The sequence below is a fragment of the Cyrtonyx montezumae genome, unplaced genomic scaffold (assembly GCF_038088225.1).
Source record: "Cyrtonyx montezumae isolate F1298 unplaced genomic scaffold, pur_monq_1.0 scaffold_3, whole genome shotgun sequence".
In the NCBI taxonomy this organism is placed as follows: Eukaryota; Metazoa; Chordata; class Aves; order Galliformes; family Odontophoridae; genus Cyrtonyx; species Cyrtonyx montezumae.
In genome coordinates, this window is record NW_027072034.1 from 86468836 (window position 1) to 86736576 (window position 267741).

General features: G+C 39.7%; 8 protein-coding genes and 1 non-coding gene across 15 annotated transcripts; 4 read left to right on the top strand and 5 right to left on the bottom strand.

Annotated features, from left to right (window-relative positions):
* Positions 1 to 12630: 12630 nt before the first annotated feature.
* Positions 12631 to 35910, bottom strand: CASP2 (caspase 2). 2 transcript variants are annotated; one of them, XR_010622530.1, is made up of 12 exons: positions 35861 to 35910; positions 35433 to 35583; positions 27307 to 27474; positions 24787 to 24853; positions 23139 to 23227; positions 21673 to 21849; positions 18750 to 18878; positions 18223 to 18313; positions 14934 to 15083; positions 14731 to 14840; positions 13407 to 14158; positions 12631 to 12669 (listed from the first exon to the last, which is right to left on the bottom strand). XR_010622530.1 is itself a non-coding variant. In XM_065742246.1 (11 exons), the coding sequence occupies exons 1-11, from the start codon at positions 35908 to 35910 to the stop codon at positions 14024 to 14026; spliced, it is 1317 nt and encodes a 438-aa protein (XP_065598318.1). In that variant the 3' UTR covers positions 12637 to 14023. The 2 variants fall into 2 exon arrangements, 1 of the variants encoding a protein (XP_065598318.1); XM_065742246.1 differs by having other exon boundaries at positions 12637 to 14158.
* A 347-nt stretch (positions 35911 to 36257) lies between these two features.
* Positions 36258 to 41419, bottom strand: TMEM139 (transmembrane protein 139). Its single transcript, XM_065742248.1, has 3 exons — positions 41082 to 41419; positions 39922 to 40230; positions 36258 to 38620 (listed from the first exon to the last, which is right to left on the bottom strand). Exons 2-3 carry the CDS (start codon positions 40167 to 40169, stop codon positions 38212 to 38214), a joined length of 657 nt encoding a protein of 218 aa, XP_065598320.1. The 5' UTR covers positions 40170 to 40230; positions 41082 to 41419; the 3' UTR covers positions 36258 to 38211.
* Positions 41420 to 55695: 14276 nt separating this feature from the next.
* Positions 55696 to 80980, top strand: LOC136051530 (rap1 GTPase-activating protein 1-like). Its single transcript, XM_065740985.1, has 17 exons — positions 55696 to 55719; positions 58396 to 58443; positions 58971 to 59009; positions 59097 to 59282; positions 68367 to 68470; positions 70422 to 70500; positions 70814 to 70867; positions 70952 to 71035; positions 71289 to 71389; positions 72294 to 72423; positions 72674 to 72829; positions 75068 to 75139; positions 75330 to 75416; positions 76063 to 76197; positions 77774 to 77920; positions 79128 to 79231; positions 80863 to 80980. Exons 1-17 carry the CDS (start codon positions 55702 to 55704, stop codon positions 80978 to 80980), a joined length of 1662 nt encoding a protein of 553 aa, XP_065597057.1. The 5' UTR covers positions 55696 to 55701.
* Positions 80981 to 90455: 9475 nt separating this feature from the next.
* GSTK1 (glutathione S-transferase kappa 1) lies at positions 90456 to 100247 on the bottom strand. Of its 2 annotated transcripts, XM_065742267.1 has the most exons (8): positions 100156 to 100247; positions 99687 to 99768; positions 98814 to 98942; positions 95488 to 95588; positions 94416 to 94451; positions 92522 to 92638; positions 91940 to 92033; positions 90456 to 90744 (listed from the first exon to the last, which is right to left on the bottom strand). In XM_065742267.1, the coding sequence occupies exons 1-8, from the start codon at positions 100219 to 100221 to the stop codon at positions 90695 to 90697; spliced, it is 675 nt and encodes a 224-aa protein (XP_065598339.1). In that variant the 5' UTR covers positions 100222 to 100247; the 3' UTR covers positions 90456 to 90694. The 2 variants fall into 2 exon arrangements, with proteins under 2 accessions (XP_065598339.1, XP_065598340.1); XM_065742268.1 differs by lacking the exon at positions 98814 to 98942.
* Positions 100248 to 101465: 1218 nt separating this feature from the next.
* On the bottom strand, positions 101466 to 127055 carry LOC136051428 (antigen WC1.1-like). Its single transcript, XM_065740870.1, has 15 exons — positions 126986 to 127055; positions 123002 to 123316; positions 120383 to 120691; positions 118096 to 118410; positions 117057 to 117368; positions 116300 to 116617; positions 115226 to 115540; positions 110547 to 110861; positions 109799 to 109858; positions 109399 to 109713; positions 109171 to 109206; positions 108253 to 108390; positions 107371 to 107466; positions 104964 to 105116; positions 101466 to 101772 (listed from the first exon to the last, which is right to left on the bottom strand). Exons 1-15 carry the CDS (start codon positions 127053 to 127055, stop codon positions 101666 to 101668), a joined length of 3174 nt encoding a protein of 1057 aa, XP_065596942.1. The 3' UTR covers positions 101466 to 101665.
* Positions 127056 to 143238: 16183 nt separating this feature from the next.
* Positions 143239 to 144174, bottom strand: LOC136051531 (taste receptor type 2 member 40-like). Its single transcript, XM_065740986.1, has one exon. The coding sequence runs from the start codon at positions 144172 to 144174 to the stop codon at positions 143239 to 143241; it is 936 nt and encodes a 311-aa protein (XP_065597058.1).
* A 9433-nt stretch (positions 144175 to 153607) lies between these two features.
* KEL (Kell metallo-endopeptidase (Kell blood group)) lies at positions 153608 to 177909 on the top strand. Of its 5 annotated transcripts, XM_065742249.1 has the most exons (17): positions 153608 to 153712; positions 155154 to 155351; positions 155918 to 156042; positions 158963 to 159109; positions 159621 to 159683; positions 160947 to 161135; positions 161532 to 161677; positions 162904 to 163027; positions 166375 to 166485; positions 167606 to 167704; positions 168141 to 168218; positions 168667 to 168770; positions 169677 to 169787; positions 173127 to 173194; positions 173434 to 173591; positions 174554 to 174649; positions 176324 to 177909. In XM_065742249.1, the coding sequence occupies exons 1-17, from the start codon at positions 153694 to 153696 to the stop codon at positions 176498 to 176500; spliced, it is 2013 nt and encodes a 670-aa protein (XP_065598321.1). In that variant the 5' UTR covers positions 153608 to 153693; the 3' UTR covers positions 176501 to 177909. The 5 variants fall into 5 exon arrangements, with proteins under 5 accessions (XP_065598321.1, XP_065598322.1, XP_065598323.1 ...); XM_065742250.1 differs by lacking the exon at positions 159621 to 159683; XM_065742252.1 differs by lacking the exon at positions 153608 to 153712 and having other exon boundaries at positions 155285 to 155351; positions 155892 to 156042.
* Positions 177910 to 189234: 11325 nt separating this feature from the next.
* On the top strand, positions 189235 to 189339 carry LOC136053372 (U6 spliceosomal RNA). The gene has a single exon (XR_010622633.1). It is a non-coding gene; the product is annotated as a U6 spliceosomal RNA (small nuclear RNA).
* A 17425-nt stretch (positions 189340 to 206764) lies between these two features.
* LOC136052283 (transient receptor potential cation channel subfamily V member 6-like) lies at positions 206765 to 233634 on the top strand. The gene is made up of 15 exons (XM_065742271.1): positions 206765 to 207092; positions 217319 to 217416; positions 217910 to 218032; positions 218916 to 219056; positions 219479 to 219577; positions 220702 to 220877; positions 222277 to 222423; positions 225621 to 225833; positions 226118 to 226204; positions 227717 to 227793; positions 228422 to 228587; positions 228869 to 228935; positions 229654 to 229922; positions 231067 to 231173; positions 233006 to 233634. The coding sequence occupies exons 1-15, from the start codon at positions 206962 to 206964 to the stop codon at positions 233277 to 233279; spliced, it is 2175 nt and encodes a 724-aa protein (XP_065598343.1). The 5' UTR covers positions 206765 to 206961; the 3' UTR covers positions 233280 to 233634.
* Positions 233635 to 267741: the final 34107 nt, after the last annotated feature.

Here is a 267741-nt window from a genome sequence, read left to right on the forward strand (position 1 = left end):
GAAAGACACTGCAAATAATTCATCAGATGTATTCTGGCACACCTCCCATGAAAAAAAAAGAGGTATTCAAACATCTGTATTTCTGTAGTAGATCTGTAGATGATAAGAGAGGCTCTTAAAAAAAATCTTTCAATAGAGAGAAGTGTTTATAGCCACTTTTCCTTACAACATGTTAACCATCTTTCAAAGCCCATCTGCCAGAGTACAGGGGCACAACACGTACATTAAGGAGCGTGCACATCCCCACCTGTATTACTGGAGCCCCCAACTCACCTTCAGACGAAAGCAAAGCCCATTAGATTCAACCAGGCCTGGTCCAAACCCCAGTCCCACCAGGCATACACTGGTACACAGACTGCTCCCCAAAGCCTGGTTGGACATCAGCACACCATAAGTTCACCAGATCAAATTCAAAGCTGGCACCAAGCTTCCCCCAGAAGCTCTTTGCAGACAGCTCAGTCAACATGTTTAATTCCCTCCTCACCTAAATCCGAAAGTATGTCCCAATATCTGCCAGCAGGTGTTACCTTTGACCTTGTCACTGGACAATGCTAAAGAAGCAGCAAGTTTGCGTCTCAGGACCTCATTCACCTCATTCAACACATTTGAGTGTTAACACTCAAATGCATTTCCTCCTCAAAAGAAAACGTTTGCAGATTAGAGGAATAGAAGGCTGAATTCAGGACACCCACAGTTCACATGGAAGCTATGTTCAAGACTGAGAGAGGTCTGTGCCAAGGCATGCATCTGCAAGCCACAAGAGAAATATCACCTTGCAGCCTTTCTCCTTCAAAACAAAAGGCAACACCGTAGAAAGACGGAGCATGCTTTATAAGCGCAAAATCTATGCTATGCATACTTATTTCTTTTAGATGCATGGAATTTTACTGACAGGTCTTGGGCTTGTTAGCTTGTAGAAGAAACAATGTTATGTGCAGTTTTCAGAAAGAACTTCTCTTATGGTTCCTTGATAATTTTAATCCTAATACAAGAAGGTGTGTTGCAAGAAAGAGCCCTGCCAATGCCAGTAAGTTACTACTCAGCTCTGCAAGACAGACCCCACTGTGGAATAAATGAGGGGAGTTCAGAATCCTCTCTTGCCAGCTTGATGCCTAATCCCCAGCCCAAAAGCGTTGCCATTGTCCCCAGGTACAAAGAACATGCCATAACCCACACCCAACCCACCTCGGGATCATAGAATCACCGAGGTTGCAGAAGACCTCTGAGATGATCCAGTCCAACCGTCCACCCGCCTCCGGTATTTCCCACTAAGCCACGCCCCTCAGAACAACACCTAAAGACGTGATTCCTTGAGCATCTCCGGGACAGTGATTCCACCCCCTGCCCTTACCCAAACCGGTAACTTCTCGACCTTGAAATCAAAGGCAGAAGGGAATCCCTTAACCGTAACCCAGAAGGGGAAGTGTAGACAAAGGAAACAGCAGATACTGCTGCTGCTCCTTCAAACCAGCTGCAAATTACCCGGGAAAGTTCAAAGAAGCAACCGAGCAAACAAAGACAGAATCGTTTACCCCTTTCCAAGGACCAGCGCCCACAAAACACTACAAAAGAACTCATCTCCAAGCAGAAACCCTTCCCTCGGTGCAGGCAGCCCCATTTCAGATGAGGTTAGGGACGGGTGGACCCAGGCTCCACCCCTTTGTCACACAGCTCAACTGCTTCCACCGGTGCTCCTCAGCAGAACGAGGTTTAGTCAAGAGAAGATGCAGCACCTCTGATTATTTGATGACTTTGCAGACAGTATGCAAAGGCAGAGCACCCACCCACAGCTCGCAAAGCATCTTGCAGGTCTGTTGACGTCTCTCAGATTGCAGGCGGCCTGTTACTGCTGTGCCCCGGGATACCTCACAAGCTCGGAGGAAGAGCCCCTGATAGAAAGTTACTGATACACTCTGAAGCACAAAGGACCGTTTCCCAATAACAAGCTCGGCACACGCCGCACGGATTTTGTCCCATTCCCACAGCACTCTCAGCTAAATCAGGGCTGTCCCATGGAGATCAGTCACTTGCATTGCTGCCTGTCCAATTGGCCTACCGTGGCTGCTACCGCTTTCAAGAAGTGGCAACGAATGCTCGCAGCTTAAGTTCTTAGGCTTGGGCTGGCTAAACGTGATTTTGTGTGTGACAGTTAGAAATCCCTGGGATGGAATATCCTTTCTGGGTGGGGAAACCATCCCTGGGGCGAGAACACATTGTAGGGACAGCAAATCCCCTCTGGGATGCGAGACCCTCGGGCAGGAAGAGCACTGGGCTGCAATATGCCCACCGGGATGGCAACTGATCATTGGGATGGGAAAAGATTGGGATGGGACAGCAATCTGGGTAGAGGCGGGAAAGGGGCTGATCCCAGCAGTCCCCACTGTAACGGAACCCCAGTGGGAGGGGCCTCCCTAACTGCCACTCTCGAGCTGCCATGGCAGGTAAAGCAGCCGGCACCCCCTGCTCCGGGGGCTGCGGTGCTCCTGGAGGCCTCAGCACCCCAGATCTCAGCGCAGAGCCCCTTCTGGCATTTCCCCACTGAGAGAATCCCTCGAGGAGCGCTGACGGTGCCTCTGACACCCGACGCCGTTTTTGCTGGAGCGACTGCGCCGCCACCGGACCCCGCCTGGAAGCAGCCCAGCGTCCGCGGACCGATGCCGGTACCACCCCAATCCCAATCCCCATCCCAATCCCCATCCCAATCCCCATCCCAAGCCCCATCCCAAGCCCAATCCTAATCCCAATCCCCATCCCAAGCCCCATCCCAGTCCCAATCCCAATCCCTCCCTGTCCCCACTCCCACCTTCCCGGTGCCCCACGCCTCCGTCCGGCCCATGTCGCCGGGCATCCATCAGCCACCTGGAGGGCTGCACCAAGATGTGGCTCGTCCCTGTGTCCCTATCCCTGTCTGCTGCTGGGGACATCCCCTTGTGGCAGGGACGCTGCCGCCCCAGCAGCCGACGGGGCTGTGGCCCGGGGCCGCGCTCCGCGCAGAGCCCTGCAGCCCGCATTTCTTTTCTTTTCTGAAAGAGTGGTCAGGCACTGGAATGGCCTGCCTAGGGAGGTGGTTGAGGCACCATCCCTAGCGCTGTTCAAGAAGCGTTTAGATGAGGTGCTAAAGGACTTAATTTAGTAGTTGGGTAGAGATAGTGATAGGAGGATGGTTGGACTAGATGATCTTATAGGTCCTTTCCAACCTTATGAACTTATGAACTTATGGTTGGGCTGTGAAACACTTGGACTGTAAACATGTTAAACAGTGACAATGTTGGGGGGTGGAAGGGGAACGGGGGGAGGCAGCAGGAATTTCTGGGGGGTGGGAAATGGTTGGCATCCAAAATTATTTGACTGTGTAAGTGTTGGCATGAGAAAGAGGGGAGGACGCTAGAATTTGGTGGGGTGGGATAAGACTGGGGTGGGATGTTCTTGTACTCTGAAATTGTCATGCTCTGAAATTACTGGAATCTGGGAGAGGGAATTATATGGCTATGAATTTGGGAGGCCTGGAAGTGCTGGGGGTGGGAATTTGGGGAAAAAAGAAAGTTTTGTTGGGTGGGATATGGGCGATGGGAAACTGATTGGGGGGTGGGAATTTGGGGTGGGACATTCTTGTACGCTGAAAATGTCATGCTCTGAAAAAACTGGAATCTGGGAGAGGGAATTATATGGCTGTGAATTAGGGGGGCTGGATGTGTTGGGGGTGGGAGTTTGGGGATAACGTGTTTTGTTGGGTGGGAACCAGGAGATGGGAAATATATTGGGATGGGACTTTGCGGTGGGACGTTCTTGTACTCTGAAAATGTCATGCTCTGAAATTACTGGAATCTGGGTGAGGGAATTATATGGCTGTGAATTTGGGTGGGCTGGAGATGCTGGGCATGGGAGTTTGGGGCAAAAAGGATGTTTTGGTGGGTGGGAGACGGGGGTTGGGAAATTGATTGAGGGGTGGGAATTTGGGGTGGGAAGATAAACGATTGTTAGAGTGGGAAGTTGTTGGGAATATTGTCCTTTGTCTTTTTCACCGCTTTCTGTGTTAAGTTATTAAACATTTTGCCTTCACTTTGCTATACGTCTGTCTGCAGTCATTCATGCAGCACCTATGCCCCCTCCCCCGAGACCCCCACGCCCACTGCAGGGGCAGGACGGGGAGGCATAAAGGGCAGTGTCCCAGGGCTGCCACCAGCAGCCCCATCCCTCCCCTCTAAAATCTCATCCCCACCTCAGTCAGCACTGGGTGGGAAGGCAGGGATGGAATGGGGAAAGGTTGGGGTGAGAATTTAGGGCAATCTGGGGCCACTCAGCCTGCAGAAGATGGGGCTTAGGGGGATCCCGGCTATGGCCATGGGTCCCTGCAGGGTGGTGCAGAGAGGACAGAGCCAGGCTGCATCCAGCGATGCCCAGCAGCAGGATCACAGGCTGAAGCTTGGCTTGGTTGCACGCAGGCCGAGGTGTGGAGAAAGCCCCGTTTTGTGGGCTTATTTGGTTCCTGGATGTCCACCCTGTCCTGCTTCATCCCAAGCCAAAAAGGGGCTGGGGGGTTTATACGTTCCGGTTGTGGTTTAACCTGGAAGATGGCTAAGCATGATGTCATATGGTACAGAACATCCCTTTGGCCAGTTTAAGCCAGCAGTCCTGATTCTTCCCCCTCCCAGCTCCTGGGACCCTTTGGAAAGGACGGCCTTGGCTCTGTACAACGTGCTTAGCAGGAACTGTAACCATCAGTGTATTATCAAGACCGCTTTTCTCCTAGAACCAAAACATCGCATCCAGTGAGGCCACACCTGGAGTACTGCATCCAGTGCAGGGCCTCCCAGTAGAAGAGAGCGACATACTGCAAAGAGCCTAGAAAAGGGTCTCAAATATGACTGATATGCCTCTCATATGAGGAAAGGCTGAGACAAGTGGGACTGCTTAGCCGTGAGTACAGAAGGTTTAGAGACCTTACCAGTGTGCACAAGCACCTGAAAGGAGATGGGCTCCTTTCAGTGTTGCTGACATGAGAAGAGGCGTTCTGGTTCACGCCCATTGCAAGAGACTTTGTCTGAACATCTGGACACAATTGCGCTGGTGACTGAGTGCTGACAGAGGTTGCCCGCAGAGGCTGAGGAGTCCTCATCCTTAGAAATAAAAAGAAGCAGTCTGAACGTGGTCCTGGGAACCCTCTTCAAAACAGCCCTGCTTCAGAAAGGGGTTGCGCCAGATGACCTCCAGAGGTCCCCTGCTAACCTTAACCATCCTCTGCTTCTGTGTAAAGATTCTCTTCATCCCAAATTCAATCTCCTGCCACAAGCTGACCCACAAGACAGAGAGAAGAAACAGGGGATTAACGCAAACGTGCAAGCCCAAGGCCGTGTCAATAGCACGGACTGCAGCAGTGGGAAGAAAGCTGCAACTACAACCTTTGTCAGAATTCAAACAGGCACGGAAAATTAAATGAGACCTCTGAACTGAAGGCCCAGCCAGCCCTCCCTTTTCCTTACCAACCTGAATTAAAAGAGATCTGGGAAAGGGATGGACCCTTGCTCCACCCCTCCCTGTCACAAATGTACACTGCATGCACCTGAGCTCCCCTGGGTTGGCCCTGCCTTCCCACCACGTGCTCAATCACTGTTTCAGGCCACCATCTATCATTTCCAGGACAGCATCCCTTAGCCCTTGTGCAATCCTTAACCCTTTACATTAACCCAAGAGGCTAATCCTTAACACTAACCCCATTGCTTACTTCATTCCTAGCCATAGGCCAGTGTCCCAGAAGTGTTGCTGTGCTTGCAGAGCAGGGCCTGTCGCTTGGCCTGTGCCTGTGTCCCTGTGGTTTGCCTCTCGTCCTTGCCCCGCATCCCACCTATGACCCCTGCACGTCATCCACAATTGTTCTCCATATCGACTCCATCTTCCTTTTGTGTCCCATGGATTTCCCCTCCACATCCTCTCCATAACCCCTCTGTGTCCAGTCTGTTTCTGTAGGCTAGAAATGGCTTGCATGGTTGTGTTGCTGCAGCACTCAGTCCCACCCGAAAAGAAACAAACAAAAAAAAAAAGAACAAAGAAAACAATAATAATAATAATAAAAAAACCTCCTGCCGTGCAGAATATTTTTTCCCTTACCAACCTTAATTAAATGATGTTTATGAAATGAGATTTAAAACGTTTATGTACTTTTTTGGAGGTCTAGAGTTTCTCTCTCTTGGCTCAGAGTCTCTCCTGGAAACTCTCCCTTTCTGTCTGGACACTCTCGTTTTCAGAGACTCTATGCCTCTCTAGGGTAGTATTGAATATGGCCTGATAAGCATCCAGATCTGTCTGAGTCACGACATTCCTGTCTTAAGTATCTGCTGAAGTTCTCAGGATCTTGCAGGTGTTCTGGTGAAAAATTCCATGACACTGATGATGTTCATTTCTCTAACGCCTCTCCCAAGTCCCTCCAAACTCCCTGCCAGTCAGTATTCTCTTGCTCTGGGGAAGGCTTTCTCAAAATATCACTGAGATTCCTATGAGGAGTACATTCAGGGAGATTAACACCATGGTCATTATCATCTCTGAATGGGCATTCAAAAATGCGTGAAGGATACAAAGGAGAGTCTGGAGACTACTTAAAAATCACAAGTTCTGTAAAATTAGCAACTCCCTCTGGAACTGTATGCCATATTTTATACAAAAACCAGGTAGGTATTTCCATCAGTACTTTAATTTATCATTTATTCATATAGCTCCATAGATCTGACTAGCAAATTAAGTCCCAGTATCTAATTATCTTAATTAAGTCCCAGATAACTAACGACAGGATGAGAGTCAATGGCCACAAGTTGCGCCAGGGAAGATTTAGATTGGATATGAGGAAAAACTTTTCCTCTGAAAGAAGGGTCAGACGCTGGAATGGCCTGCCTAGGGAAGTGGTAGAATCACTGTCCCTAGAGCTGTTCAAGAAGCGTTTAGATGAGGTGCTAAGGGATATGATTTAGTGGCTTAATGGGTAGGGATGGTGATAGGAGGATGGCTGGGCTAGATGATCCTGTAGGTCCTTTCCAAACTGATGTTTCTATTTTTCGATGTTCTGAGTATTAAAAGAGTAAAAACAGTGGAATGCAGTCCCTTTAAGAGAAGTTTTAAAAGATTAGGCATTTTTTTCTCTTTACTAAAACAAGCTGATAGCACACAAAAAATTATAAATATCTCAGAAAAAATTGGCAGTACACCTGGACTTCAAGGCTATGTTTTCAGCACAGCAGTAGAGATCAACTTTCTAATAAAGCTCTTGAAGAGCAGAGAGAGATTCACTCTAGAAATATGATTCTACTCAGCCAAGGCGGCTTTATTCTCGCATTCTCCACCAAATATGTCATTGGTTTACAGGCTGATTCAGCCTGGTCCTGAGATGACTGGGGCAGGGGGACCCATGGACCCACACACCAGGAAAGGGGAAGGGGAAAAGGGAGAAAGGAATAGGGAGGTGGGCCTAAAAACAAAGCAGTGGCAACCATCTGAGGAGGAAAGCTGATTTACTCAATAATATACTGGACTTCTGCTAGCGCTGCCATTGAACTCAGCAAGCCTCCAGATTGCATGATGTTTGCTAAGTTTTTAGCACTGAAAGATAAAACATTTTATGGGAATTGCTGAGTCACAGCCTGAATCACTGATTGAGCACCTGGAGAGAAGACCTGGTCATCCCTGAAAGCACAGGTGAAGGCAAGGCTCAACCCCTTTTAGACCTGACCTAAGGGCTGACTGGCCTTGGGGAAGCAAAGGCTGTTAGGTGCACGCAAAGCAAAGGGAAGCGTGCGCACACTTCCAAAGCAAACACATGTAGGTGCTTGTGATGCAAAGGCAGGTAGTCATGTGCTCCCTACACAATTGCAGATAGGTGCACGTGAAAAGAAAAGCAGATGTTTGAGAGGCAAAGGCAGGCGTGTCACGGTGTCATCCGTGACAGGGACACGAGGGAAACAAAGAAGGGAGAGAGGGAGAAAAGAAAAAAAACTCACTTTCCTAAATCTAATAAAATCGAACAATTGGGAGAGACTAAGTTTCCAAACCAAATCTGAGAGCTCACATTAGGGAAAAAACTGCACGCGCTGAATCTCCACAGCAGCAGAGAGCGGCAGAGGCTGGCGTCCGCTCCGGAGCTCCGCCCCTCTTCTGCTTCCCGCCAGAACATTCACTCTTTAGCTCCCAGCATGATGTGGAATACCGGCATCAGAACCACAGCGTTGCACCCCTTATTCCACATTATCACATCATGCTTAACATATATCTATATACAAAAAAAACCAGTAATTAACATGCATTACAATAAAAACATATAGATATACATATATCTAACAGGGAATCACAGACTGCACTCCCCCAGCATCAAATTCCCTTGTGGTGCACACTGGATGTCCCCATTTTTCTCCATCACCCACCAAGTGGACCCAGGTCCCTGTGCAAAAATGGTTCCACGGAGGGGTTTGCCCTTTCCAGAGGCTAGAAGGACCCACACCACTTTCCCCAGCATGCTCCTTACATGTACCACAGGGACCTTATCTCTCCCTGCAGTATGTAGGGAGCTGGATTGTGTAGGACCATCTCGATTTACTGATCCCCCAGTGTTAACCAAACAGGCAGCTTCTGACATATTTTTCTTCCAATTCTTAAATGTCCCACCACCCATTGCCTTCAACGTGGTTTTTAACAACCCATTGTAGTGATCGATCTTACCAGCAGCTGGTGCATGGTAGGGGATATGATAGATCCATTCAATGCCGTGTTCTTTGGCCCAAAAACCATTTGTATGAGAACTGCAGTCACAGCCTGAATTACTGACTGAGTACCTGGAGAAAAGACCCAGTCAGCCCTGAAAGCACAGGTGAAGGCAAGGCTCCACCCCTTTTAGACCTGACCTAAGGGCTGACTGGCCTTGGGGAAGCAAAGGCTGTCAGGTGCACATGAAGCAAATAAAAGCAGATGTATTCTCGTAAAGGAAATATAAGTTAGGTATGTCCTTGCAATGTAAAGGGAGGTAGGTACACGTAAAGCAAAGCAGGTGAATGTGTGCTTGCTTAGGCACACTCCAATGTTTCTCCTCCATTTCAAGAAATACCTAGAGGAGCTCAGTGTTCTTTTGCTGTCAGGTTAATTATATAAACTATTTCCAAATGTATGTTGTTCTTCAGAATGCTGAGCTGTCTGGAAAGTCTGTTCTGGAAAATTGAAGCAGTTTTAGAACGCTTTTTCCTTGGGACCTGAATGCATTTGTTAAAAGAAAAGGGAAATGAGGTATAGAAGTGAACGTCTGCAGGCATGTAGCACTGCTGTCTGCAGGGGGTGGGGCTTGGGGCCCAGGCCACAGGGGCTGGCTTGTGGCCTCAAACTGTAAAGCTCAACGGTTAACCATGACCTAAAAAATCAACTTCAGTCCAAGGCCAACAGCAGATACAGCTGCTTCCCCCATCCTGGGAACTGCCCCTGCCGCCACTCCTGGCCACAGTGACACGGTGCAATTCCCCCTCCACTCGCCCATACCCTGCTTGGTGCCCATCCCCACAGCACTTTGTGGTCCCAGCAAGGTCAGTGAAAGCAAGCTGTGTTCAGTACCCTCTGCAACCTGCTGCACAAAGGATTGCATGTGGAGGCACAGCAAAGTGAGCACAAAACATTTTGGAGAGGTGAGCTAGGGCTGGTCGTGGCAGCTGAGGGTCACTGCCATCTGTGGTGTCCCATCCTTCCCCAGAGCTGGGCATGTGGAGCTTGGGGGCTTTGACATGGCACAAATGACTACAGGCAGAGGTATAGCAAAGGGAACACACAGCAGCTTAGGACAACATCATGACTTCCCAAGCTGTTTTCCCACTAAAGATAGGGCTTGTAAAGCTACTTCAAAGGTGAAAGCACCTAATTCATCAAGGTTATCCAGTCAAGGACCTTTTCAAAGAAGAAAGTGAAGCCACAAACAGAAACACAGGCACTCATACCTGACTCATATCTGAGAAGGGATGATGGTGATGATGAAAAAGGCCATACGTCTCTTGTCACTAAATTGATTGGCCATACACGTTTAGCTTTTGGAGAGTCAGGACTTTGTAACTGTTAAGGATCACAGGTCACAGCCCATGTTGGCTGCTGACTCCTGTGGGGAACATCAGTATCTTCCCCGCACCTGGTCTGCATGGGAGTGTATGTATATAATACGGTGGCAAACTTTTAAGTTGGACTAGGCAGAGGGGCTGCCTTGATATTCAGGGAGACTCATAAGTGTGAACTGACTTTGAGGCAAGTATGTAAGTGCATGTGTTTGGCAGCAAGCCTCAAGCTGGACTAGACAGCAGGTAGCAGAGATACTGAAACTAGATGCTGTTGAAGGTGTCATCCAAAATCTGTGATGAAAAAATCTAATTTCAATGCGATGTTAGAAAAAATACGAGTAAAATTGTCAGTAGCAGCAATGGTAGGCCAATAACATTGTGTATGGTTTAGTACTTGTTCCTAGTGAAAGTTAGCTTCTCCAAGGCTAATCCTGTAACTTGCTGATTTATGGCTTCATTCTTTTCCTTTAAAAGAAAACATTTTCTGTATGTATACTCTAATGGTATCACCACTTCGTAATGATCTATTACATAATATTTTCTTTGCTTGTATTTCAACTTAGTAATTTAGTGATACTAAAGACAGGGATCTCTTGGAAAGAATCCAGCGCAGGGCCACAAAGATGGTGAAGGGCCTGGAGGATCTCCCCTATGAAGAAAGGCTAAGTGAACTGGGTCTCTTTAGCCTTGAGAAAAGAAGACTGAGAGGGGACCTGATCCAGGTTTATAAATATCTGAGGTGTGGGGGACAAAGCGGCAAGGCCAGACTCTTTTCAGCAGTGTGTGGAGACAGGACAAGGGGGAACGGACAGAAACTGCAGCACAGGAGGTTCCGCGTGAATGTGCACAAGAACTTCTTTATGGTGAGGGTGACGGAACACTGGCACAGGCTGCACAGGGGGGTTGTGGAGTCTCCTTCTCTGGAGATACTCAAGACCTGCCTGGACACCTACCTGTGTGACCTGGTGTAGGGAACTTGCTTTGGCAGGGGGGTTGGACTCGATGATCTCTTGAGGTCCCTTCCAACCCCTGTGATTATATGATACGATACAGGTAAAGAAATTTCTCTGCCTTCAGGGTATGAGCCCACTGCTCTCTGCAACACAGGTAGTATATGTTAGAAATTTCAGCATGGCATATATTTTATTTTGCAAACTCTTCTACAGATTTTCATCCAAATCTTTTCATGTTTTTGATGTTCAAAGAGAGATCAAGAACTATTTAAGTCAGACCCTATTAAGTCACTATCACTTTTTATGACAAATGGAAACAAAAACACTTTACGATCACTACAACTGTATTCCTTTAATGAATTATTGCACTAATTAAAATGACTGCCATGTAACTCAGGTTTGTAACTACATCTTGTGAATATCCCTTTCAGTATTTTCACTCCTTTCCACAAAACAAGACACTTTTAACCTTATTCTTTTGAGTAAAAATATGAATCACATGAACTTTCTTGCTATTCCCACTATTAAAGGCATTCCTGTGGCAATAGCTTAAATTTACTTACCTACAAATAAAAACATCTTTTATGTTAATAGTAACATTTTCAGCACAGGTGTTCTACTGAATACAACTACTAGAATTCCTGTACCAGTATTAGGTACTTCTGAAAAACCAGTATCCTTTTGTCATGAAAAGAGAGATCTCACAGCTGAGAGTAAAACAACAGCCTCTAGTGGATCTGAATATTGGGGTTTAATCTGAAACTAATGAGAACTGAACTTTTATTTCATTATTTCACATGCTTGCTGGCTCCTACCCTGCATCACATAGGTACATAACCTAGATCTCAACTCCTAGCAGTGAGATCACTGCAGATTTCTAAAGGTGGGCCAGTTTCACAACTGCTTGCAGTAACCTGTCTTGGACACAACAGGTCAAGGTCTCTGGTAATAGTTTCCATGTAGTGCTCCAACTCCCTGGTCTTCTCCTACATTCAGCATCTTTCCACTTTGTATCTTCATCTCCTTTCTGGGTCCTTCCCTACACAAGCAGCTCATATTGGTTCCAGCTAGAAAGTAGTAGGATTCTGCCCAAGAGTTCAAAGTGCCATGGTGAAGTATTACCTCAAGAAAAATTTTCCTTGCAGAAGTTCTATTTCTGCCCAGAAGTATAATCCTCCAAATGGATGATACTGCACAGATTAATCAAACAAGAAATCTTTATTTTGACATTTCAAGGCAGTAAAATACAAGTATATAAAAACTAAATACCAAAGTGGCAGTGACAATGCAAGTTGATGCAATCATACAGAAATCTAATTTTTCAGAGCAGACTACTTCATCGATCTACACATCTGTAAAATATTGCACCATTTCAGAGAAGGAGCACTGGGGAAGGAAGTGTTTGTACTCCAGGGAGGTACAACAACCCCTATAGTGGTTTCTTCAGAGTAAGGCAACAATTGGCAGGAATGCTTTTTTGTTTTATCTATCGCATGGTGTGTGTTTGATAAGTGCAAGATGTATTTCAATGCTGCACCTTTGTCAGCTGGAGAAAACACAGCCTTCATTTTCCTGTGCAGAACAACAGAAAAGCACATACTTAATTTTCCAGCTTCCCTCCACATCCCTTTGTGCTTCCTATTCATAATTCTATCCTGAAAGAAAGATAAAAAAACCAAAAACAAACGCATTTACACATTATGAGTACTATGACACCTTATTGCTGTAGAATAAAGAAGACAGAGACTCCGGTATACAGAATGTAGTCCATACACAACCTAGTGATGTCAGAACTTAGGCTACCACAAAAGAGAATAATGCCCATCCCCTGCACCACATCACATGGAAGTAATTGCAACTTGGAAGAGGTATGAAAAGACTGCTTATGAAATTTCCAAACAAAGTGATGGATTGTGCCACAACATTACAGACTGACCAGTCAAAATGACATCTGGCAAACAATACTAGCTAAAAAAACAGCTTTAAGTCACGGTTGAAGAAAGAAAACTCACCACATATCAGAATAATAATGTTACACTCTTCCCATTTAAATGAAAGAGAAACAGACTGCCAGTAAACAATAATCCAAGCAGCATGCTTGGACTACAAAGAACTGCCTTGAGAATTTTCATTAAACAGAAGATATAGGAGCCCTTTCCATACAACAGTTTCAGGATTTCAGGGACTCAGTTATACAGTGCAGTTTATAGAGCAGTTGGTGAAGTGACTGAATATCATGCCTGTTGTGACACATGGGTACTAGAGCAAGCAAAATATCAAAAGTAATATTCTATACAGTTGTTCACTCCCAGACTAAGGGGAGCTAATCTAGAATTTCCTGATTCAAGTTTTCCTGATTCAACTGTTTCAGGGGCATTTAAATGACACTCACTGATCTGTGTGAGAAACACTGAATTTCCATTTGTTTTTCTAATAACCAGGGATGACTTACAGCTCTCTTGATAACTTGGCTACAGAAAAAACATATGCAAAAATTCACTTTAAGTAATCAAGATGGACAGTAAATGTCAAGTATTTAAAACAACACTGTGTTTTAGACAGCAGGATTTTCCTGCTGGAAGTACTTTAAAAAAATAAAAGCATAAAAGAAGTAGCATTTTATGAATCACTTTCCACTCAGAAAAGCTTATCTCTTCCAAAATTTGTACGAATGGTTTATTTCCCTCTTCACATTCACATTTCTAAGAAATGCCCTTATGTCTCCTTCCAAAGGATATTCCTGCTTTTCCCAGTTGTAGTGCTTATCTCTTTTCACTAACATCCATAAATACGGAATAAATCAGGATATTAGTATTTTAAGCCCTGAACTGAATCAGATTACAAAGAGCTGCCATGTTATTTTATTAAAAGACATCAAGACTTGACTGGCTAAATGAAGAACAGTATTCCTTGCTTGGCATCTGATGTCACACCTGTGAGAACAGAAACGTACACATTCATACTCAGTTCAGCTTTGGCAGTATCTCTCTTTCAGTGGAGCCAGTAGGGTTATTTTCCTGGCAGATAGCCAGGAAATAGGTAAAGGTCCCGACAGAGTGTACTACAATATTCTGACATTTCCTTGCAGCGGTGGAATTCTGTACCAGGGGCATAACCTTCTCGTTGCTTGATTTGTCTATTCACCTAAACATAAGATTAAAAGAAGTAAAATGATTGAAAGGATTAAGACAATGTCATTGCTTTTCTTACTTAAAAATTATTGTTTATCTTACTAATTAGTTGCCAGTATTCTGCCTTTCTAAACTACAGGAAGGATAAAGAACTAAGGTGCAGCTCTAGTTACTGTGTGCACACTGCAGTCTTCGTTCTCTTATTTTCTTAATCCTCCCCTTATGTGAGTACAAGTGCTTGCGCTTTTATGTGCTCAGCCAGTTCAGGCTGAATCCACCTGAAAAAGTAACTATTTCTGTACTAGAAAAGCGATGCTTGGCAAGTTAGCTTAATCTCCTAAGTTCACAATGTGGCCCACACAAGTGCAACGTAAGGAGCCAAAGAAACTCAGCATTTTTTACTTTTATTAAATTACTATGGAAGTGTATTTAATTATCTATCTAAAAGAGGAAAGAATTAATAATTTTGCTATGAATAGGGCAACCACATTTGCTAAACAAGTATGTTAACCCTAACAACTTGAAGAAATTGAAGGCTCCTCAGAAACCAGGCAAGTGTGGGAAAGGAAAGACATTACAGCTGACCTTCACCAACATGTCAGCCACATGAGTGTCTCGGGAGTCCTCTGCAAACACAGTGGTGAGTGCCTCAATATACCAGGATCCACGCTTGGTGTTGCGCATGGCTGCAGTGCCTGAGAAGAAAGAGTACGTACAATGAACTTCCAGGGGAAGATGGACATATAGAAACTCTTCAGCCCCTAAGAATTAGTTCTTCTTTTCAGTACCTTTCAAACATGCATATCCACAGATCATATCAGAGCATGTAGGCAGACGCAGCTTGAGTTTTTCTTCCTTGTTTGCATCACTTTCCTCATAGCCTGGGGAATCTGATCGTTCTTTGCCATCTCTTTGGTCCACTCCTCGATCTGTCTCATCTGGTGGATAGTGCAGCAGTAGATAAGAGAGGAAGAAAAAAATATATATCCTGAATTACAGCTTTTGCAGCTGTTTTAAAAATTCATCTGAAAGCTCTTTCACAAAGACTAACACAAATGCCAGCAATTGCTGAACCTACTCAACATAATGTGATTGCTAGTCTGTGTGCTGGTTGAGAACTCTAAGTTTAGTTGCTATAGTCTTAACTCCAAGAAAATACCGAACAAATACCTCACCTTTAAAATTCTGACTACATTGTCACTTCATCAAAACCATCATACATGCAATGGAAAAATAATTTCACCCCAAACTCTAGCGACAGAAATCTGTATTACATGGAGAATATCCTTTCCAGGATTGAATAGTATGTATTATGATGATTCTAGTTAACCTCAATTTGTTGTTTAAATGACAGATTTTCCATTGTAATCTACGTTAACAGTGGTAGTAACATTAACAGCCCAGCTATGTTATAACAGAAATAAACCATATTTTACAGGCTTTCTATATAATTTTGCCCTTTTGTTCTTGTATTATATGACAACAAAAATCTACCCTGCTACTTCCTAATAGCATGGATCAGATTCTAGTTTTAGGAAGCCTAAGTATTCACTTCAGTGGCCTTCCTGTTATGACTGCAGTAGGTCTCTGTTGCCATGTCATGCCTAGGAAATGCGTTTGGATTTGTAATCCTTTAACAGGCAGCAGCAATGGTTGCACATTGTAACTATGCACGGGAGATTGTAGGTTCATAAGGCAACTAGATAGTCAGTCTCCTCAGAAATGAAAGCATCAGCGCGAAGAGTGTGATTGTCTAACAGGTTTCACATACCCTATGATTCTGTATCACTGTTCAAAATGTAATGAGTACTCCCATTATGTTCCTTCCTCCCCTCTTAAAGGTAGGAATGGACGGTTTTTCCATTTTTATCCACACTTTTGACTAAGATTCAGAAGTCTTCCTCACACATTTATCTTCAAACAAACACCATACTTGTCAATAACGTAACTAAAAATGTAAAGCATTAACCATGTCAAGATATTACTTTGCATACTCAAGCTATAATCTGTATCAATAACTACTATCCACACATCCAAGTTAAGAGTCTCCCTGAAGCTCCTAGATTTCAGTAACTGTTAACTGCACTTTTGTCAGTATTTACAGCAGTTCTTCACTTTGCTGAATTAACTCCTATATTAAACACAGATGCTAAATGGCTTTAAAACCTCATTTTATGTGACAGTGAAATCTGACTAGTTCTCTTTTCCCACTGCTTTCTGTCACCACTGGCTTTTGATCCTTGACTTTAAGTGGACTATTTCCATTCTTCAGCAGACACATGCCAAAGGTCCTTTGAAAATGAAGTAGACCACATAAATTCTTCCTATCTAAAGATTTAAAAATTTTTAAAAATGTGTCAATAATAGAAGATAAGGCTTATTAAATAAACTTAGGGAGAAAGAGTGTCCTATGCACTTCTCACTTAGATTCAGCTAGTTCCAGCTAACTTGCATGGCTACGTAGACACACTGACTAGACTACTAATTCTAAAGATGTCTACCCCACTTATATCGCCTTTTAAATATAGCTTTTTTTAAAAAAGCAGCACTGGCTAACCTTTGAACACCAGTATGAAAAGGTACACGTTTTTGTTGACTGCTCAGTTTATTCATAATTTGCATTCCCTTCCAACTATTAATTAAGCTTTACAATGCATATTTTTTAGCTACAGGAAGATTTTTTTTCCTTTAAGTTGTTCAAGTCTCAATCGTTTGCTTATTGTAATATCCCAGCTCTACAGCATCCTTCATAGGAAGCTTCTCACTCTTTCCCTACTGAAACCCTTCTGGAAAGAGGAAGCACAAACATGGTACGTTAAGATGAATAGACACATTATGGTAACATTACAGTCAGATAAACCTTATTATCTAATTAATCCAGCAGTCAATTCTAGCTTATTAAACTCATTTTCATGCTGTTAATAGCCTGCATGTTCATATTTGTTGAAGAATATTTAAAGGTTCAATAACATAAGGACTATAATCATATTAAATCCATATTGGTAAAGATGCACATTACAGTATTCCCAAATGCTTAATGGATCAAATATTTGTGATACCCACAATGCTTGATGTAGACTTTACATTTTTTCCTGCATTAGGATTAAACATGAGTAGGCAGCAGGTGAATGAAACATGCACTTGGTTATAGGACAAACTATGAACCTCAACTGAAAATGGGGAAAAAAGAGGAAACAAAAGCAAAGAACAAAAGAAAAGAAGGGGCAAAAGAGTAAACACTAGAAAAAAGAACTTCTCTATCACAAAAGAACAAAAAAAAAACCGACAAATCTATCCAAGACAGAATTTCTCTTCGGAATACTCCTAGTTTCACCGCTATCTTGTATAAATCCATACGAAGGGAAAAATTTGGTCATTTGAGTATCTAAAGGGCAGATTGTTATTGACACATTTAGTTACAATAGGAAGAAAAATGAATAGCAGAATTAAGAACAAAATGATAGGAACAGACAGATTGGAAAAATAAAAAAGTTTATGAGAATAAAAAAAGAATTTGAGTCGGAACAGGATGTGAAAAAGGTTGAAAGCAGGAGACTGATTAAAGAAAAAAGAAAACAAAGAACAAGGAACAGCCAACACTGATAGCTCGTGAGACAACACCAGAAGAAACAACATACCCGGGATCAAGGGAAAGACAGGGCCTCAGGCAAGATTAGAATGTTAGTGTTCTGTGTCATGCTGTGCTCTAATTTCATGCACCATAAGCCCCATTCCCCCTATTACAGGTATAACAAAAGAACGTTTTAATATATGAGTTACAAAACTCATATATTAATAATTCATATATAATATATATGAATATAGTAGAGCTTTACGTCTCTGAGGTGCTCTGTGGTCTGCAAGTCAATGCACACACCTCATGCAGAGCAGAAGACACTTACAGAGCAACAGATGCAGTGGCAGCAGCAGGGCAGAGGGAGGTGAATATGGATCCCACTTACACCTGAGAGAAGCAAAGAGGAAAGTTGACAGCAAGTTGAATGTGAGTGTGTGTACACGTGTAAAATGAGCCTTAATGGGATGACAGATCTTGGCTTCTAGTATTTAGGTACTCACCTCCCCTGCACGCCTGAATAAAGAACATTTTGGGCTTATTCTGGAGATTGGGGCAGTTTGCATTATCAAAGAGCCTGAAAGCCTCCTGCAACTGAGAGAAGAAAAAAAATCCAAGTGTTCTTTACTGCAGACTTCTGTTAGCCAAACCCAGACTCACTTTTCTTTTTGATTATTACCTCACTACTCTTGATGTTTTCTCTATTTCCAAACTCACTGTGTGACAAACATTCTCCTACCTCCCTGCTCTGGGCTCCTATTAGTTTGAGGTCATGTGCTCTACTTATTATGTGTATGTGAAAAGAGAACAAATATCAACTTCTCATCTAACATATATCTATGTCATTCCTTATCTTACAGACTTCTCACAGCTATTGCTGCCATTTTCTTTACATAAACTATTTTTTATTTATTTTATTTTTTAATAGTAATCCCTCAGTCTCCCCATCTCCTTCTGTTTTTTTTTCCCCTCTTTCCATTGTTACTTTCCAAGATGTAACATACGACATATCAGGACACAGTAAATATACCTGTAGGAGTTTGCCATCAGTGCCATAAACCCCACCCTCTACACCATGGGAAAGTAAAGCTACAATACAGGAATCCACAGCCTGATGATCTGGCAGCTTAGAGAATCTCTCCAATGCACTCTCCATCTCCTGTAAGAGAAAAATAATTTTACGTTTCCCAGAGCTACATGGGGAAAATGGGTTAATGTGCAGGGAAAAATACTGATCACAGAATGGCTTAGGTTCTCCTAAGCCATGGTTCTCCTGTTACAGAACAAACCGTACATATGTCAGATTTGCAGGACAGAAGATATCTGCTCCATAATAAAGAGAAAAATGTACTTACTTTTACATATCAATCAGTCTTAATTATAACATTGCTTAGCAGGAGTCACTTGGACTTAGCCCTGTTATGCCTACTGTTCACAGAAAGAGAAAAAACTGGTGAAAGATGTGGAGGCTGGGAGCTGTCTTGGGCAGATCGACCACAAAATGGTAGTTCTCTGTTCTTGGTAAAGTCAGGAGAGCCAGCAAACTGCTACCATGGAATTCTAGATGGACTTTGAACTGTTCAGGACAGTGTTAGGGAGGGTCCCTTGGGATTCAGTCCTGAAAGGTAAAAAGAACCAGGAAGGCTGGATACTCCTCACAAAGGAAGTCTTGAAGGTACAGGAGAAGGCTGTCCCACTGTGCCCTAAGATGAGCTGGTAGGGAAGAAGACTGGTGTGGATTAACAGGGAACTTCTTCTGAGGCTCCAGGAGAAAAAAAGTCTACTTCTTCTGGAAGAAGGGACAGACAAGGCAGCTCAGAGAATACAAATAAGCCGTTAGGATATGCAGAGAAGAAATTAGAAATGCAAAAGCCCAGATTGAAATCAACCTGGCCACTGTAATAAAAGAGAATTTTTTTTTTAATATATTAACAGTAAGAGGAAGGCTAAGGTCAATCTCCATCCTTTACTGGATGCGGCAGTGAATATGAACACTGAGAATAAAGACAAGGTTCTCAATGCCTTCTTTACATCTGTCTTTAATAGTCAGACCAACTATTTTTGGGGAACTCTATCCCAGAGAGTGGTGGTAAACAGAGTTAAATCCAGATGGTGACTGGTCAGTCACAAGTGGTGTTCCCCAGAGGTCAGTATTGGAGTCTGTCAACATCATTATTGATGACCTAGATGAGGGAATTGAGTGCACCCTCATTAGGACTGCAGATGACACTAAACTGGGAGGAAGTGCTGATCTCTCTGGGAATAGGAAGGCCTGACAGAGCTGGCCAGGGCAGCCTGGAAAGCTGGGCTGAGGCCACTAGGACGAACTGCAAAAAGACCAAGTGCCAGATTCTGCACTTTGGCCACAACAACCCTAAGTAATGTTACATTCCAGCAGAATGGCTGGAAGACTGTGTGGAAGGATTGGCCCTGGAGACACTGGTCAATGCTCAGCTAATCATGAGCCAGCAGTGAGTCCATACAGCAATGATGACCAATGGCATCCTGGCTTTTATCAGAAATAGTTCTGTCAGCAGGAGCAGGGAAGTGATCATCCTTCTGTACCCAGCTCTGGTGTAGGAGTACTGTGTTCAGGTTTTGGTCTCGCACTACAAGAAAGACATTAAAGCCCTGGAACATGTAGAAAAGGGCAATGAAGCTGGTGAGGGGTCTGGAGCACAAGTCTTCTGAGAAGTGGCTGAGGGAACTGGGACTGTTTACTCTGAAGGAGACTTTGGGGAACCTTACAGCTCTCTATCTGAAAGGAGGTTGTGGTGAGATGGTAATTCTTCTCCCCTGAAACTAGTAATATGATGAGAAGCAATGGCCTCAAGTTGCACCAGTGGAAGTTCAAGTTGGATATTAGGAAAAACTTCTTCTCCAAAAGAGGTCAAGCACTGGAATGGGCTGCCCAGGGAGGTGGTGAAATCGCCATCCCTGGAAGTGTTTAGATATTGTACTAAGGAACATGGTTTAGTGGGAAAATACTTGTGGTAGGTGGACAGTTGGACTAGGTGATCTTGAAGGTCTCTTCCAACCTTGGTGATTATATGATTCTGTGACCTCTTCCATATTGGACAGTGGTGGGGGGGACATGGCAAACACTGAAGTTGGTATATATGAATTTAACAAAAGAGAAAGCAACTGTTTTTTTACAGAGGTTTTATACTAACACTGGAGTCTGGCTGGGATATTGAAGCACCTTAACATGCTTACTCTGGTACTTCAGACATTGAAAGTCTTATCATAATGTAGCAAAAGTTGCCTTCTTGAATAAAACGCTTTTTAGCAGGTTCTGTACTTTTGGTTTCACAGTGATTTCGAAGGAATAAGAGCAAATGAAGCTGGAAAAGTTCATTCTTAGAGAAAAAAGAAGAGTGCCTTAATTCAGTCAGTCATAAAATATTATCAATTTTCTTAAGGAAAGCACAGCCACTTCTCTATCAAAGCAGACTGAAAGTGAAATTTTCACTTTCAGTGAAATTCACTCTTTTCACTTTCAAAGCAGACTGAAAGTGAAAAGAGTGAAATTTGCTCCAAGAGTGAAAGGATAAGACAACGTTACTTAAATTTGCAACAACTAGGTCAAATATTGCAAAGAATAACAATGAAGATAGCAGAACACTTTAAAAAGCTACCAAGATTAATTGTAGCCTATTCATCTGCAGCTTTAACACACATACCAGGTATGTTCTAGATCTTACCCCTTCTACTATGAAGGGTCAGAGTAGAGTAGTATCTCTTGTGGTCGTACTTTATGTCATCTGTTCTTTGCTTTTCAAACTTCTTCATGTTTTTTGGTAACCTATGGCATGTTTTCTGTTTATAAGTGACCATTCTCATCTTCCTGTTCAAGCTTCGTTAAACCAAAGCACACCTCTTTAAGATGTCATACAACAGCTACAAAATCAGCCATACTGGTTCTAAAGTAGTAGTAGTACGATCCCCCTCACCTCTGCGCTTTGATCATGAAAGACAGTCACTTGATACCCAAGATGCTTGAAAAGCAGCTCTAGGGAAGTACAGTCCACATCTCCACCTGAACGATATTCCAGGTCCTTCTCACTGCTGAAATGGATATTGCTGAGAATAAGTGCTAAGCCTCGGGGCTCGGATATCAGCTTATATGCCTGAGAAGAAGATTTAAAATTAATATATTCAGACTATGCAAAGAAATAATAGAGTCTGTGTATAACATCAGTCCCTACATACCAACTTGATTACTAATGATATGTAGGATTTCTAGTTTGAGAAAGCACAAAAACAGCAGAGGTAAAAAAACATATTGGTTTGTTGTTGTTTTTTTAATACAGCAAATGTTTATATTGCAAAAAGACTCAAAGGCAACTGTTTCTGCAAGCTTTCACAAGTAATGACTCTACAACACTATTAATAAGATATAATAGCTTGCCCTATTTTCTGCTTTATAAGGAAGACAGATTAAGCATTTCAAATTTTGAGTTATCTCTTGCTGATGTTTTTCTCCTTCCACACATACCCCAGCAGGGCCAAACATATTTTTGTCATACTCAACAAAGGCCCTAGGAAAACATTAAGCAAAATTTAGCTAACATTTCTTAATCGTGGTTGGGAGCAAGAGATGCAAAACAGCTTTTGAGTGAGTGCAACTGTAGCAGCAGGCATCAATAAATCACTGATCTTCAAAGTAACAGGGATGACAAGAAAAGTTAATAGGGAAAAACCAAATTAAAGAAGGGTGTCTTCAAAACCACTTTACCCCTTCCACTCTAACAACAAACTAATAATAAATTGATAGTAACAACCCTGTAAATTGGAAGTGAACTTTAATACTGGAGAATCAAATATGGTGTAACCAGACACAGATATGAAAAGAAATTAAGCTAGACTCACACTGACATTGGCAAATTAGGTCTCCCCAATAGTTATCAAAAAAACCCAAACCCATGAAAAATATGTTTTACTGAACACAGACAGAAGAGTTAAATGTTAAGAGTTAAGTTGTAGTGTAACCCTACTAAAGTGCCTGCACTACTACAAAAAATTATTTGTTTTCCTTAGGCCTACACCACCATAGCTTATGCTGTACAAATGCAAAAAACAAAAAAAATAATTATGACTGTCTAGATAACTTCTGAAGATAAATAAAAGGATTAGAAATTCAAGTTGTTCTGCTCACTACTGCACAGAATCCTGATCTCATTTCTGCACCTAAGGAGATTTTTCCTGATACAGTTAACAATAAAAAGGGCCAGGATTGTGACTGTAAGCTGAAAAATAGTTCAAATATTGTACAGTTATTTGCAGAATCACACGTAAATATCATAACACTAACACACACACATAATGAAGTATTTTGACTCAGTTGTAAGTAGTGTGTATCAGCAGATACATCTCAATATTTCACCTTTTAAGGAGATTTTTTCTGTCAGCTACTTACTAAGTGCTGGTGATCATGATAGAACTCTGGAGTACAGTGCTTCACTGGAGGAATCGCAGGACCATCTCCACTGTCCAAAGAATGTTCCACTGGTTTTGTGCAAAACAAGAATATAAATAATAACAAAAATTCTTACTACAAGCTCTCTGTATTAAGGTAGTAATTTTCAAATTCCTAAGTATTTGGTCTAAGGCATATTCGTGTCTTATGCTACTTACATGTCTAAATGTTTTGCTTGATCAAGGACATCATACATACAATGAAACAGCAGGGAAAAAAACAAATACAAAAATATACCTTTCCAATACATTTCTGATTGGCAACAGATTTTAATTTTCTGCCTTGTTTGTATATTAACCTAAGGCCTAGCAAATTTAGTTCTACAGAGTAAAAAAACCAGAATTTATAATGAAAATTAGAGCAGTGTGCTTTTCTGTCTTTTGTACAGTATCTCATCCATTTTTCAGTTAAGCTGATGAACTATTACTAGAAACATTCAAATACAGTAGTGTTTTTCCTTTCATACAAGATTCATATTCTCACTGGATACAATTCCTTCTCATTTCATGCTCAAGAAATGCACTAGTGATAAAACTAGATATTTCTAACTTTTTTACTAACTTTTTTTTGTTCATCTGCCTCTGAACAACTCTTATTTATGGTCAGAAGCAGACAAGGGAAATGAAAGAATCAATTAATTAACATTAAGAGATACTCAATGCCTTGTCCTGAAGAAAGTGAGTTAACAGGATTTCAAAAGAGGCCATGAATGTTTTCTTAGCATTTCTCCCAGGTGGAGCAGCACACACGCTCTGAAAAAACCTATAACCTTCACACCTAAAAAAATAATCCACAAACTAAAAACCAAAAAGTTTTTCAAACCTACACATTTGATCTTTAATACCAGAGAGAACACCTAGTAGTAACTAGCACATGACTAAAGTTGTGGTTAAGGTAAATGAGTACTCTGCAGGTGTTACCAGAAGTAACAGAAAAACTAACAAGGAGATTAATTCCAACTAGTTCCCTAACCTGAATCACAAATGCTTGCTAAAGTAAAGTTGATTTGATGAATTCAATGGAAGATACACCTATCGATTTCAGCTGATGTGACATAGACAATGTCTCGTACTTAAAATCATCTGTTAAGAAAACAGTCAAAGTTGGAATACTGCCAATAATCACAGAATTGTAGGGGTTGGAAGAGACTTCTAGAGATCATCAAGTCCAACCCCTCTGCCAAAGCAGCTCCCTTGACCAGGTTGCACAGGTAGGGAGTATCAGTATCCTTCCACAGTCCTAGTTCACTTGCACTCTGTTGTACACCTTTAATGAAGACAAAATTCTTCAAATATCTAAAATTTTACAGCTGACATATTCTATTTAAGCAATGAAATATCTTACATGAATAAATGAAGCTAATTAATTAGGTTCTCCCACTATGCTATTTAAATGTCATATTCTAGACTAATTCTGCCTTTTATATCTGATCATAAAACAGTCGGTTCATTGTCAAGTGTGTATTCTCAGGATGAGCAAAGTGGTGTCAAGTTAATTTCTAGAACTGAGATAAGAGAGAGCATTAGGAAATTAAAGGCAACCAACCAGACAGTTGATAATCAAGTTTTCATGATATACTGTGACTCACCAATCAAGCGTGGTCTCTTTGAATTAATCAGAGGAAGTGAAAGATTTGATCCATAATGCTGTTCAAGCTACAAGACATGCAATAAATCCATGAAAAGACTGGCAAAAGACATCTATTTTCTCGGTAGTACAAGGCTGTAGGGATCATGGAGCAATGACACAGGTACTTACATACATTACATGACATACTACAATACATAGGTCACTCCAAAAGTAATGCCTCCTTTTAGTTTCCATGGAAACTACAACAGATACAAACAGCACAAAAACATTTTATAATAAATTCTCAGCTACAAAATACTGTTTTTCAATACAGTCACCACCATCAGCTCTTCATTTTCACCAGTGATGAACAAGAGCCTTCATGCTGTGATCCTAAAAATCTGCACCAGCGGAGCTGACCCAATGTTTCACAGCGCTATGTGCTGTTGCTGAAGAGCACCACCCATGTCTCACTGTGCTCACATCAATTGTTTTGTCTCCTTGAACACTCAGCAAGTGTTGATAAATATAAACGGGTGCCATTTTTTCCTCATGAAGGAATTCAGTTCTTCAACACTTCATATGCATTTTAACGTCAAAATGCCACTTTGTCAAGACTGCCCTTCTGCTGCCATCCGTTTCACAGCAAAAAAACGCAATGGAATATTGGTGGGAAGGTTCAGCCTCTATTGCCATACAATCATCATCCTCTGTCATCACGGACCATCATAGTAAAACAGGAGGCATTACTTTTGTAACAACCCTTGTATATTCTTTATATTATACATTCACAGAATCACAGAATTGTAGGGGTTGGAAGGGACCTCTAGAGATCATGCAGTCTGACTCCCCTGCCAAAGCAGCTCCCTAGCCCAGGTTGCACAGGTAGGCATCCAGGCAGGTCTTAAACGTCTCCAGAGAAGGAGACTCCACCACCTCTCTGTGCAGCTGTGCCAGTGCTCCACCACCCTCACTGTGAAGAAGATACCCATGCACATTTGTGTGGAACCTCCTATGCTTCAGTTTGTGACCGCTACCCCTCGCCCTATTACCACACACTGCTGGGAAGAGTCCAGCCTCGTTCCCTTGCCTCCTGCACCTTAGATATTTATAGACATGGATCAGATATATTATACACAATTGAACATAAAACACAATGCTATGGCAAAAATCCAAATAAAAGAGTTCATAATATGATAACAACAAATTTCCTTCCTGTTAATGCCAATTTCCTTCCTTTTTTTACTCATCTCTACCTTCACTCAAATCCCTTGCTGGGACACCTTCCAATGAGGTACCATATCCTCCTAATTTTTGTCAAAACTTGTTTCATCTAGTAACTCCTCTTTCTCTCTGCTTTCAAGATTTCATTATAAGTCAACACCTCTGCTCAAAAACATCCTAATATTTCTTCCTTAGTATATTTACTAGTCTTCCAATATTTCACAATGGACTGAGAATACTACATTTTTATTAAATTCTTCCTGCCATCTGATGTTAAAAACTGCAGATACTGAGTAGCTTTCTACTCTGTTAAAAGATTTTAGAAAAAATACTTATTTTTGTAGCTTTTACATTCTTGATGATATGCCAGTGAGTATGTCAGACGTAGGAATGCCCACAAATATCACAGAATTCAACAAGAAGTGCAAAACAATGGATGTGGGGAGCAATAATCTCATTTGCTGGGAGCTAACTGTCTGGAAAGCACCTTCAAAGAAAATGTCATAGGGCCCAAACTGAACACATGCCTGCAATGTGTCTTTGCAGCAAAAAAGGCTAATGATATCTTGGGCTGTGTTATAAGTCTTGCCAGCAGATTAGATCAAATGAGGTGAACCTTCCCTTCTACTTAGGTCCAATGAGGCCACACCTGGAGTACTGCATCCAGTGCAGGGCCTCCCAGTAGAAGAGAGCGACATACTGCAAAGAGCCTAGAAAAGGGTCTCAAATATGACTGAGGTACTTGAGCACCTCTCATATGAGGAAAGGCTGAGAAAAGTGGGACTGCTTAGCCTGGAGTACAGAAGACTTGGAGACCTTACCAGTGTGCACAAGCACCTGAAAGGAGACGGGCTCCTTTCAGTGTTGCCCAGACATGAGAAGAGGCGTTCTGGTTCACGCCCATTGCAAGAGACTTTGTCTGAACATCTGGACACAACTGCGCTGGTGACTGAGTGCTGACAGAGGTTGCCCGCAGAGGCTGAGGAGTCCTCATCCTTAGAAATAAAAAGAAGCAGTCTGAACGTGGTCCTGGGAACCCTCTTCAAAACAGCCCTGCTTCAGAAAGGGGTTGCGCCAGATGACCTCCAGAGGTCCCCTGCTAACCTTAACCATTCTCTGCTTCTGTGTAAAGATTCTCTTCATCCCAAATTCATTTTATTCTTCTTTTACCCTTAGGCTACTCCAGGTCTCTACCTGCAACTAAATGCCACCTTTTCCTTTCTAAGAATTCTTTTTCTAAGCATATGAAAAAGATGTATCTGTGCCCAAATTCAATTCCTAATGTAGTCCAGGTTTTATTTTTCAAAAAATGTACCCTTGTGATCCCATGTCTCAAGCTGGATTCTGTCTTCAAGATTGTTTCCGCCAGATGCTGCTGTTTGGTTTCTTGTAGGGCTTCACAGAAGGCTGAAAAGGCATTAGGGCCTCTCTTGGGCAGCAAATTAAGAAATTCCACATTTTGGCTGAAGCTTCCAGACTTGGCCTAGACACAAAGAAGAAACAAAATTCACTCTCTAGGTAGTACCCCAACACAACTTATTTTCAGTTAAGCTTCAGAACAACTCAATCTTTTTCCTTTGTGTAAACGTTCCATCACTACATTTAGCTATGCTAGATCGTAATTAATGGCTTGTCCTAGTTGATTTCACTGCCATCCCTCTATTCCTAACAGTTAATGGAAGAGAATATATAACAAAGCAAGCCATCCATGCATTACCACAGACAGTAGTACGCCCTCTTCTCCTTAAACTCTTACTTCCAGTTACTATCTGAATAGTATCTATTTACCTTCATCAAACGCATGAAGTCCAGAATCCATTTTCACTACTGCTGAATGTGTTAACAGTCATGTATTAATACACAAACTCCTTGGGAAGTGTCAAGGAGAACATTCATTTCCTGCAGTCAATTCCAAAAAGCTACTATGTATGTATAACGTGTTTCATTTTCACCAATGAAGCAATACCGAGCAATATATTAGAAAAGATAACAATCAAAAAATCAAGTTGTTGTTTCCATAAAACAGTCACGGGACATTTGCAAACAAATAGTCTATTTTTTAAAAGCCTTCCCTGTTAAGAAAACAGAAAAGCTAAAATAATAGGTGCTGAAAAAGGGTTTTAAAAGTCCCACAGAATTCATGTTACTTTTTTTAAATTGCCACTTTGATCCAAGATCTCTTCTTCTATGAAATGGTTCATGAGTTACACAGAACAAAGTACTGACACTACTTTAGCAATCACAGGCAAAAAGAAAAAGCCTTAAGTCGCATGTGTATATAGTCTGTTATAGACAATTTTCACATCACTATGTTTCCATTTATATAATCTATTCTGTTTGTTCTTAAAAGTACTTTTGGTTTTCATCTCATCACATGGTTTGGAATGAGAATGCAGTCTTTCTGATGTAATGCTTATGAACCTATTCTGAAATTTCAAGTTATGTTCATGCATGATTGGCTAATAGCATTTAGTTTTCTATCTACAATGTCCCTTGATTTCACATTCCTGTCATTTTTTCCAAAAAAATCTCAATAAAATCTAGATTTGCTGAAGTAAAAGTTTTAATAGTCTTTTTAGCTTACTCTTCTAGATGTCTTATTCCCCTTGAGGACACAAGCACCCTTTCCTGATCTCACAGAAACTACACCTTTCTGAATAGCATTTGACTAGAACTGCATATGCTAATTCCTCCTGTGCCTTTCAAGTATGAAAATACCTGTCCCTCTACCCTAGTAACAGTTCTCTATCAATCTGCAGAAGATAACTGGTTGCATTTATGTACATTTTGAAGTAAGTCCACTGAATTTTATTTTACCAAATAAGGTAAATTGACTGCTGATATTCTAAAGTGCCTATTGTTTTTTTTTCCTTTCTAGTAGACCTGTAGCCAAGCTCATGATGATTAATCTTCTTTCATCTTTTGCCTTCATAATTTATGATTTTGAGGCATATATCATAATTAAGCTGACCTCAAGAACTGGATCTTTAGTTATTATAGAACATTCTATAATATTCCTATTCTGCACTTTCACAGAATCACAGTGGCGTGGGATGGAATGGACCTCAAGGATGATGAATCTCCAACCTCCCTGCCACAGGCAGGGCCACCAACCACTTTGTATGTACAGTATTTAGCTTTTGGTTGACTTCTTCCTCAGTGCTTCCTTAATCACCCCAAGTGCTGTACCTCCTCAGGTAACTTCCACAACAGCACTGCTGTTATTTAGGTTATGCCAAATAATGTTGCAAACATTCAGAAGTAAAACTTTCATATGATAGTCATCTTCCACTTTATTTTCTAATACATCCTAAATTCATTTTTGCATCCCCAGTCAAACTCGATAATCTATACAACATGAAGAAAATGCAAAATAAATAAATAAATAAAAACGTAGAAATGCAAAAGCCCAGCTCAAACTTAGACTGGCTACTGCAGCAAAGGAGAACAGAAAATACTTTTACAAATATATTAACAGTAAGAGAAAAACTAAGGAGAATTTCTCTCCTTTACTTGATGAGGCAGGGAATGTAACCGCAGATGATAAGGAAAAGGCTGAGGTTCTCAATGCCTTCTTCACATCTGTCTTAAAAAGACAGATCAGTTATCCTCAGGGTACCTTTCGCCCTGACCTGGAAGTCTGGGACGGAGTCCATAACACAGCCCCTGTGATCCAAGCAGAGACGGTCAGAGACCTGCTCCTCCATCTGAACTGCCACAAGTCCATGGGACCAGATGGGATCCACCCAAGGGTGCTGAGGGAGCTGGCAGAGGTGATTGCCAAGCCGCTTTCTACCATCTATCAGCATTCCTGGTTATCTGGAGAGGTCCCACAAGATCGGAGGCTTGCCGATGTGACTCCCATCTACAAGAAAGGCTGTAAGGAAGACCCAGGGAACTACAGGCCTGTCAGCCTGACCTCGGTATCAGGGAAAGTTATGGAGCAGATGATCTTGAGGGAGATCACACAGCACGTGCATGGCAACCAGGGGATCAGACCCAGCCAGCACGGGTTCACAAAGGGCAGGTCGTGCTTGTCCAACCTGATCTCCTTCTATGACTGGGTGACCAGACTGGTAGATGAGGGAAAGGCTGTTGATGTAGTCTACCTGGACTTCAGCAAGGCCTTTGACACGGTCTCCCACAGTATTCTCCTGCGGAAACTGGCAGCCTGTGGTGTGGACAAGTTCACTCTTTTCTGGGTGAAGAACTGGCTAGAGGGCCGTGCCCAGAGGATAGTGGTTAATGGAGTTAAGTCCAGCTGGCGTCCCCTTACGAGTGGTGTCCCCAAATGGTCGGTACTGGGGCCCATCTTGTTGAATACCTTTATTGATGACCTAGACGAGGGAATTGAGTGTACCCTCAGTAAGTTTGCAGATGACACCAAGTTGGGAGGATGTGTCGATCTGTCTGAGGGTAGGGAGGCCCTTCAGAGGGATTTGGATAGGCTGAACAGCTGGGCTGAGCTCAATGGGATGAGGTTCAATAAGACCAAGTGCCGGGTCCTGCACTTTGGCCACAATAACCCCATGCAATGCTATAGGCTTGGGGCAGAATGGCTTGAAGAATGTAGAGAGGAAAAGGACCTGGGGGTGTTGGCTGATGCTCGGCTTAACATGAGCCGGCAGCGTGCCCAGGTGGCCAAGAAGGCCAACAGCATCCTGGCCTGTATTAGAAATAGTGTAGCCAGCAGGAGCAGGGAGGTGATCATCCCCCTGTACTCAGCTCTGGTGCGGCCGCACCTCGAGTACTGTGTTCAGTTTTGGGCCCCTCACTACAAGAAGGACATTGAGGCCCTGGAGCGTGTTCAGAGAAGGGCAACAAAACTGGTGAGGGGTCTGGAGCACAAGTCTTATGAGGAGCGGCTGAGGGAGCTGGGATTGTTTAGTCTGGAGAAGAGGAGGCTCAGAGGAGACCTTATTGCACTCTACCACTTCCTGAAGGGGGGTTGTGGTGAGAAGGGGGTGGGCCTTTTCTCCCTGAAAAATAATGACATGATGAGAGGGAATGGCCACAAGTTGCGCCGGGGAAGATTTAGATTAGACCTGGGGAAACACTTTTTCTCTGAAAGAGTGGTCAGGCACTGGAATGGCCTGCCTAGGGAGGTGGTTGAGGCACCATCCCTAGCGCTGTTCAAGAAGCGTTTAGATGAGGTGCTAAGGTATTTGATTTAGTAGTTTAGTGGGTAGGGATGGTGATAGGAGGATGGTTGGACTAGATGATCTTGTAGGTCCTTTCCAACCTAACGTACCTATGAACCTATGAACCTAAGGGTATTGATGGATAAAAAATTGAATACAAGCTTGCAGTATGTGCTTGCAACCCAGAAAGCCAATCATACCATGGGACTGCATCAAAAGAATTTTATCTAGCAGGCTGAGGGAAGTGAACTTAAGTATTCTCTTAAGGAAGGGAACTCCTCCTGTACTCCACTCTCATGAAATTCCTGTATTCAGCTCTGGAGAACCCAGCATAAGAAGGACACGGACATGCTCGTGTGGGTCTGGAGGAGAGCCACAAAGATCAGAGGGCTAGAGCACATCCAGTACGAAGATAAGCTGCAAGAGTTGAATTGTCCAGCTTGGAGAAGAGAAGGCCCCAGGGAAAATCTACAGAGGCCTTCCAGAAGGGGACTGACAGGAACAATGGGGAGGGACTCTTTATTGGGGGAGTAGCAGTTGGACAAGGGGCAACAGTTTTAAACTAGAAGTGGGGAGATTTAGATTATAAACCAGGAAGAAACTTTTTACTGAGGGTAGTGAGGCACTGGAACAGGATGCCCAAACAAACTGTGCCTGCCCCATTCCTGAAAGTGTCCAAAGGCAAGGCTGGACAGGGCTTCAAGCAATTTGGTCTAGTGGAAGGTGTCCCTACCCTTGGAAGAAGGTTAGAACTAGATGGCCTTTAAGGTCCCTTCCAACCTACGATTCTAAACGTCACACTTCCTTCATCTCTTCAGTTTTATTTCACTTCACTTAGATTACAAAAGTTTAAGTGATGTACCCTATTACAGAACCAATTTGTTTATCTTCCATTTAATATAAATAAAACACACGCATGACTAGTGCAATTATTACTTAATTTTAAACATAATTATTTATCCAGATCTTTTTGATTCTATGATTATTTTTTCCTTGAGCAGGAGAAAAGGGATACACAGAAACCAGACAGTGACAAAACCAAGAAAACCTACGCTTTATCATCAGACAGAGTGGCATTTCTCTTTTACTATTTCCACTAAGTTACAAGATTGTCAGTGTTATGATACATTTTCAAGAATCACAGAATGGCTTGGGTTGGAGGGGACTTAAAAGATCACCTAGTTCCAATCCACTTGCCATGGATAGGATTGCCATCCACTAAATCAGGATGCCCTGGGTCCCATCCAACCTGGCCTTGAACACCTCCAGGGATGGGGCACCCACAATTTCTCCGGGCAACCCATTCCAATACCTCACCACCATCTCAGTTAAAAATGTCCTCCTAATATCTAATCTAAATCTCCTTTATTTTAATCTAAAACCATTTCCCCTTTGTTCTATCAGACAGTGTAAAAAGCCAGTCTCATGCCTGTTTATAAGCCACAATGAGGTCTCCCCAGAGCCTTCTCTTCTCTGATCTGAAGAAGTCCAGGTCCTTCAGCCTTTCTTTATACAAGAGGCTCTCCATCTGTCTGATCATCTCTGCAGCCCTCCTCTGGACCCACACCAACAGCTCCACATCCTTCTTGAGTTGTGGGCTTCAGACCTGGATGCACTATTCCAGATGGGGCTGCATGAGGGTAGAGAAGAAGGGGATAATCACAAACTTCCCACTGCTGACAACCTCTCTTTTGATGCAGCCCAGTGCACAGATGGTCTTCTGGGCTGCAATTGCACGCTGTTGGCTTGCAACGAACTTTTCATCCACTGGATCCCCTCGAGTCCATTCCTGCAGGGCTGCACTCAACATGGTTCTTCTCCAAGTTTGTTTACACATCTGAGATCTCCCTGATAAGTGCAACACCTTGAACTTGGCTTTGCTGAATCTCATTAAGTTCACGTGGGCTTACTTTTCAAACTTGTCCAGGTCCCTCTGGATGGCATCTCCTCCTTCTCTTGTGGCAATTGTACCACTCAGCATAGTGTCATCAACAAACTTGCTGAGGGTATACTCAACCCCACTGTCTATATCACTGATAGATATTGAAGAGCACTGCAGAAGTCTACTTAACAGTGCACTTAAGTCCTTTACTTAAGAAGACTATAGCAAATTCATAGAATTGGGTGTGCTTTACAGTTGTTCAGTTGTGAATGCACTCCTCATATCCCTGTCATATTTCTGTTTTCACTGTAATTTCCAACTTCGTATCCTGCAACAGTAGTTCAAACCACTTTGTTCTCTTGCTCAGGTTGCTACTTCTTTTCACACCTAAGCTCTCCAGTTTGCTTAGAAAGTGTACTATTTAGCAGACTTCTTAGCAGACTTCTCCACTGTAATTTTCTTCTTATTGATTATCCATTAATAAGTACTGCTGCAACTTCTTTTACTTGGATATATTTGTAAAGAAAGACTTCCCTCCTCTCAGTCTCAGTGTAAAACTTGTTAGATACAGCGGTATTTTCTAAAAGATTACTGTATTTGGCATTAACTTTCAGAAAATTTATTTTTTTCCTCACCTACCTGCACGTCAGCAAATGGGTACCTCTACTAATCACCCAACCTCCATTTGTTCTTGAGTCACTCTCCACTTTTACTATCTTTGTCCTCTTTCACTAGGGATTGGTGATACTTTAGGCAAGAATGCCTGCATTTGTCGTGACTTGGCATATTATGCTATCTTTTGACACACAATGAGTCAAAAACCATCAAAAAGTTATTTTTTCATTCCTTCCAAAACCTTATTAGTGTCAGGTTCAAGCCATCTGCACTTGAATCAACCAAAAAAAAATTCTCATTCTGTTTTTCAGAATCTATTCTTTAGACAGTACTCTCACTCTTACTTTACAAATAATGTCTCAATTGCTTACATAAGCCTTAAGATGCACGTCTTCAGTCATTTCCTATACAATTTGCTTCCTCTTTGAAGACCTACTGCTCCAGTCTGCAGTCTTCGGTGTGTTACCATATGTCTACAGCCAATCCAAAACTTTTTCCAATTACTTCTCTGTCTTGCAGAGAGATCTTGACAAACTGGAGGGCTGGGCAATCACCAATCACATGAAGTTTAAGAAGAGCAAGTACTGGGCACAAGGCAATCAGAGATCTATGTACAGACTGCAGGATGAAAGGCTGGAGCTGAGTCCTCCAGAAAAGCATCTGGAAGCTCTGCCTGACAGAAAGCTGAATCTGTGCCAGCAGTGTGCCCTGGCAGTCAGAAGGCCAACCATATCCTGGGGAGCCTCAGGCTCAGCACTGCCAGCTGGGGGAGGGAAGAGATTGTCCCACTCTGCTTTGCACAGCCTCACCTTGAGCACTGCGTGCTACAATATAAATAATCCAAAGAAGGGCTGCAAAGATGGTGAAGGACCTGGAGGATAAGATGTATGAGGAACAGCTGGATTCCCTAGATTTGTTTACCTTTCAGAGGAAAGGAGGCCGAGAGGAGGCCTCGTGGCAGCCTACAGCTCCTCACAAGGGGGGAAGAGGGGCAGGCACTGATCTGTTCTTTGGTGACAGCAACAGGAGCCAAAAGAACAGCAGTGAACTGCATCAGGGTTAAGCAGTTTGGGGATTAGGAAAAAGTTCTTCACCAGAGGGTGGTCAGGCCCTGAAACAGGCTGCCCAGGGCCATGGGCACAGCCCCAAGCTGCTGGAGTGTTTAACAAGGAGTGTTTTCAAGGAGTGTTTAGACACAGGGGCTGAATTTTGGGCGTTCCTGTGTGGAGCCAAAAGCTGAACATGATGATCCTTGGGGGTCCCTTACAAGTCTGTATATTCTGTGAGTCCATGATTCTAGTATACACTGCGCAGCATAAGTAAGAAAACCAGAAGAGAAGTATCTGTCATTTGATAGTCTTAGATTATGCAATTTAAAAAAAACACATGAAATACAAATTCTTTAAGTGAGAGATGCACAAGCATCAAAGCAAGCCAGTTTATAATATGTTCATTTATGCACTTCCACAGAATTCTTTGGGAAACTGGTATTTTTTTTCTGCTTTTACAAATGGGAAAAAGAGAGACAAATCATCACCCAGTGAGAAGAACCTACCTGGCTCACAAAAAAGAAGGCTGCCTTAACTACAGGCCAGCATATAAAGCAGTGATTTACTAAATCAGACAAAATTAATATGGCCAGGAGCAACTTCCAGTTCTCCTGCAAGTTCCAAACAAGCCCCATGCCACTGCATGTGTTGTCCAAGCACAGTAACACTAAACACATAGATAAGAAATACATTAATTTTACTATGCAGCCAGTGCAAATAAAACTAATAGGACAGTGGAATACAACCTGCATACCTGTATCATTTCCATCATCTCAATGGTGATGACGTCCTTCTCTATCATGTGCTCCATCAACTCTTTTAAAACCAGCTCTCTCGCCAGCATCACCCGGTTCCTCTTTAGTGCTTCCTGGTGACATCGCTGCATGCCGCATGCTCCCAGCATCCTGGCAAAAGAGTGGGAACCAAAACCCAAGTCTGTGATAAGAGCCGTCCTTAACCTGCCCGCCTTTATGCTCGGAGGAAAGACACCGCCGGAATACAGGAGAAAAAGGCCCCTCCGCCGTTGATTCCTAAGGCCGCATGGGACACGGCAACGGGTCCTCGACACCCGTGGCCACCAAGCACAGATCCTTCCCGCGGCCCCAAGCACAGATCCTTCCCGCGGCCACCGCACTTTCCCGCTATCAGCGCTGAACGTAACGTCACCGCTCCGCCACTCACGCCCCGAACCGCCTTCCCCGCGGCCCTAAGACTTCCGCCTCTGCGCGCATGCGCGGCGGGAAGCTCCGGGACGGACGGGCGCGCAGAGCGGCTCAGATCCCCGCCTTTTCCTGCCTCGCCATGGTGGAGGGGAAGGGGGCCGGGGGCGGCTCGATCTTCAGAGGCGTGCATTTCTTTGTTTCACGTGCTGGATCTTAACAGAAGCTGCAAACCTTTAATCTCGTTATAGATTAAGAAAAGAAAACCCTAGCGACTGTAGCCAGTGACGTTTTTGTTCTGGCTTGTTTTTGTGTGTGTTGGTCGCCTGTAATTCTTTCTGACTCCTAGCAATTTGGTGCTGTGGGAAGAGCCCTGGGCTGCTCAGTTTACACCATAAGAGGTCTCCGTTCCCATGTGGTACAGCTGTACTCATACTCTTTATTGTGCTTTGTACCTTTATACACACGGCAAACAAAGAAACTGCTCAGAAACATGCAATAAATGATAGGCTTTAAAAAAACAGTCACCTCATCTCTACCAGTGAACTTGCCTTTCATATTACTGTTATGGTATAGGTATCACAGCTGCTCTGCTGGTAATGAAGTGACTTAGCTGAAAGTTTAGAATTGCAACTCCATTTTCTAAGCCAATGTTACTAAATAAGCATAACGCCGATACCATAAGATGGTCTATAAGGAAGCTCCCTAAGACTCAAGTTGAAGCATTAGAAATCAGACATTCTTTAATAGTAATGCTGGATGCGTGGAGGGTACTCCTCCAATCATGCATAGCTTACACAAAAGCTCTTCAGTTTATATACATAACTGGTGTTACATATGCAGAAGTTTTCCAAGAAGTGTGTTACATATTCAGTGACCGATTCCAAGCAGGAACTCCTATTTCCTTGGTACAAAGACTCAGCAGAGCTTCCTTATCTCCTTGGTTCAGAGATGCAGCTCTGTTACCTAAACAAATTGCTGGGCAAGGGTATCCATCAACAAACACTAGTGAGCTTAATATTTTTACAACTAGTATTACAACTGGGTATTTCTGATGTATTCCTGTTTATTTATAAACAATGTACAACTTTTTTTTTCTTTCAACTATAAAGAATCAAGCAATAAGAAATAATTTATTTGCTTTTAGCTTATGAGTTAAAAATGATGTAGTCATAGGAAACAGTGATGTGATGACAGTTATTCTCAATCATAAGACTTGGATGACCACTTTTCTCTATTTTTTAAAAACTTAGACATTAATTGGATCTGAGTGTCTTTGCATATTGCAAACCACTGCAGCACTGCAGATCCTAATAGTTTAACTACCCCATTTTAAAACACTATTTAGCATTGCTTATTGATGAGAGCTCAAACCTGGCTCGAAATGAGAGCTGTTTTGATGAAGGCCATCTGTGCTTTGTGACTCCTATTAGCAAGTGCTCTCTGGTGCAGTCACAGCCTTGACAAAGAGGATAGTCATTTCCAGGATCTGGAGAGAAACCTCCATGCAGCTTGAGTTGTTGACTTTTTTACACAGTTGTGTGCCATGGTGACAATAAAGTATCTTGAGCAATCTGTTTGAGTCTGCACTTTACCATAAATGAACTCTCCTATAGAGCTGTAAAAATTGGTGGTCCAGACAGAGGATATGTATATGTTCTATTGCTGCACTCTGTCTGCTATTGTCTTCCTCCAGTCCACAATCTGGAGACTGTGTAGGATAAGAACCTTCAGAACAGCATGTGTAATTTTGTAATGCCATTCCTGCTGTGAGCTTTTCAACCTCAAACTGGTTAGCAGTGAAGTGGTAGGTACTAGGTGTTGCTGGCTTTCAAATGAGCACAGCCACTGTCTTCTTAGACACAGCATGTCTAAAGCAGTGGTGGGAGTGCAGCAGAGGGGTGGCAACAAGCCACACAGAGAGTAAATGAGTGTTGAGCCAAAACTTTTAAAATTGTCGAACTGCAGTCTCAGTCTCTTAGTAAGAAATTCAGGGTGGTTGGCGGTCACAGTGCTCTGTGATGCTGTTTGTAATGCACAGCAGAACCTACTTATTACTGTTTCTGTTCCTCTTCTTTCCAAAGCAGGTTGTCTTTCTTTACAATTCACTTTCCTCCCCAGAAGTGGTGCATTTCTAGTTTGAGTTCTTGTATATCCTGTATATATTCCTGCTGTATATCACACAAAATTCTTCTCAGTAGCTTTGCTCATCTTGTGCCAAGGTGAGGCACTGTGGTATTGCAGTGAGTTATATTTTGTGCAAAAATGTTCAAGTGAAATTAGATGCTAGTTCAGCTTTGCTTCAAAGAATGGAAAGACAAACACTGTATCAAGGTTAAGGTTTGGTCCTGCATTCACAGAAAGTGGAATTAATCATGATGTGGAGGGCTGGAAAGCATCTTCGAAGACCTCATCGTTGATGGCACTCTCATAAGCAGGTGGTGGAGTGAGTGGCTCCAATGGCTCAAACCTATCTGCATTACCTTTCATTTCATTGATGTCTGAAACAAAGAACTGCTGACTTGTGGGCAGGACCAGTTGCAAGCGCATCCTGGAGTCTCTGTCTGTCTCAGAGGTGCTCCTTGTGTTTGATGCCACTGAGACGCCAGGAATTACCACCGCAGTCTCTTCTTGAGGGATTGATTCAATAACTACATTATAAGGGGGAGGTTCGCTCAGTGGTGAGGGCACTAAGCCTGGATTGGATGCTATTGCCCATATTGCTGGTACTGACATAGTCACCACCTCCTCGTATGTAGGTGCTTCATAGGCAGCATTCATCCTATGCACAGAAGCAGAACGTCAGTTACTCTGGTCATTCATTTTAATTTTAATGCAGAGGCATGTAGTTTGGATAACATAGAATAGGGCCCTTACCACAATCAGCGGATAGGACTGAGGGAGGATCTCTCCTGTGGTATTATTGTATGTGATATTCTGCTATTGCACTGGCTCACTTGCCCAGCCAGCTTAATGTCTTGTCTCCTGGTCTATTTCCCTCATTTGTCCATTTTCCCACACTCAACAGAAAAATTTAAAAAGCTCAACACAGTTCAGTTCAGTATATTAGGCTTATCTTGTTATCCTCTTATATAGAATTTATTACTAAGAATCGCTAATTACTGATTACTGATCTGAATAAAACAGAACCATGTTTATCACTGTTTTAATACATTAGCTCAATGTTCATCTGTATTTAAGAAAAGAAGAAGAGAAAAGATAAATATTTTCAGTTAATTTAAGCAAAATCTGAAGAAAAATATCTGCAGAGAGAAGTGCTACTTTAGAAACTTTTGATCTTTTAGGTCATATTTTTAGATAACTAGGTAGTAATTTTCTTCTAGTATGTTTGAAAACTAGCAAAGCCAGAGTTTCTTTCTCTATATGCTTTCTAAAAATAAATATGTAATAATCTTGTACTCCTACAATATCCTGTGTCTGATCACTGTAAGAAACTTAAAGAGCTGGATAATGATTGTCTGGATTGTATGGCTAAGGAGGCAAAGATACAAATAAAGATAAACACTTCAGCCACAGTAGGTGGCTGCAGTAACCTGCAATGGAGGCCAAAAAGGTGTGGAAGTATTCAGTGCCTCTCAAAGTCAAGGCTGGGTAGTGTCAAATGTTGTGGGTTTTTTTTAGGACTGGAAACACACCAAGTTACAGGTTCTTTTTTAAAAGTTTACCAAGGAGTGGTTGCTCTGGAGATAAGGTATATCGAACAAAATCCACCTGAGGTTCAGTATTACCTTGGCATTTTTTCTTTTCCTTGTCTGAGTCATTGTTTGGCAGGATTCAATTACTCAATGGAAGGTAAAACTGAGCCTGGATTTTTTTAACCTTCATAACCTTGGAAATTGTTAGTGGATCAATTTGAAGGGGGAAGAAAATAATATTGGTCAAGATAAAAGAGATCAATGGCACGGGTATTTGCAACCTGTGCAATATTTATACAGGAAGACCCACTTTTTTTTTTTTGTGTGTGTGTGTGTGTTTAATTTCCTAGGGGAAGGGCAGCAAAACAGTATGTAAAATGGTCATAGTTGAAGAGAGATTGATAAAGTAAGAGGAATTAGTGCTTACCCCTCTTGGCTTTGACTATTTGGAGGCATCTCATTTGTGTCTTGTCGATGCTGGTTCTTGAGGTAACACTCAACAAACACACTCAGCAAGTAGCCAGCCAGGCACACTCCACCTATCCCTAGGAAGAAGTAGCCTACTGGATTAATGTTGGATGAAATGGCTAGCATGGTGACCCCAATGAGGAGAGCAGCAGTGAAAAGAAGCAACAAGGCTTGGCGGATGCTCTTCCAGTGTGCTTCTAACCACATGGTATGGTGAATGGTGGTAGCAGGTATTTGAGAACAGATAAGAAGTTAAGGGGATAGACATCTGTGGAAGATTTAAAAAAGATAAAAATAAACCACAAGATTTTCGGCTTGAAACATCAGCATGCAAACATGACATCATGACCAAAATACCACATATACACAAGTTCAATCCATTGTGAGAACATGCAGCTATAATGTGCATAGTAATGCTCAGAGATCTATACATGCTAGTGTAAATGTACTAGAGTATTTTATATGAATGCATCTTGAATTAATAGGAATGCTTGGACTTGCAGTCACTAGACATAAAAGGCATAAACAGACCATCAGCACTTACCAGCATGCTTATCTAAAAAGTTACAGATACCTATTCCAGAAGTCTTGGATGAAAAAGTGCATAAAAGTGATAAACAGGTTTTTTTCTAGCACATTAGTGAACATTCAGATACTAGTTCAGATCATGGTAAAAAAATGTAGCCATATTAATGGGCCTCTCTGCCTCAGTAAATTGTCTTCTGTGTAGCATTATAAACTTCTGTGTAGCATTTTAGCAATTATACTCCATTAGGTTCTAGGTGTAGCAGCAGTATGTCTGTTTTTGCAAAATGCAGACATTTTAGTGCAAGCCTGTCTCTTCAGTTCTTTTATTTGATGTGCTTCATTGCATCACTCTGTTCCTAAACACCAGTGCCCTTCCTGTCCTTAGTTCCAAACCATTTCTCTGAAAAAGAAAGCAGTTGCTCTGTACAGTCAGTATGGTTTGAATACCAGGAATACATGGTGTTCAAAAAATATTATGATTAATAAGTCATTATTTATGTTTACACTAACGTATCCTATATAAGCACATTCTTTTGAAACAGATTACTTTCTTCTTAGCTTTTCTACTGTCAGCTTTAAGAACACACTTACCTGAGGGAGGATTTGGTAGGTTGTAATAGTCATGTTTTAAATTCTCTCTTCATCACAAGGAAATACATGCAAGCTCTTCTGTCTGTGCTCCTTCTCCTTCTGACCCGAGGACAGAACAGCAATAAAAACTCTCCCTTCCTCCTTCAGAGTTTTCTTTTACGAATATGAGGAAGATATATGTTGAAAGTAAAAGCTGGAAGCTGATGGATATTGGAAGGCACAAATCATAAGAAGATTGTACAAGTTGTGTATAATGACACAGAACCTCAGTTTTCCAGATTCTGACGCAAAAACAATTTCTAGCTGATCACATACCTTCTACTCTTTTCCAGCACTTCCAGATCTGCCCACAAAAGCAGGAAATTCATTAGAAAAGAGGGCGGAGTGAACAGTGGGGGTGTGCTTACCTGTGTTTGGTCTGCTGTACTTTCAGGAGAGAAACTCTGCCCTGAAATCTATGTTCTCTACATGCAGCAGCAGGATCTTGGATCTCTGCCTCACAAAGCAGGAAGGACAGCCGGTCCAGCCCACATCACATGTCCCATATATAAACCTATTTACAAGTGCTATAAAATGTAAATATGTACATTTTTCTATCCTAGTTGGATGCAGCATGTCAGATATTGTTTTATGACTTTGATTTTACAAACAAAAGGAAAAAAAGAAGAGAGTAGGCTATTATGGTTATTACTTTGCAGAGGGCTAGGTTAAAATCCTTTTTACTCCCAAGGTGTATCTGGGAATGGGAAATGCACATACTTAGCAGAGCAGGTGCTGAATTACCTCTTGAAGTCTGTTATCATCTATGCCTTAATTATATGTCTGAAAAGAATTAGCAGTTTTCAAATACTAAATATAAATCACCTCTATGAGCTGCCTGGTTTATCTGTAATATGAATGTGCCATATTACAGATCGCTTGAATTGATATTCACTGTTGGTCCTCCCAGTTCAAGAGGCAAAATGAACAATTGATTGTGAACTGTCACCAATATTTGTGTGTTGGAGAAATCAACAGCTTAATAAAGGTTAAGGAACTGAGTTTTATAGCCTAGAGAATAGAAGGCTTGGGCAGGTTGGGAGCGTCTACTTAGAGTTTGCCAGTACTTCGTAGGTAGTTGCAGAGAGGATTATGGTACTCTTCACATGGGATGAATGGTTACAGGCAAGAGGCAATAGGGAAGTGAAGGAGTGTCGTCTGTACATGAGAAATCAAGTTTGCAATGTAAGAACAATTAAATATTGCTGTTACTTGCCCAGGGAAGTGGTTGAATCATCTTAGCTCAAAATATTCAAGACTCAGCTAAGTTTAAGGTCTTGCTTTCCAAGGGAGTTTGAGCCAGTGATCTCCCCTTCCAGCCTGGACTTGTTTATGTTTGTAAGTTTCCCCTTATAACTGACATTTTGTCTGCTGACAGCTAAAGGATTTTCATCCCTTTCTGTTACCCATTCTTGACTTTGAGAGAATTTCAGTGAAGATGCAAGACTTAACGACCATGTAAAGAGGAAGAAGTCAGGCTTCTCGTATAAGTACATCATTTTGCAAGATTATCACCTAAATGGAAAAACCACTTTGTTTCTCATAGCTTTTTCTTTTTGCCTGATGTTGAGAAAACTTCCAGCTCCAGTATGGACACTGACTACTGTCGAATCCTAATTTGAATTACTTATCCTTCTACAGTCTTCCTTCTGCAGAGAGCTCAGGCACTGCAGTCTTCAGCATGATCTGCTGCTAGGAGGAGGCATGTAAAAACAGCTTTCGGGCAGAACCTTTTTGCTAAGTTAGGAGAAAGTTACAAAGGTGAAAAAAACTTCATTATTTGATAGACAGCTACTTTTGTGATTGGAAAGGTTCTGTTTGATTTGTGGATAGGTAAAAAATAAATATTTTTGCTGAAAGTGTTTGTAGTAATTTTGGTCAGTGCTCTATTTTTTTGAGGTATTTATAGACATAGTTGGCTAGAAATTGTAGGTATCTCTGTTAGATTAGTTGTTGCTTTTATTATTTCAGTTTATTTTATCTTGAGAAGTAATTTTTGTATATTTTACTTATGGCATTTTATGGATTACTGGGCTGAATCTGTAGGGTTGATTTTATGCATTTACAAGAAAAATAATGATGTAATGCATCTGTGAGTGAATTAGTTCCACATTTCCATCAATGTCATACAGACTGCTTTATGAATCTAACACTACAAAGCCATATGAACTTCTGTGAACTAACAGTATGATTTCTAGCAACACAATGCTCCTTTTCAATGACCTTTTGCATTTCATAGTAACTTCTGAAGTTTCTGTGTTTGTAAACCGTTTTGATTCTCCCCTCAGTCTAGTTCAGACTGCCCTTGCTTACAATGCTTTAGTAACAAAGAAAAGTCAACCACGTAGCCACAAGAAATTTGTGGTGATACCAAGATTTAGAGAAGCCAGATTGGTTTTAGAGCTATTTCTGAACAGTGTTTATGAAACAAGGCATAGAAGTCAGAGAGGGTAAACATTTATATTGCCACCCTAAACTATCTTGCTTTCATGTGCAGTGGAGATACTTGTTAAAGAAAACTTTATATTCTCTATTGTTCAAGCATGCTGTGGGAGTTCAGGTTGCGTATTTCTTTAGTTAAGACCACAGAATTTGTTCTTCAGTCTTTCTACCAGTATCTCATTGTTGATCTTTGTTCATCATTCATTCTCTAAGAAGCAGTTCACCTTTCACCTTTCCCCTGTTTCATCTCACTATCTATTCTACGTCCTGCTCAGACTGCTACTAATTAACTTGGTACCTACAGTAACCTCTCTTATCAGGCAGGTATGCAGAGAAGCTTGTTTTATTCCCAAGGGCTTGTGACGTAGATACCATGGCACCATTAATCTCTCCGTAATCACCAAATCTCTACCTTTTTCCTGAAGCAATTTCTGAGATTCTGCGCAAGTACTCCGAACAAAGTGATACTGAACCACCTTTGCCTATCTTGTCTGCTTTTTCCTTTGACCTCCAGGTTCTGCTTACTCACCTTCATGAAGCATGACTTCAGTTTTTCTGCTGAGACTACTCCATGTCAGGAGCATGTATCTGTGAGACAGCCACAACCTACAATGAGTATGTTTCTGGTCACTGTGATATCTTGAGTATGAGGAAGCAAAACCCTGACACAGTCGCACTTGTGGATGTTCAAAATTGTGTGTGATTTTGACAATTGCAGTTATACTTGAACATTTCTGACTGAATGAATATTCAATTCTTGAGAATTGGTGGATTCTTTCTGTCTTCCAGCTTATTCCAGTTCTTATCAAACAAAGGGTGAAATTCATTCTAAGCATAGTCACTGTTTGGTGTTTGGTGGGCATGGCAATCTTCTACCTGAAGTCACTTACTTTTATTGGTCACGGTAGAAATGTATTCAAAGAAGGACTGATGTTGTAAGGGGAACTTCTACTGCTGCTACTGGTTCCTCATCTTTCTCAGGCATACCTGAAAATCTTAAATTTGCAGAGAATAAGTTAGAGAACAACTTGTGTTGTGCAGGACTACAAGATTTCTCATTTCTGAAAGAGTGGAGTTACATAAGAATTTTCAGAGCTGCCTACACATTTAAAATTCTTAAGTGTTTGAAATTAATGAAGAAGTCTCTTGTTTTCTGTAGTGAGAATAGTGGAGAAGTAACTTCTTCCCTACTCCTAGGCTTATATTCTTGTTGCTTATGTTTCCAGTACATAAGTTTGCCTTCCGAACATGCTCTGAATTGCTAAAAGGCAAAAAGCTAACCAAAAACTAAAAACAAAAAAGGGTTATATATATATTTTAATTTATTTATTTATTTTCTGTTGGATTAGGAGAACATGCAGGGAGCACTAATACAGCCAAAACAAAGGATAAAAGGCAACAAATCAAGTGAGGGTGAGGAAGGCCAGAGAGCAGTAAGTTGTTGAGAAAAAATAATAAGGTTGAAAAGAAATTTGTAAAATATTTTGTTTTATGTTTTAATAAAGGCTTCTTTTGCTTGGGAAGTAAATATAGAACATCAATCCTTTTTCTGCTTTGTTAAATATTCTCTATTCTAAGGCAACACTGGTTGTTTCATCACTTGCTTTAGCACTAATTTTCATTGTGTTTTGCTCCAGCCATGCTGTAGAGGCAGCAGACCTTAGGGAGAGGAAGCTGGAAGCTTTGTTTTTCTGCCTCTGGAAAAATGGGTGTTACATTTCAGATTTGTGTGTGCATTCACATGTCAGTGAAAGAGCATTTTCTTGGTTACATTATTAAAGTAAGTAGACACCTGAGCAAAAAAGAATGTGGCTTTTATTTTGGCGTGGTTCAGTGAGATGAAAATTATCAGTTTACTTAGTAAGTACGGTTTTTATCCAGCTCTGACATGAATTTTCTTTCCTAATGGACACTGTCAGATTAGCAAGAGTAAATCGTAATGAATTTCTGGTTTGTGCCATGACCAAACTCTGTAGTATTGCAGTCTGTATAGCATCTGAATTGTCATCCTATGAAAATAATTTTGTGTTTTCTTCTGGTAGGTCAAACAAGATGTAGGATCTAACTGAAAGTATGTTTCCAAGCAAAACAAAAGCAAAAGCAAGACTATTTGAAACATGACTTGCTGGAGAAGTTTTGGCTGGAAATTGCCTCAGTACAAAGTTTGTGTGGTGGATCAATAAGAGACAACTTATACAGAACAGCTTGAAAAGTGCACACACGCACAAATTAAAAAAATAAAACCTGATGGTCTTCAAATCAACACTAGATATATGCCTTCAGGTGAATCAAGAAAAAAAAAAGATTATAAAATACAGGTATTTTAAACAAAGAGGCAGTGTTTAGCTGATTTCCTACACTTCACACACCTATTCAAACTTCTTGGTTGTTGTTGTTCTTAAAATCTGTAGTTTAATTGTTGACCCTTCTGAATTTTCTCCTTGGCATTCACACTGAAGCAGCTGGGGTTTGAGCACTAACACAACGTCAATATTTATTGCCTAACACGTCTGAATTTCCTGTTACTTTATTATATATATTATAGCTCTGCATTTTCATCGGATATGCTTCTCAGTACTTAATATTCTTTAAAAAGGAAGTAAACATCTTGCCCTTCTTTGGTTATATTTTAGTCTGATCAGCTCTGCTTGCTGTTAGAAGACTGTTGGATTTTCAGTGTTTGCAGTTTTATTTTTTACTGTAACATTTCTGGCATTCTTTATTTCAGATCTACTGTTTACAGCTGTTCAGAATTTGCTGGATATTCCCGGTTCCAGCCAACTTACCATTTGCTGTCTAAGAATTACTGGATATGTTTTTGTCCCATGCAATTTTTAGTACAGTCACTCAGGTAGAGGATTTTTTGTTTCATTGTTTGTTTTGACAGTTCAGTTCACTGCAGTCTAGGAATTCTGCTGGATTCTTATTATCCACAGTGCTTTGTGTAGACTGAAATTTCAGTGGTGCACAGTGGTTTGTCTTCTTAGTACTATCTGAGTCTTAACATGCTTTACAAACTGGCCCACAGAATCATTTCTTTGAATTTAATATCAAACACTATCATGCAAAAACATGAAAACACTATCATGGAGACACTATCATGGGAGAGATGTTGTTTAACTGTACTTTACAAAGCCTGGGGAGTGCTTCTCTGTATCAAATAGCCTTCAATTTTTAGTGCTGGGATGTAATAACCCTGCACTACTGATTGCCAGAATATATATTTAAAATATATTATACATATACAGTACAGCCTGCACATGCCAACTGGAACCATGTTCTACTGTGTTACGTTCTGTACAAAGGAAGAGACAGTGAGCTCTTCATGCATGCAGAAAGTCTTCCAGATTCCTCATTAGTGGATTTCTAGGTATTTAGAGTTAGTGTATAGCTCCTAATTTTCTTTCTGAGTATCATGAAGAGATTGTTTTTAAGATGTTGTGTATGCTAAGTATTTCTCAAAGTGAAATAGCAGGTGTTCTCTGCTGCTCTATGTAGTTATACCGCTAGACTCTCCATACTTTATGTGCCATTATTAGTTCACAAGTGAATAAATGGTCCTTTATTTTGTTTCCTACATATTCCTATACTCTACATAAACCAGCACTGTCATTTTTCTGGTAGCCTTTCATTGTGGAATAAACTGATAGGTAATTTTTTTATAAAATTCTCTTGAGGAAGTAATTGTGAACTTTCTGTATATTATTGGTTTACTGTTCTGATGTATGTAACAATGTTCATCCCTTCTTGTAATTAAAGAAAGGCACTTTGTGTTTTATGATTTTCATCTATTAAGGAATAGTAAAAAGGGAATCAAGAAGGGTATTCTTGTAGCTGAAGAACTGAACTGTGATTTAGTGGAATTTAGTTGGAATTATATTTCTAGTTCTGACAAACATCTTGGATGTGACTAAGCACATAATGTTCCTTGCAGGTCACTCGTATAACAAGTAATTTTAGGATGGGGACTGATTCTTTTTTTTCATGGCTTGAAAATAGTGTCAAGACCAAGCTGACATATGGCCTCCCTCAATGAAGAAGAAAGAATAAAAATATATGACTAACCAAATAATTTCATATAATGTATCAAGTGTTGATGATGTAAGAAATCAGCACTACATAAATCCTCCCTGCTGAGTGCATTTGAAAGTGAACTTTTATACCTCTAGATGTATTCCATGTTAGATTTCCCTGATATTTTTAAGGCACAGTAATTTGCAGCTGCTTCCAGCCAGCTCATGCACTGTGGTGGGTTGTGCTGGCCACACAAATAAGCAACTGTTCATGCTTTTAAAGGGCCAGCTGCATCTTCATAATGTCCCAGAAACCTGCTGAAAGGAGGTGCTTCCTGCCTGGGAAGGGGGTTCTGGTCTGAAGGTGTCATGCCTCTAGGGATTCTGGGGCCTGAGGGGCCTGGCAGAAGTTGTTCCCTTCTACCCCTGGTACTGCTGGCTCCTTTAACTGCTTCCATCTCTGTCAGAAAGTTAAGAATTCCCTCAAAGCTTCAGAGTTACAGTCTTGTAGGAGATGTTTGTGTGGTTCAGGTTACCTGGACAGGTGAAAACTGGGAGCTCCATTATCCATAATTCTGAAAAAGAATGACCCTTAATTACCAGATGGCCTTTCTGCCCAGTAGGGAAAATTCTAGCTCACACTGCATCCTTCCAGGCCTGACCTCCCTTCCTCCCCATCCTGTGTATCTTTCTAACAGTCCTACTGACAATTGGGAAACTTGTAGGTGCATGCATAGCACAAAAACTTTGCATATAAACTCTGTCATTCTGTTTGGATTAGGCTGCTGTTATACCCCAAATGTAAATAATATAGAAATTATATATATTCTCTATATTCTATAATTATATAAATTATAGAATCATAGAATGGCTTGGGTTGGAAAGAACCTTGAAGGTCATTTAGTTTTAACCCTCCTGTCATGGATAGGATTGCCACTCAGTGGATAAGGCTGCCCAGGGCTCTAGCCAGTCTGACCTTGAACACCTCCAGAGATGGGGCATCCACAGCTTCTCTTGACAGCCTGTTCCACTGTTCCACCACCCTGTGAGAGAAAAATTTACTCCTAACATCTAATCAGAATCTTCCTTCTTTTAGTTTAAACTATTCCCCTATGTCCTAGCACTATCTGCTTGTGTAAAAAGTCAGTCTTTCTCCTGTTTATAAGTTCACTTCAGGTAGAGGAATGCCACAATGAGGTCTCCCTGGAGCCTTCTCCAATCTAAACAAGCCCAGCTGTCTGAACCTTAACCTCAACCTTCATAGGAGAGGTTCTCTGGCCCTCTGATCATCTTTGTAGCCTTCCCCTCTACCTGCTCCAACATGTCTACATCTTTCTTGTGTTGTAGACCCCAGACTTGGATGCAGAAGTCTACCTGGGGCCTCACAAGGACAAAGCATGAGGACAATCACCTCCCTCTCCCTGCTGGCCATGCCTCTTTCAATGCATCCCAGGATACAACTGGCCTTCTGGGCTGCAAGTGTGTACTGTTGGCTCATGTGCAGATAAATTTCATTGCTGCAAACTATTTAACTTGTTGACCCAAGCAAGACAAGAGATTTATTTTTATTTCTGTACTCTTCAGTCTATCTTCACTCTACAGACTTGCTTCCATTGGAAAATAAACTGTCAGTCCCGTTTTAACAAGATCCTGGCAATCCTTTCTCATTTCTGCCTAAATTCCACGTATAATTTGCTGATGCTGTCTTTTTATAGCCACATGTTACTGCTTTCGAGGAACTTGGCTGTTAGTCTAAAGAAAATTATGATTTGTTTAGATTATTACTTAAACTGTTTTATGAAGTTAGTTGTGTATTAAAGCAAAGGAGCTAACTCCTTTCTTGTAGGCATGATTATTGGATATAGAATGCACTACTCTTGGCAAAATACGGACTTATGAATCATATCTCTTTTTATTTTCAATCTCCTTATCCTGTTGTTGGACATCTGAGATATATCTTCAGGCCAAGAATTCCTGGATGCTACTAACTTCCTCTGATTTTCAGAGATCTTTCACATGTGCCAAGAAAAGTTACCTGCTGAATTATTAATTAATTTGATGACTTCTGATAGAAACTGATGATGAAGAACTTCAACTTGATTATAACTTGATACACCTAGTAACGGCAGTTATTCTTGAGACAACTACGAAAATGAGCTTCCTATGTGAAAAAAAACAAAAACAAAAAAACCCAAAAAACAACCCTCACTGATTTTTATAGGGCATTACTGTGAGTCTGTTGTTAGAAGTGTAGGATGCAGTGTGTGGCTTCACAGAGCTGCCCATGCCCCACCTAGGCAGATGCCAGTTTGGTTCCTTCTTCTGGGACCAATCCTCTCAGCTTCAGAGAACAGCTTTTCTTAGGTCTGCCTGTTCTGTCATCAGTGATCCCTCGTTTCAACTATGACAGCAGTGACCTGCTCACTCTCAATTCATCTGCAGGTGGAGGCAGTGTAAGAGAAAGCAAAGGAGGGAGGGAGAGAGGGAAGGAGAGAGTGGGGGGGGGGGGGGGAGGGACCGGGAGGGAAGGAAGGAGGGAGGATGCTGCAACCTATGTGAATAATTTATAATGCAAGGAAAGGAGAGTGTATGCGGGAGCAGCTGGGTTCCCTGTCTCTATCCGCTTGCCAGCTGGGGATGAGAGAACCTTGCTCAGGTAGGGGATGAGCAGCTTCACTGCTTCTATTCTCTTGCATATGATACCAATTAAATAAATTTTGAATCTAGAAGGAACGGGAGTAAAAACAGCTAGAGGGGGGTAGATTCAGATCTCTGCTGCTTGCTGTGCATTGTGTAATGGATGGACCCTGAGGCAGTTTCAGCCCCAGGAGGGAAAGCATCTGCTTTTAAAACATTTAGGCATTGTGCTATACCGCATTGTGCAGTAGGAGAGAGGCAATGGGGAGGGAGCAGATAGAGAGAGCAGATGTGCATGTAGGGAATTATATAAAGTGAAGAGTTGGAGGGGCATAAAAGAGGGTCTGTTCAGACTCAAAGAGATCCCACTCAAATTCTGTCAACCTTTGGCATACACTGATGAATCCAAGTGGGTTGTGGGAGGTGCTGTCTGTTCATACCCAGTGTGCTATTTATAAGCTGTGCACATACAATCTGTGAAAACAGCTGGTGTGAAAGCATATGTGTTTCTATCTATGAATTTGTGATGACTGAGTGTAAAATTGTAGTAATAAGTACAGAAAAGGAAAAAAGAAGTGTTTCTGCTCAGTAGTTTTCTACTGAAGAATATGCTTGTATTGCGTAGCTTCTGTGGAGCTTCTAGTGTTCTTACAATGACTCATATAATTGATAAAACTGCAGAGATCAGGTTCAGTGTTACAGCTGATCCAGACTTTTCCTATGTGAGCAAGATAAAATGCTAATGCAGTTATAAAAGAAGTCTGTTAATAAAAATGAGGAAAATATGTAGCAAAAGCTGTAGACACTGATTATTGAAATATGTATATTAATGTACCTACAAGGATACCTAAAAGAACAGAAGCTTGTGTGCTAGTCTCTTTAAAAAAATAAAACTAAAAAAAAACCACACACACAAAAAATTATACAATACAGAATGACTCATGAAAAATAGATAAAGATATGTATTATGAGTCTATAAATATGCAGAATTCATTTAAGAATGCAACTATCAGTATGAGCTGAGTCTACTTAATATGACTGAAGTCTTACATTAGGTGATACTGTTGTATCAGCTGCATAAACAGCAACAATTTTTAGCTTGATTATAACTTGAGGAACACTAAGAGATAAGAGGGCTTGTGAATTGCTTACATGTGGAAGTGATTTATTCACGTGATTATTCTTAAAGGATGTTACTTAGAACAGCAGTTAGAACATTTAATTGTTTGCTGATTTGTTCTGGATTTTAAGGGCTCTGCACACAGCTGCAGTTGTACAGGAGGTTAGGTAAACATGTTAGATAGTTAAATGAAAGCTGAGTCCAGCATATTCTGTGTGTGAACAAGGTTGGTTCTAAGCTTCTGAAGGATGTCAGGAAGACCTGGGCCTCTCTGTATACTTTGTTTTCTCCACATCTCATCTTGTTGCTGCTGCTACTGGCCACGCCATCAGGGAGGACAGTATTTAGAACTGGCAGCCTATGCATTCAACTTGTGTTCTCCTCCTCAGTTTTTATTAGGAGTGGTAATCTATCCATTCCATGAGTAAATGCAAATACTTGTGTTTATGGGGTTTCTTACTCCCAGATCTGAATCCCCTAGAGAGTGCTCGTGTGTGGCCCATCTGGTGCAGTCTGTGTGTGTTCTGTCTGTCTTCCCAGGAGCTTCCTGCCCCATGGCTGGGGCCTCATCCCAGCTGTGAGGCGCTGTATGCTGTCTCTCCTTTGAAGCCTGGCTTGGGAAGTCAAGGGAGGGAGGGAGGGAGCTGTGCCCTTTTCTGTGCTGAGGCAGGAGGAGAGGAAGCTCCTGAGGAGGACAGAGGGGAGCTGCCTTTAGCAACCATTCTGGCATGTTTTCCCGACAGCACAGTTCTCCAGTTGGAGCCGATGGAGGGTATGTAGTGGCACTGAGTGGGTCTCCCTTGGGAAGTGTGCATTTCACCCTGCAGCCTGGGGTCGGGGTGGGGGAACAACTGAGAATGTCTCAGAGTGAAACGCTGGAGCGGGTCCATGTCCCACGATGGCTGTCTTGCAGTGGGAGCAGGAAGAAGAGCTCTTCTAGGCTGACTGAAAGGGAAGGGAGCTGAGGAGGTGAGAAGTGACTGTCGTGATCTGAGCTGGGAAGTCTAACTTTGAAGTGAGCCCTTCGGTGAGGAGGGTGTGAGGCTGCTGTGGTGCTCATGTGCCTGATGGGAGCCAGGAAGGTGAAAGGGGTTGGCCAAGGTACTCCTGTTTATGAAAGGAAGCAGGGTGAGACTCTACCATGTTGATGAAAAGCTTTATTAAACCAATTACAGCCACTTTTTGTTTCTTTGAGAACGAATAATAGCATAGAGTTTGTTGTTGATCTGGCTTAGCTGGAGTAGGTAGGAATTTTTTTTATAGAGTTTTATAGAGTTGTATGAGGATCCCAGGACTGAAATAGCAGAGGATGCTGCAAGGAGCAAAGAGCATTAGCAGAGTTGTGTGTGTGGAGGTAGTAGCTTAGAAGTCTGCAAAGGTTTTTCTTGCACCATTTCAGAATTGAGAGTCTTCAGCAATGGAGTCATAGAGTCATTTGAGTTGTAGGGGACCTTTAAAAATCATCTAGTCTATTAGGGATGAATAGGGACATCTACAGATACATTGGGTTGCTCAGAGCCCCATCCAACCTGACCTTGCATGTCTCCAGGACTGGGGCATCCATCCCCCACCTCTCTGGGCAACTGGTTCCAGTGCTCCACTACCCTTGTTGTAAAAAACTTTTCCCTTATGTCCTCTCTAAGTCTCCCCTTTTTCAGTTTGAAGCCCCAGCTCTCCCAGCATGTCCTTGTGGGGGAGGTGTTCCATTTCTTGGATCATTTTTGTGGCCCAACTCTGGACGTGCTCCAGCTGGCCCATGTCTGTCTTATACTGAGGAATCCACATCTGTACACAGCTCTCCAGGTGAGATCTCACCAGCATAGTATAGAGGAGAAGGATCATCTCCCTTGACCTGCTGACCACATTTTTTTTTTATGCAGACCATGATACAGTTGGCTTTTTGGGCTGTGAGAACACATTACTGGCTCATGTCTAGCTTGCCATACATCAGTACCCCCAAAATCTTTTTCAGCAGACCTGTGCTCTACCCTTTCATCCCCCAGCTTGTCTAAGTGGAAGGTCTACTTTTAGTTCAGATACTTCCTTGAAATTAATGCATTGGTTATTGTCATGAGTAAAATCCTGTTCTAGTCTTCAGCCTATTCCATAGCCTCTGCTTGTCCTCATTGCCTTTTCATAAAACTAAAATTTCAGCACATATGCATTTCAGTGTATGTATTATGTACTTACTGTTCTCTTTGCTTTCCCAACCTCCAGAATTGTTCTTCTTTTTCAGAAACATGGTGTTTTGCTTTCTGACATTTATATTTGTGTTTTATAATTGCACATATAGGCTTTGTTTGGGAGACTACAGTGCAAGTAATTTTTTCTCAGTGTCCAAAATTCAGTTGAACATTCAAGCAATAGTTACAATGGCCCTGAAGTTTTGATATATTCTTTGAAAGGTGATGTCAATTCTAAATAGTTCTTCTGGATTTTTAAAGTTACTCTGCACATTTCTGGGATATTTAGAGAATTAATAACATATCAAAGTGTATATGATAGGGCCTGTGATTTTGGCATCCACTCTATTTTGTCGTTAGAACTGTACAAGGATTGAATGGTAAGGAGCAGTTGCTTTGTGAATTACTTCAGTCAGACCAAAACATAAAGGTGAATTTATGGCAAGAGAACAGGGGCAGGATTAACCTCACTGGCCTCATACAAAATCTGCCAAATTTATATGTTATAGATATGTAATTTACCCCTTTCTGAATGATTCAGGAGTTAAAAGAGTGTACACAGAAGAAAAGCACTATATCATGCAGCAAGGCTCCATGGCATCTTTTTGCATAAAAGATATACTGTTACGTTTTTCTGGATATGACTAGTTTCTGAAAATGAGAATTTTTCAGATTTAACTTTTAAATTTTAGGTATTACAGAACAGAGCCTTCAGTTTTCCAAAACTAGTAATGAAAATATTACCTTCGACATACATTTTGTTATTCCCAGATGTGCTTCAACTAAATGAATAGAAGTGATAAATAAATCGCGTGCATGTATAATATTAGTATTTATTAATATTACTAATAAAGGTCAATTGATATTGAAAATAATATTAATTTTAAATACATTTGTCATCTGACTATATATGTGAGTATGTGAGGCTAACTCTTAAGTCTTTCTTCCCATATGAATTTTATCTTTATATACATAACATAGCTCTCTCTTTAGGAAAAAATTGTGGGATGGAAGATTTGCATTACTTTGTATAGATCAATCCTATATGCTAGTTACATTATAAAAGAGGACTACCAAAATATACTGTGACTTGTCAGAGAATTGATAAGAATAGAGATTCTTGGAGCTTGTAATGAGAGCATAACTTCATCATTATATAAAGATGTAGTTCTTACATACAATAGGGAATACAGACGTTTGTTTCAAAACAAAGAGTGTCTGCCACTTTGAGATTCTGATCTCTTAACAGTTCTAGGAGTCATGCTCCTAACAGCTGGGGGATAACAGTTTGTGATCTTGATGCATGATCACATAACAAATAATTCCGTGATGTAATTACAAAGTGGTTTAGTCTTGTATTGCATTAAAAAACTAGACTTTGTTTCCAGCCACATCTATGCTAACATTACCATACATTTTTTTGCTGATTTATTCAGGAATTTTGCAGGTTATAAGTAAACTGACAGGGAATGACAACTTCCTCTTAGACAAGAAATGGTCTGAAAAGAAGCTGAAAGCATCAGAAAGCAAGGCAAGTCACTGGCAAGTGCTTGTGTCTTGTATTTGCCAAGAGTTAAAAGTTTTTATTTTTCCTTTTGTCTCTGTCTCTCACAGAAGGTCTGAGGAGGGAGTGTGTTGTGTCAGTGATGTTATAGACTCTCCTGTCCAAGGCATTCCATCTGTTCTTGCTTCTGCTGCTCCCAACAAGGTAAAGGCAGTTTACATTCCTTTGACTCAGGGTTGGAATGTGCATTGAACTGCTGAGTGGAAGAAGTGACAGAAGGCAAGCTTATGTGCATGCTTGTGTTATAGTTATTATTGTCCACTTCTGTATGAGAATCCTAAACTTGTTTGTTTAATCATTTCTTAGTGTATATTGCATCAAACCTGTAGTTTAACCCATTCACAGATATGAATTCCTGACATCTGTCCTGTCAGGTTGCAGGTCAAGCTTTTGCAATGTAAGCTGAAAACTATTTAGAGTTATATTGTCCTTGTTATCAGTGAAGGAAGAAAGATTCCTTCTTGTCTTCAGTAAGAAAATAAATAGTTTTTCTACGTAACAGTGGAAGAGATGCTGGTTTAGTATCTATTTTACCACAGAAGATAACATTAACTTCTGCAAGTGTTAAATTCTTTTCTCTGTTGTCTTTTTTTTTCTTTCGCAGACTGTGGACTTGTTTGAGATGATTGAAAAAATGCAGGTAAATGAGAAATTATTCTGTCAGACTTTGGACACTTTCCTTTTTAGCCAAACCAGTCATCTGCTGCTCTTTGTCTTGTCACTTCAATCCCAACTATCTCCAATTTGGACTTGAAGAATATCTGGTTTTCTAGGTCCAAGCTTCTATATGAAGTCTCAAAACTGTTTTCCTGTGTTCATTTCTAGAACTTGCATGATGGAAGACCTATACACAAATTGTTCCATTCTTTTCAGAATTGTGATTTTGAGAGAAAATCAAAGTTGCATAAAGGTATTTCTGGCATCGTCTTAAAAATCTTCAAGAAACTGTTTCTGCTGGGTAGCAGGTGCTAATGATAGACGATTAATTGGATGTTTACACGTGTTAACATAACCTGCATTTAGCAAGGTCAGCTAGCTTAAGGAGGCCACTCTAGGCCTGACCTTTAGCTTGTACAAGGACAGAAGACTCTGACTTAATTCTCTTATTAAAAAACATTCATTCAGGTGTATATTTTACAGTGAAAAATGAAAGAATACAAATGAATAGATAGTAATTTAATAATAATAGTTTATGGACTTTTTTTTTTATACTATATGTTCTCAGAGCATCCTTACAGACTGACAGTATTTTATCTGATCATTATCATTTCTTCAAAAGACTATGGTTAACTTTGATCTAACATAACACATAGGATGTTACATAATTCCTGTCTTTTATTATGTACTAAAACAAGGTTTTGTGCTACACAACGTGAGCTACATGGGATCTTTCCTTTGCTCTAGAGAAATGATTGTTACATTGACTTACATCTTCTTTCAAGGGTAAGAGGATCCCCTTTAACTACACCAATCTAGCATGGAATGTGCTGGCATGTTCTTTCTTCGCTCTACACTGACTTATAGCAGCTCAAGATATTTTACCTCAGGCTGAGATACTATACTGATCATCCACTAGGACCTCCTTTGAAACTGGAAACTTTTTGTAGTTATCAGATCTGTCAAAAATGTGAAGGAACAGATTTTGCAACACTGAAGTTTCCCAGCGTTCATTTCCACATGCAAAAAATCCCCTAGTGCATAGAGAGCTTGTCCCCATATTTTCCACAGTTTCAGAAAACTGGGGTGCTTTGTACTTCCATGTCTCTCCTATCTCAACCTTATTTTGACAGAACATAGATTTTCTTGCCATGTAATATTGTTCCTGAGACACCTGCATCAGAATCTAGCCTTTGTCATGAGTCTCAGCACAGTAGGCTGACAAGTGAAACTCCAGATCACATTAACAGAACATTAACTGAACTCATCTAGGGTCAGTGACTCCATCACCTCCCTGGGCAGCCCATTCCAGCACCTGCCCACTCTTTCGGAGGATAAGTCTTTCCTAATATCCATCCTGAACCTCCCCTGGCACAACTTGAGGCCATTTCCTGTCATCCTGTCACTAGTTACAAGAGAGAAGAGGCTAACTCCCAGCTCACTACAACCTCCCTTCAGGTAGTTATGCAGAGCAGTAAGGTCTGCCCTGAGGTTTCTCTTCTCCAGAAGCCGTCATGAATGAGATTCTTATTGTCTGAATGAAGTCAGGAGCTGTTTATCCTGTCTGGAATCCCTGATTAACCATTATATTAAGCCATCATTGAAGGTATATAAAAATATAGTCTCAGCATCATGTTCCTGTATGAGAGTTACAGGATACAGATGTCAGTAATTAAATTCTTACATACGTTGTGTTGAGAAATGCTACAATCAGCTTCTTATTTGTCAGTGTAAATTATGCCTCTTGTCTCTCTGTATTTATGACCACTTGGACTATTATCAGCATTTTATGGGAATCTGTTGGTTACCATATCTTATTGACTTCTTTTATTCTCAGCCTCTGCTTAAGAGTCAGTGCTGGGGGTTTTTATAACTGATATTTCTGTTACTGTGGGCTTCTGCTGCAGCAGTGTGTTGGAATTGAGCAAACTCTTGCCATAGTGAGAAGGCAGAGAATGAAATGGCCTTCAATAAGAAAACCTAGCCCAGACAGAAGAAAAAACTAGGCATCCAGCTGCATGTGCCCAGTTCATTCACAAGTTGCACAAGTAAAGGAGATGTGGAGGACTGTGCCTTAAAGGTCTTTGCACTAAAAAAGTGCAAAGGAAAGTGCCTCTTATTTTTTCTCTTGCCTCCAAGAGGCAGATTTATTCCATTATGTGGATGGATAGAAGGGAGGCATATGACCTTTCCGAAGTCTTGTCTAATACTCAAAAATTCATGACTTCTCTTAAACTTTCTCTAAACTTCCTGGCCTTGCCTGAAAGTATAGTATCTTCAAGGGAGAGGCAAAAGTGAGGAAAAGTTTGAAATACTATTCTTTCATTTTCTATCAATAAATTTTTATTTATTTATTGTTTGAAGAAGAAGTAGAGTAGATTAAAGAGGCTAGAAAATTATATAACAGAATCCCTTTGGGATAATTATTTTGATTTCTGACAGCTTTCTGCTTTTAAAGAATGTAGGGCTTTTCAGTTTTAATGCCAAATTAGGAAAAGCCTGGCCAAGTTCAATCTTTCCTCCTACTTATTCCAAACTTCAATATTTGCATGAAACAGAAGATTATAGAGAATGAAAATACACAAACTGAGGATATGGAGAAGAATGCAGAGGGTAAATGAAAGAGACACAGGATTCACCTACAACTTTCTGTTTCCAGGGCAGTCGTTTGGATGAACAAAGATGTTCCCTTCCAGCTCCTCTCAAGGTCAGGCCTCCTAAGTTTTTGCTAATGGTAGATGATTACTGACCTGTCTTGCAGTGCATTTTCATTGTGGAGTGAACAGGGAGCTTAATAAAACTCATTTTTCTTAGCTGTGAGAGGTGCTACTGTGTAGCTGGAAGTCAGTATTTTCTTTTTTCTGATTTGTTATTCTAGTAAGTGTTTAATATCATTAAAAATCCTAGTTTTGACAAAATAATTTATTATATTTCATTCAATTTAAGAACTGTAACTTCTTCTCTCTTTTTTTTTTTCTTTTTTTTTTTCCTGTTCTAGCACAGACATGGTAGCTTTAAAATTAGCCTTTAGAGATTTTTATTCTCCAGGTCTTATATCACAATGCTGAGACCTGGGAAAGGGAGTCCAATATAAAATTCTGAAGTAAAACTTTAAAGATGGACTAGGGCAGAACAGAAGCCAAAGACACAGCTTATGCCATCATGAGAGGAAAAGAATTCAAAAGATCTCCCACATTTTTGCTCATTTTTGCTAACAGTCTCTTCTTATTTCAGACAGAAGAAGAGTATATTCCTTACCCCAGCATCCATGAGGTGAGTTTGTACTGATCTTCTCTGATTTTCCCTTGAACTTTCAGCTATTGACCTTCCAGGTTTCATGTCCTCTTTCATTCCAAATAGGTATTACAGAAAGGGTGGCCATATCCTCTCATTATCTTACCCCAGTTTGGGGGCTACTGGATTGAAGGGACAAGCCACAACCTCTCCAGTCCAACTCTGTCTGATGTACCCTTTCTCTGGGGTGTAAAAGTGAAACTGGAGGGTGACCCTACAGCCAAGCTATACCGCAAGCATTTCCTAGGGAAGGTAAGGGTAGTCTTCATAGCCTTCTTTGACCTGCCAAACTTAAGACTGAACTGTATATCGGGCTTTTCCTGGTGGACTTAGAAATAACTGCACAGAAAATCAATATCCCTTGAACTAAGTAAATAAAGTTCATAAAACTGCATGGCCAGCAGTGTGTTAAGTTGATCCTGCCCCTTGTGACCTGTGCATATTCTTGTGTGTTAATAGAAGAGGAAGATTTGTACCAAAAAATACTTATATTTCGTTAAGAAGTTCCTCTGAGGCTCATGGACAGATGAGATAATGAGAGAAAAAATATGAATCACAGTATCACAAAATTGTAGGATTTGGAAGGGACCTCTAGAGATCAGCTAGTCCAACCCCCCCTGCCAAATAGTGGAAATGAGTGTGGTATGAGTTTTAGAGGTGACCTCTGCACTAAGACCACAAGTCCATTGACAATGAGCAAAGTGGTCCATTTTTCTCAGAATAGATAAGTAAATTAGTATGATGACCAGGCATTTCTGATTGGCACTGGCAATTTTAGTGAACTAATTGATTCCTAGAGTGGATTTCAGGATGATATTAATCATCAAGAACACATGAGAACAAAACAATGACTTTTTCTGAGAGACAGTGTATAAGATGATAAGAAAGCCAACCATGTACACTCACACTGTATCTTATTCAGTGATCTGTCTGTGTGACTGCTTAGTAAGTTTAAAACAAAGAAAAGGAGCTTTGGACAGTGCTGAAGTAGTCTGACTTGCCTGAATGGTCTCATGTAGTATACAACTAGAAGCTGATGTTAATATCATTTATTAGTAAAGCACCCTTTCTGAAGGCTTTATGTCCACCTGATAGATCTGCTGTACAATATAATGGACATAAATCCCCTGACATTCTGGAATCCTTCAGTTTAACATCTGTAATTATTTTTCTGTCATGATAAATTTAAGACTCTCCTTGAAAGTTTCTAATTTCAGCTGTAGAGAAAAGTAAAGTGGTTTTAAGTACAATTGTAGATTTCACTGCTGACCTGGCATCATAGAAGCAGAGAAAGCTGAGGTTGGAAGGGACCTGTGGAGGTCATCTTGTCCATCCCTCTGCTCAAACATTGCTGTATCATCATTGTTTCTTCTAAGTAGGAATGGGACAGAGTATACCCTCAGCAAGTATAGATGACACAAAATGGGGAAGTGGTAAATTCACCAGTGGGCTATGCTGCCATCAAGAGGGACCTCAACAGGCTGGAGAGTTGAGCTGATAAGAATTTCATAAAGGTCAACAAGGAGATATGCAGAGTCCTGCACCTGGAAAGGTACAACCCCTGTCACATCCTGGAGGTTGCCCAGAGGGATGGCAGCTCTGCAGAAAAGGACCAGCGGGTCCTGGTGTCCATGAAGTGTAAGTGCTTGCTGTTAAGAAGGTTAATGGTATCTGGGGCTGCATTAAACTAAATATTGCCAGCAGGTCAAGGAAGATGTTCCTTTCCCTCCAGTCATCACCGATGAGGCCATGTATGGAGTATTGTGTCTAGTGCTGGGTCTCCCAGTATAAGAGAGGAATGGACATACTGGAAGTGATCCAATGTAGGACCACAAAAATGGTTAAGGGACTGGAGCCTCTCTCCTGTGAGGAAGAAAGCTAAGAGTATTCAGCCTGGAGAAGGTTCCAAGTGACCCTAACAATCAATCTTATCTTCACAGTATAAGAGGTATAAGGGAGGGTGGAAGGAGGTCAGTGCCTGTTTTATTTCAGTGGTGCCCAGTGCCAAGACAAGAGGGAATGGACTTTAACTGCAACACAGGAAATTCTGTCTAAACATCAGGAAGCACTTCTTTTCTATGTGAGTGACAGAGCACTGACACAATTTGTCCAGAAATGTTGTGGAATCTCCTCCTAGGATAGATTCAGAAGCCATTTGGACATGGCCCTGAGGAGCCTGCTCTGGGTGAATCTGCTTGAGTAGGAGTTGGACCAGGTAGACTCAGAAGTCCTTGCCAAACTCAGCTATACTGTGAAGTGAATACAGAGGAGTTCCTTTTCCATCAAACTCTGTATGTTTGTGAGGTGCCCATCCATCAGTGGTTCAAAATAAAGACTCTACTCTCCATTCTTCTTTTTCTCAAGTGCACAGCATTTTGTTCTTTGTCTTAACTGACATGAATGTGTGTCTATATCCCATTAAGTTTGTAAGCTGGTAAGCAAGGATGTATCAGAGAAGCAGGTGAAAAAGACTCTTGTCACAGATTATTCTATCCATGGGTAGAAAACTTCACCCATATCATAGGTGTGCTGGGTTGCAAACACTCCTTAGAAATGACTTAAACTGAGAATGCTCTTCTCATTTAAATCATGCATAAAAACATCCATGACAGTTCCCATGATTTAAAAGGCTTTGGTAAGGAGAAACTGAGAGCTTTTCCACAAGGAAAGTATTTTGCCAGTTCAAAATTGCTTGTTTTTCTTGCTGATGGCATGGGAAGGTACAAAGAGAGATAAAGAAAGTTTTTTTTTTCTGAGAGATAAAGTTCTCTTGCACGCTTGAATAACTTTGAGCAATTCTTAGCCCAATAAAAGGATTTATAAGCATGATGGAAAAGGCAGACATTGGTTTAGGGAACACTGAGATTGGAGTATATGCGGTAGAATCATAGTATGGCTTGGGAATGAACCCTAAAGATCATCTAATTATAATGCACCTGGTATGGGCAGGATTGCTGCCTACCAGATCAGAATGCTCAGGGCCCCATTCATTCTGGTCTTGAACACTTACAGAGATGGGGAGTCCACAACTTCTCTGAGCAACCTGCTCCAGCATCTCACCACCCTTTGAGTTAAAATTCCTCTAAATCTTTAATTTAAATCTCCTCTCTTTTAGTTTAAAGCCACTCTCCCTCATTCTGTCACTATCAGACCATGTAAGAAGTCAATCTCCTGCCTGTGTATAAGCTCCCATCAGGTACTGGAACGCTGCAATGAGATCTCTCTAGGGTCTTCTCTTCCTCAAGGTAAACAAGCACAGCTTCCTCAGCTTTTCTTCATAGGAGAGGTGCTGCAGTCCTTGGATCATCTTTGAGGACTTTCTATGGACCTGCTCTAACAACTCCACATCTTGTGTTGTGGGTCCTACTCCTGAATGTAGTAGGGTAGAGCGGAGGGGGATAATCAGCTCCTCATCCTGCATTACCTACATAAGGGCAGTTCTACCTTCTCATTTATTAGAGGCAGTATGCTCTTCTTTGCCTTTGACCAATATACCAGTAGAATCTCCTGTTATTTTTCAACTCTCTCAATAAGTACAGTTGTTCTGCACCTTGGCTTTTCTCGTTCCATCTCTGCATTTCCAGACAGCATCTCTATATTCTTCCCACTCATCCCCATTTCCATTGCCTGTACATTTCCTTCTTTTTCCTCAATTTGACTAGCAGGTCCTTACTCAGCCATGTCAGTTTCCTGTCTCTTCTGCTTGGTTTCTTATACTGGGAGATGGAGAGCTCTTGTCCTTGGAGTTCTTGGTGCTCTATAACCTGTTCTTAAAGAAGTACCATCTTTGTCTGTTCTTGTGTCCCTAAGGACAGTTTTCCAGAGGATGTCATCCAATAATTTCTTAAACAGCTGGAATTTTCATCTTCTGAAGCTCAAGATTCTGACCCTGCTTTTTACCAGGCCCATATACCTTGAGATCACAAACTCAATCACAGTATGGTTGCTACGGTCTAGACTGCTTCCTATCTTAGCCTCTTTAATGACCTCCTGTATTGGTGAGAATAAGGTCCAGTAATGCTTCACCTCCTGTTGGTCTGTCCAGGTATTGGTCAGACATGAATCCTCAACAGACTCCAGGAGTCTTCTGGACTGTTTGCAGCTGGTTGTGTTGCTTTCCCAGCAGACACCTGGGTGATTGAAATCCCCCATCAGGCTGAGAGGTTGTGAGCATGATGTCTCTTGTAACTGCTGCAAAAAGCCTGGTCATCAGGCTCCCCTTTATTAGGCAGCCTGTAGTAGACTCTGACCACCAGATGTCCTTTATTGATCTGGTCCCTAATTTTAACCCACTTGCTCTCAACACGAATGTGGATGTTTCTCAGAGGCAGCTTTTCGCAATCTATCCACTTCTTAACGTAGAGGGCAGTTCCCTTGCCCCTCCTGCCCTTTCTACCTCTTCAAAAAAGCTTGTAGGCCTCAATTATAGTATTCCAGTTGTGTGATTCAACACATCTTATTTCTGTGATAGCAATCAGGTCATTTTTAATTGCATCATAGTGGTATTCTGACTTTATCAGAACTGGTAGCCTTTTATTGATATTGCACATTTGGCCCCCCAGTAGACAGCAGAGCTCTCTCAAGAGATTATCTGGACAGCAATTAGGTTCCTCAGTGCCCCTCAGTGAGAAATCCCTATGACAAACTTAAAACAACAGTCTGTATGTGTGTCTGTGTTATGGGCACTCATAAACTAAGTCACTGAAACTAACAAGTTTTTTTACATTTATAATGAAAAAACAAAAAACAGTGCCAATGCTATGAAACAACCACAATAAATAAATGAATAAATAAATTGCTAAGACGTATGAGCCATTACTGTACTCTGATTCTGTGCTTCTTGGTCTGTTCCTTACGTGATGAGAGGTTCGGTAAGATTCTTTTTCATATAGAAAGAAGGCTATAAAACCTTGTATGCAGTACAGTGTGAAGTATTAAATGCCTACCTTGTTTTCAAAGACAATAATGAAGAGAAGTATCTGGAAGGCATACACTGGAAATGCCAATCAGAATCTTAGAGTGCAGTTTCAGAAGTACTGTGAAAAAGCATTCTTGCCTTGTGTTCATATCTGGTCAGGTATTCCTCCATTATACTGTACTTCCTTTATACTGATTTAAAGTATTGTTACTGTGGTACTATGAACTAAGTTGAGGAACTTACTCAAAATTATCTTCCTGACTAGTGTCAGTATTAATGTGAAATCTTAGCTGAACAGAGAGGAAAGAGGTGGAAACTATTTGATACACTGAAGCAGTCAGACATTTTTGTAACTAAGCGTAACATTTGTTATTTTAAGGTTTCTGTACTTTTCTTCCACTAATACAAGTCTATCATTTTAGTAAACGTGTTCTCTCACTTCCTAAGACTGCAAGTCTTCTCCTATTCAGGACTGTTTCCTTCTGGCATGCAAATACATATATATTTAGCAGCCTATTGCTGTTTTCTTAACATGAAAAGCTGACATCAGCCCCAGATACGTATATTTTTTTCTTTCCAGTTTTCTCCAAGTAGAGATGGAGGGAAAGTCTGAACAGAGACAACCTGATCAGGTATTATTTTTGTACCCGCACAGCCTTAGTGCTTCTATGTTCTGCAGTTGCCAACGAAAGCATTATCTTCTAGGTTCTTGCTGTCACTCTGACAAACCACGAACACTTTGTACTTTTGCAGCAAGAGAGCTCACAGCAATAATGATCTTGTTTACCCCATGATATAAGTTTATTATTTATTCTTCCTGGAAAGACTTCTTTTCCTTTCCTCCTGTTTGTTCACCTGTGGTGCAATTTTTGTTACTGAATAGACACAATAATTCTGTTTCATCAAAAAGAACCCCCAGGTGGCTAAGAACATGGCAGATATCTTAATAACATAATAATTTCTCAGGCAAACTGCTGACATTCCTTGTGTCTTCTATTTTCTCTTGGCCTTATGGAAGATACTCAATTGCTTTTACAGAGTCCAGTCTTCCTTTCAGACTGCTTTAAATGTTACAGAAACTGCTTCAGTGACTGATTAGATTTGTACCTACCTATACAAATATACATAAGCCATCTCAGCTTCAGGTTATTTTGTTACCATTGAGTCACAATCTTCAGCATTATCCGTGAAGTATTTTGATGGTTCATCTCTAACGTTGGGACAGCTAAAAATAAACATTGTTCTGTGCCTTCTGCTGCCTAAGTGTTTTTACAGAGAAAGAAAATCATAGAAGAAAAAAAGTAATGATGAAGTTAGAGTTTTTGTCCATACTTTTGACCTAGGCTTACACTCAGGGTCAGGATAGGCATCCACAATGACTTTGGTAACTACTCAGTTATTTTGAAACTTTCATTAATGCCAGTGCTTGTTACTCTGGAAAAGATTGCACCCTGTTGTGTAGCTCTGTCTGGTTATGGTCAGCTGAACAGCTAATAGCCTGGTTCCCATAGCAACTGAGATCCTAATATGTCAGACCTGCTGAGGTCTGGCTGTGAATTCTTATCAAAAAGAATTTGGTTTTCTAGTCTTTGCAGCTCATTCTGACTTCTGGCTGCATCTAACCTTAGACTTCTGCTCATATTCTTTTTTAATGTCGTCTTGTCCTGACGTTTGTCAGCATTGTGCCATCTTTTCCTTAACAGCTTGTTTTGGGCATACACATACACCCTAGCATCTGACTTCTTTGGTTTATGGATTTCTCTGATATTAGTCTTCATCTTAGTCATGTGAGCATGCTCTTGTTTTGCCACTTGAATATCTGCTTTTTTTTTTTTTTTGGTTTGTGTGTATGTGTATGTCAAAGAGAAAGTGAGGATAATGATATCTCTGATAGTTAAAAAAAGTTCAGTAGCTTTATTTTCACATCCAGGTTCAGGGGAGTTACTATAGTCTTAATAAGTCCTTTTTTTCAAAGATGAAATTGATTTATGCCTGTTGACTTCAAGATGTGTATGCTCATATAGGTATCGGAGTATATCACTAGCTGTACCTTTTATTTCACAGCTAGTAAATACTATCACTAATATAAAAATCTGTTTTGATTTTTTCCACAGCAAAAGAAGATCTCACAGCTGTACTGGGAGAGGTTGCAATCCAGCAGAGACAGAACAGACTGTCTTTATTTTCTAGGCAGAAGGCTAAAGAAGGAGCTATCAGACTAGCCAGCTATACAGCAACTCATTTTGATCAAATGACACTTTACTCCCATTGAGTTCTTACTAATTATTTGTGTCCTTTCATAGAACATCTTCCTGATCATGGAATTTCTGACTGTACAATTGACACTTAACTGACTGTCTAAGTGCATAAGATTTCTCTGTCATGTGCAAGTTTCTATTTACACAAAACTTTCTGTGATGCAGCCCCTGAGTCTTTCAATCCTGGTTACTGACTGCACAATACCTAGCTGTCTTCTCAGATTGCCAGTGACTCCTTTACATGGATTTGAGATAACTGCTATTCTGGAGATAGAATAAGCTATACATTATTTGCAAGGGAGGAGTATCTTATCTCTCTCCTTCATTTAATTTGACCATGTCAAACACATTGCATCAAGGCAATTTGAATCTATGGGAATTTGGGAATCAAACTCCTTATTAGGGTGTGTGGTTTTTGTCCTCTGGGAGCATTTGATAGCTCAGTGATTAGTAAGAACATGTTTTTGTTTGTAACCAATGGTGGGAAATCCAGCTGGATATCTTGAAATACTCCATCTGGGAAAATCCCAACATTTCTCTGCAAAAATAAATCTATCAAAATCAACTCTTGATTTTCTGTTGCCTGAACAGTTTGCTGGTCAGCACATTGCTGTATGACTTTCTCCTGCTTTCCATGGACTCAAGGCATAAGGAAGCGCTGATAATTCTGCCCATTGTAGTGTATCTGAGATAGTTTTTGTTTGGGGTTTCTCTATTTGATTTTATTATGTTTTATTTATTCTTACTTTGCATTACTGAGGAGAACTCTCACCTTACCTTCTAGCTTAGAAATACCACTCAAATCTCACCATCTGTGTTGGAGACTTAATAGTGGAATGTATTACTAGTACCCTTTTCAACAGTAGTTCTCAATAGCAGGGAAAGATTATGATACTGTTCTGATTAAATCCAAAAAGAACTGGATCTCCTGCGTGACATTCTCATTGGTCTTGCTGTCCAGCTTTCACCTCAAACCCAATAATTTATGACCATTTGCTGAAGTATTATTTCAGTTTCTTTATTTAATCACATTTTTAGAGAATCATACATAGAATCCTTAGAGTTGGAAGGGACCTTTAAAGGCCATCCTGTTCAGCTCCCCTGCAATGAACAGGGTCATGCAGAGCTTGATCAGGTTGCCCAGGAACTGATCCATATGTAGTGGCCAACTCCAGAACTGCCTACTGGATGATTTTCCTGATGATTATTAACCTCTGCTAGGAAGATGAGAAAGATCTAAGTATTTCTGGATGATTCCACCTATACAGAATATTTGTACTTGAGATTTCCCTCCATTTCACTTGTCTGAAGATTTTAACCTCTGTTGATGCAGCCAGACCTATGGCCATGTACCTGGAGGAAATATATGGCTGCAGTCACTTCTGTATAGACCTCATAAAAATACTGGCATTGCAGTTCAGTGCTAGACAGAAGAAGCTGAATTACATTGCTATAATGAAATTCTACGGCACTGATTTGGGGCAGACTAGGACCATAGAGCTGCATATTCACACCAATATAATGAACAGCAAAATGGTGTTTATTGGTAGCAAACACTTATATGCCCTGTGTGTTCTATGCCTAATACAACATTACATTCTGTTTGAGGCTCCACTGAAGCTCAAGCAATGTTAGTGTTAGCTAGTTTTAGAACATCCTCCACCTGCAAAGTAGTTTCCTGGAATTCTGGCTGCATCCTCACTGAGATGTATGTGCTTGTAGAGAACAAGGATTGGATATGTTGTATTTGATACATTGATTCTGCCATTACTGTTTGTATAGAAAATTTCCATAGCTACATCCAGTTATGCTTAGTGTTACGCAGAGTACGAGTGGGTACAGGGAAAAATCTATCAAATATGGGAATTTATTTAAAAGAAACTGGAGTCCTTCAAAATCTGTTGTTGAATGTTCTCATTCTACTTCTCCTCAGAAGCTGTTCTAACAGTCTACCAGTTCTACTAGTAATGGATGAACTTTTATACTCATGCATTGATCACCAAGAAGACTGCAAGACAGTGTTAGCATGTCTTCAAACATGCCATTGCTACTTAAAGAAAAAGCAAGCCAGTCCTGATGGACAGGCTATATTGCAAAAAATCTGGTATACTTCTCTGGGAAGCATGTTGGGAATAATGTATTTTGAATTCCTGTTTTCAGGAGCACCAGAACTTCTATTCCAGTGATGTGTCCTTGGGCTACTTGATACTTTCTGTGAAGTATGAACAGTCTGAAAAACAGGAAAATCTACGCTTGTTGCTGAGGTAACAGTGCCTGCTGTTGAAGTGTGTGTTACTGTGCTGTGTCTCTCGTCTTGAACCTTCTCTGCGTAGATATGGGTGTGAATCCCATGTCTATCTCTCAGAGAAGCCTGTAAAGAAACCTTTGAGCCTGTTTCTTGCCTTCCTCTGACTTTGTCCTAGCAGTTTCCTTCAGGAAGCTGAAGCGTTTGTGGGCACATCCTTATAGTTCTTCTGTGAAAAATATTTGTTCTTCCCTCAAAAAGAAACTTCTGTTAATTCTGTTTACTTAGAGACGTGAGCATTCTTGAGGAAGGGAATGTACATTTCCTAGTTGAGAGCAGACTAGCTCAAGCTTATCACTGGGCTTTGTATTTGAGAGTAAAACCCACTTGAAGGTCACCCCTTAGCTTCCCAGGACAGCCTCTGAAGTGCCAGTGTGCTCCCTTTAGGGCTTTCACAAAGCCCAGAGAGCTGCTGAATAAACTAGAGGAAGAATAGAGATGGGTCTTGTGTAGGTGAGAGGTATGCTGCGGAAAAGTTTTTTCCTACTCTGTTGACTGGGGCCACTTCTGGTAGGCAATATGCTGCTTGGAGCAACTGACATACTATTGCTGCTTGCTATCTCTCATTCAGTACCAAGGGAAAACTTGGGTAGGAATAAGCTACAAGACTGTCAGTGGTATTTTCCACCACTGTATGTGGAGAACACTTCAGAGTGCTAGGCAGAGCAAGAGTCTTCTTGTGGAAAAAAATAGCATACTTATGAGCTGAACCAGGGAATGTTAATCTGAGCCCAAGAACCTTCCTGTATGGAAAAGATGGGTGAAGAAAGAAGGATGTTTATTTCTCTGTTAAGATATCCTACTATATGCAGCACCTTTGCCCAATAACTTGTTTAGATTGGTGGAAGAAGACTCTGACAGCCAAATCTTTATTCTTCCCTAGAAAGACACCTCTTTTTTTTAATATACATATGGAGGAAGGAAGCTTTTCTCTATGTCTTTTTTGGACAACTGCTACACCAGTTTCTACCTCCCATACTTTGCATAGATCTGCCTCCTTAGGCTGTCTCTAACAGACCTTTTAACAGAATTTCAAACTCTCCTTTTACAATTTTATCAAACCATTATATTAGATTATATTTATATATCCTGTGTCCATGAACTGTATTTGACATGTTTGAATTTTAGTAGTAGAAAATGGAAAAGAAAAAGCAAATTTTTTCTTAAAGCAATAGAAGAATGGAAAGGAGCAGGAGACTAAGCACAGAATCATAGAATCTTGAATTGTTTGGGTTGAAATGTACATTAAAGATCATCTAATTCCAACCCACTGCTGATGACAGGGATACCTCTCACAAGATCAGATTGCCCACACCCCCATTCAGCCTGGCCTTTAACACCTCTAGATATTGGGCATCCACAGTTTCTCTGGGCAAGCCTATGCCAGTGTCATACAACCTTTAGAAATAAAATAATTTCCTCCTTATTTATAATCTTAATCTTGACTCTTTCAGTCTGAAACCATTACTACTTGTAACACTACAGGCCTTGGTGAAAAGTCTTTAAATGTTCTTCATATATGCCCCCTTTAAGTACTGGAAGGCTACAATGAGATTTCCCTGGAACCTTTGCTTCTCCAGCTTGAACAACTCCAAGACTCTCACTCTGTCTCCATAGGACAGGTGCTCCAGCCTTCATATCATTTTCATGGCTCTCCTCTGGACCTGCTCTAACAGACCCATGTCTTTCTTGTGCTTCCCCGTTTTGTCTTACCCTGCATCCCACAACAAGTTATGAGCAGTGAGTGCCCCCTCTTTTTTCAGTGATTTTATGCAATAAGCTTAACATTATTCCTCTGAAATTAACTATTTTAAGAACAATCTGAAAGAATGGCTGCTGTTTGTTTAAAGAGCCAGTGTTGCAACTGCCTCTTTCAACACTAACTCTAATGTGGTTTTATTTTATTTCAGGACACGAACTGGCACCAAACATGATCTGATCCCCATTTCTTGTCTGAATGAGTTTCCAAATGCTGTCCAGATGGCAAAGGTGAGATTCTTGCTTGCCTGCTCATTCTTACACCATGAGTCCATCTCTGTCTCTTTCTAATTCTCATCCTTCAAGTTACTTTCACATTACTGTCCTCCCACTTCTCTCTTTTCTACTTTTTCACACCATTACTTTCATACACTTCCCCTTTCACTCTTCTGTTTTGCTCCTTTTCTCTCTTTTCTAATGTTATCTTAGATTTTTCTCTTGAAAGGACTTTTGTCAAATAATTACGAATGTCCACGTTGTCGTGCTGCAGCAAGCTAGAGCACATGATAATCACACTTTTGTTTCCCTCTCTGTCTCTTGACAGCTACTGTGTGAAGATGTGAATGTTGAACGCTTCTTTCCTGTCCTCTATCCCAAGGTATAAATGTTTGATTCTATCTATCTTTTAATCAAGGGCTGGCTAATTAAGCACAACTGGTAATTTGTATTTTCATTCTCACAGGCTTCACAGCTTATTGTTGCATTTGATGAACATGTCATAAGCAATAACTTCAAATTTGGGGTAATCTACCAGAAACCTGGGCAGGTAAGCTCATTCAGAACCTACCATTTTCAAGACAAAACAGGGTCAGCTTTTTTAGCTTCAGTGTAATAACGAGGTCTGTAGTGTCCTGTGGAAAGTATGGGATACTCTAAAATAGAGACTCCTCAAACAAAAGGGACACAATCTTGCCTTATATTGACTGATTTGTTTCCTTTGTGCAGGTCCCCAAAGCTGGTGGAACTATGTTTTTTGCCTAATCTTTCTACTGTTTTGCATTTCTCTTTTCCTTTTACAGACAACTGAAGAAGAAGTCTTCAGTAACACAGAAGAGAGTTTGGGTTTCCTGGAGTTCTTGGATTTTCTTGGCGACAAGATTCAGCTGCAGGATTTCCGTGGGTTTGTAACAAGCATGCTTTAGAAGTCAGGATGGGTTAGGGAACTCAGAAGGTTCAGTGACTTCATCTCTGATGGGGGAAATCTCTCTTAGCCTGTAACTTGTCAAGACTGAAGGCTTTATGCAAGAATTGATGGGAGAGGGAGATGCCATCAGGAATACTGAGGTCAAGCTAAAGGAATGGTAAGGCATCTTCAGAAGTTGGCAAGGCTGATGGGACCATCTGCCACTCCAGGGGCATTTCAGGTTCAGGAGCACAATTGAAATGCTTTTATACCAATACATGCAATTTGAGAAAATGGGAGCTTTGGTCCATTCCCAGAGTAATGTTATCATTGGTATTGGTGAGACTTGGTGGGATGAGTCCTAAATATGGAGTGCTTGGATGGAGGGTGGAGAAGCCCAACATGCTTCTGTCAAACATCTTGCCTGGATATTTATTGGAGTTTAGGCCTCAGCTAAAAATTTTCATTCAAGGATCTTAGGGTATTTAAGCAAGTCACACAGGATCATCACAGAAAATATTTATTTGGACTGTATAAATGCAAGTTTGTTTTGCAGTCACAGGGGACAGTACATGCGTCTGCCACAGAGGTACTTTCTCTAGTTTTAAAATATGGATTGTGTTTTTCAGAAGAATGCTAACCAAAGTAGATCCTTTGAGGATCCCAGGTTTAGCTTCACAGCTTTTAGCAAGAAAGGTTGTTCATCAGCAGAAGTAGTTTGCAGCTTCAATTAGTGTATTTGTTTTTGGAAGATGAGGTACTCCTCTGTTGCTGATTTCTGATATCAAAGTTACCTTTGATATTATTGATGCACAAGCTAGTGGTACTAATATCTTCTTTATTCTCTCCACTTTTTCATCTATGTGCTGCCCAACCTATCGTGTGGTGTGGATTTATTCAGATTCCGGGGAGGTTTGGATGTCATTAGAGGTCAAACAGGCACCGAATCAGTATATACAAATTTCCGGGGCAAAGAGATCATGTTTCATGTATCTACAAAACTGCCTTTTGCAGAAGGAGATTCCCAACAGGTATCTGTGAGGCGAACTAAGGAATTCAAGAGTGTGGGTAAGAGGGAAAAGGGGTGTTTGCTGAGGAGCTAATTAAAGAGGAGAACACCTAACTGCATGATGTTGAGAAGTATGACAGGAGAGATGGTAGAAGTGGTGATAGTGGATTTGCTAGAGAAGATGGGAGACATTAAACATACTGGTGTTTTTTGCCTCTCATACTGTTCTACTCTTTTTCACCTCCTTGTTTTTATACTTTTTTTCTCTTCAGCTTCAGCGGAAGCGTCACATTGGGAATGACATTGTAGCCATCATCTTCCAGGATGAAAGCACACCTTTTGTGCCTGATATGATTGCTTCTAATTTCCTACATGCATACGTGGTAGTTCAGCTCACTCACAGCAGTAGTGGGGAGACTCTCTACAAGGTAAACAGAGCCAGCAGATTCTTCTGTGGTGACATACTGACATCGACCCTTGAACTGAAAACCTGTTCTTGGGCATTCAGGAGGGGTACAAGTTTGGCCAGCTGTCATCCAAACAGCTTTTCTTGCTCTGTCAATAAACGCTATCCACATTCTCAGTGGAAACAAGAAAACCTAGAAATCCAGTATTTGTCACTATCTCTCCTTTCCTCTTGACCCACACTTGGATCTCTGACTAGGAGCGTCCTTCCTGCTATGTTGTTCTCTATTCTGTAGGTTTGCAGAGGTCCTCTCCGATTGATATTATTTCTAGTATTAGTAATCTGAGCTCCTGCTTAGTTGAGTATTCAGATTTAATAAAAATATGGATAAGCTGGAGAAGGCTAAGAGCTAAGATTGGGAATGATCAAGATTCTGGAACGCAATTACTGAGTGGAGTCCAGGAATGCTTACTATCTCTACCTAGCAAATAGAATGAAAAAAAAATTTTTGATTGATTTGTAAATATGTATACTTGAAATTGCATGCTTGCATATTTTTAACTGTAGCTCATGGATTTCTAAAGCTTAACACTAGGGATTAAATGCAAGAAAAATTCAGATAATTTTTTTGTGTTTTATCAAAGAGAACAAGGAGCAAGTGGTCACATTTTGGGTGATCTTTTTCTCGCATCATGAGTCAAGAAAAACTCATTCACCTAACTTAGTGTGATACTTAGTGACAGCTGTGCCTTCATTGCTCATGCTATATAGCACAGTGCTGTGAGCTTGCTTATCCTGAGACTGTATGTCAAATTGAGCTGGCTGACCTATTCTGTGGACTTCTAAGCAGCTGCATCTGCTTTTGGGGATCCTGGAACCAGTGCCCATCTGAAAGAGAAGTGCTTCATCATAGTGCCTTCCATATGAAAGAAGCCCAACAAGAACAAAAATTCTGTATCCACAGCTTCTTGCCAGAGCTCTTTATTTCATGGCTCTGTATGTATGTCTCCATGACTTTAAATTCAGCTTTCAACCATGCTGAGAGATCAGAACACATATTATTTTGCATTCTGTGATGGATTTTATGTAATCAATTTATCAATTTAATCATTTGTCTCATTATATGTAAAAATTCTAATTTGGTGATAATGACTTCTTAAGCATTTTAGGTCTACAAGAGCAGCAAGAATATAAAAATTATAACAGGATCACCATCTCATCTTTCATAAAAAGAGTGATGGTGGTGGAATAACAGCATTGTTTTGTTTTATATGTTGTAGTCATCTAAGTCAGTCATGACAAAACAACTAACTGCCTGTTGATCAGAGGCATGAGGTTCTAATTCTCTTGCTGTCCACCTTACAGGGCTTACTGAATTTTTTAATGAAAAGAACAGAGGAAGCATGTCATTTGTCTTTCTCTTCCCAGTATTGTTTTTCCTTACATGCAATGGCATTATTTCTGTCAGAGTAGTGAGGTTGCCTATATCACTTCATTAAAAAATCACCCTGGCTATGACTCTGGGGCCAATGCAGTTTTATGTAAGGGCTTTTCCAAAGGAATTTTAAATAATTCTTCCTTGAGAGCATTGTAGGCTTTGAAGTCTGGTGCTTTAATTTGAATTTTGATTATATTTATTTATTTGAATCAATTTTACAAACAGAAAATTAAGCATGCAAAGCATAGTTCGCTGGGGGCGAGAGGGAGGCCCTGTAACTAGGTCAGCTGGACTTTCGTGTGAGAAATCTGAGCTAGATTTAGGGTCTCTTTCCTTAGCCTCATTAAATTCATACAGCTTTGTGATGTGCTGTGTGACATTTACAGTGGGGTGTTATTTTGAGATAGTTGCTCTTAAGTTGCACTGCTGTTGTTCCCTGATGTATGAAATGGAAAAGAATGATACTGTTCCTTGTTCCATCTCGAACATGAAGATAAAAGTAACTGAAATATCTGGTAAGGTAGCTAAATATGCACGGTAAGTGCTGTGAAGAGCAAAGTGACGGTATTCAAAAAATGGATTTGCATTACTATTTTTTGGCATTCACATGTGAGGTAGGAGCATTTAAAACAAACAAACAAACAAAAAACCCACATAGATGCAATTATCTCTTGCTGAGAAACTGCTTTATGTGCTTATTACATGTGACTAGGAGAGGTAATGTCACTGTACTGGGATAATGCAGGCAAACATGGAAGTTTGAAATCTCAAAGAGTCTCACTTGTATTACTGTACTAATTTTATTCCCTTGTATTGTTTCAGGTTTCAGTCACAGCCCGAGATGATGTGCCCTTCTTTGGACCTTCTCTACCAAATCCAGCCATATTTAGAAAGGTCTGTTTCTCTGGTCCAGTGTTAGATGGCAGGGAAAAATACTCCACACCCTTTTATGCACAGTCACTGTTGCGTTGTCAGTCTGGCCAGATGGCTTTGGAGTTCTAAAGGGTAGTAAGGTAGAGCTTTTATTGCCTGATGTTTCTGTTGCTGTTTTCATCTCTAGTTGGGTTTTCATCTTGTCGTGTAGAGTGCAGAGTTTCGTGAATTCCTCCTGGTCAAGCTCATCAATGCTGAATACAGCTGCTATAGAGCTGAAAAATTTGCTAAATTAAAGGTGGGCCAATTACCTGTTTGTTTCAATTAAAAAATATAATGCTATATTGTTGCCAGATTAAGAAAATACTGGATAATTTTTTACTCTTTTCTACATCTGCTTTTCTGATGTTTAATATTCTTTTGGAAGTTTAAATCTGATTATTCTTAGCCATGTGAATCCTTCCTTTTGTATTTCACAGCTGTGTTGTAGAATTTGAACAGATACATTCTACTGTCATGGTGCAATCCTCAAGTAAGAATTTGAAAATGATGCATACATATCACTGGAGGAAATTATGTGTTAGTTGAGACTTGGTATTGCATTTAAGAACACAGACTGTGAAGAGTTTTGTTCAAAGTCCCAAAATTCTGTTCCAAGCTCTGCTGCTTGCCTGATCTAAGAAAAAGCCGTCAGCCCATGCCTCATTTTCATCACCTGTAAAGCCTGATGTCTGCTATGACTTGGTTTAAAAGGAGTTTAAAGGGGCTATCTACAGTTATAAATTCTATATCTACACAGCTAAAATCAGTTCATGTTGTTTAAACTGATTTTCATGATATTTTTTGTCTTATTTTTTCAAATGAGGATGAGAGATATTGCAGTAACAGCACTCCTCTATGCTCTCCCCATAATAGCTGTCTTTTCATTCCCAACGTTGATGTAGGAGAGAACCCGAAGTGCCCTCTTGGAGAGCCTTTTTGAGGAGCTGCAGCTTCGCAGCCGCTGTATGATGGGATTACCCATAGAGGAAGATGACAAGACAGAGAACGGCAGTGGGGGCTTCTTTGAGAATTTCAAGGTGGGTCACAGTGGATTGAAGCAGTTCCTTACCAGTTGTCCACTTTTTTTGTTTTTTGAAGATCACTGTCTCCCATCAGGAATATCAACCCTAGTGATCAGCTGTGCAGAGGACGAGATGGAAAAGAAGACTTTCTTGCAGCAGTCTTTCTTAAGAGCATCTTCAGCTGTGACAATTGTGCTTTACTGTATCATTCAAAAATAGACATTTTTCCTGTTCCTGTACATCTTTCTGTAGAGCTAGACCTTGGTCCTTGATGGAATCTTATGCAGTCCCTAGGACATCAAATTATGCTTCATGCTTGTGTCTAGTGTCAGATGGGGTTTTATTCCTTGACTTGTTGGGAAGGGTGTAGGTGCTTACAAGAGGAATTGCAATAACTTGTAGGAAGCAGCTTTAATTTCTCACAGTAGGTGTCTTCCAGTTTATTCTCATTATGACTCAAGGAGTTGTAGGAGCCACTGCAAGAATGTCCAACATACCTCAATGTTTATTGTTTAAAAAATAATGATGCCTTACTTTCCCTCTAAAAGTCAGAGTTAATTTCCTGTTGTTCAGCTTAGATGACTCTCACTTTTAAAAGTTAGGATCAAGTGACAGCTTACTTGTAAAAGTGCAAGAATCTAGATAATAAACGAAAGCAAAGTTTTTGAACAAACAGGAGAAATTCATTTTGAGCTGCTTATATAGGAAAAATTTTGCATTACTTTCCTCTCTCACACTTTTCCATTTCTGTCTCACCAATTTCTTTGTCTGAACAGAGAGACTTACTAAACATAGCTTTTCTTTAGATGAACTCCCCTTGTTTTGTCTGGTGGGCTGATTGGAGTTGTGTAGGATGGTGCATCTAAGCCAGTTACATATAACTACTAAGTAAATGTGTGGCTTTAGTCAGATCTGGGATGTTTTGGTGAGCTGTATTATTATGCCAATATATAATATTGAGAAATATATAGAGCCAATCTCCCCTGCTCTTGCTACTAACCAGGAGTATTGTAAACACCTATGTCTTAAAGCAATTATTCCAAAATGTACTTTTCTGACTTATAGCAGGTACTATGATTTACAGGTCATGGTACACCAACAACCTTTGCAAAGGGTTGGAAAAGACTGAGAAACATCAGAAAATGGCTTTTTCAAATGCTGCAGATTTTCAAATGTCTGCTCTCTCTTTGGAAAGATAAGTCACATTCATGCACGACCTTAATAGTATTCAGTTCAATTTTGTGTTTTGTAACTTATACTGGGCAAGACTGCATCAGAGGATGTTGTCTTATTCAAGAAACTGGAATACTTTGAGGGAATCTCTGTTGCAGTAGAATAAATGAGATAAAAACAGAGAATGTATTTGAGGTTGAATTCTTTACAATCAGTGGGTTTTTGTAAGTCAGCCAGAACAAGAAAAGAATGGGTTATATGTAAGATGCTGCCTTTGAGGAGTTAGGATTTCTGTGTTTCTGCTGTTGGTCTGTCCCAGCTTTCTAGCCTTGCTGTGGTGATTTTCATAGTGCCCTACTGTGTGCATGCCTGTATGTGTATCTGTGTTTGTCTGTTTCCCTGCCTCCCTTCTGTTTAGCGGGTGATCAGAGGCCGCAGCCAGAGCCTGGATACCATGGGGATATCCGTGAGAAAGCAGCAGCCAGCCACCATGCCCAGCCGCCCGACGACAGCTGGCCTTGCTCTAAGCCAGAGTGTTGCCGAGGGCCCTAAGGCCATTGCTGCGGTAAGGTATTAGGGTGAGCTGTAAAAAGAAATCTGGCTTACCTTTGTGACCCACCTGTATGTATTGTTTCTTTCTCTTAGTTTGTCCTTTTGTCCGTCTGTTAATCTCTTTCTGTTCTATCTTTCCATTTCACAAGTAGTGAAAACGTGTCGCAGTCTTTTTTGTCTGTGCCTACTTCTAGTGCCAGTTAATCTGTAAATTAGAGCTAAGATTGATGCAGCCTGGAAGAAGAAAACAAAATATAACTCTACAACAAACATTTATCTCTGTTATCCTGTATTAGATCCTGTAGGTTGTCATAATGAAAAAATAAAAATGCATGTGCTGTGGTTTCACCATGATGGTGCTGTATGACTAGATCTGAAAACATTAGGACACGAATTTTTACTTTTTTTTTTTTTTCAATTTTACAGTCAATTTCAATCTATTTTTTTCTCTAAAACAAGTAGATGTGTGATGTTTATTCAAAATACTCCGTTGCTATAGATAGAATTTTTCAGATGTGGAACAAACAGTGAAGTTAATAGTGTTTGGGGTAAGAAAAAGAGTGTTTATTTCTAGACACTATCAAAGTCTGACTTACTTGATAGGGATACTAAAGATAAAAGCATTATGAATCCATGACAAATGTGTTTCCAGAAAAGTATCCAGGTTTCTAATACTGGAAATATGGTTGCCTTAGCCACAACTCATGCAGCTTATTGCAGTCTCTGCATTAGTAATGTTAATAGAGGTAAAATGAAGAAAAGCAACTCTGAGCAAGCTAAGAAAGTAATTTTCAGGGTGGGAATTTTTTGGTGACCATTTACTTAATTGTATGCATTCTTTATGTTACAACTGCAAAGTCACAGAATAGTATTGACTTGGGCTTGCTTTCTCCTCTCTTTCAACTTCTAGTTTTCACTACCTTTTAATGATTTTGCCTCCTTTCCTGATCTTCTTTCTCTGTATTCTAGCTGTGTATCTTGCTGTCTATCTTTTATCTCTCTGTCTCTCTCTTACTACCTGTTTGAATGTTTACTTCTCTTTTTCACAGACAGAAAGTATCCTTTCTTGCATTGTTGGAGCTGGGTTGTATGTAGCATAGCAAAGTGAAAGAGAGAATTTGGATTAGTATTACAAGCTCCCTTTCCAGCTCTTCCAGTTCACCACAGTTTTCCTGCCTTGTTTCACTTCTTCTTTCCTGTAATACTTTCCTTTTTTCTAGTCTTTTGCCTTGCCTGGTAGGAGCCCATCACGTACTCGAACCAGCCGTTTCCATGGGCGACGGAGTAGTGCCATTGGCATTGAGAACATACAGGAGGAAAAGAGGTATGAGCTGTGGGAAGATAAGACAAACAGAGAGAAGATAGGAGGGGATGAGAAAGGGAAGATAGAAGGGCATGGATAAGCATGGAAAGGGAATAGACAGGAATGAGAACTGAACTGGAAATGGTTGGAATGGAAATTAAGTCCTGATTACCATCTATTATAGAGATGGGCGAATGATAGAAAAGAACAATAAAAAAGGACATTTGGAAATGAGGACAATCGATACTTAAGTAAGAAAGTACAAAAAACATAGTAAGATCACTCAAATATTGTGTAGTATGATTCAGGACTCTTGATCTATCTTTACCAATTCTAGATAAGAATTAGGAAGAAAGCTTTGATTGAGGGAAAATCGGTTCTTGTTTGGTTTTGTTTGTTCTCATGTTGAGAAGTTTAAATAGACAAAACTTCAAATATATTACAGAGATCACTCTGAAAGTAATGACTCCCATTTCCATGGAAGCTACAACAGATAACAAAGATACAATAACACTGTTTGGTAGAGCAAATTCTTAGGACCTGGGAGCAGTTTGGTGTATTTACTGAAATTATAACCATTCTACCATTCAGTTTTCTACTGGTCACCAGAGATGACTTAGTTAATTCAAAAAGACTGTCTCAGCTCTAGATACACAGCAATTTTAAAGAGTGCACAGAGTCTCAAAAGCTATGTGAGTGTTCTGCATCTGATACTCAGTTTTCCCAATTGCAAGAAATCCTGGAAACAGCTTAAAGATTGTTCATAAGTTCATAAGTTCATAAGGTTGGAAAGGACCTACAAGATCATCTAGTCCAACCATCCTCCTATCACTATCCCTACCCAACCACTAAATCAAATCCTTTAGCACCTCATCTAAACACTTCTTGAACAGCGCTAGGGATGGTGCCTCAACCACCTCCCTAGGCAGGCCATTCCAGTGCCTGAACACTCTTTCAGAGAAAAAATGTTTCCTGACCACTCTTTCAGAGAAAAAATGTTTTCCAATTGTAAATGGCAGAAAGCCGTCTTAAACATGGAAACCAGTGATTTCACAACAGGAAGAATTATTACATTTTTCTTTCTTTCCTTCTATTAATTATCTTGGACCTTAATGAGATACCTATGACATTATTTTAATAGAAATAGTATAGAATTTTCTTTGAGGAAAATAAAATCTTTTGCAACATCTTCTCTGTAACAATCTAAGCCAACAGAGTAGTCACAGCTTCTCAGCACTACAAAACATTCTACAGCTGTGTCCCTCGATCTGTTACTTTATGTACCACATCCTTTCCTATCCTCTTTTAAGATTTGCAAGTTTCCTACAACGAGGAATAAAAACTGGATTTAAATTACTTTTTCTTTTCTTAGCTAGAATGGAAATGGAAAACTATTGGGCTTACTTAACTTTACTTTTGCTTATTTTTAAACTTAGATATAAGGAATGCTAAGCCTTATTTTGTACGCTTATTTTTGGATTTTTCTGGAAGACAGAAGGGCGTACAATGCCTGTAACAGATGTAAGGAGTCTGTCCTTTTCAATATAAATACATTTGCTTCCTCTCCTGTTTATGTGAGAGATGAAGTATAAGACTAGATAATAGTGATCTCTGGTACTGGGATATAGCTGGTTTCTCTTTCTTCCAAGCAGGGACACTGCAGAGAGGATACAGAAGGTGGTAGACAGTCCAGAAACCTTGCTTGATCTGAAATCTGATGGATCATCCAGTCCCAGCTCCCCAGAGTTCCCCAGCAGGAAGAGCAAGTGAGTTGAAAATGATTTTAATATTTGAAAGATGTTCATTGTCTTTGGTGTTCTCTTGAAAGAGTAGTGCATGTCTTGCTCTCTTGAATGCTATACCAAGATTGTCCACATAAGGCATTGCAACATCTTAAAAATGTTATGTCTGGAACTGACAGAAATTTAGAGCATGTACTCAAAGATGATTTTGGCTCTATCTTGGCCGCCATGTTAGCTTGTATCTAACAACATACACAAGCACTAGCTGTCTTACCCATACATACATTTCTCTGTAGTTTGCTCTGGAGTGATTATGGAGATTGATGGAGAAGCTTGGGTGAGGGTATGTTGGGAAGCCGGATTTATTCAAATTCTGCCTAAGCAGGATTCATGCTGCTGTTCCCAACTGGTTTGAACTAGGCTGTCTTCAGTCTCCACAAGGTGTAACAGCAGGTGTTACAGCCTTATGTATTTCACCTATGTTTCATTGTGAAAATACTCCATACTGCACCACCCAGTGTTCTGCAAAATACTGCATGGAATAGACTACAGCATAGACCTCCACCTTTCTCAAGTGTACTTCAGAAAAGTACACTTTCCTGGCAGTGCAGCAGTGCTGCTGATTAAGTGTATTATGTTAAATGTAATCCTATCAAAGATACTTCCGTATTTTGCAGAAATTTTCTCTCCATTACTTAAGGGGAACCTACAGGAAAGATGGAGTCTTTATCAGGGAGTGTAGTGTTACAGCAAGAAGTAATGGTTTTCAACAAAAAAGAGGATAGATTTAGAAATTCTTTACTATGAGAGTGATGAGGTATTGGAACACACTGGCCAGAGAAGCTGTGGCTGCTCCATCTCTGGAACTGTCCAAGGCCAGATTGGAGGGGGATTTGGGCAACCAGATCTAGTAGGTGACAAGCCTGTCTATAACAAGGTAGTTGGAACAAAATAGTCTTTAAGGTCCCTTCCAAGCCAAATTGTTCCGTGGTTCTATTAAGCCATGCATTTGCATTTCTAAGACTTCAGAGCAGCCTGCTTCTAAATAGAAGATAGTTGACTTTTGGAACAGCTTGCCACACTCTTAAGAACTTGTACAAGATCTGTGGCAGAGAAGGACACTGAGTACATTGTAGCAGGACATGCTCCTTTTTCAGTATGGTGGCTATTTAAAAAAAAAGTCAGTAAGTACCCTAGAACCAGGCCCCTATGTTTGTTGCTCTAGGTGCCAATTCAGACAGGGAAGGACCTTCATTCCAACTAGACTCAGTGCACGTTAAGAATTACAGGCTGGTGACTATCTGCAGAAGTTCAGCTGCCCAATTATGTACTGTAGAACAGTCTTGAGTTTTGTCACAGTGAAGATGCAGAGTTCTGATGAGTATGTTTTTTAATGATAATTTTTTTTTGTCATAAATTTTTCCAGGGAGGAGAATGAAAGCATAACTAGGAGATACAGAACATTTAAGATGGTAGCAGAGATGCTGCTAGAGAGGATGTAGAACATGCAACTGCTTATTGGCAAACAGCATTCTTCCAACATTACCATACAATACTTCCTCCTCATCCTTTCTGAGACCTTGTTAGTAAACTGCAAGCTCCTGGCTAGACATGTGAGGGACTCTTACTTTGATTAGGTAGGAGAAGTAAACTTGTGTAACCAGCAAGAATTTTCCCTAGTAAGAAAATACATCATAGCTGGGCTGCCATATAGGATATGTACGTGTCCTGGTAAAATAAACAAAACAAAACAAAAAAAAAAAAACCCAAACAAAAAAACTACTTGGTTCCTCACTTCTGCTCCTTCCACTTCCCAGCGTCCATTCTCTGTTCATCAGTTGAGGAGGTGAGCTAGCTGTTCCAAATTGATATCACCTGCTTTCAGAGAGCAAACGTTGCACAGGTCTTCCTTAATAATATTTGCATGAATATTAATCACACGCACAGTTTGCATATGAGCTATGATGCAGCATGGAGTTTTGCACTATTCATGATAAGTCAGTTTTTCAGAGTTAGGAACCAGACCATCTGCAGTTGTACCTTCAGCAGCATACTTGGGATAGGGAATTGAGTATATTTAATTTCACCAGGTAAAGCAAACAGTTTTCACCAAGACAGTGTTAGCACAACACTGTAGGAATGGGCTAGGGCTGTGATTCTTGCAATCTTGGATATCTCCTTGGAGATCTCTAAATTTCTTGAAATTATCTATTTACTGTTCACTAATTATGGAACCATAAATCATCATCTTTTTATAGACATATTTATAACACAAAAATGAATTCCAGCTGGTTCTAGAATATTTTAAGTAGACCATATTAATAATGTCATCCCTGGTAATATGTTATAAACCCATTTCTGATTCTTTTTAGGGAATAGCATTATGTATTGCAGAAAGTACAGCATGTTGTTGCTGTTGCTAAGCATTGCAAATTCCAGACGCTGGTGATCCAGACTCTATGTCCTACCAAAATCAACCTAAACATAAATATAAATGAAATACACGGATAACAGATAAATTCTTGTACAGTGGAATTGAACCAATTGTTACTTTCACATGCTAATTTCCAAAACACTCTTCCACAGCAGTCAACCTGCAATATTTGAAACTGCATTGTTTGCTTGGACTAGCCCTGTCTATTCTCCAACATACAGGGATAGTTATCCTTAGTTTTTCTGTTCTGCTGTCCAGGTAGCCCTCCAAATAATCATTTCTTCTACGTGACATAGTGAAAGAATGAACTCAGCCTAAGTAATAAAGTAGCAAACCTCCACAGGAGTCTTTCTACATTTCATCAGAAAATCAAGCACTGTACTATGTATGTCCAAATCCTAGGAAAAGTACACAGCTTTTCTCTTTTTGTGTGTGTGTGTTTTCCCTCCTCAGACACATCTGAGTGGGGACATCAAGCCAATCAGGAGTGGACTGGATGCTAATAATTGGTTACCTCACTGAAGACACTGGCAAGACTTTTTGGGTGAAATGAGAGTCCTGGCTAAGAGGAGCATGAACTTAGAGAAATTCAAGGACTGTGGAAAGATGAAATGACACCACATAATGCTCCACTGGCAGTCCCTGGAGCAGAAATCATGGAGAAGGAGAAGGACAGAGAGATTTTATTGGAGCATTTTGACTTTAGGCCCTTCCCATTGTCCAATCAGCAGCCACTGAAACAGATTCTACTAATGCTGGGGGAAAGGAGGCTACCACAAGTGCCTCTTCTTCTCTTCCCTTAGACTTAGATAGTCAAGAAGATAATTAAGTTAAAAGCAGAAGAACATGTTTCCGATTTTGTCTCTAGTAGCCACTAGAGATGGATGACATAGTTTAAGAAGTGCAGAACAGAGAATGAGGAAGAAGAAATCTGCTGAGGAAGGATGCTGAGAAAAGGATACGTAGTGGAAATTTAGGCCCCACCTAATTTTATTGATCTGCTCTGCCAAGGGACAAGTGTGTTAGCCTTCATTTCCTCCAAAATATATTTCCTAACCTCTTGAGGAAGTATCTTTGGCCTATATTGGCCTTGCCTTTACTGTTCTCCCTATTGCATGCTGGCATGTAATATGCCTGGGGCTTTAGGTTTCAGTACTGCTTGTAGGTCAAAACTGGCCACATTTTGCAGTGTTTCTGAAGGAATAAATATATTTAATATATTAAAGTTGTCTTATCTTTGTTGCCTCTTTTAGCTTTTTGAGTTACTTAACGTATTTCAGCACTTCCTCTCTATGGTGAGTGTTTCACCTAAGTACTACACATGTAGTACACTTCACCACATTTTAAGCACACAGAATCACAGAACTGTAGGGGTTGGAAGAGACCTCCAGAGATCATCTAGTCCAAGCCCTCCCACCAAAGCAGGCTTCCTAGACTAGATTGCATAGGTGCTTCATAGGCTACTCTCTCCTAGAAAGCTCCTTCAGCTGCTAATCCTTAAATGAGGGTGAGGAGGGGTGGATCCAGCCTCCATTCCTTCCAGTCATTCAGGTGTATTGCTTGCATCTGATCTCCCTGGGTTACCCATGCTTTCTGATCTGGCTGTGACCTGACTATTCCACTGCATTCTACCCCATCACAGCCTGAACCAACGGACTGAGCAGGTCAGGACCAAGTTCCTGCTGTTTTGGCAATCCAAAGTACAATGTACATCATGCTGCATGCAAAATACCTATTGCAGTGTCGGGTATCAAGGCACTGAAGACGAAGGTTGACAGTCTTTTTGTAGTTTTGTAGGGCCAGTACTTGATGTTCCTTCAGGAGGCATATCTTCTTCAAGGACCAAAGTGCTCACCAGTTCCCCAAAGTTCAACAGTCCACCACTGGGTGTCACAATGTCTCCATCATAGACACTGGAGCCTGCTGGAGTGGTGTTGCTCCTGCCTGGTGATCCTGTGAACTTAATAGTCTCAAGGGAAGTAGTACAGATGTTTAATAGGTACAAGGAGGGGTAGGTCTGTCCTTCACAGTAAGCTACAAGCCGTGTTTCTGTCTTGAGTCAACACCTCCACTTGCACAGAGGCATGTTCTGGCCTTCGGTACCACACCCTTTGGCCTGATATCTGTCACTGGATCACTGTATCAGGTACTAATGGGGGAGGGTTCTAATTTGCCACACAGATCTAATCTGCCCACAGATTCCCTCACAGATATGTGAACTTCATTTGCTCCCGTGGCCTCTGTGACATCACATTTAGACCAAGCATGTGCATGAGATGGTTCTCTGTGAAAATTGAGTAGCTTGTGTTTATTTGTTTCATGAAAATACCAATGGAAGCACAAATAAGTGTAAATGAAAATTGGCTATTGTGAACTAAAAGCATTCATGTTCCTTTTGGCCTTGTGAGTAACTGTGGCTCCCTTGCTTTCCATGTCAGCCAGAGTCTCTGAGGCTTTAGGATGTTTGCACATAGTACAGAAATGATGCAGTGCTGTTTTTAATAACTGATATGCCTATCTGGCCACAGCCAATAAAAAATCAAAGGGCAATCATTCTACAAATCAGGTTACCTCTGCTATCTATATATCTTTATCTATCCATAATGCACAGTGGAACTGATCCCAGTGATCCACTCTAAACTTTTAATTAAGTTAACTGAGGTAACCGAGGTTTTCTCTCCTTCTACTTGCTTGTGCAACATTTTCATTCCTGCAGTCTTTGTTACCAGAAAATTTTGCTGGATCCTTAAGCTGAGTCGACAGTGCAATGTCCAGCAGGAGTGGTGATTTTTTGTTATATCTACTCTAAGTTCTTCCATGCAGAGGTTTTATTTTTTCATGTTGGTTTATGTTGGATAAATGTACACAAATGAACATGTAGATCTGTGTATGGACTTCTGACGTACACCAAGAGAGACACAGTTAAAATGGATCAACATTGTGACATTTTTCAGACTATGTGAAATCAACTTGCCCAACCAGCAGACTATAGACATGTAATCTTGACTGTGTTTGCTGATTGCAGTAAGAAGTCTTGACGATGTCATCATTTGCAACATTTAGTATGTGTCTATGATAATACGCAAAGGGGAAGAAGGTAATAAAAATTACATGTATGTGTGAGGCATACAAGATAGCAGAGTTGAGCTTGTGCTTTCATAGGACAAAGTGAAATTAAAGTTCTTGAAATTCTGTTTTCTATAAATTCTGTCAGTTTTTGAGGTAGATAAAGAGATGCAATTCATTGTGCTAAAATTAGCAAAATAGGGGTGATATATTTATATTGATTTTTGCAATTACTTAGACTTCCCATCTATGTGGTTCCAGTCCTGGCAGAAGACTGATTGCCAAAAGACTAAGTATGGTAATACAAGCAAATGTTCCAGGACAAAATTACATTTAAATGAATGCAGATAATTTGCATTCATCTATGCAATACGGAGGAACTTTAGTTATCCCTGACCAAAGAATGAACTGAGGAAATGCCAGAACTAAGCAGAACTGAAAACAAAGAAAACATCTTGGAGCATGGAGAGGCATCCAAGTTTTTCCCATCAGTAAGTTGTCCAATAATTGGTCAGCCACAATTAATGTACTGCGTAAAAATCAGAGTTTTACAGCCTTCTTAAATTTCATGATCAAATGGTCTGGAACCAATGGCCAAATTCAGTGATTTTTAGTATGAAATGAAAGCCACATTCCAACTGTTTCAATCTACAAGGAGAAGTAGGTGATGGCAAGTCAAGTCAGGTGTGGAAAAAATTCCTTTCACTTGTACATGTCTGTCACTGGACAAATCTGTGAAAAATTTAGGCACTTGAGATGTATTCCTTTATTGTTCTGTGCTTGGTTCCCTTCTAGGAAGCAATTTGTTTCCTTTCAGCAGTGTTGCTGGTTCCACTGGAAAAGGCAGCAAATCAGATGCTCAGCACCGTAATCTACTAAGTGCTTTAGTAAAACGTTTCCTTTCCATTCAGAGGTAAGGATGGGGGAAAGGGAGAAACTTAATTTAGGACTCTGTGTTTGCTGAGGGTTAAAGGGACAAGAAAGGAAAAGAAGAAGATACTTGCAGGGGAAAGTTAAAGAACTACCTTGTTCTGCAGGCCTCCATTTTATGCTTTGCGTGAAGCCATCACTGGACGATTGTTTCAGTTCATACTGGGCAAGAAGCAAAGGTAACTGCCACAGAATAGTACCATAAACCAGTAAGTCAGGGTGGAGGCAGGCTTCTGGGCTACCTCTTGCTGCATTGTAAGAGTACAACAAATAAGTACAGCTTTACAGGGAAGACAATCTTATACCTTCTTCCCTAAATGATTTTGTATGGCCAACTGACTAGGGCCTATTTAATACACATAAGCACTGTCTTTTTTGGTCGCCTGCAGTGAACAACATTTTCTCATTGAGACACCTCTATCTCCAATAATCTACATTCAGTTTTATAATGTTCTTATGTTGCCATTTCCTTGCTCAAATGCCACCTACCTTTCTCTGCACCTATTTTCTGCTTTCATTATTTTAGTGGGCCACTTTCTTTTGCTTATTTTCTGACTTTGTGCCTACCTCTATCTTTGCTTGCTTTTAGCCTAGCCTTATTGTTTCCTACTCCTCTATGGCAGTTTCATAAGTTTGCCTCAGCTGTTGAAGTGCCACTGAATTTCCTGGTAAGGTTTGTAATAGGGCAAAGAGGAGCACAGCTCCGGGCTTGCTCCCTAAAATTCACAGTCCACCTTTGCCTTTTGAAGTCACTCTTTAGGCTGTCTCATTTTCTAGTACCCTTTCTATTTTGACAGCTAAACATAATGCTGCCTTGAAAGTGATGAGGATGTGAAGCTCTGAGGAACTCAGTCTTGGTATATAGCTAGATAGAAAAGGTACTGTCTTTAATAGAAGAAAATTATTCCAGCTATTCACAATTAGTTGATAGTACTTACTATTGCTTAGAGCATGCTGCAGGGCTCGATGGTTTAAGTTCTCACTAATGCTCAAGTAATGCTTAGTTGTTAGCTGCCCTGCCATCCGTGGCACAGAGCAGTCAGATGAACAGCTGAACTCTTCACAGTGGTACCAGGCCATTGGTGTCCCAGCAGAATAACATTTACAGAGAGCAGATCAGAAAGGCAGGCCAGGTAAAATAACTGGTACTTAGTGCTGAGACTACTTAAATGCCTGCTATGCCAGAGATAAATACTTAGACTAAAAATACAGCTGCTAACCAGCATTTACTCGGGTAGTTATCAGTGTCTGCCAAGAGCTATGTGTTCATGATCAGGTCTCCAAAGACATGGGGCAGAACTTCCTCAAACCTCTGCTTGCAGACAGGCAGATTTTGCTCAACGTATGCAGAGTTGCAACAATATGCACCCTCACTGAAATAAATGCAAAAGATGTAGTCACTTACTAGTGGTTATCACAGACAATAAGTGATATACAGAAAAATCTGAGTTTGGATTTCGTTTATCTTCTCAGTAGTGTTTAAACAGTATTTTAGTACCTCAGTCTTTGAGCATTTCCTCTGTGATGATTTCAAGTACATCTGATGGCCTTGAAGATAATCTGGGGAAGCACACAAGAGTCTAGTATCCATTTCATGAGACCCATCTCCCAAACCAACCAAGTTTTGCCACACAGCCTGTTTTTTAAATTAAGCACTTTCATAAGATAGTTTCATGAGAACCTGGCTTTCACCATAAGATTAATTCAAGACATATATTGCATTTTCCCCACCTTCTCACCAGGGCTCGTTACCTCCACAAAAGTGCGTTTTACCCATTTCTGAGGCAGCACTATGAATCAAGTCACTGAGGTGGTCTGGCCTAAAGCAAGGTCTCAGCCACTCTATTTTTGCCAGAACCTCAGAATCAGTTTTGTAACACTGATTAAAGAGTAGCAAATTTCAGGAGTATAATGGTCAAAAACCTCTCCAACATGTCTTGAAGGGACTCAGAAAACCCCATGGCATCCATGTGAATGGTAACTTTCCTGTCACTTTGACACCTCAGTGAATGTAGCCTCTTATATCCCCCAACTATTTCCTTAAATTCCAGACTGTATTTGCCCAGAATAATGGGTGAACTCACCAAAAGGAGAAAGCATTCCAAAAAGACAAAGACAATTTCCGAAGAGTTGTAACAGATGTAAGAAGAAAAAAATGTAGATAGTGAAACAAACACTTAAAGCTATAAGAATACAGGTACTAGTCTTTTTCTGCTGCTTTGTTCTAGGACTAGCCGTTCAGTGACTGAGCATGAATGTTTTACCTTAAAAGTTAAGAAAGAGATGAAAACAGAATTCCAGCTGCTGCTAGACCCTCTGCTTCCTTCACTGATGCATCAAAGGCAGTGATGAAATACTGAGAAACCAAGCCTCACACAAATTAATATATTATTCCAATTCAGCCATATAGGGGCAAGTTTTCAAACAATTTCAGTGTGCAAATTGTATGTACTGTAATCAGAGGAGGGAATGACAAATGAAATGTTTTGGTTTTAATCCTATTTGCATATCTTCCCCCTTGCAGACTGTATAATGCAAAGTCCCTCATAATCACATCCTACATCACCTTTGGACAGACAGCAACAAGGCCATTCTTGAGGAAGCAAAGCATAGTCGAGTTTGGTTGCCAATTGAGTTTACATCATGTTCACCGCTGTCTTCCAAGGACAATACTGCAAAATTGGCATTAATTAAAAACCTCTACAAGGGCTGGAACTAATGCCTATGAATGCATACGTGTGCTTATCTCCACTGCGGTGACCTCAACTGTCCAGTTGAGGGAGCAGTTCTTTTTGAAGTAGTTTACTGGTTTCCTAGACTTTGCTTTGGGCTTGAATTCTCTCGCTCTTCTGCTAGTCTCTCTAACCAATTGCTATGTTGCAAGGTGAAAGGGAGCACGAATGCCTTGTCCTGTGCTTCTGTCTTTGCTGTATTTTGGACTTAAAATGCAAATATGACCAGCTGTATGTATGTCTCTAAAGGGCAAGCGGGAAGAACTCTCTGGAACACCAAGATATCAGTCCCATAAAATTTTAATCCTCATACTTCTGGTTGGAAAAGATTATGTTTAACCTGAAAATAGTTAAATCTTTAATGTTAACCATTAATTTTTGAAAGCAATACATCTGTATTTGTAAAGAACAGACCAGGGTTAATACTGGCAAATCTCCAACTTCTTAAGTAGAAATGAAACTGATCTGTAGAGTTAGCAGTTAAGGAAGGGAAAGCCATTTCTCTGGATACATAATCACCAAAGATCAACCGTATACATAAATGCAGTCTTTTCAGTCTTAGGTCTTTCCCCAAGACTTTTCACATCTTTGAGCTTGGAACTGAGGGAACCGGTCCCAGCCATTTTTCACCTGCAATACAGATCAGCACAAAAGAGAAAGTCAAAATTTTATACAAAGAAATGACTGCCTAGTCACATTTCTGCTGCAGGATGTCTATTTCTGCTCTTCCTTTGAAGGGCAAATACTGATAATGGAATACAAATATTTACCTTATCTGGCATGCTTCAGGCAGTTTCCAGCATCCTTTACTGCACAGTTACAAATGAAGCAGCACGGAAGAATTATTTACTCTGTTACAGATAAGAAATTCTGCAAGTCCTGAGCACTCTGTGCTACAGTGAAGCCAATTGTTTTAAGGAATACTATTTTCTGGGGGCTGGAGTTAAGAAAAAGGGTAGAAAGCTGAGGATTTAGAGAAACAATTTGGAGTGGAAACTAGAGGAAGCAGACAGAACGTTCTTGTTAGGATTAGAAGCCATCAAAATGGCAGTTTAAAATTTCAAACTCCTCACTCTCATTTTCATTAAGAATATTTTTACATAATCCAAACCCTTCCAAAAAAAGAAAACAGGCCTCCAAACATTTCCTTCTGTTTAATCTATGGCCAAATTTATTTTACATTAATGATGATTTGCTGCTGACACTTTTCCACAAATACACTGAACTTAATTACACACTAACTCTTCCTATTCAGTGATCTCCTACTCTCCAAGTGCAGCCAAATTTAAGATCAGTAGTCAACTCCCTCTAACTCAGGTGAGCAACTTAAGGTGCATTTTATTAATAGGGAAATGAAAATAAGAATGATGACAACAGGAGGGTCAGTCAATGGATTTCTGTTTAAAATTTAGTGTAGTTATGTAACAGTAAGCTATGGATTTAAGAGCTGTGACAGCACATTTATTAAGAACAGATTTAAGATAAAATGTCTGAACTACAAAAAGTATCACCCATAGTCTCAATCTTATCCAAGATCTAATGCCCAGTATCCAACAGTTAAATATGAACATTGAAAAAAAAAGCAAATGAAATAGTAATTTAAGAACAGCATGTGGTGCACAAAACCATGAAACATACCAATGAGAAAGGATGGAGAACTCAAATTATTTCTTGCTTGGAAAAAGAATACATATTTGATCACTCTAAATGTACTGAAATACATTCCAGGCAGCAGTTTCATCCCGAGAGATATACTCAACGTTATTTAACATTTGAAAGACATTAGCAGTGTTATTATTAGAGGTGTTATTAGATACACACTCACCTATAATGCTGGCTAGAAGCTCTAAACGATCAGAACCAAAAAAGAGGTGAGGTTTCCCATTAACATGAGCCACAACAGCAGGCATCCCGAATGCCTATTGACAGCATGGAGATTAAATGGTGACTGTTATAACAAGAGGAACTTCTGTAGGCACATGATCAGTCTTCATGAATAAAATCCAAAAATGCCGACTTCTTTTCCCCCTTCCCTTCATTTGAACTTCATTCTAAAAAATGATTCTAATGGAGCTGTCAGAAAGCAAAGGACTCCTCCTGAATGAGCAAAAAAAGCAACCTGGTAAACCCACAGTTTTATGTCAAGTAGTGATGAATGGTATCTCTTGATACTGGCCCTGTAGCTGCCTGTCCTTGTCAATCAGGTGGATTGGGCTGAATGAGTTCCCCATATGACAGTGCAATGCAAAATTACCAGTGAGTTAGTTTTTATATGCTCAAAAAGCAAAAGAGAGATGGTCCGTATAGTGCTTTCTAACTGTCACCTTCATTGTTCCTTGCTTCCTAGCGTTCTTAATAGGAAAGGAATGCATAGCTGTGACACCAAAAGGCACTGGAAGCACCTCACCCCATATTTTATCGCTTCCTCAGTTGTCTCCTTCAGACGATTCTTCACTGCAGGGGATGAAATCATTTCAAGTATCTTCTGAGTGAGCTCTGAAGATAGCCCAGCCTTTTCTGCTACCTGACAAGTGACAATAAAATTAGGCATGCTCTAATACAAAGTATTCTAATTCCTACTGTGGACTAATACATTTTTTCTTCAATGTTATTATCCAAAGTTTATTATAAAAAAATTACAAAACATTCTTGAAGTCATTCTTTCCCATTATCTTGCTTTATTCCCATTCCACTCAGCATTTGTTAACTTTTAGTCCCTGAGGCCTTAAACATGCAGGGTTTTTTTCAGGCATTCCTGAGAAGAGAAAATACTTAGTGTAATGTTTGCTAAGATAGAAACAGTTTGTACTACAAGTGTAGCCACACAGGAGCTGTAATTCCTGTAACTCATGGCGTTTTCAAAACGTATCTCACAAAGAATGCTACCTTCCTAACACCTACCTGCTTTTTCTCTCTTTTTTTCCTTTTATCAAGAAAAGTAAATCCTGAGAGAAAATGATCACAATCACTTCTTTTTTTTTTCACTTAGCAACCACATTATCTTGTACTTTCTCCTCACATACCAGGAGGAACAGTAAACTCTTTTTAATTCTACCTCAATGGGAGATATGCAAGTGTAGTCTTATAGTAATACAAAATGCTGTGCAAGCATGGTATTCAAAGCATTTAGACTGCAATCTTTACACATGGATGTAGTATCTGATTATCACCAATTCAGGGCAAGAGTATTTAGGAGGACTGGGACAGGGTTCAGAGACCTGCTTCCACAGGAAGTTACAAGAAGTTACTTCTGACTAAAAATTGAGTTAAAAAAAAATAATACTACATCAAGTAAACAACATACCATGTTTAAATCACTGTGTAAAATAAATTAACCTCTAAATACTCAGACGAAAAGATTGGGACCTGTTACAGCTTTGGATGGTGTATTTCTACAAGAGAGGAAGGTCTTCTATTTGCTAATATTTTGTAGGGGCAAGAAAAAAAATACAGACACAAGCAAACGAGGAGATGCCTACATCTCTGCCTTGCTGAACATGGATACACTCAAAGACTGACAAGGAGTGGCTAAATTACTTGCAGTCCTTCTGAGTACGGAGCTTGTTTTTCTGAAGTTCTGCATGTCCTTGCTTTATTTAAATAATGATGGATTCAGAGACTACCCAAGGACTTCACCTGGCTGTTTAAATACATCCTTCAAATTCTGTCTCTTAGAAAGGTAAATAAAATGCCACCCTTTTCTGAAATTCAAAGAAGTTCAATTTGTAAGAATGAAAGAAAGCAATACAGCACTAAATGTAATAGTTGCAGTGGGATTGCCTGGTCACAGCCTGAACCAGTGAATGAGCATCTGAGTGATCCAAGCGGAGGAGCCCAGCTCCACCCTCCTCTCACTCTCTCCCTCTTGGTGGTGCTTCCAGGAGCACAGATACGCTCAGAGCCCAAGTGGGTTGCCCCCCCCACTCCCTGACTCACTGCATTCCTTAACCTAAACGGTTGCCAGGAGGAGAGAGTTCATTCCCCTTACCTCTCGTATCTCTTTTTTTAGCGCCTTTACATCAAATAAAGGCTCTGTCACCACCTTTGCTTTTTATTAGAATTATTCATTATTTATTTATTTAGAATTATACATAAGGAAATAAATTTCCAAACAGGCCAGCTACAAAATTTAATCCTACACTTTTTCCTAATTGAAAAATTTAAAATATCAAAGTAGTCATTTTACAAATTTATAAATAATGAAGCCACACTGAGCTGCCTCCATCATTATTACTGATCCAAGCAATCAGTAAGAATCTATACCAGAAATGCAGAAGCACTAACAAAAAGAAGAGACTTACAGCCAAAATACTCTCCACCTGACTGATATCTTCATGCTGGTAAAAGAAAATAAGTAACTCAGTTAACATGAACAAGAGCTCATTTCTGGACTTGGAAGCAAGTTTTCTAAAAAACAGAAATAAAAACAATGTTAGTTGTCCCCACTGAAGAACTTTCTTCAGAAAAAGTTTTAAGTTATCTAATCAAAGATTGTTCTGAGACACAAACTACTGATTCACTCAGCCTATAGGACTCACAATACATACTGAAAATAAGAAACAGCAAATTAAGGCAACTAGAAGCTAATGCTTTTCTTGCAGTGACTCCCGAATCACTGCTGTGGTTTACCGTGGCAAGCATCTCAGCTCCAAAGTCATTGGCTCACCCCTGCCCCCTGCAGTGGGATGGGAGGAAAGAACTGGAAAAAGGTAAAAATGGTGGGTTGAGACAAAGACATTTCAATAAGGCAGAAAAGGAAGGGGAAAATTATATATTTATAAATATGTATATATATGTGTATATGCGTATATACACACATGCACAAAAGTGATGTGCAATTCGATGCTCACTATCTGCCAAATACTGCCCAGCCAATCCCTGAGCAGCAGCTTTCCTCCAGCCAAATACCCCATTGTTATCATTACACACAAAATCATACAATCACCAAAGCTGGAAAAGACTTCCAATATCATGATATGAAATATATCCCTTTGGCCAGTTTAGGTCAGCTGGTTGTGGTTCTGTCCCCTCCCAGCTCTTTGGGCAATCCCAGCTCCTCAATGGCAGAGCTGTACAAGAAGCTTAAATGTCCTTAGCTCTGTGCAGCACTACTCAGCAACAGCTAAAACATCCATTTTTTTTTAACAATATTGCTCTTCTCCTAAACTCAAAACATGGTATCATATCAGTGACTGTGATGAAAATTACCTCTAGCCCAGCTGGAACCAAGACAAACACCTATGACCTCATGTTTCCTCCCATGACTTCTAATTGAAAGACTTTTCCTTTCTTTTGCTCACATTCTACATTTAATGAAGCGAGTCAGGAATGGTGACAGAAAGAAACAAGACATCAGCTTCATAAAATACCGACCTGTGACCAAAAACGTAACCAGAACTCTCTAGACAAGGTTTCCAAGTACTTTGGTTGTGTCATGTCAGTGGCTGTGATAAAACGCATGGCTCCAAGAGTGTCTGGAATTAGTGGAAAAAAAGAAACATGCCGAACATGGCATAGGGTCATCAACAGAAGAGAGTCTGAAAAAGTATTACCTAAATACAGTATAACCTTATTTGTAATGATTTCCAAATAGTAAAACTTATGTTGAACAACAGTGTCTTCAGTATTCATTTGCAGGTACATTTCCCTGTAATTTCCTTTAATGGTTAAAAAACCACAGATTTCATACTGCTCACAGATACAGGGAGAGGCTACAGAGAATTCATCTTCACAGAATCACAGAATCTCAGTGACTGGAAGAGATCACTGAGCCCAGACTCCCTGCTAAAGCAGGTACCTTACAATAGGTCACACAGGTAGTCATCTTGACTACCTCCATAGAAGGAGACTGCACAACTTTTCTGGGCAACCTGTTGCAGTGCTCTATCATCTTTACCACAAAGAATTTCTTCTGCATGTTAGTATGGCACTTCCTATGTTCAAGTTTTAGGCCATTACTCCTTGTGCTGTCACTATGCTTCACTGTGAAGTGCTTCACCTCAACCACTTGCCTCCCACCTCCCTTTAGATATTCAGAAATGTTTATCACATCCCCTCTCAAGTATTCCTTTTCCCCAGGTGGAACAGACACAGGTTACAGCCTTTCTTCATATGGGAGATTCTCCAGGCCCTAAATCATCTTCATGGTCCCTTTTTGGACTCCTTCTAGGAGATCCCTGTCTATTTTGAACTGGGGAACCCAGAACCAGACACAGTAGCCTAAATGTGGTCTCAACAGGGCAGAGTAGAGAGAAAGGATAATCTCTCTGGACCTGTTGGCCATACTTTTTTTAAATGCACTCCAGGATACCATTGGCCTTCTTGGCCACAAGGGCACACTGCTGGCTCATGGCCAACCTTCTGTCCACCAGGACCACCAGGTCCTTCTCTGCAGAGCTCCTCTCCAGCAGGTAACCTAACCCTAACCTGTATTGATGCATGCAGTCTCCCCAGGTGCAAGACTGTACACTTGCTCTAGTTAAACCTCATCTGGTTCCTTGCTGCCCAGCTCTCCGATCTGTCCAGGTCTTGTTGAATGGTAGCAAAGCCTTCAGGTGTGTCAGCCAATACTCCCAGCTTTGTATCATCAGCAAACTTGCTGAAGGTGGACTCTTCACCCAGGTTGCTGAAGATGATGTTAAACAAAACTGGACACAGAACCAACCCCTGGGGAACTAGCTAGTTACAGGCCTCCAACCAGACTGCACCACTATGAGAACCCTCTGAGCTCTGCCAGTAAGCCAGTTTTCAATCCATCTCAATGTCTACTCATTTATCTCACATTTTCTAAGTCTCATAACAAGGATGTTGTGGGAGACAGTGTCAAAAGCCTTGCTGAAGTTGAAGTAGACAACATCCACTGCTCTACCTCCATCCACCCAGCCAGTGTTTACATCACAGGTTATCAGCTTGGTCAAGCATGATCCCCTTGATGAATCCATGTTGACTACTTTGACAACCTTCTTCTATTCCAATTGCTCGGAGACGGAATTCAGAACAAGGTGTTCCATCACCTTTCCAGGGATGGAGGTGACTGGCCTGTAGTTTCCTGGATCCTTCTTGCCCTTTTTAAAGATCAGAGTGACACTGGCTATCCTCCACTCTTCAGGCACCTCTCCCATTTGCTGGGACCTTTCAAAGATGATAGAAAGGCATTCACCTGTGCTAGCTCTCAGCACGTGTGTGGATCCCATTGGGCCCACAAATGTGTGTGTGCCAATTTTGGCTAGATGCTCTGTAACCGTATCCACCTCAACCAAAGGAAACATCTACCTTTACTCAGACTCTCTCTCTTACCTCCAGGGTTTGGGATTCCTGAAGGCTAGACTTAGCAATAAAGACTGAGGCAATGAAAGCATTCAGAATCTCTGCCTTCTCGGTGTCACTTGTTACCAAGGTATCCACCTCATTTAGTAGGGGGGCCACATTTTCCCTAGTCTTCCTTTTACTGTTGACATACTTCAGAAGCCTTTCTTGTTACCCTTTACCTCCTTTGCAAGGTTTAATTCCAAGAGGGCCTTAGCCTTCCTCATTGTACTCCTGCAGGCCCTGACAACATTCCTATATTCTTCCAAGGTGGACAGACCCTTTTTCTGCATTTCATAGAACCTCCTTCCTTTAAATTTGTCTGTGAGTTCCTTGCTCACCCATGTAGGCCTTTTGCCACCTTTCCCCAATTTCTTACTCTTGGGGATGCACTGATCTTGCGCTTGGAATAAGTGGTGTTTAAGCACCAACCAGCTCTCATGGACCCCCTTATCTTCTTACACTCTAGCCCATAGGGGATACCTCCAAGTAGGTCTTTGAAGAAGTCAAGGTTGACTTGTCTGAAGTCCAGGGCAGTAATTCTACTTATTGCTTTCCTTTTTCCACACAAGATCATCAACTCCCTAATCTCATGATCACTGCATCCCGAGCTTCCCTCAAACACCACATCTCTGACCAGCCCTTTCTAAGCAAAAACAAGGTCAAGTAGTACACCCCTATTTGTCGGCTCCTCCACCACCTTCATCAGAAAGTTATCATCAATTCACTGCAGGAACTGCCTGGACCTTGTGTGCCTGGCCGTGCTGCTTATCCAACAAACATCAGGATGGTTGAAGTCCCCCAAGATGACAACTGGTGGGGATTGCAAGGCTACTTCCAGCTGTTTGTAAAAGGCTTCATCCACTTCCTCCTCCTGATCAGGTGGCCTGTAGTACACACCTGCTATAGTGTCACCTATGTTAGCCCACCCCTTGATTCTTACCCACAAGATCTCCACTTGTTCATCATTCCCCCACCCTCAAACTGGAGCTCAATATATTCTGCTTGCTCTATCACATAAAGGGCAACTCCACCACCTCGCCTTACCAGTCTGTCTTTCCTTAAGAGGACAGAGCCATCCACAGCAGCACTCCAGTCACGTGAGTTGTCCTACTCTGTCTCTATGAACGCACACAGATCTCTAGTTCTTCCTGACTATTTCCCATGCTATGTGCATTGCTGTACAGGCACTTCAGGGAAGCAGAGGGTGCAGGTATCTCTAGGGGGATGCAAGAAGTCTTAAGCCAGGCTATTGGCAATTTATCTTCTCTGAAGAGTAATCACAAGATCTAATTGGACAATTGAGAGGCTTTTCTTTTTTTCTTAACCTTTACTGTAATGGAGGATTTGAACAAGGGTTGACAAACATTACCTAAGCTAAATCTCTTACTTACTTTTACCAAGGATACGTTGGAAAACATCTTCTGGAACTGTTACAGGCACCTGATAATATTTAGCCATCCTTTTTATATCCTTCAGCAGGTATTCTGCACGCTTTGGCAACATTGCTGGAGGCTTGTTACCTTTCAGAAAAAAAGTTCTACTATAAGCAGAAGATTTCAACTACACTATAAAAACACTGGACAAAACAAAACACAACAGATCAGACCTCACTTACCTAGTGAAGAGTGCAATTTTATACAGTATTAATGAAACATATGCAGATTTTCCAAATATAACATTATGATTTGAACACAATTTACTTTGTTTTAGTGAAGACTGGTTGTTTAAATTAGCAGAACCAGTTTTAAGCAAAGGTAAAAACCTTCTGGCAGGGATTTATACTGATTCAGATTGATGACTTCTAAAGTAAGTGTATGAGTAAATAAAGATGAAAACTTGTTAATTTCATGATTCATAAATCTCAGGGAATCCTAATCAGACCCCAAGTGCTATTCTATGATGCACTCTGATCCTTCATGTGTCTTACAAAGTGTAAGATTTCCACAGATTTATTCTGGTTTTAATTCAACACAAAACTTTCAGAAAATCATTCCACAAGGAATTACTGTTATTCTGTTTTAGGACTGAGGAACTTTGGCATTTACAAGTTCCACAGCCAGCATAAGCACTGGGGGTATGAAGCAGGAACAGCATGAAATTCCCTGCAGATGATTTCTAAGTCACTGCTGAGCTCCACGACCCTACATTTACATTGTTATTGGTGCCAAAACTGAGTTTAAGGCTGGCTCTGTGACTTCAGCGCTCACTGTGCTTGCCCACAAAAACATCTAGATAAAGAATGCCAATCTCCCCACATTAGCTACCAGTTGACTGCATTATGCCGCCAAGGAAAGCAGGACGAAAGCGCAAATCAATGTTCCATATATGCTGGTATCGGCAGAGTACCTGCAATACAGAAATGCAAGCCAGATTAATGGAGATGTCTGCAGATCCGCGTGCATGCCGGCTGAGACATGCCTCCTAAGTACCCGTGGTTCTTATCACAACACGAAGCAACCGAAAGGAGCCCGACGAACGGGATAAAATCAAAAATCCAAACACATTATGGGTAAACCAAAGCAAACCAAACCAGAAACAGACAGAAAACGGAAACGAAGCAGTGGGGAAGCCCAAGGGCAGCGAAACTAGATACCCTTCAAATGACCCGGGCCCTCGGCCGTGCCTGCCCAGCCCCCCTGACAGCGCCGTGCCTGCCCAGCCCCCCTGACAGCGGCCGTAGGGAAGCGCGACGAGCCCCGGGAGCGGTCCCCCCTCCACACTTCCTCTCCTCACTTCGAACCCCAGCCAGGAGTAAGGAGACACCACGTCGTAAAAAAGTTCCACGACCGTCCGACCCATTGCTGCCCGTCCCGTCCAGTGCAAGGCCGCGCCGCCACGCCCCGCTACCCAGCGCACCCCAGCGGCGCCACCTCCGGCGCTCCTTCACCTTCCGTTCACGTGGGTCGGCCGTGGTGCGGGCAGTGTGTGTGTGTGTGTGTGTGTGTGTGTGTGTGTGTGTGTGTGTGTGTGTGTGTGTGTGTGTGTGTGTGTGGTGCTCTTTGCAGTCTGTCCACACATGAATACTTGTGCACAAACAACACAGAGCTTTCACCCAGGAAAGAATTAGAAAGGGCTTTCATAGGAATATGCAACAGGCAAAGGGCATAGCTAGACAAGTATACTAACTAGCAGACTATCTACACGCAGCTGGGCCTTTTATCCTATTACTCCTCTCTTTTTATCACACTTGTTCCTCCTCTGCTCACCAAAACTCCTTTTCCCATCTTTTGTTCATCCCCCTAATCATCCCACAAGAAATTCTGTGCAATTCCAAAATGCACTTCACCTGCATCTTGTAATTGTGTCATGGATCCTCCTTAGCCTGAATAGTGATCTGTAGACCTGCCCTAGTAATCTCCAGAAAGAAGTTCTGTGGATCTGGGGGAGAAACTGTAAAACGTTTTGGTCTGGTTCAGCCCGGTTCTGTGACTAATGGGGTGGAGGGACCCACCAACCCATGCTCTAGGAGAGGTGGGAGGGAAAAGGGAAAAGGGTAGGGAGTTGGGTTTAAGAACAAAACAGTGGTGACAAGCTAAGGGGAAAAAATGATTTACAAAATATGATAGTGCAATTCAAGATAATATAACACAATATAATTGTAATTGAAGCTAAGAAGTCAAATGAGAGTGTCCAAAACTGAAGGCCTGACTTTAATGCTGAAGGATAGTTGGCTTGGGAGCACACACCACAAAGATGAGCAGTAAAAGAAAGGGAGCATCTTGTGACTCGCGAGAAGTTTTATCTTTCCCTCCAAACACAAAATAGAAACAGAGCAGTGAAAGTCTTTTGGGATTTGTAGTTCTTGTTCTCTTCTGAGAGCCAGGTACCTGGAAATACTGACACTCCACGGAACCGGAGAATTAACTCCCAGTGCACTACATGTTTAGATGTGCAATACTGCTAATAGAAGTCATAAAACCATGATGAAAACATACATCTGAGAAAAGATCTTTAAACAGTTTTTAATAAGAAAACACTATATGTTGAAAAAGTACCTCAATATTAAAAAAAAAAAAAAAAGAAAATACTTATAAATCAAAAGCAGAATTATCCATGTACTCAGGAAGTTTGAAAAACTGTCTTAACAATCACATTTGTATTTCTACTACATATGTTAACACTTTTCTGCAAATAAACCAAACTTATGGAAACTAAACCTAAATGCATGTTTTTCTGGTTCTGATTAGCATTTTTTGAACAGTGATGTATTCCAAAACTGTTCTGTACTGCTCATCAGTCTCAATCATTGTCCCAGCTCTTCAATGTCATCATACCCCATGTCTTCAAGAGCAGGGGATAAATCTCTCTGAGCTTGAGATGGTCTGTTTCTTGGCACGTTAGGACTCCAGTCTGAAAATGCGAAGGGAAGAAGACTGAGATAAGTACACATTCTGCATGTTGTGCCCCTGACAGCATGGGCTGTCAGTTGTCTTCTCCAGAAAGACTTGAGAAAAGCTTGTTTTATTCTACTTCCTGACACAAATATCCAAGGATCAAGTATACTTTTCTTGGAACAGCTCTAACTATAAACATTTTAAATTAAATTCAATGTGCCAAAAGAACCCGATTCCGTGTTTTCCCACATCAAGTTTTAAAAAGCATATTTTGATATCTATATCTGACATATTGAATATTTGGTAGATTCCCAAGTCCTTCCCATGAGTGTGACCTAATTTGGATCTTCCCAAGGCTACCACAGGATAATGATTAACACGTTGGTGTTTGAACTACTAAGAGGACATAACTCATCTTATTGACTGAGGGTCGTTATTGCACAGAAAAGTATGAGATGTTACAAGATATAGGGAGAAGCATCCTGGGTTATGATAGGCTTACTATGGGGCATTTAATGTAGGAATGAAAAGCAGGGAAAGAGAATTGAGGGTGGTTTAGGGAGAAACAAGAGTGAGAAAATGTAATGATAAGGGGTAAAAGGAACTGGTGGCATGTAAACAATCTGCTGCTCAGCATGCTTGTTTGGCCATGCCCTGTGTTTAATCAGCACTGTCTGTCCTGTCTTTCTATTAAACAATTGTAACTCTCTTACTGAGTGAAGAGGTTCTCCATTCCATGTGCGTATTATTTGGACCACAGGTCAGAAGGATCAGTTGTGCCAGCAACTGGAGAGACCAGAATTGGTGAAGATCTAAGGGCCACCAACTGGACTCTGGCTCTTGGTCTTAAGTGCTTACATCCCCAGGAGCCAGTATCTAGGGGAGGTCAGGAAGTTCAGTTATGAAATAGACTGCATGTGTGAGCACAGTTACTGGGGGAGTCATTGTTCACACATTAGAAGGCCAGGAGTTTCCAGACTGAGTGTCTAAGACTTGTTACTTGGGAGTGTTTTTGTGCAAGTACATGCATGATACTGGCAAGTGAAGTGGTCTGTGGGCCTCTGGGGTTTATACTTGCAGATGCCAACAACTGGAAACCTAGGATCCAGGGGAGGCTGCTAAGGTCAACTACTAGAGATCCATATTATGTATATATATAAAAATTATCCACCAACTCATGGATAACTTCATGCTAATCAGCCAGAGAAGGGACTAAGATGAAGTCATTGGTGCTAATTTTGTTTGAGTAGCATGCCCTCTATCTGTGTTGTTCTCTCTGGCTAGCCTTGTGTATCTGCTTATACTGTATTGCATATTCTTATTATGTGTGTATGCCTACTCAGCCTTGCTACTAGCTGAAGCTAGGGAGCTGCAGCCTCTATTGGACTACTAAATTTAGCAACCTCTGATAACTTCTGATTTTTAGAAGACAAAAAGAACACTTAAATTATGTGTTGTTTCTATGAACATCAGAGGTTGTCATGAAGCTAAGCAGCTGTATATGAAATCAATGGCAGCAGAGGTTCATATAAACACTGAGAATTCCTTAAAATAATGTACAGATCTACACAACTTTATACCTAAGATTAAAATGAAAATGATAACAATTTAATAAAAAAAATTTTTTGCAAACATTTTGAGTCCTAAAATGTTTTGGTCATTTTTTCATATCTTCAGACTGTCCAATATATGTTTCACTACCCCAAAAGTGGAATTCATTCACTGATCATGTGTTCCTCAGTAACACTTAGTGCACAGGTAGACTTTTCTTTATCTTAAACATCTTTATTAATTCTTTTTTAATCGTATGGGTTTGATGAAATTCAGTTCTAGGATAAAAACCTAGCTGAATCCATCCTCCAGCCATTAACTACTGTATTTAAGAATTCACAGAGAATAGGCTGTGAAAGACTGGGAAAACAAGGCAAGTGTGTGTGGCAGAAGAAAAAAAGATTAGGAAATACAGAAAGTTAAAATTCTGTATCAGAAAAAGCTGAGAACACTAACTATTTGCAAAGAGAGAGAAAAAAAGTAGGTAGATAACTGCTGACATGGATTTATAAGGAACAAATCATACCAGATACATGTTTTTTTTTTTTCTTTCTGGTTATCTAAAAGTGCTTTGATAAGAGAGTAGAGAGAACTGCAGTCAACCACAGTTCATTTTTATAAGTAAACCAGAGAAATACGTTCTAACTCAAGCTTCTGTAAACAGGATATAAATTAAGTAGGAAAAATAATATTCTTTGTGTATCTTATTGTATCAAATAAGGTTCTCTGACAGCCCTAAATACAACCAAATACTTTTATATAGTCCCAAGACAAAATACATGCTCTTGTTTTTCAGATGATACTGCTTGGTATCATCTAGATATAATCTTGGCAAATTTCTGGTGAAAATAGAATAAAATCTAATGATACTGAAGATTGAAGACGGAGGGAGAAACAAACAACTGCTAAATAGAAAGATCAGATTCTAGCAGTACATGTTATTTTACATTATAGGATTTAGAGTTGCACCAGACCGGATGTTGTCAGATGTAACATGTTATTGAAAGAAATATTCACACTGGCATGTATAAATAGAAGGATAGTCTATAAGACATGTGAACTCAGCTTTACCTGATAGTAGTGAGGTCTTTTCAACATACTGCACAGGAATACTATAAAATTTTGGTTATGAAGCAGTTTAAGAAAGATATAGACTCACTGAAATAGTCTAGGCAAAGGTGCAGAATGGTCAAAGGTCTAGCCAACAAGACCTAAGTAGAAAATTCACTAATTTAGATTGCTTCATTGTAGAGAGACAAAATACAAAACAAAACTGAGGGGAGATACGTTAACAGTCGTCAAGCACTCAAAATCTGTTGCAAAGATAAATGAAACAGTTCTATCCCCATGGAAATCATAGTAAGAGGCAGCAATTTTAATTTCCAGCAGGTGAGACAAATGAGGTAACAGGCAAGAATTCTATAGCTACAAGAGAAAAATAACATAGTTACAGATTACCTGCAGAAGTTGTGAGAACAGTTACTGAATGGCTGAAAGAGCAGTCTAACAAACATCTAACAGTAAGAGTCTAGGTAGATTGAATGATAAGATAACATCTAGGTGATCATTTGAGGTATGCTCCATTTTGATTTTCCCCGAGTTTGGTACAGTAACTATAGGCTATGAAAATTAGCAGCACTGCTCTTCTGGCCTCACCTTTCCATGAGTCCTTGTTTCTGTCACATTCTTCTGAGACTCCAGTGATTTCTTGGTCATTCTGCCCAGAAATAGAGTCATCTTTAGGTCCAGGAGCTTCTGTCACATCATCATAACCACCTTCCAGGTTATTTTCAGGTAATGGTGGGATCTCTGAAACAGTATAGGTATTAACTATAACAGGCATAGATAAACTAGAGAGAACACTAGCTTATGATTTAAAGAGAATGGTCTGCAATAATGAAAATACTATGATAATGAATGATAAGAAACTAAGGTTCCTCCAGGAGACTCTGCAGTATTCCGGATCACAGTGATATAGCTCCAGTAATTGTATATTGTTGTAACAAGTAGGAAGCAGAAATCAACATGGAGGATGAACAGGAGTGGAACAAGGATCTGGGAGAATGCAGTTAGTGGTGAAATTTACATCAGAGTACTCTTGCCCACTTTGTTTCATAATTGCACAATAACAAGTTGCTCTGTGATGTATAGCACCTATTTCCTTGTCTTTTCATCACCTTAACCACTCTCTGTTAAACTTCAGTGAAATAGCCTAGCTAAGTAGCTGCCTGTGCTGTTGCCTCTGGACATCTGGATACAAACTTGGGCCAAACCTTTGGAGAAACATATTTGCAGTTCTTTGTCTCTCATTTTCCACTGTCCTTAGAGTGGGGAATCAGTGAAACCAATCACAGATGATAATGAGTGAAAGCTGCCCTAAAACAGAGGGTTTTAGAGAGCTTTCTAGAGCAGGCTTGATCGTGCAAATAAAGACCAAAAAGTACTGAATAAAGCCAGATGCAAATTTAGTTTGGAGCTGATTCTGTGGGTGGTGCAGATTTGGAAATCTGAGGGTAGGAGAGAAGTATTGGAGAAACCAGAAGTAACTCTTGGCAGAATTCAAGCCAGTTAATTCTGAAAATTGCTCATGGGGATAAATAAACTCCAGGATGTCATGTTCTGATTTCTTAGGGGCATCTAGCTCAGTAGTCTGTACTTATCTGGAAGTCATCTCCCAGTGAACCTTAGTTTCCAGTGTTTTATGGTATATATATATATATATACATATATACACATACAATTCATATAATCAATACACATGTAAAGTTAAATTTAATCAAAGTGCTCCTGTTTCATTTTTTTACACAGTATTCAATAGTTAATCTGGATTAGAAAAAGAGACCGTATTTAGAATGATTTTCTTCTTGGTGAAAACTTCAAAAAAAGTAAGGAAAGTAAAGGCTTAAATATTTAAATAAAATTTTAAATAATTAAAAACCCAACCATAATTAAATCAATAGAAAATAAAAGACATCACAGCAGAGAATTAGAAAGCTGAGGTCCAAAACTGGTTGTGCTTTTGGAAGTAGATTTATCTGTGAGAAGGTAATATTTATGTGAGTGTTTTGATTAGTGCTAAGAAAATACAGTTCCTCTCTCATATGGCAGATTGCATTTTTTCATCACTGGGGAGAAAATTTCCTATTCAACTCCAATAATACACCATGGTTTTGTTGTTGTTGTTGTTTTGTCTTAATTCACCCCATTCATGTGAGAAATGAATAAGAAACAGTTTGCATGCTTTTACAGTTATAGTTTCTAGAACTGGATTCTGTGAAGAGTGAAATACCAACAACAACAGCACTGGCACAGGCTGCTCAGAGAGGTGGTGGAGTCTCCTTCTCTGGAGACATTCAAGACCTGCCTGGATGCCTACCTGTGCAACCTGGGCTAGGGAGCTGCTTTGGCAGGGGGGGTGGACTAGATGATCCTGGAGGTCCCTTCCAACTCCTACAATTCTGTGATACTTAAAGAACATGATCTACATTGTCATTTGGAAGATTCCCTGTAGTCTTCAAGCAATACTGTAGTAAAGATAACTGAGATAAGGTGTTTCTTTGGAGGAGAAGTAGATTCTTGGGCAGTTGGTATTAATGCTACAATGCAAAGGGCTTACGATAGAATAGGCAAGAACCCTTCTGGAACTCGTGAGAGAGCCAAGCCATTAAGTGAGAAAGTTATCAACAGAAGTAAGATGACAGAGATATGTGACTGTTGATAGGGGCATACAAATTTATTTGTTCCTGCTTTCCTGCTTTAAACATCTGTTCCAAAAGCTTTTTTTTCCTCTTTTTTTTTTTTTTTTTGCAAGGGAGTGGATGAGGTGAGGAGTAAAGGTTTGGGAGGTGGGCATGCTGAACTATGTTCTGTGGCTGCAGTGGGAGCAGCACAAAATGAATCGTCCCTTAGAGTGGAATTAGCAGAACACACAGACAGGAAACTTCTCAAGTATAGGAACTGTTTAGTTTCCTGGTAAATGCATGAGCTGCACAGTTTCAGACTGGGGCTACTAGAAGGAATCAGCTTCACTTTCTTTCCTTTGATGAGAACAAAACACACATACCTGAGAGGCCAGACATCCCTTGCTGTTCCTTCATCAGTTTGTAGTCAATCTCCTCATAGACAGCTTCATTGAAGGGGTCATAGGATAGCCTGGAGCCTGAAAGTAAAATGCATGATCATTATCAGTCTCTGTTCATACTCAGGCTGTGGTCTTGAAAAGAAGGAGGGATCTAACAGAGTCTACATGATCTGGTTACTACACAAAAAGTCACTAGGAGGTGCTGGCTAAGAATAAGTGTGGAGAAAAAGTTTTACAAAGAGACAGTAGATACTGGGAGAAGAAGCAAGTGTATTTACAAATCCATTTATTCTGTCTCTCTGCAGTTCTGAATTTCTTTGTTTAAAATTATATTTTGCTTTATATTCTAATAATCCCTTCCTGACTCAAGAGACTGAAAGCTTTCTGTATGTTTATGGCACTTCAGGGAAAGATCTCACGCAGATCCATGAACTGAACTGGAGTTATTACTGTTCATTTGTCTGAGATTTCATGTGCTACTAGCTATAAGGTTTCCAGTTGCTACACTGATTTGATGCCCTAAAAACCACCTTTAGTGAGGTAGCTATCCTTCCTTGTGTTTCTGCTGTTTCCCACTGCAAAACTTTCTACAGATTGACCTCATTTTCCACTGTCAAGCCAATTCTTCTGTCCTGTTGCCTCTGTTTCTCTCCACATAGGCAGATCACTTCAGATCCCCTACAGAGCAAGACCAGATCTAAGACTTCCAGTGGTTGTCCTGGCTGTTGAACTGTTTGACAGGGAGCAAGTGAAAATCTTAGTGCAGGATCAAGTGTCATTTACCTCAGCCACACGTCTCCTCTATTCCCCCAGGCAACTGAGATATTGTCAGCTACTTCAATGAAGCATTTTATAGCAACACACCTCTCTGCTGTGCCCTGGCTCTTTGGATTTGTCCGGCGAGTATGGCAAGAATCAAGCAGAGAAGGGCCGCCAGGATAATGCAGAGGATGACAGGTGTTGAAACTCTCATGTTGTCTGTCACTGAGCGGCGGGGTGAAGCTAAATGGAAATGAAGAGGTAGCACATAGAGGAGAACCCAGGGGACCAAAGATTGCTTCTCTGAAGCTTTCTCATGTGATCATGGTAGTAGAGCGAGGCAGATCACCTGCTGCATAATTCCTGCTCAAGGATAAAGGATTCAGCAGCTAGAAATGGTGCCACTCAGCACTCCTTTACAAAAGGTTATGGGAGATGCTTTCTGATCATCTGGAATATTAGAATCACAAAATTGGAGTGGTTGGAAAGGAACTCAAGAAATTATTGAGTCCAACTCCTCCCTGCTAAAGAAGGTTAGTATAGGGAAGAGGGATTGTTTAGTGTGGAGGAGGCTCAGGGGAGACCTCGTTGCACTGTACAACTTCCTGAAGGGAGGTTGTGATGAGGAGGGGATTGGCCTCTTCTCCCAGGCAACAAACAGGACTCAAGGAAATGGCCACAAGTCGTACCGGAGGAGGTTTAGCTTGGACATAAGGGAAAACTTCTTCTCTAAGAGAGTGGCCAGGTACTGGAATGGCCTGCTCAGGGAGATGGTGGAGTCTCCATCTCTGGCAGTGTTCAAGAGGTGCCTGAATGAGGAGCTATGAGAAATGGTTTAGTAGCTTGTGGTAATAATGGTAATGGGTGGATGGTTGGACAAGATGGTCTAGTAGGTCCTTTCCAACCTTGTGATTCTACGATTTTATTATTCTATACTTCTGATTTACCTGTTATGCAGTATCCGTGATGTTAAAAGTCCCTGATTTGATGGAAGGAAGAAAGGGTGAAAAAGGAATGTTTTACCTGCTGTAGTGGATGATGCTGTTGTTTCTGTGACACCTACAAAAGGAATGCAAGCCTGGATTAAGGAGGAGGTAACTGAAAAGTAGGAAGAATATATTCATATCATTTATAAGGTTCCTTCAGTCAGTTATTAAGAAGCTAATCACTGGGTTGGGCAGATGGCATAATGTTCCTCTATCCACCTCCCTCCTGAGTCTGTGTACTGAGCCAAAGGACTATTTTACTAACCTGAGCAATCCACAGCAGCATCCTCCTTGTGATCGCAGTTTTTGCTGAGCAAGGGCTTGGAAGGACAGTCCCAAAGAGATAGTTCTGTTCCTTTACAGTGGACCTTCTCCAGCCAGATGGGACCAGTCCCTTCCCCAAAGGCAGCCTCACTCAGAGCAGACACAGCAGATCCACAGCCCAGTTGCCTGCATACAACATTAGCATCTGCCACATCCCAGTAATCATCACAGATTGTTCCCCAGGAACCTTGATTCCAAATCTCCACTCTTCCTGAACACAAATCCTCTCCTCCTACAACACGTAACTTCTCCCTGTCTGCAAAATAAACAAACATCTGTATTGCCTGAATAGCAGTAAGGTCTATAGAGACTAATAAGGAAAAACAAAGGGACAGAAGTACCTGAGCAACTTGTAGAGTTTGGACACTCAGTAAATGTGGCTGGAGTCATTCCTTTTCTTCCTGCAGAAGTTAAATACTGAATTAAATAATTAGATTATTCTCTTAAAAGAGTGAAGGAGTTTAAAATGCCCAAGCATTAATCATCAAATGCATTTTTCCTATAATAGATCTATTTAGTAGTTGGTGGATCAATGTTTGGCTAATATAGTAAATAAGAAAATCTTCTGAAACTCTCAGATGACCTTGCTTTCTTTTCTCTTGCAGTGCCTTTCAAGAGATCTGAATGTTGTCTAAAAGTTTATATTTCAGTGGGAACACACAGATATGAAATACTATCCTAAAAGCAGGTACCAGAAGCAATCATTTAGAAATGAATGTGCACTTGCACTTGGTTATATGCATGCATGTGTTTACATGCATATAAGCACTGCTTTGCCTCTGTACATATAGAAATACATGCATGCCTCTTATCTGAGATCTCACAGTCTAATTGCATTTCACTGATTTTTAATGTTCAGATAAGCAATGACAGCATCCTGTCAGGGGTTTCCCTTGGATTTTAACACATGATTTTAATTTAGTCATTTTCAACAGAGATGTAGCTAAAATGTTTGTACCAGTTTCATGAAACTGAAAATAATATCAACTGGAAAACAAATAAACATGAGGTAAGCACCACATGGTCCATGTATGCATGTGCCAATGTATGTATGCCTGGGAGGTACAGCATGGGTGCATTTGTATTTACCAGTGCAAGAAATATGGGTCTCTTCTGCTCGATTATCACATGAATGAGGATTCCAGGGGTCTGACTGACATTGCCAGAGAGAGCTGTGTTGCTCAGTGCACTCAATGTAGTCCAACCATGTGGGCCCAGAACCTCTGCCATATTCAAAATCTCTTTCAATTTCCCCACCATCTCCACAGTTCAGGTGTTTGCATACAGTTACTGCAGTGAGTTGAGACATGCGATTGGAGCAAATGCTCCCCCATGTCCCATTGTAGAAAACTTCTAGCCGTCCAGCACAGTCACTGCCATTCACCAGCCTCAGAGCCAGGAACTCTGAAAGTGAAGATGTAAAAATGAAGTTAGTGGGCATGATTCAACACACAGTTCATTGTCCTGCTTCCAGAGACCAACCAACCATTAAGTAAGCATTGCTCTTCAAACAATAGAGGCCACTCTCTTAGTGATTTTGACGTTGTCCTAATCCAAGAATCCACAGGACTGGCTGGTACTTTATCATTCAATTGATCTCAGGTATTTCTTTGAGGCTCCTATGACAGCTGATCACACATTTTTCTGGAGCTGAGGAAGGTGCAAATGTCTTACAATGGGAGGCATATTGCTCCCTCAACCCCTCCCTAGAGTGTCAGGGACATGAGAGGTACGGGAAGCCTGACTGGCAGTCAAAGACTAGGGCAAGTAAATTGTTGAGTACCTCAGCTTCCTCCATGTCTGCCAAAGTCAGTTCTACCTTCCCATTTATCAGAGGGCCACACTCTCCTTTTTCTGTCTCTTCTGACCAATGTTCCTCTAGAATCTCTTGTTATTTTTCACATCCCTCACCAAGAGTGGTTCCATCAGTGCTTTAGCTTTCCTGATCCCATCTCTGCATGCTTGAACAGCATCCCTGCATTCTTCCCAATCCATATGTATATGCCTCCGCTGCCTGTAATTTTTCCCTACTTGGACCACCAGCTCCTTGCTCAGCTGTGCTGGTTTCCTGCCTCTTCTCTTTGATTTCTTATGTAGGGGAATTGAGAGCTCTTTTGCTTTCAGAAAAGTGTCCTTAAATAGCTACCACCTCTGTTCCATTCCCGTGTCCCTAAGGAGAGCTTCCCAGGGAATTCCATCCAGTAATTTCTTAAAGAGACACAAGTTCGCTCTCCTGAAGCTCCGAGTCTTGACTCTTCTGTTTGCCAGGCCCACACTTCTCAGAGCATGGTTGCTACAGCCCAAATCACCTCCAATCTTAACTTCTTTAATGATCTTCTCTGCATTCATGAGCACTGGGTCCCATAACACTTCACCTGTAAAACCAGGAAGCTTTCCCCAACAGACTCCAGGAGACTCTCAAATTGCTTGCAGCTTGCCGTGTTTCTTTCACAGCAGACATCTGGGTAGTTGAAATCCCATCAGGAAGAAAGCCAGCAAGGTGAAGCAAGAAGGTCTTGTCAACTGGCTCCTCTTGATCATACAGACTGTAGTAGAACCTGACCACCAAATGTGCCTTATTGGTCTGGTCCCTAGTTTTAACACACATGCTCTCAACCTGACTGGCGGTTTCACAGCAGCAGCTCTTTGCAATCTGTCCATTTCTTAATCTAGAGGGGAACTCCCCTGCCCCTCCTGCCTTGCCTATTCCTTCTAAAAAACTTGCAGCCCTCTATTGTACTATTCCTGTCATGTGGTTAATCCCACCATGTTTCTGTGATAGCTTTCTAATTGGGCTGTGGCTTCCATCTACTGCTTATTTTCCATGATGCATGCACTGGTGTACAGGCACTTCTGCTGGACTATCATCTGTATTCTTCTCTTGGAGGAGCCCTCCGAAATTCCTCTGGGACAAATCTGAAGTTTTCAAGAGTTTTTTTCCTGAAGTGACAGTGCTCCTCAGCCTTTCTCTGACAGTACATCCTCTTCTCCCATCAAATCTAGTTTAAAGCTCTAGTGATCAGCCCAGACAGTTTGCTGCCCAGTATATTATTGCTCCTCCTAGTGAGCTGTGTCCCATCTGTTGTCAACATGCCCAGTCTCTTGAAGGTACATCCAACATCACAGTACCCAAATCTTGAGTATGACACCATCCATACAGCCATTCCTTCAACTGGTCTGTTCTCTTCCTGGCTCCCAGTTGCCAACCAGGAGGATGAAGGAGAACACTACCTATGCTCCTGATTCCTTTAACATCTTCTCAAGGGACATAGAGTCTTTTTTAATATTTTGTATGTAATTTCCTAGTTGCAGCCTCCTGTAACCCAGCTCTAAAGAGCAGGAGAGGAGAGTAGTCCTCCAATTTTATGAGACCTAATAGCGTCTTCCTGATGTCCTGACTGCAGGCCCCAGGTAGGCAGCAAAACTCTTAAGAGGGATTGTGTGGGAGGCAAATGGGTGCCTCAGTGCACTTCACGGAAGATTCCCAATTACAAAGACCTTTCTCCTTTTCTTAGTGGCATCAGCTCTGATTTGGGTCCTTGATGGGATCAAATTAATGTGGTTGTTCCTTTCTGGGTCTGAAATATTATCCACACTCTCTTCTCTTTCCATACCCAGTGCTTCATATCTTCAAGGGTAAGGAAGAGACTCCTGCTCCAAGTAGAGACTATGGTCCAATCTCTCATGCGATACCAGAATCAAGACTTCTCTGGAGCTTTAGAATTACTTCAATTAGTCCAGTCCCAGGCCATGCTATTTTACTGCTGGAGTGTCTCAGGCACCTACTGCCTTCTATTATGGGCAAAATAGTCTCTACATAATATCACTTATTTCCACTTAACTGAATATTTATGATTGCTTTGGTAATTAGGAGGAAAAAAAAGTGGAAAACATTAGCAATTAAACAAATACTAAGAGAAACACTTTGGATCCCTTTCCGTAGTCCTGACTAATTGTCATTTAACAACACCCTCCGTCATCCACCTTCTACCTCCTCCCCCCAAAACAGCTCAGAGAAATGGGGAATGGGAGCTGCAGTCAGTCCATAACAGGCTGTTGTTTCTACTCCTTCATTCTCCTCTTTCCCTACATCAGCATGGAGTCCCTCCCCTACAGGATGCCATTCTTCACAAACTGATTCAATGTAGGTATCCCATAGGCTGCAGTTCTTCAAGAACTCCAGTGTGGTTTCTTATCACAGAATGTAGTCCTTCTGGAACATACTGCTCCAACACTTGTTCTCTGAGCTGCAGCTCCTTCCAGACCACTCACTCCAGCATGAGTTTATCTCCATGGCCTGCAGCTCCGGCCCAGGGCATGGTCCTGCAGGGGCAGGGCTGTGACCATCTTCAGGACTCAACCACTGCTGCACCATGGGCTCCTCCACAGGCTGTGGGATGCCCACATAAGATCAATTCATGAACGATGGCAGTAAATTAAATTAATTTTTCTCAACTTGAGAGTCTTCTGCCCATTGACAGTAATTGGTGAGGTTAAAATACAGTGTAATTCCCTGTATTTTTCTCAACCCATGAGCTTTCTTTTTTTCTTATTTTCTCCCTCTGTTCTGATGACTTGTGGTAGTAAGAGAGTGTACGTGTGGTACTTAAAACCACATCCCTGCAGTCCCTCCAAATCCCTTCACTGAGAGCAATGGCAATGCAAAAAGTTGGCCTTTTTCTGTGCTGCTCTTATTCATTTTTCTTTGCTCAAGCATGACTCCTTCACAAGCTGAAATCCCTTCAAGGGTTGTACCTGCACCAGTGTATGCCCTCCACAGGTTTAAATCCTTTCCAAAGTTTACCTTTTCCAGTGTTGTTTATTCACAGGCCACAGCCCTCTCAAGAAGCATACCTCCTCTGGCAAGGACTGTCACCTTCCAAGTCATGTCTCCAGCAATATCCCCCCTAAACTTGGGCAAAACATCTCATTAGCAAGAGATGTAGCTTAGATAAAGCATTATGAGAATGTATTAACCTTTCCTTGTTTAGAAGCATAGTGTCAAGGTCTACTAGTACACAGACATCCTTGGTTCCTCCTTGAGCCCTGGCCAGGCTTCAGGTGGAATCCAAAGGGAGAATGAAACCAGATGTTTCCAGCTAATTGCCATGCAAACATGTTTATTCAACAATAAGCTGGATCCTCTTGCAGTGAGGTTGGAGACCACACCTACAAGTGGATGCACTGTGTAGAACCTCCCAGTTGCCAGGAAAGGTTCCTCCAAATCCTCGCTGCAACTGGGGATCCACAATGACAGTGGATCTGAATGACAGTGAAGTATTAGGGCAACTGGTGAAGTATCTTAATCACTATTGCTATCCTCATGTAGTGATTAATAGTTAAGTGCATTGCCTTGTTCTGTTTTATTCTTGCTGTATCATTTCACATATTATCTTACTGTTTTAAACTTAAGTAAAGATAAACTCACTACTTTGCCTTGGTGTCTGTAACCTATGTGGTGACTTTGTCCGTTGGTAAACAATCTGGCACTTGACAGTCGCTGGTCTCCTTCCACACAAGGTGCAACCACAGCCTCTTGGTATAGCAACCCTCCAATTTATCCCCCAAATCCCTCAGCATGCACTTGTATGTGTGTGTGTATGTATGAATGCAAAATAAGGACTTCAGTATACCCTTTGTGATGGTGGGCCAGTGCTTGCAGTCAAGAGGGAATAGGTTGTCCAAGCAAGACTCCACCAATTCTCAGGTTCCCTGTTCGTGTTCTCTTTCAACTCACAGGCTATTATAGAAGTATTCTTAGAACATACCTGAGCACAGGACCCCAGCATCCTCTTTGTGTTGGCAGTTGTGATGACCCCATGGCCTAGAGGGACATGCCCAGAGATTTGATTCAGACCCAGTGCAGTTCACATCATCCAGCCAGATTTGCCCCGAGCCTTCTCCATAATGAGCAGAGCCTAATGCCTTGATGGCATATCCACATCCCAGCTGTCTGCAAACCACATTTGCATCTGATAGATCCCAGTGATCATCACAGATAGTGCCCCAGATGCCATCATGATAAAACTCCACTCTTCCTGCACAGCGTTTTGTTCCATTCACCAGCCTCACCTGCCAGCTCTCTGAAGGAAGAAAATGCAGCTGACAATGTTAAATATATTGGTAATGCACTGTTTAGTTTAATGGATGTATATTTAAAGCACATTTGTAGCATCACGTTCTTGTTAGATTCTAGTTCATTTATTATGATTTCTTAGGCAGAACTCCTGTGATGCTAAAACCACATCAAGGCAAAGGACTTATTTAGGTAGAAAGAAGGTAAATTACAAAGGTAAATGTTTAAATAATTACTTAATTGCAGTGGGTAGTAGAAGTCTAGTCATTATAAGTATATGCAGATATCACCTTACTTTAGAAAGTCTGAGAAGTGGTTTTCTAATTAAACACATTTAGATCAGAAACAGGTTCTGCAACATATGAATAACAAAATGAGAGATATGTAGCAATAGTTCTTATTTATGTATATATTTAGAAAGGCTGCATGTGCCTATACTTTTATAGAAAAGTCACAAAAGCAAATCTATTTAATTCTTTAATGTCTGTTAAAATGTGTGATAGTCACTGACAAATTAGTGCTCTTATGACTTCTGTATCTTGTTATTTCTTTTTAATTCTGTGAGCTAAATTCTTTAAGAATTTCAGATGAAGAAAGCAATGTGTGAATTAGACTTGTTTCTTTGACTATAATTTATCTCTTAGAGTATACAAGTGAATATCACAATCTCTGATCCACATCTATTTAAGATCTGGTGAGACTACAGCACAAGGTTGGCTGGAGGCAATCCTGGAAAACATTCTGTTCTTTTAGCACAGTAACTCACCAGAGCAAATCACACCAACATCTTCAGCAACTCCTGTTGGCAGTGCCGGAAAATGGGAGGTCTTGCAGAGCCCTAGCTGAGACTCATTTCCATCACACTGGACACTTCTTAAGCCCACAGGACCGAAGCCTCGTTCAGACCTTGGAAGGTAATAGGCTCTCTTGGCTATTCCACATTGGAGCTGTCTGCATACTACATGAGCATCTTTGATGTTCCAGTCATCATCTAGGACTCTGCCCCACACGCCATTGAGGGAGACTTCAACACGCCCATCACAGCGGCTCTGACCATCTGAGAGTCTGAGTGATTCAGCAAGACCTGAACTCAAAAGGTTTGGAAAATGCACTGAATAAAATTTACTTCTGCTACCATAGTAGAAATAACATGCAGAAAGGAGATGGAAGTCAAATGTATATGTTGGTAAAGAGTACTTCACACCAACAATTGAGACAGCCTGTGGTAAGGCTTTGTTTGTTTCTAAGCAAAGAAGATTTTTCACTAGAAAGCAAGAAAAGCTTACCCAGCTCAAAGGCTAGATCCTGTGAGGAATCAGGCACATCTAAATATTGTGAATTCCTCTAGAGTGAAATCCTACTGAATAAAATTTTTATGCTGAAACTGGGGACAGAAGAGTGATGGGTGGGTAGTGAAGGAAGGAGAAGGACATTAAATATAAGCTGACGTACATGACTTGGCAAAGTCATGAGATCACCAAGACTACTTTGGTCTGAGGTTGCAAAACCCATTCCTTACTTACCTGAGCAAACAACATTTGCTACTTCTTTGGCTGAACAGGTTGGATTGCCCAAAGTCACTTGAGCACAATCCCACAGGCAGGTCTCCGTTCCTTCACAGTAAAAAGCATCTCTCCATATAGGCCCATTCCCATCCACAAAACTGTTTCCTGTCTGGATTGACTTTGCATAGCCACAGTTCAGCTGATAGCAGAGAACACTAGCAGCTTTCAAATTCCAGTGGGAATGGCAGAGTGTTCCCCACGTATCTCCATGGCGGATTTCCACTATGCCAGAGCATGTGGTGCCATTCACTAGTCTGCTCCCTGGGCACCCTGAATATAAGAGAAAATGAATACCAATATATCATACTGGTAACTGTTTATAAGCATGATCTAAAAAGTGGCTTGGAAATGTAAATTAATTTTCCATAGCAATGAGAAGGAGTAAAAGTGACTCCACTGGCCCCTAGAACTTCTCCACATATAACTAGATTTCAGTCCCTCCTATTTTACTAAGGATGATTAGAAATCATAATCTGGTCTCCTTCACAATATTAAAACTTGAGGCACTAGATTTCAGAGATCTGAGTGAACCTTAACCACTCTGACCGTATGTATTTGGGTCTCCAAACCCAGGCCATTTGTCCAAGGACTCTGTTAAGCCTGAACCAGGCCTTCAGTCCTTGCCTTAACTATGTGGTTGGTGTAACTGTCCTGTCTCCTGCTGTTCCTGACTGTTCTCTCCAGTTCAACCCTCTGTGTTCAGATGCTTTGAACTATACCCTGGTGGATGCACTCATATTGTCTCACTATCTGGACCCAGTTCATTCTCCCCTGAGGAGTGGCCCTTCCCTTGCTCTTGCCTGGCACAAGGAACATTTCATAGGGAGAGAGAGCAGCCTTATGTTAAGAGTGAAGTGCAGCCTCAGCTCTAGGAAATTCCTGTAGCAGCAGGCAAAATACAGAGCTTGGCTATACAGATATCTTCTGGTTTTTGGGTCCATATCTGTCTCACAGAAGCAATTTTTCATTTCTCCTCTTAGCCCTTTCCATTGCTCACCTGAGCACATCACACGAGCATCATTTCCAGCAGGGCATTCATTCTGATCTAGTACGCTCACAGAACAGCCTCCCGAGTATGAGCCATTCTTGTAACAGCTGAATGTACCGTTCCAGAAAGACCCATTTCCTTTTCCAAAGGACTGCCCATTTGGTATTGATAGTGCAACTCCACAGTCCAGATGCTGGCAGAGAGCATTGGCAGCTGGAAAGTTCCACGAGTAGTCACAGAGTGTTCCCCATGAGCCTCCATGAAGAAGCTCAACTCTCCCTGAACATCTGGTACTGCCATTTGCCAACCTGTATCCACCATAGCCTGTAGGAAGAATAAAGAACTTAAGCATTTGTTTATTTAGTGCCATTGCATTGAAAATTGTAAGAGAAACCTAGTTTATTAACACTTTCTGTGTCCCAGGTTACTGGGTAGAGTGTTAAACCAGGAAGTACATAAGCCAGCTCTGAAACAACTATCATCCATGCTGTAGCCTGTACTACATGTCTGAAAGTCTTTTAACTCTTGAATTTCACTCTCTCGTCCTCTGCTTGGCCCACTTCTCCTCCAAAATACTGCTGCTACCTTGTAGAATTTTTATTTATTTTATTTTATTATTATGATTATTTTTTGCAGAGACTCTCAGAATTCTAATTACTGTATTACTTCTGGTGCATGTGGGAAATACAGAGTAGGACCTACTAGTAGCACTTTCTCTCCCAGTAGCAAGCCCTCTCACATTACTCAGTTGCCAGCAGCTGTTCAGTGCAATTCTCAGCTTTCATATATGTCACAGCACAAGGTACTGAACACAAAAGGCCATGTCCATGAGCAGATTCACAATTATGTAAGTGTGGTATTGGGTGTCTTACTGCGATCCCCACAGTTATTCTGTCTTCTCATACTGTTACTGCCTATCCTTGCACAATATTCCTTCAAATGAAACCTCTGAGCTATGAATCCTGGAGGACAAAAACAGGAGCCCAGACCTGTCAGTCACAGGCATCTTAACTAGGCTGTCTGGCTGCCACAGCTCCCCAGACAGGGCTCCAGAGCACAGTGTCCAGTGCGACATTTCCAAGGCAAGTTTGAAACTGACTGCAGCCCTTTGACTGGAGAAGTCTCAAGGAAGACCATATACTCTCCACAACTGCCTCAAAGGTGGTTGTAGTGAGGTGGAGGTTGGCCACTTCTCATAGGTAACTGGTGATAGAACAAGAGGTAATGACCCTGAGTTGCACCCTGGGAGGTTCAGGTTGGATATCAAGAAAAAATTAATCTCAGAAAGAGTGGTGAGGTGTTGCAACAAGCTGCCCAAGGAGGTGTTCAAGAAAAGGGCAGGTGAGGCACTGAGTGGCATGATATAGCGGTCATGGTGGTAATGGGTTGATGGTTGGAGTAGATGAACTTAGTGGCCTTTTTCAACTGTAACAATTCTACGGTTTTCTTTTATGATTCCGTGGCTGGGAAATGAGCATGAAGCAAACTCCATTCCAGGCTTCTTCTGTAACCAGGTTGTTGCCATCATCTCTGGCTCATTTTTAGTTTTCAGTTGAGAAAAATGTTGTTTTCTATGTCCAATCATATTTTTTTAGTAGGTGTCAATGCGAGCTGTACTTAAAGCCCAAACTGTATGAAATTCTTAATGATACCTGACAGTTATAGCTATATTCATCCAGGCTTCTGATAACTTCTTTTTTTTTTTTTTTTTATAAATATTTGTAACTTGTGCCTCCTATGATTTTTCAGAGGTGTGTAGCTGTACCTCTCCAGTTTTATAATTAACTGAAGTACCAGAGTTTAACAGAGAATCACAGAATCATAGGGGTTGGAAGGGACCTCTAGAGATCATCGAGTCCAACCCCCCTACCAAAGCACGTTACCTACACCAGGTCACAACACACAAAATAATAGAGCAGAAAATGCATTTCCCCTTGTTCCTGATTCTCTGCTCTGGTTATCTCTCCTTTTATGCATATAAGAAAGACAAAGAAGGAATTTTCAGCACTACAAAGCTCATACCTCTAATAGCATAAGAGAAATTACAGTTCTTTTGAGATCTCCATCCCTGGTTACAAAGTAAAATTGTCAGAAAGGATGTGTTAAATGCAGACACTCAATAGAATGGAAGAGAGGCTGCACTCCTTTACTCCTGGGCCTTCCTTGAATCTCAGGCATAGGGGAAGAAGCCTAGAACCCCAAGGACCATAGAAATATGCAGAGGCTCAGAGTGGTGGGCTGTCAGGAAGAAAACATGGGATACATGTAAACTACACCCATCAGTCTGAAGTCTCACCTGAACACAGAACATAAGCATCATGAGAGCATGCCTTACTATGTGGCAATATTCTGGGACAGTGCCCCAGGTGAGTCTCGTTCCCCACACAGTGAAACTCTTCTTGCCAGATAAATTCATGCACTTCTTCAATGTGAGCTCCTCTCAGGACATCCACAGCTTGGCCACAACTTAGCTCATTGCATATAACGGAGGCAGAATTGAAATCAATATATGAATAACAGACTGTAGTCCAAGTTTCTCCTTGCTTTATTTTCAGGTGCCCCGAGCAGGCAGTGTCCCCTCCAGACAGATGCAGCCCTGAGAAACCTGAGTGGTGGGGAAGAGGGGAGAGGAAAACAAGAAAATCAGCATTGAGTGTTGATTACACTATTATAATTTTGTCTCTCTCATGCGTTCATTGTCAAAACACAGGGTATGCACATCTCTGAGGACCAGTGACTTTTAAATACCTGTATACTGCTGTATACTGCTTGCAACATATTTGAACAACAGTAATCCTCAAACAAACAAGCAAACAAATAAATAAAAGTTTATGTTCTTTTGTCTTCTCTATTAAAAGGAATAGGAGGCCGAAGTGCCTCAAAAAGAAGAAAACCCTGCATTATACAAAAGTCAAGGGATGTCTAGAAGAACATAAAGCAGAATCAACTAAAAAGGCCTCTATAGTATGGACTGTAGGTCTACAGGTTTATTAGTTCAAGCCATTGACTCCCATAGGCTTAGTTGAATGTCTCTGCACATAACTTCATGATTTCCATATTTCTGGAGGTCCTGTTCAGGTGAGACATACTATATTCGCTGAGCAGACCCTGAATGAAATCCCTCTCAGTTTTGATGGAACATGGTAGCTGAGGCACTGCAGCTTGTGAGAGGAACTACCTGTTCTGAAAACAGCATTGCACTGCTTTTCTTCTGTGGTGTTGCATTTGAAGTAGTAGACTTACTTCCACTCAGACGGGGCTACGCATAGCCAGCTCGATGCCTGTATCTCACCTTTCTTTTTTCCTCTACTCAAGAAAATTCTTGAGGTTCTATAGATCAGACATAAAACAATAAATAAAACAATATTTTTTCTTTGGTGTTTGCATTTTTTTTTCAGCTTCACAGCACTATTAGCAGTGAAGTACTTCATATTATGTCAGTTTCACCACTGTTCTTTGGTGAGACATATATTTGTTTTTTCTTCTTAGAGGACATAATATGGAAATTGTAATGGATTTGTTCTTGTGCAGTACAGATAATCATCATAATGAATTTATAGCAGTGCAGGAGTATGGAAAATGTTATTCACATGAGTACAGTCAAGGGAGAGCTTGAGTTTATCAAGAGTAACTCCATAGCCTGGGAGAGTATATGGCTTTGAAGCATTGGGATGGTGGAGTCCTCATCCTTGCATGGATTTCAGAAATGTGGGCATGGCACTAAAGGGCAGAGTTTCATGATAGGTAAGTCAGATAGACAGTTTAACTTGGTGATCTCAGGACACTAAGGTTCTGTGGTACTGTGATTCTATGCTTATGCAGGGCTTTAGCCTCCACGGCACCAGATTGAAGGGTAACATGGTGGGATGAAAGCAGTCCAAGCAATTTCTTGTGTCAGGGACAACTTCTTGATTAGACACTAGATCAACCAGAAGATACAAACATATATTCAGTAACAAGAACTGATTAGGGTTATGAAAATCTTTGGTAGCCTTCTTTGCCCCTGAAATAGTGGATTTCCAGATCTTAAATTGAGAGAGAAAGAAGAAAAAGTGCAGAGCAAATAGAGTGCAAGAGAAAAAAAATCAGCTTATTCAGGAAACTGGTAAATAAAATACCATGATGAGTAACTCAGATGGGTAGAGGAGCTCAGGAAAGCTTCTGGATCTTTAAGGCAGGCATCTTCCAAGTGTGAGAAGAGTCCCATGCTGTTATGTTTAGAGGTTCAGATCAGTGAGGAGATGAACTATGATCAAATTACTTGAGAGTATTTGACCTGTATAAATTCATGGGATGCATCTAAACTGGTCAATGTTCTTTCAAATCCACTTTCTCTAAAAAGAGGCCATTTTCAAAAGACTGTAAAGATTATGTCCCTAGCAACAGGAAAAAGGCTAATTTCTAATTAGATGAAGAAGATGGAGGTAAACAAGTACAGTAAGCATAGATTTTCCAAGATTAAACCATGCCTATGTGACCTGATTGTTTTCTCTGAAAAAAAGGTCTGGTTTGTGGATGAATGGCTAAGAGCATTTACTCATTTACTATTTGAATCAGAACATGATTTCTGTGGTGGGTTGCAGCATTTCATGTGTTGACCACAAATTTGGGAATGCCTTGGTCCATCTCTGCCTACGCTCCTGATTCTGGGGTGTGTTTGGGGGGAGGGAGGAGGAGGAGGGGGGGAATCAGAAGTAATTATGTGTAACTTACTATGTCTATTTCTGTTTTATATCATTGCTGGTCAGCTGAAATTTTAATGGTGGTGTGACTTATTTCAGTTCAGAGGACACAGAGAAAGTGTTACCTCTGTGCTGACCACAGTACTACATTTTTTCCATCTTGGACAGAGGTTGATCTCAGTTCCTTCGCATTGTGGGATTTCTCTATTATTAAAGGTTATATAACTTCTTACCTGAGCAGATCACTCCAACATCAAAATAATGAGGGCAGGTAAAGGCACCCCAGCCTGCATGTGGGCAGTTCCAGAGGGCAGATTCATTACCATGGCACTCAAGTCGATACAACCATGTAGGTCCAGATCCTTCTCCAAAAGGAGCTCGGTTAAGGGCTTGAACAGCAGATCCACATCCTACTTGCTTGCAAACAACCTCAGCATCTTCTCTGTTCCAGTCACCATCACACACAGTTCCCCACTGATCCTCATGCTTTATTTCCACTCTCCCAGAACAAGGGCCAGTTCCATTTGTCAGCTTCAATTCATCATCTCCTTCAAGATGGAGACAGAACAAAGTTACAAAAATGACAGAGCCTTATCATTGCTATCTCTTGCAGATGATTTATGAGATTATTAATTTCTTAATTCTTAAATAATTAAATATTATTTTTAAAGGTCACCTTTCTAAATAGTCCCCCACAAAGTTCTCAGTTGTTTGTTTTGTTTTCAGGGTGTTATGTCTGTATTTACAAATTTGAGATAACCAAACTGCTAAAATGTATGTTATTTCTAATGACATGCAAGCTTTCCCTCCTCCTGACCTATCAGAGATGGGAAATGCTAAGTAATGTCCCTGGCCTGTGTCTCACAAGGGCTTCAGTAGAAGCTTCTCATTTTTAATGTTCTTCCTCAATTTCTTCCACTCAGACAAACTATTATTTGCAACTAAGTGCCCCCAAACTCTTTATTCTTTTCCTAATACCCTACCATAGACACGAGTCCCCTGGTCAGGGATATGTGATGAAAAGAGGATGTCTCATGAGGCTGGCCTCATCAAAGGCTGGTGACATGTTTTGTGAGAAGCAGCAGGATAAGCAGAAGATGGACAGGTAGGTCTTCATGTTGTTCCTTGTGCCCCACTCTTTCTTGATATAAGACCGATTCCCAAAGAATCCTTGTTTCCTTTTCTGCTCTGCTTCCAGTGCCTGCTGCTCTGTGATCCTCTATTTCCAGGTTTATTTCTCTCCAGTAATATTGTAATTCTTTTACAAATGGTTCAACACAACATTACACAAAGAGCTGATAATATAAAGATCTTGAAAGAAGAGTGAAGGTGCACATGAGGTTTTCTTGCTTTATTATGTTAGGCTACTTCTATAAAAGCTTCAGTTATTATTCAGAAGCCTGGAACAAGGACTTCAGGCCAAGAAAACACAGGAAGAATTTTATTACATTTAAATGCTGGAATGATGATGGGACATAGAAGAAATTCATAGAAAGCCAAGACTACCACAGCCTGCTAGAGCTCAGAAAACAGGAAAATATATTTGAGTTGTATTTCACAAAGACATTGGGAAAAATGAAAGTGGATAATTTAGTATGTAATAACATGAAAAGAAAAAAAATTGTTCTGGAATTTTTTTCCTGCAGTCAGAAGTTTTAAGGTAGGAGTTTTGGAACAACTTTTCCTTAAATGTTTTTGTTTGTTTGTTTTGGTTTGTATTTGTATTTGCTTGACTACAAAACATACATATTGAGTTAACTTTCTGAATCCTAATAGACAGTAGTTTATTGTATACAGCACTGAAAAAATACAGTGAAACAACAAAAAAGAGATACCTCCAGCCAAATTCCATTAAGAACAATTACTGTTGTATTGAAACAATAAATATGGCATTCATTTTGTTAGGTTCTGTGTTAGAAAGTTCATCTCCCCATATAAAGGAGCACAGAGGAACAGTGGCAGGTAGGGAAATCCCAATAATCCATTCAGTGAAAAAGGCTCCTGCTGTGGCACTTTCTAGGACTAGGACTATCCAAGGGTATGGGACAGAGTAGAGGACACAAGAAAAACCACCCAAGGATTGCAAAAGGTGGGATGTTTAGAAGAAGAAGAATCAAAGGTGGAGAAAGGAAGGATCAAGATTGCTTGGGAAGGAGAAAGTATAGGAGAACTGAAGGAGAAACTGACAAAAGGGACAAATAGGCTGCTGGTCAGTAGACTTGTCTAGCTATAACCTGCACCGTCTGTTACATCTTCTTACTCTATTCTGTGCATGTGTGTGTATGGAAGCCTAAGTGCCAGCAGCTGGTGCTGGTCCACAGGTCATAGAGGTCTATATCTTTGATACCAGCAACAGGAACGAATGAGAGTTCTGTATGTTAGTGTGTGACTGCTAATGAATGTGAAGCTGGACTATCCAGTGAGTAGATTAAGCTGGGCATGTTCAGTTTGCAGCCCACAAGCCACATGCAGCTCAGCGTGACTCACAGTGCAGCCTGGCCCTGCCCCTCAACTTCAGCCAAACATTGGTGCACTAATAACCCCATGTGGGCTGAAACAAGGGTATGGGGCACAGTGTAGTACCAGCTCAAGTTATGGCTAATAAGTTTATGGATTCTGACACTGACTAACCACAGTTCTGTGAACAGCAAAAAATGTGTAGCCATACTTTCCATTTTGACAAAAGAATTTGAGAATGTGCTTCAAAATTGTTGAAAAAAATCATCAAGATCTTGGTTTATTTGCTAATGAAATAACACTTTGTGCCTTAAGACTGTTATACTTTAGTCTTGTTTTGTAACTGGTAGACACAAATCATGGAAGAAGCTCAGCAGAACAAGAAAAAAATAAGGAAGAGAGTCTAATAATATTGCACAATACTGTGAGACTTGCACAAAAATTTCAAGATTAATTCAAAAATCACTAAATGTGCTAGCAAACTACTAAGAGATCTTAAATTCCATAAATATCCCATCTACATGGAGCAGGATGCATTGGTATACTTCACTTTCAGAACATACATAACCTATGCCTTCACTAGAAGAGATTTTAAGAATGGTTTTTCAGGTAGTCAGATTAATCGGTGATAACATGACTTAAACCTTGGAATAGAGGTGAATCTCAAATGAACACCAGCATGTAATGCATATAATTATTAGCTTAATATACATGGATGTTTGAATTACACACACAACACTGAAATATTTGAAAGGCATTTTATATTTCAGAGTAAAAGAAGCTCTGTTGATTTTGTTCTGAAACTAAAAATCTTGGGGCACATTTTTTAAACTTCTGATGTCTGTGCCTCTGACATTGTCCTCACGCTGCCAGCTCCCTATGGCTGAAGTAGTGTGAAAGTATGGCCAGAGTGTGGGTCATAGGTGCAGATGATGGTGTGCCAAGTTAAAGCCACTCTGTCCTCGTTGTTAATTACTCTGTTTCTGCTTCCTCTTGTTACAAAGAAGTTGGCAGAAAACTGACTATCTTTAGTACAGTTATGCTGCAGAGATGTCTAAATTCAAGTGTTTAATATTGCTGATCACACTCCTTTGCACAGAGAGTCTTGTCCCTCTTCTTATGTGTTTGCGTCCACACAACTGGTGGAAACCTCTTATGACTAGGGCTTTGTTACATTAAAGCATTAACCACGAAGTTTATTTTCATCATACAGGGATGAAAATGCCATTTTTCCAACTCCATGTGTATAGAGACAAAAATGTGAACTCCAAAATCTGGTATTTATTGTTAGTTTCAAATACATACACATAGATCTACAACAGCATGGAGACAAGTACTGGTGAAATTCAAATGCACAGAAACAATTGAGTGGTCAATATTACTCGGTCAAATGCTACTGCAAACAGCAACATTTTAACTGTTTCAATAAAGACCTAGATTTATTCACTCCAACTGCTTAGATCCCATCAGGGGAGGCAAGACAGTAGTAAAAATACCCAGTAGGCTTACATTATAGCTCAACTCTTCACTAAACTTGGACTTGAAAAATGGCTGGTAACTGATGTCTCAGTAAAATATAGAACTCTTACAGATGGTTTATCCTTCTTTCTACCAGGATCACCAAGGAGATTGAATTAAAGATGGAAATGTATTTAAACCCTTTATTGACATTTTGTCTTACGGAGTAATGAAATAACTCAGTATATATTACTGAATTTACATTCTCTTTCTGAGAGCCTTAAACAGATTAATTTACTTACCCAGGGAAGCCTTAATGGTGAGGAGAAAGAGCCACAACACCAGAGTTGAAAGATACTCTTTCACTGTCATCCTTACTGTGGCCAGATAAAAATTCTCTGTTAAGCACTATATACATCAAACTCTCTGCATGCATTTCTCTCTGTCTCACAAATAACTACGAAGGAGGAAATATATAGATTCACATACTAGCATGAGCCATATGAAGGAACCAATCAAAATTTTGTTCACCTTTTTAGACGTTATCAACAGATAATCTCAAATCTGAATGAAACTAAACCTCCAATAAAATTTGAAAATTGTACCTGTGACCATATATGCGGAATGCCAGCATTTCTAATGTCCCCATCGATACCGTCATTTCACTATTGGCATCAGCATGTGGTACAAGCAGAGCAATACATGAAATGGCTATTTCTCAACTGATAAAGCAATATAAAAATACAGAATGCTGGTCTCTTATGAATAGCTTTGCAATGAAAAAGGGAAAGAAAATTCCTACATTTGTAACTCATCAGTCTCCTTGGGAGCAACTGTACTTATAAAATCCAGACAAGAGGGGTTTATTTCTGGTGGTAGTGTTGTGAATAATAAATGACACCTGCTCTGTATTTGTAGTGAGGATTGTCCAGGGTTTCCATATTCAATTAAAACCTGAGAACTTTTTGGGCAGAAGTCTTTGAAAGACCATCTTCCTTAGGACACAAATTACTGGACTTCCTGTCTTCTCTGCACTGAGAAATTTTGCAACTGTCTGTACCATATCCTTTGGCTCATTGTCTGAGACAGCATAATTATTTCAGGTACCAAAGGTGGGTTTTTTATTTGCTCTTTTTTTTGTTGGTTTTTTTTGGGGAGGGTGGGCGGGCAGGAAGGTGTCCTCTTTTGCCACAGGGACGTGATTAAGGCCTCCTTAGTGATGAAAACTGGAGTCTTGATCACGATGAACGCAGGTCATGTACCTATTACCAGGGGACTACTGATGTCCCAGCCTCCAATAATCTCCCCTTGAAGTGCAAGTAGGCCTCCCCACTTTGGTCCTATTTGCAACTTTTCCATTCTATTTTGTGGGTACATGGTTCTACATTCTCAAGGGCATGGAGCAGAAGATTATTTTCATTGTCAGTTTGGGGTATTACCCAGTGCCTGTAATTAGGATCCTAAGAAGGTAGGCCTGTGTTATCTGTCACATCTTAAGAGCACTGGGTCTGGTGTCTCTAGGCCTTTCATTCAGGTCCCACAGGGTTTCTTAGAGTCCCATTGCCCACCCCTGCACAGACAGAGTCTGTTTTAAGGGCAGCCTAAAGAGTAATGTTAGAACATTCAATAAGGCTTGCCACTTTGGCAGGTGGACCTGCCACTCAGTGTTGTTTATTTCTGCCCAGTGTTGTACCATTGTGCCAGTGAAATGAGTCCTTTGGTCACTCTTGATGACTTGAGGTGTCCCACAGTCAGACATCAATTTGGTGAGTGCCTTGATAGTACATGCCCAGTTGACTCCTGTCACTGGATAGGCCTGCATTAGCACAGTTTCTGTGTCAGTGCAGATCAGGGTTTATCTCCCAACCTCAGACTGAGAGAGGGGCCCAATATGATCAACGTGCCATTGCTGGAGAGAATTGTGTCCTCTAGCAAGGTGGGCTATTATTTCAGGCAACAGTCTTGGTCTCGGTGCAAATATTGCAATCTTGACATGCCTGGACAATGTTAGACTGTTGTATCGGTAGTCCCCATTCTTTAGCCCACATTGTCTTTTGTCCAGTAAGCTGCAGCTTCTGATGTAACCAGGTTATTATATTAAAGCATATATTATATTAGAGCTCCAGATTGATCAGTCATGAATAGTCCATCCTTAGTGGCCCACAATCCAAAGAGTGAACCCTGATACAGCTGCCTTGGTGCAGTAGGGACTGGGAATGCCTGAACCTTGTCTTTTATTGCTCTGGGTAGTACTTGGCTCTTTCCAGACCAAACTACACCCAGGAATTATACCAACAGGCCTGGTCCTTGCACCTTCTGTGGATTTACAGCCCACCCTTTCTCTTGCAAATGAGCAGTCAATGAATCTACTGCCTTTCCTAATGCTTCCAGAAAGTCAGATGTCAACATGAGATCAATATAGTGGTAGTTTGATGTTATTGGGAATATTTCAATCTGCTGGGTTATGCCCCACTAAATCATGACAATATGTACATGAGTGCACATACCCTTAAAACAGGACTGAAAAGGTCTACTACCTGCCTCCCCACATAAATGCAAACTGATCTTGTGATTCTTCATGGATGAGAATATTGAAGAATGCATTTACCAAGTCTAGGAAACAATGGTAGGTTTCTATCTCCCTGCTCAATGTGTCCATTAGGGAGTCAATATCACTGCTGCATGAATGGGTAGCATGAACTTATGCAATTCTCTGTAATCCACTGTCATTCTCCATGTGCTGACTTTCATTCTGGTCAAATAGGTAAATTAATAGGCTACATGCATGTCTTATGATTCCAACCTTTTCTAGTTCCTGCACAGTTCTGGAGGTTTCCTCTTGACACCCCAGGAGTCTACACTGCTTAGGATAGTAATTTGGCACATCTCTGGCAGGCAAATAAGCTCAGGTTTTGCATGGCCTCATAATATCACCTGCACTACTCTGGGACTGGGGCAATAGACAATATATACTCCTGGACTGGGAGACACCAGACCCCCAGCTTCAGCCTTATCTGTGTTACGGGGATGGTCTGTCCTCAGAACTCATCAGTCATCACTCTATCTCCATGAAATTCAGTTGGATCACCTTAAATAATCAAAGTTTCTATGCCTGTGCCAACTAATGCCATCACTTGCAGTATGTTCCTCTAGTACAAAAAAAAAAAATATATAGTTAATTCAACATAGACCCTCTGGTCCCACCTGGGGCCTTAGGTGCAGGGCAGCTGGCATCTGCCATCACACAAGTAACTGTGCAATTGCCAATTCCTTAAGTGGCTCAGGTAACCTTGAGAAGGCATTTTCCTTTTGTTAGGAACTACGAAATCTTCCAAGCTCCAATGTTCTCTTTGGTACTTGTTCAATGATTCTTACCCCTGCTTTTTTGAAGGTGTTCTGACGTTTTTGATTTTCCTTCAGTTGCCTCCCTAACTAGAGGAGGACGTGATTGGGCTGGCAATTAGATATTGAAAATAGAATCCCAGCTTGGATTGAATCATTAAACATCTGTTTTTGGATATCCTTATGGGTCCCAATTGTGAAATTGCAAAACAGATTTTCTAGTTTTATTTACAGGGAAGAACTCTGACCCTTGCAACATCTGGATATTGCATCTGCTCCAAATGCACTCTGTTTCTTCTAGATCAGTCACAAACTAGGCAGCTTCTTGAACAATGGCCTCTGAGGCTACTGAAGGGTCTAGTATGGACACTAATGTGCCATACTGGTGGGGAGGGGCCTGTTGTAAGATGAAGGTCCTCATCCTTACTGAGAACTTAAGGTCCAGACTCTCAACATGCCATCATAAATTGCTGCCTTCAGCTTCAGTTCTCTGATTTAATTTTGAAATTCCTCCACTTAAGTCCATAGAACAGCATTTATTGGTGCATTGCAATTCTATATGCAGCCATTATCCACTGAATTAGAGAATGATTTTTATCATTATGCATTACAGTCAAACATAGTCTTTGTATGAAGACCAGATGTGCAGTGTTAGATGCAAATCTAGAAATCTTTGTTCCATTAATAACCACACATTCAGCCACCAAGTCTTATAAACTTAATAGTCAAGCTGCTATGCTCTCTTGTGATTTTTGTTTAAATAATTGTAACAAATCCATGAGATGGGCAGCCATTTACAGGTACACATCACATGTAATGTAGTATGGGCTAGGGGCCACTCCTGGAGTGGCAATCATGTTGGTCTATCTTAGACTTTTTTTTTTTTGAGTTATTACTGGTCATCTTTTTAGAGAATCTGAGGTTCCCAGATCCTCTACTTGGACTTTAGTCATCTTCATTTTCCTTTTATTTTAGATTCGACTGGGATCAAAGGATCCTGTTGATTTAAATCCTTTACCCTTTCTAATGATATAGTTCTCAATTTTAGAGGGGAAATGCCATTTGAAGATGAGGCAGTTTGCCCTGTCAGAAGTGTAACTTCATTTTTCAGTTGTCTCATACAGGCCTTTAAAGTCACATTTTCATCTTCCAGTCCTTCCACAGAGAAGGGATAAGCATTAATAGTAATAGAAGGAAGTGTCTGAGCAGAGCCTTAAGCCAGCGCATGTTTCACAAAATGCTCTTCTATCTCAAAATGTCAGCTTGCATTGTTAATATTTGCCTCCAACACCACTGTACCCATTTCTGTTATATTTATCTGAAATTTTTACCAATATTTTGGTTGGTGGACTTTATACCTTAGAGTTGAAACATATATTGCTTACTGCAACATAGCTAGGTGAACAGCTCCTGTCTGATTATTTTAATACCTTCTACCGCAAGATGACACAATGATATCTTCAAATGACAGGAACTATATCCCTCTAGAACTGTTTTCTACACTTTTGACTCCTAGAGGTACAGAGATTTCCAATTAATATTGACAAAGCCTAACAACTTGTCACTAGTTTGCCATTCTCCACCCAAACAAGACAGGCAGCATTTCAGTCCTGGAGCTGCTATTGCTGCACCTTTGCTACTCACCTCTAACAGCCTCCTCATCGTGTGAAAGATAGGCAGGTGGAGGGGCTGCTGCCTCAACACTGTGGCAATTGCTGTTTTGTAGCATTCAGAAAAAACAACTGTATTGGTTCCTTATCAGACAGAGTTATCATAAAGAGCTTCTGGTAAGGTTTGAAATAAACAGACTTACAGGTAAAGAACTAACCAACCAGACAAAGCAAAAAAAACAACTCACATGTTTGTCCTACAGTGCTATTAAATGGATTTAATCAGAGTACAGACCTTTTTGTACAGAAGGCTGTAAAAATAATAATAACCTTCCAGTCTTTAGAAGTTGGGTCTCACACATCTGTGAAAGTGGATGAGAAAGATAAACACACATTAACACATACCTTGTGGTTCTAAGTTAACAGAGGCTGCTACAAATCTTGATTTTGGGCTCTAACAGTCTGTGTATCTTTGAACTGTTATAATCTTTAAACAAAAGATAGATATTTTCTAAGAGAATGAGCTAATATACTTAACACTAAAGCTGGAGGCATCTGAAGGAAAATGAGCAGTTAGGAAGGAAACCACCTTCTTCCTTACTCAGGTTGTGCTGGAGAGATTTTGAGTTTCACAGAAACAAAGTGTATCCTGTGGTTAAGTAAAACCTGAGCTTTGAGAAGGATTAATCTCTGTATCTCAAACTGACAATGGCTTGAAAAAACATCTAGAATGTTGTTATCTGGAATTATTTCTTTTTTTGGATACTTATTAATGTATTTTTCAAAAACTTCCAAAAGTAAGTCATATGTTCTACTGCTCTCTGGTGAACTCAAATTCTCTTGAAAGAATAGCAGTTAGAAAATTTCTAACAGGAGTATGTCTCTAAATGCTATGACAAAAATATATGAAGATTTACAAACTTGTTTTTATGGAAATGCTCAAGTATAAGCTGAAATCTCTTCATATTTATTGTAGCTCTCTCTAGGGTTAAGGGCTCAGATGTTTACTGCCTCTTTTATGTTACCTAACTCTTCATATCCTCCTCCTGTTCTCATTATGCAACTACTTGCTGTAGTTTTCTGTATTGTCTTCCTCCTTCCTGTTTTCAGTAGGAGTTTCTTCACTTACTAAACAAGCTGACTTTCACAACCATTGTTTTGCAACAGATAACAGCACAGGTTCAGTCCCTGGTTCAGCTACCTGTTGCAGGAGTTGGAGCAGCCACAGGGTCTGCTGCATTATCATCATATCCAGAGGCCTTCTCTTCCCCCCTGAGTCTGCTGAATAGTGGACAGGGCTTTGAAGGCATGGGCCAGGCCCCAGCAGCCTACAGTGATTTGCGTCTCTATGGAACTGTCAAAGTGGCAGCATTTTTCTTCCAAATATTTCATTAATTTTTCAGGATTCTGCATTTGTTCAAGAGTGAAATTCCAAATAGAGGTTTCCACTGTTCTAGTTACCTGCTTATACCATCCCACGCTCCCTGCCTCAGAGCAGATCCTTGTGGTGATATTCTTAAGTGGTTGTTTAATCTTAAACAAGACCTGGAACACACTCATAGCAATAGGAACATGCTGGTTTGAACATCACAAGGATATTCAAAATTCTCAAGAGCTTGGAAGAGAAGAAGAAGGGGAAGGAGAAAGAGGGTGAAGAAGTGCCTCTACTTACCTCCCCTGTAGACTGTCCTTCCCAAGGAGAAAAGTTACAGTGTGTAATTATTAATAGTTTCTGAGAGATGGTCCCAAAAGCATGGAGATGACAGCAGTTTCAAGTACATATACCAGATCAGTCTCATGATCAGTAATTTTGTCATATCATAAACCAGTGTTACACAGTATGACAAAGTGACAACCTAGACCCCAGAGCTGATATACACCACAGCAGGGAACCTATACAGCAAGAAAGGTGCAACAGAGCACAATTCTGAGAACAATCACAACATCTCTAAGAATAGAAATTCAACATTGTGATCAACAACCATTATAATACTGTGATGTCTATAATAATTTTGTTTTAACATGCTCTGATCAGATCTGTTGTTATCTCAACTCTTCAGGCCCCAGATTAGGTAACAAAAAACATAGGAAAAGGTAAAATCTGTGTGTTGAAATAATAACAGTTTAATAGGACAGAAAATGAAGGTAAAATATTTTTATTAATAAGAATGAATAAAAATATACAGAATGAGTGATGCACAGTGCAATTGCTTACTCCCCACTGACTAATACACAGACAGTTCCTGATCAGCAGGAGCTCCCCTTGGCCAACACGCTAGTATGATGCTGTTTGATATGGAATATTTCTTGGACCAGTTAGGATCAGTTGTCTTGGTTCTGTTCCCTCCCATTCTCTTGTGAACTCCAGTATCTCTGCTGGCAGAGTGGTACAAGAAACTGAAAGTTCTTCACTTAGTGTAAGCACTGCTCAGCAGCAACTAAGACTGCGTTACCTATGTTCTCCTCATCCTAAATCCGAAATACATTACCAGATACTATGAAGAAATTTAGCTTTATCTCAGACAAAACCAATACATACTGCTACTTCAGGTAACCATAAGCTGTTATGATATGTGAGTTTCAGAAAAACAGGAATGTCCCATAAAACACTCTTAATCTCTTATGTCTGTCTTAATGTGTAGAAGGAACAGGAAAGAACGCTAACATGACTAACCACTGCCATAGATGCCAGCAATCTTGAAAGTAATATAAAAGGAAATCCTCCTCCTCAGGTTACACTTTCTGTCCTTCCTGTTTGCACAAAAGAGTTGAAATATTGACAGCATTGATATACATTGCCTATAGCCTTCATTTTTGGTGAGCAGCACAGATGATGCGCCAAAATTATGATGTGGATCATGTGGACAATGTGAACAAATTATTCACAGTCCTGAGACCAAGTCTTTAAATCACCAGAATGTTTATGTGCATATTTCTCCCTGCCCCTGACTAGCCAAACATGTCGAAGAATGGTTTAGATACTAACACGGGGATGCTGATGCTGGCCATGCTGAGGATCAAGTTAAACACATATACTTTCATGTTCTTGTTCACTTGAAATAGTCTTCTGTGAGGTAGAAGTATGAAATCATCACTCCATGTAGCGCTGGAGACAAAGCTGTCTCCACAACTGACACATGGATCAGGGAAGTATTCAGAAGTTCAGTGAGAGTAAGAGGAACAATTGTTAAAATATGCTGTGGCCTGTGTTAATAGACAAAAAATAGATAAATATATTAAAAACTAAGACAAATAAAACCAATTAACACACAAAAAAATATAGAGCAAATGTTTTTCAAGTTCTGGATGCAGAAGTTGAAGGCATCCTCAGCAAGTATACTGATAGTAAACTGGGAAGTACTGTTGACTCTGCAGGGATGAAAGGCCTTGTAGAGGCATCTAGTAGATTGGAACACTGAACAATCAGAATCTGCATGAAATGCAACAAGGGTAAATGTGAGATGTTACAAGTATATGTAAATACCTGTCACAAGTATGGTTAGGGACCTGGAAGTGCTGGTGACAGCAGGCAGCAGTATCTCCTGTCAGCCAAGAGGGCAAACCACATTTTTGGGTACATTAAGCAAAGCACAGCCAGATGGTCAAAAGAGACAATTCTTCTGCTGAATTTAGTGTTTGTGCAGCCTCACCTTAAATATTGTGTCAGGTCTGGTCTCCACTATATCTTGGAATTATAATTCATGTTTTCAATACATTTAATAGATCTTTTATGACCCCTTACAATTTTTTTTCTTATTTTCCAGATCCTGGTAATCTCTCTCTGCTCAGCACAGACACTTTGTATGTCCATACTTGTATCCTAGCCATCTCTCTCCTAGTTTCTTCAGAAATACTAGCAAACCTTTTTAAGTTATCTGACTGATGTAATGTATATAAAGTAGTTACTAGCTTACACTGATGTTACAGTTTTTTTCTTTTTTTTTTTTCATTTCCCTTCTCTGTAATAATCTATTTATTTACTTCAGTTATATTTGTTGACATATGTGAATCATAACCTAGAGGGATATATTTATCTTCTTTATGAGACAAAATAAGTTTAATAAAGTCCAATTCAGATTAAAGAAGGAAAAATAAAAGAAGAAGACAGGAAGATGTCAAGAAGCAGAATTATATATATATATATTTGTATTTGTGAAAGTAATAACTTAGAGAGATATCGCAAACTATGTTACACATAATAATATATATTTTATTTATATACATTCTCAACACATTCTCTTAATTTATTTACTGCCTTTCACATATGTAATGTAAGTATACAGGCATTAAACAAATTAAAATCAGGATGATAGTACTGCTTTTAAATTTATGAGCCAAAAACTCTGAGAAAGCCTTGAAGATACAAGACTATTTTCTATTTCTCTTCACTAGTTAGAAGACTGATTTTGTTATAGCACAGTCATTAATCACAAAGATGCAAAGTACAGTGAATATCTATTTGCATGTCCTATTTGTATAATTTAACTCTCTCAATGGTCAACCAATATATTATCTTTCTGTATAATTCCATCTTATGCGCAAAAAAACCAAGAAATAAATTACTTCAAGTTGTTCCAGTTAAGTTTTTATCTGTGTATGTGTTTTGTAAACGGCAGCTGTACAGTCTATGATGAACTGAATATCTTATACCCTGGGGTATAGCAGTACTATCTAAAATCAATACCCAAGGCTCTCATAAGAAGCTGATTTGGTAACACAAGGTGGTAGGATTCCAAAAGGGAAGCAGTAGCCTATATAAGAACAGAGAACAGCTAGGATTGTTCTCTTGAAAAATGTGGGCCAACAGTGGGTAATTCAAACACGAATATGACTTCGCATTCCCAGGAAATAATTTAAATCTCCACATATATAATTTCACCTGTTGTGGTGTTTTGTTTTGATTTGCTTTTCCCATTTTCTACAGGATTCTTATCCAGCAAATGTTTCAGGTAAAACTAATAATTCATGGATAGAAAAGGATCTGGAAACAAGGACTCTACTAGCTCAATATACTTAATGGCAGTTATGTTCTCTGCTATGTCCAGTTAGTATTATATTATGAAGGATCTGTACTAAGTGAGTATAGAGAACTTCCTCCTTGGTCCACTCACTCCACAGTTACTACGTATCCCAAGGTTAAGGAAATTCTGAGCATGTTTTTTTGCATGTTATCATGTTGAAGAAAAAATTAAATTGTGGTTGTCTCCCTTGAAGAATTATTCTACATAGTAGACAGGAAAGAGAGGAGAACCACATTTATCTCCTACTAAATGTGAATGAAAATAAGTCAGTTGTGATTTAGTCTTCAGAGCTGCTCAATCCTATTGATTTATTCTAGGCATGGGCTGGGCAAACATAATACGTAGGAAATGTATGTATGGCTTTACCTAGGTTTTATTTAATCCCTCCAGAATTTAAGTAAGAAATAGGATAGAGTACTTCTTGGTACTTGAAGAACTGAAGTTTTAGGCTCAAATAAACTTCAAAGGCAATGTGACATTAGCAAATTTTACAAGCTTCTACCAGTACTTTTTGGACCTCTGTTTAGTATCTGGCTTTCTTACAGCATGATTAACAAGGAAACAGAGTTAAGTCCCCTTCTGGCTGTCAGGAATAGTAGGATCGTTGCTTCCTGCAGAATTACAGCTTATTATGTTGGCACCACTGTTCAGGCTGAGTTATCATTGGCTATCATAAGTATGTGAATAAGTACACAATAATCAGAGGAAGAGAACAAATTTACATCATTTGCATTTATGATTATGCAAGCTGAGGCCCTATAACTTTCTGTCAGGAACATGAGCATCTGTGAGTTTTTACGCATTCAGGTCAGTGAAAGGGGAAAGATTTCTCCTCAAGAATAGCATATCTGCTTACATAATGTTGCATATGCATGATATTGGTAAAAATGTTTCTAGGGTAAGTTCCTCTGTAATCTTATAAATATGTAGCTGCCTGTTATATCTGAAACCCTGCTATCTCTGAGCTATTGCTGTAATTAGAGTGTAAGCACAGTTCTTGACTGGTTTGATTAACCCATTAGTGAAGATGAGCTAAAGTAGATAATAGCAGTCTTCTTATTTTCAAATTCTCAGTCTCTGTTATAATGCAAACTTGTACAAATTCATGAAAAATCCACACAGATACTGTGCCTGTACATTTGAATACAAGGTGCTGAAATGTTTAATTCATAACAGTGTTATTTGACAAAAGAAATGACAAGACTAATGACAGTTTACATAAACTTCTGTTTTATCATTTATAAAAGTTTTCCCTACAAGTTCCAAAGATAAAATTATTCAGACATGGGAAATTATCTTCAAAGTTTCTGAAACGATAAATAAATATTGTGTGAAATTATAATGCCAGTTACATTCAGTTATTAATTAAAATAACGGATACATTAAAAAGTGTGTGTGGAGCTTCAAGTCATCCACATAACTGTTGAGAATTGTTGTCTTCAGTGAGCACAAGAATATATAAAATTTTGCCTCATTTATGGTGTGACTCTAAGACTAAACTACTCTGCTAAAAATTCTAAACAAAAAATACCTGTGATTTCATAAAAAATACAGTATTTTAATAATCTTTTTAATATTTTTTTCCAAATAAGCAGGGAATGTCCATAGGTGTCTGAAACTTTTCTACAATTTAATATCTTTCTCTTGCTTTTGTGCTTCTTAAGAAAGGCTATATTATTATTGAAGCATTTTGGACATTTATGAACATGTTATCCTCACTGCTTCTCTTCCAGAAGATGACCCGGCTTTGCCATAATAGAACCAATTCACTGAAAAGTGACATGAGCTACTAATAAAACGTGACCTAATTCTCCTGTGTCTGTTTGGATGGAAAGTGTCAGACAGTGAAGACTCTGATGATTCTATCTGTCCAGGAATTGAAACATGAAGTCACCTCTGACATTACTAGGGAAGAAGCACATACTCAGATAATGAGAAAAAACAATACAGAGCACTGAAAAAGCTGAAGATCCACCAATTAACAATTTCCCTTTTGATTTCTTGTCTCTTATAATCAGTCATATAAACACCTATTTTGCTCTGACCCTTTTGCTGTTTCTGTCCTGTGTTTATTGTACTTTTTTTTTTTTTTTTTTTTTTTTGCTTTCTTTCTTCCCCTTAGAGTATGTGACTTGCTTCATGCATTACACTTATACAGTGTGGTCTTCTTAGGCTTTGTTCAAACCATGTTGGAAAAGTATTGGTAGCTAATTCCTTCTTTACCATTAAATATGTCTGTCGCTTCTGTTTTTGAAGCTGAGCACCTATGTATAAATGCAGAAGTTTAAATTCTGAAGTCTTACAGAAGTGATTTCTGCAGGCAATGGTTTTGGCAAAATACATACATTCAGGTCAACTTTTCACATATACACAAAAACAGGAAGCCAAGTTACATATAAATTAATGTTTTTATTGGGCATGATCTCGTTTCTACTCAAATCTCCTTTTCTGACCCTTAAAAAAGTGGTTTAGAAATCAATATGAATATCAGAAATACTTGTAGATGTACCCTTACAGTGTTTATGCTGCAAAAACCTGCACTTTTTTGACTAATACTTTCATCAGAAATCTCCTGCATTCTTGGAGGAACTGATGTTAACTGCTCATAAGCTTTCAAAAACACATATATGCTATCATTTTGAACTGCCCATAATGTAGTCTAGATTTATTCAACATAAAACTTTGCAACAAATTGAAGATAACTGAAATTATGTTTTTCCCCTCTGAGCTAAGTATAGCGTTCCAGATGTTGAAAAAGACATGAATTCTACTTCATAGGATGGAGGAAAATAATTTAAAACCAAAGCGTGTCATCATTGTAATCGCACCTCATGCAAAAAACATACTATTTTGTTTTCCTCCAAAAGTAAAAAGCCAGGAGATTAATTCAAAGAGAACCTGTGAATTTGCCTAGATAAACAGTAAAACAAAGTTCCACAAATTAAGCCACATGAAGGTGAAAGAAAACAAAGTGTTAATGGGGGAAACCTGCATTTTGAAAAGATGTCTATTTTGGTATAAATAGCCATCTAGCTTAATGTTGAAACTCCACCTTCCAGTGGTGTCCATTTCAGGAAGGCATGCAAGGAAGGAACTGTGCCAATTGCTATTGATAGGGTTTCATGTTTTCAGATATGAAAACTTCAGCTGTGTTTATGGGCATGCAAACAAGAGAAGGATCTGTAGTGATCTGTCAGTTTCACTGAACATCTTTGCATTTTTTAGCCTAAGCTATTGATTACAATCAAATTACTTTTTCATTACTTGGAAAAGAGGACAGACTGATATAGAAAACAAATGAGTGGTTGCCCTCTTTTCTCTGAATGACTCTGAATGAAAGTTTTTATGATTTATCAAGGATCTACATTTGTGTTTAATACATTACATGGATATTCCCTCAAAATTAAAGTTCTGACTATTACTCCATTCCTTAATAGTTTTATTCAGTTATTTTCTGCATTATCAGTATCCAACAGTCCAGATATCCATGAAGTATAACATCAGTAATTTTCATTCTGTCTTCTACAAAGGTATCTCAAGGTTTATCATAGGCCTTGTTAAAATATAATTATAATGTTTCAGATGTATAATACTTCTCCTTCAGGGAACGAAAATCACATCAGATGGTAATTAATGAGGAATTTGCTGTACCCAGTTCTGGGCTCCCTGGTACAAAAAAGATCTCCTGAAGAGAGTCCAGCAGAAGGCCACAAAGATGATAAAAGTCCTGAAGCATCTCCCCTGTGAGGAAAGGCTGAATGATGAAGGTCTGTTCAGCCTTGAGAAAAGAAGATTCAGAGGCAATCTTACTAATGTTTATAAATATCTTATGTGTGGGAGTTAAAGGGACATGGCCAACCTCTTTTCAGCAGCCTGTGGGGACAGGACAAGAGAAAACATCCATAAACTTGAGCATAGGAAGTTCTGCACCAATATGTGAAGGAACATCCTCACAGTGAGGGTCACAGAGCACTGGAACAGGCTGCCCCAGGGAGATTGTGGATTCTCCCTGTCTGGGGATATTCAAGATCCTTCTGGACACCTACCTGTGCAGCCCGCTGCAGGGAGCCTGTTTTGCAGTAAGGGTTGACTTGGTGATCTCTAGAGGACCCTTACAATCCCTACAATTCTGTAATTCTGCTCCTTAGTCCAAAACAAAGATTTCTAAGCAACTTGCAGAAAAGTCTCCCTAACGGAAAAGAACTTTGTTCCAAGTGCTAACATTCCTTTTTTATACTACACTGCAGCAATTTCTCAGAAAATCTTGGATTTCTTTTTGGATTCTCAATGAAAATAACTACAACACTACATGATTTGTACCATCTAACTAAGATAGTGTTACAAACGGATTAGCTGTGAACTTATCTTGTTTCCCAGTGTAATTTACTGTATACAGCTGGCAGTATCCCTAAGAAGTATAGGTATGTATGAAATAGTTGGGACATTTCAGAAGCATCTGATAAGATGAATTCCAAACTTCCTTCAGATTGAAAATTGCTAAGTTCAAGATGGAGGAAATCAAACTAACTTCTAGCTTACCAGCCTTAGATAAGAGAGAAAAACACCTACTGATAGATAAAAATCATTACTTGAAAGAATCATTGACTTTAGTAACTACCTTATTGCTACTAGCAAATGCCCCTAGAACAAATGCTTATCAACCCTATTTAATCCTTTGTCCAACAGCAAAAAGGATTTTGTAAACTGTTTTTAAAACACATTTTAAATAGGTGTTATTAACGTGGCAATTATGTTAGTTGATTAGTTACAGAAAGAAAGATGGACTAGAAGGTAGGCTAGAAAGTAGTCTGGTAGAAAGTTGCCTTCCAGTAATTCTATCTACCTTCCTTCTTAGGTTGCAAGATGCATATTGATGCATAGATAATACTTTTACCTAACTCATAGCAAAGAAAGCTTTGGAGGGGAGAGTTTGAAAAACAACACAGGAACCTCTTTCAAATGTTAGGTTTACTAAACAGCATGTCTGACCTGTTTATTCATTAAGGGGGAAAGTGAAAGGAAAGGCAACTGAACTGTTCAGGATGTCCTGTTGAGCAGCTACATAATTGATCTCTCAGCCTGGAGGACAAAATGTCTGTTTTATGGATTAAACACACGTCTTGCTTGTTCCTGTTCTCAGACAGATTAGAGGTTCTTTCCCTAAGGCTGGCAAATGGACAGCATAGAGGGGAGAGACGATAGACCAAATCTCTGAAAGTGTGTTTCTGTGGTACTAAGCTAGAAATAATTGCAATTCATGGATGCTTCCCTAACAATGGTGTGATTGCCACAGTCTTGAATTCTCACTACCTAAGTTAAATGTCACAAAAAACGCACCTCTAAGCCATTCCTGGTACCTATAAAACCAGTTTATGTCAAAAGCAGAAGACAGACTATAAGAAATATAATTTTTTACCTGGATTTAAGTTTAAAAAAATCCCTTTTCAGTGCAAACTCCAAATAAATACATATAAATTGCTTGTCAGATTGACTGTAAGTTAACATCAACCAGATATTATACAAGAGAATGGACTTGGTCCAGTGTTAATCGCAACAGAAGACTAAAGCCACATATGAAATCCATATTTTTATTCCACCTGAAAAAGTTCATATAATTCCAGTTCTAGTGCAAAAATTACTACTGTGTTTCAGACTCACAAATATGTGATTTGCCAAGGAAACTGCTTATTTCTAAAGACAAAGGAAGGAATCTCTGTGTAGAAAAGTATTACAGGACACACTTTCATGAAAAATAACACAGTTTATGGAGATTTTCTAGTTTCTAGAAACATTTAAAGAGTTTCATAACAAATATTTAAATGCTTTTGTTTAAATACACAGTGATTCTGAATTTGAGGAGTTAATTCTCCATAGCAAAACATGAAATACTAACATTTAAATTCTTTTTTTTTTTTTCAAAAAAGTTTGATATTAAGAAAAATTTTATTCCTAATCATGCACATTTACAGCATTTTCTAATGCATCTTCTTTTTGGGGGGAACACATATGCTGATTACTAATTCAGTGATCACAGGAAACTGAAAGATCTGTGTCATTGTTTACTGAATCAACTCAAATCTTCCACTTTAGAATCAGCAAGCAGTCAATAAAACTTGGTAAGCATTTCCCAAATTGGTTCCTCAGCAGGTTCCTGTACTTGCCAGAATCTGCCTTCAAACCTCATATTCACACATCAAATTTGGACATCCCAGTGCTTAAGCATGTCTGTTCTGTTAAGATAACGACAATCTGATTTGTAAGCTTTAATATAAACCATCTCATGAGTTTACATTATTGTCTGAGTCTTAGCCTTGCTTTTCTGCTCAAACAATGGTGATTTCTAAAGAAAATACAACAAATATAATACCTACATTCTACAGGCAATCATCTTTTAAAACAGAAGGAAACTCAGAAAATTGTCTATCATAAGAATCACATTCAAACAAAATAATGTCTCAGCTTCTCATGATTTCAGTTTGGGGCTATAATCTACTCTCTTGTTCCTATTACTTTGCAACTACAGTGACTTCAGTTTAATTGATTTTGATCTAAACTGGAAAGAGCAGTCTAGTCCATGGTCTTTCAACTGCATCTAGCTCTGACACAACAGTTTATGTGGTGCAAAATGCTACTGGGCAGTTCTCGAAATTTGGGGTTGCTCCAGATTAAGAACATAGAATGTCCTGCAGGACAGGCAGCCACTACAACTACACATATAACTTCCTCAATGCTTAAAGGTGTGAAAGCGTCAGATACAATGAGAATCAAAGCAATAAAATTTATAATGTACAGGAGGAGGAAAGAGAAAATTGACTTGATGGCACCAATATGAGCTTCTAAGCTGGGATCCCTGAAGCCAGTTGCATTATTTTTCATCTGTCTCGTGTGCCTCCACAGAGATCTTATCAGCAGAGTACTTGAAAAAATGAACATTATTGAAGGCAAAGCTATACCAACATTATAGAGAAGGATTAAAAAAAATAAATTAGTTTTTCTTGTGGCTATCCTTTCCGAAGAGTTTGTCATGGTTAAAGGAGTTGTGAAGTTGTTGTGTGTGCTGTAGCTATCCCAGAAGAAAGGAACAGAGGTTGCAAAGGAAAAAACAGATGATATTATCAGCATCCAGGGTATGAGATTGGAAATCCTTTGCTTCAGCCGAATGAAGAATGACTGGGTAAAACTGGCAACCTTGATACAATAGAAGACACTAAGCCAGGCAGCAAACCAAAAACTAGAAGAGTTCAGAAATATAAAAGCTGTCTTGAAAATTACAAATAAATTTTCTTTATAATAGGAGGGTTGACAGAAAAGATTAAAGAAGCAATCCAGCATCATCCAGAACTGCAAAAAGAACCTGGATAAACTCAGAAAGATCATAATCACATCATAGGAGGACAATACTTTGCTCCTGATGCAACTAGTTGAACTGACAGCCAAGATAGTCCCATTTCCTAGAAGTCCCATCACTGACTCAATTATAGCAATTATTAGAAAAAAAGAAGAAAATAAACTGGGCATTGCAATTCTTAAAAACTCACAAGTTTCACTCAGCTTTTCATAGGCTCCTGAAAGCTCTAGACATGCTAAGTAATATTAAACCCAACCAGGTGTTCTCATCACATGATCACCTATTTATCTCAGAGGAGGAACAATCATGTCATTAAATATTTATTTTATTCTACATTTTTTTTGATAGCCCAGCTGGTATCTCAATGTACGCAAATTTGGTAAGGTTTCTGTTACTGTCTTTTCATATTAGAGAGAGAATTTGAATTTAAAGGGCTCAGATGCATTTGTGTTGCAATCCAGTTTTCAGAGAGCCCTCTGAATTTATGTATGTAAAGATAGAGAAGTTACCAAATGCTTGCATACTTTTTAATGTCAGTATTACACCCCATATGTACATGTGAGGGTATTTCTGTCTCAAAATGCAAGAAATGAAAGACATTTTCAGAAGGTGTAGAGTGAACTAAATTTTATACACAAATTCCTGAAATCTCCAAAGACTGCTTGAGGAGGTTAATCTAATTGCTCTTGTTGAGCATCATGCATTTAACAGTACTCTGCTTTCTTCACATGCCCAGCTGTTTAGTAAGGATTACCATGGTGACCATAGGCTTGCAGAAAAGATATTCTAAACTTGGCTACTGCTTGACTTTTCCTAACAAAACAAAGGATATAGGTTCAACTTCATCTCTCAACCAGACCTGTAAGGACCAGCTGCACTAAAGACAAATGATGAAACAAGTATAGATTATAGTGATTAGCAGGTCATTTCTGCCAGCTAATTTATGAAGTAACCACAGATTTCCACTTCTAGTTCCTATTTTTTTATACACTTCCTGTGCTGGAGCATAACAGTCTATAGATTATTTATCCTGGCTGGAAGAAAATAAGGCTAGGTCTCTCAACTTTCTGGTAGAGATAGAGGGATCCTGTCTCATTTACCATGACAAAGAAGCATTTTAACTGCAGGGAAATAGTTTGAAAGTGATATTACCAAGATAACTAATAATTTCTCTGCCTTGAAAAGGCACTTCAAGGAAAATAGTACTTTGTGTAGGAAGCATTTTTGTCTTTCACTTCCTTGAGTGAAGATTTGAACATTTGCTTTCCATTTCTTCCCTAGTGTCTATCTTCAGTGATCACTAGGGAACTGAGCAATTTTCCTAGCACTGTCAAAGGAAGAGGGGATGCCACCAGTCATCCTGACATCCTAACACTGTGAAATGCAGTCATGTCTAGGGTTTTGAAGGAGCTGAGCTGTTGCTTGTTTTTTTCTTTATTACAGTTTTGATCTCAGGTAACTGATGTCCCACTTTACGTGCATTTGTATGTTGCCCCTGTTGCCTAAATCGCCTCTTAATTGTACAGTTCCTTGATATATCACTTCTGAGTTTATGATTAATATGCATGAAGGACTGTTGTTAAGAAATGAAATGGGTGTCCTTATACTGAAGTATCCTTATTTTTATCAGTTAACTTTAAATGGTTATGCAAAGTGGGTTATCGTGCTTTGCTCCTGTATGAAGGCTTTTACAATGTTATCATTATCACTATATGCTTTTTCTGATGCTAATGCTCCAAGTTAGGACAATCAATTTGTTTGAAGACATAGACAAGGCAATTTATAATTATTTCATCAAAGTTCTCCACTCATCCATTTTGCTCTGCTCTCCTGCAAAGAAAAAATACTTTCAAAAAATAGATTCATCTTAGCAATCTGAAATCTGGACCAGCACAACCAATATTGTGTGGGACAAATGGCATAAGTATTAATAGAGACTGTGTCTTGCCTCAAAATGGAATGTACACATTTTTTAAATTCTGCCTAGAGATCAATGAGTCCAACTCCTCTGCTAAAACAGGTTCCCCACAGCAGTCACACAGAGAGGTGTCCAGATGGGTCTTGGATCTCTCCAGAAAAGGAGACTCCATAACACCTCTGGGCAGCCTGATTCACTGCTTCATCACTCTGACAGTGGTTAAGTTCTTCCTTGTGTTAACATGGAACTTCCTGTGTTCCAGATTGAATAAGTCAGTAATTGATTGTAGGTCTGTAGGAGGTAAAGCTTTACAAATCCAGCTCAGTGATGCAGAAAGCATTCCCACCTCTTATTGCACAGAAAGGCACTGCATATATTATTTCTACTCCCCCAGTTTGCCTCCTGCCTCTGTTGTCTCAGATGCACACAACCTACATGCAGACAAGGGACTGAATATTTTGCTGATTATACAAACAAGGCAGTGAGATGCCTGTGTCTTCCCACTGCCACGGCAGAATTTCTTTGCATTTTTAATAATTCCTTGGCATTGTACATATAAGGTATATGGGAAAAAGGAAGGGAATTTGTTTTCTGCTTGCAGTTGCAGTGGATGAGGGCAGTTCCTGGCAGCCCTGAACAGTGGATTCCCTGCAGCAGCTGATGCTGCAAGTGCTTCAAGGATGAGGAGAGCCTGTAAGGTTTGGAAGGCTGCATTACTGAAATTTCCACAGAGTTCTGGCTCCCTCTCGTGGAGAATTAACCACAGGAAATGTTTTCCTTATGAACAAGACTCGCCTGTTTCACACTGATTTATTCCCTCTAAAATGTGCAAATCTGCATTTCCCAAAGCTGATTTCAGCACTTCCCAGCTCTGCTACCATCCACAACATCAGCCAGCCCTAGATGAGGAGATAGAAGATCCCTTCTACAACAGCACTGCCCAGGCACTCAGGACCCAGCCAGATGACAGCTTCCACCAGGAAAACATGAACTGACCCACTTTCTTTTTTTTTTTTTTAAAATGATATTTGTGTTTCTCTTGTTTGCTTCCTTTTTGAGCTGTTCCAAACATACAGCTGACTCCAAAAGTAATACCTCCATTTTTTTTTTTTATGAAAAAAACAACAGCAAAAGTCAAAGAATGTCAATGGGTGCCATTTTTTCCTGCATGGAGGAATTCAGTTCCACACCCTTCTTTCCTACTCTCTTCCATGTCAGGCATCATTTTCTCAGACAGCCCTTCTTCTGCAATCTGTCTCATGGTAACAAAATGCAATGGAATATTGGTGGGAATGTTCAGCCTCTACTGCTGTATTACCAACACCTACTCTTGGTACTGTTGGCCAAAATAATAGAGTAGGAGACATTACTTGGATGGACACCTCAGTGGTTGAAGTACTGACTGCAGGATTAAGTCGGAGAGTGGTGGTCAGTGGCTCAATGTCTGGATGAAAATTGGAGATAAGTGATGTCCCACAGGGCTTGGTGAGGGGGTTAACTACTCTTTAACATCTTCTTTAACGACACTGACACTGGGGTTGAGTGCACCATCAGCAAGTTTGCTGATGCAAGCAGTCCGGACCTGTGGGCTAAGGTCAATTGTATAAGCTTTAACAGGACAAAGTGACAGATCCCGCATTTCCAGGTAGTGCACAGCAATAGAACAAGGAGTAATGGCCTAAAACTTGAACATAGGAAGTTCCATACAAACATGCAGAAGCACTTCTTTACAGTAAGGGTGACTGAGCACTGGAACAGGTTGCTCAGAGAGCTTGTTGAGTCTCCTTCTATGGATATATTCAAGACTTGTCAGGATTCAATGATTTATTGAAGTCCTCTCCAACAGCTGCAATTCTGTGATTCTGTGATTTTGGTTACAAAAACTCCACGCACTGTTACCTGCTCAGGGCAGAGTGGCTGGAAAGCTGCAATGAGGAGAAGAATTTGGGGGTGTGTAGGGTGAATAACCCCAAAAGAGTGGTACTAAGAAAGAATAGTGAAGAAGATGGTATATTTTGTCAGGCTTATATGGATGGTACACAGACAACCGGTGAATAAAGAGAGGCTCACCTTTTCCAGATGGTTGAGGCTCACCCATGACTGTGCTGGGGAGGGATCTCCAACAAAAGATCCTTCCCCAGTGGTGGTCAGCCCTTAAATGGGGTCTGGGAGAGGTGGAGCCTCTAAGAGGCAATCATCAATCTCTACTAAACATTGGAGAGCCTGCACCTCAAGTATTGTGTTCAGTTTTGGGCCCCTCACTACAAGAAAGACATTGAGGCCCTGGTGCATGTCCAGACAAGAGGAACAGAGCTGGCGAAGGATGTGGAACCCAAGCCTTATGAGAAGTGGCTGGGGGGAGAGGAGACTCAGGGTAGACCTTATCACTCGCTACAAATACCTGAAAGGAAGTTGTAGTGAGATGTGGGTTGGCCCCTTCTACCAGGTAACTAGTGATAGCACAAGAGCTGATGGCCTCAAGTTGCACCAGAAGAGCTCCAGGTTGGATATTAGGAAGAATTTCTTCTCAGAAGGAGTGTTGATGTACTGAAACAAGCTGCCCAGAAGAGTGTCCCTGGAGCACTTTAAGGAAAAGGTAGATGTAGTACTTAGGGACATGGTTTAGTGGGCATTTAATTTAATCACACACAGCTGGAAATTTATTTAATGCAGTCTATGGTACATATAAATATTTTTCACAGGTTCAATCTGGAATAGCAGTCTATGAAGCAAATCTTCACCATCTTCCCATTGTTACAGGAGATTTTAGTATTCACACAATTTACAAGATAGAAGTTCCAGTTTAGTGTCCCTTCATGACAGATATTAAGCAAGTACTTTTCTGAAATCTTCCTAGATTCACAACCATCTTGAAAGTATAAGAAATGCTTGCAACATCTGCCAAATACTCATCAATACACTTAATTCCATATTTTATGAATCATACATCTACTGCAATCTAAAAGCTATATGAAAGATAATTGTTATTAAACATTATCATGTGACAGCTGGATGACATGTCCAACACTATTCTTTTCAATGCTTTGATAAGTGTTACACTTAGAAAAGCTAACATGGAGAGAAGAGGAGGACAGTGAAATGTATGTCTCTGTATGCATTTCAGCTTTGAGAAAAGTCTATCTTGGATAGACAGCAAGTCAGTGTGCATGCTGGATTGAAAATACAACCTCTAGAACTCAGAGAATCTAGTAAGCTAAATATGTAAAGTATTCACACATACATGAAAACGGTGCTTTTACACTGTGAAGTTGTTTTTTCCTAGTAGCTTATAAGTTTATTTGAAGACACTCATCAACTACTGAATGTAAAGACAGAGTTTCCCTCTAAATGTTTTCTAACTACTGAGTCAGGAAGAGGGACTAGCAGTGTACACTGGAGAGACGTCACAAGTAATCCTTATCTGATTCCCTTCTTATCTTTACAGCACAGATGACAGCTCTGCTCTCCTGAGCCCACAAGTTAGTGAGATCTCTAGCTTTTTCTTCTGTGACAGAATCCCTGACTCTCCCTCCCCTCCCCTCCCCTCCCCTCCCCTCCCCTGGTAAATAAATTGCCCTCCTAAATCTTTCCAATATATATTCTTCAGCAAAGACACAAAGGCTGCCATCACCTGAGAAGCAATGTAAATAGTCAAAAATTCATGTGGTTTCAGTTTATTTATTTTTTTATTTTTATTTTTAAGAATTAAAAGAATGAACCTGGAATTGTATTCACCACTTGAATGGACTGAAGGATGAAGATCAGAAAGAGCAAAATCAAAATCAGCATGTCAGCCTTTCTCTTGGAAGAGGAGGAATAGTATACATAAGCCACAGTATCTTGCTATAGACAGAGGCCTCTAGCCTATGGGACATCAGGTTGAAGCAGGCTAGTAGCAGGGAAAATATCACAACAAAACAGGCTTGATGGGTGGGCAGGATAGCAAGGCTATTGGAGAGAAAAAAGAAGCAAATAGCTGAGGGGAGACAGAGAAACATACTTCTGTTCAAATAGATTTCAGGGTAATTCAAACAAACAAACACCAACAACCAGAAAGACCCATAGATCACAAGGAAATTCAGCAGGGAACAATAAAGCTAGTCCTATGGCTGAGAAGGTGGGTGGAGAATTGCAGAAATATATCAGTTTCCCTCCCTCCCATTATCTTTAAGGGTGTTTTTCTCAGAGCTTTTCCTCACTCTTCTCCTCCCCACAGCAGTCAGCCAAGCTGGGAAGAGGAGATTGTCTCTAAACTCAGTAGTGTGCCTTGAGCACAGAAAGCTGATAGTAAACAAGTAAACATAGTTTACAACTGTGACAACCACAGAGGCAAAGCCTGCTCTGTGACAGGAATGAAGGTTTCAGAGGTAAGGAAGGTTTGTCTCTCTTTCTTTTCTGGTCATAGCTGTACTTCTTAATTGTCTAGGGAATTAGGGTAATAGGGTTTTTGAAACTTTGTATCCAGAAAGGTCTGACCCATGTCTCACAATGTGTGAGGATTTAGAGTTTATTGCTTTTCCTGTTAGTCATCCTAGTAGCTGTTCTAAGACTGCATTCAGAGAATAAACAAACTGCGAAATGCTAATAATTTTATAATAGGTGGCCAGCATTTTCAATGTGAAAATAAAGAAGTCTATTGCAACAGGTAATTCAGGAAAATAATGAATATAAATATTTCACACTTTCATAAATGGTAAAGAGATGAGAAATTACATGTTGAAGAATACTGATGTTTCTTCCTTTTCAGACAAGTAATTTTTCTTTTGCTCACTTCTTTGCCTTAGTCTGAACTTGGAAAGTAAAAGCTAAAGTGTTTTAGTACCGTAAGAAGTCAGCAGAATAGGATTATAAAGGGACAAAACCAGGCATTTAACCTTTGTAACCAGTTTGCAGGAGTCGAATAAGATGACATTTGCTTTTGACAGGCTTCTGCTAATGACTAAATAAATAGACAATTAAAAGATACTGAATAATAGTATTTATTTATTTATTTATGTTCTATTTCTTTCTGTATTTTCTGTTCTGTTAAATGTTTGTACAGGAATCACTAACACAGAGTCCAAACAACTCCACTATTACAATACTGGAGGTGATAATATATTACTAAGATGATGAACAGGCTGTTCATTTGCTTAGTCTTTTCTTGTGGGAAGAGAGTCTATGCTGTGAGGTGCATGTCTGCTTCTTGTAAGATTTTGTTGTTTTTGTAAATGTCCATCTTTTCTGTTTCTCTAGTAAATAAAATAAATATTAATGGTGACAAGCATAGTTTAACATAATCTTTATCTGCTGCATCTAAGGGAGCAGCAAAGGCAAACCAAGGATGGAATCTGGAAGCTGAGAATCAGTAATAAGGCAGGCAAGAAGCCCTTGCCACCAAGGGCTGCAATCTCACAGTACAGGAATGTGGAGAGTAAGTCAGGTCTGGTGACAGTAGCCAAGAGAACCAAGAGTCTAGAATGCCAGACAAGTCCACTGTGAGGAAGTGAAATCTTCTGAATTAAGTCTGTAGGTCAAGGTCCAAATCAGGGTACACGGACAGCCATAGATGTGGTTTTAATGCAGAATAGTTCAGAGGGAGATAATGCACAAAAACTATATGAGGCTATTCCTGTTCTGGACACTCAGTGGTATTCTGTGGGCAAGATTTCATATAGTTTTTCCTCAAACAGTTCCAAGGCATGTCAAGATTTCTCAAACAGCTTTACTTTATCAGAGAACCAGACTCGAGTATACAGGGAACGTAGTGAGGGCTGGGATGGGGGCAGCACAAGCCAGGCCCTGACACTGGCATGTAAGAATCTCAAACTAACTCTTTCCTCAGCTTTTAAACTACTAAATTTACTCATTTTCTGTTCCATTTCCTCTCTGTCCTTCATCAAAGGTTTTCAATTGTCCTCTGCTTTTTTCCCCTTCTGCCTTCTTCTTGCTGTATTATTTTTTTCAGTCATTCTACTTACAACTTTTCAGTTCATTTCCTTTTTTTATGCTACCAGTATCCATTCCTTTATGATTTCCTGTAACCCTCTATTCTATTCCATGTTTATGCACATCAAAATTCATAGATCACTCCAAAAGTAACGCCTCCTTTTTTTTTTTTTAATGGAAATAACAACAGATACAAAGAACACAATAACAATATTTGATAGGGCACATTCTTAGCTACAAACCACTATTTTTCAACACAGTCACCACCATTAGCCATGCATTTTTTGCCAGTGATGAATGGGAGCCTTCATGCCATGCTCATAAAAATCTGCATGGCCATCCAGAACATGGTTTGTCTTTCACATTGCTGTCACCACTGTTGAGGCACACCACTCACTGCATTAATATTCAACTATTTGGTCTCTGTAAGTGTTCAGCAAAAGTCAAAGAATGTACTGGGGGAGTAACAATAAAATAGGAGACATTTGGAGCATCCCTCATACATAGAAACAGTGAACACACACAGTGAGTATTATCTTACCTAACTTTTTCCAGGCAGAAGTTAGAAGTGTATCCTAACATAGTCACATAGTTTCTTTTGCAGGCAATGGAGAAAAAGAGTATATTTAGAGAATATTTCAGTTAATAGTAAGGCAGATGTTTGAAGTAGAAGTTGTACTCGTAATGTGCCTAACATTTTTCTCTGATTAAATTACAAATACAATGAAATTTAAGTGAAATTCAACCTGTCTGTATAGAAGATATCTGTTATTTACAACTTACTTACTGAAGTAAGAGAGGCAGACCTCTCTCATTTGAACTCCACTACAAGGATTTCAGTACAAGAGAGACATGCATTTGTTGAAATGCATTCAGAGGAGGATTGCAAACAGGGTCCTAGGGATAGAACCTCCCCTGTAAGAACAGGATGAAAGAGCTGGGGTGTTCAGCTTGGAAAAGAGAAGATTCAAGGGAGATCTGAGAGTGTCCTTTCAGTATCTGAAGCAGGGCAATAAGAAAGAAGGGGACAGACTCTTCAGAAGTTCTCTTATGACAGCACAAGAGGAAATGATTTCATACTAAAAGAGGGGACATTTATATTGTATATAATTAAAAAGAGTTATTTATGTTTAGGCTAATGAAGTACAGGAACAGATTGCCCAAAGATGCGGTGGATGTCTTGTTGATGGGTACATCCAACGTCAGGCTGAATGGAGCTCCAAGCAACCTGATCTAGCTGTAAATTTCCCTGTTCATTGCAGGAGATTTGGTCCAGATGACCTTCAAGTATCCATGCCAATGCAAACTCTGATTCTATGATTAGGAAGCAAGAGCTATTTCTTGAGAAGATATCTGAAATTAGCGCTCACACTAACAGAATAAAGAACTGCTAGTCCTGGTCATCCTGTTTTCAGCTTTATGGGCTCAAATAGGCTTTGATATCTCCAGAAAAGTAGCTATGGAAGGACATGCTTCCTCATGACAAGCTGTTTTTATATGCATAACACTGTGAAACCAGTTGTACTTGGAAAGAATGGGAAACAGGGCATAAAACTAAACCTATGGAAGTGGTCACACTAGGTGACTGGGACTACTGTTAGCATTCTGACACTAATCAAAAGTGAGTTTCTAGTAGCTTAGAGAGTGTATGACCAGTGCTAAATTTAATGAGTTGTCCTTTCTACATTTTTTTCTGTATGTCTCATTTTTCTCTCTTCAGACCTGTGATCAGGAGCTGGGAACAGGTACAAAGAAAGAACGATGTCTTCAGGAGAAAAGCCTACTTCTGTGCGCACTTCTTCTCAGTACTCTCCTTGGTTGTGCTTTACTCATCACCTACATCATGATGACTTGTGCTCTAGGTATAATGTGGAAAATCCTTTTCCCTGATTCCACCAAATTTGTAAGATCTCTTCCTCTCCTATCTGCCTCCATTGATAATTATGCTCAGTATCTGCATGAGAGTAAGACTTTCAGAAAGACGAAGTGTAAAAAAATACCAGATATAATAAAGGCATATTTGCCCCCTCCTTGCTCCATAGTAGGGAGATATCGTCTCACTTGTTCTCCTGTTATTTAATAAGCCTGGGCCTAGCTTTGTAAGAGAGTAGCATTATATTGTCAAGAAATTCTTGAATTTCATCATCCTACCTTCCAGTCTATGACTCTGTTCTATCTGTAGTCAACTCCAGGAAACTGGGTCTGAATCTGAGATGTAGAGCTTCACTTCCACTTTTCTATCCCTGATTTAACAAACCTAGTTCTAGTTCCCCAGTACCAATAATTACGTTTACATAAAGAAAACTCATATTTTCCTACTCAGTGGAGAAGCTGTGAATAGAGACCAGAAATAGTTTTATTTCAAATTCACTAAAAAGCTATCTGCAGAACTGTCCACACAAATGCTTATGTGAGTGGACTGCTGAATGCTGAAGTTGTGTTTATATTGTTGGATACACATATCTCCTACTCCAAAATAAGCATTACTGACTCTTCATCTAGCATTTTTCTTCAACTTTTGTCATGTATGTTGGTAACCATTCACTATAGAAACTAAGGAAAAATTGTTACTTTAGTTCATAGTTTATATCTATTTCCCCTCTGCATATCTCCCTCCACCTAAACTGTTGAAACCACAGTATGAAAATCTTGCTTTCATTTGTAAGTGGCTTATTTAATAACAGAGCTGATCTTATGTTGACATAAGACACTCTAACCCAAAATGAGAACATATACCCAGGGGTTCACAGCATTTTAGATAAAGGAGGTTTTAAATCAAAGCAAGATAACTAGCAAGTTTTTGCCCTATTTTAACAGATGTCATTAACAAGAAATGTTTGTTTCCCATGCTTGAACATCTCCCTTTTCTCCTTACCTTTCTTAAGCTTTGTCATCCTTCTGCTTTGTGTGGTAACATCACCAGTAGTTTCTTTTTTATCATTTGGTCCAATCAGTGCATGTTGTTTCAGAGAAAACAGAGAAGAGGCAGAATAATCCAATCTATGACTGCCTAGATAAAACCACTAGAGGGCATCACCTCTGTACCAACTAGACTTGTGTATCTTATGCAGACTTATGAGAATCTCTCTTGCAAAGTGCAAAGGCAGCCTTGGTCTGAAGTCAAAGACAGAGCATATATTATTGCATATTCAGCAAGAACTTATAAGGAATTCAACAGCCTGTATGTGATGGAGTTTGTATCAAAAGGAAATCTTATTATATGATTCTTCTTTTTGTTGTTGGTGTTGAATATCCTCATTCTTCATTATCACTGCTCAGTTCTCTTGCTTACTTCCTATCCAGGATCATGTGATGTTGAACCAAGTCTTGCACTGTTGGCCAGAATCCTGAATTCTAGGAATGACACTGTTGATCCCTGTGAGGATTTCTACAAATATGCTTGTGGCAGCTGGGAAGGCAAACATTCAAGCACAAAAGTATCACGAAACATCTTTGATACACTGCTGGACGAAAACAAGCTGATATTGAAAAGGCTTTTAGGTAAGAAGAGGTAGTTGGTGTGATACTTTCAGAAACTTCCTCAGTCTGAGCTGAGAGTGCCAATAACTGAGTGCAACTTATCATGAACTGAGTCTAGTTTTTTCATTCATCTATCATAGCAAGTACAGATATACACTTGAGAAGTCATATTAAAATACTGACATTTCAAATATTTTAGTTATTTTCTCCAAGCATAATAGATAGAAGTCACTCTTTGAATTTCAGGAAACCAGACCATTTTCTCACTGCCTTCTAAAAGTAGACCCTTTCTCCTGTGCATCTCTGAATATGCACTCCGGCTATATCCTGATTCCATATGACACAACAACCTAGATATGCTCCATCTTTCTGTTGTTGTCAGTTTCCATACAAAGAAACTCACATATTTGGTCTCAGGAAGAGTCGTGGCAAACACTAGGTTTCTTACTTGGAGAAGTGTGGACATGTTTACTAAATTGCTCTGAATCAAATTGAAAGATGATGTTTTCTTAAAAATTCTCTCTGTTCTAATACTGCCCATATTTATTAGTTCTTTTGTAGTTTTTCATCTATTGTTTTTTTCTTAGAGGCCCCACGCTTCGAGGTAAGAGGCTCAGCTAAGGAAAAAGCAATCCAGTTCTATCGTTCCTGCATGGATACCCAAAGGATAGAATCCCAAGGAAATCAGCTATTGAAGGACCTCATAAATCAGGTGAATGTTTGTGCTACTTCTCTCTCCAGAAAATAATTCTTGTAAGGAATAGAAAAGGGTGAAGTTCAGGCTATATGATCCTATATGACAAAATTTTACTAGCATCTGAAATAAACTCATGGTTGACAGCCCAACTTCTAAGAGAGAAATCATTCTTTGAATGTTGTTTAAAGATTTGGCTTTCTGATCATCAGGTACATGAATCTGCCCTCATGAACTTATATGTTAGGACTATGCAGTAACTAAAACTGCCAAGTGGGATCATTTTTAATCTCAGAAGCTCAGTTCAATAGAATTCAACTTACAGATCAGGGAGCATCTTGCAAAATGGGTCAAATGCTTGTGTCTGAGATCTGATGACCATCTACTACTTCAGGTTTCAGGACAACTTACTTGAAGAGGAAAATGCTTCTCTTGTAATTCTGTGAGATTCCTCCCAGTGCCAGGGAAGGTTGTCCATCATCCTGTTAATAAATGACATTTCTGCCCTGTCTCCAAGGAAGATGCAGAGCCTTCCAGCTGAAGGAAAATGATTGCAGGCAAACCTGTGTATCTGCTTGTCAGGGAGAAGGGACCCTACATCCCTGATGTTTTTTGTTAATATGAATAACTTTAGAAAAACATGTTCTCTTTCCTCTCTCCTTCACAGTTGTTTTTTTTTAATTATTATTATTTTTTAATTTTTATTTTCCTGTACACTGTTCTGTTGATAATCATCATGCATTTTTGCTGTGTCACAGAATCACAGAATGGTTGAGGCTAGAAGGGACCTCTGGAAATCATCTTACCCAACCCTCCTGTTCAAGCAGGGCCATCTAAAGCCATCACCCAGGACCATGTCCAGATGACTTTTGAATATCTCCAAGGAGACTGACCCCACAACCTCTCTGGGCAACATATGCCAGTGGTTAGTAACCCACACAGTAAAACAAACAAACATGCTTCTTGATGTTCAGACAGAATCTATTGTGTTTAAGGGTGAGCTCATTGCCTCTTCACCTGTGACTAGGCACAAATGAAAAGCCTCCATCCTTTTTGCTCCTTCAGGTATATCAATATACAGTGATAAGATCCATTCTGAGCCTTCTCTTTTCCACACTAGAAAGACCCGTCTCTCTCAGCCTTTTCTTGTAAGAAGCTAGAGTCCTTTAACCATTTTTGTGGCCCTTCTTTGGACTCCCTCCAGTAGCTCACGTGTCTTTATGTGTGGTTTCACCAGTGATGAGAAGAAGAAAAGAATTCCCTTGACCTGCAGGCAATACTTTTCCCAGTTCTGTCTAGGATACCATTAACCTTCTTTGCAGCAAAGGCACATTACTAGCTCATGTTAACTTGGTGACCACCAGGACTCCCAGGTCATTTTCTGCCAGGCAGATTTTCATTTGGGTAGCCCTCATGATGTATCGGTGCTTACAGTTCTTCCCCACATGCAGAATTTTGCATTTCCTCTTGCTGAACTCATGAGGTTCCTGTGAGCTAATTCTCCAGATTTTCCAGGACCCTCTGGATGACCCTCTGATGAATCAGCCACTACTCCTAGTTTGGTGTCATCTGCAAACTTGCTGAGGGTATGCTTTCCTCCATAATCCATATCATTAATGAAGATGCTGAATTGGGTTGCACTGAGAAGGAATGTTTGGGGTATGTTGCTAGTTAATGGCATCCAACTAGACTTTGAAACACTGAGCCCAGCCATTCAGCCAGTTTTCAATCTGCTTGACTGCACATCCAGCTCATTCATTCACAGCTTGACTATGAAGTTAATGTAGGAGACAGGGTCAAAAGCCGTTCTGAAGTCCAAGAAGATGATATTCATGACTCCCCTTAGTAGGCCAGTATTTCATTATGGCACCTTATCTTGTTGGTTATCTTATTGGTCTCTTGTTGAGACTAACTACTCCTCATGATTTTCTTCTTCATGTGCCTTAAAATGCTTTTCAAGATTAGCAGCTCCATCACCTTCCCAGGGACTGAGGTGAGGCTGAGCAACCTGCTGTTTCTTAAGTCTTTCTTACCCTTTCTGAAGACAGGAGTGTCATTTGCTTTCCTCTGGTACTCTGGCACTTCTCTCAGTCTACACAGTCAATCAAAGATTATTGAGAGCAGTATCACAATAGTATTTACCAGTTTCCACAGTGCTCATGGGTACATCCCATCAGGACCCATGGTCTTCCATATGTCCAATTTGCCTAAGTATTCCCTGATGCAATTCTCTTCAACCAAGGACATATCTTTCTTGTTCCAGCCTTTCCTCATTGTCTCTGAGACCTAGGTTTCCTGAAGGTCAGTCTTGCTAGTAAAGTCTGTGTCAAAGAAGGTTGTGTCTCAGACTTCTTAACTTCCTGTGTAAGCAGGTCCCCCATCTCATTTAACAATGGACTCACATCTTTCCTAATCTTCATCATTGATATATTTACAGAAGCCCTTCATGTTGTCTTTGATATCCCTGACCAAATTCAACTCCATTAGGACTTTATTCCTCCATTCTTAGACAGTGCCTCTGTATTCCTTCCTGGTTATCTGTCTTTGCTTCCATCCTCGGTATGCTTACTTTTTTGTTTGAGTTTGGACAGACACTCCTTGTTCATCCACATAGGCTACCTGGCATTTTTGCCTGATTTCATATTCACTGGGAAACAGATTGTTTGGAATTTGGCAGAGGTGACTCTTGAATGTCCACTAGCTTTTGTGGACCTATCTCCCCCCCCAATGTCATCCTGCAGTTTACTGTTTTCCTTAAGTAAAAGTTACAGGTAAGGAAGGTATGTAGAAATCTTGATGAGTTTCTTCTGTTGCTATTTGCTTTCTTGTTTCTCAGTTGTCGTAATGACTGAGCTCATAGGGGTAAAAAAAAGTTTGTAAATGTGGATTAAACAACTGTTCTTCTCATCTGTGGTCACGCTGTTTTTCTCCTCTCTAGGTTGGTGGATGGAACATGACAGGCATAGGGAAAGCAAAGGATTTTAATGAAACTCTTCAGATTCTCATGGGCAGATACAACACTTTTCCCTTTTTCAGAGTGCTTGTGGGACCTAGTCCTTTTGATCCCAGGACCAATGTAATTCAGGTGAGTGGAATAAAGAGAATTATCAGGAAGTGCTGAGAACAAAGAGTCACTTGCACAGTTCATGAGATCCAGTCCTGCTCAAGTTAAGCCTACGGTCTTCTCTGAAGAAAGTTTTCCTAACATTTTTTTTAAGTTTCTTAATTCTGTTACACACACACACACACACCACCACCACCATCAACAAAAATAACCTACATAGTTCTGGAAAATGAGCAGGTGAAGAAGAATTAATTATTTTCATCTCTTTCTGTTTGACCAATGTAAATTTCTACTACTGTGGAAGGATCTATTTCTCATGTTCATGGGAGTGGCTATTAGAACCACATAATGTACATGTTAAGTTTTTAATACTTGTGTGTACTATTGATTTTGCAGCTCATGGAGAAATAGTTAAGAGTATTTGTATTTGAATTATAGTTGCCACAGATTTGTAATGAGATTATAAATGTTTTCTTATATTTCCGGTGTTTCTGGAAATACTGAGATATTTGTCCTTTACTCCTTTTTGTAGATTGACCATCCTGAGTTTGAAATGCCAGCTGAAAGTGAATTAAAAAAGACAAATTATCTTGAGGTAACATATCAGAGGCTGAAGAAAGGTAAAAATAGCTATTTGGTGTAGGGATCTCCTTGAATTGCTTCCTGGTTCAGAGTGACCTATTTCCATGGGGTATGATCAGTGACCTCTGAAAATGTCTTCAAATGGAACTTCTTAAGTAATTGTTTAATTTCTAAAAAACTAGTAGTTTCTAAAATGCAACCCATTATTAGATTCCAGATTTTAAAATTTTAGAGTAGAAAGAAAAGGGTTTTTTTTTTTTTTTTTTTTTTTTTGTATTTACTAGATAGTATGAAACGGGTTCTTTCTGTGTTCCACCTTGTGGAATGTTAAAAAAAAGTTCAAAGTAAAGGCTTTATAACCCATTAAAATCTGTGTATTTGGGGAGTGATAGCTAGCATTTTAAAATTATTTTAAACTATTTTAACCAAAGCAGAGAAAACAAAGACTTTGATGTGGGGAGTCATTGCAACGAAGTTAATTTCATCACATTTATCATTTATCTGAACTGAGCTCATTTTTCTGCATAAAAACTGAGCTGATTTCAGTTTCTCTGTTTGAATATTTCAGAATAATTCTCAGAAAATAAGCCCATATACAAGCATTCCTGCCATAGCTCATAAACATAGAGGCAGTACTGCTATTTGAGCATTATGGTCTCAAGTTGAACCAAGGGAGATTCAGTCTGGATGTTAGGAAATACTACTTTTCATGAAGAGTGGTCAGGAGCTGGAATGGGCTGCCATGGGAGGCAGTAGAGTCACTGACCCTGGAGGTATTCAAGGAACACTTAGATGTTGTGTTGAGGGACATGGTTCAGAGAGAACTATTGGTGACAGGTGGATGGTTGGACTGGATGATCTTTTAGGTCTTTTCCAGCCTTTGTGATTCTTGATTCTGTGATTTCTGCTCCATTAAAAATTCTGATTTATCATGTCATTATCTACTACAGTTCTCTCGTTTGAGTCCAGAAATAGCTCTAAAGTGATTCCGGTATCTGAAGAAATAGTTAACTGGAACAAAATTAAAGATTATTTTCAAAATTAAGATTATTTTCTTTTGGGATCCCATTATTCTTCACTGAAAAGGGAACTGTAATTGGCAAAGCATACTCCACATGAAGAATTACATGAGGATGTTGTGGTGAAGACGACAATTTTTTTGACAGGACTGTTGTGGTTTTAAAACAGTGTTGCTTATGTGGTCAGGATGATTGGATGGAGTGAGTAACTTTTGGTCATGTTTCTCCCTGTGGTCATATGCTCATATGTATTGCAGGTTCTCCGCGTGTATCTATCATATTTGGAGAAATTGGGGAACCTACTTGGAGGTCCACAGGATGGCCCTCCTCATTCCTTTTCCCTTACTCTGTCCTTCATCTCCAATCTCCAGCGTGTTGTCACCCCACTACAGGAAAGACAGCAGAGAGGGATGCTGTTCTTTCACACCACCATTAGGGAGTTACAGGTATCTATCTGTGCTTTAGAACTTGAGAAACAATTACATGAGACATTCACATTCTGGAAATCCAGATCAAAACAGGTTAAAAATACACTGTTTAGATACCATTTCCTTGCAACTTACCCTTGGAGTCTATTGAAGTTAAAAAAAATATATATTAATTTGCTATTTTTTTATACCATTTGGACTTTTCAGGCCACAGATTACACTAACTTATACTGATTCATTAAGATAAATGTCTATTCTCCTTTTCTACTATAATCAGTGCCCACAGCATCAAACAACTCAGCTCAATGGAGTTATCACTTACAAGTGTCAAAGGGACAATCCCAGTTTCACTATTATTTCTTATCACTGGATTTAGACTGATGGTTTACCACATAAGCTTTAATTTACTTCCAGGAAAAGGCACCTGCTATTGACTGGTTGTCATGTCTCCAGGCTGTCTTCCATCCCATGCCAATGAACCTCTCTCAGCCAATTGCAGTGCATGATATGGATTACTTAAGAGGCATGTCACAGCTCATTGAAGAATGGCACAAGAAAAGGTAAGAATATTTATGGTTAGTCAGGACAGGACTACACTAGTGAAATACATATAAATATACATATGCACACACACAATATGGACCACTGCAATATCTGATCTTAGGCATTCAGTCAGTCCTGTAGCTGGCCTCAAATTGCCTGATCTCCACAGTTACTGGTATCTTCAGATGTGATCCACTGAATCTTGCAGCCCTACTCTGGTTGCAGGTACTCATGTATCTTCTTGTAACAAACATGTATGTATGAACAGATCTCTTCAATAGGTTGTATGTATTGTTGTTCTTTTCAACAGCCTGCTCTCAGACTCCTTGTCTCTCCAGTATTCAGTTCCATCCCTCCCACAGATCCACTGCAAAATAGAGAGCATGCTCACCTAGAGAATATTTAAGAATAGCATTTAGTAAGATGAGACAGACTCTGGTGACCACGCACAGGGCTCTGTGAGTTAAAAATGCTGGCATGCCACAAGTTACCGTTCCCTCTTATCAACTTTTCCTTCAAATTTACCATGCATGTCCCTCCTAGTCCATCATTTCTCCCTTTTGCTGCCTCTAGTCATTCCTATAAACATCCCATAATAAGTCTCTTCAGTCCCCTTGAGATATTCCATAATAAATCTTACCTAGTGCTAAAATTCTATTTCCCCTTCCTCCCATAAGTAGTCCTGTACCCTTGAAGTCAATTACCCCTTGAGTCTTCAAGGTGTTCTTGAGGGTGTTTCTTTGGTTGACTCATGTCAGTGGTTTTTATAGCAAAGTCAATGAGGAAATCGTCCTCCTTTTGACAGCCCCAGCAGTAGACCATTTAGGATATTTTGTTGCCATTGTTTGGGCTACCAAGTTTCCTCTGCCTCAGATTATTCCTCTGGCACTTGCCATACCTCTTTGTTTATGATCATCTCCTAACATGATGGTCTGACTATTGCTGGAAAAATAAAAAAAAAAGACCATATTGACTTTTCTCTCTTATTCATGTTTTTCTGGCACTTCCAAAATGTTTTTGCATGGTCTTCAGCCTGTCTCTATCCATATTTGGATATTTTATTCAATTCCTAAAACTGAATACTGCTTAGTGTTCAGAAATGACTGGCTTCTGCTCAGTTCTAAATGTTTTTAATAGAATTACTGCTTAAATATTTGTATTCATCTAGCCATGAGGTGATTTCATCTTAATGTGAAATAAAGAGGTTCTCTGTATTGATCTTTTAAAGTGTCATTTTTTACAGGGTCCTGCACATCTATATGATTGTTTGTCTGGTTGGGAATCTCTCCCCTGCCCTTGATAGTCGATTCCAAGATGCACGCCAGGAGCTATCTAAGATTCTTCATGGGAAAATGGAATCTAACATGGTGAGTTAACATTTAGCCATCTTATTCAGCTTCTGCAGCCACTGAATAAATTAAGACGCAAATTCTGGATGTTCTCATGATGTCTCACCTGAATACAGCTTCTTAGATATGGTGTGCACTAGAGCCTGCAAGATCAAGAGGAGCCTTTTAATGAAGCCTTTTTCCTTCAGCTACAGGAGATGTTGAGTTTGCAGGCTCTTGTCCTGTTGGGGGACTTCAGCCACACTAACATCTGTTGGAAAAGTAGCACAGTGAGCTGTAGGCTATCCAGGAGACTCATGAAATGTATTGAGGATAACTTTCTGAGTCAAGTAATAGACAGTTGCAATGGGGGGAAGGCAGTGCTCACTAACACTAGTGAACTGATTGGTGACATTGGAATTGGAGGTTGCCTGGGGAGTAGTGACCTTGCAATAATGGACATTGCACTCTTGCAGGATATCAGAGAGGCAAAGACTGAAATCAGAAAGCTTTATTTTAGGAAAGCCAACTTCCAGCTTTTCAGGAAGTTCGTAAACATTTTTCCCCCTGGGGAACTGTCCCCGAAGACAAGAGAGGAGCAGAATTGGCAAACCTTTAGGGAAACTTTCCTCAGGGCACAAGAGCTTTCTATCCCCAGGTGCAGTAAGTCAGGAAAGGAAGGCAGGAGACTCACATGGCTAAATCAAGACCCGCTGGGTCAAACTGAAGAGCAAGAAGAAAATGCACAGGCAGTGGAAGCAAGGACAGGTAAACTGGGAGGAGTATAGAGATGCTGTTAGGCTGTGTATGGATGGTGTCAGGAAGGTCAAGGCCCAACTTGAACTAGACTTGACAAGGAGTGCAAAGAAGAATAAGACACGGTTTTTTAGTAGATACAAAACCTACTGAAAGAAACCTGGAAAAGAGAAGTCCAAGACAGCACAGCCTTCCTAGTGAGCAACACAGTCAGGCTAATAACAATGAACAAGGAGAAGGCTGAAGTACTCAACAACTGTTTTGACACAGTTTTCACTAGTGGTTGTTCTTCACACAGTCCATGAGCAAACGATTCAGAAGGTGGGGACAGGTGGAGCATGGTCCCTCCCAGTGTAAGTGAAGATCGGTTTGTGTCAACCTGAGGAACCAGAAAATCTTTAAGTCCTGGTGAGAATTGGCTGGTATGGTTGCCAAGCCACTCTTGATATTTGAAAAGTCACTGTGGTCAGGTGAAGTCCCTGGTGACTGGAAAAAAGGCAACGTCACAACCATTTTTAAGAAGAGTAGAAAGGATGACCGAGGGAACTATCAGCCTGTCAGCCTCACCTCTGTTCCAGAGAAGACCATGGAGCAGATCCTGCTGGAAGCTATGCTAAGGCATGTGGAAGAGAGGGAGGTGCTACGGAACAACCAGCATGGCTTCACCATGGGCATTCCTGGCCTGATCAGTGTTGTGGCTTTTTATGATGGTGAAACTATGTCAGTGGACAAGGAAAAAAACACTGATGTCCTCTATCTGGACTCAAATAAGGTCTTTGACAAGTTTCCCATAACTTTCTTTTCTCCAAATTAGAGAGTTATGGATTTGATGAGTGGACTGTTTGATGGATGACAACTGGGAAGACCATACCCAGAGAGTGGTGGTGGTCAATAGTTCAATGATCAGATGGAGATCAGTGACAAGAAGTGTCTCTCAGGGGTCAGTAGTGGGACAAACACTAATATTTTCATCAGTGACACTGATAGTGCACCCTCAGCAAATTTGTGGATGACGCCAAGCTGTGTGGTGTGGCTGACACATCCAAGAGACAGGATACTATCCAGAGAGATCTAAATAGGTTTGAGCAGTGTAACCAGGAAAACCTCATGAAGTTCATCAAATCCAAGTGCAAGCTCTTACACTTGAGTCGTGGCAACACCCTGTACCAATACAAGCTGGAGGGTAAAAGGATAGAGCACAACTCTGACAAAAAAAAGTTGGAGGTACTGGTAGATAACAAGCTGGACATGAGCCAGCCATGTGCCCTCACAACTCAGAAAGCCAATTGTATCCTAGGCTGCATCATGATCAAGGGAAGAGATCCTGCCATGGTCAAGGGAAGAGATCCTGCCCCTCTGTGCTGGTGAGACCTCAGCTGGAGTAATGTGTCTAAATGTGAAGTACAGGAGAGATGTGGGCCTGTTGGAGTAGGTCCAGAGAAGGGCCATGTATCCAAGGAAATTGAATACCTTTTGTATGAGGAGAGGCTGAAAGAACTAGAGCTATTCAGCCTGCAGGAAAGAAGGCTCAGAAGTTACTTGATAGCGACCTTTCAGTATCTAAAGAGAAAGATAAGGCTATAAGAAAGGAGACAAACTCTTCAGCAATTCTGTTGTGATAGAACAAGGGGAAACTGTGATAGGACTAGAGAGAATGGCCTGAAGTTGCACCAGGAGAGGTTCAGTTGGGATATTAGGAAAAAATTATTCTCAGAAAGAGTGGTGAGGTATTCAAACAGGCTGCCCAGGGAAGTGATTGAGTAACCCTCCTGAAGGTGTTCGAGAAACATTTATGCGTGGTACTAAGGGACATGGTTTAGTGGGGACATATTAGTGGTAGGTTAATGGTTGGACTAGATGATCTTGGAGGTTGTTCCAACCTTGGTGATTCTATGATTCTATGAAATAGTTTCAAACTAGAACAGAAGAGATTTAGACTTGGCATAAGGAAGAATTTTTTTACAATAAGGATGGTGCAGCTGTGGAACAGGTTGCCCATAGATGTGGCGGATACTCTGTCCTTGGAGACATTCAAGGTCAGGCTGGACCAGGCTCTGAGCAACCTGATGTAACTATATATGTTAATTGCATGAGAGTTAGATGACCTTTCAGGTTCACTCTCAACTCAAACAATTCTATGATTCTATGATGACTCTGATTTGAGGAAGAAAATGCTACTCAGTAGGCCAATAAAATGCTTCATGTTGGTGGTGGGTGGATGGTCGGACTAGATGATCTTAGAGGTCTTTTCCAACCTTTATATGATTATATGATTCTGTGTTTCTCAAAAAGTCGTGAAAGTTGACAGGATATTAAAACTTTCTAGAGCTAATTGCACTGTACCATGGAATAGGAAATATATAGCTAACCACCTTCCATGTTTTTTTTCACAGCTAGAATGTAAGTATTCATCTTGTGTGAATTTAAGTATTGTAACACAATGCTTCCTATGTTTAAGTTTTCTGAAGTAGCTTAAAAGGGATTACAATACTTATTAACCACAGCTTTCATTTTTCAGTAGCAATGTATAAGCTACTGACTGCATGTTTACTTATCTTTTTACCATCTTCATGTTCTTGTGTCTTCCTCTTCACTCTCATGTGTCTCTATTTTTTTTCCTGTTCTTACAGATCTCAGATGAGCGCTGGAGGAAGTGTTTGACTGATACCAGTTCTTTCTTTGAGCCAGTCCTAGGGCAAATGATTGTGAAAGAAATTTTCCCTCAGCAGAACAAGAAACTTGTAGGTATTCACCATCTTAATCACCAAGTGGGGCTCAGCTTCATCCCCCCCCCCCTTTTTTTTATATATATATATATATTTTTTTTTTCCCGCTAAAACTAAGGAATACATCTAGGCAGGAAGATCATCTGAAGGTTTTTAATCTTTTTATTTATCATGTAATTACATACTTCCACTCCTCCTTAGACAAATGGGGTCAGAATAAGAGCACTGCAGTTACTAGAATAAACAATGTTAAAATACTTTTTATTACCTTTATCTCAACTGTTAGCAAGGTCATGTATATAATACAAATACATACGAAAACCCTACAAATATGTGCAGCTTCAGAGTGCTTAACTGGGATGACAGTATCAGCATTTTGCATCAGAAATCCTGAAACTTTAAAACAAGATTTTCAATCATGAAGCCAATAAGCAGATGGTAGGTAAGCAAGGACTACATAGTGTTTATGACCAGCTGTATAGAAAAAAATCAATGTCAAAACATTCTGAATGGATCTACTGTAAATGGAAAACTAGCCTGCTCTGTTGAAAAAATTTCTTTTTTGTTTTGTTTTTTATTTTGGTGATCGGGTTCCTTTTTTTGGGGGAAAGGAGAGACTAAGTATAGGCACTGTGTTTTATAGAATTTGCAGTGACAAGGGTAAACAAATCCAAGAAAAGATAATGGACAACTAAGACTGTGTATTGAAGCACGAAGCTGGATAAAAAAAGAATAATAATGCTGTGAAGGATAGATTCTGACTCTCCAGACTATTGGAAAGGGAGACACTGATATGAAATACTTTTGAATATTGAATTTTCATTTCACTGAAGAACTGGGACAGTCATTTGATCCATTCCCATTCCAGAAGGGATTGACCAAAAAGGGATTATTATACTTCTATTTACAGTGGTTGGCAAAAGGAGGCGGGGAGTGGGAAAGAATTGTGAAGCCTGTGAGGAACCACTAGATGCCTAAGAAACCTAGATCTGAATAGATGTAGAAACTGCTATTTGCTCTTCCATCAAGAGAACTTCTGTTCTGTAGCTGAATTGCTGGAACAAGGGAAGACAGTAGCTAGGCCTGAACAATGTTTTTCTCCATTTGTGACTATGCCTTCTGTTCTCTATTGTAGGCTGAGCAGATGTTCTATGAGATCCAAAATACCCTCTATGGTCAACTGGATCAGCTGGAGTGGATGGATGAACAAACTCGCCAAGAAGCTAAAGCCTTGGTGAGTACACAAGGCAGAAGTTACTGAGGCCATCCTTTCCCTCATCTTATTCACACACTGAAAACTCTACATGGTTTATTAAGTGCCATCAGGGATATGTTAGCATACACTGATACATTGGCCTAGAAAGGCCACAGATACATCAATTAAATGTAATGAGATGCACTTCACCTTTAGTTTTTCACAGCTATAGAATTTAAAAACAACAAACTGAATTTAAGAAAACAAGCACAATTCTAGGCCATAGGACCCTGAGTGAAGAAAACCGAGTAGCAAGAGGAGATGCCTTGTTGAAACAGAACAGTTGTTTTCATACAGGTCTGATTAGTAAGATCATATTTTTGTTGCTTAGAAATATTTACCAGAAAGTAGAGCCTCCTGTTGGTCATGTTTCTTTCTTTCTTTTTTTTTTTTTTTTTGTTTATTATGATTTCAGGTGTCCAAACTACAAGTGGAAATTGGCTATCCAACTTACATACTCCAGACTGCCAAAGTGAACCTTGAATACCAGAATGTGAGCTATATATCTGCCTCTTACTAGCAGTTTACCTGTACTGACTGATATTTTGTCTGTTACTAAAAGTCTATGACTTCTGAATCGATGGATATATCATAATGTTCTCTTTCTGAGAATGAATCCAAAGAACCTGTATCTATTCCTTCTACACTGCTCATTGTTGCCTGTGTTGTCTCCTATTGATTGTGATCTGCTTGCATGTTCTGATTGGCTACTGATAATGTTACTGTCACATCTTAAATTGAAGTATCTTTAGAACCAGAAAAGGGCAAACAAACAAACAAACACACATAAAAAAACAACAACAACAAAACCTGGTGTTCTATAAGTTTGTCTTTTGATTAATAATTTTTTTTTGCCCATGGAATTTTCCTCTCACTCATACTATCCAATTAATTACTCATTCATTCCCTGTGATGGTGACATTTCCCTCCTCTTTCCTTAGCTGGAGATAAATGAAGACACTTTTTTCCTAAATGTGGTGGCTTGCTTGAAGAAGATAAGGGAGAATTCATTCCTTAAGCTCCTTCAGCATCATTCACAAGATATGTAAGTGTCAATACTGAAATCGAAAAATCATCAGAGCAACGTACTTGCAGAATGTACTTGTGGTGATCATCTACATCAATCCTCCCACTCAAAGCAGATTCAAATAGAGAATGTCATCCATGACTGTGTCAAGCTGTATTTCTGTATGTCTTTTTCACTGAGGGTGGAGGGGACATTGGCAGAACTGGACACAGTAGTAACAGAGATCTGGTTTAATTTAAGCAAAGGTTTAAGCAGTCCTGAACTGAGTGGCATAATTATTTCTTCTGACCTACTGGTGACACTTTCTAATCCTAAGAAAAAGATGCTGCTGTTTATTTTTTATTTTTATTTTTTCTTTTCTGCAAGAGTATGTTCCTATCAAATATATAAAAATAAGTTTTATCTTGTATTTTGCCTATCTTATTCTATCAAAAACACCACTATTATGGAGGAAGTCCTAGACTCCTGAGAAAGGGATTTTTTTCTGCCCATTGTCATAAGCCCTTGATAAAGATAAATATTTGGTGTTCTTGGGCTTAGCTAACTGACTTGATGTGAATATTGGTGGAGAAATCTAAAATGGAGTACACAGGTTCTTCTGAAGGCAGGCAGTGGACTTGAGTATACTTGTCATCTGACATTTTCAGTGCTGGTCATCACAGGAGGTTAATAATCTTGACTGATTTGACAGAGGAATTTGTGAAGGGGAATACCTTAATGTGTGTGAAAGCTATGCTGGTTGCTCTGACTAAATAAATGTAGGTTTATATCACATGCCTTTAACTCTAGATAATGTATATTTCATCCTTTTCCTCTGCTGTATGAACAGTTGTATTGAGTGAACCATTTTTGTAATGGAGGATAAGAGCAATCCATGAGGTAAAGAGTCAGTACATTCTCTCATTTCTCTTTTTCTGCTTCAAGCTGGCAGGTGCCCCCCTGGGCTGTCCATTCATACTACTCACTAAGGCACCACATGGTGGTCTTCCCTGCTGGAATGTTTCGCAGCCCTTTTTTCCATGTGGAGTTTCCCAGGTATGGAGTCTGCAAAAGTGAAGCTGAATGTAGTCCTTTTACTACACTGTGTTTTCAGAAAGAATCTCAATAGATCTGTCCTTAACCTCTTTAACTTACAGCATCTCAGATAAGGGGAAAAAACAATTTTCTGAAGCCAGATGGATATGATTTGACAGTTCTGCTCTATGAGGGTAGGAAGGCCCAACCATCATTGGGACAGATTGGATCGATGGGTTGAGGCAATGGTATGAAGTTCAACAAGACCAAGTTTCAGGTTCTGCACTTTGATCACAACAACTCTATGCAATGCTACAGGCTTGGGACAGAGTGCCTGGCAAGCTGTGAGGAGGAGAAAGACCTAGAAGTGTTAGTTGACAGGCTAGCTGAATATGAGCTGCCAGTGTGGCCAGGTGGCATACTGTCTTGTATCAGAAATACTGCAGTCAGCAGGACCAGGGAGGTGATTGTCTCTCTCTTCTCAATGCTGGTGAGGCTGCACCTCAAGTATTGTTTTGAGTCCTTCACTACAAGAAAGACTACAAGAAAGGTCTGGATTATGACCAAAGAAGGGCAAGTGAAGCTAGTGAGGGGTCTGGGCACAAGTCTGATGAAGAGCAGTTGAGAGAACTAGGATTGTTTAGTCTGGAGAAGAGGAGGCTCAGGGGAGACCTTATCACAGTTCTACAGCTACTTGAAAGGAGGTTGTAGTGAGGTGAAGGTCAGCCCCTTCTCCCACATAACTAGCAATAGGACTAAAGGTAAGGGCCTTAAGTTTTGTCAGGGGAAGATCAGTTTGGATATTAGGAAAAATTTTCTTCTCAGAAAGGTTGGTGAAGTATTGAAACAAGCTGTCCAGAGAATTAGTGGAGTCACTGTCCCTGGAGGTGTTTAAGGAAAGGGTAGATGTATTACTTAGGAACATATTTTAGTGGGCAGTATTGATGGTAGGTGGACAGTTGGATTAAATGATCTTAGAGGTATCTTTTCCAACTTTAACAATTCTATGATTCTATGGTTCTATGAAGATTAAATTGTGATCTTTCTCTGAAGTCAAGAGTTTGGTGATGCAGAATTGGAACCCAGGTGAAAGTAATCTAAGTCAAGTGTATCATTCCAGAGAAAGGAGGCAGAAGTCTTCTGTAGGTTAAATGAAAATAAAACAATTCACCTTTCTCTTTCTAGATTGCAAATGCTTCTTAAATCTAACCCACATAGATCCAATCCAGAGTAAATAAGAGCCTCCCGCAGCCTGCAGCAACTTCTTACAAAAAAAAAAAAATCTTTTCAAATGGAAAACACAAACATAATTCTGTTCCTACATTTTTTTCTCAAGAAATCTCCTCTAATTAGCAGAAATATTTTTGTTCTTAGTCTTCCCATGCGACGACACTTGCATAGACTGTAATCTTATACTTGTGTTTTTTCATCATACTAAACAGCTCTTTTAAGCAATATTTTACTGGTGTTATAAGCACTTTAAACTGTAAACTGTGAAAATATTATCTGATGTCCTTTTTTTTTTTTCATGATAATTGATAGAGACTTGTCATGATCTCACTGAACTCCAAAGATAAGCTTGAACTGAAAATAGACTGAAGTCTGAAAGAAACACATCTCAGTTAAAGTAATTAAATTATCTTTACCATGATAAACTTCTGCTGCTACTTGTATGAGATTTTCTAGTGCTTGCTGAGTTTCATGTATTCGTTATAGTATGAGGAATAGGACACCTCAAAAAAAAAAAAAAAAGAAAAAAAGTATATATACCAGTGATATGAGTTCTCACAATGTTCCTTCTTTGAAAAAAGACTGCATCTTCTTTATTCCTTTTGTATTTGTTGTTAGTAAAATATCTTTTTTCTCCCTGTCATTTCAGTCCTGTAGATTTATAAGTCAGACTTGTGTCGGCACATTAACATTTTGTCAGATGTTGCTACAGAGTTTTAATTTACTGCCAAAAACAATTTGCCAGTTTAGATGACTCTGACAATGACTTTTAAAATTAGAAATTGTCAAGATAGTTCAATTGTTGTAAGCTACAGATCTTCTGAAAGAACAGCTCTAAGAGAAGATAAGTTGTCCTGTTCTTGTTGTTATAGGTGTGAAAAGAACGATACACACCGTTGCCAATAGTCAGTAATTTATTGAGCAAGCAATAAACGAGCAAAACAGCGCTGGGCGGCCGGGAGTCTCCGCTCCACCAGAGGTGTGCAGCAGAGGCCTCCTGATCCCTCTTTTTATTGTCTCTTATCTCTGCATTCGTGTTTTATCTTTCTCTTCCTGGGCTGCGCCAGCTGTTATTTGGGGTTCATTCTCTGCCTCCTGGTGATCAAGATGATGAAGGCCGTAGTCCTCTTCAGCTCTAATCATGCGCACTTAAGAGATTTCCACTTATTTTTCTTTTGCAGTTTCTTAGAAGGTCACTGCTATCTTTTGTTCATTGTCCAGGTTAGAACTAAGCGCTGTGGCTCCAATTTGCACAAACTACAAAGTTTTTAGACAAAATATTTATTTATCTATTTTGAGACTTCTACAAACTACATAACTCTCAGTAAAAAACTGAAAAACACTGACACATCTGTCTTGAGTCAGTTTGATTAACAAGTACAGAACTTATTTTTATCACATTGTTAGAGCTGTCATGACTTTCTAGTGATGGAATAATGTTGGCCTTTCCCTGGAAGCATTCAAGGCCAGGCTGGATGGACCTCTGAGCAATCAAGTCTAATGAAAAGTATCCCTTGGCCATGGGATTGGAGTTGGAATTACATAATCTTCAAAGTCGCTCCCAACACAAACTATTATATGATTGTATGATTCTAGTTCTTCTAGTTCTATGATTCATTTCATGCTTCAGAAGTGTTAATCGGTGTGTGTAAAGAAAGAATGAGGTCATCATTTTCTATTATGGAAATATATTTTAAGAGTACTCTTGCTTGTGTGGCTTTTGTAAATTAATTACATAGAATCATAGAATTTTTTATTGGAAAGAACTTCTGGAGGTGTCCAATAAAACATCCTGCTTGTAGTGAGTGGAAGAATTGCCAATGCTAGAGCAGAGAAATTGTAGTCAAGCTTTCCTGATCTTAATCCGACTTGCCAGTTTTATATATCATTTTTCACAAGGTGACTGTTGCTAGATTGCTTCTCCAAACACCCCACCTTTGTACACTGCTGTTACAATTACTGTTTATATAGCAGTTCAGTTGGTACTGGGTAACTAAAGACATATCTCAACTGAGTAACACGTGGATGATGATAAGCAGGAAGTGCTTCTGAGTGCTCTCAAAGTAGAACAGATCGTAAAGAATTCTGAGTCTTCTTTTCTGAACCACTCTTTTTATGTTCATTTTTTAGTGCTGTGAACTTTGGAGCCATTGGGGTCTTCATGGCACATGAACTTCTTCACGCATTTTATGGTTATGGTGAGTACCAGCTATTGGGTGAAGCTTACTCTCTTTATTTACACTCCTAGGCCCCAGTGGTAGTTTACCTCTGTGGATCTTAAATTCTATTTCCCATATTCATGTATACATATATTATTAAAGCAAGTGAAGCTAAGGAAACCCATACAATGCCAAGTGGACTACTAAGAAAATGCAGTGTGAGGGATACAAGTGAGCATCAGAAATGCCTTAACTAAGAATCCTTTTTACCTCCACAGTGCTTCCTGGTGGCTGTCCTACATGCAACAGGAATGTGCTACAGAAATCTATAGATTGCTTGGTCAAACAGTATGAAAATTTTGGCTTTAAGGTCAATGGTACTTCCACACTCTTGGAGAATACAGCAGACACTGGAGGGCTTGCCATTGCTTACCAGGTATTGTACTCTGCTTACTTCTCTGATTTCACTTCCATAACCTCAAAGTCCACCAGATAACTCATCTGTCATGACTACTTTGCTATATCCCTCACCCTCATGCTGCTCCAGACCAGGATTTTTTGCAAGCCTGTGCTATCAAAGCATATGCTTTGCATTTCCTGTTTTTTTCCAAACTTAGGCTCTCAACAGAACTGTGCTTATAACCTCACTGCCACCATATAAAACCACCTCTCCCCTTCACCTGTTCTGAGGTGGGCCTTTTTTCTTTTACTTCCCCAGTTAGATCATGCTTATAAAACCAAATTATTTTATATTGGATTATTATATGCTTATGTTATAACTAAGCTGAGACATGATCTAAAATTCTGTATGGTGTAATACAATAATAATAATAATAATCTTAGTTGCAGCATATAATAATAATATTCATATTTTCTGCAATACTTCTGTCTCGAACTCCTTCTTGTTGGAGTTCAGAGGTTTAATTAATTACTGAGTGTGGGGTGCTCCGAGTTCCCTCACTTGGGAACTTCCCTCAATTTTGAGAGGGTCACACACAAGGATTTTTTGATGGCATCCAAAGCACTGGCATATACATTTTAAAATTTTATATTCAAATAGGTGTTTTTTCTTTGAAAATAATTTTCTTTTTTCTTTTTTCTTTTTTCCTTTCTATTTTCTCTATTTTTTTTTTCTTTTTCACAGCATAGTCATTAGTCTCCTCTTCTGACCAGTTGTGTGTGTAGTATCTGAAATGGGAAGCAGAGGAGATAATGTTGCTCTTGTCCCCTCTTACAGCTATTAGGGTTTTGACAAGCAGGAAGGCACCTCAGGGTGAGCAGAAATAGATACAAACATGATAAATGTATTAAATATATATTAGATTTATATGCATAATTGACAGAAGATGTTTCTGGTTCACTATCTGAAGGAATTTTATTCATTTTATCTCTCCACAGGCCTATAAGAATTGGCTGAAAAAGCACAAACAAGAAGAGTATTTACCAAAGATCGGACTTTCACACGACCAGCTTTTCTACTTCAGTTTTGCTCATGTAATGAATTCTAGGCTAGTCATGTTTCTCTATCACTCTCCACTGTCTTCTACATTATTACAGCTTTTCTTTCTCAATAGTCAGTAATCTCTCCACGCTCTTTGAGGAACAGGACATGGTGGATGTTGTTGAAAGCTTCAGAATCTTATTTTGAAAGCTAAAAATAACTTACAGGACTCCTAATTTGTTGTGGATCTCAAAGCAAACAGGAGGCCTTTCTATGAATATACCTCCATAAATTTCTGAAATCTAACAGAGTTAGTTTGTAGCAAACTAGTTGAATCAGAGGAAGCTGACTTCATTGTCAGACCTGAGTACATTTTTTTCTTTTCTTTTTTTTCTACTGTGAGCAATCATACTAAAGGAAAGTGGAACTTTAGTGGAAAAAGTACATATTCCTTTGTCCCTAGATTCATCCACCTCTTTGTCATGGTATAAGGTAATTTTGAGGGACTGACAGAAAAAAAAAATTAGAATGCTATTTAAAGAACTAGAAAAAAATGTACACCTAGCCTAAGATTTCTGTGGGAACATGGTTTAAAGATTTGTGCTGTTGTATATAGCTGTGAAGCTGACTTTCTGATCATAGTTTTTTGACTTTCTATTCTCAGAGAAGTTTCACCCTTATTAATTGCTGTAAATGTGTAAAGAGAAAAGTATCTGTGCATGTATTGGCATCAGGTCAGGGTGGTATGTAGAAAAGCAGTAATTCAGTTCTGAAATCACAAATAATTGGGTCTCAATACCAAGAACTGTATTTCAGAGGTGATCTGACAAATGGCTGGATCATTTCTCAATGAATAAGGACAGTAATTACAAGAATGAAGAATTTTCAACTGTAACAACAATAGAGTCACATAACCTTCCTCCCAACTTCTCTCATAGTAATGTGATGTTAAGCACTCCCTTTTCTTAATGATCACTGTTGCTACCGGTTGGCTAGACACGGTGCAGCATAAGGCTCTACATCCCCTCCATTCTGGACATCCCCAGCCCAGGGACAAGCGGGTCAGACATGCAGTGTCAAGCGCTGAGTGCCAATTTAATGCTGTGCAACAAAGCCTTTTATACCTGTACACCCAAAGTGCCTGCTCCACCCCGCGGTCCCGTGACACCCGATCGCACCCGAGTTCCTCCCATGAGCCCTCCTCAAGGCCACTGCAAGCCTCAGAAACCCACGGCCCTGCCTTGCAACCCTACATCTCCCCCTCTTTATGAACTAATGAGACCTCAGAAACCCGCAGCCCTGCCTTGCAACCCTACAATCATTAATTTATTTTTGTTAGTAAACTAAACATGAACGCAGGACTGTGTCTGTACTGTTACAGTAGATGGGATCCAAGGCTGCATAAGCCTGAGGTCCAAGGGTGTCTAAATTCATTCTGTTGTGGACTACAAGGCATAAAACCAAACCAAAACAAAAACAAACAAAGAACAACAACAACAAAAAACACAAGTGCCTGATCAGATAGGAAAACCTGGACAGAATATAGGGAAAGGAAGAACTGCAGTTCTAAAGCAAAGCGTGTTAATATTGTTAGTATCCATGAAAGCATTTCCTTGCCTACTCCAACAGTTTCTGTTGTGGAATATGCTGAGGCATGAAGAGCTTTCTGACTTACTTACATGAGTGCTTTTTGCACAAACTTACTTTTTTGTTTTTCTTCCCTTCAGGCAATGTGTGGACACCAGGATCCTGAAGAATTAAAGACTTCTTTGGATACAGATCCACATAGTCCCTTGCCACTTCGTGTCTATGGATCTGTCAGCAATAACCAGGACTTCGTAAAACACTTCCATTGCCCCCATAGTTCACCAATGAATCCAGACAGCAAGTGCCACATCTGGTAATCTGTATGAAAAAGAGGAAGAGACATATGATCCCAGGGAAATGAAATTTCCCTGTGAAAGTATGACTCATGGGTCATAATCTGGGCCAATGAAGTGATGTGGAGCTTTTATTTACTCTTCTACCTTCCTTTTCTAGTTATCCTTTTCTCATCAGTTTGTGGTAGGAATTGTCTTAAATTGAACTCATGAGAGAAAAGGGTCTCTCCCTGCTGCTCCCAGAGCTGTCTCAGATGGGACAACTCTGTAGTTTAGCAAGTCCTAAGGTATCAAGACAACGAGCCACTCCCTAGTAGGTAGCTTCTGTGTCAGCAGAAAAACTGTTGCATCATTAGGCCCACTGTTCATTGCATTTCCCTGTCCACACTCCAGCAACCTCAGAGATATGTTGAATGGACAGAGCAATATGCTAGAGCCCTAAGGCTTGTTCATACAAGATTGCATCTTTTAAAAATCATTTGGGTTACAATGCAAACTACACAAGTAAGTTATCAGTGAGAGAAGAACCCTCTTCTGGCAGATAAATGGAGATAAGTTGTAAGGAAAAATTAGTGGTTTCAGTTTCTAGGCTAAGATAAATAATTTAATAATGAAGGTTATTCATGCATTCCACAGGGAAACATCCTCTTTGAGGGAAGTGGGAATGGGAGTTAAAAATTGTTTGTCTTTCTTCTTTTTTTTCCAGAAAGATTCCTCTTTCATTCTTAGTCTCTCTTTAGGGTTGAGGATATGGTTAAAAGTGAATGATGAGGTAGTCACAAGGGTTTCTAGAGGTATTTGAAGATCATTAACTTGAATATTCAGAATTCTCTGGATCTTCAACCAGGCTTTCACATCCCTACATTTGTAAATATTTTCCATCCAAACAGAGGATTTTATCTGACATACAATTTAGTAACTACTTGAAACTTAATTTTAATAAATAATTTACTTTAGTGGAAAAGGAGAGTAAGATATTTTAGGGTAGCAGGAGAAGTGTATAAAATACATTATCAAGAGCAACCTAATAATTACATCAATTCAATTTTCTAAAATTTCCCCAAATCTTCTTGATTCAAAACTCTCACACATTTCGTGTACTCTTAGAACTGTTCAATTTATTTTACTTACTATATTGAATGACCGGATATTGTTTGTGGAACAGCTGAGGGCAAGTGAAAACAGACCTTATCAGTGTATTACACAAACATTGTGAAAATCCTAATAACAGTGCTAATCTTCTCTAACGCAGCAAAATATTTTCCAAGAATGAACTGTTCAGAGATTTTTTTCATTAATTTAAAGACTAATATATTAATAAAACATTTGCTTTCAAACTAAACAAACAACAAAAAAACCCAAATCCCTCACTTTGAAGCCTGTTCCAGCGTTTTGACCACCCTCATGTTAAATAAATTGTTCCTGCTAACCAGTCTGAACTTTCACTGTCCCATTATTGTGCTGTTCCTTTGTGTACTGCCACCTGTTTCTATGAAGAGCTGGCCATCTCCCTCTCTGCTTCTGCTGCCATGGTTATAGTCACAAGGAGGTCGCCTCTTGGCCTCCTCAACAGACTGGACAACACAAGCATCCTCACAGGACATGCCTTCAAGCCCTTTTACCAGCTTTGTTGTTCTCCTTTGCGCAAATATGAAGTATTTTAACATTTCCTCTATATTGTGGAGCACAGAACTGCACACAGTGTTCAAGATGAGGTTGCACCAGCACTAAGAACTAAAATGAAACTAAAAACTAGAACTAAGAACTAAAATAGCAGAACTGCATATTTTAACCAGCTGGCTGTGCTGTGTTTAATGTACCCCAAAATGTGGTTTGCCCTTTTGGCAGCCAAGGCACACTTGGCTGTTGAGCCTGCTGGCGATCAGCACTCCCAATCCCTTTCTGATGAGCTGCTATCCAACCACTCATCTCCTACTCTGTACTTGTGTCTGGCATTACTCTTTCCCAGGTGTAGAACTTGGCATATTTCTTTATTGAACTTTAACGCCATTAGTGAATGCCCAGTGCTCCAGACTATCTAGATCCCTCTGTAAGGTCTCTTGTCCCTCAACAACAGCAGCCTTCAGTCTAGTGCCATCAGCAAACATACAATCCTGCATCCAGAGCGATACAGGAAGTGAACAGGAGTGGACTTAGAACTAGTTCCTGGAAAACACTGTTGCTGACTGTCCATGAGACAGATGTAGCCCCATACTCTATACTCCAGTTGCCAGAAAAGTGGTCATGTTACCCAGAATGCAGTAAGCCAGTTTCACACACTTGGCCTAGATATTCATTTATTGCAAAGTTGCACAAGTTTGGGTGCCAGATGGTCTTTCACAATGCTCACACACTACAGGATTTTCACAAAGCTTTTTTATACATATTCTTATCAGTTGACTACTACTCACTTATCCGGCCTACAAGACAGGGATAGTCTCACTACCTGCAGGCTGGCTAGACTTGCTAATTAACTACATGTTTTTTCAAGATCCTCCTGTCTTCAAAGACAAGTTTAGTTGTTGCATTGTGATTATTTGACCACTTGAGCAATTTTAAGAATGACAAAGATAAAAGTACCTATTTGCTGTTTCTTACTCATACAGAGATGGGCTGCTCTAAGAACTTCTCACAGCCTGTAGACATATCTGGGATGCCTGGATGGAAGTGCAACACCTTGCACTTGGCTTCGTTGAACCTCATTAGCTTAATGCAGGAGCACTTTTTGAGCCTGTCCAGATTCCTTTGGATGACAACTCTTCCCCCCCTAGTGCCAAGTGCACCACTCAGCTTGATGTCACCTGCCAATCTGTTGAGGATGCACTCGATTCCATCATCTATGTCACTGATAATGATTTTAAAGAGTACCAGTCCCAAGACAGACCTGTGGGGGACACCATTCATGACCAGCCTCTGCCAGACATGGAGATTTTGTCAACAACCCTCTGGCTATGACCACTCAACCAATTCTTTATCCACAGAATAGTTTGGCCTTTAAATTCAAATCTTTCCAACATAGAGATAAAGATATGGTGAGGGACGATGTCAGTGGCCTTGCACAAGTCCAGGTAGACAACATGTGTTGCTCTTCTTTTGTCCACTGAAGCCATCACTCCATTGAAGAAAGCCAACAGATAGGTCAGGCACAGTCTGCCCTTGATGAAGCGATGCTGGTTGTCTTGGGTCATTTCACTGTCTTACATGTGCCTTAGGATGCAAATACAAAGATTTGTACAAAGGCTAGTTCTTATTGACAACAATCCTTTGAGATGAGGCAGTTCATCAGCCATCATAGTGTGAACCTGTTCATCTTAACAATTTAAAAACATGTGGGAAATGCAGAAAGGGAGGTCTGGCCAAGAAAAAGATGTATGAACTGTATACTGAATTTATTGTACTTTTCAAGAAGAGAAAAAAAAAAAAAAAGCACTTTCAATATGTGCGTAAGATCCCTATCCTCCTTCTCAGTTTGCAGGTTCACTGGGATTTGGATGTCGAAAAGAAGCCCTGCTGACTAGCATATGATCATGAAACACTAGTAGTTGTTCAAATTGTCAATATCTATGACCACAGCAGTAATTTTACTCTGTATGTCAAGAATCAAAAAAACAGAATCATGATGCCAGCATTCAAGGAAAGGGCCAGATACAACAGGAGATTCTTCACTGCTGAATTCTTCATTCTCTGAGAATCCTCCTGCTGCACCATATTGATTAACTGCATTCCTTCTCCTGTAGATGAGGCCACGAATGTTTCTTCCATTTCCTCCAAGCCTGCAGCCAAAGATCGGTGCGGTCAACATAAGCTTTGTTTTGAACTCTGAGTCTCTACCTCTTTCCCCTTCCCATTTTCTAAACTCTAGACTTCATTTCACCCTCACTGCATGTGCACTCTCCCCTTCATACCTGGCAGCTTTTTATTCACAGTCCTTCACATTCTATTAGCTTCCCTTGTCCTTTTATTGGGTTTACTCCATTCAGTGTGTTCCTCATTGATCACCCCTGTCCCCCACACTGTTCTCATATTTCCAAGTGTGGTTCCTTGGTGTATGTAGATACAAGTTGTGTAAACCTCACTAAATCTTCTCTATCTTTGTCCTCTGGAGTGCATGCAATTGCTGCAGGGTAGTAAGTGATAATCCAGGAAGGGGAGACCACTCTTCTTGCTATTTTACTGGAACTTAAGTACAAAGAAGCAAGGCATTAGAAGAACCACTGAGTGGAGTCTTTACATGTTATTCTGGCTTCCAATCTACAGATTAACTTGACTTAATCTTGGATGTGCCTTATCACTATAGACATGCCTAGTAGTTCCCTGGCTTTACCTTTAACTGCCTGAAAATCATGGACTTGTCTAATGGTCTTTATTCTTGACTGATCCTAAAAACTATCCCAGGCGTGCCTTTCTTTTCTTTCTGGGTAGATGCTCTTCTGCTGGCTCCTTGTCTTTTAGAAAGCAGCTGGAACTTGCTGAAAGTTAGCTTGGGCCTTTTAGTGCCCTAAATTGAATCATATGGAGATGGACCTAATATCCCTCATGAGGAACCAGTGTGGTCCTGGGCACTGATCTCTTCATTCCCTACACAGCTCCCAGGAATTTGAGTGAGGCCTTCTGCACCCCCAGGATGCTTAGACTCTTGTAATCCACAGAGATGGCTTGGATCCTTCTTTTCAAGCCTACTGAGTTTTCAAAAATAGTCACAGGCAGCCTGATACACACACACACACACACACACACACACACACACACACACACACACACACACTAAACCATGTCCACTTCATAGTTCCTTGACTCTTTCCTGGCTCTTCACTCTTGGAAATTGCCCTGTGGCATCCTGTTCACTCTTGGAAATTGCCCTGTGGCATCCTGTGGCAATCAGGTCCCTTCCAATCTCTATGATCCTGTGATTCTGTGATTCTACAACCTGTCAATTCTGAATCCTTACTCTATAGGGTATGATGGGGGCCTGCTGAGAATGGAAGCTGCAGTCAGAGCCATGAGTGAACTAAGAGGCTTTAATGGTCCTGGCTTGCCTAAGCTTCTGCTTTCTTCCATGTCTCCTGTCTGGTTTAAAGGCAGGGTGAAGCTGTGTTTGACCCTAGTTACACTCACTGAGTCTGAACCTAACAGTGATTAAAGTTTCTGCTTGAACTCAGACCTGCCCTATCATGATGGACTTGCCTGCTGATCTCTTCCCCAGGTCTGTACTAATGGCCTTGTTGCTGCTGCTCTGGGACTGTGGGGACTGGGCCCTGGTGAATGAGAGCTCTGCTCTTCAGGTATGCTTTCTTGGTGACTTCCTGTTCCTTACAGAGCAGCTGGTCCCCACTGTCCCCACTGTCCCTTCACATCACTTTTAATTCATCTTCTGCTTTTGTCTTTGCAAAATGAAGCTTCTATATGCCCTATCTCATCTGCTTTTCTTGCTGCTCTTCAAGTTTCCCATTTCTCATCCTTTCACTTCAACTTATCTTCTCACCTGCTGATGGACTGTTTTCCTCTTGTTGTGTCTCCTTGGCTGTGTGAATCATGGTCTGCCTTTTCAGTGGTATGAAGGCATTAGAGAAGACTAGATGGGAAGTGACCAGGATAAAAGCCACCAGATAAACATTAAACCTCAAAGAAACGATTAGAGTTGGATTAATCCCCATTCAAATCTCTTGTCCAACTCAAGATACTTCTGTTCTTTACGTTTCAGCTGTAACAGTCAGAATTTCCATAGCAACATGGTCTTCCATTGTGACATCAGAGGGCTCTTCTGACATACAAAGTTGTCACAATCTTTTATTCCGAAACACTGTGGACTTTGCCTCATAGTTAGCTAAAACATCCTGAAGAACAAAAAAGAGTGTGAAAGCTTTGGGGAATAAGTGAGAGTACATCTTTGTTTGAAGTCAAACGGAAAATTTGAAATTGGCCTACTTGTGATAGAATGATAACAAAAAAGATCACCTAATGTGAAAGATCATGCTTCATCCTGATAATTTGTGTAGCCACCTCACAAAGTAACTCTGAAATTGGAAAAAAATATTTTATAAGGTTGATTCAATTGGCAAGAAAATGAAGATGTAATGTATTTACCACTTCTGTACTTAACCAATAATTCATATTTTGTGCTGCTTGGTACTCTGTGTGGGGAATAATAAATTGTATACTTTTTAAAAGCACTAGAATTATAAGCATGTGTTTTTAGATGTCCTCTAGATGGTGATCTAACAACATCTAATTCAGAAAAATCTGTTCTTGCAAAGTACCAACTCTTTGGACACAAGTATGTATATATAAAACTCATGTTGCCTTTCACCTTGACAGATCAAACTGCTCAGATGAAGTCTCAGTCAGCACATTGCTCTGTCTAGGTCTCTAATGTTAACTTACCACCATGTAGCTTGTGAGACAACTCTCTGATAATCTTTAAACTCACATTTAACCTCAATTATTATTTGCTGTACCCGATATTTTCCACAGTCATTGAATTTATGCAGAATTTTATATTACCAGTGGCTTTCTCTTTTACTATTTATTTATTTTTCTTATTTATTCTTTTCTCATATTAATAACAGTCTTTCTTTTCAAGATGCTCACTTTTTTCTTCTTCTTCTCTTTTTTTTTTTTTTTTTTTCCAAAATACCCCAAGCCTGTCTGGAATTTAGGCATATCAGGAATACAGCTTGTCAAATCAATATAATAATTCTCCCAAGTCTGTTGAACTCAGTACAGAAGTAAAAATATGCAAGGATATATACACTCTGATTTACAGACACTGAGATCTCTTTACCATGATGGTCATGCCATCAGTTCAAAACACGGTCTTGCTTGCAGTTCAAAACATTCAAGTTGTTTTCATTTGTTGGTGGTTGTAGGTATTTTCTTTTACAGCTAGTCTTCAAAATATATTATATTCAGACCAGAGAGTATTGATTAAATCAAGATGTCAGGAACTTACACCGTCATTTTATTTCAGGAATATTTATTAAATTTAATGGCTTAACAATACATAGTTGTGTGTCACATAATGTTTTCTACTGAATTGTGTGCAATAAGAAGTGAGATCAATATAGCAGGTATCAGTAGTTGTATACTGAGGTGTTAAAAGATCACTAGATGCAGATCATAGGGCAGAGTAAGAGGGAGAGGGACAGGAATGTGGAATTTTCCATTCTGCAGTGGGACTAGTAAAGCAACTTCCAGGGGCATGCTTGGATCTAAGGGAATCTGTACACAATTGAGTGTAAGATTGCATATCAAAGGTAGTGTGCATTCCTCACAGGGAACATGGAACACTTTCAAGTCCTCACTTGCACCTTTATTTAATCAAAGTAGGTAAGTAAATAATCCCAGGTGTGGGAACTCCTACTACTAACTGAGGTTGTGGTATTCATTCTGGCATAAATCTAAGCTCCTGCCTCAGCAAGGGAGTCTAACACGGGACATTTACTTCAACATCTTCTGTTGCTCTAACATCAGTGTCAGTGAGGCACAGTTAAAAAGGCAGATTAGGTGACAGAAGCTCTTTAAGTACAGACATTTGTTCGACCATTTTTATATTGGGTGAATTTTAGATCCAGGTAATGATGAATGAAGTGAGATAATGAGTGTGGCCACTTGCTCCAGCCACTCCAACTGCTCCAGACCAAAGCCATCTCCCATCTGACTGGGGCCCAACCTGATGCCTGGAAACCTGCCATCTCTGCTTGGGCTACTGGACATGGCTGCTGTTTTCCCCTTTCAGTGGGTAGCAAATCTGAGTATGTATCTCAGAGACACACAAGAGGAGACACTGACACACAGGCTGCTCTGGTTGAGGATGTCTTCAACAACAGTTACACATAGGACTCATGTAAACCTATACACAAACAGCTGAGACCACTCCTTCCTCCTTTCCTTATTGCAGAGATACAGTTTTATAGTTGCAGGGATTCACACAGCTCTCACAATAGTACACGCATTTTCAGACTCTTTGAGTATCAGCACAGTCCCCCTATCTGTCCAGCACCCTGAGCCCTTTACTTCCCTTTATGTTACCAAGTCCCTGTAACTGTACCAGCACAGACTTCCCCTGTCCACCTCATACCTCAGCCTGGACCTGAGGTCCCAGCTACTAGCAAATACACACAACAGCCCCACACACACCATGTTAAGGAATATGCAGATGCAGACACTTGGCCCCCAACCCAGCAGGATGAACCAGGTACACTGTGAGATCTGCAGCCTCTCCCCAGTTGCCGTGCAGAGCCCAGTATTCAAGAGCCTGACATGTCCACTAGGTAGCTGGTTTAGAAACAGGCATTGCCTCCTCTCCAGCATCTGGGAGCAGATAACTATACTCATTGCAGTGGCCGACACCACATGACAGGGTGTCTATTCCTGTATCTAGCACCCATCTTTACTCACACACAGGATGAGTTTTTACAGCATACACACACATGAGAGAATGTGTGAGAATGTGCAGAGAGAGATTTAAGAACAGATTTAATGAGAAAATACAAGATAGGACACATCGTGGTGATCAGGTACAAGGTTCAGGTGGACAAGCATAATTTAACACACAACAAACCATTTTCAACACTTTTCTACTTAACCCCTTTTGTTCTTCCCACTCTCTCTTTAACTCCATGGATTTGAAGAGCTCTGCAGTTCCCTGTGCCCTTCTCAATCTGATCCTAGTAGTTCACAATCTTAATTGTTGCAAGTCTAGGTTTAGGTTCCTAGAAGTGATGCCTGGAGTTTCATAGTTCATCAGCTAGTGTGACTGGGAGTTTGTTTCTTGTCATTCTCTCCATTTTTTTATTTTATAAGGTCTGCATCCCAGTATTTTGCTTATTGTTTCCTCTTATTTTCCCAGGCCAGAAATCCTCATTTAGACAGCTAGCTTAAAGCAAGCTTCTCATATTCCCTCTCTTTCCTTATTAATTAGTACAGCTGACAAAGTTTCTATATGGTCTTTGTTTCCAAACTTCAAAGTCCTCAATCAGCTAATTCTGCTGGAGTAAACATTCCCATGTGCTCACATGTCTTCAATTAAACTGACCACCTTTTGTATTGGAAAAGGTCCTTGAATGAATCTCCTTGAAGGAGGAGACACTCTCCTTCTACTTACCCTTACACTATACAGTCACACAAACAGTAATCTACAGCGAGACTGTAGAAAAACAAATGACTGGGGAGGAATTGAGGAAGGCTAGGCTGAGGTTGAACCTTCCCAACAATATTCCTTTACATTTTGTGCCACGCAACAGATGGCAGCAGAGGGGCAATCTGACAAAATGGTGTCTGACATGGAAGTGTGTATGAAGCAGAAGTGTGTCATTAAAATCCTCCATGTGGAAAAAATGGCACCCATTGACATTCATAGGCACTTACAGAATCTTTATGGAGACCAACCAGTAGATGTAAGCACAGTGAAGTGGTGGGTGGTGCAGTAACAGTGGGTTATCTCCACTGTTCCTGATTTTTAGAAGTGCAGGCTCTTGTTCATCACTGGCAGAAATGCATAGCTCATCGTCTTGACATTAAAAAACAGTGTTTTGTATCTGAGAATTTGCTCTATACAATAGTGTTACTATTCTCTTTGTATCTGTGGTAGTTTCCATGAAACTATTATTTTTGGAGAGAACTACATATTTCCATGTTACAGAGTGTTTTGCAACAGATGGTGAAGCTAGGTGTGAAAATTACAAACTTTATGAAGTCAGCAAAAGAAAGAAAAAAGTTTAAAGCATTAAAGTAAAATTGGCCTTTTTAAAAATTTCATGTCTATTCCCAAAGTTAAACCACACTGAGTACTTATTTAGCACTGCCACCTGTTGTGAGCAGAGAGATTCCTTTACATTATACAAATCTATCTTCAGTAGATTAATTCAACCAATAACAAAAAATGTTCTAGCTCATACAACTATGTCAATAATAATTACAGTTAAAAAGATAAATACATTATTTTTAAAGGCAAATACATCTAGGAGAAAAAGTTATAAATAGGAAACAGATAGTAGCATTTACGAATGAAGCAGGAGAAATCATCAGACTTCTCTGAAACGCCTCCAGTTAAAGAAACTTCTCTGGAGAAGGAACAGAAAATAGCAATTTGAAGTTGTTGGATATTGTATCTAAAGTTGAGATATTTTGAACCATTTTTTTTCTGCTTGGGTCCCCTGACCTGCATACCGGTACATTAACAAAATTTCATGCCATAGAGGAGAGTTAGCTTATGATAAAAATCTCCTGGTCTTGTCCATTTCTAGAATCATCATGGTCATTTCATACTTACTGACACAGTGACTGCAATAAACAACTGATCCTTGCTTAAAGTTGTGCTTTACTAATGACAGCAAGAGGTAAAGGTGAATTTTTGTAGCTAACAGAATGAACACTTAGTGTAGTCCAAAGGACTTCACTTGGATTCCTCTGAAGTATAGGTAGAAGTCTGAAGTATAGGTAGAACTGCACTGTAGGTGGTGCAGAGTCCAGTTGGAGACCTGTAACTAGTGTTGTCCCCCAGGGGTCCGTGCTGGGTCCAGTCTTGTTCGACATCTTCATCAATGATATGATATGCAAAGACAAACAAAATATGTAATCCAGTACAGCTCACTGGCCACTGCTTTCAGATTGGTCTTGGGGACAGGGATCAGACAAACTAGTTAATGTATGCTTTCTCACTCACCAGGCCGAAAGAGCTGGTGCATTAAATCTAGTAAAGCAGCTCTCTGGTCCAGTGAAGCACGGGGCCATTAGCAGCACCAGGAAGGTTATCACTGTCTGCATCAGATGACTCCCCTATGTGAGGTCAAAAACCCATTGGATTTGTAATGGAGAGGTAAAGGAGGCTGTAAAGTAATTCCCAAAACTGAGCAGTAAAGGCCTTGAGGCAAGAAGGAACCAATGAAGGGAAGAAAGGAAATGGACTGAAAGATCATTATCAGTGAATTTCTGCATCCTACCCTAAGGCTGTATTCCTCAGAGGACAGGATAGTGCCAGGCAGTTAAAGGCACACCCACTGGCTGATTTTGATGCCATGATTAGAAAACTGATAGAGATGGAGAACATGGGGGCATTGTAGACCGTTGAGAGGGACTCCAAGAACATGACTGAAAGCAGATGCCCTTGAGAGTACCCAGAACTACGAAAGCCAAGTAATAGGGTAAGGGCAAATGGTACAAGTAGAACTGCATGAAGAAACCAGAAGTAAGTAGAGGGACGCAGGACAGGACAGAGAGGAGCTGGTAGATTGTTTTGAGAACCATATGGTTAGAGTGGCTAGGCATCTGTAAAACTAGAATGATGGAGGTTGGAAGTTCTGGGTTTGAAATGAATGAATATCAGACCACAAACAGTTGTGTGAGGAGACAGGTATAGAATGTGGTGAAGTTAGTGCCAACAGTTCTACATTCTGGCTACTAATCTGTTGTTGTGGAGAGTCAACAACTGCACTGCAAATTCTGAGCAACTTATTCCCCTCTGACAAGTGCTTTGTATTTTTTCAGTCAAGCTTATTTAAGAATGGCAAGTAGTCTGCTGGAATCTGTTTTTTCATGACTCAACATGCATTATACAGTGAAGAACAGTCTTTTTGCTTTCTTACGCAGAAGAAAAGGAGCAGAAACCTGGCTGGATTTCCAAACATGGCACTTTTTCTCTACTAATATTGGATCCTAAAAAAGGAAGATACCAGCAGTCAGGTGGTGTCATCCCATATAAGAGATGAACATAGCATTATTATTCCAGGAGTTTCATCTATCTTACTATGACATAGTAACAAGAAATTGAAAGGTTCTGAACTGAGTGACAGTGACAACGTGTGATCATTAATTAAAAAAAACCTGTACAGATTAGATTTCCACTGAAGCATGGATATGATTCAGGAGGTTCCTGCAGTGTGTTGAATATAATTTTCTGATGCAGGTGGTGGAGGAGCTGACAAGGAAAGTTGTGGGTCTATTGCTCAATGAGGGGGGTGCCCTGGTAACAGGGAATGCTGAGAAAGTGGAGATAAAAGCTCCCTTATCTTCAGTATTTACTGATAAGTCTGGACCACAGAAATCCTAGACCATGGAGGTAAGAAAGAGAGCCTGAGGAAAGGGAGACATCCCCTTAGTTAAGGAGGATCTTGATAGAAATCATCTAGCCAAAATAAATGCACACAAGTCATAGAATCATAGTGTGCCTTAGATTGGAAGGGACCTAAGGATCATTGATCTACAACCTCTCTGTCATGGGCAGAGCTGCCAACCAGTAGATCAGGTTGCCCATGGCTCTATCCAACTTAACCTTTAACACCTCCAGGAATGGGGTATCCACAACTTCTCTGGTCAGCCTGTTCCAATGCTTCGCCACTCTGGGCTTTTTCCTAACATCTAACCTAAATTTCCTCTCCTTTAATTTAAAGCTATTCTCCCTTGTCCTGTCACATCATGTAAAAAGTTGCTCTCCTTTTTGTTTACAAGCTCGCTTCAAGAACTGTATGGTCACAGCAAGGTCTCCCTGGAGCCTTCTCTTCTCCAAGCTAAACAAGACCAACTCCCTCAACCTTCTTCATAGGAGAGATGTTGCATCCCTCTGATAATCTTTTGGAGCCCAACGTGGGGCAAAACCAGCTGCCTTAGCTGGGCAGAGACATACTTTTAGAACGAATCTCTCTTTGCTCTCAGAGAGAACGTCGTTAGGAAGCGTATCTGTACTGCAGGTGCTGTATGGCAAAACACGACCTTGAAGTCTGGGCATACTGCCAGATGTCCTGGGATATTTGTAAACTTTTTGGGTGCTGCCAGCTAGCACATATACTAAAATTGGAACGATACAGAGAAAATTAGCATGGCCCCTGCGCAAGGACGACATGCAAATTCGGGAAGCGTTCCTCCGGCGCAGCCCCCCTCCGCCCCCAAGCTGCGGCCGCCCAGCCTCTACAGCACAGCGGCCCGGAAGGGCGGCCGGGCGGCCTGCGGACCCAAGGCGGCCCCGCACGGTGTGGTGCTCGGGCGGCCGCTGAAGGCCAAGGCGGCGGCGGGCCGCAAGCAGCCCTTCTGCCTGCTGCTGCGGGATGCCGAGGCGGGATCTTCCTTCAGCGACTCCTATGGAGGCTGACGGTAGATTACCGTGGCCTGAATGAAGTCACACCCTCACTGAGTGCTGCTGTGCCAGACATGTTACAACTCCAGTACGAACTGGAGTCAAAAGCAGCCAAGTGGTATGCCACCATTGACATTGCCAATGCCTTCTTTTCAATTCCTTTGGCCACAGAATGCAGGCTGCAGTTTGCCTTCACCTGGAGGGCCGTTCAGTACACCTGGAACCGTTTGACATTTTTGGAAACGTTTGACATGGCCCTTCTCTGGACCTGAAACAACTCTGATTCCTTCTTGTACTGGGGGTCTCTGGCCTGGATGCAGTACTCCAGGTAAAGCCTGACAAGGACAAAGTAGAGGGAGACAATCATCTCCCTCACCCTGCTGGCCACCCATCTTTTGATGCAGCCCAGGATACTGTTGGTAGTGTAGGCTGTGAGCACACACACCTGGCTAATGCCCAGCTTTTTCATCCTTCAAGTCCTTCTCAACAGGACAACTCTAAGGACTTCTTCTACCAGTCTGCAGACATATCTAGGATTTCCCTAACCCAAGTGCAACACCTTGCACTTGGCCTTGTTGAACATCATATTTTCTCATGGTCCATGTACAGAAGTCCACACAGAAAGACATCAGTTGCCCTTCCTCTATCCACGGACACCATCACTCCATCATGGAAGGCCACCAGATTGGTTAGGCATGATCTGCCCTTGGTGAAGCTATACTGGCTGTCTTAGAACATCTTTTCACCTTGCATATGCCTTAATAGCTCTTCCAGAATGATCTGCTACATAATCTTCCCCAGCACAGAGGTAAGACTCACCAAATAATAGTTCCTCTGGTCTTCCTTTCTCCCTTTCTTAAAAATGGAAATGATGTTTCAGTTTTTCAAATCAACAGAAACTTTGCCTGACAGCTACAAGATTTCATGTATAAAGAGTGGTTTGGCAATTGCAACAACTAGTTCCTTCAGAACTCTGGAAGCATCTAGTCTAGACCCCTAGACTTGTACGTGTTTGGCCTCACCTATGAACATAGATGGGATGCTCCATTGAGTGCTGAGGGAGCTGGTGTAAGTGACTGCCAAACCACTCTTTAACATCTTTGTCATGGAGAATGAGAGAAGTGTGTAAAGACTGGACAAAATCTGGTATCACTCCAGTCTTCAAAAAGGGCAAGAAGGAGAAACCAGGCAACATCAGACCAGTCAGCCTAACTTCTGCCCCTGATTTATACTGGAGTTATCACCAAGCAAGTGGATGAGAAGGTTATCAGGAGTAATCAACATGGATTCAACAAGGGGAAAAAATGCTTGACCAATCTGGATGCCTTCTATGGTTTCAACACTGATTGGGTAGATAAGGATAGATCAGTGGATGTTGTGTACCTTGACTTCAGCAAGGCTTCTGACACTGTTTCCCACAACTTCTTTGTCTGTAAGCTTAAGATGTGTGGGATAGATAAGTGGACAGTGAAACAGAATGAGAACTGGGTGACTGGCAGAGTCCAGAGGATTGTCATCAGTGGTACAGAGTCTGGTTGAAGGCTGACCCCAGAGGTCAATGCTGGGTCTGGCCTAGCTCAACTTCTTAATCAGTAACCTGAATGAAGGGTAGAGTCTACCCTCAGCAAGTTTGCTGGTGATACAAAGCTAGGAGGAGTGAGTGAAACACCAGAAGGCAGTTCTGCCACTCAGCAAGAGCTGGACAGGCTGGAGAGTTGGGCAGAAAGAAACCTGATGATGCTCAAGAAGGGCAAGTATAGAGCCCTGCTCCCAGGGAGGAATAACTGCTGAAAAGAAGTTATGAGCAGAAGGGTTCCTGATGGACAAGTTGACCATGAGACAGCAGTGTGTCCTTGTGGCCAAGAAGGCCAATGTTATTTTGGGGGTACTTTAAAATGAGTATGGCAAGTAGATCACGGGAGGTGATCCTCCCCCTCTACTCTGTCCTGGTGAGGTCAAATCTGAAGAGCTGTGTTGAGTTCTGGACTCCTCAGTTCAAGAAAGACAGGAACTAGAGTTCAGCTTCAGATAATCATTTTATAAAAAAATGATTAGGCGCCTGGAGGGTCTTATGAGGAAAGGCTGAGAGATCTGGGACTGTTCAGTCTGGATAAGAGAATGCTGAGAGGGGATCTTACCAACACTTACAAATATCTCATCTGCAGCAGCCAAATGGATGGAACTAGGCTCATTTCAGTGGTGTGCTGCATCAGGACAAGAGGTAACGGGCTAAAACTGCAACACAGGAAGTTCCATCTGAACATGAACTCAAAGTAAAGAGTGGGACAGAACACTGGAACAAGCTGCCAAGAGAGGTTGTGGAGTTTCCTTCTCTGGTGATATTCAAAACTCACCTCGATGCTTCTCATGCGACCTCCTGTGGGGAACTTGATTTAGCAGGGATTTGAACTTGATGATCCCCAGAAGTCCCTTCCAACCATATGTTCTTGTGATTGTGTGACCATAAATGCCACTCTCTTATACTTTGTTCCATTTCTGTTTTAAACTGCACTTGTCTTGATTGCTATTATTCATATTAACAACAATGGAATCATATGCAAGCTACCTAAGGTGAGTTTTGGAAAAGGAAATAAGATTGTCCACATGGCTTCAGAGTTGGTTCTGCCTTTAAAGTTGGCAGTAGCCTTGAAAGTTATATAACATTCATAATTTGTGCCTAGGTAAAGTAGCTCAGAGATTACATTAGAACCTATCATCTAATGATTAGATGTTAATTAACTTGAGGACTTTGAAATATGTTCAAAAGGTTGCCAAACAAGTGGAATTAGGATTTTACATGCTCGAGACAAATGTTAGTCTGTAAGTCATCTTATAAAAATTTAGATGCTTAATAATTCATTGTTCAAGCCTGTATTAAACCTAATCTCCCTTATTTGCAATTGAAGACAACACATCACTTCTAGGAAGCAATCTTTCCAAATCAGTTCAAACAAGTATCAGTGCAGGATACATTGCTTTATGGACAAATTCAGATAATCATTTTTAAATATAGATTTTAGAGAGATGAACAACTGTTCTAATTTTTTTGGAAAAATAAAAAATAAAAAAGAGAATGAAGATTAAGGTGGAAGTCCCAATGTTCTGAAACAGACTACTCCACTTGCAGGTCTGTTCTTAAATAGATGAAGAAGCTGGTGTCTTTTTCAGCAGCAGAGGAGGCAGTATAACTTGTGGAGAAGTAGTCTTCCACGCAACAACTTTAACTGTTGAATCACTTTTCTCTCTGTCATCTCAAGACTCACATTCACTTATCCAAGTGTCTGTCTTTATGACAATTGTCAATCACCTCCTTGTGCTATCAACAAATGTTGGAATCTCCATCACTATGATCTATGTTTGTTTTAAAGTATTCCTATGTATTTTGCCATTAATTAGTTCCTGGACAAATTTAAACACAAGATAAAACAAAGAGTTTCAGTTTCTTATTAGTTCAGCCACAATTCTTAAGTACATTCTTAAAAAAATAAAAATCTATAAGGTTGTAAGAAAGATAGTATGGAAACACAGTAAGGTTTCTCTTCCACTCTTGGAACAGGATCACTTAATGTTTTTTACAGTTCTTTTTGTAGTAATGAAATCTAGACAGTAGTTTATTAAAAAGTTTGTAAAATTCAATTGAATATGCAAAATGTAGGCTTTGAAGACCTTGCTGCAGAAAGCATTTTAGTGACAGCACACTGCAAGTCATTTTCCTTAGAATCTGCATGTATCCCTCCATTTCTCTGTTTCTGCTTAAGCATCAATAAATTATGTTTTTCTAAGTCAGTGAAATGATTGAAGGTCTATGCAAAAAAATGTACTAATTAATTAATTAATTAATTAACTAGTAATGATTATTTACTAAAGAAATTAATACATATAATTATGGTAATGTAATGAGGCCTCCAGATGGATGAAGGATACATATGAGAATGCAAGGCAACTCTCCATGTGTTTACAGAAATTTCCTAAAGAGGAATGTTATAGTTGCCATTGGAATGCAAAAGCACTAGGTGCGTTGTCAGGGCCTTGGATTCCTTTCTCTTGACATGAAACATCAGTGACATTCTTCTGACATGCTTTCATTATGCAAACTGTAAATTGTACTAGAATCTGTTTTTTTCTTGAACCTGCTCCTGAGTTGACCACATGTTGCAACTGTTCATTTGATAAGGTACACAAATCACTGATGTAATCTTTCTGACTCTAATTTGGTTTGGGTAAATGAGTGCAGTACAATGACAAAACAGAGACCCAAGGCAATTTAGCAGTTTGAAAGAAAGACTACAAGATTCACTGCTATTAGAGGTGCTACTTATGAACTACCCCTGAAGCTGCATGAACTCTACCAATGCATCCAACTAGTATGGAGGAATATTTAGTGTTCAAGTAACTAAATAAAGAAATCATTGTTAAAACAATTCAGAAAGATTACTAGGATGTAATCTTATTTATTATTATTATTTTAGTTGTATTTACTGAATGGCCATGGAACACTACATTAACCTCAGTGATTTTCACTTCTGAATTTGCCATGAGATGTATACCATTCCACTTTCAGTCTGTTCACTCTTCTCATAGTTTCTGCCTTGGATGTTCACAAGCTTGTGTTTGCAGTACTGACTTGCTGTAATGGAATAGGCAGATTTAGGGAATTGCATAGCTCCTTTAAATGCAACTATTTTTATTTTGAAAAGATGCTGCAAAACTTCTTTATTTGAAGCCAAGATTTTCCTTAAGTAGTGTCTATGTGTATACTAGTTAAGTGAGCAAGTAGGAGCGTTAGAAGTAGTCTTTAACCTGTTTGATATAGGTAGTCAGAAGACAGACAGTAACACTGCCTCTACTTTCACTTTGTTGGAAAAAAAACAATCAACCTCAAATTTAATGTTTCAATTTAATTACTTGCTAAATGATTTGAATTATCTAAACAAAGATGTCTGGAGATGGAGAGACAAGTATTTGTGTTCAACTGCAAAACATTTTGACTGAGAGAACTGAGTGGCAGGATGAAATAGGCAAACATGGTTACAACTGCAAAGATGACATCTCAGATGCTTTGCACTATCTACATCTTCTGTAGATGTGCTTGACATTTGCTTTATCTACTTTAAAGTCTTCAATTTTTTCAGATACTTCTTCAAAAATAACCATACATTTCTACTACCAACAAACTGGCAAGAAGTGTTCAGGAAGTGTAGTTATGGCAGAAATACTCCCTAGAACTAACTGTCACAACTCCTCAGAATTGTAACAACGGACAGAATTTAGCAGAATGTACATTATTCTCATAATACCCTTGATAATGTTATGTCCAATATGTAATCTGTAATTCTGTACATTTTGGAATGTGAGCCATGCTATACACTGCGGCACCAATTCTCACCTGTATATTGAGTTTCTTTGTGTGTTTCCTCTAGGCAAGCTCTGGGAAACAAATAGCAGAATTTGTTTTGAAGGTTCTTTTTTTTCCTCCTCCCTCATTCCAAAGATAGCAGATTCACAAATGTTTTCGCTAAGGTTAACCCAAAAGGTGAGGAAGTTCAAATGTCTTATATTTAATAATTTATGTCAACTCTAAGCTCCTTCTCATGTGAAATTACATAATTAAAAGATATATTCTTAGGTCTTTCCCTTCATGGCTTGGAAAGTTCACTGTTTCTATACAATACAAAAACTTATTACTAATATAAAAATATTTTATATAGTTTCATAGAAAAAAAAGTAACATTACAGAGAGTACAAGTAATATTATAGAACTGATGCTAAAGATGAAAATTAATTTTAAAATGGTAGAAATTATATATACTTATTTGTAGTGAGAACTATTCTTAGAACTGTAGAATTTTTTTTCCTGAGCCATATTGTAAGTTACTTCTGTTTTTTAAAGACTTTTTTTTTTCATTTGGCTAAAATTACAGTATATATCTCTCCCATAGTATAGATAATTGTGGGATAATGTCTACCCATTTAAATTATTTAGTTTTAAATTATACTTCATTATCAGATTATCATTTCTCTGTATGTCTCACACAGGTAATGCTAAATAAAGATAATGATAATGATATTGTCAGAATCATTACTTCAGTTTTTACAAAAATAATCAGAAAATGTCAATTCCAAACTTCTCCTTGACCATAATGTACCATTTACCACACAATTTTATCTAAAAAATGGTATGGAGATAGATGTGTCTATGAAATATGGATCTGCAAAACAGTTGTTTTGTGAACAGTGGAAATGACATGGCAAAATAATGCCTACAGGTTTTATAAGCATTAGCTTACTGACTGTATATGCATAATCCCTATCCTCCAAGTTCACTTTACACTACTTCTGACAAAGAAGCAGGCATCAGAGTTTCAATACTCGATGATGGAAATGAAAATATTTCAAACTGTTGAAAAAAATAAATATCTGAATTAGAAAAAATTAAAAGGACTACAAGGCCTAAAGAAGAATGGAGCAAGAGATTACATTATACTTCTGGCACTAAAACGCTGAATGAATGATCTGGTCCATAACAGAAATAATCAGTTTTCAAATTAAGTTTGTCTGTGACATAAGATGAGAATGGATTATGAGTTAATGTTGGTAGCTGTCTTCAGAAGGGACTTCAGAGGCAGAGAAAGCTTTAAAACTCAGCAATTTTCCCTGACATTCCTATATATATGAGGAGTCAAATGAAATAGGTGTGTTCAGTTAGCCATTCTTTTTCAGTAAACTTCATGACTCCAAAGAGCAAATTATGGAAAAATGCCGTGGGTGCAAAGGGGATGCTCACATGGGAAAATACTTTGTAATCTTTTCCCCAGGGTTTGGATGAAGGTCACCCAGATACAGTGTTCTAACAGTGGTTCTAAAGAAATGATCTCTTATCTTACAGGCTTAAAATTGGAAGATGGGCAATTATGTGCCCCCAATACTTGCTACCTTGCTGTATTAATGGGAAATCAAGTATCCAAGAGCTCCAGCTGATGTGATCCAGAATTTGTGAAGATTCTGCTCTAAGTGGTAAGTTTGAATGAATATCACAAGAGGTCTCTTCTTAGGACTGCAAAGAAAACTACATTTTATTTTCAGCGGAATAATGGCTTTGAATTCCCAGTGAAATCATGAGGAGCAGGTGATAAATTGCTTCTTCCCAGTGTTAATAGAGACAATACATATTTCAAGAGTTATCATATTAAGAAATAGAATGGGTCATACAGGACTACAGAGAAAGGAAGTAAATTTACGCTTCGGTCTGTAGTGGTGAAATACATAGGTCACTCTGAAACTAATGCCCCAATTTATTTCTATGAAATGACAAATAGTTACAAAGAGAACTGATATAGCAAACTCTCAGATACAAAATACTATTTTTCAACATAGCCACTACCATCAGTTACGATTTTTTGCCAGCCATGAACAAGAATCTTCATGCCACAGTTGTAAAAATCTGTCACTATCACTGTTGCTACTGCTGAAAGGCACCACCTCTCAACTCACTGCACTCATATCCACTGTTTGGTCTTCAGAAAAATTTAGTAAGTATTGATGAACGTCAATGGGTGCCATTTGTTCCACATGAAGAAATTCAATTCCATGCCTGTGCTTCAAATGTACTTCCATGTCAGACGCCATTTTGTCAGGCTGCCTCTCTGTTACCATCTGTTGCACAGCACCAAAATGTAATGGAATACTGTTGAGAAAGTTCAGCCTCTACTGCCATGTCACCAACATCCAACTCTGATGTTAAGGGACAACATAATAAAATAGGAGGAATTACTTTTGGAGCAGCTTTTCTACATGAATTAATTTATTTGCTTGTAGCAGTATTAGTTTCCACTGGATTCTGTGTAATAATTCTTTTAGCTTATACAAAGCACATTTTTGTGATTACAATGCAGTTTGACCATTAGTATGTTTGTATTCCAAATAGGTCAAGATTAAAAGTATTTTGTGGAAGAACAGAAGTTGGATAACTCCTGGGAAAAATAGTTTTCCAGGTGCTTTGGTAGACAAATTCTTCATTTTGCAAATCAAAACAATGCCAGTTTATTTTAACAAAATTCCATGCCCAATTCATCTAACTTCATAAGTAATTAAAAATAAATGCTACAAACTGATTTTGTTTTCTTTTTTTTTTTTTCATAAGGTCTGTCTTCTAAAATTATTTTTCAGTGGAAATTAGAGATTTAGCTTCAGCTCTTTGATAATTCTAAGTCCAATGTTTTTTTTAGTTAGACATAACTCATTATTATACTATGAACTGAATTGTTATTAAATAGTGTTCAGGCCTTCTGTGTGAAAATACTAATAGAGTTGGCTCACACACAAAAATATCCGAAGGACAAGTGAGTCATGTTTTTGGATGTTTATTCACCTCCAAAAGCTGCTTTGATTAATGCTTGAAGAATGGCTTTACAAATGTGGCATATATTAACATCAGTAAATAGGTAATGGTCAGATACAAGAAGTTCACATGTTAATCAGTTAAGATAATTTTTAAATAGTTAGTCAGTCCTTAAAAGCACTTAAATATATTCATAGCTTTTAAAGAGGCTGCACTCTCTCCTTGGTCAAAGCAGCATTAATATTAAAATTCAGTCAGTTTGCTCAGTGTTGTATAACTGAGTTTTGAAATAAATTTTACAGCCTCCCTTCGGCAACCTATTTCACTACTGAACCACCTTCATTGCAGTGTTGAATTTTTTTATTCCTGTCTTTCATCCTCTGAGAAGAGTCGGGCTCAATCCTTTCTATAACACTGTTCTAAGGCAGTTAGAGACTGATTAGACATTTTCTGCAGATGCTCGTCAGGTGATCTTTCCTGTAGCCTGTAGGGTTTTTTCCATCTCAGAAATAGGCTTGCACATCTTTTTGTTGAACTCCATGAGTATTCTGTCGACCTGTAACTTTGTCATATCAAGGACTTCGTGAATGATAGCCCTGTTCTTCAGTATTTCAGTCACTCCATCTAATGTGATGTCATCTGTAAATTCACTGAAGGTACTCTTTGTACTTCGAATACATTTGTATGAAAACCATTAGCAATGTGAATAAACTTTATCAATCCAATCAAAGGTAGTTAGTGATCTCTCATTTTTCACTTATATAGGACAGGAATATGTCAAAGCTTATACACTACCCTTATGTCAGCTCTTGTTATGTTTCATGGATATGCAGTTTAAATACTAAGACTACCACCAGTACTGTTGGGAATAACTAAAATAAAACGTGTTTATGTTTTTTTCTAAGCTGTTGGACTGAGTCTTGAGTCTCGTACTTAGTGACAGTCGATGTACAGTGTCCAGATCAGGAACCTGATCCTCCCCTTGGTTAGCTAACCAAAGCTAATTAACAGACGAAGACTGACTCTGAGCAACTTGCTTAATAAATATAATTCTCCAGGATAACGTACAAGAGATGAACATTTCTAGATTCTCTGCTCTTTCTCAGAGGGGACCTTTTCTCTAGTCTGCCTGTTTAGCTCTAATATACTTACTTAATCAAAGGCCTTCCAATTATTACTGCAATAAAGCACTGACTACTTTACCACTTCTCTACAAGGGAAATTCTATATGTAGCCCGTTGCACACTGTAAGATGATTCTGTCACATTTCAGTGATTATTTACTTTCTGTCGATGAATGCAACATGTTCACATAAGTATAAATATTTATTTCTACTTTAATAGTACTTCCAGGAACAGTAGGTTGACCAAATTATTTTTGCAGAATTTGCAGCCACATCTGTCCTCTTCCTGTGGTCTCTTGCTACTGCCAAAGCTTTCAGAAGAGGTCAAGACTTCATGGGGACAATCTTCCATACTATAATTCGAATACTAACACTAATAAGTGCAGAAGTCTGAACAGGACTTCTCAAATTGTGAAGGAAATTTTATGGAGCAGCAGGGGCTGGCCACACCACAAGGGACTGGGAGCTGAGCATTATCAGAATCATTAAGATTGGAAAAGACATCTAAGGTCATCTAGTTCAACCATTCACCTACCAGCAATATTGTCCACTAATGTACTACCACCTGTTCCTTGGTAGTACATCTACCCCGTTCTTTAATCATCTCCAGGGATGGCAACTCAAGCACCTCCCTGGGCAGCCCACTCCAGTGCCAAAGTACCATTCTTTCAGAGAAGAGGTTTTTCCTAATATCCAACCTGAACCATCCCCTGGTGCAACTTGAGGGTATTACCCATTGTTCCATCACTTCTCCCACTACCTGGGAGAAGAAGCCAACCCCCACCTCACTACAACCTCCTTTCAGGTTTGTAGAGGGCATTAAGATCTCCCCTGAGCTTCCTCTTCTCCAGACTAAACAATCCCAGTTTGCTCAGCTGCTCCTCATAAGACTTGTGCTCCAGTCCCCACACCAGCTTTGTTGCCTTTCACGGAACATGGTCTAGAGCTTCAGTGTCTTTCTAATAGCAAGGGGTCCCAAACTGAACACAGTATTCAAACAGAAATTTTTACAGAAACACTAACAGTAAAAGGAGGGTTGAGTAGAATCTCCAGCCTTTACTGAATATGGCAAGGAATGCGGCCACTGAGGATAAGAAAAAGGCTGAGGTTCTCAATGACTTCTTTACATCTGTCTTTAATAGTCAGACCAGTTATCCTTGGGATAACTCTTCCCTCCTTACCTGGAAGTCTGGGATGGGGAGCAGAACAAACCACCACAATTCAAATGGAGACAGACAGTTGCTACTGCGCCTAGATTGTCACCAGAACTGAGTACAGCACCTCCCTGCTCCTGCTGGCTATACTATTTCTTATAAAGGAGGTCATTGGTCATCTTGCTTACCTGGGCATTGCTGACTCATGTTCAGCTGAGCATTTATTAACACCCCTAGATCCTTTTCCTCTGTGCAGTTTGCCAGCCACTCTGCCCCAAGCCTGTAGCTTGCATGAGGTTGATGTGACCATAGTGCAGGACCTGACACTTTGGTCTTGTTGAACTTCATCCCACTGGCCCATCAATCTAGGTCACTTTGTAAGGCCTTCCTAGTCTCAGGCAGACCAACTCCCTTCCCCAGTTTGGTGTCATCTGCAGACTTAATGAGGTTACACTGAGTTCCCTCATCCAGACTGTCAGTAAAGCTATTAAACATGATAGATCCCAATACTTACCCCTGGGGAATACCACTCATGACCAGTTGCCAGTTGGACTTAATTCCATTCACCAGTGCTTTCTGTGTCCAGTCCTACAGCCACTTCTTTACCCAACAAAGAGTGTACCTGTCCAAGTCTTGGGCTGCCAGCTTCCCCAGGAGAATACTATGGGATATAGTGTCAAAGCCCTTGCTGAAGTCTAGGTTGACTATGCCAACAGCCTTTCACTCATCCACAAGGCTGGTCAGCTGGTTATAAATGGAGATGAAATTGGTCAAGCAGACCATCCACCAGAGCCTCAAACCTATTACGTAGAGGCGCTTGGGGAATCAGATAGGGAATGGGTTTGCCTGTGACATCAAGCTGAGACTTGTTCCAATTCCTCCCTATCTCTTATGTCTTCTCCTCTTGCTCAACAGTGATAGGGCAGGGGGTCCACAATTGGTTGGAGAGTATCACTCCAGTGCCTTTCTCGCATATATGTCAGGGAGTTACTCCATCAGTCTGTCTCCTGCTCACACTCCCTGATGCTCCTTAACCTCTCCACCTCTTCCGTGAATTCTGCCACCAGAATTCTTCCACCTGCTCACACCTCATACAGGTGGTATCATCCTTGCTGCCTTCCACTGGCAGCAACAGGCTCAGACACTCCCTGCTGCCACAGACCTGAACAGCCAGATTCTTGGGGAGGCACTCTGTCTGGGCCACCACACTCTTTTTGGTAAGAGCCTTCTGCCTAGTGGAGACCATAGCTAAATTTGTAGCCGGGGAGGCAGCTGACAGGTGAACCAGTTTCCCGACTGGGGAGGAACAGTCCCAAGCCACGCCTTGCTTGTCCTTTCAGTTCGCTGCGCTCTGAAGGACCTGCCGACCTGCGCTGGGGGCGGGGGAGGGGGGGAGGTTGACTGCCGTCACTCCTAGCTCCGCTTAGACCGAGTCAGTGCCGCCGTGCTTCAGGAGCTCGATAACTCCCGTTCAGGGAAGAGCTGGGGCTCCCTTCCTTTTCCAATGGGTTTTTTGTCACGGTTTTACATCTCTGCAAAGGGTCCCTCAGAGTGAGCTTTCTCCTGATCTACATGGGGTCTTCAATGAAAAATAATTGCACACCAGGAAGTACAAGAGCCTTGTTTGCCAGGGCCTAGCCCCATAGTACCTGTACAAAGCGAGTAAGGCCAGAAGAAGAGCCCTGGATCATTGGACAGTTTTGTGGTGATGAGGTAGTTCCTAGCTAAAGCTAGGAAGTTAGTCCATTTGAAGTCCAGTGATGGTAACCAAGGTCCACTATGAAGACCCATGGTGACAAGTAAGTTTGAGGTCCAGTCCAGATTATTGGAACCCATTGCCTAACACAGGTATAACTATAACTAAGGAAAAATCTTGTGCTCCTATAGTATAAAGGAATTTCCCTAGAGTGGAAGTGAAATAAATAGAAGTAAAATATTTTAACTCTTCTTTGGGATTTCACAGATCATAGGATGATTGTAGCATGCCCTGTGACATGTGATGTGTAGCTGAATGGCTCTACCAAGCCATCAGCAAGCAGTGTGAGTCTTACTAAGGAACTTTTTAACTGGACCCAGATTTCCCATGTTAGCCAAGATCAAAACTGATTCCATGTCATTAAGAGTTACCTTCAAAATTCTCCCTTTTCTATTAAAACTTATTTTTAAGTACTCCCTCATGATGCTTTGTACAATAGTGTAACTCAGAGCTGTTTGCTCCAAGTATTGTGTCTCCTGCTGCCACTCAAAATAAACCAGTCACAATCCATATTTGATTATCTGCTATTTTGATATAGTACCCCAGTTAACTGCAGGCTAAGACTTAAAAAATACAGGATGGATTCATTTTTCTGAGGTCTCTGAGTTTGAGCCTCTCCTGCTATTCTTCACGAGTAGTTGGCCTTACTTCTGCCACCCCAAATCAAGAAGTTCACTTCCCATCTCTACTTAACTAGGCTTTGTACCCACACACATTCACCCACAACACACACTATTATTTAAGATAATCAGCCTAATGTTGAATTATAAACAACCTTGCATTGATTCTTGTGCATTCTTTCAACCCAAGAGACAGATTCTCAGAATCATGGCTGCTTGTGTAATATGTACTAAATCCCTAAAGGACACCTATGCTCTGATATAGTTTATCAATATAAATAAAACAATTTTATTGTTTATATTTATTGGTTAATAATATTGTTTATAATTAACAATACATTGTCAATACATTTCTATTTCTGAGCTATCTGTGATTTACTGGTGGCAATATAATTCATACTTTTACAGTAGTTGAAATCTTCTGAAGATAAGAATTCCTCAAAACTCGTGGAATATTTAGTAATTTTCTTCTATTACTTTGTTTCACATGGATATATATCACCATTCAGTTGTGTGATTAAACAGTACATAATAACATGCATTTGCATACAGTCATCTACAACCTGATTTTACTTTGCTACTCTAGTAAGATGCTATAACTTGAATGACTGGAAATATCACAATCCACCAGGGTTTCTTAATGTATCTGCAATACACTAAGCAGTTGCTGGCTTGTTGTTAGTACAGCCTTTTCAGATGGAATATTATCTATTGTACACATGGAAAAATTGCACTACTATTAATTTCTGGCCTGATGAGTTCTTGGATTTGTGTCCTGTGTGTACACAGAAATTGATCTTTTTCTCTACTTTTTTTGTGTATTCATGTTTCTCTCATTCTTTTCTCCCACATCTCACATCTTGGAACTTTTCTTAGATGCTGCGACTTCAGACAAGTAACTACAGTACAATCTGTAATGTACTGAGGCAACGTCAACAGATTGAAGTACGGCTGTAGGCTGCACTTCCACAGTTGGTCTTAAGATGGTAGCCTAAACCCTGTTATGCAAATCCATACACTGTTATCATCAATGTTGAAATGATAAAATTTCTCTTGTAATTTCAAAAGTGGGATTTTTTTTAAGAACAAACTTTTGCGAGGGGTAAGATGAAAGATATTTGTGAATTGAAGCAAAAAATGGAAAATTTAATATAATTCTTAAGATTTGAGAATATATGTGGTTCAAAAATAAAAAAAAACAAACAAAAAAACCAACATACAGAACAAGAGAGAGATAGATGCAGTAGAAAAATAAGAGCTTGTGACTCTGAACCTGACTCTGAGACAGCAAAACAGTCAAATCTTAGTGTAGAAAAGTTTGGGACAGTGCTTATCAACGACAGAGAAAACATGGCTTGGCTCTACTAGTCAGCTTGGTTTCTCAATGTATGGTGCTGTAGTCATGTTACTGTATTTCCCAGATGCTTAACATTGTTTTTGGGAGCAAATGTGGAAAGCGAATTTCAAAAATGTGGAAAGAGAATTTCAGATAATCATAAACAATAAATGAGTTCCTTTCCTTTCTCTTCAAAAGTAATTTTGTGTAAGTTTTCCTGATTCTATCCATTACATTCTTTTTTGTGCCCAATGGAGTCCTTTAAAATCTTTTCAGAAGATAGAAAGGAGGGACTTTACAATGTGTAGCTAAATTGTTAGGTTCAACAACTTTCTTTACTTTTGCATTGCCTTTTATAATCTCCGTTTCTTGCTAATCAGAATTCACATTCTGAAGTATTTTGTGAAAGATTAGGATTAGACATTTCTTTGTGGTAACTTCAACATATCATCCAACTCTTGTACTTTTCCCTCCCTAAGGCAATTATAAGTTAAAACTAGAGGGAAAAAAAAAGTACGTACTCATATCCTGATTCATCACCAGGTAAACATATTGGATTAAATCCTACATACCTCTGGTACTCAAAACTTCCAGGAAAGTTAACAGCAGTTCTGTGAGAACGTGGAATGTAAGGTCAGGGTCATTATGAAGGAAAGGAATCCATGCCATGTACTGTGCAAATCATGTCTATCTCTATATTAGTACTGAAATGACTTCATAATAGGTCAGATAATGGCCACTTTGATTTATAATTGAAGCAGAGAAGGAACAGAAAATGTGGGCACAACAGAATTAAAGCTAAAGACTATGTAGAGACCATTCCTGTAGTCTTTTTGGGCATGATGCTAAAAAAGGCTAATTTTAGATCTAGGGTCACTGAAAGTCAGTTCATTCAGATATGGGTGGTCAGATAGGTGTTACTGCTTTTGAAAATCTAGGATGACCTAAAAGGAATAAGAAAAAAGAAGCACAAGGTAGTGTCTGTGTCAAGATAACAACCACCAGTGGTCAAAGTGGAGTGTCTTATTTCCTTGTATTTATAGCAGGTATGATAAAATGTGAGTTTCCAGGTTGTGGGTAAAGTATTTGCATGTATTGGCTTACCTAAACAGTTTTTGTAGAAAAAACAAAATTTTCTAGAAAGAGCAATTCATGCTAAGCATGCCATATACAATACTGATACATCTCGTAAAACCGCATAGTGGTTTTAGCATTGTTTTTTTTTTTTTTTTTTTGTTAGAAACTTTTGTGTTTAACATAGATGATCAAATTGTGTTTTGCATTTTTTTCATGCTTACTTTGATACTCGTGGCCCATGGACACAAGACAAAAATTGTGCATGAGGAGATTTTTACATCAACTGTTATATTCTTCAGGTAGGGCCAGGATGAAATCAAAGCATTCCAATAATCAGAAATTATCAGTCAGAAACAGTCCAAGTCAGAATTAAGAGAAGCCAAGAGACAAAGAAGCGGCATGACTGACATCCAGGATAAAACAATTTGCAGTAAAAGACTGGAACAAGTAACATTTGTAGAGGCATGTAGAACTATAATAATATTGGGAGATAAAGAAATGTCTTGAGTATTAGAGCTAGGGTAAGTGTGACTCATAGGCAATGGAAATGGGTACCAAGAGATAAAAACAGATATAATGTAGGTAGGAAACCATATGCATGCTATTAGCTTTGTGAATTAATTCTATTTGAATTATGAAAACGGTCTTTTGCTGTATTCAAATTTTGTATTCATGTTAATGGGTAAAAGAAAACAGTTGAGATAGATCTACAACAATCTGAAAAATGAAAGCTGTAATGAGCCCTGCTCCCTCCCCCCAGCGCATGACAATTTAGGGAGTCCACCTGAGATGTTGGCTTGCAGTTGTTTGAATTACTCTGGTTGCCCTGGAAAAGCAGGCATTGTGTTTGTCCATCACAGCGCTTAACAGTATATCTAACTTAATACACAATATCTAAATATCTTAGCTTCGAGTGGAGTTGCTCCCACCCTCAAGAATACTATGAGAAATACATTACTGATATTGTCCAAGAAACCCACATTTTGCTCATAACATCTGGTTGCCTTTATCTCTCAATGTAGCAAGAAAATTACTCTTCCCATTATGACAGTTTAACCTAACACCTCCTCCAAAAACTGGATGCTTTGGTGAATCTTACATTTTAGGATGCAATTCCTCAAGTTTGCCTTGAAGCATTGTTCTTTTCCTTTGTGGTGACTTCTATTTCTATAAACAAGAAACATCATGAGTTTGCATAAGATTGGATGTGAATACTGGCTTGATAAGCTTTAATAACCTCGAAAGAAACCAATAATTATGAAGAGATGACTCTTCTCATTCTCAAATAAGTGTGGAGAAGTGTGGAGAGACTGTAGAAAATTAAAGGAAAATGAAATATGCAAGTTTCATATACTAATTTACAGAAACTCTTCTTCCAGCTCGTAAAGTGACATGATTTTGTTTGACGCAGAGAAGGTGGAGTCTATAATGACTGTGTCTTTAATGGCATTTGCAGATAGTTGGAGTGGGAGGTGTGTCCTCCTCCATACTACCTTCCCAGAGCACAGGACACGTTTTCACATGTTCGCTCTGCAAGAAGGTGTTTTGCCTGGCTTGTTTAGTTGTCTGTTTTGATATTGCTTGTATGTTGCTCCCCAGAGGAATTCAGAGGTAAATAGGAAGGGTGATTACTTCTACATTCCAGACTTGGAAATGAAATGCTAGAAGCCTAAGTCTTCAATGCTGTACTGACTTTCTCAGTGCTGTATAGGGTCTTTGTGAGGGGTACCCTACTGGTGAGCAGTTTCTAAATCAGACACACCTTTGGGTTGGGCTTATTTTGGAAACTAAGTACTTGATGAGGGCTGAGGTATGGTCTGCTAGAGAGAAGTGATTTTATGTTTTTACGTGTACTTTGATCAGCTGATGCAGCTGAAGGACAGTGTCCTCTGCAAGTAACACATCAGGGGCAGAGGAACAGTGCTTTGTAATGAGCCTTCCCTGGCTTTTTTTTTTTTCATAGCTAGGATTACAGGCTTTCAGACAACTAGAAAAGAAAGATAAAGGGACATCCAATGGGGGTACCTTTATTTGGTGATAGCAAACCCTTCTATTTCCGGGTCTGGAATGGACTAAGTCAGAAGTTGCAAGGCAAAAAGTCCTGGGATAAACATCTGGATGAAATCTACTTACTCCAGCAGAAAAGGTACAGTGTTCTTTCTTGTCTGCCCTTGCTTCTGCTGCTCTCTCCTTGTAGCTCATTCTGACTCTGTTCCCTTAGGCTCTTCTGACAGCAAATAAGCTTTTAAAAAACTTTAGAGCTCTGTGCTCTATCAGGCTACCTCTTTCAAGGTGGAATGTTTCTGAAATTCCAGTGTTACCTGCTTTCACAGATGGGGTTACTAAATCTCAGTCGACTTACTCTGAGTGTAGGACTTCAGTCACAAATTAATACTGTATGGTTTTTTTTTTTCCTGCTTCATTAGTAAAGCTCACAAAGTCCATGAGTTGAGTTTTGTTTTGCTTTAATTAGAAATGTATGTGGCATTTACACTGCAGTCAGCTGTGTTTGAAATTATGGTCTTCTTTTTTTAATTATTTTATTTTATTTTTTTTACTCTCTGAAGGCTGCCCTTATTTGTAGGATAGAATGAGCTTAATGTTCTACAATCTGATGGTCGTTTGTTTCCTCAGTTTGACTGCTGTTTCTAAATGCCTTGGATCAGGCGCAATTATCTACAGTCCATAGAGTGAATCCTCCTTGATCTTATGCTATCAAGATTGCCTGTGATTTCATGTGTCATACTGGATCAAGACTCTTTGCTACTGTTCCTCTATTTTGCTCCTTCTACACACAGTGGTGCAGGAGCATTCATGGAAATCCATCTGAATCTGTTTTTCATAGTTCTCATTTCTGCACGCACAAAAATTGTGTTAGTCAAGGAATAAAATTACTTCCATTCCTCCAGTCCTTTTTTCTTTAATTTCTTACAAAACTCCAAGCGTATCTTGGGAGAAAAATGTACCTACATGGGACAAAATCTGTCTGTGAATATGAATACAGGTAGCCATGCACAGGAATAAGTAGGACAGTGCCTGAATATGTACAAATGTATTTATCTGTCTCTAGGAAGAGAACTTCCAAATAATCATTTAACTCCTCACCAGACAACAAAAGCCCATGCTATTTTATTTCAAATCAGTGAAACTTAAATACACTTAAAATAGAAGGGACGGTGGGAACAATTGTGTGTCCATAGAAGTCTGAATTGTTTACATTTGTGTGCATTCATAAAAATATACGTAGCTGAAAAATAAGTTCTCAGTATACTGATTCTGTAATCTCCAACTGAACACATGTATGCTAAAAATCTGAAATTGTCAATGTTTTTACAGTTGTAACATCACCTTCCCAATTCTAAATTACAGAGATGTGGAAGAAGCCTTTGGAGCTTTCTAATCTAATCACTAGCACAAAGGTGGACTATTGCCAACTCTAAATCATACTGCTTTGGTTCTATATAATCGAGTCTTGAAAGCCTCCCAGTAGAGAGAATCTATTATCTCTTCAGGAATCTGTTACAGTGTTATAGTATTTAGTGGTAAAAGTATTGTTTCTGTTTGTTTGTTTGTTTGTTTGTTTTCCCCCACTATTATTACTGGGTTCTCAAACCCAGCTACCTCAACCTTTCTTCATACTGAAAATCAGTGGCAAATGTGTTACTATTTATCTACAGTGCTCTGTCTTTATGATTTTATGTGTTATGGCTGTGCACTGGAAGAACAGTGGTTTTGGTGTTTTTTTTCTGAGCCAAAACCGATGATGGTAAAGCCTGGAAGCTAACTGGGTGATTCTCATATCCGCTGGTGTTGCTGTTTATTCTCCTTCATCATGTATATTACTTTATTGAATCTTGTTGGGATTCGATTTCAGCATTATCCATAGTGGGATATTTCTTTGGCTCAGTCTACGCTATATAACATTTCCCAAAGGGACATCCAAGTTCAGGAAATGTGATACCATCTACTCATGTCAGAGAGGACTAAGAGTTTACTTAGCCTTACTCTGCTGGGTTCTTTCTGTTCAAGAATCTCCTTACCTAACTGATAGCTCTGTGTGAAGTCTTGGTGACAGAGGTCACAGCTCATAGGTGCTTTCTAGAATTATCTTTGGAATTAAACATAGCCTGGAGTGTATGAACATTAAAAATAAATAAATAAATACAGCATAATTTATAACCAGGTTTAACAAAGAGATAAATATTTATGAAGATGCAGGGCTGATAAGGGTGAAGAAGAATCAGGTGCCTGTCACAGGCAGTAGATCTTCCAGATATGATAAGAGCCATTGGTTTGTTGGTTTTGGTGTTGGCTTATTGTTGGGGGTAGTCATAATTGGTTTATTTGTCGATAAAGCATTAATATTTCTAAGGAAACAGAATCTTCCCTAACATGTTATTTTAGAATCTCCACCATATGACAACTACACTGTTCATAAGTAATAATCAGGGAATAAACTATAGCAACTGACTGCATGGATCCATTATGTTAAGTTTTATTTTTCTTTCTGCCTGCCTCTATAACTTGGGTTGATAAATTACCTGGGTCTCTTCTGTCTCGCTTCTGCTTCTCAGTGGTTAGTGGGGTCACTTGATTTTCCTGGGATGCTTTGAGACTTCATTATTCTAGTAACAATAAAACATTTAATCTTTGTGGTACATTTCAGTACAAATATTGAAGCCCTTTTGCACATGAATAAACTGCAGTTATCTGTGTTATAAGAAATAATGGATTAGAGGTGCTTGAACAATTTACATAACTGATAGAGAGCAAACTACCTATAGCTGGTAGAAGTCATTCCAGACATGCTGCAGTGGAAGCCTTGTAGCCTCTTTTTGTAGAATCATAGAATCATAGGGGTAGGAAGGGACCTCAAGAGATCATTGAGTCCAGCCCCCCTGCCAAAGCAGTTCCCTACACCAGGTCGCACAGGTAGGTGTCCAGGCGGGTCTTGAATATCTCAGAAGAAGAAGATTCCACAACTCCCCTGGAAGTAGCCTTTTGTTGCCTAAACTTTCTGTTTCTTCATGATCACAGTCATTATTGAAGTGCTTTGTCCACATTGTGAAAAAAACCCCACCACAAATAAAAGTTAGCTGGTTCAGTGTTATTGAACTGAGATGCTTAAGTTGTATAGGGACACAGAAAGCCTTCGCCTTCTAGGCAAATCTTCCCCAAGCAGACAATGAGTAACATGTTTTCATAGTTCTGCTTTTCTTTTTTTTTTCAACTTATGCCTGTTGGTATTAATTGGTTCCTTTGATTCCAAAGATGTCTGAAATTACAAATTGAACTGCTATCTTCATACTTCTCCTTATTCTTTGAATGGTTCTCCTGGGCAATCGAGGGAAAGAATAGCCTATTAGAAACTGTTGTAGCAGAGTCTGGTATCTGGTATCATCACTGGCAGCATTTTTAGTCATTTTTGTCTTGTGCTATTACGCCTTCATTATAATGGAAATTTTCAGTATAATAACAGAAAGCAAAACTTATTAATCTCAGGTGTAAAGGTCCTCCAGAACTCTCAAGAACACAAAAACATACATCTGACCCCACTATCTAAGACGTGGCTTAGCCTCATAGATTTTGGAAGGTTCTTGTGTATTCCTTATAAAGAAATTAACATAAAATTTATGTTTTTCAAAACAAGAACAAACAATTGTTAGAGAAAACCAATTAGATATTAGGGTGAGGAACAGAACTTGGAGCAAAACAACAACAAAAACTCTTCATTGAAAAGGTTTGAAAGTTTTGATGCAGGATGAAGTTCTGTTTCAAAGAATATATTTTTAATTAATAATTCAGTGATAATAAATAATAACTAAACTCTAGTGAGCTATTCATCCAGTTCTAGCATGAGATTATTTTTGGGGTACTCTCAGGTGCTGTTTTTTTTAAAAGGTCATTATTGCTAGGAGGTTACCCTGCTGAAAGTGACAGAACAAGATTTTCACTACTTAATGTAGCAGGCAACTTAAATATATGAAGGAAGTTAGTATACTGTCAGTTTCACATCTAGTAACGTTGTTGAATAGTAAGCCATTTGACTGATTTCCAGAGAGGCTATGTTTATGGCTGGCTGGGTGGGCTTCAACATACATGAGCAAGAGTTTCAGGTTAATTTGCTGAGACTTCCTGACAGTACTGAAGAAATCTGTTGACCCTGCGTTGCTTGTCCAAGTCCTATTCACTTCTTACTATTAGTTCCTAATGCACTCTTTAGTTTCATGTTAGGTGACTGCGTTGTTCCTCTTACTGGCTGATTACCTAATATCTAAGCAGTCCCTTTATCTCTTCGAGTCTTGCGTATATTTATATAACAATGCTAGTGCAGATGAAGGAGAGAAAATGAATCTTCTTTGGCCACATCATGATGAATTGTAGGGCATGGATATTCTGAGAACCACAACAGGTTTCAGTAAAGTTGAAACAATATCATGCTGATAAATTTATAGCCCAATGCAAATAACTACTCTAGACCCTCAGTAACAGACTTAACTATAGAGATAAAGCATGAAGCTAGTACATGCCAGCCTTAAACTCTAGCAAACAATAGGAATCTCCAAAATAGGAATATCTGGAGCAGGAGAATCTGTGAAGGGAATGAGGGAGGAGAGATTCTTTACTGTACCTCCATTCAGCCTAGTTTTGAAAAAAATAGAGGCTTCAGATAGCTTGTTTTCCAAACAGTTCATATATTTACCATATTTTTTCATTTTTAAATCATAGAATCATAGAATGGCTTGGATTGGAAGGGACCCCAAGGACCATCAAGTTCCAACCCCCCCTGCCACAGGCAAGGCTGCCGACCTCCAGATCTGGTACTAGACCAGGTTGCCCAGGGTCTCATCCAGCCTGGTCTTGGACACCTCCAGGGACACAGCATCCACAGCCTCTCTGGGCAGACTGTTCCAGCACCTCACCACTCTCACTGTGGAGAACTTCCCCCTGACATCCGATCTAAACCTTCCCTCCTTGAGCTTAAAACCATTCCCTCTTGTCCGATAACTATGCACCCTTGTAAAAAGTTGATTCCCCTCCTGTTTATAATCCCCTTTTGAATACTGGAAGGCTGCAATGAGATCTCCCTGCAGCCTTCTCTTCTTCAGGCTGAACAAACTCAACACATTGATGTCATTGGTGAAGAGCACTGGACCCAAGACAGACCCCTGGACTGCTTGTCACTGGCCTCCACCTAGGCATATTGCCATTCATCACAACTCTGTTTACCGCCTTCCATTCAATTCCTTATCCCCTGAATAGTTCACCTCTCTAATCCTTGTCTCTCCAATTTAGAGAGAAGGATGTGGAAGGGTACCAGGTCAAAGGCCTTGCACAAGTTCAGGTAGATGACATTGGTCACCTTTCCTTTGTCCATCAATGTTATTGCTCCATCATAGACAGCCACCAGATTGGTCAGACATTACCTTCCTTTGGTAAAGCCATGCTGTCTGTCTCAGATCATTTTCTCATCCCTAATGTTCCTTGAAGAACCCTGTTACTTGTAGTTCTTATTTTTTTAATTAAGTTAAGATATATGGAGTGGTTCTGCATTCTCTATATCTTCTTAAATGTAGTGATCAGGATGGTCTCCAAAAGAAGTGATTAGGAAGCCTTAAATGCAAAAGTATACACGTCACTAGCTGAAAGTGTTTATGAAATCCTTAATCTTCTTTGAAACTATTTTACATGACTCTCTCAGTCAGCATCTGACCTACATTCTATCTTCATTTGTTTCACAACGGATTTTTGGGTGTTTCTGATTTTGCCCTTGCTTATGTTGAACAACAGCGTAAAGTTTCTTGAGCATATAAGGAATTGTAAAGAAAACTAAATCAAATTACAGTAATCATAAATTGTTTTGGGTTGGAAAGGATCTTTAAAGATCATCTAGTTTCACATAACCCTTTCACCTCTCCCACGCCTTCATGAACGTGGACATCTTCCACTACATTAGGTTGCTCAAAGTTCCATTCTGCCTGACCTTCACCACCGCCATGGATGAGCTGTCCACCCTCAACTTCTCTGGACAACCTGTCCAGTGCCAACAGAAGTATTTATTGTTTAGCTATGTGGCTGTGCTTATTCTAAACAGTATAAGGCAACATCTGCACTGCTTAGTGTTACATACCTAGCGTAAATGGGTAAATTAGGAGCTTGGTGTCAGTTGATTTCATAGTTGATGAAGGCAGTAATTTAGAACAGCAGCTTAACTTAGGTGTTCTGAATTATCTTCTTAGGGTGTCTAAATACATCTCTTTGCTGAATCATTCTCTGAAATACACCTTCTCTGTCCAGTGGTGTAATGGTACTTTGTGGAAATTAAGCATGTGTTGTAGCAACCTGTTAAGACACTGCTAACGCTTTTTATTTTGCTGCTGCTTTGAAACACAGCGTAGAGTTGTAACATGTAAAAATTCATGCTATGCTTAATGGCATAAAGAAAATAGATATGCACAACTGTTTAAAATAATAGAATCATAATCACAGGGGTTGGAAGGGACCTCAAGAGATCATTGAGTCCAGCCCCCCTGCCAAAGCAGGTTCCCTACACCAGGTCGCACAGGTAGGTGTCCAGGTGGGTCTTGAATATCTCCAGAGAAGGAGACTCCACAACCCCCCTGTGCAGCCTGTGCCAATGCTCCATCACCCTCACCGTAAAGAAGTTCTTGCGCACATTCGTGTGGAACCTCCTGTGCTGCAGTTTCTGTCCATTCTCCCTTGTCCTGTCCCCACACACTTCTGAAAAGAAGTGAATATGAAATATGAATACTTTGAAATTTCTAGATTCGTGTGACTTTTTTTTTTTATATTAACGTCTTCTAGTACTCAATGTTTATAAATTCAGCACACTGTGGTAATGTATTACAAACATCTATAAAATCTAAGGAGGGAGAGGCCATGGGATGAGGCTGAACTCTTCTCAGAGGTGTGTGGTGGAAGGACAAGGGGAAATGACCACAAACTGTGGCATAGGAAGTTCCGCACAAATGTGTGTGGGAACTTCATAGTGCAAGTGATGGAGCACTGGCACAGCTGCACAGAGAGGTTGTGGAGTTTCCTTCTCTGGAGACGTTCAAGACCCACCTGGACGCTTACCTGTGCAAACTGGTTTAGGAAGCCTGCTTTGGCAGGGGGGCTGGACTTGATGATCTCTAGAGGTCCCTTTTAACCCCTACAATTCTGTGGTTAAAAATGAGTTGACTTAATAGTGTGTTTTAAATTAAAATAAAATGTTTCCCTAATTAATGGCTAGAAAATTAAATGAGTAGAAGTATATGGTATAAACATCTAAGTCATGGATCTTTAAGGTGTAAGAGAAAGTTTGCTGTGGTATTTACCAACAAATCGGGGTTCTTCAGCAGCTTGCTGTTTGGCCTGGAATCTCCAACTTTCTGAGATAAGTAAGAGATCTCTAAAATGATTACAAACATTAGATAATTTTGCTCTCAATTTCTGAAAGCTAAGTACAGTATTTGTTAGGTTTCTAATTAGCAGGATTCTAATCTAATTCGTTGTTTACATAAGCTTTGGAGTTTTTTGAGAAAGGTATAGTGTTTGTGTTCTCCCACATTATCTCTTGCCCAATCTTTCCTCCTCTCTGAGGTCATTGAAGGGATAAAAGCCTACCCAGTAAAGCATCAACAAATGAATTGCAGCATTGAAACCCCACCTCCTTTCCACCTCCTGCCCCAGAAAGTTACATTGCCTAGGAAAACAGAGTCTTTCTCAGCCAAAATACAAGGTAAAGGTGGCCAGCTTGCTTCACTGATAATGAATGTTACAACATTTGCTCCGTGCCTCTTTACTTTATCATTGTTTGTCTGATCCTGGATGCAGTATTCACAGCAAGTCACGTAATTAACAACTAGTGCAACTGCCACAAGAGAAGTAATATTTATCAGAGGAGCAAGGTGGAGAGTTTGAAGGTTGCAAAAAAAAAGTGTCAAAATGGCTCCATGGTTTGTTCAGTTTGGTTCTTTACATTATTAATTCTTATTTCTCTTCTTTTCTTCAGAGTTTTTCTAGCCTAATTTCTATTGACTTAGACAAGGGGTTGCTGTTGGTAATAGGAAACATTCCTTGTACTGAATGATAACTGTAACATTCCTTTATGCTTTTTTTTCGATATTGCAGCCTGTGCACATTTCTTTTTTTGCTTTTTCCCCTTAAGTTTTCCCAAATGCATCATTATCCTTCTGCGGGAAAGCTATGTAGAGCTCATACATTTCAACTGGTTTAAATTCAGATACAACTGCATGTCAGAGGTGATTTTTATTTTTTTTTTATATATTTTATATATTTTTTCTGTCAAGATTCTATAGTATTGCATTTAAAAGAACAATTTAAAGCAAGAGGTATACATGGATCACTCTGGAAGCAATGACTCATATTTATTTATGTGAAAACTACCACAGATACAAATAGCACAATAACATTTTTTGATAGGGCAAATTCTCAGCTACAAAACACTGTCTTCCAAGAGTCATCACCATTAGCTATGTATTTTTACCAGCAATGAAGAAGAGTCTGCGTGCTGCTCTTGTAAAAATCTGCTCCTGCAGCGGTGACCCATTGTTGCTGTCACCACAGCTGAAATACCCCACCCACCACCTCACTGTGCTCACATCCACTGTTAGGTCTCCATAAATGTTCAGCATGTCAATGAGTGTCAATGAGTGCCGTTTTTTACTTCATGGAGGAATTCAGTGGCACACCTTTGCACTTCCATGTCAGATGACTTTTTGTCAAACTTTCCCTCTGCTGCCATCTGTTGTATGGCAACAAAATGTAATGGAATATTGTTGGGATGGTTCAGCCTTTCCTCCCGTACCACCAACATCCAACTTTGATTTCACGGGCCAACATCATAAAATGGGAGGTGTTACTTTTGAGTATACCCTGCAGATGTACTTTTCAAGTTAAAGGATTAATGTTTTGCCATATTTTCACCACCAATTGAAGATAGGTCGTTTATAGAAACTATCATGCCAGACAGAAGCTGAAGAAGTATTCGATATTGCAAGGACAACAGAAAATTATAAGAGTTGATTATCCTCTGCTGTGATCGGAACTACTGTCTAGGATATCACAGAATCAAAGAGAAATTGAGGTTTGAAGGGACCTCTGGAGGTCACCTGGTTCCAGTACCCTAGCAGGATCACTTACAGCAGGTTCCTCAGGACCATATCCAGATATTTTTAATAATTGCCAAGGGTAGAGATTTCACAACCTCTGTGGACCACCTATGCCAGCACTCTGTTGCCCTCACAGTAAAGTGCTTCCTGATGTTAAAACAAAGCCTTCTATGTTCCAATTTGTGCCCATTGCCTTTCGTCTCATCATTGATACCATCGAAAATAACCTGGCTCCATCCTCTCTATAGTCTGTGTTGAGATATTTGTGCACTTTGATGTTATTTCCCTTGAGCTTCCTCTGCTCTTAACAGTTCCAGCTCTCTGAGTCTTTCCTCATATGAAAGTTGCTTCAGTCCCTTAATTATCTTCATTATTCTTTTCTGAACTTGCTCCAGTACATTTTCCATAATGAGGAGACCAGAACTGGACACAGGACTCCAGATGTTGCCTCAGCAGTGCTGAATAGAGAAGGAGTATCACCTCTCTCAATTTTCTGTTCGTGTCAGCAGACCTTGCTGGAGTGAAGTGTGGTGACAGTGCTTGTAAACTTTTAATGAAATCCGAAGGGTCTACTAAAATAACCTAGAATCTGGTGGAAGAGCCATGGGTATTCTCCAAATACATGTGAATTATTTGGTCTGAAACTTGTTCAATGGCATGCTCTGTCCTAGAACTGGCATATATTTCAGTTCTCATTAATTTCCTCAATCTTCTCAGCATTGAAGAAAAGAATAGTATAGCTAAGCTATTTAGTTTTCCTCATAATTTTCTATGAGGAGCTACTGTGTTTCACATCGCATTCTTTTACCACATGAAGCCTTGTTGAGACAAGAAAATCTTGTTTGTATCTTTTCCATCCACTCAGATGCAGCATATTTTTTAAAAATATATATATATATTTTAATTGTGCTGTATAAATGAAGTACTTTTTTTTTTTTTTTTTTTTCCTGGCTCCTGAGGTAACTAGCTTACTGGCAGAAAGGCTATCACATGACTCATCATTTTCTATCTTCTGAGCCTCAAAATATAGACCATATATAAAAACCACACACATATGTATAAAACTTCTCCCTTTCTTTCCCTTCCCTTCATTCAAAAATACCTCAGCTGATAAACATGCGTTACTGGTCTTTAAGGAAAAAATTGGCTATTCATATTTTCTCAAGAAACATTCTGGAAAGAGGCACTATATATTTCTCTGCCGTCCTTAGAAGCCACTTTTACTTGACTGCAGGATCTGTGAGTCCCCACTCCTTCAGGCCGCCAAGGAGAACAACATCCCAGTCATTATGAAACTTCTCACTGATGGAACATGTGATATTTACCAGAGAGGTAATTGTTATTATTTTCTCTAAATTATGTTTTGGGGGAAAAACAATGAATATAATAGTATGTAAGCTAGTTTACTACAGCATTCACACTGGCAGAATCTAATGGCTTAAATCTATGTCAGCAGCTGTGCAACAAAGTGAGTGCTCTAACTCAAGTCCTGAAATGATCGCAGGTTTACAGCCTGAACAGGCCGTTTTTACAGAGGGACTGAAAGAGGTGATTTACAGAGGTAGGTGTGCAGTGGAAGGACTGTGTACTTATTTCACTTCATGGCACAAACGCCTGAAATTTCTGTTCAGTATTCAGGTTTTGATGAAGTGAAAGATAGAGACAGCGCAGTTATGTGACTGTCACTACATTGTATGTACATTGGATGAAGTGGCACCTGGCAGTACACAAAGGAAGATTGAGCATCGTCCTCCCCAGTGTGTCTGTTTTTATTCCATATAGCTGAATGTCTAAATAACTTACATGTTTGCTTTACTGTTTCTAGGTGCAGTGGGGGAGACTGCCCTTCATGTAGCTGCCTTGTATGATAATGTAGAGGCTGCACTGGCTCTGATGGAAGCAGCTCCAGAGCTTGTCAATGACAGGATGACATCAGAACTCTACAAAGGTAACATCTCAAAGAATGAGGATGTTAGGTTTCTCTGCAAGGGGAGAGAGGAATTACAACTGTTTCTGTTTAGGAAACTGAAATACACTGTTCCTGGTTCAATATATTACTAAACTGTTACACTGCAAAAACAATATACATATTGCTCCTGACCTTTTGTGCAAGGTGAAGTTATATTAAAACTAGCTTGTGCAAGTATGCAAATACATAAGTCACAAACCCCTAATTACAGGTGAGCCTATTCACTACAGTTGGATATATGCTTTCTGAGATAGACAGATCTAATTGTGTGACAAAGGATTTATTTACCTGATCTTTGAGAAGACAAAAACTAGTTCTTTTGCTGGCAAATAATGGGGATTGAAAACAATCCTGGTTGCTGTTACTGAGTTTTGAATCAGAGCCATGTTTTCAGAAGCTAGAGTTTCTTATGTAATTTTGAATCATTTCATAGTACTATTAGAGAGAGTATTGAAACCACTGAAATGTTGATTAAGGGGTTTTAAAACTTCTGATACGTAGTTTGAGGGATTAAAGGAAGTATGGGAGCTTTGTTGTTACCTGCTTTTCATGTCCCATGAAGTCCTTTTGGACTGATTCCTACCTGCAAAATAACCCACTTCTCCAAGGGAACAAAAACCCCAACGTGTAGAAAGTGCATCCCGCTGATTTAGTTAGCAGATTGTTAAATCTTTTTTTCATTAATTCATGAAAAGATTGTAGAACAAGAGCACTGTAAGTCTCTAGTCCGCAGCAAAAACCTGAAAGCAAAATAAAATTACTGCTATGTATACAATCTCCTAAAGCTTGTGTTAAACCATGTGTTAAGTGTGAACTGAAGTTACATTCTTAGAGGACAAGGTTTTATATCTGTGTTTTACAGGACAGACAGCTCTCCACATTGCAGCAGTGAACCAGAATATCACTTTGGTGAAGGCTTTGCTCAAGAGAGGGGCCAATACCTGCAAGGCACGGGCCACTGGATACTTCTTCAGGCGCAGCTCCCAGAACCTTCTCTATTTTGGTACAGCCTTTTCTTTTCTTCTCTCCTTGTTGCTAAGGGAATCAACAAAAAGAATGATAAGGGAGGCATGGTTCAATTCCCATCTAAACTATAAGTAAAGGCTTCTGTCTTCAAGAGTCATTATTCACACACTTCCATCTCACAGTAAAGCTTCATCTAAGTTTGTTAATACTATATTATAAAAATATATTAATTGAATATATTTTACATATTTGCATGTATAGAAAATTATATATTGCATAAAAAATGTACTGTTAATTTCTTCAGTCCTTTAGTCCTTTCTGAGTAGGATGACTGGTGGGTCAGAACCTCACAGGTTACTTTTACAGGTTTGTTTTATAGCCTCTGGGTTTGTGATGTAGATAGTTTCCACTCAGCATGTTAGGGACTTAATACTGTTTCCTCCATCCCCTTCTTTGCAGGAGAACATGTTTTGTCATTTGCTGCCTGTGTGGGAAATGAGGAGATTGTACAGTTGCTCATTGAAAATGGAGCTGACATTAGAGCTCAGGATTACCTGGGTATGTGCCTAGTGAATTGCATACATTGAACATTTTAAATCAGATCCTGTCAACTTGTTCAGTGTGGAGAAGAGAATGCTCGAGGGAGCATTCTTGCATTCTTCCATTGTTGCAGTCTTCCTGTATTTAAAGGGAGACTATTAACAGGAAGGAAATTGTTTTTTTACAGTGATAGGTAGTGATAGGACAAGGTGAATGATTTTGAACTAAAGGAGAGGATATTTAGGTTAGATGTCGGGGAAAGATTTTCACTGAGAGGGTGATGAGTGACTGAAACAAGCTGCCCAGAGTGGCGTTCTAGGCCAGGTCCTGGGCAACCTGATCTGGTGGGTGGCAACCCTGCCCGTGGCAGGGGGATTGGGACTATATGATCTTTGAGATCCCTTCCAACCCAAGCCATTCTATGGTTCCATGACCTGTGTACATACCTATCATTCTCCTATTACAAAGACATCTGGGGTGAGGGATATGAGGAAAATGAAAACCATTATTAATGGCATCAATCAATTGCCAGTCTTTTCACAGAGTTGTTATTCCATATGCAAGGGCTGCTCCAAAAAAGTAATGTCTCCTGTTTTATGATGTTGGCCCATGAAATCAGAGGCAGATGTTGCTGGTATGGCAGAAAAGGTAGAACATTCCTACCAATATTGCATTACATTTTGTTGCTGTGCAACAAATGGCAGCAGAGGAGCAGTCTGTCAGAAAGACGTCTGACACAGAAGTGCATATGAAGCAAAGGTGTATCATTTAATTCCTTTGTGAAGAAAAAAAATTGTATCCATTGACATTCATTGATGGTTGCTGAACATTTGTGGAGTCCAGACAGTGGATGTGAGCACAGTGAAATGGTGGGTGGTGCATTTCAGGTGTGGCAACAGCAATAGTGGGTCACCTCTACTGATGCAGATCTTTATGAGCACAGCATGCAGGCTTTTGTTCACTGCTGGTGAAAATGCACAGCTAATGATGGTGACTTTGTTGAAGAATGTCATTCTGTAGCTGATAATTTGTTCTATTAGTGTTACTGTACTCTTTGTACCTGTGGTATTTTTTGTGGAAGTAAGTAGGAGGCATTACTTTTGGAATAACCTATGTATTTAACTGTTCCGATTATTTAACAGGTAACACTGTACTTCACATCTTGGTTCTCCAGCCTAATAAGACATTTGCCTGCCACATGTATAGCCTGATACTTTCCTATGACCAGAGCAAAGAGGGATTAAGATCACTTGAATTGATTCCAAACAATGAGGGGCTTACTCCATTCAAACTGGCTGGAGTTGAAGGCAACACTGTGGTAAGTTTTATGTGTGACACAGTTGCCTCCATATTAAAAACTTTATTCAGAAGCAGAGAATTTGAAATACCATCACCCAGAATGAGGGAGTTTGTACACACTCTTAGTGGATAGAAGTTCTAAAAGCCTTTATAAGAAATTTCTTTATCCTAGGGAGAATAACTCATGTTTAAAGAATAGATCTTTTGATCCAATTTTTGAAGCATTTGAGTTAGACAGTTAGTTATAGAAAGATCCACCCGAAGTCTTTTTTTGAAAGTCTGACTGAAGTTGTTTCTATTATCTAGATTTCATTACCCTAAACATGACACGGGGAAGTTCTCCAGATGTCTGCATTTATTTGCATACAAGATCTCAATATTTAATATAAGCTCTCATCCTTTCCTTTAATAAAAAGTGAAAGATGGTTAGTATTTTTTCTGTAGCTCTACAGAGGACAACATGATTTCCTTTTCCATACCTCTTTCCTGATAATCTGTAGAAAAGTATAAAAAGACTTTACCCTAATCCACATAAAATCTTTTCTCTGGAGACATGACTGTGTCAGATAAGTTCAGCAGTTTGACTACTGTTAAGGGTGACTTATGTATTTGCTTCCAAATCATACAAACACTACATTTTCTCCTCAGTTTAAAATCTCACATATCTTCAAGCAATCTCTCTTACTTCAGTGGAATCTGTATGTGTGGCTGCAAAAGCAAAATGGGACCCTTAGGCCTGTCAGACACTGCTGTGCTTACTTTTGGTATGTCTGGGATAGTATCTGTGCTGCACAGCTGTAATACAGGCAACACCTTTTACTTATTAATATTTCAGCAAGCACTATGTAAAACTCTGCATTCCCTTTCACACAAGTTTAAGCATAAAAATTTTGAACATCAGTGGGAGAGTGTTTCTCTGTAAGCTCAAATACATCAACATCTCAGATGAGACCTATTGAGTTGATACCTGCATTTTTCACACACAGGGTGTGGAGACTTGATCTTCATGGTGCCAGGTTTCTTGTCTTGGCAGCCTTTGGGTGAAACCTTAACACTTGAAAACAAACAAACAAAAACAAGTGGACAGTCCACTCTTGAACAATTCATTTCACATTTATAAAGATGAAGTAGGGTCTCTGGGGCTGTTATTGTAGCCATTGGTGGGTATGTAGGTTGGGTTCTCCCTTCACCAACCCAGCTTTATGCTTTACTTCAAGCACAAACTGATAATCAAATGAATTGGAAAGTTCTTCATATTCTTAAGCTGTTGGAAGGCATAATTGTTCCTGAGTGATGTGAGAGCCACATCTAAATTAAATATTTTGTAATGCAGAATTTTTAACAGTTTCATTGTATTTGCAATGAGAACAAATACTGGAAAGCTTCTGATATCCTTGACTCCCTTCTTTTCTCCTCAGATGTTTCAATACCTCATGCAGAGGCGGAAACATAATCTCTGGTCCTTCGGCCCTCTGACCACTGTGCTCTATGATCTCACAGAGATTGACTCCTGGGCTGAAGATCAGTCCTTCCTTGAGCTCATTGTCTCAACCAAGAAGAGAGAGGTACGGTAGGTATGAAAAGTTTTCAGTGTGAGGACTGTGGTGATTATAAAAAGAGAAGAATGATGAATTTGAAGGTTCAGTCTCTTCCATATTATCCACATGGCAGGGAATTGTATCGTACTGCAGGCAATACATGAAATATAGCAGCTTTTTAATGATATATTTATATTGGATGCTTTAACAGTTTATTATGAGATGGAAGCTTCCAGATGGTTTGAAAGAACTTCATATTAACAGATTACATTAAACATGATTCAGAAAAGGGTTCTTTATTTTTTAAAATTGTTATTAAACATCTGAAACAGCGTTTTCAGCTACTGGAGAACAATGTGGAGGAAGTTCATGAAATTCTTGTTTCCTTATATTTAAAATCCTCTAAATTTCTGTGTCATTGACAAACTTGCTGAGGGTGCACTTGAGCTTATAACATCATGGCACTGAATGGGTTTGTCATATTCCCTACTATGCACCACCTTCTGTTAAAATCAAATAATACAATGGACTGTTAAAAACTATGTTGAAGGGAACAGGTGGAGGAACAGTTAGGCACTGGGAGAAACATTTGGTAGAAACCACCCAGTTGGTTAATACTTGATGATCTAACAATCAAGATGGTCCTGCCCAATCTAGCTAATCCCTTTCAGATAATCACAGAACTGTAGGGCTGGAAAGGACCTCTAGAGATCGTCAAGTCCAACCCCCCTGCCAAAGCAGGCTCCCTGGACCAGGCTTTTGCCCCATTGGTCATAGAAAAAAACTGGGCTGAACTGTGACAAGCTGGTATTGTAGCGATTCTGGATGAGAATGTAGCTATTTAGGATGAGAATAACATTAATAACATAAATATTTCAGTTGTTGCTGAGCAATGCTTGTACTAAAGGACTTTTCTACTTCTCATTCTATCCTGCATAATAATATCACAGAATCACAGAATGGCTTAGGTTGGAGGGATCCTTAAGGACAGTCTAGTTCCAAGCTCCTTGCTGTGGCTACCAAGGTCCCAGTTGATCTAGCCTGGAATGCTTCCAGAGATGGGGCATCCGCAACATCTCTGGGCAATCTGTTCAAGTGCCTCACTAACCTGAGTAGAGACTTTTTTCCTAACATCTAACTTAAATTTCTCTCTTTCAGTTTAAAGCCATTCCCCTTGTCCTATCACTATGAGACTATGTAAGAAGTCAGTCCCCATTCTGCCTGTAAGATCCCTTTAAGTATAGGAAGGCCACAATGAGGTCTCCCCAGAGCCTTCTCTTCTCCAAGACAAATCAGATCAACTCCTTCAGTCTTTCTTCATAGGAGAGGTGCTCCAGCCCTTTGTTGATCTTTGTGGCCTTCCTCTGACAGTTCAACATCCTTCCTTTACTGAGAACATCAGGCTTGGACACAGTACTCCAGTTGGGTCCTCACAAGGGCAGAGTAGAGGAAGACAGTCACCTCCCTCTCTCTGCTGGCCACCCTTCTTTTGATGCAGACCAGGACACTCTTGGCCTTCTGAGCAACGAGAGCAAACTGCTGGCTCATGCCCAGATTTTCATCCACCAGAACCCGCAAATTCTTCTCCATAGGCTGCTCTCAAAGAATTATTTTCCCAGTCCAGGATTACTTTCACACAAGTGCAGCACCTTGCACTTGGACTTGTTATGCCTCATTAGATTCTTGTGTGCCCACTCCTTGAGCCTGTCCAGGTCCCTCTGGATTGTGTCCCTTCCTTCCTCCTGTTGTGTCAAGTGTACCAGTCAGGTTGGTGTCATCAGCAAACTTGCTGAGGGAACACTTGATCCCTGAAGCTGGACCTGAACTGGCCAAAAGAATATTTCATACAATATGACCTCATGTTCAACATTAAAATTCAGAACAAGTTGATGAAAGTGGGATACTATTGCTTAGAAGAAAATTTTTGGATTTTTTCTGTTTTGTAACTTGAAGTGGATGATAAGAGAAGATTCATCTCTCCCTCCAGTGCTCATAATTCTACTGTGCTGCCTTTTTATGAAGCCTCTTTGTCACTTCTGAAACTATACGCTTTAACCTTTTTGATGAAGCTTTTTCTTTTTCTGAAAATGCTCATCTGCACATTTTGTATGAATGAAAATTTTTTCTTTGACAGAAAAATAACCCCATTGTATTCAGTAGTGCTGTTTTTCCTTTTATGCTCATTGAAGATTCTGTTTATTCCTGGAAATATGTGATCTTCTAGATATACTTAAGCTGCATCACAGTTATGTTAAAATAAAAGGCCAAGGTCTTCAATACAGTCTAAATAACCCAGAGGAATTAAGTTGAATGAGCTTTGTTCATTCATTTGTTTGCTTTAATAGTATGTCTCATTGGGAGTGTACTGCAGTTTTTATCAGCTTAATGGTAAAAACTTGAAAATTCAGGCCGTTAAGAGTCTGCGTTTAGTTAGAAGTAAAAGAACTTTCAAAATCTTTCCAAAGTCCTCTTGGTTGCCTAGGTAATATCAGTTTTTTAAAGAGAGCAAATGATCTTGTGGATGTTTTGATCGGTTTCCTAATGATAAAGTTTCCACAATTGCACTGAAATTGATCAAAATAGTTGATGAAACCAGTATTAATTGAAACATGTAAATGAAAAGCTACAAAAAAAGAAAGAAAAAGAGAAAGAAATAAAATTCTAAGAAAAAATTCCACAGGATTGCTTAAAAACTGAAAATATAATTACATATTCTAATAATGATGCTGATTTTAAACAGAGGAGTGTATATCTTTGCTGTACATTGTACTTTCTTGCTTAACATAAAATATTCTTCAAAAAATTTTCCAGTTACAATAAAAAGGTTCATGAATTGAAATATTTTTATATGTGTTCCCAGATTTGGTCAACTTTCTAGCACTGTAAATTTAGCCTTTTAGGTCTGTGTCAAATATTCATATGGATCCAGGCCATGGAGACAGAAAACTTAATCCAGTGTCTAATATACTTTTCCTGTATATTCCACTGGTGCTCAAAAGCTGTTCTCTAAGGTATATATATATTTTTGCTTTTTCCAAAGCTCTACTAGCTAAGTGAGCAAATCCAAACTCACTTGAGCATTCTAATTTTTCAAAAACAAATTTGCTTCCTAATGCTGAATAATGCGAGAGCAGTTTGTTAACATTCTCCTGGGAAACAGTGTCAGTGATGTTTATAAGCAAATTCTTTCACAGTAAATAATTCATACTCTCTATCTTTCTCAGGCACGCCAGATCTTAGATCTAACACCTGTGAAAGAGCTGGTGAGCCTGAAGTGGAATATGTATGGACGGCCCTATTTTTGCTTCCTGGCTTTATTCTATGTTCTCTACATGGTCTGCTTCACTATGTGTTGTGTCTACCGGCCACTGAAACCTCGCATAGGCAATAAAACAAGCAGTAGAGACAATACAATCTATGTCCAGAAATTGCTGCAGGTACTGTGACAATAGGAATTAAGAGCTCCATAGGCAGCATTGGGGAATTTTTATCTCACCTACTTAACAGGAAAGTCCCAGTATTTCCCAGTCTTCATCTTTCACAGCTGTCATCCTTTTCACATTATCAGTGAGGACCACTGGACATCACCTGTTCTCTGTTGTTTGGGCTGTGATAGTTCCTGTGGCCTTGTCAGGCCCAGTCTTGTTTGTTAAAGTAACAGTGGGCATACTTTTCCCCCATTCTCTGTTTTAATTTCTTTTCATTCCTTTTTCTTCTTCAGGAATCTTATGTAACATATGAGGATGAGCTGAGGCTGGTGGGTGAGCTGATCACAGTTATTGGAGCTGTAGTAATTTTGGTCCTTGAGGTAAGAGAAACAGTGAGCTCTTGAGTTTTGAATTTAATCAAGATAGGATTTTATTCAGTGCACAAAAATGAGTTTATGCTCAGAACTTGGTAATGCTATTTGCTGAGTCTAAATGCTTCAAAAAACATCTATCACAGTTGACACTGTCAACAATATTTATTGGATGAGACAGAAGCTCTGACAGCTTGCTAGTAAGACTCTAGGTACTGAAGAATCAATTAGATGGACTGATCACTGTCAAATACTATCTGCAGGTTAATGCTAGATTTCCCATTAGCATAATCTATGGTTCCAATTGAATCCAACTGTTACATAACGTTCTAAGATACTTTCTATACTGATGTGTTTAGGGGAGTTGGGTAAAATGACTCGTGTGCTTATACAGGAAAGTTTATGTTTAATTGGAGAGCAAGAACTATGTGGGCCTATAAAAGGAGTATTACGCAGCCAGAGTTCTGTAGGAGATATGTGTAGGTGATTTCCTGATCATAAATTTTAGAATTTTAATTTTAAAATCAGATATTCTTTAAACTAAACCATGTACACACACGTGATGTCATTATAACATGAAATAGCAGATCAAAATTTTTATATAGAGAAAACTCAAATGATGATCCCAAGAGTAACTGAAGTAAAATGGAGTTTTCAAACCCCATTACAAAAAAAAAAAAGAAAGAAAGAAAGAAAGAAAGAAAGAAAGAAAGAAAGAAAGAAAGAAAGAAAGAAAGAAAGAAAGAAAGAAAGAAAGAAAGAAAGAAAGAAAAGAAAGAAAGAAAGAAAGAAAGAAAGAAAGAAAGAAAGAAAGAAAGAAAGAAAGAAAGAAAGAAAGAAAGAAAGAAAGAAAGAAAGAAAGAAAGAAAGAAAGAAAGAAAGAAAGAAAGAAAGAAAGAAAGAAAGAAAGAAAGAAAGAAAGAAAGAAAGAAAGAAAGAAAGAAAGAAAGAAAGAAAGAAAGAAAGAAAGAAAGAAAGAAAGAAAGAAAGAAAGAAAGAAAGAAAGAAAGAAAGAAAGAAAGAAAGAAAGAAAGAAAGAAAGAAAGAATAAGAGAATAAGAGAATAAAAGAGAGAGAAATGAAAAAGAGGAGATTTTTCTCTTCTTATGTATGTTCCAGAAAGATAAGTGCTTCTTCCTATTTTTGGCCAGAACTCTGTGGTTCCACTACAGGAAGGAGATCCTGAATTATAACAAGCTCCTCTGATTCCCTGAAAAGTTATGTTTTTGTCTTTTCTGAGGCTCAGCTATTTGTCTGGTCTCTTCTCAGTAGTCTACAAGAACTTCTGGATCATAGCTCTGTGTTGCAGCATCTCTTCGCCTCCTACTAAAATTTCTCAATATGCCTGCTTCATTCATTTTGTTTTTAAAGTAAAATTATAATTTAGCTGTGAAGCAGCAAACAAAGTAGATGCTGCTGAGCCCAAGACTGTTTATATTGGTGGTTACATTATGTTTAATAATAAAATCTATGTTTAATAATAGAATCTAAGTCCTAAATTCAATGGGATGTCATTCTTAGATCCCAGATATCCTTAGAGTTGGAGCAGCGAAATACTTTGGACAAACCATACTAGGAGGACCTTTCCACATAATTGTGTAAGTACACTTTTATGTTTGACAAATACATGATCTCTCATTCCCTCCTGCAACTCCCCCCTCCATCCCACCCTGCCTTGCCAGGTTAGTCACCTTCTCTGTTCCCTTAGAGCATGGGTGTCCAACCCTTTGGCTTGCTTGGGCCACACTGAGTAAAGAGGAATTGTCTTGGGCTGCATATAAGATATATAGAAATAGAACAACAGAAACATTTATCAAGTGCATATTGCAAAGCTAGTTAAAATATATCGCAAATTGTTTTATACCTTTGTGAGCTTTTTGAGATGTCCAAAGTTGAAAAAAAGCACTGCATGAGTATTCTGGATATTTCTTTCACAATTAATTTGTTTTTATATAAAAAAATAACACAAGCCCAATTTTAATAATTAAATAAGAAAATGCATGCTTAATAACAAAAATTATGTCGGGCACACACACTTGTAGGTAAGTTGAAATATCATTATCAGTAATCTTTTTGTTTTACTCATCAACTGGCACAAGTACACATATCGTGCAACACATACAGGTTATAATGTGCCTGAGTGGTTGAAAGAGGCAGAAAGAAAAGAAAAAGTAGGGTAAGATTTCTTTACTGAACATTTTTTTACTGTCTCTTCTTCCTTTGCAGTATCACATATGCTTGCATGATTCTGGTTACCATGGTGATGCGTCTTACCAGCACTACTGGTGAGGTGGTGCCCATGTCCTTTGCCTTGGTACTAGGATGGTGCAATGTCATGTACTTTGCACGAGGCTTCCAGATGCTTGGGCCCTTCACCATCATGATCCAGAAGGTATAAGAAAAAAAAAAAAGGGCTTATTGCACGTGTTGTGACACCTCTTTGTGCACAGGGAGGACTGAAAGAGTACTTTTTCTCCCTCTAGACTTGCATTAATGGGAAATGGATAAGTTTCTGTCTGAATGGAGGGTTTGGGACTTTCGTATTCTCTCTTTAGTGCAGAAGCTTCCTTTCATTCACTTCTGATGTTAGAATCTGTGAATGATTTACACAGGCTTGCACGGTGGCTTGGTGGTACAGTTAGGCCTTATAGTGGCTTTGTCTTTGCTCTACAGATGATATTTGGAGATCTTATGCGCTTTTGTTGGCTAATGGCTGTGGTGATACTAGGCTTTGCATCAGGTAAGTCTACAAAAGGAAGATAGTGTTATGTTACTCTGCCAACTCCATTAATATGAATTAAGTGCTGTGGGTTTTGGATTACTCTTACATCATACTCTGAATAAAAGTTGGTAAAAGTGGCGATACTGTGCATTTTCTATTTCTTTGAGTATAGTCTCTTTCTTTGTATTGATTTATGTTCTAATTAGCTTTGTTTTCAACTCTTGCTCTTTCCAGGATAACAGAAATTAGGACAATCCAGACAAAACCATGTATATCTAAATCAAAGTTTAAAAGCATGTTGCATTTATAGTATTTATATTTGAAAAATGACTCATTTAGCTTCATTCTATCTATGAAGAAGAAAAAACTTCAATTTGTAGGACATTTTGATGAATGTCATTAGGTGCTATTTCTTCTACGTGGATGAATTCAGTGACACACCTTTGCTTCATACACACTTCTATGTCAGATACCATTCTGTCAGACTGCCTCTGTAATTAAATATTAGTGGGAAGGTTCAGCATCTACCACCATACCACCAGCATCCGCGTCTGACACTGTGGGCCAATATAATACAGTAGGAGGCATTTCTTTAGGAACAGACCTCCTATATGTAACTCCTTCCCAGGCTACCTTGTATTGTCAGCTTCTTGTAACAAGACCCTGCTGTTGCTCTTGGACTGTGATTCCCATTTTTAAACTATATCTTTTTTTTTTCCCCATTGCTCTCCTTTAGCTTTTTATATCATCTTCCAGACAGAGAACCCTGAAAACCTCGGTCAGTTCTACAACTATCCCATGTCCTTGTTCACCACCTTTGAGCTGTTTCTCACTATCATTGATGGCCCTGCAAACTATGATGTGGACCTGCCTTTTATGTACAGTGTGGTATACTTTGCCTTTGCCATCATTGCCACCCTCCTTATGCTCAATTTGCTAATTGCCATGATGGGTGACACTCACTGGAGGGTGGCCCATGAACGGGATGAACTCTGGAGAGCCCAGGTAACTGGGTAGGGCATTTTCTTTGAATAAAAGTAAGGGAAAATCTGTCCAGGAAAAATGTGTTATACAATGCAGTTACTTATTTTACCTTCTCTGCACTTTGAAGTCTTTCCCAGGCCTTGACTTTGCCCATGGAATTCCCATGTTTTAATAAGCCATGTTCCTTTATTTCTGCTTTATGGATTCTGTGCATCAGCCTCAAAATGTTGTTTTATCAGTGTGAGTTTTCTAAACACAAGACTACTTTTCTGTAGATCTTCCCATGTGAATCTACCTTCCTTTATAACTCTGGTATAGATATAAATATATATCTATATATAAAAATATATCTTTATATTTTTATTTATATTTATATCTTTGGAATATCTATCTATCTATACCAAAGATATAAATATAAATAAAAAATATAAATACCAAAGATATAAATATAAATAATATATAAATATTTTATATTCCTACCTTATTTCAAATAGCAGAGGGAAAAGCCCATTCAGCCTTTCTTGTCCATCATCTGTCCCCCTAAATGTTTCTTCATTGTGTGGAATTTCTTCTTAAATAGAATTAATGTTGCCTCTTTCTTAAAAATCACAGTCTTGTGTAATTGAGAGTTAAGTAATAATTACAGAGATTGACTGGGAGGAAGATAAATTGAAAGTTTATTGATAGAATTTGATCAGTGATGTCTTTGGATCCATTCAGAGAAGTTAGTCTGTCTCACTTGCTGAAAAGGCTGGGGCCTTTTGGTGTATTATGTATTCATACAGATCACTTAACTCCTCAACAAGAAATCCACTTCCTAGTATTTTTCCTGAGATAAAACAATAAATCAGTTAACTGTTGTTTTGTGGCCAGGGTAGTTAAGTTCTGAAAATGGTTAATGCTGATGGATATGTCCTCTTATCTATCTCATAAATTAATTATCCTAGTCATGTCCATCAGGTATAGAATGAAACAAAATTAACATTGTTTGAAGTGTAGAACTACAATTATGAATGGCTCTGTAATAAACAGAGTAAACTCTGTGTTTTTCTTTCATTATATATGGAGCTGATAAGAACCCACGAGACTGGTAATTTTGAAAGATAGACTTTTTTCAAAGTCAACCAAGTTCTTTCTGTTTTATTTTGTTTTGTTTTAATTGCAGATTGTTGCTACTACTGTCATGCTGGAACGGAAACTGCCACGGTGTCTCTGGCCTCGCTCTGGCATCTGTGGGCAGGAGTACGGTCTAGGGGACCGATGGTATCTAAGGTGAGTTATCCTTCAGTGTGCATAAAGATCCAAGAAGAAGTATCCAAATGCGTGCATCAGAGTAATTCTGATGGCCTAGAGACGAGTGTTTGTAGTCCCTTCTAGAGCAAAGATCCTTGTCTGTTTTATGCCTATGGATGTCAAACACTGTTCTCCTCAGAAATTTCTGCTATACAATTCTTCTCATCAGTTAATGCTTTCTTTTCCATTAGTTTCAGGAGAAAGATCACAGAAATTGTGCAAGCAGAAATTAACAGTGCTTTATATGATTCAAAATTGGACAGGAATAATTAAAGATAATCTTCCTATTTGGTGTAAACATAGTAACTATAGTTTGTAAGGACTGCATCTGGTGACAAAGTCTCAGGTCTAGGATTGCTGTTTAAGCTCTGAAATAACAATCTGTAGTCTAGGTAACAAAATATTCTTAATATTAATCTACATTCCTACAGGGGTGAGAAAAGAATAAACCATACTGGGCATATGCTCCTTCTCACTGCTTTATTTTTTGCTGATAAAACCAGAAGGGAGAGTGGTGGCTGTATGAAACAGGACTTTGGGTTTTAGTGAGAAGTGAGCCTTGCAGATTTTCAGGTTTACCAGTTAGAAAAAAACAGATCTAAAGTGTTATCAAAGAACAGTGACTTCAGTCCAAGGTGTAGAATGTAACTTTGCAAAACTAATATCCCAGCAGAAATTCATCATTGGATACAAAGAGAAAACAGCGTTGATGTGATGTTTGAGGGCTGTTCTGAAGTAATGCCTCCTATTTTTTTATGTTGTCTCACAATGTCAGAGATGAGTCACGTTAATTCCCACCAATATTCTGTTAATATTTTGTTGCTCTGTGACAGATGGCAGTAGAGGGTTAGTCTGACAAAATGACATCTGGCTTGGAAGTGCATAGGAAGCAAAGGTGTTCCATTGAATTCCTCCATGTGAAAATAATTGCATACGTTGACATTCATTGATACTTGCTGAATGTTTATGGAGATTAAACAGTGGATGTAAGCACAGTGAAATGGTGGATGGTACATTTCAGCAATTACACCATTGTAGAAGCTGTGAAACAGTGAGTCACCTTCTCTGGTACAGATTTTTATGAGTACAGCATGCAGGCTCTTGTACATCACTGGAGAAAATACATAGCCAATGGTGGTGGCTATTTTGCTGTATCAAATAGTGTTATTGTGCTCTTTGTTGTCATATCCATGGAAAACAAATAGGAGGCATTACTTTGGGAGCAAATGTGAAGTTCTTTTGAATTACATGTATGTTTGGTGTATACAGTATAGGAGAGTGTTTCTGAAGGCAAGTCATAAGTGAAGCAGAGAAGGGTTAATGGAAGTGGACAAGGTAAATCAAAGTTCAGCAACAGATAAGTGACATCCTGACACTAGCAACCATGGAGTATCAAAGGAGGACAGGTAGCAAGGAAGGAAATAGATGAATAAATGTGGATATAAAAAGGATCTGGAGCTGGAGTTAAATGTTGTGGAATTGGCAGTCATTTACAGCTGGCAAAAGAGAAATGGCATATCATGGCTAGGGACAGAAAGCAATGGACTGAAATCAGTATCAGGAATGAAAGCCTAGAAAGGAGATAATTGTGCTGAGCAGCTGAGTTGGTGAAACAATTTTTATGAGAGCATATATTAGAGATGGTAGAAAATCAAAAGGACCATGCTTATTAATCAGTTTCCTGTTTCTGCATAGGCATTTCTGGAATGGCTGAGTCTCTAGGCATGTATTCAGGGGTGGTCTGTCCATTTGTTTTGTTGATAAACTGGACAATTCTTTTTCATTTAGTTTAAGGTTTTTTTTTCTCACAGAATAGAAGAGCGGATTGATCCCAACAAACACAAGATGATGCGATATGCAGAAGCGTTCAAGGCTCATGATAGGGATAACTGTGTCAAAAGTCTGGAAAAGCTGGAAGTTGATAGGAACATCCAGTACAAGAAGGACCTGCCCATTCTATCATTGTCACGAGGCACATCTAGGACTAATTCTCAGAGAGGCTGGGAGATCCTGAGGCGCAATACTTTCCACCAACTTCATGGAGAGATCAATCATGCCATGGAAGAGGAGGTCTATGATGTCTAAGTTTCTTTATTCACTCTACAACATGGATTGCATTTGCCATATCAGTTGTCTCCTCCGACTGTTCATACACACTCCGGCATGCTACAGATTCAGCAGCCTTGAAGAGCTCTGTCAATGGATCAAGAATTGTTCATGGCACCTATGCTATGATATATAGATTTGTTTTTTATCTCCTACCTTTTAGGTCCCTGCTGTTGCATTAATATTTGTGCCAAGTTAGTTGGCTTGCTGCTAAGGCCTGTGATAATTTCTAATGCTTGTAAAACCCCGCAGAAGTGAGCAATAGAAATTCTAGCACTGGAATTTCAACAATTTACTAAGAGGCAGTCAGTAAGACCTCTCCCAGAGTGTAACGTAAACAGGTCACATCAAAAATAATGCATCCTGTTTATTTCTGTGGAAAATATAATAGATACAAAGACCGTAATTACACTGTTTGATAGAGCAGATTATCAGCTACAGAACACTATTTTTCAAGATAGCCACCACCAACCACCATCATTAGCTGTTCATTTTTGCCAGTGATGGACAAGAATCTGCACCAGTGGAGTTGACCCACTGTCACTACTGCTGAAATACATGATTCATCACCTCACTGTTCTCACATCCACTGTTTGGTTTTCATAAATGTTTGGCAGACATAGACAAATGGAAGTGTGTGCAATTTTTTCACATGGAGGAGTTCATTTCCACACCTTTGCTTCATATATACTTCCATGTCAGATGCCATTTTGTCATTCTGCCCCTTTTCTGCTATCTGTTCCACAGCAACAAAATGTAATGGGATACTGGTGAGAAGGTTTAACCATTTCTATCATACTACCAACATCCATCTCTGACATAATGAGACAACATAATAAAATAGGAGGCATTACTTTTGGAGCAGCTCTTGTATAATCTCTCCATCCATTCTCACAGTATCCCAGTGCTCTCATAGGAAATACAGCTGACAGAAGAATTATTTTAGAATTTGATACAGAACTGGAAATAAAACCCAAGCAAATCCTATAACTAAGCTCAGGGATGAAGATAGTTGCTGACACTGTCTTGATTTAAAGGCCTTAGCCTTTAATTGGCATTCAAGGCCTAACAAATTTTGTCCTCTGAAGAATGAAAAATTCTGTTAGCTGCATTTTCAACTCTGCTATTTTAGCAGGACTGTTCTGTTTTTGTTTTGTTTTGTTTTGTTCTGTTTTGTTTTTGGGGGTTCTTTCTTCTTTTCTTCTTCTTTTTGTTGTTGTTTTAATTTTATTTATTTATTTTTGTTATATGAATGCACTTTAAGCAGCACTGCTTCTCTAAAGAAGTGATTTCTATTCCTGGGAGGATCTGAAGTTGGAACTTTTTCTTGAGAGGATATAATAAGATGATCTTTTTCTTAGTGAGAGAATATAATAAGATGATCTTTGAAGGTGCCTACCAACTCCTCTTCCCTTCCCTTCCCTACCAACTCCTCTCCTTCCCTTCCCTTCCCTTCCCTTCCCTTCCCTTCCCTTCCCTTCCCTTCCCTTCCCTTCCCTTCCCTTCCCTTCCCTTCCCTTCCCTTCCCTTCCCTTCCCTTCCCTTCCCTTCCCTTCCCTTCCCTTCCCTTCCCTTCCCTTCCCTTCCCTTCCCTTCCCTTCCCTTCCCTTCCCTTCCCTTCCCTTCCCTTCCCTTCCCTTCCCTTCCCTTCCCTTCCCTTCCCTTCCCTTCCCTTCCCCACTTTAACTTTCCTTCCCTCCTCCCTATTCTGTTCCATCCTGTCCTAATCTGGTAAAATGTCTTTTAGTGGTGTGTTATTTGTTAAGCACCCAAATGAGCAGAAGCTGGTCTCTTGCTTTCTGTGGAAGAGAAGGGTTCTGCACTGTAGTGGTTGGTTTTGCTACTGACCCATCAAGGTTAGTAACAGTAGTGTACTGCTGCTATGTAGCAGTGAATGAAATGGAGAGGAAATATTGAAAAGATTAATAAGAACTAAAAGCAGTTTAGAAACTGGTCTCCTCACTTCCTCAGAAAGTCCTAAACTATCATTACTGTCATAACATGACTAAGTCATCCAGACAAACATGATGTTTCAGTCTGTCAGTTTGTCAACTGCCTAAAGTGACTTTAGGATAAACTGAAAAATACCCAGAGAAATAGATTGTCATTCCAGGGTTTTTAGATTTTTTAGGAGCATGAAGTTTCATTCCAGTAGCAGAAGTGTTTGAAAAGGAGCACATGGTCTCAGCATTTCCTTTCCATCAGGACCAGTGACATAAATTTTGTTTTTGAAGAAACCAGAGATTATAATCTAGCACTAATCTTTGACCCAAACGGTCTTGTGATAAGTAAAGCAGGCAGAGGTTTTCTAACTATATTTAAATATCACTGCAAATATCTTCTATGTTTTCTCTTGCAGGTTCAGTAATGAGCATTGAAATATTTACAACAATAAGTATTTATTTAAATATCTTCCTTCTATTACTTGAATGTGTAGTCCAATAAAAGACTCTTTTTGTAATTCAGCTATATACTTCTGAGCTGTTACATTTGGTTGAATTGAAAGTTTTGATCATCTAAGTATTGTCACCTGTTCCCTAAATATTTGGGGTTTGCACAGGTGGTCTATGGAGATGGGAACAATATGGCACATTAACCAGAAATGTGAGTCACCACTATTATTTTAAATGCATTTTCTTTCACACTGAATGGGAAATAACATATGTATTATAACATGTAGAAATACATGTAAAAAATAAGAAAAACATATAACATGTAGAAATTCAGTGAAGATGGAACTGACTGTAACCATTTCTACACAATAACTCCTCTTAGAGATTATTTAATAATATTCATAAATCAGAAAGTCTTGTTAGATGCGTAAGCTGTGTAAACCCTGTCTCTGAGATAGAGTTTGTGTTATTCTGCATCGCTGTAAACAATAATGAAAATTTTGACCTAAGAATTCAGAACAACATACTGAAATTGCAGGACGCAGAACAGTCATAAGCCTTACCATACCTCTGTATCTACCCTCCATAAAGAGAAAAAAAAATCAATGAAGAGTCAGTAGAAGGTATTTTAATGAAACATCTTTTTAAAAATTACATTCTGTAAGAGTTGACTTTCAGAATCCTTGCAGAGAACCCATGCATAAAAATAATCTGTGTAATTTATTTACTGCACTTGAAGTTGCCTTATGTAAATAAGAGTAGAGAAAATGTGTTAATTTTTATTATGTTTTATAAACCAGTGTAGGCCAAGTCTACTTACTGTAGTCCAGAGCTGAATAACAGCTATTAGAATTTGGCTTCTGCTTTCCTGAGGTAACTTGAACATTAAAATGTTTATAAAATAAAAATTGAAAATGGAAAAAATGCAAAAGGGAGAGAGTCTTTTACCAATAAGAAATGATTCCTCAGGGAACTTTGCCTGATATTTTTTTAGAGGAGTTGTGCAGGCCAGTTTAAATAAATATATTACATTTATTTTGTAAATTAAGACATATATGCATTTGCTGTGCCCATATGAACCTCAGGAGGCACCAGACAAACATTTCAGCTGGCATAATGCAATCTGATTCAGATTGGGAAACAGCAATATTTGCAATAACACAAAAGGTAGCACACTTTTGCTGTAATATTCTGCATGAATGTACTGCTCCAGGATTTGCTTCAGTGTCTTATATTTCATGGTGTAGATATATCCTAAACTTCCGAAGTAGTATTGCTCCTTCTTGCTGTTGCAACTTCTTTCCTCTTCCTCCTAAGGATATCACAATAATTTCAAAACAAATATACCTACCATCCTTGAATCTTCTAACCTCAAAATATCTTCTAAGCCACTGAAGTGACTTGCAAGTTCATGCTAATGCATCAAGAAAAAATGTTTTTATCCAGCTGCATGTAGTACAATGTGAAGTATTTAGCTGAAAATAAAAATCTTAAATAGATGGACTGTCTTGTCTGCTCTTTTGTGTCTAAAATAAATATAATGGGATAATTTCTATGTTTGTTTCTCTAGTAGTGGTCATGGATGTCAAATGACAAAATATTTGTATCACTTTGTTTGGTTAAATTTTTTGGAAAAAATCTGTTTTTCCACAATAATCCACTTCGGAAATTTCTTTATATATATTTGTATAGAGTTCCAAAAACTGATTTTCAGTGCAAAGTAGGAACTATCAACATCCCCTTTTGTCCCCCTTTTCTTTTTTTCTCATTCAGTGATCAGTGAAAACTGCAGTAGAAGCTCGTTGGAGAAGAAGCTAAATCTTCACATTTGTGAAATGACATACTTTGGACTGTCCTTGCTATAGCTGCTTGCATTAAAAAACGCATAGGGAGTTTTCTCAGTAATATACATGCACAAAAATAAAAAGTAAAAACAGATGCAGAAAATCCAATTTTGTTTATATATCTTCCTAAATTTGATGTTTACAAATTTTCTTAGAAGTATTTACATCATGTTCCTTCTAGCCTGGTGAAGGACTTTATCTTCTGTTATGCTTTTAAGCAACCACATCAGAAAAAAAAATTCCAGTAAGATTAATGGGACAGATCCTGCTAAATAAAATTCCATAAACTCCTGCTAAAATCTGTTCAATACTCTTGAGAAACTCAGTTGTAAACAGAAGCTCCTCCTTCTTTATTAAATACGAGTAAAATAGCTAATAAATTAAAGGCAGGCTTTGTATTTGCACTTATTTTATTTGTTTGCAATATCTAGTTTTAGTTCCAATCATATATGCTGTCTTGGATTCCGATAGTAAGTGCAACAACAAAAACATCCTTATCTACGTGTTGTATATAAGTGAATAAATTAAAAGTACACCCTAACTTGATTTTTGGAAGGCTCCAAGAGTAAAATAATACAACAAATATCTGGTTCATACAGATTTAGCTATTACTGATAGCCGTTTACTATTGATAAATAGGTATTTTAACTTCTGAAATGATGGCATTTTAATCAAACTCTCAGTTGGGCACAAAGAATTCTTTGGCAAGAGTTTTGAGCTTGCCTTGAGAAGGTTTGCAGTGTAGTTCAGAAAATAAACCTGTGATGATGTAAGCATGAGTCTTTAAAATGGACTGTATGATAAGCCTCTGGTCTTGCAGTTGTTTTATAATATGTTGACAATTGTAAGCCATGTGAATTTTGCTTCAGTTTTTATCTATGCTCTGCATCATCCCTATGCATACATGAAAAAGTTATCCATAGGACACATTCCTACTCATTAATAAAATGCTATCTCAGTTGATTTATTACAACAAAAAGAGAACTTTAACAAGCTAGTGTATCTCAGAAAGAATCTCAACCAGCCTATGGTATTAGAATGAATGATTAAGACAAACAAACAAACAAACAAATGAACAAAAACCCACAAAGAAGTTCTAAGCTGATCTAAGAATTTCAATGTACAAAGTTAATAAATTTAAGTTTCGAGGTGGACAATATTTGCAACACTTCCCAGTCAACTATAATATTGGTGAAATAGAGAGAGAATGACAGTTGTTTGGCAAAATCATTCTGTCAGTCAGCTCTTTCCCAACTGGAAGAGGAAGGAAAAGTTGAAGAGTGAGAGTCCCAGCTATTAGGGTAACATAGAGGAACCAGTCACCTTGGCCTTTATTGCCACCTACTAGAGAGATCATGGTGATCTCAGCACCAGTCAGTGGTGGGATCAGTGTGTGTTTATGAGTGCAGCAGGTGCAAGCAACTAGTTATGCCAGGGCTGTGGGCATGGACTGTGCTGTCCACTGCTGGGGAGACTGAGAGTTCGAATGTCAGTAGTTAGAGAAACCATAGCTTCCTGGATCTGAAAAGGCAGATTTGAGCTTGAAGTGCCAGTTGCTGGGGAGGCCACTGTGAATGAACTGGATGCCAGCTACTAGAATCAGACCAGAGGTGTAGTTGTCCCCAGCCTGTGGTGTCAGTTACTGCTGTGAGTTAGGAGATATTCGGTGCAAAATACTAACGCAAGTGGGGTGTAGTGGAGTTCCCCACTCCCAGCCATTGGGATGGGAGCAATGTGCATTCCAAAACCAGCTATTGGAGGTGGAATTGGAATGACTGGGCCTCTGTGTGATTTGAAATGTTAAGTGCTAGCTACCGTGAGAGACAGCATAAGTGAATTTAATGTCAGTTACTAAAGTCAGGCTGAGGATTTATAAACCAACTGCCTTTAGTGTTTACTAGGGAGCAGGTCAAGGTCATCTCTAGACCTAGGGATGGCCCCATATAATCTGAGCCCATATTGCCAGGTACTGATGAACAAGTGTGAATAAACTTGGTCCCAGCTACAGGTATAGGCATACAAATCATGGTGCTAGCTACTAGTGCAAATAGTGGTCTTAATTAGTAGTTGAAGGAATCTTTAGAGCTCAGGAAAACCCCATAGATTCCAAGCACAGAATTCTGGTTACTGGGGAGATCAGTGTGTATGGACTGGGTGCCTGCTACTGGAGTTAGACTGGGGATACAGGCCCCCAGGTTGTGGTGCCAGCTACTGGAGTGGTCCTAACATGAGCTACTGGAGTGATTGGTGTTCTTCTACTCCCAGCCATTGTGGTAGAAGCAGAATGTGTGTTACCAAAACAACTACTGGGGAGGACTAGTGTGAATGAGTAAGAACAGTGCTCTGCACTGATGGCTGGAGAAAGGTGTGGATCACAGCATTGTGTGCATGGTTGTGGCTGCTGTGGTGGGGGGCAACAGGGGATGTGTCTGTATCTTTCCAGTCTGGTGGGTGGGGGCTATATGCGTGTGCTCACTAACGAAGCTTAAGCTGGACCATCTGGTGAGCAGTGGAGGCTTCAGGTTCAGGTTGAGGTGACATGTGGGTGTAGAGCCTTACTGGTGTTCCCAGTGGTACTTGAGAATGAGGGATGAGTAGGTGTGTTTGCACTGAACTTCAAGCTAGACTAGTCAGTGAGTAGGTGACCCATGAATTTGCTAAGAAGGCCCAGGATCTGGGCAGGGTTGCTGGACAGAGTATCTGTGCCAGATACTTGAAGTTGGAAATGCGTGTATGTTTGTGAACATAGAAGGTGTGTCTGCCTTCAGTACTGAACTTCTTATCTCTTCCAGCCTGCCAGAGAGGATGAGAGGGTCTCAGTGATCTGTGTGTCTTGTGTGTAAATGTTACTGAAGACAGACTTTGGCTAAGGCAGCATTTGTGGCCTACTGTTTCAGTGACCTGTCATTGCCTGCATGACTCTGGGATATATGCTCTGCTTTGCTACTATCTGTTCTTGAAGCATCCATTTCTCCCAGGCTGGTCTGTCAAACTGGTTTCCTGGACTTTGGGCAGTGGTCCAGCGACTGTACAGAAGCAATACTGGACCAGAGTAGCTGGAGGAAGCAGCCACACTTACTCTTATTGCTCCTTTTTTACCTACCTTAACAGAGGTGTTCCTGCTCACCAGGTGACCACAGGTTTTGCCATCCATCATAGGTTGTGGTCTAAGTTGCTGCTTGATTTTATCAATAGTGCTCACTGTGCTGCTATGTCTCCCTCTTCCAGGGCAGGTTTCCCTATATACTGGCAACTGGAATTCATTACCCTGTGAATAGTTGCCCCCTACACCCTATGGGTAACATAGCACTTGGATCTTGACAATGCTTGATAATCCTTATCTCCATGAGTGCCTCCATATCTTTGGTCCAGAGAGGTATAGGAGAGAAAGGAACAGAGGTATGGACAAACAATCCACTTACATATTATGAGTGTTTGCATGATCATTCTTTATGCTAACCAGATTGTCAGGAGTTGAGAGAAAGAGATACAGCTCACAGAGGGCCACTTTGCTACTTCAAAAATATTCACAACTCCCTAAAGGCTTTTTGTTCTCTCATTAGAGAAGGCTTTGAATAGCAAAAAAGAATCACAGTTGTTCAATTTCCAAAGCAATTTTTGCACTAAATAAATGAGAAATATGAATCATATTTTTTAATCTGTTTATGAACTGTATGTTCTGCCTAGGTTTCTGAAGAATCCAGACATAAGGTTTTAGTTGCAGATGATGATGACTTAGGAAATGCTGGAACTTGACAAAAGCAAGAATTTCAAAGATGCAAAGACTTGTTGTCTTGCCATTGAACTGGAAGATGAAATAGTAAGAATGATTGTGAGAAGGAACAATGCAGATACAAGAAGAGGTTTGAACTAAGATATTGTCTTTGTTTTCACACCGAAGAGATCACAGCTGCTCGATAATTTTTCCAGAAATGCTACTTCCAAATATTACTATTTACAAGTGACAAGAAAAAACCTTCAGATACAAGTTAGTTTCTTGTGAAGAGTATGTCACGGTACTGTTAGCTTGATTTATCTCCTGGGAAAAGTACCTTTGATTAGACTTGCTTGCTATAATACAGCAGAAACATAGCTGAAATTCTTGAGGGTAGTTGTGTGCTCATTCTTCTTATGTCTCAACATTTGGGATGTGTCTCATCAACTCCCATTGGCAAGACTGCATAATACTCCACATATGAAATGATCAGGAATAGATCATAAATGTCAATGTGCAAAAGGTCACTTTCATGGCACTGTGTTAACAGTCAACACTGACTGTGGGTAGGCTGCACACACATATCTGGATGTCGATCACAATTCAAAAACATGTGACATTTAACAAATACTAATCTCACTAGGGAGGGGTTGATGGAAGCAGTGGCTCACTAGCTTGCATATGGCAAAGCCAGATGGATTTATAGGCAAAGTTTCACCAGACTCATGCTCTGATGGAATCCATACTGAGAGAAAACATGTGGTCAGTCCAGGCTACCAGGATGTGCTAAGATCTTTAGCCACTACCTTTTCACAAGCCTGGATGTTTTCCTCCTCTTCCCTGCGAAGAACAAAGATGGGACATTTTGAAATGTTTTTCAAATTAGAATTCAGTTCAATTAGAATTGTCTTTCCCTCTCTTTGCCACTCCATACAGGAGTTGTTATTTATGGCTTTCTTCAATGTTTTCTCTTTATGAATATTTGATTTGTAGCAAACATAACTGAATGTGATTGCTGAGTACTTTAAAGAGTGTTTCAAGGACTTTTCAGTACCTGTAGTTAGTGAATTGGGTACTACTAGTAGCACCCTCTTAGGAAAACACAAATGTAGCCACAATAGTGCTTCTCTTATTGACAGAAAAACCCCAAGTGATCTTGTGTCAGAACTACCTCCTCACAATTCAGAACACAGTTGACCCATTTAAACGTGGATAAATATGAATGATAAAAAGTAAAGGCAGTTTTAACTAAAGAACACTCAGGTCTTTATTTAGGTCTTTGGAAAACATAATATCAATTTTTAGAAAAGATATTCTTCAGAGAATATAGAATTTCTGACTACAATGATAAAGTAGTATAGTCAGAAATTATTCCCTTTTATACCCTTTTCTACCTATATCCCCTCTTTGTTACTTCTGCATCTTTCTCCCTACACTTCATCATCCACCTCTCCCCTTCATATATATAGAGCTCTAGAGTTTTCAGAATGCTCTCAGTCCAGGATCTGTCTGCTAACAATCTTACTGGTTGCAAGGTTAATCCTTCCTGAGAGTGGTACCTGTAGCTTGTTAGTCCAACCATTAGTATGACCAAGAGGTTTGTTTCTTGTGATTATCTTCTGCCTTAGAGTCCTCAATCAGCTAACCCTGCTGGTAAAAACATTTCTACTTTTTCACCTGCTCAGAGCATAACCAGACTTGGTTCCCATCATTACCTCTCTTTATTAATATGTCTTTTTGCCTTGGAAAAGGACCTTGACAAGATACCTTTCTAGTAAGACTAGAATTGCATTTGTTTGTGGGCCATCTTCACTTATGCACTGATCCCTGCACAAAATAGTGTACATACTATACATTCAGTATAGGCTCACAATATAAACAAGGGAACCTAATCAATAAAACTGAATAAAGAGAAGCAATACTGCACCTATTATAGTGTTAAGCATGCATAACAATTCTAAAAAGACTGGACCTATGAGAAGGCACTATTTATTATTTTCCACAGCAACAAGGACAAAAGGAATCACATCCCTTCTCATCTTATAATGGAATTATCATTCAGAGTGAAATGAGATAACTTGACCATTTACAAAACAGTTATTCATGATCATCTCTAAATAATCCTAATTACTGAAATCTATAAAATGCCTGTCTGTTCATACTACACTTATATACTAACTAAGACTTGTTGATTCAATGCATATTTCTTCTCAGAAACTGCAGATTATTCTTGAATTTGACTGACCATAAGAGACATTGTGCAATTCAACCTTTCCTAATTCATATAATCATATAATTATTTGGATTGGAAGGGACATTTAAAAACCTTATCATCTGAACTAGAGCAGGGACAACTTGCACTAAATCAGGCTGGTCTGAGTCTCATCAAACCAGACCTTGAACACTTCAATTGATGCGACATAACTTACCTGGTCAACGTGTTGCACTATCCCATCACTGTCTTATTCAAGAATTTCTTTATTGTGTCTTGTGTAAGCCTGTGCTCTTCTGGTTTAAAACCATTAACTCAGACATGCCCAACCCACAGGCTAAGGGTGGCACAGCTCAAGCCATCCTTACCCATATCACCATGACACCGGCTCTTCCCCACTGAGTGGCCCGGCCCAGCCCCAGGTGAGACCCATTGCTCAGCAACAACCAAACACTGGTGTGCAATTGGCACTGTCTGGGATGAAACCAAGGCAAGGGGAGGACGCACTGCAGTGCTGACTGTCTCTCACACCTGTTGCACACACCCATTTGCACTGAAACTTGTTTGTATTACACATGGCTTGTGCTGATTGCTGAGTAAAATGTAGTGATTGCTGATACTTTCAACGTAGTTAATGCAATCTCAAAAGAAAACATAACACCAAAAAAGAAATACTGCGGATGAAGGAAGAGTATTCAAAAAAAAAAAAAAATGGACAGCTGACTTTTTTCTTGCCAAGACAAATAATATGATACTGTGCTTCATTTGTAAGGGACTTGCATCAATTTTCACAGACTACAATTTGAAAATACATAATGTGCAGAAACATGCTGCCAAATCCAGTGAATATCAAGGAATGCTTCATTAGCACAAAATAGCAAAACTGAAAAAATAGTATTTCATCCCAATAAAAACATTTTTTAAAAATTCAAAATCAAATAGACTCTGTTACAGAAGCATGCTATGTTGTAGGAAATCTGCTTGCAAAAAAAAAAAAAAATCAAAACCATTTACTGATGAGGAATTTATTTAGCAATGTATGGAAAGCATGACTGATATAATTTGTCCTGATAAAAAAAATCTTAAAAAAAAATCAATTTGTCTCATCAGACTGTATCCAAGCAAACTGAAGAAACAGGAAAATCATTCAAAAGAAATTTGGAGAGTAAAACTGCTAATTTCCAATGTAATGCCTTGGCAATATATGAAAGTACTGATACTACTAATATGGCTCAACATGCCATTTTCATTAGAGTACTGGTAATGAATGGAATGTCACTGAAGAAATGGTTTCTTTGCTGCCATTGAAAGACACGACTAAATCTCTTGATCTATATGAAGCAATAAAAGAAACTTTTAGAATCACAATTTTTTTTAGGTTGGAAAAGACCTTCGAGATCAAAGTCCAACCATCAACCTGATCTATGAAGTCTGGTCACTAAACCATGTCGCTTGGTGCCATGCCCACATGTCTTAAACACCTTTAGGGATGGGGACTCACAAAATCTGGATAACTATGCCCACTAAACCACACTCAGACTCTTCAGCAGTTCACTCAGACTCTTCAGCAGTTGTCAGTTCTTTAGAGCTCTTAAATTGGGCTCTCTCTCAAAGCATTGTGAAGAAAACCTTGCTTTCAAAGTAGGTGAGAGATGTAGTAATAATAATTCAGTAACCTGGTTCAGGGGAATCCCAGGTAATGAGTGGACTGAGAGACTGAAGGCAGCTCTGTGGAGAAGAACTTGAGTATATTTGTGGATTAAAAACTCACTATGAGTTTGCAGACCACAGAGCCAATCATAACCTGGGCTGCATCAAAACAAGTTTTTTTTTAGGCAATCTGATCTAGTTGAAGCTGTCTCTGCTCATGGCAAGTGATTTGTAACTACATGATCATAAGAATCCCTTCCAAGGCAAATCGTATGTGATTCTATGCTTCTACAGAAAGCCTTTTTGTTGTCTTTAACATCTCTGGACAGATTCAATTCCATTAATTCTTTAGCTTTTCTAACATCATCCCTAGATGCTCAGAGTATGGCTCTGTATTCCTCCCAGGCTACCTGTTGTTGCTTCCAGTTTCTCTAGTCTTACATTTTGTGTTTGAATTTGGCAAGAATTTCATCCTGTAGCTCTCCTGGCAATTTTGAGTGACTTCCTATGGGTTGGACTGCTCTTGAGCTTAGAGAAAGCCATTCTTGACAAACTCTCTTGTGCCTCTCTTTCCTTCAATACCTTATCCAAGAGGACTCTTTCAAAGGGAGAAGAGATCAAACTCAACTGTTCTGAAGCCCAGGACTGTGAATTTGTTCTTCATATTCGTCCCAGCCCTCAGGATCCTGAACTCCACTATCTCATGGTCACTGAAGACAAAGTTACATTTGACATTCACATTTCCAATAACTTTCTCACTGTTGGTATGAGATCCAGCACCCCTTTCTCTGTTGTCACCTCTGTCACTTACAAGAGCAGATCAACAATTCACTCTAGGAATCTCCTGGATTTCTTATGTTCTGCTCTGTTGTCTCTCCAACAGATATCAGGATTGTTAAGGTCCTAGATGCAAACAATAAGCACATGCAGAAATAAGGATGCTGCTATATGTCTGTAGAGGACCTCATGTACTCACTTTATCTGGTCAAGTGGCCTGTTGCAAACTCACACTCTAGTATCATCTAATGCCATCCTCCCTTTAATCATCACCCATAAGCTCTTGATTGGCTTCTCATTCGTTCCCAAGTAAAGCACTAGACACCTCAGCTGCTCTAACCTGTCCTTCCTAAAAAGCATGTTTCTTCATTGCAACACTTGAGTTACGGGAGTCATTCCACCATGTCACCATGATCTCAGATAGATTGTAGCCATATTACTACACACAGATCTCTAATTCATCATACTTATTCCCCATACTGCATGCATTAGTACACAGGCACCCTAGCATATTAAGTTCCTAGGGAGAGTTTCTTAAATTTTCCATAGTAATACCTTGTAAGCATTTCCTTTCTTACATTCAGGTGCTGGAAGTGACCCTGTTCAAGAATCTTTTTGTTGATTTTTTGATTCCTTCCCATCACATATTCACATGCTCTTTTTTCAGCAGCTTTGGCCCACAGGCCAAGGGAGGTCATCCTCTCCCTCTATTCTGCTCTAGTGAGACATCACCTGGAGTACTGTGTCCAGTTCTAGGCTCCTCAGTACAAAAAAGACAGGGTTTTCCTGGAAAGAATCCAGTGGAGGGCTACAAAGATGATAAAGGGCATGGAACACCTCCCATATGAGGAAAGGCTGAGAGACTTGTGTCTGTTCAGCCTTGAAAAAAGAAGACTCAGAGGGGATCTGATCCATGTGTATAAATATCTAAGGAGCAGGAGGAAAAGGGATGAGACCGGATTCTTCTCACCAGTGTGTGGTGACAGGACAAGGGGAAATGGCCACAAACTGATGCAAAGGAATTTCCGCACAAATGTGCATGGGAATTTCTTCACAGTAAGGGAAGTACTGGAGCAACAGAGCACTGGAACAGGTTGCCCAGAGAGGCTGTGCAGTTTCCTTCTCTGGAGACGTTCAAGACCTGCCTAGACGTGTACCTGTGCAACCTGGTCTAGGGAGCTGCTTTGGCACGGGGGTTGGACTAGATGATCTCTAGAGGCCCCTTCCAACCCCTACAATTCTGTGATTCTTCGATCATTGGCCCCTCACAGGGCTACTTGCTACTCTCTAGAAGTAAGTCTGTGGACAATACCAAGCTCAGTGTTGCAGCTGATATGATAGAAGGGATGCCATCCAGAGGAACCTGGTCAGACATGAGAAATGTACCATGTGAACCTAATGAGGCTCAACATGGCCAAATGCAAGGTGTGTCAGGAAAATCCCAGATAGGAGGACAGTCTAGGAGAAAACTCCTTGAGAGCAGCTCTGCTGAGAAGGACTTAGGGGTCCTGCTAGATGAAAAACTTAACAAGCCAGCAGTTTGTGCTTGTAGCCCAAAAGGCCAACAGTATCCTGGGAGTCATGAAAAGAGGAATGGCCAGCAGGGCAATGGATATGATTGTTCCTCACTACTCTGCCCTTGTCAGGCCTCATCTTGAATATTGCATATAGGTCTGTGGCCCCATCTCAGGAGAGATGAGGAGCTTTTGGAATGAGTCCATAGGAGGGCCACGAAGATGATCATAGTGCTGAAGAACCTCTCCTACGATGACAAGCTGAAGGAGTTGGGCTTGTTTATCCTGGAGAAGAGAAGGCTCATGGGAAACCTCATTTCAGCCTTCCAGCACTTAAAGGAAGCTTCTGAGCAGGAGGGAAACGAACTTTTTACATGGGTAGATAGTGATAGGAAAAGGAGGAATGGTTTTAAATGAAGAGATGGGAGATTTAGATTAGACGGAAAAATTTGCACTGAGATGGTGTTGAAGCACTGGCACAGGCTGCCCAGAGAAACTGTGGATGCCGCATCCCTGGAGGTGTTCAGAGGCCAGGCTGGATGGGGCCCTTGGCAATCTGTTCTAGTGCCTAGTTTAATTGTTGGTAACCCTACCCACACCAGGGGGTGAGAACTACATAATCTTTGAGGTTCTTTCCAACCCAAGCCATTCTAAGATTCTATGATATTAATGTTAAACTCTTCATTAAAACATTAGAAGTTTTGCACTAAATATAGTGCTGTGTGTATTAAGTAGAAGAAACATATTTTCCTTGTCTTCTTGTCCCCTATACACACAATATGTATTGTGCTAAAGACACAATAAAAATTTGAACATTAAATTGAAACTCTGTCTAGCTCAGTTATCTAATACTTCTTAGATGCACAGGTGTGAGGGGAAACATATTTTAGATGTTCAGCAATAGTATTGTACATAGTTAGGTCATTTCATTTCACTAATATTTTGCAGCTCGATTTTATTTCCATTAAGACTTCACTTCAAACTTAGAAATTGTCATTGAAGAGAATGCCTCCTTACACGGTTAAATCAATTCATTAGGCTGATGTAAAGCTGAATGTTCTAGGATGAGAAATAGCTGCTTGTAGAAAAGTAAGTTTTCAAGTATATCAAGTTGCTCTAAAAGATGAAAGAAAAAAATAATTAAAAATGCTAATAACAAAAGAGTTTCTGAACTCAAATAATTGTAATGTTTTTTGAAAACACTAAATACATTTTAACACTAAAAATGTTTTAATATTCCATATATTTTCCCCAGCAACTTTAGGAAAATCAGTCAGTCAAATATGTTAAGCATTTGCTACGCGGAGAAAACTTGCTTCAGTACCACCATGGTGTGTAGGAAGTTCCCTTTGGTTTATGTACTGTGGACACTATGGCATCCAACCTAATCAGAAAAGGTAAAGGAGAGCATACTCACTCTGATAAATGAGAATTAAGAACTGGCTAAAAGAGATACGGAGAAGGTTGAGGTACTTCATAATTTATTTGCATCAGTCTTCATTGGTAGTCAGGCTCATCTCTCAAGTGCCTGAAACTATAGGCAGAGGCTGTGGGAGGAAAATTTCTCTCAGAGTAAGCAAAGAGCATGTTCAAGACCACTTACTTAAACTGCAACTGAACATGTACGTGCCTATGGGGCTGGACAACATGCAACCCAGGGTCCTTAAAGAACTGGCTTATGTAGTTTCCAGGCCACTCTCCATCATATTTTAAAAGTTGTGGCTGTCAGAAAAAGTCTGCAGTGACTAGAAAATGCCATCCAAAGAGACCTGGACAAGTTTGAGAAGTGGTCTCACGTGAACCTAATAAGAAATCACGAAATCCAGGTGGATCAGGGTACTCCCAGACATGAGTATAGACTCATGGAAGAACTTACTGAGAGTAGTCCTGCAGAGAAGTACTGGGAGGTTCTGTAGGCCAGCAGCCCAAAAACCAACTGTGTCCTGGGTTCCATCATTATAGGGGTGGCCAGAATGGTGAGGAAAGTGATTGTCACCTTTGATTCTGTCCTTGTGAGGACTCACCTAGAATAATGCATCCAAGTCCAGAGGAGGAGGGCCACGATCAGCGGGCTGGAGTATGTCTCCTGTGAAGAAAAGCTGAGCGAGATGGGCTTGTTCAGTCTAGAGAAGAGAAAGCTCTGAGGAGGTCTCATGGGCAACTCTTCAGTTTGTAAAGGGGCCTTCAAAAAAGATGGAGAGAGAATTGAAAAAAAAAGAAGTCTAGATATTGACAGGACATTTTTTATTCAAGAGTGGTGTGGCACTGGAACAGACTGCCCAGAGAAGCTGTGGATACCCCATTCCTGAAGGTGTTCAAGGCCAGGTTGGATGTGACCCTGTGCAACTTGATCTAGTGGGTAGCAACCCTGCCCACTGCAGTGGAGCTGAAACTAGTTGGTCCTTTCCAACTCATGACATTCTATGATGATTATGTCTGTTTAAGAAGAGATCTGTTACATATCTCATCCTCACACTTCAGTTTTCATACTTCTTTGATTAAACAACGTAAGAGAGAAAAAATAACCACATAGATATTTTTATAGATGCAACAGATGTCTACATTAAAAGGAACTTCTGGAGATGAGCCTTTGCAATCCCTTTGCTGATATGCTTTTGGTTTAATTACTCAGAGAAGACAGAAAATAATGACTTAGAGTAGGTGAAAGGTATAGAGAGTTATTCCCCAGGGACTGGATTTTAAGCAAACACATTAGGGCTTGCTTATCATGGAAAGAGACGAGAAGTTTTCCTAAAACATAACGCAGAAGAGCTTCAATCAAACCTTTAGCTTTCTTCTGAAATGAGGGAGAAAATATAACAGAAAGAAAGTGAAGAGAGAAATGCTGCCGGTGACAACTTTTGGTATTCTCTGCTGTTTTTCTTAAAATCTGTTATTGGAAATCTGTTCTGGAAGCTCTGTGTGGAGTATAATCAGAATACAAAGATTTCACATAGCTTTTACAAAAAGTTGTGCTTTTTTAGAGAGAACGGAGCCTTCCCTCTAAAAATCAGAAGTTGTTCTGTAAAAGAATTGTGTTCTAACTTCCACTAAGCAAACTCTCCTGCAGGCTGTCTCTGAAAGTCACCCTTAGCCAAATGTTGCATCTCTTTGTTGATCTTCTGTCTTGATCTTTTCCGCGGAAGCACCTGCTTCCCTCTTAGATTGCTTCTTCCAGCTGAAACAGGGAAAGTACTATTTTCAGGCATATATTAGAGGGATAAAGAGATGAAGGTGACAATTTGAGTTCAGATGGGGAGGAAAAGCATAGAACCATGGAGATGGTCCTGACTGAGGATCATGAGTTGCTCTTCTGGCTCTTACTGCAATTTGCAGGCCAGGTTCCTGGATGAAATCAGCCTATTTCAGCAAAAGAAGCTATGGCTAAGAGCTCCTGTTCCTTACTGCTTTATACTTCAGATTTTTTGTCTTGTCTCCTGTTACCACCTTGTGTTTATCTGTTTTCTGCTGTAGGCAAAAAATAATTGCTGTCTTCAGGCACCTTGAAAATAGTTATTTTCATATATCATCAGTTGTTAAAATGGGCATTTCAGAGGGCAAATTTCCTAAGGACTAACAAAAGGGCACAGCAACAAAATGGTATAGATTATTTGACTTCAGCAGGTCCCAGTTTCCAGGGAAAGAGTAACAGAGACCGTAGTAATCTACCATCTTAAGTCGTCTGTGGTCTTGAGGGAGACATACTCTAACCTTTAGCCCAATTGCAATAATGATGCATCACACCCATCCTCTGTTACCCTCCCTGTTATGTCTCCTCTCTTCTGAAATATTTGTGGAGATGGACACATTTTAAAAGCATTTTTACTTTCTTCTGACTGTGAATAAGAATGTAACAGAAATTTACAGGAATTTTCCACCATCTACATGCAAAGACCTAGGGGAAGACAATCAGCCAATTAGAAAATGCTTATTCAGTTAGGCTGAATTTATGTGGCCACAGTATCTGACATCATGTGCTTTGGCTGCCACTGAAAGGAGAAGTCTTTTTCTCCTTCTTTTCAAAACCTTACTTGTGCAAGCACTGACAGTAATGTATCTCTGCTCCAACTTGTAGCAGATAAGTGAAATTGCTGCAGACTGCAAATCTGAGGAGGGTATTTGTTTTTAGCTGTTGGGGTTCTTGTAGTGTTTCCAGTGAACTGGACAATCAATACATGCAAAAGAAGGCAGAAGATGAGAAAATGATGGGACTGTTTTCTTCATCCCCCAACCCCCTTCCTCCCCCCCCCAAATAACAGTTGTGCAACTGCAACCTAGAACATAAAACATTCTTAACATCCTCCTCCTTTGATGGTGTTGTGCGCTGTAATGGCAGATAGCCAACTGTCTGAAACTAGACTGGCAAAACTACCCCTTCAGCCCTTGGTGTGCTTGCTGAATGAGTAGTATTTTCGAGTTTTAGCTGAGAATTACTTCATTCTTCCTTGCAGGGAGCTATATACTACAACCACCATTGTTATAAATTTTAAGAAGACAGAGCATCGGTGTTACTTAAATGATAAGGGAGAGGGGGAGCATGCTCTGGGTGACCTGCTGCTCTACAGTGTTGAATACAATGAGGGAAATAAAACCCTTTTGTCATGATGGGAAGTTTTTCCTAGCAGCTGCTGTACCCTCTTTTCCTGTGAGGTATTTGGAGGAAATTGAGTGTTGTTCTGCAGATGATAATTTCCTGTGGGTGACCAAATAGGTGACTCATGTGACTGCCTTGATTGGTTGTTTATGCTATTAAGTCTTAAGGGTGCATACACTTAATTTTGTTTGCCTTAACCATGATAACTTGCACCTGAGGAAATTCATGAACAGGCAATAAAACTTGACCTAAGAACTGAAGTATGGAGGGCCAGTAATTATATAGTAACTAGAAGTAACTGTAAACCTTTCTTCTAAGCCCTCCTACTCTGTGTTCACCACCACTGATTTAACCAACTGTCCAAAGCAAATAATGAAATTAATGGAATATGTTTGTAAACAGGAAAAGTGTTAGATGTTAATATATTTAAATTTGTAGTGGTTTCCTTTTTAAATTTTAGACTATTTAAATGTAGGTAAAGAATAAGAATGGGAATTTACTAATGCTTAGAAGTATAGGCAACTATAACCTGAATGAAAGAACAGTCACCATCATTCTAAAATCTTACTTCTGTCTTGTTCTGTAAATGAGTGAGAAAATGTTCTGCTGGAATCATGTTTTCGACCTTGGTTATCTTATCTTCCTATCTCGAAAAAAAAAAGAGAAAAAAAGAGAAATAGGGTAATGTGAGAATATGTACAAAAAACTTATTTAAAACATGGAGAAACTATGATGTAAGAAAGTTCAAACTGTTTGGTTTAGAGAGTAGATGAACAAATGGAAGCATGTGCATGGAGGGAAGATGTTTTAAGATAATCAGTGGAATAAAGAAAGATGGCCCTTAAAAGGGATGCCTCTTATAAAAGAAGATACATGAGATGTTGCAAAATTAAAAAAACGTCTTTACAGAAAATATAATCAACTTCTGGAACAGTGAGGTAAAAAGCACAACTCAATAAAAAAAAAAAGAAGCATAGAGAATATAGAGGTTTATTTTGTTTTGTTTTTCAAGGTAGATTAAATTCAAAGTTACTAGCATAGATCTGTTGCTTACTAGAATACAATCAGATGTGTGGGAGACTTTTTTAATGGTGAAGCTTTACCAGGAAAGGGACAGTTAAATGTCCTGCCGATGCTCCCATCCTCAATGCTATTATGCTAGTTTACATTATATTTCTCTCAATGTGAACTCTTTACTGTCTTGTATATTTCATGAGTGGATCTGATCCAGATATCTAAAAAACCTCTGACATCATTCTGCATCATATACGACATTGGCCACATTCTCTAGCAGAACACTAAACTAGTGAGATGCAACATGTCACAGTATGATGAAGACTGTATTTTCTTAGTAATGAAGGTAATAGTGATGACTATTATCTTAGTTTCACACTATTTCTTAACTGAAAGCAAGTTTGTGTTGGACAAGTCTAACTTAATCTTGAATTTTAATTGTGGTTCATGGCCATGAATAACTCAAAATAAGATATTTTTTTTCTGGTTAATTAATGTCTTTCCAGCTGGTTAATGTTGATTAAATTTTTTGAATATATCATAGGAAGTGACATTTTGGTTAAATTAAAAATCAGAGTGAGTTGATCTTCCAAAGACTTCTGTTTCTTTAGAAGTGTATATACAGTTTGATTATGCATTTTAAATGATTATATATCATTAAATTATAGATATACTTTGGAATACCCATAGAATTTTTGACACTACATGCATTCCTGACCTAGGTAAGGCCAAGGACTATCATTGGTGTGTGCATGTTTCATGTTAAATCAACTCTGTTTAGTCAGATATCTAAGAAGTGCCCCACTACCTAGCAAGAACTGGAATTTCATGTAGAACTGTCTGGGCATTCTTTTAGATGATTACATAGATAACATGCCAAGGAATGCAGCTCTGCTAACAGAGTATTAGCAACATAGTCATTACCATAAAAGAATGACTTTTTCTAAAAGGTTTATCTAGAAGTTTATTATGTAACACAAACAGCCCAGAGCCATTGCATTTTTATGAGCTAATTCTTACTGTCAGTGACACTGTCCAACCCCACTGACCTCAGCTAGCCTGTCTAAGTGGGTCCAAGAATGCATGACCTTTTTACCAATAGTCTTCTACCTCAATTATCTCACAAAGCTACACAAATATTTGAAGAATTTTTGTATTTGAAATCCTGTTTGATTTTATTTTTAAATTGTATCTGGCAAATAGAAATGTATAGTAGTACAATTAGTTGGAAAAAAAAAAAGGTGTGTGTTGGAGAGAAATCTATTTAAACACAATTACATGTTTTACCTCATGTAACTGGCATCTTCAGTAGGTTTACTTTTATAACAAAAGCTGAGCGAGAGCCATATGAGCACCATGGAGATGATCTACCACAGTGATGTGAGAAACTTGGTTTCTAGTATTCATTATCCTATCATGATTCAAGGCAGGAATGTGTTTTCCCTCGCATTAACAAACAATAGTATTTTTACAAATCCAAAAGAAGAGGAAGTCTTTTACTTCCTTGCAGAAGTCTGTTCAGAGCCAGTTCCTAAGACTCTGATTTAAATTCTGATTTGTATTATGTATTGTTTGGATTTATATTCAGCCTTGCCCTAGAGTAGGTGAGTGAACTGAAAGGCGCAACAGGCTGTTGCTTTCTCTTTCTTCTAAATCCTTTGTTTTATAGTTCTGTTTATATTTGCCTCCATCTGAAAAGATAACTTATTCATACTTTTTGGTTATAAAGTAGTTGTAAAACTAGTTCCAAACTTAATTTTCATGCAGATAAAGTATTTGCCAAAAATTGCAAGCTATCACCAGCAAATCAATTACAGTGGAGTAAATTCAAGTATGGATGTTAAGATGTTTAGAGCATTTTAGTTCTAATAGATTTGAAGTAACTGATGTGCATCAATACCACCAGTTCTACAAAACGATTCCACAAAAAATTGCTAAGATATTCTTGTCATTTGCAAAACTGATCCATGATCTTGAAGTGAAATTGCACCAGCTTTGCTCTAATTTAATATATAGACAAAAAGGGAATTCTGAGCTCTAATTTAAAGAGTATTATGTTCTAATCTTAACCTAAACTAAGGTTTGTTCTTAAGAAAGAGTTAGCTCTCCAGTATTCCAAAATATCTCAATTGTGAAACCATTTTTTTTTTGATAGTCATTTACTACTCAGACATACTCACATATATTTTCTTTACTCAAAACAGACTGAATAGAATCTCAAATATTTCCACTTCTTTGTTGCATTTTAGATCAGAAGTTCAGAATGAAGATAATTCTCAGAGCTCCACATTCTGGGTCAAAATACAGTATTTAAAGACTTAAAAAGATACCAGCACTTTATGATGTCATGCAATCCATATTCCTTCTAATAGTACACTATTCCTATTTAATACAGTTCTTAAAGAACTCAAGCCCTAAGGCTTTTCACGACTGAAGTATATAAAAGGTGAGATGATCTTCTAGGAGGGAGAAAATCCTTATGTCCTGAGTTACCTGCACCTAGGACAGAACAGTAGCTATGTTTCTAGATTAGCCACACTGTATTTTGGAATAGAACTCTGGTATAGTACGGAAAGAATTTATTTTGTTTGGAGCTTACCAGATTCTAAACTTGATAACCATATTAAAGAGATATAAATAACTTGTGATGTTTTTCCTTACAATTCCTTCAATGAAATGGATCTGACATAATACATATTTAAGTGGTTTTAAACTTGGATTTTATCTTTTGTGTTTGAAGATAGAGGCAAATTTTCTCTCTGGAATCTGACAGTAGAGCTTAGTGGTTACATTAGGGCACTGAATGAAATGATACCTTAGAGCTGGGTATTTTCATTTTGATTGACTTCATGAATTTGACAACACTTTTTTCATTCTCCGTATCTCAGATCCTTGTCTGCATAATAAATAGAAAAAAACATAGCTGAGTTTTGAAAAAGATTTGAGATAATCCAATGGAAACAACAACATCAAAACGAATATATAATTTAATATATTAAGAAGTAGAAAGATGATTTACTACAGTCTCAAAGCTACCATGACTTTGCTTGAGATGGTATAAATCTAACTTCTTTTCAGAAATAGAAGCCTTCTAAATGTATATATATATATATTCTACTTGGTTCTATATTTTTCATTTCTTTTCTAGTGTCACATGAAGAATAAAGAAGCAGTAGGTATCTGGACAAATGATATGCAACAGTACAGTTGGATTTTGAGAAAACTGAAGTAAGATTAATATGTATTTTAAACTGAGGCTTTTCCAATCCGTGATTCAATCCCTGTTGCTTGGTATAGGAATAGTCAAAGTTGATAACTTGGAAAATAATCTATTATCCTCTAGGTATTATTTTGAAACAAAGGTTTTATTTTCAAGTTTTACGGAAATATCCCTAAAGAATTGCCCAATTTATTATTTCCAGTAATGCACTGAATATAGTGTGTTGGTGGATCTAATTTCTGCTCGGGTGGAGGTGAGGATGGTGAGAAAATCAAGTAGGTATGGTATGGCTGGATACTTTATTGCTTAGGAGCTGTAAGAATGAAGTAACAGTTTGTAGGGAAGGTAATTGAAGTAAACACACATGAATAATGTGCTCTGTACTTATTCTTATCAAACTATATGCACACTTCCAAAGCAGAGTGTTTAATTCAGAAAAAAGAGCTGTTTTAATCCCACATGTCAATAAAAATTGGTCTTCATACTGAATTAGTTTATAGCAGCACGTTTAAAAACTAAACCTAGTTCAAATGGTTTGTATATACTTGAGGTTGATGCACATAGATCTTCTCTAAGCATAAACATACATTTTTACACTTTAAAGTGTGATTATGTGCTAGGTTTATTAAGCCAGTCCAAATATGTGTGGATAATACGAGGTTAGTCCCGGTAAATGCAAGTTAAATTTCTAGAAACAGTTCTAGGCAAATGAAAGAGTGCAGGCATAAATGTTTCAGGATATCCAAGATATGGTTAACATAATTATCTAAATGTCACTGTAAAAATCATTGTTGTTCTCGGTGATCTAGCAGGTCTATTTACAAATAGAACCAATCTAACCTAAGTGCCAACCTGAAATTCTTGTTTTGTATTCTGAATGCATCTGAAAACTCTCCTACTTTTCTGTCATTAAAACTTAGCTTTTACATCAGTTTCCAGGTATGTAAACTGGCAGTTTTTGAACAGCTTACTTGTAGTCATTTAATGGGTTGTACAACTCCTACCAGAAAAAAAAATTCAAGCTAATAGGAATTTCCTCAAGCCATTTCTGTTTTCTACTCAGGTCTCTGCTGCCACCTTGTGGTCATATTATTTCATTGCATTAGAATGGTTATCAGATTTGTATTACATCCTTACCGAAAATCTGTTCTGGGATAAATGTGGTAACAATCCAGATGGGCAGTTTCAGTTCCAAAGGAGTATTTGTAGTAGTTATTTGAGGTGGGGTTTTAGGTCTGAGTGATGATAGACATTTTTAGATTATCTCAGACCCACTATCTCTTCTTGCTAAAGTTTGCTCCAAAGAGATCATAGAATCATAAAGCTGGAAAGGACCTACAAGATCATCCACCCATTACCATTGCTACCACAAGCTACTAAACTATATTTTTCAGTCCACTGAAAAATATTTTTCTATGTTCATCCACTGTAAAATAGAAGCCAATGCTTGGAAAAACACATGGTTTATGAGGGTTTTGATTCCCCCCATAATTCCAGAAGCAGCAGAAACATTGGAGAGAACTTAAATTTTTCAGTGAGGAAGAAAAATGTCTTGATCATCTTTTGATATGCAATTCTTCAGAAAAGTTGTTCTGATGATGACAGGATTTCTTTCTGCTTCCACCTCTAAAAAAAAATGTATGTTATGAAAACAAGTGTCATGTTTATTTTCTTATCTATCAAGTAGTCAATTTGCACAGGTTTTTCTTCTTTTTGATGTGGTGGTGTATCTTTCCAGAAAGAAAGAAAGAAAAACACAAGCTTAAATGAAATTTTATCTTATGTTTTATTTAGATAAAGAAGATCCACTTGCTCAGTGAAGTGAAAAGTGAGAATAACTATTTTCTTCCTATAGTTACCTGTCTGAATAATAGACTGTAAAAAGAATAGAAGGAAAGCTGAAAATGTGCCATCATGTAATTCAGAAAGAAGTCCCACACCTGAAATGGAACTAATTACATGACTCAGTACAGGCCAGGGACAAAGTGCTGAGAGGTTAATTTGCCAGAAATTAAATTGGTTAACATCAATGTGAACATCTGTAAGATGTGTGCCTTTGAGGTAATGCCTTTAACTTCTTGCAGTGAAATACTAGAAAAAGCATAGTCAACAGGGCAGAAAAGTGTTTTTTTTTGCTTCAGGACAGGTGGGGGTATATTTAGAAGAAGTCTTGGGCTGAGATCTGCAGTACAGAAATGAGTACACAGTTAAGGATCACTGTAATATTTAGAATGCTGGAGTAGAGTAACTGAAATAGGAATCATCCCACTCTTCTCAGAACAACACAGTAAAAGAGAGAGGCAACTGGAACAGCTTCACAGGTTCACTCCTCTGAGAACTGGCTAGAGGGCCATGCCCAGCAGGTAGTGGTTAATGGAGTTAAGTCCAGCTGGCTTCCTGTTATGAGTGGTGTCCTCCAAGGGTTGGTATTGGAGCCCATCTTGTTTAATATCTTTATTGATGACCTAGATGAGGGGATTGAGTGTACCCTCAGTAAGTTTGCAGATGACACCAAGTTGGGAGGATGTGTTGATCTGCCAGAGGGTGGGGAGGCCCTTCAGAGGGATCTGGATAGGCTGAATAGCTGGGCTGAGCTCAATGGGATGAGGTTCAATAAGACCAAGTGCCGGGTCCTGCACTTTGGCCACAATAACCCCATGCAATGCTATAGGCTTGGGGCAGAATGGCTTGAAGAATGTAGAGAGGAAAAGGACCTGGGCGTGTTGGTTGATGCTTGGCTTAACATGAGCCGGTAGTGTGCCCAGGTGGCCAAGAAGGCCAACAGCATCCTGGCCTGTATTAGAAATAGTGTAGCCAGCAGGAGCAGGGAGGTGATCATCCCCCTGTACTCAGCTCTGGTGCGGCCGCACCTCGAGTATTGTGTTCAGTTTTGGGCCCCTCACTACAAGAAGGACATTGAGGCCCTGGAGCGTGTTCAGAGAAGGGCAACAAAACTGGTGAGGAGTCTGGAGCACAAGTCTTATTGTTTAGCCTGGAGAAGAGGAGGCTCAGAGGAGACCTTATTGCACTCTACCACTTCCTGAAGGGGGATTGTGGTGAGGAGGGGCTCGGCCTCTTCTCCCAGATAACTAATGACAGGACAAGAGGGATTGGCCACAAGTTGCACCGGGGAAGATACAGATTAGATTTGAGGAAAAATTTTTTCTCTGAAAGAGTGGTCAGGCACTGGAATGGCCTGCCTAGGGAGGTGGTTGAGGCACCATCCCTAGCACTGTTCCAGAAGCGTTTAGATGAGGTGCTAAGGGATTTGATTTAGTAGCTTAGTGGGTAGGGATGGTGATAGGAGGATGGTTGGACTAGATGATCTTATAGGTCCTTTCCAACCTAATGTACTATGAATCTATGAATATGACATTAAGATGACATATGACATTGAGATTGACAAATGTCACTGTGAGACCATTGTGACACCCGATGATGGACTTTGAACTATATGGGACTGATTGAACACAAGCTGAACCTTCACTGATCTGCACAACAGTGTGCCTCCAGGAGAAGCATTGAGTACTGGCCCACAAAGGAATAAGGAATTCAACCAGAAACCTATCTGCAGTCACCTAATATTCTGTCTGTCTACATTATGACAGATAATTGTACAGGCATCATGATGTGCTGGGTCACCATAATGGAAAGGGCTTACCTTTAACCTGCTCAATTACTGGTTAATGCTGTGAAGGGGTGGAGTGCAACGGAAATGTCATGGCTTCAACCAGTGAGTGATTGAGCACCTGATGGGAAGGCAGGGCCAACCCAGAGGAGCTTAGGTGCAAGCGATGCACTGAAGTGACCAGAACAGATGGAGCCAGGATCCACCCCTTCCCAGACCTTATGTAAGGGTTGGCAGTGCAGGTGAGAGTCACAGAATCACCAAGGTAGGAAAAGACCTACAAAATCATCCAGTCCAACCATCCACCTATCACCAATAAATCTCTCTAAACCATGTCCCTCAGCACAATGTCTAAACACTCCTTGAACACCTCCAGGGTTGGTTAGAGGCTAACAAATGGCCATAAAGATGAACAGGATACTGTACATTCTCTCACATGAAGAAAGGCTGAGGGAGCTGTGACGGTTCAACATACGCAAAAATATAAATAAATGTTGTAAAAAAAGACTGAGATATGCTCTTCTCAGTGGTGTCCAGTGATAAAAATAAGAGGCAAGGGGCACAAACCGAAACACAGGAAGTTCTGTGTGAATATCAGAAAATTCTTCTAGTGTGAGCATGCTAAACACTAACACAGGTTGCTCAAAGAGGCTGTAGAATCCAGCTGGCTTTGTTCTTCTCTTATTTGGTGCATTTTCAGCCATTTAGAGACGTTAGGCCCAAGGCTGTTGCTCAGTTTTACTCTTTTCTTTTTTTCCATGCATTTGCTCCATGCTGTTTCAAAGTGTTTGTTTCTTATGTTTTAGAGCAAGGTAGCGATTTCATTAATCCTCTTGTTAATGAAAAGAGACAGGGACAGAAACAGGTGAGCCATCAACATCCATCTCCAATACAGGTAGCACCACAATAATTTAGTTTTATACTAATAATTGAGTTTTATACCAATTGAAGAGTCTTCAAGATGAGTTCTACTGGAGCCTTTTGGGATCTCTACTTATTTTGATGTGAGAAAACTTTCTCAGACCATAACCTGGCATGACCTATTGGAAGAGCTTCAAACTAGGGCTGATGAGAGAAAGGGATCCTGTAGGAACACTAATGTTAAGCCAAGGGGTATTATGGCATAATTTGAGAGTGGTAAGGCTAATTGGCAACGTATATACTCTACTATGAAAAACACTGAGATTTCAGAAATATATCTGAAATGCTTATATACTATTGCATGTAGTATGAGGAACAAACTGGCCTTAGTAATTTAATCTCCTTCTATGATAAAGTCACCAGGTGATATAATTAGCAGGTGACAAGAAGGCAGTGGAAGTAATCCTTCTTGGTTTTAGTAAGTCCTTTGATCACTCCTAACAGCATCCTTTTGGACAAATTCTCCAACACTGAGCTGAACAGGTTCATGTCATGCTGGGTGAAGAACTGTCTGAATGGAAGAGATCAAAGGGTTATAGTGAACAGGGATGCATTTGGTTATGACTATAATAAATGTCAAGATATTTTTACAGTATGAATATTCAGATGCACTAACAAATTTTAACACCTAAATACCCTGGCTTACTATTTTGGAATAATTAGATGACTGATTCTTAAGACAAGGAGGTCCTGAACAAACATAAAAAGACGTGTCTAGTGAAGATGTGGTAGATATTTTATTTAATTCAGATTGTTCTTGTACATGATTTAAGATTTGAATAGCAAAGCTGTGATAAAAATCTCCATACATGAGCAGTAGATAACGGTCTATTATTCTGCAGAAGAGATTGGCAATGCTGGTTAATGATTGATTAGCCCTGTAAAATACTAATATGAAGACTAATTTCTGAAAAACTTTGATCTAATGTTAGTTCTTTACAGATAGGAAAATAATTATATATTCTTTCAACATAGAATTTCCTAAAAAACACTGAACTAAGAATGATCCGTGTGTCCTACTGGTCAACGAATTCCATTGCAAAAGGCTTACTGTGGTCTGTGGTTGGATCAGCAGCAGACAGTTAGTGTGGGAGGCTGATCTTCTGTCCATGTGTATGTCCATGTCCATATTAGTGAAACTAATGGTATCTGGTCTTGATATTCGCTTAAAAACTATGGCCAAAAATGTGATGAAGCGATGAACCATAACAATAATATGAAGGTAAAATGAGAGGTGTGAGAGGAGGCATTTAAATATTTCAATTCTTTAGAATATAGAGAAGTGAAGATGGGACCTGATGATGGTGGGAAACCCAGAAGTATCACATAACTAATAAATCTTCATTCTAATTTGGTACAATAAAAAAAGAATAAGGCAAACTGAAGTTAAAGATTGTGTAACCTTGAAAGAAATTAGTCTAGGTGTCTGGTACATTTATTATTCCTGAATTAATCAAAACTAGATGTCACACTAGCAAACATCCTTCAGTCAAGTATAAATTAAACACAGTGGTGAGTAGAAAGGTGAAAAGTAATGTACTGATGAGCACAGGTAATCAGACTAGATGGTCAGTGTTCCCTCTTCTGCCTTAATTTCCATGGTAAGATGCTCGTGGTTCTTTGTGAAACAACGTGCAGATGCATGGAGAGTGGCCCAAACACAACCTGCTGAAGGAGGGGAGAGGTTGTGCAAGATTAAAGAACAAGATAAGGCATAGGTCCAGTAGCTGTCCTTTAGCTGATAACAAGAACTGCCCCTAGCCAGGTAAGCTGGGTAAAAGCCCACAGTTATGCCTCTGTCAGTCCCCTTGCCTTATCTGCCTAGCAACGTGTGGTCTAATACTGACATCAAGGGCCCAAGGTGTGACCAGAAGTGCTCAGGGAAAAGAGAAAGTACTGTCTTTGGCAAAAAAATGGACACCATAAAACTGTGTGATAATTAAGATATAAATAATCCCTCAAGTTTTTGGGATCTGAAAACAAGGTGCTATGGAACGAACGGAAGTTTATCTGCTTTTCTGCAAAGTCGTATGTTTTTCATACACCCATTTATACCTTAATCTGCATACCTTGTAACAGTTTGCTCCCTGCCCCTTGTTTATCATGGCAAACTATGTGTAAAACAGGTATAAAGTCAGGACACTGGAAGACAACTTTCAGAGCTCCACTCAGCCAGCCTGAGACCCCTTTAGCTTGCAAGCATGCCCCATCATTGAACCCCTCCAGCAACAGATATGTTAATGAGACAGGTTGTATAACCTTTCCTGCCTTAATTTACCTTCCTCAGAATTTGTATAATCTTATCCAACCTAATTTACCCTTATCTATCTTAACTTCCTGCCCCTGGAATACTGATTAGTCATGGGCTAATACATGTGATTATAGATCAAATGTGCAACAGATTTCTTGGAATACATCTAATTGTTTTTGTGCTCCTGATCTGTGTCAGTGAATTGTGCCACAGTCACTGTGACTGAACAAAACAAACCAGGAAACAGGGTGGGAGTAAAACTTGAATTGTTTTGGTGTACCTGGTATGTGTTAGTGAAGTGCACCATAGTCACTGTCTTCTCACTGGGTGAAATAAAGCAGGGAATGGGGTGTGTCAAGGTGATATCTGGGGACTTCATGTGGTTCAGATGGCTCATGTTGGATGTGATCTTTGATTTTGCATCAGTTGAGTAAGCATATGATAGCCAACAAGGTGGGACAAGCAAGCTGCAAGAGAATAAAGGCTAAAATAATTCTCTAGAAGGTAGCATATTTTAAATATTCACCAACAAAATTCTATAAAACTTTTCTATATGGTTTTCCAGTATTCATGTAAGTCAAGTTAGAACACACAGGTGTAACTATGAATATGCAATACATACTATGAATATATACAAATTCCTACTTTGTTGATTCTCTTCTTTTTCTTCATTCTTCTGTTCTACTTATTTTTTCCTTTCTCATTTTTCTGTCTTCTTCTCATCCAGCCCTTCAGATATAGATGACATGATACACCTTACCAGAAAAGTTGTTTTCACTCGATTCCATTAAAGAAAAGTTATTTAAAGGACTTAAATTCAGGATATGAATGCAGAAGAAGAGAACTACTGGAATTTGACTCAACTGTGGAAAAATTCCAGTACCACTAGTAAGAGAGAATCTACATTCTTCACATTTTTTTCTTCAGAGAGGCAATATGAACTGACTTTCAGTTCCCAAGCAGCAAAAGCATCCTTTGGCCAACTACTGCAGTTTTGTTTTCAGCATGATGTCATGTGGTATGGAATATACCTTTGGACATTTTGGATCAGCTGTCCTGGTTCTGTCTCCTCTCAGCTTCTAGTGCACCCCTGACCTCCTTGTTGTCAGGACAATATGAGAAACTGAAAGTCCTTGACCTAGTGTAAACGCTACTCAGCAACTAAGATGTTGGTGTGCAATCAACACTGTTCTGATCCTAAATCCAAAATACAGCACCATATTAACTATCAGGAAGAAAATTAACTGTCCCAACTGAATCTAGGAAGCATACATAGGAGACCAGAATGACTTATCTTACTGTTTGGGTTAAAATCTGATGCTATTGTTTACAGAGATTATCAGATTATGGTGGCAAGGACCACGACAGCAGTCTTCAGTTTTCTTCTTTTTCCTCCTCTGTTCTCTTTTCTAGCTTTTTACATCATCTTCCAGACCCAAGATCCTCATGGCCATTTCCACAGCTATACTAAGTCACTTTTCAGTACTTTTGAGTTCTTCACCAAGATGAATGGACCTGCCAACAGTGAAACAGACCTCATCAGATGTATAACTTTTACTGCTACTGCCACTCTCTTTATGCTCAACTTGCTCATTGCTGCAATGGATGCCATTCTGTGGAGAGTAGCTTATGAGTGGGATGAACTTTGGAGAATACAAGTAAGAAAACTGTTCAGTTACATAACTCCTTCTTGTGAATTGTGAAGAATCTGTGGGAGAAGACAGACTGCTTTCCAGTTTTGGAAGAGAGCAGTATCTCATAGTCTTATGCAGACAATTCAGTTCAGAAGAGTTGTGTATTTTCTTATGGAGGGAAGAACTGAACACTTATGAGCAGAGGTGAAACTAATGACAACTACATGTATGTGATGTGGAATACGAATAGCAAAAAAATCATAAAACCATGGCATTTGTGAATTTCAAGGTGATTACAAAAATGTGGATTTTAAATTTGCTACACTGGTCTCATGGCAGCTATGGATATTCTTCTCTTCTGCTTCTGCATCCTGCAGTGCCTGCTAATATCTATTAATCTAATTACTGTAGTTTGTTACTATTACTGTTATGCTGGAGAGGATGCTGCCATGATGCTGTTCACCTTGGTCTACAAACTGTGGCCAAGGCTATGGGGACAGATGGTATCTCAGACAACAAATTCAGACAACAAATCACAGTAAGTTCATATATGTAAACCTATCAGAAAAGACTACCCTGTTATAAGAAGTGAGTCTGAGTGAAAGAATGTAGGATAGGATTATTGAGGTCTTGTACTGAAATGTGAGGCTGGATGAGATCCAGGAAAAAGACAGAATCAGAGCTTCAAAATTTAGTTATATTCTCCCACTTCTCTGTCCTGAATAGCTAATTTTTATCTATAGTTTGTCATGAAGACACTTGCATCATGAAATGAGAAATACATGTTATCAGAGTCCTAAGTAAATGTTTGTGAGATCAGAGCCCCATAAACTGTCCTTGTTAGAAAATGCCTCTTTATACTTACTCTTGAATGTCACCTAGTTCTTTTCCGTTCATTCCTATTCCTGAATTGTACACCTTTAAACAACCTGTGTGTCCTACCTGAACATCTTGAGGTAATAACCAGGTGGCTTAGAGATTTCACAGTGTTAGACCTGTTAAAACAAAATTTAAGGGGGAATATTTTTGGTGTTGCTCACAAGGCACTGCAAAAGCATATCTTAATCCATTCTGAACAGAAGTCATCATCTCACTGCCATATATAAAGGGACCACATTTAAGAACATTAAGAAGTGAGTCGAGCCTGCTTTTGATATAAACAAGGGTGCACGGCTATGTATCTCCTGGATGGGAATATTTTTTACTGCCAAAGCAGAATAAGTGGGAACTGGCTTGCCTGGATATACTCTTTCGCAGAACAGTCCAAGAATTGACATATTTCTACTCATCTAGTTATGTAGGAGACTGTGCAGCAACAGATAACACAAAGACAAGGGTAAGAAATATCACGAATAATCATTTGAAACAGCTTGCACTAAGGGGAGACTTTTTCTATTTCCAGACCATGAACAGTTAGGGTTCAAGCAGAAGAACTATTAGCTTTTGCTAACCATTAAAATATATATGAATGTACGTACATGCATTTTTGTCTTCTGTAAAAGGTGCTGGAGACCACAGATTCTCCTCAACGTCTTCTTAGTAACCTTTCTGAAGAGGGCAACTCTTGCAGTCTTGCATGCTGTGGATGTAGCTGATAGGCAGCATGCAGAAAACTGTATTTGTGAGCATTACAAGACCCTGGAAACTCTTTAAAAAGCAACAGCATGTAATTTTTTACTAGTGGACTAATTCTAGTCTAATAGTTTATTTTTTTTAAATCTTTACATTCTCTTTGTGCTGTTACAAACGTTTTCTTTTTCCTTTGGATTGTTTTTGTATTGACTTTTTATTTCTTGAAGAAAAAAAATGTAGTTCAGTTCTTAATCTTCCAATTGAAAATATTAGGATATGTTCCTCTTACGTTGTAATAATCTGAATTATATTGGCTATGAGAGTGCAACTACTCGCATCTCCTATTGTATTATGGGACCCATCAGTAACAATATAAAATAATATGATGCTGGGTTAATAATATATGCTGGGTTGACTGAAGAAACTCTTAAAACTAAACAGGAATTAGTACTGCTGAAGTTGTGCTAGTCTAACTATGACAGCTGGAAAAATACAGTAAGTTGATGTCTAGTTGTGGGGTAAATAACTCACAAGGATGGTACTTCACAAAGAAATAGTATAGATGATGGTAAATTTTGAGTAGGTCTATATAGATAGAATACAAATAATACAAAAGAGAAGATGGCTCACCTTCAGGATGACAGGGCTTGAGGGGGACTCCACATGGGAGGGATCTCCAAGAAGAGATCCTTTCCTGGTGGTAGTCAGCCCTTAAATGGGGTTTGGGAAAGCTGGAGCCAGGCTCCATCCCTTCCAATCACACAGGTATATCACCTCCATCTGTGGCCCCATGGCTGACTCGGTGCTCACCTCGGGTGACCAATCAGTGGTTCAGGTCGTGATTCAGCAGTTCCCATACACTAGTTCATGGTGAACCAAGTCATCCACAGACCATTATAGATAGAGTGATTCACCCTCTAGACACAAAGAAGATAACTTTTTATGAATGTATTAAATGTGGTTTTGCTTAATAAGGCTATTTCCATTTCCTATGTCTTGGTGAGGTGAACAAGTGTATTGTTTGAGTTTTACTTTCAAGCTGAGCTTCTGGTTTTCATGCTTTCGCATAGGGACAGATACTGGGATACAGTCCTAAGTCTTGAAGCTCTCCTGTACAAAGAGATCTTTCTTTAAGCAGGTGCTAGCCTATCTAAAGGGAGAGAGAATCTGACTCCTTTGGTCATTCTTGTGTACTACTGACCAGACAGTATGGCTGATCCTGTGGACATTATTTTAGAGACTGAAGTTACTGCTGCGACTAGTACCATTCTCTGACAAGAATTTGTGAAACATTTCACATCCCTTGATCCAGTTGTCTATTTGGAGCTGATTACCGCAGATCCGCATTTTCCTCAGAAACAGTTTTCAAACAGTATTAGTGTAAACTGCTGTGATTGGTGAGGATGAGAAAAGGAGAAAACACCTTTCAGTTGCAAAGAATTTCAGATTTATTTCTGTTACTCTCTTCCATACCTGTGTGGGGAGAGGGGATAGAGTGGAGG

What these genes read in the sequence shown, in the direction of transcription:
- CASP2 (XM_065742246.1), bottom strand. Translation starts at nt 35,910, where the DNA reads ATGCGCGCAGAGGCGGAAGTCTTAGGGCCGCGGGGAAGGCGGTTCGGG. An exon ending in TATTCAGGCGTGCAGGGGAG is followed by an intron (nt 15,084 to 18,222) that starts GTGAGTACCTAA and finishes ACTATCCACCAG; the next exon opens with ATGAGACAGATCGAGGAGTG. An exon ending in TGGCTGACATGTTGGTGAAG is followed by an intron (nt 14,159 to 14,730) that starts GTCAGCTGTAAT and finishes TCTTATGTTTAG; the next exon opens with GTGAATAGACAAATCAAGCA.
- TMEM139 (XM_065742248.1), bottom strand. Translation starts at nt 40,169, where the DNA reads ATGTGGTTAGAAGCACACTGGAAGAGCATCCGCCAAGCCTTGTTGCTT. An exon ending in AATAGTCAAAGCCAAGAGGG is followed by an intron (nt 38,621 to 39,921) that starts GTAAGCACTAAT and finishes TTCTGTGCATAG; the next exon opens with GATGAATGCTGCCTATGAAG.
- LOC136051530 (XM_065740985.1), top strand. An exon ending in ATCCAGCCATATTTAGAAAG is followed by an intron (nt 75,140 to 75,329) that starts GTCTGTTTCTCT and finishes CTTGTCGTGTAG; the next exon opens with AGTGCAGAGTTTCGTGAATT. An exon ending in AACATACAGGAGGAAAAGAG is followed by an intron (nt 79,232 to 80,862) that starts GTATGAGCTGTG and finishes TCTTCCAAGCAG; the next exon opens with GGACACTGCAGAGAGGATAC.
- GSTK1 (XM_065742267.1), bottom strand. Translation starts at nt 100,221, where the DNA reads ATGGGTCGGACGGTCGTGGAACTTTTTTACGACGTGGTGTCTCCTTAC. An exon ending in AGGTGGAGAGTATTTTGGCT is followed by an intron (nt 92,639 to 94,415) that starts GTAAGTCTCTTC and finishes GTCACTTGTCAG; the next exon opens with GTAGCAGAAAAGGCTGGGCT. An exon ending in AGGAAGCGATAAAATATGGG is followed by an intron (nt 92,034 to 92,521) that starts GTGAGGTGCTTC and finishes TGCTGTCAATAG; the next exon opens with GCATTCGGGATGCCTGCTGT.
- LOC136051428 (XM_065740870.1), bottom strand. Translation starts at nt 127,055, where the DNA reads ATGACAGTGAAAGAGTATCTTTCAACTCTGGTGTTGTGGCTCTTTCTC. An exon ending in TGCTGGGGTCCTGTGCTCAG is followed by an intron (nt 110,862 to 115,225) that starts GTATGTTCTAAG and finishes CTTCACTTTCAG; the next exon opens with AGTTCCTGGCTCTGAGGCTG. An exon ending in AGGGATGTCTGGCCTCTCAG is followed by an intron (nt 105,117 to 107,370) that starts GTATGTGTGTTT and finishes ATACTGTTTCAG; the next exon opens with AGATCCCACCATTACCTGAA.
- LOC136051531 (XM_065740986.1), bottom strand. Translation starts at nt 144,174, where the DNA reads ATGCCCAGTTTATTTTCTTCTTTTTTTCTAATAATTGCTATAATTGAG.
- KEL (XM_065742249.1), top strand. An exon ending in GGAAAATGGAATCTAACATG is followed by an intron (nt 163,028 to 166,374) that starts GTGAGTTAACAT and finishes CTGTTCTTACAG; the next exon opens with ATCTCAGATGAGCGCTGGAG. An exon ending in CTCAGCAGAACAAGAAACTT is followed by an intron (nt 166,486 to 167,605) that starts GTAGGTATTCAC and finishes TCTCTATTGTAG; the next exon opens with GCTGAGCAGATGTTCTATGA.
- LOC136052283 (XM_065742271.1), top strand. Translation starts at nt 206,962, where the DNA reads ATGGGGGTACCTTTATTTGGTGATAGCAAACCCTTCTATTTCCGGGTC. An exon ending in TCTCAACCAAGAAGAGAGAG is followed by an intron (nt 222,424 to 225,620) that starts GTACGGTAGGTA and finishes TATCTTTCTCAG; the next exon opens with GCACGCCAGATCTTAGATCT. An exon ending in GGACCTTTCCACATAATTGT is followed by an intron (nt 227,794 to 228,421) that starts GTAAGTACACTT and finishes CTTCCTTTGCAG; the next exon opens with TATCACATATGCTTGCATGA.